The following is a 288358-nucleotide window of genomic DNA, read 5'->3' on the forward strand; positions in this document are numbered from 1 at the left end:
GAAATATCCACATTTGTGAAATAAATAGTAATAGCAATAATAATGATTGACCATGGGCAAAGCTTGTTAATCACATTTCTTCCTCCCACAAAATGGGCTAAAAAATACTCCACTAATCCAGGAAACCTTGGCCAAGATCCTTTAATTTTTATATCATTTTTATAATGGTTTCTATTTACATAGGTCATACTGTACCTTATAGGAATTATTGGTGGCTTTAATAATATCTGTAAAGGAAAAATTAAAAAAAAAGAATTGTATTTTGTCAAATAGTAACCCCATAACTGAGAAACTTTCCTGAGGTCGGTGGAGTTCTCCTTAGGCTATCTCTTGCCTTCGTGACCTGAACACTTACTTCATGTTTTGACATCATGCCTTTCAAGCTAATTCTTTGAGTTTCCAATAATTTGTTTTCTTCTTTACTTTTGTTGTTTATGATTCTTGACTAGATCATAAGAACCTTGAAGGAAGGAATTGGTCTTTAACTTTTTATACCTTTAGGTTAGTACCATGCTAAACATATTCTAGATGCTTAACATATACCAAAGTCTAATTCATTAACTAAACAATACAGTGAATATGAGTCACCTTATTGTCTATAAAAGGTCAGATTGAAGATCATTGGTATTATTCCTTACTTTTTCTGAGATTTTTAGAAAGGACAGTTTTCTCTTATAGTTGAGTTTTACCCTTTCATAGAAAAAGTGGTGAGATGTTGAGTGTTTTGTAATGCATAACATCCAGCACTGCTGTAATGATCATATGGAATAGCTACTTAAGAATATTTAGTAAAGTGTTGAATGCTACAAAAAGTTAGTTTCATTTTCAAATTTCTTGTGTTTTTTAGAAGGATCCAGTTAACGCATGAGAATCTCCATTCTCCTTAACTTTAAGTATCTAAATAATAATAAGAAAGAGGATATAGCTAAGGTAAAATTCACTACAAACAGGAACTGCACTGATAAACAGCTGCAATGCCTTTGAAATGATTTTGAAATTTAATAATAATGAGATATACCTAAATGATTAGACTATTTTAAATTATTAAAAACAGAATAATAGGTACTTGAAGCTGGAATATGTAATGAAGTATACAATTCATATAAGTATGAATATAAGTATACTATTCATATAAGAATTTTAATTACCTTTAACCTATCTTCATTAGTATTTTTATTTCCATGTTAATAATATTTAAATGATTTCTAATAGTTGTAGACCAGGGCATCTTTAACAAATTGATTAATCTGGTGAATTTAGACACTTTGTTCATTTTTTTTTTTAAAGATTTTATTTATTTATTCATGATAGACACACAGAGAGAAAGAGAGAGGCAGAGACACAGGCAGAAGGAGAAGCAGGCTCCATGCAGGGAGCCAGACGTGGGGCTCGATCCCAGGTCTCCAGGATCAGGCCCTGGGCTGAAGGTGGCGCTAAACCGCTGAGCCACCCAGGAATCCCCACTTTGCTCATTCTTTTGCAAAGTTCAAAAAGCTACAAGTATTACCCTTCTATAGAAATGTATAAAATAAACCGAGACTTAAGTGACCAAGGGTTCCTAGAAGAGTCCACATCTATCTGAATTTATCATATTTTTAGAGATGTGGTGTCTTTCTCAGAAATTAGGAATAATTTACCTTATGTTCTGTTTTTCTTCTGTGAGTCACTTAACATTATAACTTCAACATTTTATATTTTTAAAACTGATGGTTAATAGTGTTTTCTATTAGTGGGTTTTACTAGCAAGTCACAGGGAAAAAATGGAAACATTTGCTATATTTTTCTAATTAAATAGAATTAAGCATTATTAAATGGTACTATTACTACTAAGAACACAGTCAATAAAATAAACAAAAATGTCTACATTACTGAGAGTCCTAAAAAGAAATACAGTATTCTTGCTTTCATGGAAAATAAGTTAAATGATGTAGGAATATGAAGGTGACAGTGTTAATCTACCATCTGTTAGATATCTGATTTATTTTTCCTATATATATTATGCATTTTACTAGGTCTCCTTTTCAGTTATCCTTTGTTTATCTTAGACAGCTTTTAAAGATTTTGGTGTCATATTTGGTTCAGTAATGAGCCTGCATAACCTAATTACTGAGTTTTAAATATCAGTAGTTGCAAACATACTACATTAGTGAAATTAGACTAATAAAATTGCTCAGTAGAGATCTTGTCTACAGTTGCCTTAGTGAAGAAGTAGTATAATCCATACATTTACTTTTTTTTTAAAGGATTTTATTTATTTATTTATTCATGAGAGACCTAGAGAGAGAGGCAGAGACACAGGCAGAGGGAGAAGCAGGCTCCCTTCAGGGAGCCCAATGTGGGATTCGATCCCAGGACCTGGGATCATGCATGACCCACGCCAAAGGCAGATGCTCAACCACTGAGCCACCCAGGCATCCTACTCCATATATTTATTATCAGCATGTATGACCCACTTAAAAATAAAGTCCAAAGTGCCCTCTTGAGTTGCTTAGTTTCAGGGAGCCTTTTTTCACATACTGTGTTGATAGTTGAACCCATGCCTGATGATATCATAATCTTGAATTGTATTTAAATAGTCTGATTTTCTTTGATAGAATGTATGAAATCAGTGAAAATCATACTCCCACTTTTTTGTTTTTTTTTTTATCCTTATCGTAAAGACCAGTCTGTGCCACATGAAATTCAGGTGTTCTTGGGTTTCGGTATTTATTATCGTTGCTTTTGGACAAATGTTTGCACCTAATATCTGAATTTATTGTTCTCTGAAAGAGAGAAGTGTTTTCTAAAATGAATACCAGGGGATCCCTGGATGGCTCAGTGGTTTAGTGCCTGCCTTCGGCCCAGGGCGTGATCCTGGAGGCCCAGGATCGAGTCCGTCATCGGGCTCCCTGCATGGAGCCCGCTTCTCTCTCTGCCTCTCTCTCTCTCTGCCTCTCATGAATAAATAAATAAAATCTTTAAAGAAAAATAAAATGAATACCATTCTTCTTTGGAGACACTTGGAATTTTGAAATATAATACTTCATCTCAAAGATGGATATTTGGAGCTCTTAGAATTCTCAGTTTACTTGTAATGCTAAATATTGGGTCAGGAGAAATTAATACTAATTTGAGTTTTCTTGTTGAAATTGGACACATGGTTTTTTGGAGATCATTTATTTTTATAGTAATTATTTGCATCACAGTTATAGCTCCTGATCATTACTGAAAAACTAGAAAATATAGATAAGCATAGAGAAGTTTTAGTGAAACTTTTTTCATAAACCTACAAATGTTAATTCTTAGCTTAAATATGAAATTTATTGATTTATTTATTGAACATGAAATTTATTTGAAAAATAAATGCTATATGTGACACTTAGTGCCTAGGTCTTGTTTTCCATTCTCTAATAAAAGGAATTCTTGGGGGAAATGACTGATTCAAGAACTGGGGTAGGAAATCTATATCCTAAGCCTAGAGCTTCTTGTAGTGCCAAAAAATAGAGAAGTGCTTAACACACACATACACACACCACCACCATCACCACCACCACCACCACCACCACATGCACGCAATCATAGGATATGTCAGAGAGACAGAGGAGACAACTGAAAGAGCTCCCAGTGGCCAAAGCTGAAGTAGTTTGAGCAAAAAATAAAAAAAAGAATAAAGGAAGGAAGGAAGGAAGGAAGGAAGGAAGGAAGGAAGGAAGGAAGGAAGGAAGGAAGGAAGGAAAAAGAAAGAAAGAAAGAAAGAAAAGAAAAGAAAGAAAGAAAGAAAGAAAGAAAGAAAGAAAGAAAGAAAGAAAGAAGAGAAAGAAGAGAAAGAAAAAGAAAGAAAAAGAAAGTTGTGTAAAGTATAACTCGAAATAGAAAATAAATATCCATGTTAATATAAATAAATGATTGAATACATTATAAATGGAGAAGAGACAAATCTTTCATGCAGAATTTTGAATGATTAATGTAAATACTCTGTTCTCAAAGAAGGGGAGCATAACTCCCTACTTCTGAAATGTATGCAGAGAATGGTCTCTTCCTCCAAACAGTACAGTATGGAAAGGAGGGAATTTTTTTTTTTTTTTTTTTTTTTAGGGGGTAAGCAAGCCTGACAAACGCTCTCTTAGCCAGGTGATCAAGGTCAGCCTCAGTCATAAAGCATGTTGATGGTGAGTACTCTTGATATGGCGGGATAAAAGGGAAACTTGTAATCTCTGTCCTGAAAACCCATAACCCCAACACAACCATGAGAAAAGCACCAGACAACTCCAACAGGGGGCCAGTCTACAATATAACTGATTGGTGCTCCTCAAAGCAGTGAAGATCATCGAAACCAAAGAAATTATGAGAAGCTGTCACAGGCAGGAGGAAGAAAGCCAAAGGGACAGGGACTAAATGTAATATGGTATCCTGGATGGGATCCATGAAAAGAAAAAGAACATTACGTAAACATTAAGGAAGTCAGAATGAACTACGGACTTTAGTCATGTAATATATCAGTATTGCTTCATTAATTATAACAAATGTCCATAAGATGTAAAAATAATAGGGGGAACCATCATAGGATGTGGGTTTAGGGAGACTCTGTGCTGTCTTCTCAATGTTTTTGTAAGTGTAAACTGTTTTAAAAATTATATTGGAAAAAAATTATGTTTGAAAGCATATAGAGTAAGCATGGTGAGAAACGGTTGAAGACGGGAACCGTTCTCTGCCAGCTAGGCTGATGTCATTCCGTTAAATGCTTAGTGTCGTTGCCCAGGTCAGGATAGGACTGTTCTGACATATTTTTGATGCTAAATATTATAGATCTTACTGAAGTAAACACATAATTGGAATTAGTTGTTCTTCTCATACTTACTTTTTTGAAAGAAAATGTGGTTTTTGGATTACTAAACAACATCCAGATTACCGTTATTATAGGTTTCCATGCAAAGAAAGCTGTGTATTTGTCATGTCCTATGAATCAATCTTAAATATTAAAAGAGAGGGCAAATTTTTTTCTACTTCTGTCCTCACTGTTTTATTGATATTGACAAGATCCATCACCCGTGCCGGATGTCTTCAGTTCTAGATGATGCTTATGCTTCCAAAATTCTTGCCAGAATCATGCAAAGACTATTCTTTTTATCCCTCGTTGAATCTCAAGGATCTCTGCTGCAAAAAAAAAAAAAAAAAAGGATCTCTGCTGCATTAAGTATGTTAAATATTAGTCCCTATCAATCCTATATATGTAATACACGTATCATTACTACTTTGAAAATTCTAAATATATTTAGGAGGCCTCTTTGTTCCAAGAAAGCTCCCAGAGGCTGAGACTCCCCTGCATCCGAGCCAGTGTAGAGTAGGGAGGATGCACAAGCTACTGTTTCCCTTTACGAGTCTGTGGGTTTTCACCGTGTGTGTTTCTCATGTTTCCCTCTCTATAAATCACATGTTATTTCTTCTCTTCCCTGTGTTCCAGATTGTTTCATATTTTTTAAAAATCCGAGTTTTACTCTCTTGGAGTAAGCTCTTCTTACAGTTGGACATGCCATACTACCTTTCTCATCTAAGCTTTTATACTGGCATCTAATTTTTTTTTTAAGATTTTATTTATTTATTCATGAGACACACACACACACGGGGGGGGGGGCAGAGACACAGGCCGAGGGAGAAGCAGGCCCCATGCAGAGAGCCCGATGTAGGACTCGATCCCGGGTCTCCAGGATCAGGCCCTGGGCCGAAGGTGGTGCTAAACCGCTGAGCCACCCGGGCTGCCCTGGTATCTAATTTTTGAGTGTTAACCTCGTATTTATAATTATCTAACAATTACCTGGCTCTGTGCTTCATAGTTAACTATAGTTCCTGCTGAATTTGTGTTCTACTGTGGCAATTGTTGAAAAGTTTAGCTATGCTTTTTTTTTTTTTTTTTCTGTTTTTAGTTTGTATGAGTCATAGCATAAAAAATACATTTGAAGAACTTGTTCAGGAAAAGTCATGGAAACCAATCCCAGAATATGTGACCAAAGGCCCTCTTTTTTGGGTATGACCCCGCTGAATTTCCTGAAGTAAAGAAAGTATCTGAGAAAGACCCAGATCAATATGACTAATAGGTTCCGGGTTCTCACTAGAATCTTAGATTCAGGGTGTTCATTTTTGTTACACAAAAGAATACATTTTTTAAAAAAGAGAGATCCTGCTGATGGTAATTTAACCCAGTCAGAAAGAGGAATAGAGAAATCTAATACTCTGACCCAAATCTCAAAATGCGTGCCAGAGACTATCCTGTCACCTCCTTTTTTACTTCGGATCCATGTCATTGATGGCTTTTCAAGTCATTGATGGCTTGTGAATTATCAGTAGAGTACATTTTTAAAAGTCTTTGTAAATGAAAATAATCACCTAAAATCTTACCAATTTTGAAATTTGACTCTGTCAGATGACAAAATCCATACGTGGTGCAATTGTATACTTACTAGTTCAATCATTGACGTGCATACGGATTCAGAATCCACTCTGTTGGCCCCACTTGCGTCGGTCTCGTAGTTTCATGTATTTCCCTTATTGTAATTGAATTAGTGTGTCACAGGTTGCTCTCCTGGCTGGACGGTAGGCAGTTAAAGCCAGACAATTCTGTCTGCAGAGGTATCTGTGTGATGAAATCACGTAAGATGTTATTTATAATATTAAAATGGGAAGTTAATACAAATCAACTTTTGAAGTTAAGACTTTTATCACCTGTAAAGTAGCTGTTCAAAAGCATTTGTGCTGGATACACAGATGAGAGAATAACATTTCACTTCACAGAGCCGTGGGGATTGTTGTCTTAAACTGCACTGTGATGAGGTTTGGCAGAGAATGTTCATTGTTCAGGTTTTAAAAAGGGCAAGTTTTTGGCAGGAGTAGCTTGCATAGAAAAGAAATGCTCTGCGTACACATGTGCACTTAATAAACCCTTCAGAGAGCTTGGGCTGAGATGTTATGGATTCCTCACTCCACCCTACCCCCCGTCTCTGGATGTTGACTGTTTAGGAACCTTGTGCTGTGTTACTATCATATAGGCCTTTTCAGATTCCAAGAAACGGTACTTTGGGCTCACATTTCAAACATTTTTAGAATATAGTGAGTAGTCATTTCATATCCTGTGCACTTTCACTTGAAATTTATTAAAAATAACAATTGCATTCAGATCTACTTTTCCCTAATATTTATCAGTCACACAACCATCATCTCTGTGATAGCCAGCAATCATCCTTTCTATATATTTGTGACCTTTGGTTATTTCTGATAATCAGAAATGATGGTGTAGAATTTCCTTTTCTTCCTTTAATTTATTGCTTACAAGCCATGTTGAAAATGTTGTGCTTTAAGTAGATAATGTATCAGGACAAGCAAAACTGAAAAGTCTTGTAAATTCCCCAAATCAATAAGCAGGCCAAGCCAGCATCAACCTCATGGGCCTGTGTTCTCTGTACTCCTTCCTCATGGGGCTTTGCACTTATTTCTCCTTCCACTTGAAACGATTTTGCCTTTTACTGCCACCACTTCTCCGGGCCCCTTGCTGTTGCCCATTTTCCCTGCACCTTCACATGTGTCCCCTAAGTCTTGCCTGAAAAAGTGCTTTACGCTCAAATTCCACCTTATTCCATCCTTAAGATCTTTTCCAGTTCCCAGTAACTATCACCCTCTCTCTTCTAGGATCACAAGACTAAGTTTCTCAAGGATAAGGATCGAATGGTTGTTTCTGAGACATCATATGTTTCAGGTTCCCACGGCATATCACCAAGTCTTGTGTATGACAAGTGTACCATCTCTAATACTTGAATTGAAATTATTCCATTCAGAGGGCGCCTGGGTGGCTCAGCGGTTGAGCACCTGCCCTGGGCCCAGGGTGTGATCCTGGGGTCCCCGGATCTAGTCCCATGTTGGGCTCCCTGCGTGGAGCCTGCTTCTCCCTCTGCCTGTGTCCCTGCCTCTCTCTCTGCCTCTCATGAATAAATAAATTTAAGAAAAAAAGAAAGAAGTTATTCCATTTGGAATCTTTTGCCTCTGTTTTTTCCTGCTCACTGCTCTAGATATGTAATTCATCATAAAATTCCTTTCACGTGTACATTCTTTCATCACAAAGGTTATTTCACATGTATCCATGTTACTTTTGAGTCTTCCTACGTCTCCATCCCATTCCATCTTCTGCAAAGTATTTGTCCAGCGCTTGTACTGGGCACTGTGAGAGTCGCTGATGAAAGACAGATGGAAACCATGGCTCCCCTGGAGTGGACAGTTATAAAAGAATTCATTATCATTATGGGTCAAATCAAATCTCTTTAGGATCTTAAATACAATAAACAAAAGGGTCCTATTCATACTGTTGGTCTAGAGCCTTTTGAAAAATTATGTCCTCTTCTTCCTTAACTTCTGCTGTTCTCTCTGTGGCGCTTACGCCCCAAGTGTCATCTCCAGCCCCAGGTTCTCTCTTGGGTCCCAGTTATTGCACCACACCGCTTCAGCGCCTGTGGGTTGGCCTTCATTGCTCAATATTCCACTTGTAAAGGAGGTTTCTCTGGTAGCTGAAAGTTTCAGAGCCTTTGATCAGTGTAACTTTAAACTGAGGCTTTAGAGTGTGGGAGCGAATGTGGTGCAATAGTGGCGACTGTGCCCCGTGAGAGAGACGGGTGGGCTCGGGCCTCGGTACTGCACCTCCTGCACCTGTTGCCCGGCTTTCATCTGGGGGGTGATGGAAGGGCTGGCCTCGTAGGGGCATTGCGAGGATTAAATGAGTTAATCTAGGAACATCAAATGCTGCATGGCACATTTATCTGCGAGCATTCCCTCTCCTTTACCCTTGTTCTGATTCTGCGAATTGCACATCAGGGCAGATTCTCACGCTATCTACAAACTCTTCCTAGTTCCTTCTTGTTTTTTATCTGCTGAATTCTATTCATTTCATTTAAAAACCCACCCTTTGGTGACCTCACTGTTTTGTTCCTGGATAGTAGAGTGACCTTTTAGGACTGAACTGCTGCCACTTCCTTATTTTGCACAGAGGTGCATCTAAAGAGACATACAGTTGGCCCTTGAACACCATGGGTTTGAACTAAACAGGTCCGCTTAGATACACATATCTTTTCGATAAGTTTATCAGAACATTTTTCAGAAATTTACAATTTGAGAAAGTTCACATAGCATAGAATAATTGAAAAATTAAGAAGTGATGTCGTGAATGCATAAAATATATGGGGATGCTAGTTTACCATTTACCACAAAATATACACAGATCTATTATAAAAAGTTAAAATTTATCAATTTATCATGGTGCCATTCACACTCGAGAGAAATGTAAACAAACTTGAAGATGCAGTATTAAATCATAACTGCATAAAATTAACTGTAATATGTGCTGTACTACTGAAAGAATTTTGTAGCCACATCCTGTTGCTGTTGCAGTGATCTCAAGTGTTGGGAGTATCCACTAAAAACTTGATGTGACACTAACCATCTCCATGTGAACAGTTGGTCTCTTCAGTAAATTTCATATCATAGCAAAAAGTGACCTCTTGTGGTTCTCGCATACTTTTCATGGTGTTTAGTCTGATACCGTAAACCTACAATAAAACCATGGAAACCATATGAAATTTAGTGATGCTGGAAGTACCCTCAGGAAGCAAAGAAAAGTCATGATGTTACAAGACAAAGTTGAAATGCTTGATATGTACCATAAATTGAGGTCTGCAGCTGCAGTTGCCCGCCATTTCAAGATAAATGAATCCCGTGTAAGGACTACTGTAGAAAAAAAGAAAAGGAAGTTAATGAATCCATCATTGCAGCTATATCAGCAGGTTCAAAAAAACTTTCCACTTTTTGAAGAACAGCTTTTTAAACTATTACTGAAAATGTAACCCCCCCCTCAAAAAAAAGAAAAGAAAATACAGCTTTTTGTGGGTGAAGTGTTGCTATAAGAAAGGCATACCTATAGACTCGAATATGATTTGAGAAAAAGTGAAGTCATTATACGACAACTTAAAGCAAAAAGAAGGTGAAGGATCTAAAGCTGGAAAATGTAATGCCACAGAGGATTTCATAATTTTAGAAAGAGGTTGGGCTTAAAAAATGTCGAGGCAAGAGGAGAAGCAGCTTCTGCTGACCAAGAGGAGGCAGATGAGTTCCCAGACACCACTACAAAAATTGAGAACAGATATCCACCTGAACAGGTTTTTAATGGAGATGAAAGAGTTTATTCCAGGAAAAAGTGCCACAAAGGACATTTGTTAGTAGGGAAAAGAAGTGAGCACCAGGATTTAAGGCAAGAAAAGATAAACTAACTCTACTGTTTTGTGCAAATGCAGTTGGAATTATGATCAAGACTGTCCTTTTCTGTAAAGTTGCTCACCCCTGAGCCTTCAAGGGGAAAAGATAAACATCAGGTGCCAGGCTTTGTTTGTATAACAACAAGTCCTGGACAACTGAGAACCTTTCTCTGGATTAGTTCTATCCATGCTTTGCCCCTGAAATCAGGAAGGACCTTGTCAGTAAGGGACTGCTTTTGAAAGTTCTTTTGATAGCCACCCAGCACCCCATGAACTTAACACCAAAGGCATCAAAGTGACCTCCTTGCCCCCAACCAAATGTCCCTAATTCAGCCTCTAGATCAGAGGATCTTTAGAACTTTAAGGCTCATTACACATGGTACTCTAATGAAAAGATTGTCTACATTATGGAAGGAAACCCTTGATAGAGAACATCACGAAAGTCTGGAAGGATTATACCATTGAAGATGTCATCCTTATAGAAAAAAAAAGCTGTGAGAGGCATTAAGCCTGAAACAATAAATCCCTGCTGGAGAAAACTGTCCAGATGTTGTGCATGACTTCAGAGGATTTATGACCAAGTCAATCAAGGAAATCATGAGAGAGATTGTGGATATGGGAAAAAAAAAGTGGGAGGTGAAGGGCTTTGAGATATGTATGGATCTTGGAGAAACTAAAGATCTAATAGACACCATACCAGAGGAATTAACAGAAGACAACTTGATGAAGATGAGTACCTTTGTAGCAGTGCCGGACAGATGAGGACAAAGACGTAGAAGAAGCAATGCAGAGAGCAAGTTGACATTACACAATCCGGCAGAAGAGGTCCAGTCATCCAAAACTGCTTTGGACTTCTGTTACAGCATGGACTCTTCTATGATAGGGGCGCTGAAATTAAAGCAAATAGCAGAAGAAAGGTTGATGTTGTGTAGAAATTTTTTTTTTACAGAAATGAAAAAGCAAAAAAAAAAAAAAAAAATCAGACATTACAGTGTATTTCCATGGCATCACACCAGGTCAGCCGGCCTTTCTTGCCTCCCCTTCCACCTCCTCTATCTCTTCCACATCTGCCAGCCCTAGGACAGCAAGACCAACCGTCCCTCTTCGTCCTCCTTTTCAGCCTACACAGAATAAGGATCATAAGAATGAAAATGTTTTGATGATCCACTTCCACTTAATGAACAGCAAGTAATCATCATGCCACATGGTTAATAAGCCTGTTGTGTATGTGTGTGACTCTATTTGTTGAAAATCTAGTAACTATATGACAAGAATCGTATGAGACATTTCTATGTAACCATCATCATCATAGTCATCCTGTAGATCATTGTGTATGTAAGGTGAGTGATATTTAATATAAAATTAATAATGTGTTGTCTTACTGTCCTATAACATTGCTTTCAAAGAGTTCTATTACCAGACAGTATGCCTCTCTCTCTGGTAAATGGAGTAACTGTGTGTTCACCAGTCATCACAGGAAAGTGGTTTAAAAAATATAACAATGTTTCCAATACTGTATTATGAATGTATACTGGATGCCATAAAAATTTATGACCACTCATTCGTGTATAGGCTAGGCTACCATGAAACAATTATATTGATTACACTAGGCTACCATAAAGCAATCATATACCTGCTTCTTCATTATCAGCACATGACCTGTTATACCGGTAAATAAATATGAATTTCTTTTTCACGTTACCTTTTCGTTTTTGATATCTGATGTTAGTAATACTATAACATCTACAGTGTTTTGTACCATATAAGACAATATTGATGTAGGCACTGATGGTTCATCTTATAAAGAGAGGATATAACTTATAGTAAGTATAGTATAAATACAGTATAGGTAAGTATAGTATAGAACTGTCTTAAGTGTATTCTCTCTTCTGATTTTCCTGACCGTATTTCCTGTCCTCTAGCTTACTTATTGTAAGAATACAGTATATAATACATATGTATGCTATTAGCAGGTAAATTTTTGAACAGTCAAAAGTTACACAAGGGTTTTCAACTGTGTGGAAATCAGCATCCCAGTGCCTGCATTGTTCAAGGGTCGCCTGTAGTTGGGTAGAACATTGCAACAGGCCGTGATACAAGGATTGGAAGAATCCAGGGCAAAGGGACCCATCAATACGAGTTTTGTCACAGAAGACAGCCTCTAGTTATAGAGGCTAAATAGCAAGTAATAAAATCCTTATGCACCCCATCTAAATTTCCAGACTTATTTCTTAGCATCCCACCTTTCTTATGCAGCTGTCTACTGCTGATTTGTAATATTTCATATATCCTTGCTGTGCTCCATCACCAAGTAAGCAATATGGATTTGTTCAACAGCTTTTCTTCCCCTCCTTCCTTTCTCTTACCCAATGCATAGGTATTTCTTTAGCACCACCCCCCCATATGGGCCTGCTGCCAACTTCATCCCTTTGCTTGCTTCCACTACTTTATCACTGTATATCTCCTAATGAAGTATTATTGCTCTTGAAACTTTTCATTGAATGCTCTTACTATGCCACAGTTTCAGAATATTCTATTTTAGTCCCCTTTGTAGAGAGTGAAGGAAAACAAAGTGACCAAATTCACTGTCTGCCACTAGAGGGGCTGGGAATTGGCCCACCACGTTCTCCTTAATTTCAGTCTGATGCCCAGGGACTAGACCTTTTCCAGACCACACATACCAGTGTTGAACTTGCCCTACTTGAGCTATCTAACTACTAAGAGAGCCCTGGATCTCTACTCCCTAAATTTTGGGCTTGAGGGGTCTTGCAGAAATCTGCAGTACAGCACTTAGGGATGAAGCTCACTAAGAGAAGCTAAACCCTTATCTCTCAAGGAGGAAGTTTAGGAATTGCTGGGAGATAAATAAGTAACTCCCGCATCTCAGGGATGTAAGCAATCTAACATGCAAAGAACATCTTTGTTTCATGTTGCTTCATCTCCTTGGCAGTTCACTGGAATATAACTAAAAGAAGCAGCAAGTATGTTAATCAATGATAGTTTCCAGAAATTGAACTTAGAGGTCACTTGAGCTTCTGCACAAGTGGAAGTGAAACTGAATAATGTTTTATGGGAAAATACTTTTCTAATGCCTGTCTTGGTACTGTTTCAGATTAGTCTGTTCATTGAATTGCCACTTTGCATAGGAATCTTCATTGATATGTAATAATAATTTATAAATTGTGTATCATATTAATTATATATCTTGTTATCAATAGTGATTTATAAAACCAGATTCTATTTTATAGGAAATAAAATGTTTTAGAGATGGGATAAATAGGATTTATTTGAAATAATTTCTAAATATTTTCTAAATAATCATAAAGCCGATCACTTTCTCTCAATATATCACTCTGTATATATACCTTTAGAATGTGGCATTTAGGGTAATTTTGTTAGAGCAAATCAAGAGAAGGAACAATTTTAAAGATAGAATCAAGAGTCAGTTTAGCTGTTTTATTTTTATGACTTTACTCTTATTCCTATTGTTTTTTAATTATTTAATTATTTTAGTGAATGAATATTTACAAATATGGTTTCTGTCTTGATGAAATTTTAAGTAAAGGTGATAATTTATATTACTTTTCCATGTATTTTTCTGGGGCAAGAAGGGTTTGTTTTTCAGATGATTACTTTTAGGGGCTATTTGTAGAGACCAGCCAGGCTAGTAGTGGGTTTTTCAGGGAGTTCCAGGATAACTAGAAAGAGAGGGATCTGGGTCAAGATCATGGTTCTTTTTCCAGATCTGTAGCCCAGGTCTGGAGACAGGTAGGGAAGATGGAATACCCTTGGGCTACTGTGAGGGTCGTTATTTTGGGGCCCCTATGATTCCTGGACGGTATCTGCTCCTTCTTCAGCTTGATCATTTCCCCTGTCTCTTCCTCCCACTAATTGCACTTTACGTACAGTCTGTCTTTTCTTTCTACAGACTCTTCTCACTGATCCATTCACTTTCTTCATTTCAGTTATTACTTAAATGGGAAGGACACATAAATTACTAACCCTGAACTCCCCCCTGGTCTTGGTCACTCTGCTAGTGCTTTTTCCAGTAGGTTTCAGTCTAGGGCTATTGATCATCTACTTGGCAAGCAGTTTAAACTAATTATGTTGTCACCGTGTACTTTTTTCTATCGTGGTTATGATTTTATTCACACAAGTATTTACACTATATTGTGGCAGAAAAGGAGTGCACTTTGAAGTCACAACTTATCATCTGGGAAAATTTGGTAAATTGTTTAACTAGGTCAATTTTGGTCTACTCACACTGAAGTGGAGTAAATGGCAGCCCTGCATTCGAAATACATGTGAGTATTAAATGAGAAAATGCAGATAAAGAACCTCTCCCAGTACCTGACACAATTGTTATTTAAAAGAAACAGCACTAATAGTTTCATTTCTTCTCACCAATATACAGTAAGCTATTCTATTGGTTGCAAAAACCTTGAAAGGCTAGGGTACAGACCGGATTTTATTGCATAGGTAATTGGGAGCTATAAAAGTTTTTGAACCATGTAATAACCAAGGCTTCATGTTTTAGGAAGATAGTCCTAGGAATAGTTTTCAAGGAGACCAATTAAGAGACTCTTCACAGATCTAATAAGGACTAGACAGTGGTGATGAAAATAGAAAGTAAAGGTACCAGAGAAATCTGAGACTATTATATTGGACTTTTTGTAATTTGTGTATTTTGTTTGTTATTTGTGTATTTCATGATTTTGTCCTATTGTATATTCAGAGCATTTTATTACAACGAGAACTTTGCACTCAGCCTAAGAACTGTTTTATATTTTTCTGAGGACCTATATGTGTTAACCTTCAGATTTTCTCATTGATACTACACTTTTTGAAATGAATGTATATTGTTTCCAGAATTCACAGGAACAAATAATATCTCCCTACATAGAAGGTCTAAGGTCCGACTTGATTCCAGCAGGATATAGAATACCTAATTAATTTTTTCCTGCTAAAGGAAGTTGAATATTTTAGGTTATTGAAATAATCTTTACACATTATTTTATTTATTTTTTGAGAGAGAGAACACATGTGAGCCAAAGTACGGGGGCGGGGGGTGGGTGGGTGGGGTGGTGGGAGGGAAAAAGAGAATCTTAAGCAGGCTCCATGCCCAGTGCAGCCTAACGCAGGGCTGCATCTTAGGACCCTGAGATCATGACCTGAGCCAGATTGAGTTGGATGCTTCACAGACTGAGCCACCCAAGCACCCCACTGAAATAATCTTTAGATACAGAAGATGAAGAGCTCGTGTAGAGAGCAACTTTAAAGCAGCTATCATGAAATCAAGAATAGAAGCCTATGACAACCTTACCTAAATAGTTTGTGAAATGAAATAGTAAATCCTTATTTTGTTATCATATATGTTTACCATTTGGTATCCACTGTTGATCATGCTGTTCATTCTGAATGGAGTTCCTTCATTTTGTCTTTGTGTTTTGTTTTATTTTTAAATTTCTCAGTATCATGTCCATTTTTCAAAACTAATTCAAGCTCACCTTCTTTACCAGGGTAACAATTCACGAAACATAACTAAGTTCAGTAACTTATTTTTACTGTCACACAGATTCACATTGTATAATAAATTATTTTGATTTAATATTAATTTATATGGGTACATTTTATATGCCTCACCAACTAGCAGCTCCTCAGGGTAGAGACTTTGTCCACATCTTTGTGGACAAGCAAAGCTTGATAACTTAGCAATCAATCTTTGTTGATTTGTCACTGCAAATGAAAAAAAAAATCAAAGTAGAATCATGAGAGCCCAAAATAAGATCCCAAGTCATAGGTTGCATCAGCAAAATAGTATTTTGTTTCAATAATGGAATTCCATACTTTAGCTCTTCTTTTTCAGTTTTAGTTAGAAAGTCAAGAAGTCTTAGGTTGATTGTCCTTCTTTCAATCAAATAATCTAAAATAAGTCTCACAAAATAGCAGTAGTTATTTAATTTAAAAAATGTCAGGTGCTAGGATGAGGTTTTTATAGCCTTACATATACTATTAAGTTAATAAACTAGGAAAATATGCCACCTTACTATCAGTTCATTCTGGCTTTAGATTACCTGCATTCAGAATAACAGTTAACAATAAAAAATACTATGTAAAGTAACAGAGAGCCTGCTAGTGTTCAGAAAATAGTATTCCTAAAATTCTGTATTACAGTCTAAATATATAGAATATATAGAATCTACATATCCAGTACAGAAGTTTTCAGTTTCTCCAACATGATATATTTTGTTAAAACTTATTTAACCAAACTAGTATAGTTTTAATTCCAGCCTTGGAAATAATCAGGTAAACCAGATAAATGGCCAGATAAATGGTTAATCTCAGAATGTTTACTTGGAAATCTATTAAAAATAAATAATAAAATTTTTTTGTCTCATTGAGTCATGATATTTCAGAACTTAAAAAAAATTAAACAAAACCTGAGAGGGCTCCTGGGTGTCTCAGTCAGTCAAACATCTACCTTCGGCTCAGAGGGCGACTCAGAGGTGACTCCCAGTGGGAGTCAGCTTATCCCCCACCCTCTGCCCTTCCCCAGCTCACGTGCATGCATGCACTTTCTCTCTCTCAAGCAAATAAAATCTTAAAAAATAAACTGAGAGAATGTCTACTGCAGTTTCTTAATTTTACAGGGAAGATTGAGGATGAAATCATGTGAGTTCCCTCTCCCCTTCCTCTTTACTTGCTGTTCTTCCTTCCTGTTCTCACTCCTTTCTTTTCTTCTTTAAACATAAAAGAACAACGTCGGTATTCTAAGATCAGTGTTGAATGTTTGGGGAAGAACAGCCCTCAGCTTGAGAAATTCATATTCCATGTCTGTAGAGTAGTCGTGTGTTTGGAGGCATACAACTGTGTAGTTACAAAGCCGAGATTATAATTGAAGTCTCTTCACTCCTATCAGAGAAAGCATCCTCCTTCTTACATGTGTTGACAGATAATGGAGAAAGGACATACCACGTGTTCTACCAGAATTGTTGATAAATAGACCTGGGCGATGATTAGTAGCCACATAATCATGACCATTTCCAAAAGAACAAATTATTTTTTGTCTGGTAACCAAAGACTCTTATTCTGCTTATGATCTCCAAAGCAAGAGAGCTGCCGTGGATCTAGTCTCTATCTAGCTACTTTTCATTATTAAAAAATAAAGGAGTATAGTACATGTATAGTATACATACATATGTGTATATGGTGTCTAACTGTACTCATCCTCCACCCCAAAATGCTACGTAATGGATAGATTATGCGGGCAGACATACATCCTTTTCCACATGTATTAAGTAAGAAGCTCTGGTATGCAATACTGTCAAACTATTCAACTATAGTGTAGACTTTAATCCAGAATAAATATCCTCATCAAAAACATTCATATTAACACTATGCAGTACAGTGATGGGTTTGTTGTTAATGGCTCTTTATTTGTGGGAGGTATAGACATCTGAAGTGTTGTCACTGTCCATTTATCATCTTTGTGTGAACAAAGATAACATTTTTAACAATACCATACTTTCTTGATGTGGTCACCTTTAATAATAGAAACCAAAAGCAACATTTCCCAATGTATTCATCATAATTCTACCAGGAAGCAGATGTGCAGTCTTATTTTTCTCTTAATCATGTATTTATTTATTGCATTACATCTTTCAGTTGTGGATATTTTCCTGTAGAGGGAAATTCCAACCTTCCTGGAATAATAATTCCCCAAGTTTTATATGTTTTTTTTTAAGCCGATGAAGTGAATAGATATGAAAATACATTCTCCCTTCTTATATGTATTGGTCTTTTGATTGTAGCTCTATGTAGGTAGAGCTTGATTGCTTATAACTCTTGCTGAGGATATTTCTGTGATGGCATAAAAACAAACCTAGGGAATTTTTAGGGGAAACAATCATATCCCTACTAAAATATAAACAAATGGATCTCCAACAATAGTATCAGCTTCATAGAAAAGTTTACTACTGGGGCCTGGCTGGCCCAGTCTGTTAGGCACGTGCCTTCGGCTCAGGTCATAGTCCTGGGGTCCTGGGATCCAGCCCCACCTAGGGCTCCCTGCTCAGCCAGGAGCCTGCTCCTCCCTCTCCCTCTACTGCTCCCCTACTCATGCTTACTCTTCTGTGTGTATGTACTTTCTATAATAAATAAAATCTTAAAAAAAGTCTGCTATCATCTAAATGTGAAAACTTACATTAATTTAAACTCTTATTATTCTAGCTCTTTTATTTCTTTTATTCAAGTCGACTGAATTTTTTTGTGTGTCCTTTAGAGCATCTCTACCTTTGACTGTCCTCCATATTTCCAGAGACTCTTGGTCCTATTTGTCCGTGTATCCAGCCTAGATCTCTACATCAGGCATTTTAAACAAAACAAAATCAGCCTATTGTAACATCTCTTATGCTGCTGCTTTGATGTAGTTGATGTAGTTTCCTGCACAGTGACACAGAATTTGGTTAGTGCTCCATGATCTCCACAGTGGTTTATACCTGCCTGTATCAGGTGAGGGGCAGCAGGGAACTGCCTACGTGACTGTCTGCCCGGGTCTCAGAGAAGCATTGACTAGGGGCCTGCGGGCGATGGGAGACTGAGCTCAGCAGGCCTGGCTCTCTAGTCACCATCATTACTGTTTTCAGCATGTGCTGTTTTCGGTACTGACCGATGCCAAGAATAATTGGCTTTTGCCACATGCATAAAGCTGTTGCTGTTTATGTGTGTCCTGTTCTTATTGTTTCTCTTACCCACTGAGGTCTCGCTCTCCGACATACTTCTGGTTCACCAGCCACCCTCGGTAGATATTTCTCTCGGGCCAATTCATATGTGTTGATTTCAGGACATTTTCTCATCCAACTTTTGAAAATTTGGTGATTTCTACTCAACGTTCACAGCACCTGTGCACCATTATTCAAACAATGGTATAATCAGTTGCTTTGGTCATAATCTGTTATATCCTCTTGTATAAAACCTCATTCTCCTGTTTTCTTATCTACAGATCATTCTGGCCTTCTACATATTTAATACAAATGTGTAAAATTAACCAGGGGTTTTTAATATTTTGTGTTCTTTACTGAACTTCTTAACCTCTTTTCTTTATTTCTATTACCACCATCCAATGAATAGCCTGAATTTTGCACAATAGTCATCTCTAATCCAATGCAGAACATATGTTTTGGGCTTAGTCGACATGGGTTCCTGTTCTGACTCTGCCACTTTATTGGCTTATAGCTTTTGGATGCCTTATTATATCTCTCTTAGTGTCCACATCTATAAAATGGGATAATAAGAATATTTAATAGATTACTGTGGGGATTAAATAAACCAGTGAGCTAGCTCACAGTGTAGGATAGTGTCTGTTCCCTGTGTAAATGTTAGCTGCTATTATTATCACTTTCCTCTGCTCTCTGTTTCCACTTAGTTCATCAAGTTTTCTTAAAATTTCCCTCCTTTCCATTCTCACTGCCAACACCATGATTCAAACCTTCATGATCTTTTGCCTGAATTATTTTAATAGTCTCCTAACTCATATTCCTTTTCTCATTTAATCATAAGCCCTAACAAATTTAGGATGTTGCATTCCAAACCTTTATCTAGGTTAGGAACAATATATTTGACAGGATCAAGGTCTTATGGAAAAATATAAAATTTAAGCAAAACTAAAACATTAAGTATTATATGTATATGTATATATATGTGTGTGTGTGTGTGTGTGTGTGTGTGTATGGGTATGTCTGTGTGTAGGTGTATGCAATGTTGTATTAGATAAAAGCAAAAGCATCCTCATTCTAACCAACTTAGATACTCATGGTTATTAAATCTGTTTGGTGCTATTTTCTTGGCACCTTTTCCTGTTGATTAAAAATTCCTGAAGCAAATATGCTTGGGTATGTATTTATATAATTTTATGTTATGGAAAACATAAGAACTTGTGAACCAGTTTGTATCATTTTTTTTTAAGAACTTGTGAACCAGTTTGTATTTTTCCTTGATGTATATCCATATATCTCTATATATCTCTATTTTTTTCTACCACATATTCTCTTCAGGATTTGCAATTCCTACACACATTTGTTCCTATTTTATATGAGAGGGATCAGGAACAGTTAAGCCTCTTCCTTTGTCAAAAGAAAATGACCTGAAGTGGACTTAAAATGTTGTGAGTTTTTAGATGTTGATGTACATATGCATCAGGTTACTGAAAATCCACAAGTAATGAAACCATTCTGGGTAAGACATGATTTTCTCCTGCCAGTGTGATCCCCTCATTATCAACCATGCTCAGATGCCACTGCTGTCATCCCATTCTTGCCCTAAGTGATAGCAGAATCCAGTCTAAATGCTTTCGGCTGTAATCTCACTGTGCAGCTTAGATCATGCTGATCTTAGCCACATAAAACTATGATATAACCTCTCTATGTCATATCTTATGTGTCTCTTGAAATTTTACTCTAAAATTCCAGCTTAAATGACCTCCCTACTATGAAATTTTTATTGATTCCGCTCCATTTCCCTCCCATCTCAATCAGGATATGATTTTTAACTATTTCACTTATACTTTATTTCTTTTATAGCACTTACATTTTGCTTAAAATTCAGCTGTTTGTATACATTTTTAAATTACATTGTTATCTTTTTGAGTAAAGGACTAGATTTTATTGGCCAGCTATAAAAGAAATACAATAGGGTTGAATGTTATATAGTTTCTATATTCTAAAGTAGTATATAAAATGTATTATACAGAGTTTATGTGCCACATCAGGGGCTGACATTCAGTCTCTCAACAGCATGAAACACTGAAAGTTTCCCTCTGCATTGGATCAAGTCGCTGTTTTTTCACTTCAGAACAGATGAAGTAATTGGCTAATGTTTAGAGGCTATGTGTTGAATGAAAAAAAAATCCATGGATCTTTAAACATGAAAATCAAATACAGCTTGGCTAGATGCTCAGACTATGAGAAATGAAAATGACTAAGGGCATTTTATTTTTTTTCTTGAATTTATCTTTTAAAAGCTAAATGGCTCAAAAAGTCTATATTCTTGGTTTTCATGAAATATGGTTGCCCATATTCATAAGGGTTTAGATAGATGGATGGATAGATAGATAGATAGATAGATAGATAGATAGATAGAGGTTAGGGTAAAAATATACTAGTTTTGGTTATATTAAACTTGAACATTTCTGTCAAAGGAGATATGGAGTGAAAACACAGCCTAGGAATTGGAGAAAATAATTACAAATCACATATCTGAAAAGGGTTAATATTCAGAATATATAAAGGACTTCTATAACTCAATAACAACCATAGACAATATAACATGATTGAAAGAAAGGGCAAGAAGCTCGAATAGACATTCTCTTATCTCCACAGAAAAGAAATGGTTAACAAGCACATGTAAAGATGCTTAACATCACTGATCATTAGAGAAATTCAAATCAAAACTTCAATAAGATGTCACTTCACACACTCATTAGGATGGCTGCAATCCAAACAACAACAATAAAAATAGCAAGTGTTGGTGAGGATGTGGAGAAACTGGAACCTTGTGCATTGTTGATAGAAATGTAAAATGATTCATGAAGCATCTTAGGATAACCGTATGGAGTTTCCATAAAAAATTTTGAAAATATAATTACAACATAATCCAGGAATCCCACTTCTGGGTATATGTCCAGAAGACTTGAAAACAGGATATCAAAGAGATATTTGCACGTCCATGTTCATTGCAGCATTATTTATAATAGTCAAGAGGTGGAAACAACCCGATTGTACATCAATGAATAAATGGCCAAACCAAATGTGGTATCATGTATATATAGTGAAAGACTATTCAGCCTTTATAAATAGGGACATCCTGCTACATACTATAACATGGATGAAGCTTGAGGACATTATGCTAAAGTAAAATAATCTAGTCACAAAAAGATAAATTTTGTATGGTTCCACTTAAATAAGGTATCTGAAGTAATCAAACTGAAAGAAATACAAAGTGGAATGATGGTTTCCAGGACTTGGAAGAGGGTTTAAATGGGGACTTGTTCAATGGGTATATAGAGGTTCAGTTGGATAGGATGAAAAATTTCTGGAGCTTCTTGCACAACAAGTGAATATGCATTTGATACTGAATTATATACCTAAAAATGGCTAAGATGTAAATTTCACGTTACATTTGTTTTACCAAAATTAAAAATTATTTTTTTAAATACTGGTTTAAATAACTACTTAAAATCTAAGATAATTGGCATTATGTGATGTAGTGGCTTAGTTCAAGTTATCATTCAAAAAAATCTTTGATATGGAAACATTATTAACGGAGCAGACTTCTCCTTGGATAGACCTGTACTGGTAATCCATACTGTACTACTGAAAGACTACATGGCCTAAATGAAGTACTAGTTTAACTGCTCTGAGTATCAATTTTATCACAACCTATTTTGGGTTAAAAATAATGTCTATCTGTAGGAGCTTGAAATGAAATATGTTGGGTTTAGCACATAATGAGCATTTTACAAAGTTGGTTATTATTGTTATTGATTGTTCCATTTTAAAAATAAATATTAAGACTTCTTTGTTGGAACAGGCATCTATGACTTAATTCAATTTATATTTGGAAGATAGGAATTACTTTTCGTTAGTATTTTTGAAAGGGCATTCCAACACGAAATGCTTGATTATTTACTTGAATCAGAATTGAAACACTTGGCTAGTTGAAGACCATTCTGAGAATGAGGAGAAGGGCACCTCTGGATGATTGAAGCTGGATTTCTGAATTGATTCTTTCAGAAATAAGGGGCTGCTTTGCCCTTTTTCCATGAATTCACATTTTTCATAGTAAGTTGCCTTGGATCAGATAAACTGTAAGTAACATCTCTCATTTTTTCTTATTACGTTAAAAAAGAGCAGCCTTAATCTTTCTCAGTCTCTTTGTATCCTTTCTGTTGGACACTTGATTCTTTCTTATTTACCATTTAGACTTTCAGTCTTTATAGCCTTTATTACTGTTGTTTTTTTTAAATTCTATTTCTTACTTTTCAACTATTACAAATACTCATGATTTTTTAAAATTTAGTTTTATTTTACTGTTTGCTCTCTCATGAGCACTGTGTTCTTCACAAGAATTGTCTTACTGAGTTATTACTCTACTACGTGGTGAGTGATACTATTTTCTACTTTTCACAGGTGAGGGGAGGTGAGGCACAGAGTTTAAATAACTTGTAGTTCCCTCCGACTAACAGGTGAAGACGGGATATGGACCCAGGCAGTTTATTTCCTGAGTTGAGGCTCTCAAATACGCAAATACTAAAGTTCTTGGAGAGGCACTTTCAGGGCCTGTCTTTTAATTTCTTCTTTGTTCACTCTATATTTTAATGTTTGCACATTTCTTTTGGGAGTTTCCCCCTTCCCTTCAAATGTAAATTACCATTTAGAATATACTGCTTTTCCCTCTCCTCTCCCTCACTTTTCATACCACATCCCTGTCCTTTCCAGGCCATTAGCTCACCGCTGGGGATGTCCCCAGCCTCTAAACCTCTGCCCTGTGACATTCCACAGTCGAATCAGTTCCTTTACTTCTGTCTTCCAAGGAATCTGAACATTTTAAATGTTATTTTCCTTTCAGTCAGTTCCAAGATGATGTTTGCCTCTAAGTGTATTTCCTCTCGGCTACTGGAACCTTCTGTTCTGCAGATTGCTCCTTGGTGCATTTGGAGAGAAGTTGCCAAGTTTCTTTTTTGTGCATCTGCTTGTTTTTCAGTTCCTGGAAACTTGACAGAGCTTCCACTATTTTTCCACATTCTTCTTCCGTAAGTTTTGCCTCACCCTCCTAATACACCTCTGCCACATTGTTTTCACTCCACCCCAGTTCACGTCAGATTATCTTGTTGTTCCAAATGTTTAAATGTACCTGAACCTTCCACTGTCATTTCCAAGAGTAGTATTTTAATCAACTATGAAATGCCGTTCTGTAAAACAAATGGCTACATATTCTGGAAACTTAAGCCACTAAGTTTTGTTCTTATTTTTTACCTCATCTACTTCATCTGCTTCTTTCATTCCTTTTTTTTTTTTTTTTTACAGTAATACTTTTAGGGAAATTGCTCTAGTGACTCCCCAGAAACTCATGATGATGTGGCTTTACACAATAATTGCTGTTGTGAGAACTCTAAATGTTTATTGGTGCTGTGTTTGAGGACATGAATCCCATCAGAAATAGAGTGCAGTGGAAGGATCACAGGACATGGAGTCAGAAGAGGCCCGTCTCTGTTGTTGTTGGTTCCTCTTGTCAACCTGACTTTGGCTTCTCAGTAACTTCTCTGATTCTCAGCTTAGCATTTGTAAACTGGAGTTTTAATAATAATACCTAACTTTGAAGGTGAAGTTTAGATGAGATAAGAAGCACACATGTGTATTAAAAATTGGAAATTGCTACCCAGCAGGTACAGATGATTGATTCTTAAAGTGCAGAGATGGAAGTTTGTCAAGTGCATAAAAATTTTTAATGAAAACAAACGGAGGACGCCCTGGGTGGCTCAGGGGTTAAGTGTATGACTTCAGCTCAGGGCGTGACCCCGGGGTCCCGGGATCGAGTCCCACGTCGGGCTCCCTGCATGGAGCCTGCTTCTCCCTCTGCCTGTGTCTCTGCCTCTCTCTCTGTGTGTCTCTCATGAATAAATAAAAAATAAAATCTTAAAAAAATAAACAAATGGAAAATATGACTAGATCAGTATAAGAATTTGACTTGATTCAGTTCTATTGAACATCAGGAGTTTTCTTAAAATGGTGAAATCTGTACCTTGGGCTTTATTTAATAAAAGAAGATTTCTAGGTACCACTGTGAATATTGGAGTGTGAAGTGGTGGGTGGGTACCATACTCGTTTTGCTGACCTGGAGAACATAATCCAAAAATAATACCTGTGTGGGTAGTTCACAGTTTCTTCCTGTGATGGGATGGGTATTCCAGTATGATTCACAGGGAAGACACAGATGGCCGCCACGGACATGCAGCAACATGTGTTATTATGGATGAAGCTCCACCTGGGAATTCTTTGCTTCCTTCTGTGGGGAGCCATCTCACTCCCACAAGGGTGGTGATTTCAAGGTTTTATATCTACCCACATGTCTAATTATATAAGTGATTCATTTACGGTTTAATCTTTAAAAAGACTGTATTGCAAACCAACATTTAGAATCACTGGAAGCAATATTGAAAGGACTTAACCCATTTTATTCCTTTCTGGAAACTGCTGAACTACTTTACATTTCAAGTCATTAATGAATATGAACACACTGTGGAAGATAAAGCTAAATTTTTGAGTCCTTTTGAGACTCGAGCTTGAATTGTTAGTATGCTTCTAACATTTCTTTGTTCTGTTGATTGTGTTTTCTAGAATCCTGGCAACATCTGTGGTCAGGTTGCTTGTATCTTACACATACAGACTGATACAAGCTCTTTCCCAGGACAGTGCCTTGTTCATTATCAGACAAACAGATTTATCCCTTGCATGTTTATACTTCCCTTCCTAATCTGAAGGCTGCTTTTTTTTTCTTATCGCAGTTGTTCTCCATGAACCACTCCTCCTGGTACTGGCTAAGTAATAATGTTTTTCCTCCAGATTATTCATATCTTTTATCTGTAGATAGCTTCTCTGCCCATCAACTTGTTGCTCAGCCAAACTTAGTGCTTGTTTAGTACTTTAAGCTTGCATCAAAAATTCTTTTCCTCTGCATCTTAATCATTTTTCCATCATGTCTCTGAACTCCTTCCAACTTCTCTGCACCTTTTGGATAATGAGGTGCCTGAGTCTGAGCACCAGGTGCAGCCCCACCAGTCCTGTCTAGGAGGGTCCCATTGCCTCCAGTGCTGCTAGAATGCCTTCTGATTCCCCGAGGTACTCATTAGAGAGACCGTGCCTGTCTCTACAGGCAGAGTCAGCACGCTTCATCTCCCCCATTCTCCTTGCAACTCCCTTCTGGCTCATCCTTTTTCCAGGGTGAAATCTCAATTTCTCTCTTTCATTTTTTTGCTCTTTAGCTCTCACTATATAATTCTTTAGCTCTCTGTTGTTCTTATTGTTTTTATTTTACTCATCCTGCTGGACTCATGGTCTAATTTGTGTGTTTATTTCCCTCCTTCTCTCTTTTTCTTGATCTAACCTAACATCTTCCCAGTTCCACAATTTCATACTTGGTGCTAATAGCAGTCTCTGCCACTGCTTATCTCTTAACCATATCAACTTCCTTTACTCCTCCATGGCAAAGAATACACTTACTCCTTCACATTTATCTAATGTCTTACCTTTTTTCATTTCTGTTGTTGCCTTGTTTGTTTTGGGGGATCAGATTGATCAGTGGTTTGGGATTCTGTTAAGCATTAAACTTGAAAACTTAATTTTATCACAGTGGTTCAGGGAGTAGAGCTATAAATTATTTTCAATACTAGTCTTTGCAACTTAATAAAATGGCATTCAGCTCAGGTTTTTATCCATAAATTATATATTTTGGGGAAAGATATGATAGGTGTGATATCTCTGGAATAGTTTACACTGTAAATTATGGTTTGTGTTTCTTAAACACTGGTTAGTCTTTCTTTCTCTCTTTCTTCCTTTACTCCATTTGTTCCTGCCTTTTTTCCTTCTTCCCTCCAGTCACATGATCATTACTGACATCCTGCCGTCTGCAGGCTGGTGTGAGGGATGGAACGCAGCCCCTGAATTCTAGATTCTGCTCTAACCGTGATTACTGTGTAGCTACATCAGATCGCTCACACTCTGTCACTTATGTCCTCATACATAACAAGAATTGGGTTCAAAAATATGATGGCTGAGAATAAGGTATTTTATTCACAGCTTATAGGAATAGTGAGAGATAAATCCCCAAGAAGTTTTGGATCATTGAGGAGGATGTTGAAAACTTGAAAAGCTGTGCATCAAACAGTGAAAGTCTTCTCATTGCCTGCCCGATCAAATTTGTCAAAACACCTTCAGAGCATGAGTATGATTTGTATATGAATGGAGAAGTGAAGTGAGGGAGGTGGAAAGCGAGCTAGCAAATGTTGTAATAGTCCAGGAACTAGACAGAGAATAGAGTCCATAAAGATTGGAGCATGGAGGAAATTTGAGTGTGGTGCCGTGAGTTTGGGAGCTAACTTTAAAATGAGTAGCTGGTCCAAATTGCTTGTATTGAGTTTTACCACTTGGGGTGTTTTCATGGTTAATCTAGACTCTGAACCCCCTTCTGCACCCTGCTGGTGTGGAATATTTGGAGATGGCCATCTGGAAACTGATCGGGACAGTCCCCTCAGTTGATTTATATACTTATAACTGGTTAAGAAGATTTTGAGGTCAAAGAGCAGTCACTGTCCAAATAAGGTAGCTTTAGGGACTAGTGTGAGTACGAATAGAAGGGATAGCCAGAGGGGGTTAATGGAGACCAGGATCCCTCAGGAAATATCCAGTGGCTGCCGCGGGGGAGTGTTGCATTAGAAATAAGTAGAAATAAGCAGATATCCGGGGCGCCGGGGTGGCCCAGTCAGCTAAATGCTGGCTTCAGCTCAGGTCATGATCTCAGGGTCCTGGGATGGAGCCACAGCTCAGGCTTCCCTGCTCAGCAGAGCATCTGCCCCTCCCCCTGCTCATTCTCTCTGTCAGAAATAAATATCTAAAATAAAGCATTCATATCTGAAAAGATGGTATACCTCAAGGTCAAGTTTCTCCTCATTCTCAGACTGCTCCTTAGATAGACCTGTACTGATAATCCATACTGTACTACTGAAAGACTATATGGTATATTAATTATGCACAAAGTTTGGGGCAAGGATCAAAAGGTGGAGGGAAGACACAAAAACTATACCAACTTGCTGACTTGTTCATAGAAGCATCTTCTTTAGGAACTTAGTCTCACTTGGGGAAATAAAATTTTTCTGTTAATATTTTGAAATCATTCATCCTTCATTCAAGTCATTTTCACTTAAACTACATCAGTATTTTAACATCAACATTGTTACCTTGCTTGACATTAACATTATTTACTGTCATATCTTTAGTAGTGACTTTATATATACCTTTAAGGAAATAAGAATAAATCTTTTCTTTCTTTAAGGATTTTATTTATTTATTCATGACAGAGAGAGAGAGAGAGAGAGAGAGAGAGAGAGGCAGAGACACAGTCAGAGGGAGAAGCAGACTCCCTGCGGGGAGCCCAATGCAGGACTTGATCCCAGATCCCGTGATCAGGATCTAAGCCAAAGGCAGGTGCTCAACCACTGAGCCATCCAGGCATCCCAAGAATCCATCTTTATTCTTATAAAGGAACAGAATCAAAACTTGTATTTTTTTTAACTGAATAAAAGGGTACATTTGTGTTAGGGATAGTGAGATTTTCTATATGTTAACCTGGCATTTATTCCTAAAGCAGGTCTGGTTCTCTGCACAGTGACTTACTGTGTTTATCTTTATAAAGAGTAAACTATTATGCAAACTCACTTGCATTTGGGAACTGTGGTGCTAAGTGTTAGCAGCATCACTATTCCAAACAAAATGTGTTAGAATCATTACTTTATGTGATAGGTTTCCTGTGGGAATTTCCATGAACGGTTTGAGTTCATGAATGGCTGTTGAGTTTAATAAGATATTCATGTAGTGTAACTTTTTTTTAAAGATTTTATTTATTTATTTATTTATTTATTTATTTATTTATTTAATTTTTTAAATTGGAGTTCAATTTGCCAACATATAGCATAACACCCAGTGCTCATCTGCCAAGTGTCCCCCTCAGTGCCTGTCACCCAGTCACCCCAACCCTCCGCCCACCTCCCCTTCCACCACCCCTTGTTCATTTCCCAGAGTTAGGAGTCTCTCATGGTTTGTCACCCTCACTGATATTTTCACTCATTTTCTCTCCTTTCCCTTTATTCTCTTTCATTAATTTTTATATTCCCCAAATGAATGAGACTATATAATGTTTGTCCTTTTCCGATTGACTTACTTCACTCAGCATCATACCCTCCAGGTCCCTCCACATCGAAGCAAATACTGGGTATTTGTCCTTTCCAATGGCTGAGGAATATCCCACTGTATACATAGACCACAGCTTCTCTATCCCTCATCTTTCAATGGACACTGAGGCTCCTCCCACAGTTTGGCTATTGTGGACATTGCTGCTATAAACATCGGGGTCCAGATGTCCCGGCATTTCACTGCACCTGTATCTTTGGGGTAAATCCCCAGCAGTGCAATTGCTGGGTCAGAGGGCAGCTCTATTTTTAACTCTTTGAGGAACCTCCACACAGTTTTCCAGAGTGGCTGCACAGTTTACATTCCCACCAACAGTGCAGACGGTTCCCCTTTCTCCGCATCCTCTCCAACACTTGTTGTTTCCTGCCTTGTTAATTTTCTCCATTCTCACTGTGTGAGGTGGGATCTCATTGTGGTTTGGATTTGTATTTTCCTGATGGCCTGTGATGCGGAGCATTTTCTCATGTGCTTGTTGGCCATGTCTAGGTCTTCCTCTGTGACGTTTCTGTTCATGTGTTTTGCCCATTTCATGATTGGATTGTTTGTTTCTTGGCTTAATAAGTTCTTTATAGATCTTGGATACTAGCTCTTTATCTGATCTGTCATTTGCAAATATCTTCTCCCATTCTCTAGGTTGTCTTTTAGTTTTGCTGACTGTTTCTTTTGCTGTGCAGAAGCTTCTTGATTTTATTTATTTATTCATGAGAGACACTGAGAGAGGCAGAGACATATGCAAAAGGAGAAGAAAGCCCCCTGTGGGGGCCCCGTATGGGACCCAATCCCAAGACCCCAGGATCCGGACCTGAACCAAAGGCAGACACTCAACTGACTGACCCGGGTGTCCCTGTAACTTTTTTTTTTTTAACTATCTCTTATGCTAGTGATTTTCTTGGGTTACATGTTGGTCTTTTTTTTTTTTTTTTTTTGGTCTTTTTTAATAAAGAAATGTCAATTGCTTAACTTTCGGCTTGCTATCTTTTTATACATATTCTTTATACTAAATGGATATGGATGACATATAGGCAGTAACTTTCGGGGGGGATGTAAACAATACAAGGGGATGGGGTTTGATTCTAAATTGGTAAGTATCTTAAAATTAGAATGTCATCAAGATCCTAAGTCTTAAAGAAGGTTTGTTTTTCTCAAGAGGCAATTTTGGAACTTTACCTTCTTAAAAATACCCTTATTCCTTCATTCAATCTAGCTCTAGCATTCTATGAAATGCATGAAAATTGAAGGCTTTTTTATTGTTGTGCCCAAGATTGCAAATCCGAGAAACCACCAAGGAGCCGACACCGATGCAAACACAGGAGGGTTTATTTACAAGCTCGAGCTTGGGTCCAAGTGTGCCCGACACAGCGGAGCAGGGACTTGGACCCCAGGTGGGTTTCAGCTTAGTTTTAAGGACTCCTCTAGGGGACCTCCAGAAGGGGTGGAGCAATTCCTCAAGTTCTGTTTACATTTTGATATGGGGCCTTCAAGGGCATTGAGCTCTGTCCTTATTCTAATAGGGGCTTCCTGCCACTGGCTTGGGCTCTGTTCTCATTCTAATAGGGGCTTCCTGCCCTTGGCTTGGGCTCTGTTCTTATTCTAATAGGGGGCTTCCTGCCCTTGGCTTGGGCTCTGTTTTTATTCTAATATGGGGCTTTCTAGGACATTTAGCTGTAAGCTGTTTTATTCCTGTAACTGAAGTAAGGTAAAGTTCAGCTCTTGTTCACAGGGGCCTGGGATGGCTGTACTTGTGCTAACGCTGAACTTAAAGTGGAATGGCCTTAATTTTCTTGGCCCCCACAATCTTAATTATTTATCTTATGGCATAACATGAAATAGAAGTATATTAATACCTTATTTTGTCTGTGTGTAGCATTTCTAAGCATATATATATATATATATATATATATATATATATTTTCTAAGCTATCAGCAATAGATGATGAAAACAACTGAACTTGAGAAGAAAGATTAAAATAACTGAACAAATCCAGATAAATTTGGACTTAAAAGCACATCAGGTAAAATAAAGGGAACTGCATAAATGTGATAAGTCATATTGTTCACTCATTATTTTCAACAGCTCAACATGAAATTGTTCATTAAGGCGCCTTCATTTTTTAATGAGAAATCAAGGACTGTTCATTGTCCTATGATAGGTTTGAAGATCAGCCCAGTAATTATTAGGCTCTTTATTAATTTGCATTCTATTAAAGATCTAACCTGCATTAGAAATAAGTAGAAATAAGCAGATATCCGGGGCGCTGGGGTGGCCCAGTTGGCTAAGTGCTGCCTTCAGCTCAGGTCATGATCTCAGAGTCCTGGAATGGAGCCACCGCTCAGGCCTCCCTCCTCAGCGGGGCATCTGCCCCTCCCCCTGCTCATTCTCTCTGTCAGAAATAAATATCTAAAATAAAGCATTCATATCTGATATACCTCAAAGGTAAACAAGCTATAATTATTTTATTATACTCTTTCAAATAATAGTTGTTTCACAGTCACTAATTATACAAATGAATCATTCACGAGATGTCCTAATTAATATCATCAATAAGGGCTGCTCACCAGTTTGCCCATAACTAAAGATTAGTGTATTCTTGCATGTTACTCCCTTGTTGAAAATACATTAAGTTTCAGTTAGACTAAATGTTATTAGGGGTTTAGTATGTATCCATGGAAAAAAAAATAACTAATTGACCCATTAGGGAGATTAAAACTAAAAACGCAGCCTCATAAGCACTAAGCTCTAATGGACAAGTTAACCAGCCGCCTAGTGATGTAGTCACAGTAAGAAGCATAGTTTGTTAATTATCATTATTTCTTAGAAATGTATTTTTTAAATTATAAAACAAAATAAAAGTATTTATATCATGCTAGAGTGTTTAGTGGTGAAGTATACCGATAATATCTTCATCTCACTTTGAAAAACATTTAAAAAATCAGATAGATTGGCAGGATGGATAGATACGCATTAAAGCGAGTAAAGAAAAATGTTGCTTATAGAATCCAGGTGTCAGGATATAGATGTCTGTTGTACACTTTTTATGTATATTTGACAATTTTTATAACTAAAAAAAATTTGCAGAATAAAAAGGGATATTACATTATTTTAAAGCAATCAATGTGATAAAACATAAAGGGAGATGCCAATAAGAACATAATTCCTTATGAGTAGAAAGACAAACTGCCATATTTTAAAATGAGATGTGTATTTTTAAGTACATCTAAACCTTAGTTAAATTCCCTTTAGGTCATGCTTTTTTTTTTTTTTTTTTTTTTTTTTTTTTTTTTGAAAAGAAGTTTTACCTTTTCTGTAGATTATGTGTTCAAACCTAATTATTTTTTATGGTTGTCTATTATTTAGAGCTAACCTAAAGTTATCACCTTCTGTTGTATTTTCATCAATGGGCTTATTCAGTTTTAATGGTTCTCTCTGGTCCATTTACAAAGTGCACTTTATGCCTCCTTTCTAGTTCCCTATAAACAAGGAAACAGTCTACTGCGGTATTTCAAGTCACTGCTACAGCGACCATTACTTCATTTGCAGTAAAAAGTACGAATAAACTGAGCAAGTGCACTTCGTCCCTGGCCATTTCCAAAGTGTTAATAAGTAAAAGTCTGGCCAGCCTTGCGGGAGAGGGAGCCCCAGGCCCCTCACATGGGGATACCTGTGAGGTTGGATGGGCTATCAGGAGTGGACCTCGCTGCCCTGCCCCCCTGCCTTCAGGTCTGTTCCACCTTTCTAAAATGAAGTATTCAAGGTGTCTCATTAAGTGGCCAATGTCACCAGCCGCTATTGCTTTAGTTCATGTATGTCCTAGACAGTCCTAAGAAAACGGGGCACAGGGAGAGAAAACGGGCCTTAGAAGCTTAGAAATGCTTTGAGATCGATAACGTCTGAGCATCTGTGGGTTCAGCGGGGGGGGGGGGGGGGTTGCAGCTTAGAGCCCGCGGCAGGGAGGAGCAATAGGCACTGTGGGCTGGACGGAGGTGATGCCCGCAGGGGAGCCCCCCCCCCCCCCCCCCCCCCGGGCGGAGGTGATGCCCGCAGAGGAGGCCCCCATAGGCGAGGTGATGCCCGCAGAGGAGGCCCCCATAGGCGAGGTGATGCCCGCAGGGGAGGCCCCCATGGGCGGAGGTGATGCCCGCAGAGGAGGCCCCCATGGGCGAGGTGATGCCTGCAGGGGAGGCCCCCCCCGGGCGTAGGTGATGCCGGCAGAGGAGACGGTCCCACATGCTGGCTTACCCGGGAGCTAGTCTTCGGGGACCTGTGTGGGTACCGCCTGCCATACTCCATGGAAATGATCAGTTCAGAAGGACCTTGGATTACAGATGGTGTTTGGTCTCTGCCATCTAACTTTACTGCTGTTTTTCACTGAGACAAATACAGGGTAAACTCCCGAGGATGCCTTGGGTCCGAGCCACGCGCTCGGTGCTAGGCTCGGGGTACCCACGACAGCTCCCTCCCTCCCCGGGACCAGCAGCCCTGGCTTTCCCGGCTCTGCTCCTGCTCCGTCTGCACGACTGCAGGCGACTTTGCTTTGCGCGAGAACCAGAGCGAAAGACTGACCAGGCCAGGCCTTTCTCCTATTTATTAGTTTCAGAGAAAAATACAATCGGCTGTATGGGCTACAAGCCACTGGTGGTGTTCTCATGGTGATCGTTTTGGTGTTTGTTTTCTAAACCACATTTTTTTTTTATGGAGATTATTTTGATAATGAGATTATCAATACATATTTGAAGGCATCGCAGTGCTGTCTAGGGTAATCAGTGCCCTTCCGTTATTAAATTGTTTCTTTTTTTTTTTTTTTATTAAATTGTTTCTAATTATATGCTGGTAGCGTTGTGTAGTTTTGCTGTTTCTCAACAGTTCCACTGTTTTCAACAGTTCCTAATTTTCTTTCACTATAAGATACAATTAACCTTTTAAGCACTTACTCTGCAGGAGGTAATTTTCATCCTTGCCAACTTGTCATCTCCACAAACCCAACATAGGCTTATGTTGTCCTCTTAGTATAGACTATTCCTTTTTGGTCAAGAACAGCTTGTCTTTGGCTGCCAAATCATTTATTTTTTTTTATCTGATCAACTTTATTTGCATATATTGATACTCTTTTTACTTGCTTATGGATAAGAGTGATCCTTTCGTTTTCTTTTTAAAGATTTATTTATTTATTTATTTATTTATTTATTTATTTATGAGAGAGAGAGAGAGAGAGAGAGAGAGGGGGGCAGAGACACAGGAGGAGGGAGAAGCAGGCTCCATGCTGGGAGCCTGACGTGGGACTTGATCCCAGGACTCCAGGATCACACCCTGGGCCAAAGGCAGGCGCTAAACCGCTGAGCCACCTAGGGATCCCCAAGAGTGATCCTTTTGTATACAGCTTTGACTTAACCAAAAAATCAGTAGGAAGTCAATTCAGTTGTTACTTATTTGCACATTTCAGCAGAATTTGTCCAACAGATAGTTGAAATGATCAAAACCTGAGATCAAAAAGCACTCTGGATAAGCAAATATTTTTCTACAAGGAAGTATAGGTGCACAATAAAACATAAAAACAAAGCAAAGAAGGGATTAAATGATAATGATGACAAGTGGTTAATTAATCAGAGGGAAACAGAAAATTGTACAGTGATGATATTTTTCTATATTTTGTTATCAGGACATAGCATACATATGATAATGAACATTTGATATAATTAGAAGTAAAGAAAAGCACTCAGGGCATCATATTTATAAGGGGTTTTCTTTTCAAATGGTTTTGTGGTATTTTTCATTATTTTGACCAAAGTAAGTTCAGAAACTTTTCATTCTTTTTGGGGGAGGACCTAAAATCTGTAAATTTATAATATGAATTAAAATTATTTAACATTCTTTAGGAAAAGTCTAAGATAAAAACTTAAGATGCACTAGAACCTTCAATTCAATACAGTAAATTGAATATAGAATATTAATGCAAAAAGCATTATGCGATATGCTTTGAGAAGGTAGAATAGTATCCAGACCAACTCCAATAACTGAATTAAAAATTGCATGCCTGTATGATCATCACATATACACACAAATCCACCATGAAGCTCAATTTTAAATGATATTGAGATATCATCTTATCTGATTATTGACTTTTGATGAGGAACTATATGCTTTTTGGAACTGATTTTGAAAAGAATCTATTATAACGTTCATTAAGAACATCACACTGTTTTTGTGTGTTGGCTTCATTTTGTTTTGTTTTGTTTTGTTTTAACTGGGGATTGGAAAGGAGTTCCAGGAATTTTTAATATATACATAAACATAGGAAAGTTTACCTGGTTTTATTGAAGATTTCCAAAATAAGGAAAAGAGACAGACTCCACAGGACCAAAAGAAGGAGTGAGAAAGTCAATAAACTTCATAGATGACAATTTCTTTCCTCTACTCAATTTTTACACAGGATTTCTGTGGCAATTTCTTTTTTATGTAGCTTTACTTGCCTTTGGTCTCAGGAATATCAGATCATCTCTCTAACTCCATAGGTGTGTGTGTGTGTGTGTGTGTGTGTGTGTATTTCTTTGTTGCAGGTAACCGTGCTATTTAAACATTTATATTGCTTAGCATTTGAAGAAAGCTTCAAATATTAAACTTGTATGTTATGACTGGTTTAGATTATTTTTAAAACCTTAGGAACATTTTTTGAAATGTTACTTTGTTTATACCACCTTCACAATGAAAGGAATTCACAGGAAACACAAAATAACATCATTACTGCAGAGGAAAGTCAGTGTGAAGAAAGTCAGCTTTGGACTCTTTCCAGAAGGGATTAATTGTGGTGCTACAATGAGGACATTGTTAGACCAGGCTTCTCCCTACCTAGTGAACTCAGACATAAACTCAGAAAACAGCAATATAGGAAAAGTTCCAATGACCATAATCTTCTGGCTATAAATCTAGCAAAAGCTGGAAAGTGTGGAATAGAGTGAAGGAGCTATCACAGCGGAGCTTGAAGATTTAAGTGGTGAACTGATTAGTCTATTGCATGCACAACTCCTTCTTCAGGCGTGATTTGGTGGGTGATCCTATTTGCTGTGATACTTTTTTTTTTTTTTAAGATTTCTTTCTTTCTTTCTTTCTTTCTTTCTTTCTTTCTTTCTTTCTTTCTTTCTTTCTTTCTCTCTCTTTCTCTTTCTTTCTTTCTTTCTTTCTTTCTTTCTTTCTTTCTTTCTTTCTTTCTTTCTTTCTTTCTTTCTTTCTTTCTTTCTTTCGCAGGGAGAGAAAGAGGGAGAGAGTGAGCATGCACGAGAGCACAGGCAGGGGGAGCCTAGGCAGAGGGAGAGAAGGAAGAGACTTCCTGGGGACCGGGGGGTGGGGGTGGGGGTGGGTGGGGGGGGTGGACACAAGGCCTGGGGTCACGACCTGAGACAAGGGCAGATGCTTAACTGACTGAGCCACCCAAGCGCCCGGGTACATTTTTTTAAAAAATTTTTTAGAAAAGCACTTACAAGTTTCCAGAGTGTTTCAGTTCATGATATGTTAGCAGCTCAATGATATTTTTAAGGCACCACCAGGCCACAAACAAAAACCAAGAATTCTGTTCATTAGTTGCAGCCAAATAACTTACTAGTTAAGGCCAAACAAGTTAGTACGTTATTTATGTCCTGTTCAACTACACTGAAAGAAAGAATATAATCAATATTTTCATTGCATTCATGAACAAGCACAGTTACTTCCTGAGTGTGTGTGTGTGCGTGCGTTGGCGCGCGCACCTGGTTCTGGGCAGCTGGGCCCCCTGGACACGGCGCCGCCTCCTCACCTGCTCGACCGGCGGCCCGCAGCCGCTTACGTTTTGTCCGCGCCTCCTGGGGGCTCGGGATCCAGGCTGGGATGTCCCCTCCCGGCCACCCAGTGAGCGGCGCCAGGTCGCAGCCTGACACGTGCAGGTGCGGGTCCGCCCTGAGGTGGCCGCCTGCCCCACGGCGCCCAGGTGTGCGGGGGGGGGGGGGGGGTGGGGGGGTGGGGGGGGGGTCGGGGGGCTGTAGGGCCGCGGCTGCCCTGCGCGTACCTGCCCCACGGCGCCCAGGTGTGCGGGGGTGTCAGGGGGGCTGTAGGGCCGCGGCTGCCCGGCCTGCACCTCAGGACTCCCTCCCACCTCTGGGCGCGGGGACCAGTCCTTGCCCCGGATCCTAAAATGCAGAAGTCAGGAAGCCTCAGGCACAGAGGGTGGAAAGTAGCGTAAAGCAACTAAAAGCATCTGGTGCCGCGTCCCCTCACCCCGGGCTCCCACCTCCGTAGCCTGCTGGCCCCCCGCCCCGGATGCCCGACGACCCTCACATCACGGCCCGGGCCACCTCTTCCCTGTGCATTTTTAAGAAAATAATGTTATCAGTGTCTCTTCGGCCATTTACAGTTTTGATGTGGCAATTTAAGAGTTGGGCTGTTTTTCAGCATTTCTGATGACACTTTTCACTCAGAAGCACTACTTTTTTTCTCTTTGACAATCCATATGAGCATTTTACTGAGAGTTTCCATGTTCTCACGTGTGTGTCTTAACTACACAGAAACCCTGGTGTGCTCTGGGTCAGAGGATCTGAACTAATTTTCCATTTTATCTCATTTTTGCATTTCAGTAACCCAGTTAACTATATAAACATTGTTTCCTTTTAAAAACAAATATCTTACAGAAATGTGTATTTGCCCTCAGCGAGGAACTCTCGGTGGATCTTATCTGGGTCGTTAGAATAAATCGCATATGAGAACTTTTAAACTACATACTTGTTTCCTTCATAATCAACCGTGAAAGTAATTAATGAGTGTCCGAACCTGAAGGCTCAGACAGAAAACTAAGTCAATTTATAATGAAATGAATCCTGAGAGGTAGAAATCAATTTTTAATTGAAAAGAGAAAAATAGAAAATGTAATAGCATAGAGCTCTTACCTCAGGCAGGGCAAGGCTAATGTTGATACTTGTTCCTTGTCACCGAAATTCTTATGACTTTGAAATCAAAGTTTAACTTTTTCCCACCTGTTCATTTCAATGCTAATTTCCTACCACACACTTTGTCAACAAAGTTTCCAAGCCTTTAAAGAATAGATCATCATCTTTTGCTGTGGTAACAAATTAGCAGCAGGGCTCTAGTAGCAGGTGTCATGCGCTTAATTTTTATTCACTGGTTGAAATCATTTACCCTCTACTATGTAATAGGTGTCTGCGGAAGTGAAAACCAGAACTAGCGCTCAGCAGGTTTGTCTGGGACCTTCCGAATTCTCTCAGCAAAGAAAGAGTCCTAAGAATCTAGTGGGAGACAGCAGGGAGTGGGTCATATGGATGAAAGCTTTCTGAAGGTAATGGGAAGGACACGTCACCTATGTTATATGTCCAGGACTGATTCTGATTATTTCAGATCCAACTACATGGGCAGAAAGCAATAAATCGGCTGATACTGTGATGTGCAGTATCTAGGCAAGCAAAACGTTAGGAGAAAGAAATAAAACATGTAAAAATAAGGTACTGGAAGAAAAAGAATTTGATTTTTTCCATTTCTTGAAATCCTATCCCCTAAATGTCAGAAATAGAAGCACATGCTTTCTGTGTATACAAGTGTGTACCTATATGAGTAGCCGTAGTTTGCCTCTCAGTTGATTGTGGTATTACACGCTTTCAGTGATTGGTATTGAATGGCTTTCTGGCTAGGTAGCTGTAACAGGTCTGTAGTTAGAGACGTATTTACAGGTAGCTAGAAACAAGGATGATTGAAAGCCCAGCGCCCATGGGCAGTTCATGTTAACACTGTGATTGGCAGCACGGCGACCCCCTTCCCTGGACGGAGGCACGTTCTCCTGGGTGGCTTACTTCACCCAGTTGGTATGCCAACACGTCTTCTTTTGGCCTTTTCATTCCTGAGGCTCTTCTCTTGAGCTGTCCATGTTAAATTTGCTGCTCCTCTGAGCGCCCGCGCAGATTAGCAGCGTCCTTTTATAGACTTCCGAAGTGGGCTGCTGTGTTGCCCAAAGCACCTGGAGATTTCGCTGTGCATTTCTCCACCTATCTACAGTGGTAAATACATGAGAAGCCCACTCCTCCATTTTTTCTATCTATGGTATCTGCCACTAAACTGGGTTTTTTATTTTGAAAATATGACTGCTTTTTTTTTTAAATCAATACCATGACATGCCATCTTAAAGGCCTAATTAAGTAAAGGATTTAAAATAGTATAACATGGGAAAGGGTATGTTGTATGTGTATATAACAAAACTATGGAATACTGTATAAATATAAGGTAGATGGAATTATCCTTTTATACCAAGTGCTCTTTCTTTATGCCTATGTGTTTTGAATCTCTCACAGTTTTGTGTTTGAGTCATCAAAAATAACTTCTCTGCAAACGCATTACCATTTCCTCCCAACATAGGGCCTTCTCCCTAACAGATTTGCTTGTTTGGGTAGTTATTAAACACACTCTATTATCTCTATTATCTTGTTCAGTGAGGAGCTTGACTCCTGATAATGTCCTGTTCCTTTTATGGAAGTTCTTTTCTATGAGTTGTATTTTCAGTACTCCCATGTTTTCCAGCAAGTTACCTTTTGAAAAATTTAGCAAATTGTCTTGAAGTAGACTTGCTCTTGACTTTACTTGTCTTAATTAAGGGAGTGATATCTTAGCACTTGGCATTTGTAGGGAAAGTCTTTTCAATTTGTGGGTATGGTTCAAGAAAGAAATATTCAAGAAAAAAAGATATATAAGATGGTTTATATTTATTTTGAGAAACCATCACTCAGCCAGAAGAGAAAAGGTTATTACATTCACATCATGTTGCTTGTCTGGGAATCTTTCTAGTGAGAAAACAAAAGGAGCCATAAAATTAAAGAAAACATTGACAGGATTTTCAGACACTAAGCTATGCCATCCCTCTTTCCTTTCTTATGAAGAACCTCTTTCTGGGATCTCTGAAACCAAACAAATACCAAAAGCCTTTACTCTTCTTTCTAAAATGTGTCTGCTCTCTGAGATCCATGTGAATGCAAATTGAGGAAAATGTATTACCATGAAGAAGGATTACATAAAATTAGGACCACCGTGAGACACTTAGAGTCCTTATTTCCCTAATGTGGTCTCTGTCTTTTATAAATAAATTATTACATCTTCAGAAAGTTTTTATTATGGAGTTTTAAATAAGGTTGTAATTTCTTTTTTTTTTTTTAAAGATTTTATTTATTCATGAGAAACGGAAAGAGAAACAGAGACATAGGCAGAGGGAGAAGCAGACTCCTCACAAGGAGCCCGATGTAGGACTTGATCCCAGGACCCTGGGATCATGACCTGAGCTGAAGGCAGATGCCCAATGGCTGAGCCCCCCAGGCGTCCCAAATAAGGTTTTAATTTCATGTCCAGAAAAATAAATTTTGATTACTAAAATAATAAAATTCATATAGAATTAACTCTAGCTGATACTGAAATTGTAGATAAAGCTAAGCACTTTCCCAATGTTTTACTAGACATTTTTGGTTCAAGAATCAGTTATGTTGGTAAAGAAATGACATCTCAACTTTTAAGTAAGCAATCAAATAATTCAAAAACTGGGGGAGAAATACCTTGCAAACTGTCTGTTTTTAGTGATGTTGTCTATCATTGTTTAGAAATTCTTACACGGTCAGACCAGTTCAAATGCATAGCCAATCTCCATGTAATTCACAGAAACACATTCTTTCTCTTTCTTTTCTGTTTTTGGAGGGTAGGGTGGTTGTTAAATTTAAATAGTGCATTAATGCATTAAAGCTCCGTTTAACACATTAAACATTTTGTAACTCTGTGCAATTTGTAACTCTTTTCCTATTCTCCTTCTTTGGGTGCAAAGTGCATTGCACACATCATAAATTAATACTGAGAAATCCAAATTTACTCCAATAGGGTCTCTCAGTGACGACTTTATAAACTGGGTCCTTGTTTATTCTGTGTGTGGCCACTTTGGTTATTAGGAGGGGTTACATTGACCAGTTTTTCCCAGATTTATGAGACTTGGCAAAAACCTTGAGAAAACAGAGCCCAACTTCTCTCTATAGAAAACATTATTAATACTAAATAAACATTAATTTAGGTAAACTGGTACTACTTAGCCCAACAGGAGTACACTCTTATTTAGATTTCCCTCTGATGGGTGAAAGAGTTCGTGGCGGAAATTGCTTTGTACAGACCACAAAGAAGGTGCATGTAAGTAATAGTTCAGACTGTGTCCTTACAAACCTTCATGCTCATTCACTAAGGCCGGTGCCGCTCTGTCAGGGAGGCATGCACCGTGTCCTTCTCCCAGTGGAGAGAGATCAAGAGAACACTCAATCTTTTAAAAATTAGCGCAATATCCCCCATAGCGCAGTGATTAATTTTCTCTGGATTCCAACAAAAGCTTTGAGAATAGGCACACTGTGCAGTTAGTTAACACATGGTTTTCAAATAACTTCTTAACTCATGATAACACTGAAATTTATGGAGAGGTTAAAGCATTTTTAGAAAGATAACTTGAACCTATGTCTCATTAACAAGTTAATGTCATGAAAAGAGAAAAGGGAGATGATTTGTGTCCTAGATTGAAAATGATAGAGACACAACAACTATTTACAGTGTGTCTCTCACGTGCACCTGGATCTTAAGTTGGGCAAACCAGTTAAAGAACACTTTGGGGGCAATCGTGAAAATTTTAATGTGGAATGGCTATTAAATGGAGTAAATGGTTACTGACAGGCAAAATGAAGATAAATTAACTTCTAAGAAGGTTACAAAAGAGTATTTGATATCATCTCACAGTGATAAAGTGTATCTGTGCACATGCACAGAAAAATACAGAAAGATAAAATTTTAACAGCGACAATCTCTGAGTGGAATGTGAATAGGGCTGAGAAGTTTTTACGTTCTTTTTGCTTCTCTATGGTTGAATTGTGTAGAATGCAAAGATATCACTTTTGTAATAACTATAATCTATTATTAATGAAATAGCAGTATAATTTACCTTGAATTTTACACCAAGATATTGTGCATTGTGAGAGAATGTAAAGAACCCTTTGACTTTAGTCCGTGCAGGGAGCTTTGTTTTGTGCTGTGAAGTTCCAGAGATTGTTTTAATGATATAAAATTGGTTTTTCTTGACAGTAAACTAGTTGGTACAAAGAACAACAATCAGACTTTGCTAAAGTACCAAGTCTCTGTCTCTACAGCAAGAAATAGATTAAAGCAATTATTTTTCTTGTTTTGAGAATTCTGAATATATTTTGAATTTTATCATTTTTATGTAAAAAAAGCCAAAAAATTGCTCTAATTAAAAGTGTTTTCAAACCCCACTCCCTCCTATCCCTAGTCACATTATACATTCATTCATTTAACACTAGGCATTCACCCAAGGAAAATTTCTTGAAACTTGGATTCTATAGGTTTGGCCCTTAATAAGGACTCTTCAGTAATCAGAAACTGTTAACAATGTGTTTGTGTCTTGCAGGTTTTAGACCACTGATTATATACAATAAGTGATAGATGATAAAGTCAGGAAATAAGAAATAAGAATTTAGCTGTAAGAGGACAGTTGGATGAAATCGTGTGCTGATATTTGAAGTGGCCTCATGCAGAAGACTGTCTCCAGTGTTTTTTGACCATACCTGATCTCACGCACATTAGAACCTTAGTTCATTTCCACTGATGCTACGGGTTTACTTTAGCCCTTTATATAACACATGGCATTATAAATGCCATTTAATTTAATTAGTTCTCAGATTCAGACAATGTATAAGTCTTGGAAGAATTACAAGTTCCAGAAGTCACTCATTACTCATCTCAAGATTGATTGAATATGAGTAGGCCGATTATATTTTCACTCTAAATTGGATATTTCAAAAGGAGACAACTCTTGGCTATGTTCTGCAAAAACTTGTTTTGCATTTGTCTTTTCAATCATCATGTCTGAGATATTATGGCTTGTAACCATGTCATGAAAATACATTTGGACATCTTAACCATTCATCTGGTATACACAGAGAGAAGCGATACCAGGTAACAGAGAGAGTTCAGAGGCAGTTTCTTTTCACTTTAAAAAAGCATCATTCTCTTTCCAATTAAAGTGGAGGAAATGAGACTTTGCCCTACCCTTACATGCCCAGGAAGTGCAGTGCTCCAAATGAGAATTCAGGCTTTGTTGGTGCTCTCTTTAGAAGAGGGGAAATGTTTGAAATGTTCGTAGTAAGCCTACATGATGTCACTTAAATAAGGTATCCTATTTACACGGCAACTTCCCCATTCCACCTTTTTATCGCTTCTGTTTTTCTCCATAGCGCTTACCACGTTCTGATACATATGTCATTTCCTTTTTTTTTTCTGTCCTTTCTTTAGAATGCAAACTGTTTGAATAGAGACTTTTTTTCTGTGTTCACTCGGTATTTGCGATGCCTGGAAAGGTGCTTGACACTTAGAAGGTGCTCAATAAATGCTTCCTTGACTGAATAATTAAATAATAGTCTTTCACAGTAGTGGCTCAATTATTATTTTAAATCAGATAAAATAGAATATTTTTTCTCTGTAGGTATTATATTTGTAAAATTGTGTCATCTTTTTTCCCTTTTCCAGTTTTTTTTTTAAAGATTTATTTACTTGTTTATTTATTTGAGAGAGAGAGAGAGAGAGAGAGACTGTGAGCAGTGGTGGGGGAGGGGAGGCTCCCTGCTGAGCACGGAGGCCAGCTCCTGCCCCATCTCAAGGCCTGAGATCAAGACCTGGCCCGAAATCCAGAGCCGGCCGCTTTACCAACCCGACCGAACCTCGCATGCACCCCTCAAGTTTTTATTTGAAGTCAGTTAGTGAACATGTATGGTGTAATTGGTTTCAGGCATAGTAATAGTCTGTCTTCTCTTATAAATCATGCCTCATAAACTTAAATTTGCCAATAGGTTAGTAAATGTCCTTCACATACATACATTTACAATTCATGGGACACTCACTCACAGTAGCCTGTAGTAGCATGTTAACTGCTCGATAATTAGTTACAGCATGCACCACATTTATTTAATTTTACTTATTTTCATCCTTCTTACTTTTTCTGCTGTGTTGATAGTTTACAGAGTTTTGATTTTCACAGGGAGAAAAAGGTGATGATGAGTGTTTTTGTTACTATTATTGTGTGGTGACAGTGATGCTTTATGGTGTAAAAGCACTATAAATTATAGTCTTTATCATTTGTCTCATTTTTTGGGAAACAATGTCAAACTTAGTCTAGCCACAAAAAGGGGATAATTGTATAGTATTTTATGAATTCTAATACAGGTATTTTTTCCCATTTTAACAATTCTGAAAACAGGATGTATCATACAGTCAATGGCGCATCATGGTTGGGCAACATTTTTGTCTTGGTGAGACCGAACACAATGATGTATATCCTAAGAGTGGCTTAGGTTGCATTAAGTAAGTGAGAGTAAATAATATTAATTTGCTTCCTTACATATGCTTTTGCAATGTATTAAGGGCATTATTCTTTAGATTCTTTGTGAGAAAGGTGGAAATGCTGTCTTCTTACACTGATTTCAGGTTGCTGTAAGCCTTAAATTTAAGGCATTTGCTGATGCAAAATGATACTTCTCTTGTTAAAAGCATATAAAAATAGCTATCTGTTTGAACGGCAGCTGATTTTTTAGTTACTGCACAACTCTTAATACCATTTATATCAATGGTCAATTTCCAGATCTTACTTTTTGACACGTTAGTAACATTTGACACACAGGTTCTCATAATCACATCACCTTCCTTTAAACAGCTCCCACAGATCCAGACTGCCCACACACCTTTGGCTTTTCTACTCCATCACTATCAACTTTTTCCCAGGCTTGGTGGCCAATTCTGACTCATCTCCCTGCACTTTGCCCAAAAGAGCATGTCCAGGATCAGTGCACGCCTCTGTTCTTTCCTCTTCCTGCATGCCTGCCCTTGACAGCTCCCCTCGCATTAATGCCCTCTACCCACCGATGACTCCTGAAGGTCTACTTCTGTCCCTGACTGCTCCCCTACCTGCTGACTTTAATTCAGCTGCCTTCTAGGTGTTTAACATCTCCAAAACCCAAATTTTGATCTTCTAGGGAACCTCCTCTTGAGCATTGCTCCCTCACGTCCCATATCCAGGCTCTTGATGAATGGTGTTGGCTCCAACTTTAGAGCACATGCAGAATCTGACCACTGCTTTACCACATCCACAGCTAAGACTCTGGGTATTTCATTCACTGAATTTTAACCTTCTCCAGATCGTTGCTTCAATTTAGCTTTTCACTGAGACCTTCTATAAGCATTTCCTTATAATTGCAGACCCGAAACAGTGGCATTCCCTGTGCTTTATTCTTTCACATTTTTTTTTCTGTAGCACTTGTCATAATCTATGCAATATGTCTTTTTTTTTCAATATGTCTTTTAACTACTATCTGCCTCCTTGTACTCATCCTTAATAGAAAGAAAGCTCCACTGGGAGTGGAAACTTCACTATTGGTTTTTGTGTTTTATCCCCAAAACCTATAAGAATCTCTGTCACACTGTAAATGCTTTATAAATCATAGCTGAATAAATTTAAAACTTCAGCATTACCACCATCGAAAATACTCCTTACTGCTCCTCTTTGCTTCCTTCCAGCAAAATATATTATTTAGTGTGTGTTTCAGACTTATGGTTCATAGAGCACCTATTTTAGTTAGCTGTGCATCTAAAGTTTATGACAACTCTTTATTAAACACAATTTTTGGATTATCTTTATTCATACTATAGTTTAACAGATTTTCCCCAAGGATGAATTATAATATAGCAAGCTATTGTATATTATGTTGACAATGCTTTTGCATTGTCTAAATAAACCCTTCCTGACTTCCCCTTCCTTATGTGTAACCAAATAAATTATAATGCAAAGCATTATCTGGATTCAGTGTGATAATGTTACCACTGCGTTGCTATTTATGGTAATATCAGGATAAGATGCTTAAGACAATAGTACAAGTGACAAATACTGTGAACAATATAATCCATTTTAAAATCTAGTTCTGATCAGTAATAATTTCTCAGATTGACAAAAATAATAAATCTGATGTTAGGTATTATGGCTGACTTTTTAAGAAATAAAAATTCAATTATTAAGATTAAAAATTTTATTTTTTTTTTCTTTCCAACATTTCTTAATGTCTTCTAACAAAGAAATATACCTGTTGGAACATAGGATTTTCCAGTGCTTCTAATAATTAGCCCAGCTATATTACTAAACTCTATTGTACATTTCACTTATAAGTTTAGGCTAAAACTTGTAATCATATCAAACAAGTAAATGTATTATCATTGCCACAAATAAGTTTATTATAAATTTTTAACATTCTTCTTTATATTAACATGTTGCTTTCAACCAAAGCCTGACTAGCTACTTAGAGATGCCCCTTTGTTTTCTTCATTACAAATGTCCAGCCATTTCAAATATGATTAGAGATTATACTGACATTAATAATTTAAAAAATTAATTACTATATTCCAACTTTGCATCCTGTAGCCCCCCTTTTATTTGCATCCTGTAACCAAAAGAATAGGTATCTTGTTACACCAATGTCATATTGTTGTAGCTTCAAGTTTAAAACACTGGCATAATAAAATGTTTTCATTCTTTTTTTTCTTTAAGATTATTTATTTATTTATTCATGAGAGACAGAGAGAGAGAGAGGCAGAGACACAGGCAGAGGGAGGAGCAGGCTCCACACAGGGAGCCCGATGTGGGACTTGATCCCGGGTCTCAAGGGTCAGGCCCTGGGCTGAAGGCAGAAGCTCAACTGCTGAACCACCCAGGTGTCCCCAGTGTTTTCATTTTTTAAAGCTTTGCAGTAAAGCAGTTTATTTGAAAAGCAGTTTTTAATTTTATGAATGCTTATTGAAACATCATTGGGCTTTGTTTCTGTCTTGGAATTCTTGATTGATTGTATCTGTGATATACTTTGTTTTTCTTGAGTAAATCTGAAATTTTTAAATCACTCAAACATTTTGACAAAATCATATTCAACACTTCACTTAGTAAATATGATGAATATGGGGGAAGAATCTATATATAAGGCAAACACTCTTGTTACCAATAAACTTTTCTTTCTATCTGTGTGGCTTTTTAATTTGGGAAAATGGGAGACGCTCCAACATGACCAGACCTGCCATGCTGGGGTTTTAGGTTTAGAAGAGACCCTAGCATTCCAAGGGTTCCAGTTTCCTTATTTTAAGGAAAAGAGCAGTAAAGCAAAGGACAGTAAAGCTTAGAGAGGTCTGTCTTAGTCTGCTTGGGCTGCTCCACAGCATACCACCAACTGGGTAGTTTATAAACAACAGAGACTAACAGCTCACAGTTCTGGAGGCTGGAAGTCCACCGTGAAGGCTCCAGCACGGTTGCCTTTTCCCGAGAGCCTTCTTCCCAGCTTACAGTTGGCACTTCTCCCTGTGTCCTTCCTTGCTACAAGGGGCTGCGGATCTCTCTAGAGCCTCCTTTTTAAAGGCACTGAGCCATTCATGAGGGTTCTGTCCTCATGACTCAGGTACCTTCCTAAACCCCATGTCCTAATACCATCACTTGTGGGCATTTAGGATTTCAACATATGAATTTGGCGGGGAGACACAAACATCTAGAACATAGCAAGGTCTCATTAATTACCTAAGGACAGAAGACTTGCTGGTGGGAGAACTGGCCTCAAATTAATGTCAGGAACCCATGATGAAACTGCTTTCTTCAGACTGATAGTCAAAGGTTTGTTTTCAGTTAAAGACTATTGTATCATTACAAAAAGATGTTTGTCAGTTATGGTTGCTGTTAAAAAGAATGAAAAATTCTAAGAGGCTGAAAATGAGGTTTCTTGGGTCCCTTTGTGTGAGGACTCTTCTGATTACGCTAAATATGTTTTGAAGTAGAGGTGTTCCGAGAATGGGTGTTACTGTCTAGTCTGGTATCAGTTTCCCATAGATTTCAATGTTGAATGCTTAGAAGTCAACTTACGTATTTACTAAATATTCTTTATATATTACATAAGTATTCTAACATGATGTTATGTGTATAAATAAACACAAAATGAAAGGTATTGTAACTATGGTGGTATTTATGTACAGGAGATTTAGTTATAGAGCATCCTATATTTTTATGAGCATAAGTAACATTTTCTGAGGTTAACTTATAAAATAATTCCATAGTGTACTTTTTACTGATTAAGGGTGGGCTGCATTTATCATGTTTACAAGTGGCACATACACTGTTATCCATAAAATGAAGTCATGAGTTCTATTTTCCCATTCTTTCTTTCTTAACTTCTAATCAATTCCATGTCAATTACCATTTCAGACTTTTGATCCATATTTATTAACAGCTTATTAACCAGTGTTTCAGCAGTAGCATTGTTTTTGTGGTTGCTGTTAGAGAACATGTCTGTGAAATTCCATAGCAAAAATGAATAAAGAAAGAAGTGAGAGCATCTCTAAGCTCAAAGAAAGACACAAACCTAGAACACTCTTGAGGAAGTACCGTTGAACTATGTTGGGCTGAGAAGCATGAAATTCTACAAAGACTGAAGAGAATCTAATCTACTGATTCTTGTCTTCTGATCACATGATAGAAATATTAAAACTTCACTTGCTAATAATTTTAGGGCAAATATTCTACGTTTATGTTGTTTTAAAATAATTTTATTATGAAATGTATTATAAGTAATAGAAGGTACAAAACCTATCAGAGATTTTATATCTGTAGGTTTTAAACCGTTCTTAAAAGTCTTACAAAAAGACTCCCAAATACAGTGCTTAAGCGAGACAGTAATGTGTTTCTCTGTTATACAGCAGGACAGATAAAGGGTGAGTCAGTGGCTCTGTTTTGCCCCCAGATTTTTTTCTGTCTTCTTGCCCTGAGTTCCTCAGAGGGTTGCCCTCAGCTGCGGTGTTACCACAGCCAGCTTACAAGCACCTGGTCCATGTTCTAGCTGGTTTGAACAGGGCGTGAAAGGGAGTGGAGGTAAGCAATTTATTTTAAAGAAATGTCAAGGGCATTATACACATCACTTTGAATTAGTGAGTCTTTACTGACCCTATCTCACCAGCTCTGAGAAAGGATGCAAAACGTGACCTCCACCACGTGCCTTGCTCAAATTCGGGGCTGGTACCTTTGCATTCCTGACGTGAAATAGAACTCTATGCTGAGAACAGTCCCCAGGTCCTGCTCATACCCATATGCCCACTCCTGTCCTAAGATAGAGATTATTTTTAAAAAATACCAACAGATTGTTTTTGAAAGAAAATACCATTTGTAAACTTAAAAGCTAACTTGTATCTTTTGGTATGGTTTCATCATAGGTTTTCAGTCAATCCACCCCTTGCTAAGAACTGCACAAGTTACTATGTGTATATACATGTAAGTCATAACCATGACTTTGGATATATTATCTGAAATGCAGTTATTTTAGGCTGAATTATAAAACCATTGGAAGATTTTTGGAAAACCAATTTACATGAGAGTTTGTTTTAAAGTCAAATCATCTTATGTATGGCTAAACATCTTAAAGAAATGGATATCGTCAGACCTAAAGTGAAGAATGGCATAGCCATCCCCAGGTCCTGTGGACCTGTGTGCTATCTCCTCATTCACACCTCAGTGCTTTCTTTTCTCAGTAAAGCAAAATCTATCTCTGTCTCTAATTCCTTACAATAATTACTGTATTTTGTCAGTTTCTCTATCACAAATTTACATGTGATTTCTAGGTTTTTTAAAGGATATCTTTTCTCTTCGAAAATTTATAGAGGCTTCTATCCCCAAAATTAATTTAGAGTTTAATAGGCCAGGAGAGAAGATATTTTTGTTCTGTTTTCCTTTATAAATTGGTTCATGCCTTATCTACCTAATACCATTTATTAGGCTTCTACTTGGAGCCTCATCATGTTCTAAGGGCTATTTGAGGTAGATTAAAGCATATATACATTTTCTGTGTTTAAGCATCTTTCAGCATTTTTGGAGAGAGAAGAGATGTGCACAATTCAAACCATATACAAGATAATTTGACTGCGAGTTAGTGTGGTAGAGAAAAATGTAGTATAGTGATCCTGATAGGGAGTGAATGTTGTGACCTGGAATTCATCCAGGAATGCTTTTTGGATGAGATTGGATCTGAGAAGCCAGGCCATCATGCACACGGAGAAGGAAATGAACATGACTTGGATGGCATGTACTGGTTGACCATCTTGCCTGGAACAGAGGGAGTGCACATCGAGGAACAGAGATTTATGTAAAGAAGGAACTGGCATGCCAAACCATGGGGTTCATATTTTAGATTAGAGATGGCATTTTGAAAGCAGACATTTAAGAAAACAAATCTGGAAACATCAGGCACTGCCTAGATTGGAGGCTACAGGCAGAGTCCGGAATACCAATTGTAGTAACTCAGGCATACAGTCATCATAATCCAGGCTCTGTTAGTGGCCTCAAAACTGGAGTGGAAAAATTAATCCTAGAGATGAAATAACAAGTACATTATGAAATGGCATCACTGACACAGATGGCAACTTTGTTTGGTAATTAAATAGCAAATGTAACAGATCTTTCCTCACCTTCCTCTCTTAGAGTGTGTGTGTGTGTGTGTGTGTGTGTGTGTGTGTATTCTTGTCTATTCAATAAAGAAGAAATTAGATCTAAAAGCAGGTTTTCTGAAATTAAGCTTAAAAAAGTTAACCCCTTTAAAGAAGCTGTGAGGTCTGTGTATATTGCCCGTTAACCATTTTTGAAATATTAGTATGCACTTCACGAGAACTATGTAATAGCCATGTTAGATCAGTGACCTGTCAGCATGTTAACTTTACATAAAAGGAGTCTCTGAGTGGCTGATTAAAATCCTAAAGACGAGATGTTCTGTGTGAGATAAAGCCAGACTTTAGTCAGGTCTGTAGGCTCTTAACTCAGTGCTCTTGGTGCTATAACATGATTCATCCTTGCTCATGGTCTTTGCATCCTTTGTAAATTAGTAACTAGAGAAGCTGGGATATATTTTAAAAGTCAGAATATAATGGTTGAATTTGTGTGACAAAAATCTGCAAGTAGCAAAGTACTGGAATTGTCTTCTAGTTGATGTCAATTTATTTTTTAGCAGCAATAAGGCATGATTTGCCTTCTGATGGTAATGATTTTACCTTTTTTTATTGTGTTTGAAGCAAATCAGTATTATAGGCAAATGTAGAACTTACTTGCTCTACACTTGAAATACCATTTATAGATTGTGACAGTTTTTCCCAAGGTGTATGGATTTACAAATCTGCGTTAGATCGATGTTACATATGCTTGTTTTAGATGAATCACATGCAGTATTGGAACAATCAAACCTGTATGGCTACTTAATACTAATGCTTATCACAGTCCATGGCAGCGCTTTCTGAGTACACAAGGTAACTTGAAAAGAAAACCCTTGATTTTATTAGTAATGTAAGACACGGTCTTACTGAAGAGAGGTCTGAAAAACTGAAATTTTGAAGTGCAAAAAATAGGAAGATATCTCTTCTCCTTGTTTTATGACCAAGAATTCTTTGCCGTTCTTTGACATTCCAAAAGACACATGCATGTGGTATTGTAATTGGAGTTCGCATTCTTTCTTGCCTAAGACAGCAATGATCTTTACTTCTCTACTTTTTTCTCTAAGTGGTTTGCATATTTTACCACTTAGACACTACTCTCCCACCCTCTTTTAATTTGGATGTGCATTTATTTGAGTAAGACTTGTGCTGTGACTGTTCTAGGAATGTGCAAATTGTAAAGGCAGGATGAATACTTGGCAGATAATTCTTTTTTTTTTTCTTTAAAAAAAAAAGGTCTGATTTATTGATTTGAGAGAAAGCAGGAGCGAGAGAAAGTGTGAGCTGAGGTGATGGGCAGAAGGGGAGGGAGAAGCTGCTGCCCTGCTGGGTTCTGACCTGAGCCTAAGGCAGGCAGACACGATCTGAGCCACCCAGGGGCCCTTGGTGGGGAATTCTTAATATGTGTTTCATTTCTACCTATGTTCACTTTTATACTTTGTCTTCTGCATAAAGCTCAATAGCTGACAGAAAGATAGAAACAGAAAGTATAAAGGAGATCGTGAAGAATCACATTAAAATATCATTTTCTTATTATGAAAGTTTCTCCACTGAGACCATGGGGTTGGAGGAAGGGGGTGAAACTTAGAATTTTCTAAATAGTTAGCGAGCATTTGCTTACTTCCAAATCTTAAGTATCAACGTGTTCACTGACAGACCCACTCAACTGGGGCAATGGAGCTATCTTAATCTGTAATAGAGAATAATCTTGCTAATGGCTAATGTTTGCTTTACACCTACTTAATATGTATTATTTCACATTGACTAGCATAACAAGGTGACATCATTTCCTAAATTTCAAAGAAAATCTTGTTCACAAAGTGGTAAAACTGGAATTCATACCTAAGCTTACCTGACTACAAATTTCAAATTCTTCACCTTTCATGGCTTCTTTCTACATACAGGGGTTTTCCATAACATTCTCAAGGGAGGTTAAAGAAAACTCAGATTCTGAAAACTCTTGAAAAAAAGATACACAGAAATACCAAGAATGTTTCTGACTCACTCAGTCATCCCTCTTATTTTTTTCCTTTTCTTTTTCTTTTGTTTTTAATTTTTTATATGAATCTTTGTAGCAGCTATGGGGTCATTCTGATTTGGTCCAAAGTTCCCATAGGATGCTAGGACTCTTGAGGCTGCACAGATTTTTTGAGTCTTCATGATATCCACACAGGAATGATACACAGAGATTTGAGCTGCTTATTACCATATGTCAGAGAAGTGGGCTGATAAAGCAAAGAGGAGACTGACTGCTTCTTTCATTTCTTAAACAAACATATGCAGCTCTCCTACCTTCTGTGAGGCAACGTGCTAGGCTTTGGTGATAGAGTGGTGAATGTGATTGATGTCCTTGCCTTCATGTGGCTGAAAACAGTACAAGTGTCCCTAGATGGAAACTAGGCTTGTTCTGGAAAGTACAGATATGGATCTTGTGAGATGTACAGAATGGCTTAAATATTATTTGGAAAGGTCTTTAAATTGTGATTTTATTCTGCTGTAACAGTTCAGTGTTTTGACTAACCTGAAAAGTACAGCAGTTATAATTAAAGCTCTTAACAATATCCAAATAAGCTTTCAAAAGTAACTTTATATTGGCTTACTGTCAAAACTGTTTATAAATATTAATCGCACTTCTAAGACTTCCTCCATAGACTTTGTCTGCAAACGTATCTGGTAACTTCAAGTTAATTGTTCTCAAACAAAAATATTTCTTTTTTACTTTGCCTTTATTTTTATTTTCTAACAATTTCCATATCCTATAAAGCAATTCAATGTGTTCTTTTGGTTGGAGTTTCATTTTGGCAGTGCATATGGCCCAACAAATTGGAAGTTTAGAGAAAATAATGTATTTTTATTACTTTAATAGGGATTTTATCTGATTATGCATTGAAAAAATTTACATTGTGGAATGAAGGTTAGGAACATTTATGCCAAGTTACACAAACACATTTGCAAGCATGATAGGAGTGCATGGGAGTTTCCAGGCTTCCTTTTAAGTTTTATATTCATTAATATCTTTGGAAAAATACTTGCTATCACAGTCCATGCAAAAATGGAAGAGCTTTGTGCTAGCATTTTTTGAGAGCTAGCGAGGTGCCAGACAAGGTGCTAAGTGCTTTCCTTGCATTATCTCATTTTATTCTAGCAATAATTATATTTAATAAGAACTGAGATTCTGGCCATATAGATGAGGAAAATTGACTTAAAGAAATTAAGTGAATTCTCTTAGGGTGTAAAGCTGATAAATAGCAAAACAGGGATTTGCAACCTGAACCATCGCACAACCAAGACCTGATTTCTTAGTCTGTGTTACCTCTGGGAGACTCAAGAATTTTATAACAGTTGCTATAACATGTGGTAAAAATAAATGAGTTTAATTATTGAGGATTTTGAGTGATTACCTAAAGTGAATTCTGCATTTAAAAATCGAGAGTATAGTGCTAGTTTCATTTTTTTAGTGAAACTTCAGGGGTCATGTAGATAAAATGTTTTTTCTAGGTGAGAAATGTGTAAAAAATAAAAATGGGGAAAAGTCCATCTGTAGCTGTGTGATAAATGCAGGAATTCCTTGTTTATCCTAAATGAAACAGAAAGATTTGGGATGGCCATTTAAATCCAGTTCTTCAAATACACCAGAGGGTGTAAAGATGGAATTAAGCACAGCTCAGAAATGGATAAATGTTGTGTGTCAATTATATCTCAATAAGAAGAAGAAGAAGAAGAAGAAGAAGAAGAAGAAGAAGAAGAAGAAGAAGAAGAAGAAGAAGGAGAAAAGAAGTTGATAATGGTTAATAGGGAACTAGATAAGGATGGTAGTGAGGGTGGAAGGGGAAACTGGATAGTCAAATATTCAGAATAGTCTTTAAAAGAGCAATTATGTAATAATTAATTAATTAAAAAGGCAAAATATGCTTACATGAGAAAGACCAGAGAGTGTTTATAAATATGGGGCTGGCTGCCTGATAAAGAAATTTATCAGTCTCACTTTATAAGGAAGCACCCAGTTCATTCCTATTTTTTTTTTTTTTTAAGATTTATTATTTTAGAAGGGGCGGGGGGAGAGAGCACACTTTAGCGGGGGCGGGGGGGGAGGGGTGGGCAGAAAGAGGAGGGAAGTGAGTCCTCAAGCAGACTCCCCACTGAGTGTGGAACCTAAGGCAGGGCTTGATCCCAGACCCTGAGATCATGACCTGGGCCAAAATAAAGAGCCAGCTGTTTAACCAACAGAGCCACCCAGGCACCCGACACCCAGTCCATTCTTTACGTAGGCACACTGCTCACTACTGGGCACTTGCATGTTACTTTTCGAAAGCAAATGAGCCCAAGAACTATTCCCTTATATTTATTAAGATAATTCAGGTATGAGGGATTAATTTAGCTTTATTACCCATGGCCCTTTTAAAAGGTTCGCACTGTCCTTCCACATTGCATATCTAGTATATCTAACATTGTTTCCGAATCAGTTACTGAATCATACTTTAAAGGATATTATCTTCTGGGTGCAAGGGTAGCTCAGTGGGTTAAAGGGCTGACCCTTAGTTTCAGCTTAGGTCATGATCTTAGGGTCGTGAGATCAATTCCTGTGTCGGGCAAAAAGTACAATATCTTCATATGAAGGTATAAATACAGAAAGTTTAAAACCTGTATTAATTATAAAACAATATTTAATCACTTTACAGTAATGCTATTTGGTTTTACACAATACATTGTCATTTATTTGTATTTTTATCAATTTTTAATTAACATGAATTGAAATATGCACCTTGAGGACAGTAGAACTCATGTTATAAAAACATTGAATACTTGTGCAAATATATATGGAAACAGTTATTGAATATGCAAGAAATTTTTTAATATGTGCTTTTAATGTTCCATCTTAGAGCTAGCAGATATATTAAGCTGTTCTAGGAGGTGCAATAACTCTGAAGTTGTGGGACAGACAACATCAAATCCTTGGTATGCTATAAATAACAGCAATTTTGAAAACTATTATAAACAATACTTGGCATGTTTACAGATTTGGAATAATTTAAAATGTAAAGTAAGGGTTTTTTTTTTTTTTTTTCTTTTTAATTTACCTAAACCTAATCAAATATCAACATAACAACTCATTTTGCTCTGCTTTCAGCCAAGATTTATTGCTTCGCTATTTTCTGGGTTATTATAAACTAAAAATTATATTTTAACTCCTGTTACATATTACACAAAATTTTTCTATGTTATGGTATATAATCATAGGGTGTTAATAGAATCAACCATGTTTTGTAAGCTGATATGAATTTCAAAATCACTTTATAATAAAGTAACAATTTTAATGTAAATAAGAAATACTTATAAAAACTGGTCTTGGATAAAATATAGCTACATTTAAATGTGGTTATTTATTGATACAGGAAAATTATTTAAGTTAACTATTTAAAATAATCCTATATATAGGTCAAGGATGTCATAACTTACCAAATATATGAAGTATGTAAACTTCTTCAGTGGCATCATAGTAAATAAATTGTTTAAAGAATGTGAAAAACAAAGAACTAAATTCATGAAAGATCTTTATGACCATTTTAAAAATAAAAGCTAGTGGTTGGAATGGAAAATAGTACACCAAGTAAAATATAAATTTTTAAATTTAATTTAAAATTACTGTTTTATTGGATATTTATCTATTTTCCCTTTCTTGATAAATTGCATGGTTTAATTTAAATGAGTAGAACTGGAAGCACTAGAGATACAGTATCTTATCCCTCATAACAAGATTCAAACTATCACTGATAGCCTCCTCTTAAACCATTGAAATGGAGTTTATTTACTGGCATGTTCATTTGTCTCTTTTGATGATCTCTTTTAATTATTTTCTTCTTTTATCTTCATATTCTTGGAGGTTATGTATTATTTTCCTAAGACATCTTTATTTTACAGATTTTTAAAACATAAATTTTTAAACATACACTCAGATCATTATTAAATGCTTTTAAAGCCATCATTTGTATTTGTACTTAAAAAGAATTTTAGTAGAGATGCCTGGGTGGCTCAGTGGTTGAGCATCTGCCTTTGGCTCAGGGTGTGATCCCGGAGTCCTGGGATCGAGTTCTGCATCAGGCTCCCTGCATGGAGCCTGCTTCTCCCTCTGCCTGTGTCTCTGCCTCTGTGTGTGTGTGTGTCTCTCATAAATAAATAAAATCTTAAAAAAAAGAATTTTAGTAGAAAAGACACATTGAATATAATGATTTTTAAAAGTCTAATACTCATTGATCACTTACACCTGTACTGGGCATTGTATAGTGCTTTCTTTACAGAATGAATGGTTTTTTAATCCTTACAACAAATGAGTTAAATACTCTTATTATTTACTATTTCAGATATAATAAGTGAGACACAATAAGGATAAGTAATTTTATTGATAAACAGGAGGCCTATGGCAGACCTGGGCTTTGTGCCTGAGTGCTTAATCACCTCTTTTCTATTTCTGATATGACCCTCAGGAGTTATAGTTGTAACTGGGACCATTTACATTTAGAAATGTAAATAAAAGAAATTTAACAATGCAACCATCTAAGTGTAGAAAAATGGAAATTATAATGTCAGTTTGTTTATAAAAGTTATAATTGTATTTCAAAAATTATTTTTAGAATTTTAATAGTAGAACTAAACCACAGGTGAGAATATTGACTAGGTCAGGGTTTGGGGAATTCTTGAATTCTGGTAGTAGCTGGTAAGGAATCTGTGACAAATTTTGCAGACTTCTATTATGCATAACCTTCCAGAGACCTAGCCGTTTTCTGGACTAGCCCTCCTACAATGAGCATACAAACTTCTTTCGCAATTGTCACTTAAGAGAGACACAATTAGAAATGCAAATAGTGAAAAAAATAACTCTTGTATAAACTTAGTTTCCAATGCCACTGAAGTAAAAAGATGAAAAGTACCTTTATCATCATCATATTCAAACAAGTTTAACAGGAAAGAAAATGGAAAATTTTAAGGTTAATCTGTGTTAGTTTTCCATTCAGAACTACAAAACAGATAAATTGTGCCTAATATTCTTTCAATTTTCTATTCTATATTTTCTTACCCAGAAAAAAAAAAAAAAGAAAAAAAATGCTTCTGCCCTCTCCTGTTCTGTTCTTGCATTTAATGTCCCACACTTAGGGTTACTATTATTACCCAGTAAATGCTACTTTTACTACTCTAGATTACATAGACTAGCCCCTGACCTGCACATCAGCAAGAGACGAAAAAAAGAGCTAAATTCATTAAAATTTAAAATCCAGTTTCTAGATCTCATGCCTTTCAAGTGTTCATGTGTGGCTCGTGGTGCCATATTGGACAAGATACAGAGCATTGCCTTCATTGAGAATGTTCTAATGGACATTGCTAAGTAAAGACTGGGGGCTTGCCAACAGTCACAGCTCCTAGGCTGAGAGCCCTTCTCCATCTCCAGACACCTTCCCTAGACAATGTGGACCCCAGGATAGGCTCTCTTCCCTGCCCTGCCATCCACCTTGCAAATTCCTAGAGGAGCTGTGTGTGTGGTAACTTGACCTGTATCTGATCCTGCCTGAGGATCAGATCAGGAGCCACTGACGTACTGTCTTTTTGCCTCAGTTTCCTCATCTATCAAGCTCAAAACAGTTGAGTAAAAATAAAAATACAGAGATTGGAACAATTGCATATGAAGCATTTTAAACCAAGATGAAACCCATTAACATATGTCATCATCACTAAAAATGTAAACAATAATCATTAAAAAACTACTGCTGCCAAAAGTGCTGGAAATGTTTTTATTTGTTGAAAGGCTGCCTTGTTGTTTGTGTAGTCTTCAGTTGTGTTGAATTCAATGTGCTAAAAATAAGTAAAACAACATTGATTACATTAAAATTATTTTATTTATTTTTTGTTCCAAGTTCTTATTTAAATTATAGTTAGTTAACATATAGTGTAATATTAGTTTCAGGGATAGAATTTAATGATTCATCACTTGTGTATAATATCCAATGTTCATCACCATAAGTACCTTCCTTAATACCCATCACCCATTTAGCCCAGTTAAGTCATGAAATTTCAAGTATCATGAAATTCAAATCTAATATGCAGACTGGGTTACTGAAGTCTGCATATGACACTAAGTTTCCTTTCACACACTGCCTATTTTTATTCCCGGGTAGTGTTGTTTATGAAGTGAATTACTTAAACTCTCCTCCCTATGCGGATGGAATGAATGCCTCATGGTGCTAGAAAAGTTTATTTCCCTAAGGTGTTTCATTAAATAGTGATTAAACAAGTAGTGCTAATGTGTTTAGTACATCGTTTTTCCTTGAAAAAAAAAAAAGACTATACAGGAATCATTTAACTTATTTTAAGTATTTTGATCTTAAAAGTACATGCATTACTGGAGAATTTATGTGACTATGAAATTCAAGGTCACGCTTTTCTTGCCATAAGCATTTTTTGCTTAAAAAGTTTGTCATTAAATATTGGAATTACTGGTAGATTTGATTGGATTTCTTGGTCTGTTCATTTAAAAATGTGAGGAGTTTTACAGAGCATCCTTATATTTATTCTATATTAAATGTGTTAAAACATGACTTAATTTATTTGTAAATATTTAGTTTCCAATAGTTACAACCTTAAGATTCTAAATTAACTATAGTGTGAATCCATGTTTTAATTTAGACTTACTGTAGGAAATTACTTAAATACTATTTGATATACATAATGGTTTTGTATAAAGCTGATATAATTTTTATAGATTGGCAACTATAGCCTCTGTATCTTGTTTCTGAGGACATGATGAATTTCCTGCTTCACAGTCTTAGAAAGTATGCATTAAGTAATAAAAAACTCTATATTTCCTCCTTTTAACATAACTAATTATTTCAATAAATATATATATATATTTTATAAATTTTTATTTATTTATGATAGTCACAAAGAGAGAGAGAGAGAGAGGCAGAGACACAGGCAGAGGGATAAGCAGGCTCCATGCACCGGGAGCCCAACGTGGGATTCGATCCCGGGTCTCCAGGATCGTGCCCTGGGCCAAAGGCAGGCGCCAAACTGCTGCGCCACCCAGGGATCCCTCAATAAATATTTTTAATTGGAAAATATAACACATATGACAATTGTAAAGATCAGGACCACCTTGCAGGTCAGGAAATAAAGAATTCTTAACTCCACACATTTGTCCATCATTCTTATGCTGATTCCATGCTCTTCTCTTTATGCATCTATGCATTGCTTCAACATAGGTATAAGCGCTGCTGAAGCAAACACCATGGTAATATTTTTTGATATAATAAAATACCTATGTTGCTTTGACAGAAAAGTTTCCAAATGCATGGTTATTTCTGTTGACACAGAGGCCACTGGGACACTACATTAGTTAGTATATAGAATATTTTATATATTTTATCATTAAAGAGCCAGTTTAAGACTTAAATCCACTTACTGCTCACATTAGCGAAAATATTAGATAAATATTATAAAGTCTGGGAAAGTATTGGACATACAGCTCAATGTCTACATTAATAACTAGATGTGTATTTCAGGAAAGGAAGTTAACATTTTTGGATCTTTACCAAAATTTCTCTCAGTTTTGATAATAATGACATTCCTTAAAGATAAAAGCAATAAAATAAACTTGAAGATCCTCTCAATAATAAACACACGGCTAATTCTTATTTTATTATTTCAAAAGAATACAATTGTTTTGCCATCTTAATTGCATTAATTCCTACTCTGCTTTATTTAACATTCTATTTTAAGAAAGAGAAAGAGAAAGAAAGAAAGAAAGAAAGAAAGAAAGAAAGAAAGAAAGAAAGAAAGAAAGAAAGGAAAAGAAAGAGAGAGAGAAAGAAGGAAAGGAAAGAAAGAAAAAAAAGAAAAAGGAAAGAAAGGAAGGAAGGAAGGAAGAAGAAAAGAAAGAAAGAAGAAAGAAAGAAAGAAAGAAAGAAAGAAAGAAAGAAAGAAAAAGAAAGAGAGAGAGAGAGAAAGAAAGAAAGAAAGAAAGAAAGAAAGAAAGAAAGAAAGAAAGAAAGAAAGAAAGAAAGAAAGAAAAAAAAGAAGGAAAGAAAGACGAATGATAACAACTTTTGATGCCTGGGTGGTTCAGATGGTAAAGCATCTGCCTTTGGCTCAAGTCATGATCCCAGAGTCCTGGAATCAAGCCCCGCATGGGGCTCCTTGCTCATCAGGGAGTCTGCTTCTCCCTCTACCCCTCCCCCCTGCTCGTGTGCTCTCTTTCTCTCTTTCTCTCTCATTCTCAAATAAATAAATAAAATCTTTTAAAAAATGTAAAAAATAATTTTAAAAAACTCTTTTTTTGAGCTGTGAGAGTCAAATATCAGAATATTTGAGGTGGAGATTGTTAAATTTAAAAAATCAGTTAAAATAATTATACATTTATGCTTTGAAAATAAAAGGCAGACATTGAAATTTGCAAAGTATTCTATAATTTCTATAAATATTTCTGTAGAATATCTATAAATATTCTGTAATCCTCAAAATGCATATCAGAATTCCAAAAGGTGAGAAATAAAATGACCTTGATCATGAGAGGGTGCACTGATTAAAACACTGTGGAGTATGAGAATTTGAAAAGCAAAATCTTAAATCTTTGAATTGTGGATTAATAAATTTAAGGAGAGATCAACTAAGGTTATGCTGCTGGTGTTTTTTCTGATCCTACAAGATAATAACTGTGTTTCTTTAAGTAGCAAAATGATATGAAATTTAGGATAAGGAAGATGGTAAAGTCACTTATAGCAGTATTTTATTATTTTTTGGTAAATGTGTTAATTATTTGAGTGATTTGGACCTTGGAGACACTTGATGTCTTTAGGACCTCTTTACAAGCATTGTGTTATTGTTACTGTTATTTTCGGGAAAAAGTACAACCCAGGATAGTAATTCTAACAGTTTACACTTGTATGTTCTGAAATCTATTTTCTACTGAACTGGATTCATTTGGACTGAGATCCTAAATAATTTGATCTGGCCATAAGTACAAGGCTATAAGACACAATAACCCAAGTAACATGTAACAATGGTGCTTTTGTTGAGCTGGTACTTATAGGATATACTATCAGTGTATTTTAGAAATGTAGACATTGTGGTTAAACCGCTGCAAAATAAAAATGTAACTGCTGTAATGTACCTCTACTTACAAAGAGTTCAGCTCAACTTTACTTTACAGCCAATTACTGATGATGTTTAGTTTGGCATATAGTGAAATATCACATAAGGATGTTAGGAAGTAAATTAACATTTAATTAAATGTTAAGTCTGTTCTTCATGGGCTCTGAAAAATCAGATAGTCTCTCAGACTCCATGGGAATATATTAATTGTTGAGGAATTCATGACGTCTGAAACATTAAAGTCCATTAATGGACAGTTAAAAGTTTTCAATGAAAACTTCCTGCTGCATAAATTCTACTCACTGATGATTGCGCTGTACACTTGAGCAGTGACTGCACACTCCTGACTGTGCTAAAGTAGCAGGGTATTAGATATATTAGAAAATATACAAAGAAAATTTTAGAAAGAATTAGATAAAATACATGTATATAAAAGTTTTAGCACTCCAAGCTCCAAGCACTCCAATGTATGGATTTCACACATACCACTTGTGTTCTACTTTGTTATCACTGTACTTGATCCATGGAATATGATAGCCCTCTGCAAACAAAAAGCTCTGTGTTTGCCTGTATGGTCTCCTTGACGCTCAAGTTTCTTCTATAATTTCTGTTTGGTATCTTGTCCATATCCTTACCATGAAGTCAAGGATTATTTTCCTCAAAACACACACACACACACACACCTGAGAAAAAATCCTAAATCTAAATGTCCAAGGTTTTTTATATGTCAAGACCTGGACCTTTTAATTCTTGTCCTATGCATAGAATATATTTTTTTCACCATAATTATACCTTATCTTAATGACTTTTGAATAGATGAATATAAAGAAATAAGGCAAATCAGTGAAGTTAACATATAAAATTTTATATCCCTTGCTCCTCAAATAATATTTTTGATGAGTTACTGTCCATCCAATAAGTTTTGGTCTCTTTGTATTCCTTTGGGAAGTGGCGCAAGGCCTTCTTGAATGTTAGATTATGCATTTGGATCTCTGATTTAGTGGAACAGTGTGTAAAAATCTCTCATAATCAGAACACTCTCTATTGGCTCCACATCTGAAGATCCCCAAGAGTGCTGTTTGTTCCAGTGAACATCTGGAATAGATTACATTCAGTTAATTGGCTCCAGGTCGAGCTTGTTACAGACAGTAGCACGCAGTATAACCTATACAATTCACTAAATCCACCTACTTTAGGTTAAATCACACCTACTTCTCTCTGTAATTCCTCCCAGATGCAGGACACAACACACACGCACACACACATACACACACACATCCACATTTACTGAAAGGAAGATGGCCAAATATCAATAGATTAGTGGAGAGGTTGTTGGTTATACATTTAACCCATAAATTGCCTCAATTAAAAGATTAACTATTGAATTCAGAGGATTGTTGGGAAGAAAAACAATGAATCAGGAAAGCAGATTATAGAGAATGACTGTTTTATAGTAGAAAAATATTTAAAGTTAAAAAGAAAGTTCCAGCAGTTTCAGGATTTTTGTTTTATTTTGTCTCTCATCCTTAACATATGTAACAGCACTTGCATGCACTTATTGGAATGTCACATAGCAAGGAAAACAGCACTTTGATTTTTAACTTATTTAACAGTATTAATGAGTTGGGTTACAAGGAACAGTATGACTACTGTTCATTGAAAACCAAAACATCAATCTTCTTAACTTATAGTGTTGGAGGCACAGGGCATGTCTTAGCGATTAATGATCAGTTGGAGGAGTAGATATCTCAATATATAACCAAGGGCCATTAACCCCAACTGGTCATTAATTCCCAAGAGAGGTCCTGTACTGAGGTCATTATTGCTAATAAAATGCACACATGGAAAGTTCCCTCTCTTTTGCCTGTGTACCTAAACATACATTCACATTACATGGATTGTTGCATGTCATGAAGAAAAAGGTAGGATTTCATGGGTCCAGAAGCTCAAAAAAACTAAGCCTAATGAGAAGTTTAATACCCTTAAACTCCATATTCAATTTGCCTTTCATTTTGCAGGGGAGGGGGAGTGAGAGGAAGGTAGGTGGAGGAATACTTGTCTGTAGGGGAAGGCTACGATCTATAATCAGATACCTACATGCTGCCAACGTGTAGATCTAGGGGAAAATGAAAGAACAGGCCAATGGGGTTAGAGAGTCGCTCATGAATTTGGATGGAATCAGCACAAACGATCTAATATCAAAGGCGGTGTGAAGCAAGAGCCGGTCAAGTAATAATGTATTAGGTCCCAGAGCAGGCAGGAGGCACATTTAGCCGTTAGGTCAAGTTCATCTTTGGTGTCCTCTCTCCCGTCTCTGGATTATGCTACCGTATCCCTCCCTTCTCCTCATAGCAATCTAAGCAAGTTCTGGCTTTTCAAGAACCCTTAATGAGTTTTCACTGTCTTCCGAAACTCTCTTTTTGCTTTCCATTCTCCTCTCATTGTCCTCCATCAAAACTATCTTTGTCTTGCTTAGATTTATATGACACTTCTTTGAGCTATCTTCCATAACATCCCATAAATATCTTGATTTTATAAATAATGTAATGTGCTTTAATTATTGTATATAATCAATCACTTCTTTCAGAAAAGAGTCTTACCTTTTTCCTCATCTTAATAAATGGTTGAGGACTAGCTCTGATTTAATGATTGTTATATATATATTCTTATACATATGTTCTTATTTGTATAAAAGTAGTAAGTTTTTCAGGAGCACCTATAAGTCAAAGATTATATCTATTTTTTTTTACTGGTATAAGTGACAAATTGAGAGGTTGCAAGATTCATTTCTTAAGAGATTAACTTAAAGTTCATGTAATTTAAAACTAATCCTGGTAAATTTTTCTGTGGACCAGCTACAGTGATGGGTGGCAGTAACAAACATTTTGTCCTACTAGCTGTAAAATAATACAGTTATTTATTTTTTTAAGAATTTGTTTTTTTAAAAGATTTATTTATTTATTCATGAGAGACACAAAGAGAGTGAAGCAGAGGCACAGAGGCACAGGCAGAGGGAGAAGCGGCCTCCATGCAGGGACCCCGATGTGGGACTCGATCCCGAGACCCTGAGCTGAAGGCAGACACTCAACTGCTAAGTCACCTCGGCATCCCAGGAATTTATTTTTTAAATATTATTTAAAGAAGGACTTTATTAGTGTTTTATTTTATGTATTAAAGAAATTTTAAAAACTAAAATTTTCATAAAGTGCTACTGATCTTTTTGGTCAGAATGACATTCCTGTTTTCTTTCAAATTATATCTAATAATACCTCTCAAGGAATGTCAGGTAGGTGTGAATAAAATAGGTAATAGGTGACATATTTATTACAATACGCTTTTTTTAAAAGATTTATTTATTTATTTGAGAGAGAGAGTGCGCGTGCATGAGTCGGGGAAGGGGCAGAGGGAGAAGAGAGTCTCCAAGCAGACTCCCCTCTGAGTGTGGAGCCCAACGTGGGCCTCAATCCCAGGACCCAGAGATCATGACCTGAGCCAAAATCAAGAGTCAGACACCTGACCGAGTGAGCCACCCAGGTGCTACACTTAAATGAGTATCTAAATTACTTTGATTATTCACATACGCAGTAATTTTCTCAATCAGAGATTTAAATATGCACAGATCACACACAAGACAGAAGACTTAGGTAATTACAGTAAATTGTAATATAAAAATGTATTTTAAAATATATAAATATATATAAATAGAATTTATGAAGCGTTCGTATTCAACATTTCATGAAGAAACAACATAAATTTTGTAGTCGGTCCTTAAAATGTTTGTCATATATAACAATAAATCAATACATCCCTAAATTTTATATTATTTCACTTTCCCAGGTGGATCTTAACTTCTGAGATTCAAGGTAACTAGATCCTTGATGTGCAAAGGCACTTACTAAAGAGTTGATCTTTCATAAGACAGTTCACTCATATTAGAACTTATCTTAAAACTAAGCCATATAAATGTAGAATATTTTGATATTAAGTAACTGGAAAATTTATTAAAGTATAAGACTTTTTTATTATGGCTACAGCTATTACCAAGGAACTACAGAAATTATTGGGACAGAAGTTAAAGCAGGTACTACATCTGGAGTCTTTCCTGGATGTAAGCATAGTAAAATCCTATCTGTAACTTTGTGCAGAAAGAAAAGAAGTTGAAGACAGTAAGAGTTGAAGATCATATGATTTTACCATATTGAAAAGCACCCAAAGACTTAGTTTAAGAAGCCAGCTATAGCTAAAGTCCTGACCACATGTTTTTACCCACTTATCTGCCATATGACCTTGGGAGAACCACTTAAGCTCATTTGTGAAGTGTGGTAAATAATTACCCACCCTTTATGCCTTGCTGGTAGTAGCATTATTAAAAGATTACTGAGACATATTAAAATTTTAAGTTTTTTTTGAAAAATAATTGATTCCAATTGTGTAGTGCCAAACTGGAAGTGGTTAGCAGTCCTGCGCCTTCAGGAGCCCGGGGAAAGACTTGTGTGAAGAAAGTGCTGAAGCAAAGAAGGAACTGGTTGTAGCCTAAGGCCTCATCAGTTGTTTGCGATTGGTTATCCCTAATATTTTTGTTTTGTGACTTTGAGGCATTTATACACCTAGATTTCCATTTGCTTAAGCTGGCCACCACTTCATCAGAGCCACCTGAGTCTAAAGGTCTCCTTGTTTAAGTTAATTTAACAGCACTGAGTCCTTTCATTTATGGAAAGTACTTCAAAACAAAAAGCGCTTTAAAACATTGAATATAAATATTTGATGACTCTTATTTATAATAATTATTATCAAGCTTGTTTGAACTATGTGTTCAATTTATTCCATGTCTTAAGAAGGACAATTGGGGCACCTAGTTGACTCCAGGTCCTGAGACTGAGCCCTGTGTTGGGCTCCCCGCTTCAGCAGGGAGCCTGCTTGTCCCTCTGCCCTCCCCTGCTCTTGATCTCTTACCCTCTTAAATAAATAAATAAATAAATAAATAAATAAATAAATAAATAAATAAATAAATAAAATCTTAAACAAAAAAAGATAACCAAGAGCTTATTTATGGCAACCTGGTTCATAACAACTTCCTCTCTTTTATAAACCCTTTTATATTATGGTTTTTCTATTCAGTACTGCCCTGTGTGGACTAGTATATAGGGTACAGGTAAGATTGTATTATCCCAGGCCTAAAACTTGTAGTGGTGGCCCAGACCTAATCATTCCTATTTTTTCCAATTTTAATTAGACCTTTTTTTTAATTTTTATTTTTTAAATATTTTATTTATTTATTTATTTGAGAGAAAGTGTGCACATGCAATGCACATGAGCATGAGCAAGAGGGGAGAAGGGGGAGGGGAAAGCCAGTGGAAGAGGGAGAAGCAGACTCCTCACTGAGGACTCCGCTGGGATCATTGCCTGAGCCAAAGGAAGATGCTTAACCACCTGAGCCCCCCAGGCACCCTTAAGTGGACTTTTAAAACACCCTTATATCAGAAACAAGAGATGAACTCCCTGAAAATAATAGCTTTTATCTGTTTTTGTTTGGGGATGATATGAGGAAGGAATGGCTTCTACTAGTATTTTTTTAAAAGGATTTTATTTATTCATGAGAGGCAGGACACAGGCAGAGGGAGAAGCAGGCTCCCTGCAGGGAGCCCAATGTGGGACTCGATCCCAGGACCCCGGGGTCATGACCTGAGTCTAAGGCAGCTGCTCAACCGCTGAGCCACCCAGGCATCCTGTTCTACTAGTATTCTTGCCTGAGTACTCTCAAGTCAGAAAGAGTTGGTTCCTTCTGCATTTGTGTGAAAACAAACTTTAATAGAGGAAGAAATGCTAATTATCATAAAGAATTGAAATTCATTATGTCTTCATCTCTGCCATCTCTGCATCTGAGTAAAGGCAGACCTGAATTTTGTTATTCAATTCTGATTTCTTTCCCTTGTAACAGTTCGCATGATCAAATCAAGAGGGAAGGAGCAATTACTTTTTAAAATCTACATACATTCAGAAAATTATAATGTAGTAAGTCTAGGAAAATCTAAAAACTGCTATATTAATAGCTATTTTCTTATTTTTTAGATTAACACTGTTTGAAAGAAGACATTGTTTTCAACATGAGTGCTAATAAAAATGAGAGACCGAAGTCCAGAAGCCACAATTTTCACCTTTTTCATGCCTTGATGATGCTAAGCATGACCATGCTGTTTCTTCCAGTCATTGGAACTTCTAAGCAAAATATTCCACGACTCAAGCTGACTTACAAAGGTAAGTGTGTAAATGTTTTCCAGATTGTCTTTTTGATTACTGTATTTCTTTTATTTAGAAAGGCATACTGACTTCAGTGACATGTTTATGGTATTGGCATCAGTTAATAAAAATATTATTATAGTACACAAAGCCCAATTATTTCTTATTTTTGTGAGGAGAATGGTGCCAGAGGTGTTCATGCACACTTTTCAGCTTATTATTTACAACTATCAACTACTGGTTAACATAATTAGGAGACTTTGGTCTGTAGGTTATAATCAGTTTTATACTAAAACAAGTCAAATCCCTAAAAATGGAAAAACATTAATTTCACATGGCTCATACTAATTAGTTTATCCCTCGTTAGAGGCACTTTATTTTTAAACACAGCAAGATATCTTAAAAAAAAGATAAACCACTGAGATAACCTTTAAGATCTCAAACATATATATTTATATTTTAGAAAGGCCATGTGAAAAGCTAGAAATATAGAAATAAAAACTAAGAAATGACATCTGCTAATTGTTTTAAATGTTTAAATTAACATAAAAGCAAGGTTTATATGAGTTATATTTAGTCATGTATATGTTTATGTCATGTATATTTAGTTTGTTTATGTTTGTGTAGATACACAGACAGATACTTGCACAGAGAGAGAGAGAGCGTGTGCTAAGTTTTATGCTTAAAGATTTATTTCTTTTCTTTTCTTGGCCTCTTTAATACTTCAAGTAATGAGAGGAATGTAGGAGACTTATACTCCTTTATTCTGAACTTGGGAGGAAAAAATTATGCCTGCAGTTTTAATATCCTCTGATCTTTAAGACAACTTATTTTCTGAACTCAAATGAAATATCAAAAATAAAACCTAACTTGACATAGAGTGGAGGTGGAAGTGGATTTAGCATTGTACTCATTACACATTTCATATGTTGGCATTTGTTTGGAATTTATATCTCATGAATTAAAGAGTTAGGGAAACATATTATTTTTGAGTTCTTATATTTTTCTAGGATTTTTTAAGCAGGTTTAAAAAACCCCAGAATATTGCCTCTGTGTTTGAGTGGAGGATTAACTGGAAAGAGATATGAAGAAAAACCTTCTGGAATTATGGAAGAGTTCTCTATCCTAATAAGAGATGTGATGACCCAAGTATATGAATTTTTCACGACCCATCATATGCACAAATCAGATTTGTTCATTTGCCTGTATTTAAAATTCACCTTAAGGAAAGGAACAGAAAACAAATATTAAACTCCAAACAAGAGAGAGAAAGAGAGAGAGAGAGAGAGAGAGAGAGAGAAAGAGAGAAAGTTTGAAAATAAAGAAGTTGAAGGGAAAAAAAAGGAAACATTATCTGGTTCCTATGATACAGTAAATAACACTAGAACATTGCATTGATATGTGTGAACAATGCAAAATAAATCAGACTTGCAAAGAAACTTTAATAGTTGACAGTTACTGATGATTCATTATGAGCAAGACATTAAGGACTGTGTGTTGTCATGCCATCCTCACCACCACCTGGATGGTGTGGATTATTATCATCCTCTTCCTATGTGTGAGGATGCTGAGGTACCAGGAAACTGAGAAATTTGCCAAGGTCTCAGCTTGGGTCATGCCTCGTGTCCGGAGTCAGTTTCATGCAGCATGGAGCCAGGGCCCTGATCCTGCTTCATAAGGTCCTGGTCATTAGCAGTTTGTCACTGACACACTTACCAACCAGAGTGAATGTTAACATTTACAGAAGCACCATGCTCGTATTTGGCTGACTATATGATTTTTAGTTGTCAAAATTAACAGAGTTAAGAGTTGAAGAATTCCGCATGTTCTATTTAAGATCTCTGGGTGACCAAAAGAGACCTATAGCCTTGTGAGATGTTGTGTCTTTTGATAAATGTATGGATACAAATAGATTGTCATAGTGATCATTTGACTTCATAATCACAATTTCATACAAGTGATTGTAAAATATTAAGTCAAATGTGGTAAACTGATCATTTGAAAATAACAAATCAATCTGGACAAATAGAAAAACATTATTAATTAATTCCACCTAGCTACTACTAATTATTTTATCTAGTTAGAGGGTTTTTTGTTTTTCAGGGTTTTTTTTTTTTTTTTGTATGAATGTTTTTGAACTTGGAATCAACCCTGTGAGTTCAAAATCTTGTTTTATTTATTTCTATATAGCCTGTCACTCTCTCAACACCTAGTGCTTATATAAAAGAACTGGTCTAAGTGTTGGATTAAAGGCAATAAGAACTACTCTTTTGATGGTTCTTATATTAAGTATACTTTCCAAGTATCGTATTTTTCACATTTTTATCTACATTTAGGTAATTTACATGTCAAAGTCTGGTAAGCAGTAGCAAAGATTGAATGCAGGATAGGAATTACAGAAATCTCCCAAATTACCCTCAAAAAATACACACACACACACACACACACACACCTATTAGGTCCCCATAGCTACTATTAGCCATTCATGTCCAGATTGTATGCTAACATTACAGTAGTCATCTTCCCAGGAGAAGTAGTCATAACCCTTATAGAACATTCCTTCTTTCACTTCAAAGAATATGGCATCTTCTCTTCGGAAATCATCAGTTCAACACTATAAAGTCTACATTTCTCATCCACTTCCAAACATGGGAAGTTTCCCTGAACACCTTTTCTATACCATATCTGAAAGTTTTGGAAGAAAATAGTTCAAACCCTAATATTTTTAAGTGGGCTATTCCAGAATAAATAGTTATGACATAAAAATTCCTGCTAATTTGGGGTTATGGTAACAAAAACTGCCTCTATACCACATTCCTACTTCTGAGATAATGATCATAACTCTCCCTTGGCATTGTCTTTCTCTTCTGATTCTGACTAATGAATTGAGATCATCTAGTACCACCCATTGCTTAGACAGCTTTGGGAGGGTCAAAAAGTTTGAGCTGTGGGCATTAAAACATTGCCAGAATGTAAGGTTAGAAAAATCAGCTAAAGTGAAAAATTAATTTTATTTTCAAAAATAATTTTTATAGTCACCGACTTAGCATTATTTTCTTTGCTTTCCATGGTTCATACTTCCTTCGATGCTGACCAGAGATGCAGCCAGTATCAGTAGAGTTAGCTACTTTGAACAGCTGCAAGATTATTTTGAAGGATTTCTTAAAGGCCTAGAGAAAATATAATAATAACCATTTTATCCAAAGAATGCTGTTTGATAAAGACTTAGCTTTGAACTTCTGAATCCACAGGAGCTTGTTTAGTTCTATTGTTTTGTAAAGAGATTTCCCTTCAGTTGCATATTTTGAATTCTTGCACATGTATGCATACTAAATGTTTCTTGACTAACAAATAAAGAACTTCAGGGATCAAGATGTTCTGTAATTCTGGATTTCATGTTATAAGGTTATTACATATATTTTACCCTACAAGGTGGGCTTCTCACAGTGATGTGTACAGGTTATACTGCAGATGTAGTAAAATAACTTTTGAGAGATGACCTCCTTTAAGTCCCCAATAGTGTAAACATTCTCTATTTCACAATCATCATGAGGGAATTCATATGCGTTAAGGTTATTTATATCCAAGAATCACTAGTATCTGCAAAGTTATTTGTTTGGAAAACCAGAAAATGATGTAGGTAAGATAGATATAGAGGAAATGGACAAAAACTTTGGAACAGGAAAAGAAAAATGAAAGTTAGCTAATAAAGTCCCATTTCTTACGATAGATTGTAGGGCTTTTCTCATACTTTTTTTTTTTTTTTTTTGCATAGTCTCTTTGGCATTTCTTTTTCCTTTCCTAATTTTAGATTTTAGTACTAACATGTGAATGACTATATATATATAGTAATATGTGTATGTATATGTATGTGTATGTGTATTACGCCTATGTATATGTATGATACATGTATATGCATATAGCTCATACATATAGTCTCTTTTTTACTGCATCCTTTTGAACCCAGCATAACGAGAATTCAGCAATCATTCCATTTGAATACTTTCCCCCTAAAACTCTTGCTGTCTCAAAGAATCATAGTAAACATACAAAACACCAGCTAGCCAACACTGAAGTCCCACATGTTAGAGATGAGGAAGGAAACTAACCCACTTAATAGTTAGCATGTATTCACCCATTCTACAAATATGTGTGGAGCAACCACTATGTTCATTGGGTCAGAGAAAGGTCTGTTCCCTTTGAATTTCTTTTCCAGATAAGAAGACAAAGAACAGGTAAACAAATAAATGAATATTATCTCAAATAGTGGGAAGTGCTATGATAAATATAAAACAATGAAAAAAAACAGAGGATCATAGGAGAAGAGAGGAAAAAATAAAACAAGATGAGATCAGAGAGGGAGACAAACCCTAAGAGACTCCTTTTTTTTTTTTTCTTAAGATTTTATTTATTTATTCATGAGAGACACAGAGAGAGAGAGAGAGACAGAGGGAGAGAGAGAGAGAGGCAGAGACACAGGCAGAGGGAGAAGCAGGCTCCATGCAGGGAGCCCGACGTGGGACTCGATCCCAAGTCCCCAGGATCAGGCCCTGGGCCAAAGGCGGCGCTAAACGGCTGATCCACCGGGGCTGCCCCCTAAGAGACTCTTAATCATAGGAAACAAACTGAGGGTCACTGGAGGGGAGAGGATGGGAGGATGGGGAGATGGGGTAACTGGGTGATGGATATTCAGGAGGGTATAATATAATGAGCATGGGTATTGTAGAAGAGTGACGAATCAGTGAACTCTACCTCTGAAACTAATAATACATTGTATGTTAATTAATTGAATTTAAACAAAAAATTTTTTTAAAGAATATAAAACAGGAGAATAACAGGCTCCAATGACCCTACTTGGACTCTATTGTATCTGTTTTAGGATACCCTGAAAACCACTGGTTTTGTACCTGTGTTTTAGGAAAATCTGAGACTCAGAGCCTGAAGGCCTTGTCCCCAAACAAGCAGCTTATATTAAGTGTCAGAATGGAGTTGTGTGTTTTTATTCCAAGGCCCATGCTTTTGCCACCTGGTGTCCTTGAGGGAAACATTACATATCCAGGAATGTAGATATCAAGATACAGAAAATATATATAAGGTTTCACCATTACTTTTTTGGCAATGTGTTCTTCTCAATAACTATCAAAGAACTACTTTTTGATTCTCCAAAACTTGTATGTATTTTCATACACAAGAAAAATTTGAAATCACCTTTACAATTTTTTCTTCTATTGTATAATTAAAACAATGCATTTGATAGAATGGTTCTTTGTTTTGTTGAAATCTTCTGAGAAATGAGTGGACTAATCTGTGTATTTTTCTTTATAAGTTGCTTTATTTAATTGTGAAATGCAGCATGTGTCTCAAGAAGAGATTGATGCTTATTTGACTCATGTGATTTGTTTGATTTGACTAGTCTAACATTAGTTCTATGATCTTGATTCAGTATGATCTAACAGTGAAGAAAGCCAAACTGCTTAGGTCTTCTTTTTTTTTTTAAGATTTTAATTATTTATTCATGAGAGACACAGAGAGAGATAGAGAGAGAGGCAGAGGGAGAGGCAGGCTCCCTGCAGGGAGCCCGACGTGGGACTGGATCCCGATCCCAGGTCCCCAGGATCATGCCCTGGGCTGAAGGCGACGCTAAACCGCTGAGCTACCCAGGGATCCCCTAAACTGCTTAGGTCTTAACGGTTCCTACTAGTTGTGAGATATTTGGATATTTATTTTCTCTGCTGCCGTTTTCTTATTCATAACACAGTAAATGTAACAATAAATATAAATTAATTTAGTTTTAATTTATTAATCTACCGATTTATTTAATGTATTTCCAGTCAGGATGTTAAGCACCTCAGTGTCTGGCATAGGAAGCATTTAATAAATGCCATCAATTATTATTTTTTGTGAAATGTTGTTATCTTGCTCCGTGTGAATGGCTGCAGTCCAAAGGTTTCCCTTTGGAAACAACTTTGAAAATTATTTTGTAGCTTCCTCTTGTTTACAGCACATATCAAAATTGCTTCCAGCTACTCCCAAAGCATTTTCTACCAAAGTTAGTTTCCTTCGGTTAAGAACCACCCACAGATTGTGAATTTATTAAGGGTACTTTCCAGTGTTTTTACTGTTGTGGTCTTCTAGTGGTTAATAAGCCCTTACAGTGAAAAAAGAACATTGTTGGCCTTGATAAGAGTGGTGTCTTTGATTGGTAGGTAGCCCTCAGAGTGGGTTAAAATGAATCATAAAATCACTCAGGGGTTCAAACCACATGATGCAATCTAAAGTGGGCATTTTTATTGTGAAATTCATGGGAAAAGAAGCTGGCTTGCTCTGACTACCTCCCCCTAAAGTACTTAGTGAAGAAGCATTATCAACGTTATAGTAAGAATTCTTATGTAATATATGTATTTTTCTATAAAGCAAATCTTTGATGATTTAATTTTGGTTAATGTGCCATATTTGAATGGAGTCACTTGTTTTCCCAAATGTATTTTCTCTAAACTGAGGCTGTTCAGTTGGGCTCCTGTACTTTTAAGAGTTCAAGGATAATCTTATTAGTATGTGATGTTTAACTGTCAACAGTTAGTAACAATAGTTTCTGAGTGCCCACTATGTTTCTGGCCTTGTTCTGGTAACAAGGGGATATATCACCAGATAGAAGAGACAAAAATTCCTGTCATCATGTAGTTTGTATGCCGATATGAAAAGAAAGACCATACATAAGTACATTGCATAGCAAAGTAGAAGATGAAAAGTGCTATAAAGGGACACCTGGGTGGCTCAGCAGTTGAGCATCTGCCTTTGGCTCAGGGCGTGATCCTGAGGTCAAGGGATCGAGTCCCGCATTGGGCTCCCTGTGAGGAACCTGCTTCTCCCTCTGCCTATGTCTCTGCTTCTCTCTCTGTGTCAATAGATAAATAAAATCTTTAAAAAGAAAAGAAGGAAAAGTGCTATAGAGAAAAATGAATCAGGAAACTTAGCTAGAGAATGGTGGGAGTGTGATAGTCAAGTATGGTGGTAAGGAAAGAACTCACTGAGAGAGTGATGTTTTCACAAATACTTTAAGAAATTGCTGTTGCAAATCATGCAGATACTTGGAAAAGCAATATTTTTTGGCAAAAGGAACATCCAGTGCAAAGGTCATGAGGTGATAATGTGTCTGCCACCTTTAAGGATCCTAAGGAAGACAATATGGCTGAAAAACAGTTGAATGGGGGAAAGAAGATTGGTTAAATCATGAGTTAATAGTAGGGGGATTAAAAAAGTTTAGATCCTTCCTTGCTGTCATTGTTAAAATATTGGCTTTGAGTGTTACTGAAATCCTACTGGAGAATTTTGGCATGGGGGTGACATAACCTGACTCTCACTGTTATAGTATCATTCTGGTTTCTGTGTTATAAAAATACTGAAAGATAGAACATAGGGAAATAGACATATTTTGAGAATGCAGATGAGAAATGACCGTCTGTAGGCCAGACTAGTTGCAGTGGAGGTAGGAGGAGAGGATGATAAGTAGGTAGAGCCAATAGGACTTTTTGATGATTGGATATGAAATGAAAGAGAAGTCAAATCTGACTTCATCTTTTTTTTTTCTTTTTTTTAATTGAAGGATGGAAGTACCATTGGTTGGGATGGTGAAGATTGTGAAAGAAGTAGATTTTGGGGAGAAAATCAAGTGGACATATTTGTTTGAGAAAATAAAACTAGTAGATGTCTTCTAAGTGAAACGCCAGGAAGGCACTTGAGTACATAATTTATGGGAGATGTCATTGAAGATATAATTTGGCAGTTAGCCTATAGAAATTTTTAAATCCATGATACTCCATGAGATAACTAAAGGATGTAGAAGAATTTGAAGGATTGAGTTCTGAAATTCTCTCAAGTGAGGAAAGCAGAGAAAAGAGGAATAAGCATCAAAGTGAGCTGAAAAGAAGTGCCCAGAAAAATCATGTAGGAGAAAAATCAGTAGTTATAATACACAGGAAGTCAATGAAGAAAGTAAAGGAAAAGGGATTATCAGCAGTATCCTATTCAGCTAATGTGTCTTCAAAGATAACAAGTAAAAATTAACATTGAATTCAACAACAAATGTTCATTGTTGACCTTGATAAAGGCAGTGTCTTTGAGTGTGGGACTCATGGCACAATTAGGATGGATACATAAGAGCATGGGCTCAGGGACTGTAGACAATTATAGATAATTCTTTCAAGGATTTTTTCTGTAATGGAGACATAGGAAGTAGTAACTGGAAGGAAAATAAAATCAAGTGATTTGGGTTTTTTTTTCATGAACTAAATAACACCATATTTATATGTCAATTGAAATCATCTAGGGGAGAATAACAATGATTCAGAAGAGATGTGAGATAATCCATACCTTACTGAAGAAAATATTGATGAAACTCCATTCTTTTCTCTGAAAACAGGTTACTTTTATGTTTTTTATTTTATTTTATTTTTTTATATTTTATTTTATTTTATTATTATTTTTATTTTATCTTATAACTTATAACCTGTATCACTATATCAAACTGAATACCTTCCTCCTTAAACATAGTTTTCTGTTTGACCTCTCTTTTCATCTACACAATAGGTGACATTGACAATAACCCAGATAATAGTATATTATGCAAAATAAGCCACTTTCATTAACATATGTTCCAAAAGTATCCTGGGGCACCTGGGTAGCTCACTCAGTTAAGCATCAGATCCTCTATCTCAGCATTGTGAGTTCAAGTCTCACACTGTGCTCCATGCTGGACATGGAGCTTACTTTAAAATGTGTTCAGTTTGATATAGTGATACAGGTTATAAGTTTAGAAAATTGATACATAAAGATTTGGAAAGAAAACTCCAGAAAGGTGAAATGATAACCTCAAAGTTCCATAAGAGATAATTAAAAACAAAACAAAACAAAACAAAACAAAACAAAACAACTGATCCATGTCTCCTGCTTTTCAGTTCAATGGTATTTATACTAAAATTTGCCTACATCCAAGCCTATTAATTAACAATAATTAAAATCTATAACATTGTATTTGAGTACTGTTGTAAACATTATTGATCTGTGGAGGTTCACAAGGTGATGGAAGTTACACAATAATGTAAAATATGACTTATGATTTAATATTACCATAGAAGTATCGCACAAAAAATCATTCTTGGAATTGAGAAGATATATAATAATTGCTGAGATCTGCAAAGGTCAGCAGTGCCCTCCTGGCAGGGTAAAAGAGAGTTACTTCATGAGACACTCTGGCTGTGTCATTATGCATAAACATGGAAGGGACTTTAGGATGGTAGTTGCTTAAGTAAAAGGTATTTTTTTTCTGGGATTAAGCCCAGTCAACTCCTTTTCAGTTGAAAAAGTTCCTTTTAAACAGATCTTCTACGTGGTTGGCTTACTATACTATAAATTACTGAGGAGATAAAAGTTTGTATATGCGACTACTTGTTTTAGGACTTCACCCACCTAAAATTTGGCTCCAATTCTTTGAGTTTTACTAAAGGAATTTTTAGAATGAGATTCTTTCAGTACATGTGTGAAAATATAAATTTAAGGCCCTTTTAAAAATGGATGTCTTTTTTTCACAGAAAATTTGACAAATGCCTCCCTACTTCTTAAGAACTAGGAATATATATTTTGCATTTTTGTAAGAGTCCTTGAAACATGCTGATTTAATCCTATTAATTAAAAAAGAGGCATAAATTAGAACTAAGTGCTTTTAATGTCCAAAGAAAGATACTCATAAAGAAGTTTATTTGACTGAAGCCACAGTGAGCCAGACACAGTCTAGAAAATAAGATAAACATTTCAGTAATCCCAAAGGAATGATGAAGTGGAAGAAGCATTAGAACTTGTCTGTGGGGACATTCTGTAAAAATATAAGTAGAGTTGTTTTGAAAAAGAATCTTGTTTTTCTAAGTAATGCTAAATCTTCTAATATAAAATATAGTTGTAATGGTTGATGAGTCTTAAAGTCCAAAGACCTAGATTTTAGCTCTTTCTCTGGCATGTAGCCTCCACGCACCATTAGAACTATGATTTGATCTTTCTGAGTCTATAGGTTTTCTCATCAGGAAAATAGTGATAATCCTCTGGTTCTCCTTGAGGATCAAATTAAATAAAGGAGGGAAAGCTTCTTGAATGTTCCAAAGCACAAAATGAATATTATGACAGATTTTGAACTGAGTCCAAACGATATATTATTGAATTAGTTGACGTAAAAATGGTAGATCTTTACAAATACAGTTATATTTAGGCAACTTTGGTAGAATTTCTGCTGCTGCAGGTAATAGGAAATTTACTTGAAAGTTAAGAATAAATCATTATTTGTCATCTTTGCCTCTTCCTTTCAGGTTAATGCATATTAAATATATGTATTTCTCTTTTTTGTAAGAGAAAACTGAGGGGGGATAGTTCATATAGCATTGGTTTAAACTAAGCAGATCATTTATCATTTATTTAGCAATTAAGTTGATTATAATTTAATTAGCTTAATTTAGATTACGTTATGGATGTGCAGATTTGACTAATGTAGATTGTAAAGGAAAAAAAAATAACCTGGCCACTTTACATAAATTAACATATGACGTGACATGTTGTAAGTGTTTGAGAGAAACTCTAGTGTGGAGAAGGAAGAGTCCAGCCCTTCTCTTCAGTGCCGTGGGCCACATTATACTTTAGCTATCCTACTCCAACTTTGGCTTAAGGATCTGTAGCAGCAGTATAATTTGGGAGCTTGTTAGATATGGCATAATCTCAGCACCTACCCTCTTCTAAATGAGATACAAGAAGCCCAGCTAATTTGAAAGCATGTTAAATCCTGAGAAACATTGTTCTAGAGTGGTCTGTTTCAGACCTTCTCTTTCCCCACCCCAACCCCTCACCCTGACCCCCAAGCATTTGGAGATAGCAACAGGAACCTGTAACAGGAACCTTTAATGACTGCAAAGCATTGGAGCCACAGTTGGGTCTCCTTTTTTTTTTAAGATTTTATTTATTTTATTCATGAGAGACAGACAGAGAGAGAGAGAGAGAGAGAGGAGCAGAGACACAGGCAGAAGGAGAAGCAGGCTCCACTCAGCCCGGTGTGGGACTGGATCCCAGGTCTCCAGGATCACGCCCTGGGTTGAAGGCAGACGCTCAACCACTGAGCCACCTAGGCGCCCCCACAATTGGGTCTCCTAATGGCACACTAACCTCTCTAAATTATCAATAAGCCTGTAATAAATTCTGATTTAGATGGAAGGTAGGTAAACCAACACACAGAAGAATCACTAGGTTGAAAATCGTAGTTAAATGTTTATTAGACTTCCTGTGTGCAAGAAGTGGTGATGAATTACAGCATTGATTTAGACACTATTCTTATCTGAAAGGGCTTACAGTTTTTTTAAGGGACAAAATAATTGCAAACCTATTAATGCCATAGGAATAGGACATTTTTTAAGTGAATGCCATTGAAGAAGTTTGAAGAAGGTTGGGTAAGAAACGGGACTTTGGACAAAACCTAGACTTTATTGAATGAGGTATATATATTGGCATAGGGGGATTTTGGTCATGAAATTGACCTAACTTAATTGTGATTTAGGAGGAAAAGCAGAAGAGACAGCATCATGTAGTAGAGATTGGTGAAGGAGGGCACAGAACACAACTGTTTATGTGTCAGTTATAGTAGTTTAGAGAAGGAATAATAGGGATCTTGGCTTGGCTGACAATAGGAATAAATATTTGAGGAGGAAGAATAGAAAATTTGCATGATTGAATCTGTAAGACTTTAAATTTAGCTGGATGTTGCTGTGAGGGGAGTGAAATACACTAAGAAGTACCAGTTATTTAAATACAAGAAAAAAGAATAAGGGACCAAGGAAGGGAAACTAAACATGATCCTGCCATTTTGAGCCTGAGAACTACATCATGTCATGTCAGTAAGCCATTAGAATCAGTAAGATCTGTTGATTAGGGAAAAACTGCAACATCAAGCAGACTATTGGAAATTCTGAACTGTGATTTGAGAGAGCACAGTTTTAGGTGTCTGCCTCAAAGTCATCAGCAGAGTTCTAGTGATTTGTGAGACAGAAATAATTATAGGAAACTATAAATGGAAAACATTATTTCATTGCTTATGCCCTATGAACACTGCCTGAAATTCAGAACATTATTCTATCATTGTAGTTTTAGTCTCCCCCTTGGAAGTCTGTGTGCATATTTTAATGTGGATTCTCTGCACACGTCTACCAGGAATATCTTCCTTGAGACTGAGTAGAGGACCTTTTCTGGAGAAAGCCTAGAGAATAGTTCTATGGGTAATTGACATCTGTTCAGAATGAAAAACCAAACTAAAATTTTCTTGAATCAATGGAAATTAAATTTTAGACCAGATGTCACACTGAGTGCCCAGCATAATAAATGAAAAACAAAAACAAAATCCAAGACATATTTAGTCCAATTATTTTAAACTTCATAATAGCAAGAGTGAAGAGGTGATTCAGATAACTTTCAGAAACAATAAAAGACAGATTCAAAGGCTGGGGATATGATGACACGAGGCTTCTCAATCATGACTTTGAAGGCTGGAGGAGCATATTAACATGCTTCAGGTCACTGAGGGTGAATGCTATTCACCCCGGAATTCTGTAGTTAGCCCCCCTGTTAATAAGGGTAAATTAAAGGCATTTTTACACATTGAAAATTTCACAAATTTAAGTCTCAGTCATCCTTTCCTAGGAAGCTTCTGGAGATGTGCTCCCCAAAATTAAGAAAGTAAGTCAAGGAAGAAGACACAGGATCTAGGAAAGATGGATCCATCATTGGAGAGAGGTAGAGGGAGTTTGAGAAAGCTGTTCCAGTTTGTAGGGAGAAGACGGGCCCAGGAGAGACGTCGCCAGGAGAAACCCAAAACACAGTTTGACAGAATGTCATCTGAGAATCTTAGGGAAGCACTTTTCAGAAAGTGTGGAAAGATTTGATCACAATTTTAAAACTAAGCAAATGTCACAACTGGGATATTATTAATAAAAGCAACAGTTTTTTTCAAGAAATAAAGTATAGTCAGAAAACTACTTTTCAGGGCAGCCCCAGTGGCGCAGTGGTTTAGCGCCGCCTGCAGCCCAGGGCGTGATCCTGGAGACCCTGGATCGAGTCCCACGTCAGGCTCTCTGTATGATGCCTGCTTCTCCCTCTGCCTGTGTCTCTGCCTCTCTCTCTGTCTCTATGAATAAATAAATAAAATCTTTAAAAAAAAAAAAAGAAAAGAAAACTACTTTTCAGAGTAGGGAGGAATATTTACATTGCAATAATAATGTGATGATGATGATGATGATGATACTGCTCACTGAATACAACTTTCATAAAAGGGGTACTATGTTAGGAGCTTGGTTGGAGGGAAAGAGCTGACATCCAAAAGCTAAAATTCTCAACTTCTGTAAATGGGAATTCAATGAAAATGTCTGGAAATAATGTTTTAAAAGATAGTAGTATAGTCTTAGAAATATAAAAAGAGATAAGAAGTTAACTACTAAATGTGTTTTTATAAGGACTAGATTGGAGGTGGACACAGATGGAGGAGGAGACAGATGGCCATTATGTATGCCTCTTAATGTTACTTTTTGGTATGCATACGCTTAATTTTGATGAATATAAGTAATTTTAAAAAGTAATGTTATAAAATATTGTCCTTTTTGAAAGTTATTCTCATAACTTTTCTATGTACATTCATTTATCATGATCTTAGCTTGAGGAATTATTTTTTCCTATTGTATTTGTCTTGCTATTTAGAATCCATAGTATTCTATGGATTTTAAGGTATGACTTTCTGAGATTTGTAAAAATTAAATTTACATACTTGATTGAAAACAAATGTATATTCATTTGTGACATGGTGTCTTGATTTTAAAACATTCAAATTTGAAAAGGGAGAAATATTCAAGACCTTGAAGGGAGTTAAGAAAATAATTGTCAGAGTAGAATCAATCTTGCCGGAATTATGCTGTCAACTACTTCTGAGGAAGTTTATTCTATTATGACGTTGTTTTTCTGGAAATGTACTAGGTACTTTTAATGTCAGCCTTTTTTTTTTTTATAGGTCAATGGGAAACAATATCATAGCAAAGTATTTGAGAATTTAAAAGGACTAATTCAAAGTAAGAATTTAAAAGCACTCATAATCATAAATTACGAATCTCACATGTGATGGATTATAGAAAGCATCTGCTATTGAAAGCTAGCCAAATAAGAATAAACCTGTGATTTAAAAGCATGGATGTAGATGGAAATGTGACAGTGTAAAATTGCCACACTCTACTGCACATCCTGTCCTGGCAAGAACAAAGCTCTGATGATATAATAGGCTTTATTTGCTTCTAATTTATGTTTCCTTACATGGTACCGTCTAATTTGTTACTGACATAGATAATGTTCTAAGACCTAATGAGCAGAATGATCTTCTACATTCCATTGCAGAAGAGCAAATGAAAATCTGATTTTCTTTTTTCCTGATTTAGAAGGAAGAAAACAAGACTGGACTTCTCACCTAGGAAAGTATAAATATAATATAATACACACTTAGTTTGAACTCATCTTTTCTAAGGATTTTAGGTTTGAATATTGTTTTTTTCTTTATATATTTGATATCATTTGAGCACTTAGCTATGGAGACTGAGTGTACATAAATAGAGAGTAATTTGTATTTTTGATAGGTAGAAGTGAGCTATCTTGCTAACCAAAATCTTTTCCTATGATCTCAAGCCTCAGAAAACCGATGAAAGTCAAGTGGGGCCAATTTAAGACAAGTTAAATTTCCAAAGCTTGATTCCAAAACAGAATCCATGCCTTTCCATGGACCAAAAGCTGAGGAAGCAAATAAAAGTTCACAGAGAGCCAAAGGAACTCAGTGAGCCACAACATTAGGGACTAATTTTCGTGTTGGAATGAATAGCTTGCTCCTTTTACTCAATTCCTGACTCAAACTGAGAAGGGGGCGGGGGAGTTGGTAGCCAAAAGTTTTCTGGCAACTATGGGAAGAAGGAATTCCATAGCAGGATTCTTTAGATACTAACAGCATGAAAGTCCTGGGGAGTCAGATCATCAAGGGAAGAAAGCTGAATTTACGGGGAAGACAGGAATAAAAACTCCTTTACTCCTTTACTTAGTCAGCTTTGCAAAGAACACACAGGAGAGGTGACCGTATTTCAAGAAACTTAGAACAGCCTTACTTAATACAATGGTGATTTCCTTTGAGGAAAAACAGAAGTGGCTGCGGCAAGGATTTGTGCTGAACATCTTGAGATGGTAGGGAAAAGCAGTTGGGTTTTGATCTGGGTCCATTTTGGGTTGGAAGCTTTCTCTGCTGAGGAATTGTATTCCTTAGATTGGAGTCAATTGAATATTGATTTTCCTCAAAGGTGATTTTCTTTTTACTCCTATGAAGTTCTGCCTTTAATAACTTTATCTTCTTTAAAATAAAAGCTGTTAAGTGTTCTTTGTCAAAGGATGTGGGAAGCCATTTTTTTTTGGCTACGTAGTCCTCTTGTCATCTCCACCTAGTTCAGGATTTCTGGCAATAAATGTGATTTCAAGGGTATGAGAAATTGTTCACTTAACAGTCAAACATTGAGGAAGTCTGTGTTGCTTAATCTTAAATTTATTAGATTCAACGTGACTAACCACTCCCTTCCTTTCTGGGGTGAAGAGGAAGAGTTTTAGACCATCAGGTCAAATGTTCATCGGCCTGAATGAACAATTGTATTAAGGGACACTAAACAGGAGATACAAAGAATTCTTTTCAGAACAAATGTTTATTTCAAATAAGCGCAGGGATTGTGGGATCTGTAGCCTTTCCCTCATGTGGAGGGGCATCTGGCTGTGAGTGAGGAGTTTCATTCATGCTGAGCTTCACCATTAAGAGGGAATCGGTTTTGTGAACCCCCCTTAACCGTTCTGGGCCTCACTAAATTGGTAACTTGTGAGTCCAATAGAATTATAGAATTTCCTTTTAGTTGGAATTTCTTTATGCTCTATTTCTGTTCTTCCCAAAGCTTAAGAGTAATCTGCTCCAAGGAACATAGCAATGCCCAGGTATAGTAGGTGAATGAGTTTATTTGATACCTCCTTAATGTTAACAAAGTTAGGCATAATGTTCTAATGCCATAGAACTTGGGTATTGGAAGGAGTTTAGAGACCATTCCATGTCTCCACCCATACAAAATGAGGAGAGAACTGAAGTAACATTATTTGCCTTGCTAAAAGATGCAGTGGGAATTTCTTTCCATTTAACTATTAAATATATTTAACAGTCTATGACTTTAAGTATTGTTGTCCTCTGTCACAAGCATATTTTCATTTTTGTTGTGAATGAGCATTTCCTTTGCATTAGTCTATAAGATTCATGAGAGTGGAACTTGTTATAAGAGTCTTTGCAACACATGCAAAGTATCTGGTGGTTTTAGGTGAGTCAGTTGTTTGCCTTCAAAGTCAAGTTTTTGGAGTACCTGGATGACGCAGTCAGTTAAGCATCTGCCTTCAGCTCACGTCATGATTTCAAGGTCCTAGGATTGAGCTCTGTATCTGGCTCTGTGCTCAGTGGGAAGTCTGCTTCTCCCCCTCTTTCTGCCCCTCTCCACCCGCCCCCCACCCTGGCTCATTGGTTGTCTCAAATAAATAAATAAAATCTTAAAAAAAACCCCACAAAATCAAGTTTTATAAAGGTAGTGACTCACTTTTTTTGTGCTAGAATGAGAAATTATGCTAAGTATGGTTACTAACTACATGTAGGAAATATATAATTTCTCCGTGACTTTTGAAGAGGTTATCAGGAGATGGTTGATGAAAATTCTGGACCTACCCTTCAGAAAAAAATGCACATATACATACAAACATATGAAAAATCATATTATTTGTAGGGTTTTTGATCCCCAGAACCATCCTGTTACTCTGAAGTGGTTTATTGATCATGGAGCATGAACATCTTTTCTATGTCATTATTCAATTAAAATGCATTATGGTAATGATTTCTATTTTTAAACTAATGGTATAAATGAATAATCCTTGTTCCATTTATTTCAGAAATAATTAGCTTGTAGCTTTTTCAAAAGAATATTGCTAGAACAGGAGTGGGAACTTGGGGGCCTGGGACATTGAGTGACACTACAAGCTGAGAACAGGGTGATAGGACAATGAATTGCTAAAAGAACAGTTACAAGGAGTGATTGTGGTGATTAGGTCAAAAGTTTAGGTAGATAGAACAAAGAGTGCATTTAGGACCTAGAAGTAAATGCTATTGTCATCTGAACAGAGGTGAGGCTGGCTAAGTATGTACAGGCAGGACTCCTCTCAATGGCATGTGTGAAGCAACATGCTCGCCCCACCATCCAAGACGGACAGAACAGAGTTTCTGTTCAAGGAGATTATAAACTATGGACAGTCTTAAAAATTACATGTCTGAGAGTTGCCAGTTTAGGAGAAGAAAAAAATAAAGCTCTGAAATGTGTTGCCAAAGTTTTAGTCTTTAACTTTCATGAGTTTTCAGCCTGCAGAGACAGCATCCATTTCTGGTTCCAGAAATCCTGGGAGTATGTTAGCTTTAGGTGTGAAGATGCAGGTTCTGGACTTAATTACCACCCCCCACTTCCCACCCCCATTTTTTTTTTTTTTCCTTTTTTTTTCCTAGGCTTTAGTTGATGATCCTGTGGAAACAAAAATGACTTTGCTTGGTTTGGCAGAAATGCAAGAAAGATAAGCTGCTTGGGGAAGAGGGAACCTGTTCCAATCCCTGTCCCAAGGTCTTTTCAAAATGTATGCGTCAGCCTGAGAAATTTTCATATGTAATGCCTAAGTCTAATTATTTAGTTTGGCTACAAAGGATTGGCAAAGCATGCTTTAATCGTTTTGATGCTAACATTGTCACAAGGCAACATTAAATCATTGTGAAATGATAATACTTTACGTGAGTCACTAATTTCGCAGCTGTTTTTCCTTGTCAAGTTTGAAACTAAACCCAACAGAATCGGTAATGGTAAAAGAAAATAAGGCAAATGACTACCTCAACTTTATTTTCTTGGCCATACCCGTAGAAACAACAAATGAGATGCAAGATTCTTAAACATCTTGCTCCCCTCATTGGCATTGCCGTAACTCAGGGACTTGTCATCTTTTAGAAACTTCTGGTTAGTCTCCTTGCTCCCACTTTTCCAGTTCTCATCCATCCTGAACACTGTAGCCAGACCTATTTTCCAACACTCATTAAAGTCTTTGTCACTGTTCTGCGTGACATATAGCTCAATAGGCTTCCAGTTACCTGGATGATAACCAAACTCCCCATTTTGGGCTCTGATTATTTGGAGGCTGCCTTTTCCAGCCTCTCATGGTCTGTGTGTTCTAGCATACTGAATATACGTCAAGCCACAAACATTTAATAAGTACATAATTTGTCTCCCAGACACTGAGCTAGTGTGGGGATTCAAAGATAGGTTAGATATAGTCTTTGTGCTGAAGGGGCTCACAGGGCAGGAGACATGTTAAAAATATAGTGTGTGAGGGCGCCTGGCTGGCTCAGTCAGGTAAGCGTCTGCCTTGGGTTCACGTCATGGGTCCTGGGATCGGCCCCACATCAGGCTCCCTGCTCAGCGGGAAGTCTGCTCTCCTTCTCTCTCTGCCCCTCCCCCTGGTCATTTCTTTCTCTCTCCAATAAATAAATAAATAACATATTTAATTTTTTTTAAAATGCAGTGTGTGTGACATGTGATGATACGCCTTTGTATATCCCTGTGTTCTGCCTTGAATAAACTTTTCTTTTTTTTTTTTTAACTTTTCTTTGTATCTTTCTGTAGAACTTCCATTTGCCCTTCAACACTGTTGTCAATTATCATCTGCCTTTATAAGATGATGAACAATTACTTAAAAGATTTCTTCTGTGTATACTTGTATTATAATTTATTTTACTTATATTGTATTTTGTATACATATCTACTTATGTATTGATCTGTGAGCCCCTTGAAGCACAAAGGGCTTAGTCATGACCACACCCTTAATTACATGCTCAATATCTAACATGTAATAGATTCTTACAAATATTTGTGGACTAAATAGCCTTTTTTTTTTTTTTTTTAAAGTAGGCTCCATGCCCAGTATGGAGCCCACTGTGGGGCTTGAACTCATGATCCTGAGATCAAGACCTGAGCTGAGATCAAGAGTCAGATGCTTAACCGACTCACCTAGCCAGGTGCCCTTGAATAGCTTTATAATATTAGTCCAATATAAAAAAAAAAAAACACAAAGAAGTTCTTATCTTCACAAGTCAAGTTTAATGGAAGACAAGATCATATTCTTCTTTGATAGAACTTACCTGACCCAAACTAGAATTTAATAATCATACTTAAAGTAACAGTTAATATTTATTGAACTTTTCCTATCTTCAAGATATTGTTTTAAGAACCCTATATAAATTATCTCCTTTAATCATCCTAATGATTATATGAGTTGGGAAATATAATGACTTCCTTTTTATGGATTTTGTAGAAAGTTTAAAAAATACATCATCATCATTGTAATAGCTGATAGTTGTATAGCACTTACTGGTGCCAGGTGCCATTCTAATGCTGATCATAAATTAAGTCCTTTATTCCTCACACCTCCATGATTTATTAATAGTTCATAGTATTATCTCCATTTTATAGAGGAGAAAACTGAGGTACTGAGAAATTAAGTTTCTTTTCCTAGATCACAGCCAGATTTGTGGGGCTACAATATGACCCCAGTGGTCTGGACACATCTCTTACACTCTTACTTTTAGGCTACGCCATGTTTCATTTCGTTAACACTGCAAATGGATGGTTCATAAAGTTGATTATTATCTATGGGTACTTGAAATAATAAGAATTTATATCATTTAGCCTACTTTTCTCTGTTAATTGGGTCAAGATATACTCTCGGATATTCCCTTACATGCTTTCCATTTTGCCCATTTTATTCTTTCTTGAACAAGGGAGAATCTCATGGAACCTAAACTGAATAAAGGTTTGTGTGATATATTTTCTTTGGTTAAGGCTTTAGATCATATCTGCCTTCTCTATTCACTCAGTTCCACTTTTCTTCCTTTAGTTCTATTTTACAGTTGATATGGAATGTTTATCGGATATTAGTCCTACCAAAGCAGGCTTACTGTATTCGGAGATGCGAAAAAGTATTATTCCATATGTCTGTGATCTGAAAAATTGTTAAAGTTACATTTAGCTTAATGGAAAACAATTAGTGTAGACTCAGACTTTTATCCAGTGTACATAAAGCATGATTCATAAACATTAACAAGACCACGCTCACTTGAGAATTCAGATAGTATCATATCTTCTTCGGCACACAGCCTTTGCTTTGTCAAAACGAAGAACAAAATCCGTCTTGCTGAATAAGGGAAATACTATAAAACCATTGTAAATTAGGGAAAATAGTGAGAGGAATTCTCAAAAATATGAAATAATAATAAAGCTGACAGCTGATGTATGGAATATATAGGCTTTAAATTTCAAAGACTCAAATATCCATTTTATCGAGGTTGAAAACTGCCATGATACATTTTAGAAGTATCTTGATACCTATTCCTGAGACACTGTCCGTTTATATTTTCTCATCAATTAATAATGGCTTACTTGAAAATAATGGTTTAGTTTTAAAGTCCAGTAATATCTAATGGACTTTAATAAGTAATGAGTGATACTCTTACTTAGTATTTAATATTAAATGGTTATAGAAAATGAGAGGGTATGACAAATATTTAAGGCAAAAATCTCTTTAAAAGATTTGGGTTTCTGTAAACTCAGACCTAAATTTAAATAGGAGTCTGTCTATATCACAACTATAAATGAAAAAAAGAATTTAGGATATACAGACAAGTGTTAAAGAGAAATGGAAACTGAAACTGAGGTTATATTATGTGCTTTACCACCTGTGATATTGTGACTTTCGGGCATGTGGCCTCACTTTGGAGGAATTAAATACTTTCATTTATAAAATCATGAATTTGTATTAATTGATTTTCAAGGTCCCTTTCTGCTTTACAGTTTTGATCCCAATATTAATTCAGGATCATATATCTTTCAGAATCCATTTTCTTGGATTTGGCTTCTTTTTTTACTTCCTGAATACATGAAATAGGAACAGTATAATCCTCCAAACACAGTCATGAGTCTTAACATTATCAAAAGTAGGAGGTGAAGAAATGCTCTGAGGTTTCTTACATATTTAGTTTGATGCTTACTTTGCATATATTAATTGATTTAACCAGTTTGAAATAATTGATGCTTTAATCTATAAAGATGACCAGAGTTGTGAAATATTTTGCATTTACTTGCTTTGATACTCATTTTAATATCTTGCATTTTTTCATATGTAAGATCAATATTCTATCAATAAAATACAAATGTCATAAATCATATTGATTTCTAAATGAGTGTGTGCTTAAAAGTGTATTGTTTACTTATATCTAAATTGGAGCATTCATGCTGTATATATTCATTTACAAAGCACGCAAATGTACGTTTTTTGTTTTTTTTTTTTTGTAAATGTACGTTTTGAGGCAAGTAAATATTTTGCTAATTAATTGTTTCTTTCTTTCTATTCCTCTTTTACATTCCCATAGACTTGCTGCTTTCAAATAGCTGCATTCCCTTTTTGGGTTCATCAGAAGGGCTAGATTTCCAAACCATTCTGTTGGATGAGGAGAGGGGCAGGCTGCTTGTAGGAGCCAAGGACCACATCTTCCTGCTCAGCCTGGTTGACTTAAACAAAAATTTTAAGAAGGTGAGTTATTTATGTATAGTTGACTGAATATGCGTTTATCTTCATTCATGTCTTTCTCCTCTTTTAAGTGACTCTGTCAAATGCACTTCATTCATGTCTTTCTCCTCTTTTAAGTGACTCATGTCAAATGTCATTGACATGTTCAAAAAGAACATATTAAAAGAACACCCAGCTTCAGATACATGTTGTGGATCTTTGTGGATTTAAGTACATATACATGTTCTCTGTTAAGAGTGAATGAGCATAATAATAAAGCCTTTGAAAATGTGAATGAAAGGGATCATACAAGAGAAATGCAATATTTTAGATTGAAAAGCTGGCAAATATAACATTTATGTCTATAGCAATTAATGTAAAATTACGTTTTTATTAACTTTCAATTAACAAATAACCATACGTTAAAAAACATTTTTTAAAGATTTTTAATTTATTTGCGAGAGAGAGCACAAGCCAGGGGAGGGGCAGAGGGAGAGGGAGGAGCAGACTCCCCACTGAGCGGGGAGCCTGATGCGGGGCTGGATCCCACGACCCTGAGATCATGACCCTAGTTGAAGGCAGATGCTTAACTGACTGAGCCACCCTGGCACCCCCAAATAACCATACTCTAAAATGACAGTTTGATTATGGTGGTATTTTAACACCACAGTTTTTTCACACTCTTAACTGAATAGTTTTCTCTTATGGCCCAATCACACTCAGAGGATGAAGATTAATAATACCCTCAACTATGGGCTCATGAAGAACAATCTACCACTAAAAGAAAATATCTGCTAGTCGTTAAAAAAACAAAAGGCAGCTGCTGCTATGCTTTACATTTTCAGTTAGCCACGTGATACCCAAAGGGAAGTGCCACACTTTAGGCCTTATAAATTATGATCAGCTGGTACTTTAGCAAGTACCAATATCTATGCAAGGCAAAATGGATATTAGGACTGGAAGGGATTGAATGACTGACGAGAAGACATAATACATGACCCATTTTACATCTACAAGACATTTTTTTTTATTTTTTTTTTTATAAGACATTTTAGATTGTTTTTGCCTTCTCTCCTTTTTCAGAAGTATTGCAAAAAAAAAAAAAAATACTAGGAGCCATTACAAGATTTCGGGTCAATAGTCTCCAATATTGAATTAATAGAGAATTCTTTCCATTCCCAAAGAGCTGTTCATAAGTCGTCATAGGACTTTGAATCTTCAAATAGCTTTCATCTACAATAACTACTTTAACTTAAGCTCTAATTTTGAAATACTTTTTATAACTAAATAGTCATTGCTCAGTTATTTGAGTTATTAAGACTAAAGGCTTTTGTCTACATAAGCAAAATATTTATCTACATATTTGATAATATTCTTAATTAATGCCTGCATCAGAAACAATGTTTTTTGCCTTTTAATAACTTAAATTTAAGTAGTTTTTCTGTCATTTTTGAGGCCCACCAAAAGAAAAGGAGATATCTCTTATGAGTGCTCAGACTTGATAAAGAAATAGTCTTTGAGTGCAAATGTATATGCATGTATTAGATATTACTAGAATAAAGAGTAAGGGTAAAATATTGCCAGTAGTTGTTTTTGACTTGCCATAATCCAAATACACTTACAAACTCATAAGATTATCTTATTAAAAATATTATTCTGTAGTTTAATATTGTTTACAATAAGTAAAATAAACAGTGAATTATATGCTAGAATTTGAAAAGCTTACCTTCACTATGCCATTATAGTTTCATTCTATTTGTCTTTAAGGGTATATGGTTTCCTTAGAAATTTTTTAATAAGTATTTGTATCAGAGAGCCTATTGATGGTATGAACTAATGTCTCAATTTTAGCAGGAGATAACTCCTTTTATGAAAACCACCAAAGAAAATCTTAGTCAGCTTCACAGTTTTACTTTAAGAGCTGCTACATAGCTAACAAAGCATTTTTCCAAATATGTCTGTTTTAGTATAATAGCAAAAAGCAATTCATACTTTTAAGGGAATTTGTTCTTGTGCTATTCTCTGCCTTCAGGGATTAGAAGAAGAAGTTCATTTATCTGAAATGAGTGTATTAGATCATTGCTTAAAATAAATTCTGATAACATAACTTCCTTATGTGACTATTTTAAGCAAATCTCTCTTTGGCTGCATTCCATCCTTGAAATGTGCTAATATTTAATAAAATAAATACTTATGAAATATTGATTTCCCTTATGATATTATTGAAATAAATGGTTATTTGGATACATTGTAAAATTAGGGTCTGTGCTAGAGATTTTCTGCCTAACTGATATTCTTTTGTCTTTATAAGATGTATAATTCATAAAGAGGTTATATAAAGGAAATAATTTACGTTTATGTAGGTATCCACATTTAAAATTTGTATGAATCATTCTCGTGCTAAAAGGTACTTCACAGTAGCAAGTTTAAGTGTCAAGATGTAGTGCTTTAGCAGTGTTTAGACCTACGTGGTTTGCATTGGCTCTGTGCCCCTCGGCAAAAATCCAAACTTCTCTGTGGAAGAAACCACACATGTTGGGACTCTGTGGGTCTGAAGGATGTCCTTTGTACTCTGTAGACTTAAAGCAATCTACAACACATAATTGAGTTAGGAGTGACTGACTGGTTGGGATATTTTCCTCTGGCAAATTAAAAACAAGATCTGTAGAAAGTATTCAGTTGAAGTGCCAAAATTTAGGATATATGTTTGCTTATAAGTTTTTGTACAAACAAGGATGTGCCTATTGAAAAATAGCTATCATTACTTCATATTTGCCACAGGCCTTCAATGTGGAGTCACTAAACAACCTTTACAAAACGAATTCAGTAACAAATATTTGCAAATATCCTTTGTCTTATCTTTGTTCAAACTAGATTTTGAGTCTTCCACAATGAGTGGTACGGGTATATGCTTAATAAGCTCTGATAAGTAAGTGACTGTAGAGGAAGAAAGTAAAAATTAGACCCTTCAGAGTATTTCTACTCTCTGGAAAGCAAAAAATATGCCAAGTGGTTTGTTTTTTTGGTTTTGGGGTTTTGTTTTTTGTTTTTTGTTTTTTTGTTTGTTTATTTTAGATACAAGAGATTCTGATCTTTTCTTGAAGGAAAGGACTATTTCGTTTCTATAGGGATTTAACAGATTTAAGGGCAAGTGTAAGCACATATGGAGATGTGATATCTCTCACTTTGAGTAGGCTTTTCCGCCACTGGTTCATAAGGCCTCTCTTTTCAGCTAGGGAATACTCTGTGGGTCCCTCTGTGGAATAGGTTTAGGATAGATATACACACTGATGGGACAAAATGGAATAATCAGAACAAGCCTAACATGATCCCATTCCAAGGGAAGAACGTAGATCTGGAACCATTTTTACTATTGTGCTGTAGGTTGATTTCCCCCAGAAGCCAACCAGGAGAAGGAGATTAGTTTATGAGGTATTTGTTAGGGAGTGTTCTTGGGATCAACACGTGTGAGAGGGCCACTGGGGAAGTAGTATTAGATAAAGAAAGTACTGAGCTATAATGCAGACCTAGCAAAGCCTCAGCTGACAGGCCAAAGTGATAAGGTGGCAGCCATTTCAATATTTCCCTGTAGTGTAAATGATAATACCATTATTCAACTGAGTTTATCTTATAAAAGGGAATCTCCATTTTCTCCCTATCTAATCCATTTACCATGACTATCAGTGTTATCTCTTAAACAAATAAAAATCTGACTGTATTTCTCCTCTGCTCATATACTTTTGGAGTTCTTGATTTCCAATGTAGTTGAGTGAACTCCAGATTACTGTTGACTTCTAAAGCTCTCCCTGTTTCCAGTCTTATTTTTATCCACTGTTCATTATTCCCTCATTTGCACTTTATTTTCTGCTTCCCTCCCTTCCTCTTTCATTTTTTTTTTACTCAATCTGCTCCGTTAGTTCCTTTCAAAATAAATTCCTTTCAAGTTTTGTGCCTTTGCTAAAAAGCTTCCTGAGATTGCCATTCACTCCTTTGCTCATTTCACTCTTCTGAATTCTCAAAGGCAGTTACCTAATTTTGCCCTCTTATATAGCCTTTTACTCCCCCAGATTCCATGTTATCTTAAGGGACATAACAATTCTTTGTGTTTATTAGAGCATTATATACATTATCAGTCTCAGTTGTCCTGCTTGATAGAATTATCATTATTCATTGGTATAAATAAATATATCCCCCATCCAAATTATAGCCTCTTTGAATGGGGAGTTGGCTATTTTCCATGCATTTCTGATCCTCCTTTAGCACACAGTACAGTCTTGCACATAAAAGACACTACAGAATATGTTTCTTCGATTTTTTTTTGAATTGGGGATTTTGTTCTTTTTCTCTCTTGATTGTGAGATCAATGTATTATGCTTATCAATTTATCATGCTGTCCACATAGAATAAAAGACATCTGAAAATTAAGAAAATTTATCATATTATATAATAAGAATAATGTCCAGGGTGGCTACTGAGATGGGATATCATCTGCTTAATGATACTACCAGGGACCCAGTTATTTCGGTCTCTTCTACCTGCCATTCTTTGTTGGCGTTATCCTTAGGTTGGTAGCAAGATGGCTATGACAATTTCAGGGGTCACATTCAGAAAAGAAAATGTAAAGGGATAAAAGATTATCACTTATTATGTCTCCTTCTTAGGAGCAAGAAACCTTTCGAGAATCCTTTCTAAAATCTCATTAGCCAGAAATATGTCAATTGTAGTGTTTGAACTCAAAATAGGGGTGCTGAGACCATGATTTGCTTACATCAATCAATTACCTTAGGCGGAAGAAATGTTCAGGAATCAATCACATTGGGGATCCCTGGGTGGCGCAGCGGTTTGGCGCCTGCCTTTGGCCCAGGGCGTGATCCTGGAGACCCAGGATCGAATCCCACGTCGGGCTCCCGGTGCATGGAGCCTGTTTCTCCCTCTGCCTATGTCTCTGCCTCTCTCTCTCTCTCTCTGTGTGACTATCATAAATTAAAAAAAAAAAAAAAAAAAGGAATCAATCACATTGATCACTACACTTACCGAGAGGAAGTAGAAAGCAAATTCTCTGGGGAAAAAAATTATTTAAAGGACTCAATTTTTTTTTTCATTAACTTAGGCTACCTGAGGCAAACATAATCATTTCCCCAGCCAATCAACAAGAAGAATGTATGTTGACTATTTGGAGAGAACTATTAAGATTAGCTAGTTCTACAAGGAACTACTCTGGGAGGATTTATTTTTCTTTTAGGAGATAGGCTTGAAAAGTATTCATTACAAGTAAACATCCTTGAGGTCATTTATTTTTCTCCACCCTACATGGTAAAAATTGAAAAATCAGCTGACCTTTACTTCTCTTGCTTATGTAAGAGTTCATTTGCCTCTACAAAAGTTCTCTGTAGTCTCTCTAATGTATGTGAGCTTTATGAACTCTGGGCTGCTGCAGATCTCATCAAATTTTCTGATACTCTGTAAGTTTTCTTCCTTCAATATTCTAACCATTGGAGGGATGACATTGTTCAGAGACAGTAAGATTACAATTGAATTCAAAGAGTTAAAGACTGCATTATTATTCTGTAGTACAGTAGCTAGCATTATCCACTAAATATTTAATGTACAGAGAATGTATTTTTTAAATCAAATAGCTAATATCACTTAAGCATCATTGAATATGTATCTTAGCAGAATTATACCCAAAATAGTGCTCCATTGATTGGATTTTTTCCATCTCTGGGGTTGAAACCAATTATATGCATTTGTAGAATTAAAACTTGGGAGGGTTTTTTTTTTAAAGATTTTTTATTTATTTATTTATTTATTTATTTATTTATTTATTTATTTATTTATTTGAGGTGGTGGGGGGAGGACAGAGGGAGAGAGAAATCCAAGTAGACTCTGCACTAAGGTCAGAGTCCAAAGTGGGTCTTGACCCCACAACTCTGAGATCAGACCTGAGTTGAAACCAAAAGCCAAGCACTTAACTGACTGTACCACTCAGGTACCCCGAGATACTTTTTAGTGACTAACTTGGTATATATATTTTTTCTTTTCTACATTAGTCAGCATTTTTTTCCATTTTTTTCATTAAAAAATCAGTTGAGTGTCTACTTTTGTCACATGTGCATGGGATTTGAACTAGTTCAAGATGGATGGGTAAATCTGGATTGTTGTTAACTGGTTAATTAAAAATAATTTGTATTTGGAACTTGCAGTTTATTGTTTCCTTGTTAAGTTAGGATGGAGGAAAAACATGTTTGAGAAATCAAGTAAAGTTGTTCTCCCTTCCATGTGTATATTTTTCACAGTTCAAGTTAAAGAAACTACGTTTCCCTGGCCTAGACCTTAACATCCTGCCCATTCTCTAGAGTCAGAGGAAGTAAATGAAAAAATAATTTTAATAGTCAGGAAAGATGGTCAATGGCAGATAGACATTTACATTCATTTATCATTATTAGTGATGCATCCGAAACCTGTTCATGAGATAATAGTAATGAGTTTTTGACATTTGTATTATATGACTTAAGGGCCTACGGTTTCTAAACAAATGATTCTAAACTAGATGGCATCACTACACTTTGACTATAAATGAACATTCTCCACCTCAACCAGGCTTAAGTAGTCCTAGCAATAATCCATATAAAATCTAGAGCCTCCTCTATGTAAACTGCAGGAGTTATATATACAAACTGAAAGTCTCTCTCTTTCTCTCTCCTTTCTCTGTCTCTTTCTCATTTTTTTTTAATGGAGTCATAGTTAACAGTATATATATAAATATCCAGTACTCTGTTTGATTATGTTAGTTAATTGGACTTCTGAGTTAATGAGTTGTTGGGATCCTTCCATCTGAAAATGTAACTCACTTTGGAAGCAGTTCAAACCATGAATGGGTGGAGTGAGTCTCTAAACCAGGATGTAAGCAAACAGATCACAAAGGGGATGATTTATTAAACTAAGTTCTGCTTTTGTATTCATATTATTTAAGGATTTGTTTCTTGGTTTCCTTTGTTTTTTTCTTCTCTCTCTTTTTCAAGTGGGCTATAGAAGCAGTCAAGTAGATCAATGAGAAATAAACTTACTCTGAGACTACAGTTATTATTTATTTTACCTACTAACCTAACAGTGACTGGTGTGTCAACTCACGGAGTGTAATAATAAACAACTGTATTTTACCTCCCACCAGTCCTTTCAGTCTGCTCTGTGGAACTCCTTTCTCTGGACCTGTTGAGTAACTCCAACAGGCAACCATGGTTTTCAAGGTCACTCTTAGAATAGGCAGTTGTTGTGTAGCAGTTAAAAGGTCCAGGTCTGATGTAATAAAACTTTCACGCTCTGTTCCTTCTATCTGTCCCCATTTGGTCATGCCATGTGAAGGAAGGCTCCTGGGCAGGGAGGTGTTCAGAGACTTCTCTTTGTCCCTACCTAGCACTCCTCCTCTTCCTTAAGCCTGTGAAACAGAGTTTACTACGTCTCTATTCAAATCAGGAGAAGGGAGGAGGAGAGGGGTTTGGACAAGTGTCTACTTTACTGTCATTGTCAGAGGGACCTCACTTCTCTACTTTCTGGCCTTGTCAGATGTTTAAAGATGGCTCTTCTTTCAAAGGCATCTTAGTGAGTTTTTTTTTTGTTTTGTTTTGTTTTGTTTTTTATTTTTTGTTTTTTGTTTTTGGGTGGGGGGCGGATTTCCTCTTTCTGGAGTTCTTTCCTTTGCAGTTCTCTGGATAAGGTGACTACATCTCTTCTCTGACTGGTATGTTTTAATTTTTAATCCTGAGAAGGATTGCAGTTTGACCTAAAGTAGCCTCATGTCATCCCACTTTTGAGTGAGCATGGCTCCCATCTCTTCCATGGAAAACCATCATGTGTCTTTTCCTAGACATATTCTAGAAGTTCAGGCTGATATTAGTGGAGCCACTGAGTTTGGTCTCTATTTTCCCTGCAGCTTGTTAGTCTCTCTCTCACCTTTAGACATTAGTCTAGAATGTTCCACTAACTACATGTTCAACAGCAAGTGCTTCTTGAGGTCCCGTAAAAGCTCCTTTTCTGGCACCTACTCCTCATTTTGGGGGTTGTAGGACACATACTAGAACTGTCTCAGATGAAATATTCTTCTCTAGAGAAAGGAAAAAACTTTCTAATTTCCAGTTTCCATGTATTTATAGCTGATCGTGGGTAAAATCATCCATAGGATTCTTGGCCACCTACAATGAAATTTTTTGCTTCTTAACCTACCATCTCATTTTTGAATTTTTGCTCAGCTAAAACGTCTCTTTTAACATTTTGCCTTACTACTTACTACTTAAAATGAGCCCTCAAAGGGATGTTGTTTTACCTCCAAATTTAACGGACCTCCTCATTATATTCCTCATTATATATATTCCTGAAGCATACAAATTAGAACCATAGAGGCAACCAAATGAAAAATATTAATATTATTATTGGTATCATTTACCTTTTAACTATTAATAGCCTCAAACAAAACATATATGGTTTTACATCTTGTTTCACATGCTTTTCCATAGATTTCTGCTGGAATCTGACTCTATTTTTTCAGTTATCTTTGAAATTAATCTTCAAATAGTTTACTTTCATTTTGAGATAATATTTAATCAACTTTGTTCCTTTTTAATTAATTAAAAAATCATTTCTCTTGAAACTCATATGTGTCAAAATTAAATATTGTATATAAAATGTTTAGGGGTGCCTCGGTGGCTCATTCCATTGAACATCTGCCTTTGGCTTAGGTCATGATCCCAAGGTCCTGAGATCGAGCCCTGCTTTGGGTTCTCTGCTCTCTGGGAGCCTGCTTCTCCCTTTCCTTCTGCCCAGCCCCCATACCCTCTCGAGTAAATAAAAATCTTTTCTAAAAATATTAGAAAATGTTCGAAGAATTGCTATGTTAGCTAAGTTTTTTTTTAATATTTTTAATTTATTTATTCATGAGAAACACAGAGAGAGAGAGAGAGAGGCAGAGACACAGGCAGAGGGAGAAGCAGGCTCCATGCAGGGAGCCTGACATGGGATTGGATCCCGGGTCTCCAGGATCACACCCTGGGCCAAAGGCAGGAGCTAAACCACTGAGCCACCCAGGGATCCCTAGCTAAGATCTTTTAATAAGCCCCACCAAGAACCTAATTAGTTAATCTTGTAGTGTTAAGGAAGTTTTTCTATTTAAAGTAATTCATGTTCATTTCTAATATAAAAAATACTAAAAATGTTTCTAGGTGAGGGAGGACGTTTTCCTATGGATTTCGAAATGAGAAAGCATTGTACGAGGGCAATTATGTAGCCTACCTAAGATAATTCCATATTTTTGTGAAAAAATTTGACATAACTTCATTTTGCCTTGCACATGGTCCCCACATTTTCTTCAGAACTTGACTTGACTCTGTTGGTTATTTAACCACAAAATAATCAAAATTATTTAAAAGGAAATATTGTATAAACATCCATATGAAATACTTAAGCTAGAACTCAGATACTTTAAGAGGATTAGGGTGTTTTTTTTCTCTTTTTAGCAGAATGTTAGTAAAGTAATTCCATGTTTATAATTGTGATTGTTATTTTTCTTCCACCTAACAATCATAATGCCATTTTTGGATTATTTTTCTTCTTATTTAACATGAACTCAGTATGTGATGATGAAAATTAGGTTACTTGAAGGTCATCAAACTGTGCCCCTATTTTTAAGCACTTATTTTAAGAAAATAACCAAGCTAAATGACTTTGTAATTTTAAATACAATAATTTTTGGTGGAATATTTAAACACCATTCTCTGTGTAGCATGCATGAAAAGCGCTTTGTTATTTTTCTTTCCATAAGGAAGTCTAAAACAAGAGAGTTTTCATGCCCGAGGATCCTGTACTTGCTTGCTTTATACTGAGTACAAGCAGAAATGCTTTTATAAGTCCAAATGACCTTCTGACTCCAGTCCCATTAACTCACATCATGGCTGAATAAGACAATCCCCCCTAATGCTTTGCCCTGTAAATCTATTATTTAGGGTGAAAGTCTCTGAATCAATACTTCTCACTTAAAATCAAGACATTGAAAAAAGAAAATTGCCACCTTTTTTAATACTTAGTATTAAGAAAATATGAACATTGGAAACCAGGTGGACATCCCAATAAATTACCTTTTGTTACACGGCACCCTGCTTATTTTCAGGGTGATTAATCTGTTTCCCAGTGCCTGCGGAGCACATGCCGTCCAGTGACCCAGCGGTGAAACAATCGCCTCGTTCAGGGATGTGCTGGCTTGCCAGCTCGGGTGCTGATGTGCGGGGCCCATTGGTCACTGTGCCACGCTGGCAGGGTGCTGTCACATGGCTCAGCCTCCTGCCGGAACGCTGACAAGAACTCCTCCTCTGTCTCTGCTTTTAAGGGAAACTCCGCAGATCACTTTTCAGTAAGTACTGAGGGCTTCCTGGGCGTGTGACACTGTGCCAGCCACTACAGAGGCAGGACGCAAAGCAGCACTCCTCGTCCCTCGAGGTCAGTAGTCACGAAATTTCAAGGAGTCATATATTTGAGGCATATGCTTAGGAAGACAATGAAGACTGTGACCTGGGTTTCGTACAGAATTATATTGTCTGTCCACAAGCATAATTGCACTCAAATTCACGTGTGACTGCACCACAAATTCAAAATTACCCTTTGTGGATTTCTTAAAATTTCTTTTAGGTAGCAGGATACTCTAGTGTTCCTCTCCCTTCCATGCAGTATGTGATTCCTGAGCTCCTGCCATGTCTCCAGCGGCCTTCCAAGGCCGGGCGTCCGGTGGAGAATAAAACTGGTTGGGTCTCTGTCCTCATGGTGCCTCTGGTTTCTAAAGGGAGTGTTTGTTGGAGAAGAAAAAAGGAAACAAATAGGAGAATATCACTTAAATGTAGTGAAAAACTATGGTGATGATCCTGGGGGTCAGGGGGGAATGACTTTATTCATTCATTCACTCATCCATTCCTTCCTTCCTTCCTTCCTTCATTCATTCATTTTAGTTTCTATTTAAATTCCAGTTAGTTAACATAGAGCGTAATATTAGTTTCGGTTGTAGATATGCTAACTCAACACTTGCATGCAACACCTGGTGCTCATCACAGCAAGCATCCTATTCCTCAGTCCCTATCCCCTATTTCACCCGTCCTCCTACCCACCTCCCCTCTGGTAACCAGCAATTTGTTCTCTTTAGTTGTTTGTTTCTTGGTTTGCCTCTCTCTCTTTTTTCCTCGTATGCTTGTTTGTTTTGTTTCTTAAATTCCACATATGAGTAGAATCATATGTTATTTGTCTCTGATGGGCTTCTTTTGCTTAGCATGATACTCTCTAGCTGCATCTACATCGCTACAAATGGCAAGTGGAGTAGCTGGTCTTCAGAGAAGGATTTTTCTGAGGAAGTGATATTAAAATGGACTTATATAAGAAAGGATCATCCAGAGGAGGACAGATATATTCCAAGGAGAACTGATTCATTCTGAGGAGAGTGTTCAGGTGACATTTGAAAGCACAGCATTAGCTGCTCATGAGCAGTGAAGTAGGGACTCGAATTTAGTATTCTAATTCCATTGCATTTCATTGATCTTTATAACCAGAAAAGGGTTCCAAACTAAATTTACTTGCAAGAGGAAAGTGGCAGACGGATATGATAAACACAAGTGTATCAGCATTCAGAGAAATTAGGTGGAAGAAGCTAACTGTGAAAGAAGCTTTGAGCTGAGTCCTGAGAAGGAAAAGGGAGAGACAATCCTCGCCCAAGACTTAATGAAGGAAGCAACATGGGCAAGTCATACCCAAACTTAAGAGTCAAAACAACCCATCTATAGCAACTTCGCCCCCCGCCAGTTTCAATCATGCAAGCTCTACTTAGGCTGCTGTTGTCCTTATTTTTCATTGAGCTCAGATCTCCTACCTCCCTCTGTTCCTGGAACCCAGAGCAGTCTTTACTCCTTTAACCCTTTACCATTGGCATGTAGACCAACATTTTCCCAACTTTTTTTTACAACCATTCACAAACTTGAATACTGTTCTTTGATAGAGACGCCCATCTGCATTTTTAGGGCTCTGAATTTTTATCCTTAGTTAAATTTTATGAACAAGTTGTAAGTTTCCCTTCTGTGTATTCTGTTCAGTTCTGGCCTCTCTGAATTAGGCCAAGGGACATTTGACTGACCTTGCACTGGCTAACTTGAGTCAATTAAATTGCTTCTCCGAAGATGTAACAAAGAACAGATATAATTAGAATTTCCTTAAGATGTCATTATAGGCCTTATCATTATTTGAATGTTTCTGTAACTTGCCTAAGATTAAATAATTAAAAATAAATTGCCTGACATTTCACCTTACTAAGTGATAACTGTTAATGAGTTACATAAGTTATGAATGAAACAATAATTGTTAGAGACATTGCAGTATTTACTTTTGAGTTGTTTGTATTCAAAGGGAAGTGAAAATGCTTCAAAGAACAAACAAAGAAACAACATTTTGGATTTGGGATAGAGATAAGCAAATAAAATCAGTATAAGATAATCAGATCAGGGATCCCTGGGTGGCGCAGCGGTTTGACGCCTGCCTTTGGCCCAGGGCGCGATCCTGGAGACCCGGGATCGAATCCCACGTCGGGCTCCCGGTGCATGGAGCCTGCTTCTCCGTCTGCCTGTGTCTCTGCTTCTCTCTCTCTCTCTCTCTCTCTCTCTCTGTGACTATCATAAATAAATAAAAATTAAAAAAAAAAGATAATCAGATCATAGGTTGTATTTTAAAATGCATATACAGCTCCCATTATACTTTCATAAGGAAATCAGTATTATATCTCTTTTAAAATATGTTTAAAATAAAACTATAATAGCTGAGCATATATGTACAGTGACACTGAGGACAATATTCATTTTTTAGAGTGATCTCTTATGATACTGGGAATCTATACTCTGAAAGAAAAAAATACATATACATGTATATATTTTTATTCTCTTTTTTAAAAAACAATATGAATGGGCACCTGGATAGCTCAGTCAGTTAAGTGTCTGACTTTGGCTCAGGTCATGATCTTGGGGTCCTGAGATTGAATTCCACGTTGAGCTCCCCGCTGAGCAGGGAGTCAGCTTGACCCTCCGTTCCTCCCCCAGCTCATGTCTCTCACCCTTGATCTCTCTCTCAAATAAATAAATAAAATCTTTAAAAAAGTAGTAATAAGGATTGAATTTATGTGCCATCTTTGCAAAGGTACCATGCTAATCTTTTGTGTATCATTCCATTTAGTAAATCTGCTGCCAAAGTGAGCACTACATATATATTTTTTTAGATGTTAATATTTGATCCTCCCAGGTGTAATTTACACAAATGAATCCTTTGGAAATGTTCTGTTTCAACTGTGAAATATTATGGAAGCAACATAATTATAGTAGTTGAATCAGTAAATTATAGGACATGGAGACTGACTTATCAGATGCACTTGTTTTGAAACCTCAACCAATAAATTGTCACTTCCAAGTGGAGAAATTTTATAAATTTACTCGTTTCTCAGAGTAGTTTTCTGTCATTAACTTGATCAACAAGATTAGCACTCAAAATTAATTTTCAACCCCAAATTATTTAGTAGTGTTTCAATTAGTAATTACGCCCTGAATAATTATGTTGAGAGAAATTCTCGGGTTCATCAGGATCCACAGAGAACATATATTTGATTTCTGATGTCTGTCCTCCATACGGGTAGAGAGAGCAGCTCTAAGCTTTGTACATATTTGAGATCCTTTGTACTAAGCACCAAGGTTCCAAAGACTACTTCCCACCAAAATGATACCTTACAGCCTGGTTTCGGTATGTCATACAGTGTTAGTTAAGAACTAGTGTCCCATGGGACTATTTCAGGACACTTAATATGGCAATTATGCAAGTAGCATCTCTGCCTCTGGTGTGTCTTTTTTTGATAAGTGAAAGAAAAATATCACAGTAACTTTCCAAGGGAGTCGTACAGCCGCATCAACTTTAGGAGTGTGTGTCTTGTTGTCCTGCTCATGCAGCTTTTAAGAGAGCGTGACACTGCACGTACCACAGTCTGAAGTGCAAGAAAACGTGTGACATTCTATTGCCAATAAATTCAGAAGTAATGAGAATGTTAATGCACTGCTTCAAATCTGCTCACATTACCTAATGACCAAAATGGATTTTGTGGACATTGTATTTCTAAGTGTAGTGACTAGGCTGAAATATTCTGAGGATCTCAGGTACTTCTTGGGCTTTCGGGTAGACTATGCTGAAACTTGGGAATATTTATGAAATATGTTGTTCTATAATCAGTCAGAGTTAATATCTCTCTCTAGATGTATCTCTGTGTGCATCTGTCTCTCTCTCTATCCACCTACAAACACACACACGTATGCTACATGCACATATATGCACCCATGTGCACACACCCTGTGCACACACCCACATATATGCACACAAGTACGCACACACTCTACGCATGACATGTGTGACACCCACACATATGTCACCCACATGCATACCCTGCACACGTACACACATATATGCACTGGTGTGCACACCCTGCACATGTACCCACATATATGCACACATGCGTGCACACAATTTGACTGGAAAAACATGGAAATGATGGAAGACTTTTATATAGATACAGAGATTTGATATATATGTCAAATATGCCACTTCAGAAGATTATTGAAGAACAAAAATATTACTTGAATATATATCTGCCAACCCCATGCAAGTACATGGGTTTTGTTGGTGTTGTTTTTACTTATTGCTTTGCTTTATTATATTTTTAGATTGAATTAAGTGAAATTTTGCTTCTTTAAATTCTTTACCAACATAGAATTAAAAGGAATATTTTTAGAAGGCCCTTTATTCTAATGACTAGGTGGTAAGTAAAAGAAAATCCCACTATAACTCATGATTAAAATGATAGCTTTTAAATATTGGCACAACTACAAAGATTCTTTTTTCCCCCTTTTAAGTAAATGTTTTGAGTCTGGAAGATAATCAGATATCTCCTAGGTTGTTGTTATTAAGGTAATTCTATTTGTGATTCCTAAATTCTTGACAGCATTGTGTCAAAATAAGCCAATATATAATTTTAATGAATCTTTATTTTTAAGGCTTATGTTATCTTAAGAAGTAAAATTATCTTTGTGATACTATCTTAGAATTACTGTGCAAAAATAATGATTAAAGGATAATTTCTGTTTTTAACGGGTCTAGACATTATGGGATTGAAGGTAAATGGTGAAAAGTGAGATAACATTTTGGGAACAAATACCTGCTATAAACAGAGATTAGAAGATTTATTAAAATTGGTTTCTGGAGCTCAACAAATTCTCAGTGCTTGGGTATCTTTGTAGAACATTTACCCACTAATCAAAAACCTGATTCTCTGATGCTTATAATTTTAGTTTTATTGCTTCGTTAACTAGGATGACACATTTCAATTTTCAATTATGTGACTTACAATCAATTCAATTTACAATTATATGACTTATAATTAATAGCTGAAAATGTACAACAAACCATTAAAACATCTTTTAGAGATTTGTATTCCTTTGCAAAGAGAAGGAAGGAATCTGTAATTACTATTTTAGTGTTAAGTCCTTAAGAAAAAATTAGAGTCGAGACTGTTCGGAGCAAGTAATTGAAAACAATGGCTCAAAAGTTGGGCCCTGTATCTTGGTGGGCCCCTCGCGGGCCTTTAGTGCTCCCGGGGTGCGGTGGCTGGATCCTCGGAGCTCTCTGCTCACCTGTGTCTCCTGGAGAAATGCAGTTACCTTCTCTGTTGCAGAACTATCTTCCTGACTCACTGCCACACCTCGCCCGGCAGACCAAGGGCCCTTTGTAATTATGTGTGTAATAAACAAATAATTAAAGAACAATACGTATTCTGTGCTAACTTTGGAACTTTCATTTAGATTTCAAAGAAGACATAAGGATTGCTTCCCTGACTCCCTCTTTAAATAACACCGTCCTTCTGAAGCCTCAACAAATGTATTCATAATCAGTTTTAGAAACATTTATCTCATGATTCACTTTAAGTCATCACCCAATAGGCTGGTTGGGTGAAAACATCCTTTGATAATCCTTCTCCTCTTTAAATCTTATTTACTTAATGTAGAAGAATTCCGTATTTTCCTTTTCTTTTTTTTTTTAAATAGAATTTATACCAATAAGATATTTAGATCAGAACAGATATCTATAGCTATTTTTCTAAATTTATTTCTGAAATGGATTTCAGAAATAAAATGAAATTAAATTTACCATCATGAAAAACAGAATGGTGTCTGATGTATTGAAAAGACTCAAAGAAATATTAATCTAGACTAGAAACCAAATAAAACAAGCTAAAGGTTAAACCCATTGACAGATCATGGATATGTATTCTGCATACCCCTTATTTTCAGTCCAAGGATACAAAGTTGTCCTTTGTAAAATCACTATAATATTCAGAATCAGCAAGTATAGAGTTATAGTTTTGTAAGATGAAAGAATTCTGAAAATTGGTTGCACAAAGTGAATATATTTGACAATATCGAACTGTAAATATGACTAAGATGATAAATTTTGTTATGTCCATTTTACCACAATTAAAAATAAAAAATAAAAATGAATCATCTAGGAAAAAAATGTCTTAAGAGAAGGTGCCTTGAGCTCATGAGCCCAAATCAGAAGCAAAGCTACCATGAAATCAAGATGATATTTTTATGAGAGAAAAAGAACACTGGCTTCAGTGTTTTTGCTACTAGTGGTTAAAAATAAGCAAACAAACAAACGATTAAAAAACAACTGGAAGAAACTAAAATTTCTTGCCAGCTATGGTGTTCTGTGTTTATTCTTCATTCATTCATTTATTTAGGGCCGCATGATTTTGGGTTGATGATTGACTATTGTTGATCAGCCTATGCATGGCCCATTTTGATTAATTTATTTATTAATCTGTATTACTCAGTTGTTTTAAATTATGCATTCAAATACCTGAAAAGGCATCATCCAGAACAGAAACTAAGATCTGGTAAATGGCTGCTTCTTACTACAATTTAAGCCTTCTATTTTTTTTTTAAGATTTTATTAATTTATTCATGAGGGAGACACACACAGAGAGGCAGAGACACAGGCAGAGGGAGAAGCAGGCTCCATGCAGGGAGCCCAACGTGGGACTCCGTCCCGGAACCCTGGGGTCACGCCCTGAGCCCAAGGCAGATGCTCAACCACTGAGCCACCTAAGTCTTTTTTTCCAGTCTGGGGCACCCATGGTTCTGAATCCTGTATTCATCAGTCTTGTTCGGCTTTTTGCTCCTTTATTCCATCTGCACATATACCTTTAAAGTGCCTCTTTTATTTTAGCTGTTTTTAACATTATTCTGAAGGGATCATTCTGTTTGTAGTTTTGGAAACTATACTTTTTACCTAATAACTAACTGCTAAGATCCAGCTACACAATTTTTTATTGCTGTGGTCCCTTCATATTTTATGGCTGGCTAATTTTCAAAATTGTGTGAAAATATAATTGCCATTTAAACCATGTTTTAATAAGTAGCGTCTTTAGTCCTTTACTGTGAACCACATCACCTGAGTCTGCTCTGGCTGTGCCACCCTGCCTAGGCACACCTTTGGATTATAATTTGCAGCCTATTAAAGTGTGCTCTAAATGAATAACATTGCTTCATTTAAAAATCTCAGTAATTTTATCAAATTTGTCTAGTAAGGGAATGTGAGTGGTATTCTCTATTCTTCTTTACCCAGAAACATGAAACTCTAAAATTTTGTAACTTCTAAGTCATTTGAGATTTCCAGGTTTAACAAGTCTCTTCCAGTGCATTCCCTCAGGATATTTCCCTTTTTCCTCACCTATTAAGGCATTTTTCTGCTAACATTGGTGAGAAACATCAAAGTTTGTCAGGAACTCTTGGAACATATATTATGAGCAACTCCAAGTTTGCTCTTCCTGTTCTTCTTGCCTGTAGCTTAGTAGAGAGCATTTCTCCCTTTAAGCTAATGGAGTAAAGTAGCTGTTTGAACCTTATTTTGCAAAACCTTCTTGACAGAAGTGCTAAACTTTGTTAAAAACAAAAGAAAACCTGTGTGATAAATTCCAGACAGTTAAAGCATGAGTAAAAGCTACCACCCGAGGGATTTGCTGCCTTTATCCTTAATCATTTGCCCAAATAATAATTATTATGTGGTGATTGAGACCCCCGTACTTCAGACCGACTTTGCATCATATTTTGGCTTTGCTGGTGACTGTGTTCGGGGCCCTTGACATGTTACTTAATGGCCGTATGAATGAGTTTTCTGATGTGAGAATGGAGAGAGTTAGTATAGCCATCTCACTGGGTCATTGTGAGATTCAAATAAGATAATACATAAAAAATGTTTAAGCGACAGATGCATCTGAGCTCCATACATGTTAAATTTGCCAGCAAATCCACACTGATCTTTGACTCGGAGTGTTAACTTATGCTTGTAACAAAGTGCTTTGTCACACACTTCCCTGCACACGTTTATATATGCTCCAGCACTCTGAGTAAGCACAGAAAAACAGCGTAAATAGAATCTCTTACTTAAGCAAATGCTCTTCTGACATTCTGTTGACATCACAATAAGAATTTGTGGCCTTCTCAACATAATTTATCTCTTATTAAATACATTTAAAAAGAAACTAGATCAAAATATACAAATGGATGGTTCTATAGCTTTTTCTTAGAAACCTTTTTAGGGTGACTTTGGAAAATATTTAAATCTCAAAATTCTTACAACATGCTTTGAACTTGATTTGATATCCACTCTTCAATTTCATGCACTCATTTTCCTAATTAGAATGGTAGAGTGTTTTAGATATTCAGATTCTGACACACTGAAATGTTTTACAGATTTATTGGCCTGCTGCAAAGGAAAGAGTGGAATTATGCAAATTAGCTGGGAAAGATGCCAATGTAAGTATGAGACTTTAAAAATATCTTTGTTAAACTGGTACTGATATGATAGTCAATATTGGTTTTTATTGAATTAACAGCATTGGTGTATTATTTTTAAGGCTGCATTAACATTCTGTGTCAAGATCAAGAAAATATAAAATATTTCTATCTTGCCAAAAGGAATGCCATTATTCTCAGAAATTTAGAAATACTAGACTTTCTAAACTGTTAATTCTGGAGATTCTTATTTTCTTCACACAAATGTCAGAAAAACACTTGAAATATCAAAAAATAAGTCATCAGAAAAATACTTATAGTATTGCATATTTTTCACTTATATGCCCGTATTTTGCAAATGCACAAAAAATCATGAGTAGTTCAGCATCACAAACATACAATTGGTGTTTAAGTTAATTTGGATTAAAATTAAACTTACAGCATTTAGAAGAAAAATTTCAAGTGTTGCATTATAGAGACACTAAGAACGATGGGGTGAAGATGAATGACATCACATTCTGGAATAAGAACTAGAAATAATTTACTCTAAAATTCACTTAAGCGTAATTATATGAAATAAGTTATAAAGGTTAAATAATGGGGCTCTAATATAAACTGCTGGTTTAAGCTGCCGTAAGAGCCAGAGAAAACCCTTAGCAACACGCGACCCACTTAGTTGCCCTGGAGGCTCCGTCTGAATTGCTCTCGCGTGGTCCCCCTTGTCCTGGCTCCCCGCCCCCCAGCCTGCCTGCTGCCTGCTTTATCCCCCGTGGGGATGGAAGAGCGCTGCGGCCCTCTCTGCCTCTCCTACCCCTCCCGGGGCTCTGACTCAGGCCAGATGCCCTGCGTCCTGCCCTGACTTCTTGCACTGTGGTGATAGGGAAAATTGCTTTTTTTTTTTTTTCTTTTTGGCAAAATAAATCACTTCCTGAATGTATCTGAAGATGAAAAGAGGTTCTAAACTTTCCAAAACCATGGATATCTTGAGGCTTTTTTTGCAACATTCTGTAATGTTGCCGTAAACACTGTAACCCAGGGGGGATTAAGCCAGCAATGCCTTCATATTTAATAACAACAAATAAGTGTGTGTTATGGGAAAGCATAATTAGATGCAAAAATTCTCACTTTATCAATGTGATAAAAATAAAGCAACGTGACACATGATGCCTGACATATTTGAGAGGAAGTTTAGAAAACTAAGAATTTGAAACAGCTAGTTTGTTCACCCATTTGTTCAGGTATTTGTTTATTTCACAAATATTTATTAAGAGCCTCAATGTGTACATACGCAGGTGTCTGAAAGGATGCCGTATCTGCTGTCATAGAGCTTTTAATACATAGTGACGACACTACAAAACAAAGTGATCAAAGCAAAAGGAAAGAAGGAAACTTGATTATGCCCGATTTTGTATTCATTCAATGTTAAATGTTATCAGGTACATTTATGTTAACAGAAATATAGTGGGGGTATTAGCATCAAAGGCAGCAGGAGACCGTTTTTACAGTCATTCTACCTGAAATGAAGAGGATCAAACTATTCTAAAAGATATCCTTCTTCCTCCGTGTCCCTCATCTCTTCACCTGTTCAGGACCCAAGGGAGCAGGTGCTCAGGTCTGCACATCCTCCATGTTTGCTTGTAGTTGTGGGGGCGGGCAGACTGTGCTGGTTCTGAGAGCTTTCAAAATTATTTTAATAACAGTACAAACATGCTATAAACAGCATGAACACTTTAATATTTTGTGTTTTGCCAGTATTAACTGTTTCAAAAGGAGGCAAGTAGGAAAAGGTGGCTTAAATTTCCTCCACTAAACTAATGTCAGTGTTCCCATGGAGAAGATGAGGGGAAAACACCCGAGGTCAAACAATCAGTGAAGGTTTTAATCGTGACAGTGTTCTCCTTTCCGTATGTTCACTAATTCTAGTTATATAGTAACTCATTGGCCCTATTATTAAGTTAAAGCAAGAGGTGGTAAACTTTTCTAGAGGTGGTATTCTAGAGCATGCAGGAAGGACCCAGTGCTCGGAACGTACTCTTGCCATTCATTTGTGTTTGGGAGCTACTTGTCACCTCGAACCTTTAAGCACACCTACTGCCAGCCCAGGATTAGAGATAGGGGGAGTTTTTCTCTTCTTACTGCAGTCTGTAAAGTTTGATGTTGAATCATGTAGGGATAATACAATTCTTTGTCTCCTTTTTAATCTGCCATTTAAAAATATTATATTTTGGAATTATTAAGAATGGGGAAAAAAAAAAGAATGGGTAACACTTTTATAGCACTTACTGAGTTCCAGGAACTGCTTCCAATACTTTATAATCTCATTTAATCCTTGTAACAATATTATATGCTAGATTTTATGATTATGCCTCATTTTGTAGATGAGAAGACTGAGGCCAGAAAAATTAAATGGCTTGTCCAATATCATCACATATCTAGTAAACAGTGAAGACAGCAATTGAGTCCAGAAGTCTTGTTCCATAATCAGTGCTCTCACACAACACTGTGATCTATACATAAAGATCTGAACCCTACATATAAGGACTGAAAACCTTATCCAAAAAGTGTACCCCTCAAATCACTTCTCTCTAGAATATCCACATAACAGAGATCCTCAGTTTACAGCACTGCATAGATTTTAGCCAACAGAAAACTGAGACAAATGTGTGGTTTTATTGACCTCTTTTATTACCTTTGGCATTACCCTCATTCCTCCCTTCTCTCTAGTAATTTTTACCTACTTCCCAAGAGTGTTTTTAGGATTAACAAGTGTTTGGAAAGACTGTCCCTTTACACAGAGGTACTATATAACTGAAAAATAGTGAATTATTTACCATAATGAAAGTTAGCTAATTGGAGTGGGGAGGGAGTGGAAGACGAGGAAACAAAAGAGAACTATTCCCCTTCCTTGACCACAGTTTCCAGTTGAGTCCAAAGAAAGGAAATAGTGCCAGGAAGCTATTTCATAGTATTTTGTTTCTGCTAAGAATATTATTCAAAAGAAAGTCACTAAAGAAATGTCTGTATCCTGACTATAAAGAGTGGAGTCAACAGCTCAGTCCAGGCGAAAGAGCGGACAGGATGTGGGCAGCTTGGGTTGTGTTTGTCATCTTAACCCCGGAGGCACACAACCTTGTCAATGGAGACATGACGTAGAGTCAAAGCATCTTCCATCGCCCAAGTTCTATGATTACATTCTTTCTTTCTTCTTTTTTAAAGAATGTCTAAAAGTGAAACAAAGTACTCATTGTAGAAAGTTTTCAAATTGCATGGAAGTCATCTGTAAATATCTCCTCCCCCATGAACATTACCCAGAGATAGCTGGTGTCATTTTGATGTTTATTCTTCTATCTTATCTATTTACTATTTTTCAGAATGAAATCATTGTATACATAGTCGCTTAAAACATTTTTTTTTCATTTTGCAAACTGCCATGAGCATTTTCCCATGTCATTAAATTCCTTTTTATAACACTACTTTTAATAGCTACACTGCATTCCTTTATATATTATTTCATCAATCCTCTATTGTTAGAAGTTTGGTATATATCCAGTTTTTAGCTATTAGAAGTGATGCTTCACATGAAAAATCTTATATGTAAATACTGTGAACATCTTTGTTAAGTAGAATTACTGGTCAAAGGATATAATTTTTTTAGGCTATAAATTTTTTTATTCACATTGCAAAATTAACTCATCCAAAAGTTTATGCCTTTTGTGCTTTAACCAGCAGTGCGTGTTCACGAGAGGCTATAGGCTGCTATACTCTTGCTGATAATAGTGGGTACAACATATGGTTAATAGTTAATGCTAATATGTAAATGAAAAATAATTGTATTTAATCTTTGCCAAAAAATTATTTCTGTTATTTTTGCCTGAAATTCTTTCATTACTATAAATGCTAAATTTTTAAAAGTATTTTTATAAGATTTTATTTATTTATTCATGAGAGACACAGAGAGAGGCAGAGACACGGGCAGAGGGAGAAGCAGGCTCCCCACAGGGAGCCCAATGTGGGATTCGATCCCAGGACCCCAGGATCATGCCCTGAGCCGAAGGCAGACGCTCCACCCCTGAGCCACCCAGGAGCCCCAATACTAAATATTTTATATAGTTGTAAGATTACAGCTTATTTTTTGGAATGTCATATTCCTATCGTTTGTTCATTTTTAAATTTTAGTGTTTGCCTTTTCTTTATTGGTTATTTATAGATTATCAAGATATATATGTTATTATATCATATTATTATACATATTTTCAAGAAATATCTGTATAAAATGTATTACTTTGTGATCAACTTATACAAAAAATATTTCCCAGTTATTCTATTGATATATACACTTTTAAATATTTAAATATTATATTTTAATCTATAATATTAATATATTAAATATAATAATATTATAATATTATAATAGTATTATATTAAATAGGCATACCTCTTTTTTTTCTTAAAATATTTTCCTCTGTCTTGCCACTACAACTAGTTTTTGTTCTGTAGAAATTTCTTCTTTATATCTTCAATTTTTAAGAGAGAGAGATGTGATATGTGGATTTTCATGTATTTATTTTGAAGTGTGGACAACTTATTATATTTTCAGGGAGTGCAAGACCTAAGCAGATACTTGTGTAGACTGGATTTTTGTAAGATTTATTTTTATCTTAGAGAGAGAGAGAGGCCTGTGGGCAGGGGAGGGGCTGAGGGAGAGGGAGAGAGAATCTTCCAGCAGGCTCCCCACTGAGCACTGGGCCGGTGAAGCTGGGTTTGGTCCCAGGACCCTGAGCTCGTGCCCTGGGCCAGAATCAAGAGTGGGCCGCTTACCTGAGCCACCCGGACACCCCTGTGGACTGGATTCCATTCTGAGGTCTGTTAGACAAACCCAACGTGTAGCATGGTGGCAAGTCTGTGGTGATGACTAAAAGTGTTTGATGATCACTATATTCTGCAAAATATACCAAAACTAAAAATAAACTAGATACTTAAATCATGAGTGTCTCCTCGGATATAACCTGAATAAATTGAAATCAGCAATTATAAGTTAGTTATGAGAAATACATATAAAACTGTATTAGCTTTAATTGCACTATATATAAGTCTAGAGAATTAAAATTACCATATTTCTGTTTTGTTTTGTTTTTTTTTCACATATCTAGGAAGAAACTAAAATTCCAAAGGTTAATAAATAATGCCAATATATATTAGCGTTTTCTTCCAAGTATTAATTCAGTCTTATATTTGTCTTATTTATTTAATTATGTAAGTGTATAAATGTATATGTGAGGCAAAATATTTGAATTTTGGAGGACACGAGTGCTCAGTTCACAACAATTACGCTCTAAATTCTATGACTATTTGTGAAAACTGAGCTGTGTCAGGAGCGGGCGTAGGAGGCAGCGGGGCTGGGGCGGACTGCCCGCGCCCCGCCCTTGTCCCGCCCTCCTCCCGCCCGCGCCCCGCCCTCCTCCCGCCCGCGCCCCGCCCTCCTCCCGCCCTCCTCCCCCCCGCGCCCCGCCCTCCTCCCACCCGCGCTCCGCCCTCCTCCCGCCCGCGCCCCGCCCTCCTCCCACCCGCGCCCCGCCCTCCTCCCGCCCTCGTCCCGCCCTCCTCCCACCCGCGCTCCGCCCTCCTCCCGCCCGCGCCCCGCCCTCCTCCCACCCGCGCCCCGCCCTCCTCCCGCCCGCGCCCCGCCCTCCTCCCGCCCGCACCCCGCCCTCCTCCCGCCCTCGCCCCGCCCTCCTCCCGCCCTCCTCCCGACCTCCTCCCGCCCAGCGCCCCGCCCGCGTCCTGCAGCTGCCGCCTGGCCCGGCCTCACCCTCCTAGAACAACAGCCTGGTGGGGGGAGGGGGAGCAAGAAACGCGGAAGTCCCTTCAGTGAGCACGAGTGAGTAAAATAAAGGCTGGAGAATACCAAAACCTCTCTTTCTAGTGACGAAGCTGTCACTGCAGTTTACCTAGTGGGCCATGGACATTTTTAAACTCCCCCGGCTTTCGTCCTGCTGCTGCGCGCTGCTCGTGGGGCCAGCGGGAGCGCGGCCCGCGTGGGCTCCTCTATCCTCCGAGTTGGCCTCCGTGATGTGAGAGAATCGGAAGCGATCCCTGCGGAGCCCTTTGTGCAAACAGAACATCATTCTCTCTATCAGACACCTTGACGGAAAGGTGGAAAGGTGACATAATGCGATTTTGTTAAACAAGACTATTTGCCAGATAACTGTCCTAGTGAATTTAAAGTCTTCCTTTCCTAAGAGACTCCATAGAGTGAATGCTTGAGAACATGTACAAAACGTGGAAATATCCAGGGTAAGAGGGATGCCCCTCGTGTGACTCACACACCTCCGGTGTGCCCCCCCATCCTACAGCCCAAGCAGCCCTAGCCTGTCCCCGTTAAAGGTGCCAGGTCTGCCTCCCTGAGAAGGAAGCAGGAAGCACCCTCGAGTTGTGCAGCGCCCCGAGGGACTGATAATCCCGTCCTTTCATACAGCCTAGAGGGAAGCGGAGAGCAGAAGATTCCTTGAGTTCGTTGTAATATTCTTCCGTGGTAGAATGCACGCATTTCAGGGATCGGGATCTGTGAATTCTTGACACACAAAATTGCCAGACTGGCTGGCCAAGGGAGGTCCTAGAGACTAGGAACCCTGGACCACACATATGCAGACGTAGCTTTGCTTTCTAAAATCTGAAGAGCCCCTGGGATATTGATATTTTAGATCAAAATCAGGGCAGAAAATAATTATTAATGTTCTATTATTTAACTTAATCCTGTTAAGTTGTTGCCTGCCTTCTGGTAGCTGTATTTAATTCTAAAAACCACCCTGCCAGTTAGGGCTCTGTTTTTCTGTCTTTGGGGTTCTTTTTTAATATATTCCTTCCTAAGAACCCTACCAGCAAGGGTGACCCATTAGGTAACATCTGACTGGAGAGGAACCCATGGCCATTCGGGTAGGGAAGAACTAGACTTTCTGTGAATCCTAGTAATTTCATAGGTTTATACCTTTCTTGGTGAACATTTCCCCATCTCCTAGAGAGAGTCAATCTAGAATAAAATCTTCCAGTCCAGTGTTTTCTCAGAGGTTGTGGGGTCCAGGAACCATGAAGCCATGGTTAACATTGTTCCAATAATTATGTAAAGATAAGGAATTACTTATGGGAGGTAAATAAAAAATAGTAACAGGAATGACTACTCTGAAAAATTGAGTCACTACTTATAAGTAACTAGGGGAGAAATAATATATGTTATAATAATAATAATAATGCAAAGAAATATTTTTAGAACTAAGTATATGCAAAGCAAGCAAAAATATAAAAATCCCTTCAAGAATTTGACTTGGTGTTAAAAAATATATGGCAAGAACAAACAAGAGATTCTTCAAACAAACAATAAATCAAATTTAAGTTGAATCTTAAAGGCTCTGAAACATTGAAAATAGGAATAAAGTGGAAGCCATTCCATCCAAGAAGAATGGACTACATATATGGTCATACACGAGTGTGTTCTTGTTTTATTCGTGTAGCTGAGACAGTTGGTGTTGTGGGCAGTAGGATCTATATGGAACAGACAATGTGGGAACATCAGAACATGACAGGGTTTGTTCTTGGGTAAGTCCTGCAAGAAAGTATGAATATCAGCATCCTCTAGGTCCCGCCGAATACCTGTAGGGATGTGCATTCCAGCACTCTGACTCATTCAACACCCGTAAAACTTCAAAAAGGCTTCAGTCACTCAAGTCACAGTTTCTAGATTGTTGTGCTTCCTTTGCTAAGTCAGATGTTTAAGCATGTCTCATAAAACTTTTTCATTTTTGATGTTATTCTTGATGATTTATTTACTCGGGAAACAGGTGGTATGAATGATAATCTTTCAAAAACATGAGTTTCGTGCTAATGCTTTTATTTGTTTATGTCCAATAGACAGAATGTGCAAATTTCATCCGTGTACTTCAGCCGTATAACAAAACTCACATTTATGTGTGTGGAACTGGAGCATTTCATCCAATATGTGGTTATATTGATCTTGGAGTCTACAAGGAGGTAATATAATGAAATAGCATGAAAACAATTGGTCCTAATACCTTGTCACTTAATGTTTTTGACATAACACAGGAAGATATGAATATAAAGTTTGAATCACATAGTTTCTGAAGCGTGTAAGATTCATGTTCCCAACCACCTTCTAGATTGCCATTTTGATTATGCACTTTATCTACCCAATAAAAAGTTTTTTTTTTTATCAGAAGTTTTTTTATGAGATGATCAAAATTAAAAGTGTAGTTTTTATGGGTTCTGGGTATGTCTTCATTTTCTTTTGAGTTGCCCTTGTAATTAGAGCTATATAGTAAGTTGCTCCTAGTAAAAATCCACATCTCATAAGACCTTGCAGTGGAAGTGGAATTGTATCTTATAATTTCGATTGTCCTGTCTTGCAAATTTGACCTATTATATGTGGTTACAGCGGTGCACACTTAGAACAGAGAATTTTAATTATTTTCTTAAAATTATACAGATAGCCATAATATCTAGCCATTTCTGCTGGGCCAAATTGCCATAATAAATAAATTATGCAAATAAATATGTGCTAAATTAAGAGTGATATATTCTAGCTATCAATGAGCATTTTAATAATGAAAAACATGCAGATTTCAGTAATTTTTAAAAATAGATTTCAGTAATTTAATTAATAACTAATACATTAAAGTGCCTTTTTTTTTTTTTTGAACATTGTATTTATTTATTCATGAGAGAGAGACAGAAGCAGAGACACAGGCAGAGGGAGAAGCAGGCTCCATGCAGGGAGCCTGATGTGGGACTTGATCCTAGGACCATGGGGTCACGCCCCGGGCCAAAGGCGGCACTCAACCGCTGAGCCGCCCTGGTGTCCCTAAGTGCCTTCTTTGTATCTCTGTCAGGCACTTTACATGGATTGTCTCTTTGAAATTTCACCACTCTTAAGTGAACTTATTACCTTTATAACTCCCAACTTACAAGTTAGTAAAAATTGAGTCTCGGTGGAATTAAATAACATGCCTAAAATCTTACCCAGCTAATAAGTGGTCTGGCAAAGAATTGAACCAAAGCAGTCTGTCTCTAGAGCAAGCAGGCCCAAGTGAGCTTTAGCTGCACACTGTAAATTGTTTCTTTGTATGGGTTTGATGAGTTGTACTGTCATCCTCATGTTTATGTATATACTACTTGTGAATAACCACACATATTTGCAGGATAATTGGCTGTGTGTTTGAAAGTAAAGTCTGGGCTTATGGAACAGGTTTCTTTACATTGATTTAACTGATTCATGCAGAGGTCAAACCCACAGCTGTGGCTGGATTAATTTTACTCTCTAACCAACTTGTCTAACCAGCCCATTCTCAACTGTTTGAAAATAAAGCAACCCTCCTAGGTCAATCTCTGAACCACTAGGAGACTTGGCAACTTGAATCCATCATTCTTAGCTGCTGGTGTAATGTCCTCTTGCCTACCTTTGATGCAGGGTAATGTATAGCAGTAGCTCCTGGCATAGGGTGTAATTATAGGAGATCGCCTCACAGCTTGGATGTGTTTTGAGTCCCGAGGCTAGAAGCCAAAGTCACAGCTTGCTGAGGGGCGCAGATAGTGTTCCTTAACTCCTAAAAGTCACAAGTGCTGAAAGGGAATTTTGATGGAGCTAATTACTTCCTTGGAACTGTCAAGAAGCCTTGGGGCAGTCAGATTTACAAGTTCTGTGAATAGGAGGATATGGGTTAGCTGGGATGTGAGCCTTGTCCTCTCCTTGGTCACGGGTACAGGTGATTGTAGATGGTTGTAGATGATTGTAGATGGTCACGGGTACACGTGATTGTAGATGGCTTGAAGATGGTTAATTTTTTAAGGGAATTGTTAGTCCCAATAATTCATTATTCTTCCTATAGGGAATTTGGAAGTATCTTCCATTTTCAAATAGATAAGGTTGCTCCTGCAGTGGCTGGAGGGACCGGCCTTGTAAGAGCAACTGTGATCTCCTCACCGTGGGAGGTCCCTTCCGGAGGCTACTGGGGAGATGAGGGCGGGGGCGAAAGCTCCAGCGATCCCAGGCTTCTGTCCTTGGCGGGGCGGCGGAGAGCCGTGTTCCTGACGTGAGAATAGTAACGAGTTGGCGAGGGAGATGGTGAGTTTTGTCCATCCTGCGTTTGCACAGTGAGCGGTAGGTCGAGGCCAGCTGCTGGTTGTGCAGCACAATGAGGATGATGACGATGGGAACTGTCTCCGGAGCCACGGGCGCAGCGGGGAGAAGCGGCTTGCAGGGCCCCGGGTGCCGGGCGGCGCGTGCACCTGCGTGGGCGTCTGCGGGTAAATGCACACCTGTGCGGTGCGGCGTGGCGGGGCCTGAGAGCCCCCCAGGTGCCCCGGGAGCCTCCCTCCGCTGCCGCGGACCTCACCCTTAAATAGGGGGGCTATGTTTTGTAAGATTTCTGTATTCCCGAGAGACACAGAGAGGAGCCGAGACCAGGCCGAGGGAGCAGCAGGCGCCCCGCGGGACCCGAGGCGGGACTCGATCCCGCGACCCGGGGTCACCGCCTGGGCCGCAGGCAGGCGCTCAGCGGCCGCGCCCGGCCCCTGGAGGCAGGGGTGGTGTTACCAGTAACTCTGCCTCGGAGCCCTGAGCATTAAATGTTTCCTATCCTGTCTGTCTCTTTACTTCAACAATATATTTGTGTGCAGATTAAATAGGTACATTTTGTTTAATTAATGAGGCTGAAAGAATTTTCTTCTAAAACTGAAGCTGTCTCAGAAGTTAGTGTCCCGCAATTCAGTTCATTTATCTCCCAGAGTCCAGTCAACTATTATTTTTTTACATACTTTCCCTCTTGGTGTCCTTGACTCTGGTTTAAGGAAACTGGCTCTCCTGATAATTCCTTTCTCCAGGAGATTATAAGGGAGACCTTGTCCTAAGCCTTCAAGATATCAGTGTTAGGGGCTTATCTAGAGAATGTAATGAAATGTTGCATCTTAAAAACAGAAGTCTGTATGATTATGAAGGCTTATCTGGTACTTTTCATCAACTGTGACAATCTCCTTTTTTCTTGGACTTGCCTTTTTAGCTTTTTACTATAATTGTCTGTACACTGGGATTCAGTTTACTTTTTCCCATTACAATGTCCCATTATAGGCTTTAGAGTCAACAGTTCTGTTTGACCCATGGAAAATAATGTGCCCTTAATGATGTTTAAGCACACGTGAGAGCCACTGCCTACAGGTGTTTTTTTCCTCATGTATCTCCAGCCCCATTCACAGTTGGGAAGCATGCCCTAAATGGGTTCTCACTGAACCTTTCTCGTGCCAAAGCTTCACTATCACAGCTTGTCATTAGCTGGCCTGTTCTAACGAAACATAGTTGGATTTGATCATGTTACGTGATCACGGTGAGTCTATAAATTGATTTCAACACATTTTTAAATCCCTGAGTTTGAAATTCTGAGATGAGATTGGTTCACAGCAGGAACTTGGGGGACAGCCTGGAGATTTCAATTTTAGCATATGTGCTGCCGAAGCCAGCACGACAGCCTGGAGAGTTCAAGCTACTGCTTTGCCTCTTCCTAACCCCTTCTGTCCTCAATATTCCACCTGCAAAGCTGGAATTCTTTTTTAATTTTTATTTACTTATTCATGAGAGACACAGAGAGAGAGGCAGAGACACAGGTGGAGAGAGAAGCAGGCCCCATGCAGGGAGTCCGATGTGGGACTCGATCCGGGGTCCCCAGGATCACACCCTGGGCTGAAGGCAGCGCTAAACCGCTGAGCCGCTGAGCCACCCCACCCCGGGCTGCCCAAAGCTGGAATTCTTAAAGTAGCTACATCTTTAGGCTTGTGGGGAAGATTCACTGAGACAGTGGAGGCAAATTTCCTGGCCCACAGTTAGTGTCTATTAGCAGCAGGCACTATCCAGGTTAGCATTAAAGTGCATTTACATCAAACTATGAAAGAACCATTGCCAATCATGCTTTTTAAATTGCTACCACTGTTTTTTAGAAAGACTTTATTTGTTTAAGAGAGAGATAGAATGGGAGCAGGGAGGAGGGGTAGAGGGAAAAGCAGACTCCCCACTGGGCAAGGAGTCCGATGAGGGACTAGATCCCAGGACCCTGTGATCATGACCTGAGCTGAAGGCAGACGCTTAACCGTGTGAGCCATCCAGGTGCCCCGGGGTGGTCATTACTGTTGGTTCTGTTCAGAAGAAACAAATCTGAAATGACAACATAAAGCAACAAACAATCTCATTTCCTCTGTCCCTTTTGCTTCATTGCTTACTTTCTAGATAAGTAGCACCGAATGTTCCTTTCTTATTACGCATGTGTTCTGATATAACTTGGTAGATACACCATCTAGAGAAAATGTCTGAAATGTTGGATTTCTCTTAGTGCACATGCAGGGTGAGTCATCAGCATTTCTGCTGGATGGTAGTGTTGTCATTGTTATGAAACACTCAGACTCATGGGGCCATATTCATTATACATTCATATTTTTCTTGGAAAGTTCAACTTAAGATGTTATTTTTTCCTGAATATTAAAAGTCTGCCAATGTCATTCTGTCTGTGGCCACTATTATAAAAATAGATATTCCAGCCAAAATAACTATGTGGTTTTAATGTGTACAGTGTTTTCATAATAGTGAAAATACTACACAGGGTTGTTGTTTTTTTTTTCTCCCCCACATGTATCAACAGCTCCGTAAATGAACTGCATGTCTTAGGATGCTTTTATGGTCTCTAAAATCACAAAATGTCACAAGACATATTTTGGTGTACTTGCAGATATGTGAGTAAATAAGCCACAATAGTAATGAAGTATAATTATTATAGTAAATTCATTTTTCTCTCTCTCTCTTTTAGTAATCTTTATACCCGATGTGGGATTTAACTCACAAATCTGAGATCAACGGTCACATGTTCAAACAACTGAGCTAGCCAGGCACTCCATAAATTCATTTCTTAGATGAGAAAATTAGCTTATTAGGCTCAATTAATTTGTTACTAGGCTAAAGAAATATGTGTGCTTGATGGTGATTTTTATAATGGGAGTGGTCCAGATTTAGTGAATTGAAGGCTATATCACTACTTCCGATTGAAAAATTCATTCAATTTTATCATTATGACTTTGGGCAAGCACAGACCAAAGCATGGGAATTGAGCCTTGCCAGAAATAATATTTGCTAAAGAGTTAAGGAGCATAGCATGATGCATATGCTATATGCTCAATCAGTTTTTGTTGAATTAATGAGTTAGAATTTAGTTCTTATCTCCTATCTTCTTGCTGATTCTGCTATTTAAAAAAAATCTCACTTGTGTTAATATTTCTCATAATAGGAAGTAATATTCAAACTGGACACACATAATTTGGAGTCTGGCAGACTGAAATGTCCTTTTGATCCTCAGCAGCCTTTTGCTTCGATAATGACAGGTAAGATCAACAGCAGGCAGTTCTTGCTTTTAGGTGATTTTCTGAAAAGGTATGTGTAGATTAAACCACATTTTCTTATTGAGTTAAAGATTATGTTGGATATTCTTTCACTGGCTATTTGATTATAGTATTTCAGTGCCAAATACCTATATTTAGCATCCTATCCTCAGGGGAGGCCTGAGCAATCCTTCATTTCTACACATTTTTTAAAATGTATATTTACTTATTTGAGAAAAAGAGAGAGGGAGAGAGAACACAAGGAGGAGGAAGGGCAGAGGGAGAGAGATAAGCAGACTCCTTGCTGAGCAGGGAACCCAATGTGGGGCTCCATCCCAGGACCTCAAGATCATGTCCTGAGCCCAATGAAGCCACTTAACCCACTGAGCCACCCACGTGCCCCTCCACACAGTTTTTAAATGAGCTTCTGGTTGAATTCTTTTTAATGCAAATGACACATAATATTTGTTCTATAATTTTATATTTAGATGTCTCAGATTTTCTTATACCAAGCTATGTCCCTATTTGGCTTACTATAGAAGTTAAATTTAGCAATTCCTTAAACATAATAAGTTACAGGCAGGCACTTGATGGGATGAGCACTGGGTGTTATACTATTTGTTGGCAAGTTGAATTTAAATAAAATATTTTTAAAGAAACATAGTTACAAAATATGCTGAATATTTGAGTGGAAGGATTAATAATAAGATGTAGTAGATACATTAATAAAACAAATGATAGAATACAGATAATAGAATGTTGTAACACCCTTTCCCTCAATTTCACATTAACCTGATTGTATTAATGGAAATGTGAAATTTTTGCTGGCACATTCAGTCTCCTCTTGCTTTGTCTACATCTTAAATTCGCTTGTGAGGTGACTATCCTGTTTAAAGAAGGCAGTGCTGTGTGGTCTGCAGTCTGTTCTGAGGAATGTCGGCATGACCTCTGAATTTTAACCATAATGAGGACACCTTTTGTCTTGGTTTGGTTCATGCCTTTACTCTCTTTTTATTTAACTTGTCTATCAATGTTGAATAGACGATAAGGGTGAAGCACCATGACATTTTAATTTTTACTTAGTGAGAACTAGTGATCTTCCTTTGAAGTGAAAGCGTGTGTGTTTTTGTGTGTTTTGAAAATTGTATGACTGATGTTCAGTCATTATCCTCAGAGAGTGGGATAGATGATTTGGGATCCTGATCTGTCAAGTGGGGTTGACATACCCGTAATAAAAACAATGGATTGTAGGCATCGGTGACCCCTCTTACAAATCCCTAAGTGATTTAAATACAAAAAAGACAGTTTTAAAGTCTGGATATACAGATGCAATTTTTAGGTTGAAACACACCGTTTTTTTTGACAATATGTTCAAATATCCACAGTTTTTATGTTTCAGATGAATGGTTTGTTTCCTTTACTCTTACCAAGTAGTTGGTATTTTTGATACCAACTTTATTGATATTGTTATTTTTTTCTTCCATTTTTAAAAATTTGCCCCACACATGAAATATTGTCCTTTACCATGTATTTTAGGGACTTGCTTTAAGAGATGGAAGTGATATCCTATCTACATTTACTTTACCTAACTGGATTTCTCTCTCCTGGGTTTTGTTTTGTTTCCTTTGGAAATTGACTCTTGTCATTATTTATATTGCTTGATTCAAATAGTTCAGTAAAAGGTTATTTAGGTGGACGTAATCAAAGGATTTAGGAAGCATCTCAATCACTTAGAGAAATTCAGAATTTTAAAGATAATGTTTCTGAGGAAAATTGGATTTTAGTGATAAAACAGTGTCTCGTTCTTATACTTAGCCATTTAAAAATCTAAATGCTTTGTAGAGATTAGCCTTTTTTAAAAATTTTGATCTACTAGGTGTACTCAACATTGTTGACTATAAAGATTTCTTAAAATGGAAGCTTAGCTTTCAAAGGGAAAATATATTCTTCTGTAGGGACAGCATTCTTGTCTTTCCCCCTCTAAGTGCCGAGTAGCAATAGGGAACACAGACGCCTTCCTCCTTCACTCCCCCAATCCTTTTTTCTTCTTCTTCCCCCATCTCTTCCTTCCTTCTTCCTCCCCTGTTCTTTCTCTTCTGCTCCCCCACCAACACACACACGCACACACACACACACAAACTTCTCTCTTTCTGGTAAAACATGGATATGCATTTTACATAAATAACAGGACAAGGAAGTTCGGTATGCAGTAATAGCCACATCTTTCCCTTTTCAGGAATTCCTGTTTATCAGAACCATTAGAGATGTGATTAGCTACAAGGAATGCAACATGTTATAATTACCAAGAATGACTTCAGTGCTGAAAGCTCCCTTTCAGCAGAGGTTAGGCAGAGAAAAGTTGTGGTCATTGAGGTTGTGTCGGTTAAGTAAATACTCATTACACAATCCATTCCTCATTACAGCATTTACTTTTTAGTATTTTTTTTTTTGTGCTGCTACAGAGACTAACTCCCAATTGTGATGTATCCTTGAATTATTTATGGGGAGAGGGAAAAGGAGGAAGAGCTTATTCATAAGAGAAGCTGATGCACGTGCAGTTATTAATTCAGAAGATTGGCCATTTTTATCTTCAGCTATGTAGCATCAGCGCACCAAAGCTCATTGAGTTATCTTGTCTTCGACTCTACAAATTTTTCAAAATTTGAATGTAAAACTTAGGAAACATTATCTTCTCGTGTTAAGCAATAAATATCTTTGGTATCATGCAATCAGATTAGTATATTGCAAATAGGATCTGCTGCTGCACTCTTAAAAGTCCTGTGTGTTCTCTCTCCCCCTCAGATGAGTACCTCTACTCTGGAACAGCTTCTGATTTCCTTGGCAAAGACACGGCGTTCACACGTTCCCTTGGGCCTACTCACGACCATCATTACATCAGAACTGACATTTCAGAGCACTACTGGCTCAATGGTTAGTGATTTTCTCACTTTTCTTTTTTTTTTTTTTTTTTTTTTTGCCTTTGCTTTCGGGTAGATAAGAGACTCATTATTACTCACTCAAATGTGTTTTGGAATAAGTGGTTTAGCTTCACATTATAAAATACATTTGATATAACTCCCCACTAAGTTAGATAAATCTCCAGAAACTGTTGTGTATATAATAATAATAGCTGACATTTATTGAAGTGTGCTAGTGTCTTGACACTGTTCCATGCTCTGATTGAGTTTTTAAATGTTCACAGTGACATCTGAAATATGCATTATTATTAATGTACCTTTTAAAGATGAGTAGAAAGGTAGAGTGAAGTTGAGTAATTTGGTCAAGTCCTTACAACTTGTCAGTTGGAGAGTCTGGGGTTCAAGTTGGCAGTCTTTCTCCTGCAGTCTGTTTTTTTAATGACTAAGCCACATACTGTCTGTGAGCCTAATACAAAGGGGTTAGTTAGATGGTAGTGCTAACTTCTTTATTTAAAGATAATTTATACTTGGGTTGGCATGTCCCTCTAAAATGTCAAGCATGTTAATATTGACGTTAGTTTATCTGATTACTTTTTTGTTTGGAGGTCATGCAGTATTCTGAGTTTAAAAAAAATCCACCAATGAATTAATTGATTAGTTAACTAATTTACGTTTGTTTATGCACTCCTGCCGTACAGCAGGTTGGGTTTTATCATGATCGTCTAAACTTTTCTAATTATCATAGGACTTTATTATCCAGCATGGCAGGAATAGGCTAACGCGGCCTTTGATGCAGACAAACAAATTTCTCATTCCCACCATAAATACTGGGTTTCAGTGGAGGCGGCCTGGGTAGGCAGTTGCTGGGGGCTATCTCTCTATCTCTCAGTATCATTTAAGCAGTGACAATGTAAACAAAAGGGGAAAACACTTTAAAACATTTCTTTAGTCAGAACCTCCAGATCCATTTGTTTACCCAACAGTGGGATCTCTGTGGACCAAAAGAGCCCTATTAATAGGGAAAACAAATTTGGAAGATATCTCAATGTGATTTCTCATTAATTTCTCTACATTCAGACAGGGCAAGACTATCTTTCTTGAGCAGTGATGTTTTTGTGGACATACTTGGTTTGAGAGTGTGACTCTATGGATTTTACCAAATAGAAAAACTTACCTGTTTAGGTAACAAGATATGCTATGACTTTAAAATTAACTATAGATTGTATTTCTTAATCTTCAAATGGCAAATAACATCATTTTGCCACTCTTTTCAGAGATAATTCTATTTATTTCATAACAGTGATATGTCCATAAAGAAGTGTGGAGCATTGCTAAATTAATAAATGTAGGAAATCTTCATTCAACTATTATTTGACTAATGGGCTTTTCTTAGTGCTGTGTGAAGGGAATTACAAAGTAGGAAAGCTTGAGTTGGTTTAACATTTAATAACAACTTTTGAGGACCCTTGGCATACTGAATGCTGTTCTGTTCCTGGACTTGGACCCTGGGAGGGTTACTGACCTCATAGATGATGACTGCATGAAGCATTAGAAGAGAGAGAGAGATGGGGCTGGAAAGTTGTAAATATTATCCTGACATCACAAGGAAGTTAGCTGCTATGGTTTAGTTTTTTTTTTTTTTTTTAGATATAATGGACACATAACATTATATTGGTCTCAAGTGTACAATATAATGATTTGATATTTGTATTGCAAAATGATAATATTGCGAAATGATCTCTACAATAAGTCTATTAACATCTGTCACCATACATAGATGGAAATTTTTTGTGTGTGCCTAAGATCTACTCTTTTAGTGACTTTCAAATATGCAATATGGTATATTAACTACAGTCACCATGCTGTACATTACTTCCCCAAGACTTACATTTTAACTGGTGAAGTTTGTGCTTTTTCACTCCCTTCATCCATGCCCTGATGTTAATCAGGGAACTGGATCTTTGTTTTTTATAAAGGTAACTGACAGTAGCATGAAGAGAAGACTAAGAATGAGGATAGAAAAAGTAGCCATAGCAAGGATACAGGAAAAAGGTGGGACCAGAAGATAGGTCTTGACAGTGGAGACAGTTGTGAGAAAATACAGCAATAAATACTTGAAATAGAAGATACTTGTTTGGGAGGAGAAGAATCCAACGATATGAGAATGGAATTCAAGAGAAGATTTTAGATACTGAGAAAACTTTGCAGTTAAAGAAGTCAGTAGAAAGGAAGAAAGCAGACAAGATACACAGAAGAGAAGTCTCAATGGATAGAATGCAGTCGAATGACTAGGAATCAGGAACTAACATTTATGGCTCATTCATGGAAGAATGTTTAGTGATTGATGCCAGGAGACCATAGACCCTGGTTTGTTCTGGACACTTCCAGCCTGCCTCTAATGTTCTATGACTCTTTAAAGTGTCCGAGTTTAGACAAAAATCACAGCTCTGTTTCTGTGGAATTTAATTACCGAGGTTTAAGTCCTGAGTATCACTTATTTGTGACCCTGGTCAAACCTTTCTGTGCATCTACATTCTTTGTCAAAAGTTCATCATAATGATAGTGCTTAGTCACAGGGTGTTCTGAGGATTAACTTAGATCGTATAGGGAAGGTCATATTGGGAAGTCTGATGGAAGACAATTTTAAGAGCAGTTCAGTGTCAATGCTGTCATCACCCTCATTGTCATTATTCTTAAAGGTAAGAAAGGCGGGAGGTGGTCCTAAAACCCTGAAGGCCTTGTGGTTGACTGACATCCATTTAGCATTTGTAACCATTGACCCCTTTTAATTTCTCTCTCTGTACATTTCATAATTCTGTGAGCTCAGCCACTCTCAGATTTCCAACTGTTTCCTGTGTTCGTGTTTTTTGAAACTGTATTTCCAAACCTCTTTCTGCCACTCAGAGCCTTTAAAAATATTTATTTGGTGTCTTACATTTTCATCCCAGATTTTTAAAAAAATCGATTGTTCTATAATGTGAATACAGGTATCGAAGCCTCTGCCCTGATAGTGCCACTAATGTGTTTTGATTTTTTTTTACATGTTCCTTAAGTTGCAATCCTTTGCTTGAGTTTCTTTAAATATATGCAGATACAGATATAGATATAGATATGTGAAAGACTAATTGGATCTAAAATCTAAAATCCTGTGAGTCTAACTTAAAATTATCTTAGTTTCCCTCTCTAACCTAGCCTTCAATGCCAGTTTCCTGACTTCTATCTTAACTTTCTGAACGTTATCCACCCAGTTACCTTGAAGTTATCTTTGATTCCTTCCTCTCCACACCCCCTTTATCTTATCTATCACCAGGAGCCTTTACTTCCGTCAAAATATCTATTGGCCTTGTTGTTGCCATGGCCACCACCTTTCCACGGGTCTTCATCACTTGGCATCTGGGTTCTTGCCACTATGTTATTGTTCGTTAATTCATTTTCTTACTGCTAATTTCTTCTACTTCAAACTTCTTTTATATAGCAGCCATGCTGGACACTACTTTAGGCACTTTTAAGGTATTGTTCTATTTACTGAGAGAGTTACTATTCCCATGTTACAGTTGGGGATCGCTTAGAAACCAGATGTATCGTTCATAGCTAGTAGATGGGAGATTAAAACTCAGGATGTCTTTCTTGCTCTAGACACTTTTTCTTTTTATCATGTAGTTCATGATCAAATTCTGCACTTTAGAGTGTACATCCCTGCCTTGGGAGGCCCACTTACGGGGTCCGTGCCTACCTGCCGCGTCGTCGTGCGAGCGCAACCGGAGGTCCCGAGGGGGAGGTGCCGCCCCGCGGTCCCAGGTGGGAGGCCCCTCCAGGTGGCACCCACGGGAGTGGAGGTGTGGCTTCCCTGGCTGACCCCGCGCCAGGCCCCCGGGCCCTCCGACGGATTCGCGCCCCGGACCCGCAACGTTGACTGAGACCCCGGGAGCGGAGGGTCGGCCGTGCAGTCTGCAGGGGGCCCGGGCCTCCCACCGCCACGGGGTTTGCTTCCCTGTTCACGCAGCAAGTGCGTGACGCTCCGGCAGCAGCTTCCTAAAGGTGTCGCCAGGTAGAAGGAACTGACACACGTTCGGGATTGCAGACGATGGAGTCAGCGTCCGTGTCAGATCATTTCTCCTGTGTTGTAACATCGTTGTGTGCTTTATTCCTGGTTAGACAGTTTGAGAGTTGTTTTCCTGTTAAATTTTGTCCTCTATGCTTTCACATCTAGTTTAAAATCCTACTTTTTAGCTGTTTGGGAATAAACTCTTGTAGATTATTACATTCAGATAAAGTGAAACACAAGAATAAAATTACATTTGCAATTGAGTATGTTTAAATAATTAACCTTTTAAGAAATATGATCCTATGTGAATCTTACATAAGTCAAAAGAATCCTTTATGTTTGTGTATTTGTCATATTTTGTTCTCTGCCCTGCAGAGATTAACCAGGAGCTATCCTCTTCACTTGCCAGTCCAGGGATCCTTGTCAGAATTTCTCTAGGACTTTGTCTAATCCAGTTTCAGTAACCTTAAGAAGTAGGTATCCTGACTCCTTCTTTGAGATACTAATCCATCTACTAAATACCTCACCAGGAGCATGAAAAATTGCAAAGATGCAATGTTATAGGCAGTTCTAGATGAAGCCTTGATGGTTCCACACTTCTCTTTTTCACTTTCCTTTATCAACTTAATCTTAGAACAATCAAGAAATACAAATCAGAGTGGTTACTCAAATACAGTTGAGTTGTTGTGAGAATTTTAAGATAAAGTTTAGAAGTATGACCATTTGGAAAATGAAAACAAACAAAGATGCCTCAAATGCATATGTTTTTGTTTTCTTTCCTGGAGTGGAAAAGAACTTTTGTTTTAAATTTTTATTTTTAACATATGGAGGCAGTTTTCATTTGAAATTTTTATTGGACAGTTCTGTTGTCTCCAAATTCTCCTTCCACCAAAAAGGGTAACTTTTTAAAAAGTGGTAGCAAGAAGATACTAGAAGGATGGGATCCCTGGGTGGCTCAGCGGTTGAGCGTCTGTCTGCCTTTGACTCAGGGCATGATCCTGGAGTTCTGGGATCAATTCCCACATCAGGTTCCCTGAATGGAGCCTGCTTCTCCCTCTGCTTGTGTCTCTGCCTCTTCTCTGTGTTTCTCATGAATAAATGAATCAAATCTTAAAAAAAAAAAAAAAGATACTAGAAGGAGTAAAGGAAACTAAGGCAGTCACTACTTGTTAACTCATCTGTGTGCAAAGAGCTTTATAGGGAGAAACGAAAGTGATGCGTATTGCAGGCTCCATGGGTTGGTACTAATGCTAATAGCTCATTTGTGAAAATGCATGATTTCAAACTCCGTCACTATTAGAGCATGTCTTTTATATGCCAAAGGGGGAAAAATGTGCTCTTATAATAAAGCCCAGGTGTCTATTGGTATCATTTTAAATTATTTAATGTAGCAACTGTGCACGTCATACGCTGATGAAATGATAACTATTTTTACTCAAACTTGGCAGCAGCTCAGGAAAGAGTTTCTATATTAAAATACTAGCATCAATATTCTTCTAAGACAGGACCTCAATTGAATCTGTAAGAAAAATATTTTGTATTCTCGAAATGTATTTATTTTTAACTCATGTGTATTCTTATTATTTAAATCACACAGTAGAGTATTATTTGATACTAACTCATTTTTCAGGATTATGTTTCTTCATATAATAAACATTTGGCTTAAAAACTCCATCATTCAGTTTTTTACAGTACTCCAAAATGGTTGTCTTATGGTACTTAAAAGAGAACCAACACTTAAAAGAGAATCCGATAAAATCATTGGTCACTGAATAAAGTGATTGTTCATCTGTGAACATCTAGGATCTCTTGATCATCTGTGTGATATATTGGTTGAAAGGTAAAAGAAATATACATTGGGAAAATATCTACTCTGCTTCCCCCACTGATGATAAAGCACCTGGAGTGTTAGACTAGTGTCATAGTCTACCTTTGACCATTTCACATGGTGATACCTGCACTTGGATAAGGTTTCCAATATCCAAAGTAGGTTTTTCTGTGTATTTCTGCAGTAGAAGAATATGAATTGTCATATATTTTTGGACTATTTGCAGACTGTTTATATTCTAATTTGTTGTAGAATTGATTTTTTTGTTGAACTCTAAGCAAGTGAAGACCTAACAATTGGCTCCTCTAACCACTTTGCCCATCTGAGTATCTGAGGAAAGCTTTATAAGCAACTCTGTTTCACACTGGAATTACTTTTACCTGTAATGATTTTCTGTTTCACATTACTAAATTCTTATTTCCTCTCTAGATACTATGTAAATTCTGTACCACAATGTTGTTTTTTTAAATTGTAAATTCAATCACTAAAGTGATAAGATACAAATGTTACAGGGTGACATGCTTCATGTTGAACTTTTATTTGAATTATATTTGAGTGCTATGATAAATTCTACTTGTGTGAATCCCCATTTTAAGTTCAAATATTTACTAAGATAAAACAAGCCAATCGTATTTCTATAATTTATGTGTATTTTCAGTTTATCCCTTTTGTGTCCTGCTCCTACACGGTGTTGGGGGGGGGGGGCAGCAGGAGACAGAGAATCCTTAAGCAGACTCCCTGCTGAGCGTAGAGCTCACTGTGAGGCTTGATACCAGGACCTTGAGATCATGACTTGAGCCAAAACCAAGAGTCAGACACTTGACAGACTGAGCCTCCCAGGAGCTGCAAAACTCTACATGGTTTTCTAAAATTTATTTATTTATTTTTATGTAACCTAGGACTATATCAAAGTGAGATTATCAAGAGCATAAGAATCCATTGGAGTTCTAAACTTCAGGGAAAGAACAGGGAAATAATAAAGAACAAAAGAGAGAAAGTTCATGCACATAATTCCCTCTCACTTTCTTAAAGTTTCCCATTTATGTGGAGAAGAGATTGGATAGGAGACCCCAGTTGACCAAGCGTAGCTGACATGATACACACTGAACTACCCATCACTTGGAATCAAACATTAACTTTTGTTTATTGAAGAGAGCTATTATGAAGTTTTGTTTACTGGGCTGTTGACCTACTGCTCTACATTAGCAGGGGGATGATTTTCAGGATTCCTGGGGTACATGACAAATAAGGCAATGTTGATCTTTTTCACCTACCACTTACTCTCTGTTTTGTTTGTTGTGCTGATAGTTGTGGGTTGAAACTTTTTTGTCTTCTCTTGCTTCCTGCTTCACTTCCTAAAGAGTGCTCTGGGGGGCTTCCTTCCAGGCATATTATATTTTCTACTTAATTGAGATCCTTCCTTCCTCAATAACCACTCTCTTTGTTTATCTTAATCAAAGGAACTATTTCTGAATTAGTATCACCTCATTATAGATCTGTTACCTGGTTCATTCACAATTCTATAAAACCAAGACTTAAAAATGCCCAATACTTTTTAAACAAAGGATTAGTAACACAAATTGGCTTCTCATTGGTGCAATGCCAAGGGGCTAGTTGAGTTGCTAATATTTTTTTCACTTGTCATGTATTATGGACATATTTCCATGCTAATACATTTAGAACTGTGTATTTTATTTTTATCAGCTACCTGTTATCCAAACAAGTGTGTGGATGTGCTAAATTTTCTATCATTCTCTTGTTTGTGTTCATAATAATGATTATCATCCTCAAGATTTATTTAATAATATAATATTTATTGAACCCTTATTATGTATCAAGCACTATCATATAGCAAGAGTTTTACATATATTCATTCATTTGGTTATTGTATCAGTTATCCTACTAGGTGTATGTGTGGTAGCCTCATATCAGGCATGAAAAAATTGAGGCATAGAGAAGACAAAAAATTCATATAAGGCCACCCTTGTAGTAAATGGGAGAGATAGGATTTAAGAAACAGTGACTACGGGATGCCTAGGTGGCTCAGCGGTTGAGTGCCTGCCTTTGGCTTAGGGCGTGATCCCGGGGTTCTGGGATCAAGTCCCATGTCCGGCTCCCTGCATGGAGCCTGATTCTCCCTCTGCCTGTGTCTCTGCCTCTCTCTCTGTCTCTCACGAATAAATAAATAAAATCTTTAAAAAAAAACAATAACTCCATCAAATAAAAGGAAAATATAAAGTCATAGATTCTCCTGATATGAAAGGAATTTCTAAGTAACTTAGTTGGGTTGTAACAATCGTGAATATCAGCCAGTCATGTTGTCACCCATTCTCTGGAGTACCTGGAGTTCCGAGAGAACTTGTTCCAGACCTCTGTGTGCTAATACATATTTTTACATTGTGTCATGTTTATTTGTTATATGTCTCATTTCCCACATTCCATTCTTTTGTTTTGTTTTGTTTTGTTTTGTTTATTCTGCTGTTATTTTCCATTCAAAGACACTAGCGCTATTTTGGCTGAACTGTTTCAGTATTTTAATTTGTAGCTTTTTTCTTTCAAACAGGAGCAAAATTCATTGGAACTTTCCCTATACCAGACACTTATAATCCAGATGATGATAAAATATATTTCTTCTTTCGGGAATCATCTCAGGAAGGCACCACTTCTGACAAGACCATCCTTTCTCGAGTTGGAAGAGTTTGTAAGGCAAGATATATTTATGTTACTTAAGGCATGTATGTATATGTATGAACAATTAATTGTGTGATGTTGAAGAAGAAGTTAACGTCCATCATTCATAAGTAGGATGAATTCATACTATCTACATGAATAATTTTTCGGATCCAAAAGTGAAAAGAAAAAAGAAGATTCAAAATTTTCCAGTATTATAGGGATTTTTTTTTTTTCCCAGTGTGAACTGTTACTCAGGTTTGACTTACATCTCTGGCAGCTTGCTCCTTATGTTGACAGGTTATCCCTTTGCCACTTTTCACTATTCCCAGTAAGATCACTGCATTTTCCTGGTCAATGGAATTTAAAATGCTTTTATGCATTAAATTTGATTTTGAAATTGAAAGTAACATAATCACTGTAGTACTTTGAACACTAACAGAATCAGATCTGATATTTTATGAAAACACGTCACACATGTAAAATTATGTATCTGTATAGGGATCAAATAAGTTGAAAATATGGTTATAGTAATACTACAGTAAATATTTCCTAGAGCATTTATCTAGGTTAGGTTTTTGAGAATAAATGAGATAAGGAGGGGGAAAAACAAATAAACCGAAATGCAAAACATTTAAAGAACACTGAAGTTCATTTTTTAAGATTGCCATTTTATGTAAGTTATAGGAAAGCAATTCTATGAAACACTTCCATTTTTTTCCATTCAGGTTCTAATTTGAGTGAATATAGGCTTTATAGAATAATAATGCTACTGGAATCACACTTTTGATTTCAATATATTATTTTTTTAGTTGGTTTTATCTTCCTTGAAATAACTTTTCTTAAATAGCCAGACACCTTCCACATAAACTCTTGTTATTCAGAAGAAGAGCTGTTAAGTTAATAAATACTCTCAATAGGAAGCTTTTTTTTGGTCTTGTACAAACTTTTCATTTTCTTCCATTTGAGCCTATCACTTTTTTGTCTCAGTCTGTACCCTCAGGCTTTTGAACACTTCCAGGGACAGAAATACAAACCATCACAGCACTTAAAAGTGCTAATGAAAACATGGCTTTTGAATGAGGCCAGCTTGTGAGCACACATCATTCTTTACCTAGTTAGTGTCCTAGCCAGTGATGCTGTCTCCCACTGATCCCTTCACCCCCAGGGGACAGAATTCTCTAAAAAGCATCCTCATTCTTTCAGAGTCCAAGAATTCACAGTAATTTCTCTTGAAGCCTCTTGCCTAGAGATGAATGGCTATTGCTTGGAGTAGCTGTAGTGTGTTAGTGTACTGAAGCATGCTTTATAACAACAGCATCCCCACCCTGAAAACCTGGGCCGTGCATTGACATCATTTATATAAATCTGCTACATTATATATGTCATAAAAGATTTACAAGTCACTTTCAGATGAACATACATAACAAGTGAGGTTTTGTGAATGAGTTCAATACTTATTTCTTACTAGGTCTAAAGCATTTGATAGAAAATCATTCATTACAAAATGCTATTTTTACCCCATTATTATATATACTGAAAGCTAAGTTAAAGATGGAAAAATATATTAAAGAAAAATTTAGATGCCCTGTTTATAAACTTATGTACTCAAAATATGATATAAACTCCAATTATCAGCCCTGGGATATCTTAATTATGAACAATCTTCTATAGAATTGAAAAGGCTGAGAGAATTGTAGGACAGGAATCTTCCCACCACAAAAAAACTCTAAGGCCACACAGCAAGATTTTGTCATGCCATTGTGTTTGGATAAAAAGCTAACAAATTGTGAGATCAAATAAGGACATGTGATGGATGAATTTCCTTAAAAAAAAAAAAAAAAAAAAAGAAGGGAGGTCCCTCTTACATCTCTTCACCCAGGCACTGTTTCCAGTTAGTACCATCTTCAGAATTTCCTGCTACACATATGACCCATTGGTCAAATGTTTGCAATATTTGGTTCTGCATGCATCTTTCAAAGTTTTTAATTGCAGCATGTCTTGCCAGTTTTTAACTTTTCTTAATAATTTAGGATTAAAGTGTGGCAAAAAGTGAGCATTTGTAAGTGGAGATTGCACTGACAAGATTAAAAATGACTTGAAGTCTTTTAAAAACTATGTCAGAATGGTAACAAGTTTAACTAAAGAAAACAACTGTTGAGCATCATCATTGTTGCTGTTATATATTATCTTCACATAGAAATGTTCTTCTGACATTATTCAGAACATATTATTTCTCTCCGTTGGTTCATTTTTTCTTTACCCCCATGGGGCTATTACAATATTGTTTTTCTGTTTTTAAGAAATAATAAATGTATGTCTATGCTATGAAACAAAATTTAGTTCAATAGATAGAAGCAAAGATCCAAGGAGTCAGAGGTCATATTAGAGAGAATTAAGAGTGAACTGTCTATACTTTACTGAGTTTACAAATTCTTTTAGTAATGTGGGAGTCCTTTATACTGTCTTTTCCACCAGGATATTCCTACAGCTCATTTACTTAGAAATGTTCTGGTTTTGTTGTTTTTATTTGTTTCCATTTGTAACTGATGACTTTGGGCCCCTAAATTGTTTATACTTTAGTAGCTGAAGAGGGAGGAAGCTCTTAAATTGTTAACAACTTTCAATTTATTTATTGTTATTTTATTTTATTGACCTGTCCAAGATAATATTATTAGACTGAGTAGCGTATAGTAATTGATAAAAAGAAGGTTTTGGAAATAGGCAAATTATACAAAACTTAGCAAAGAATTGTTTATAGAATAAGGGTGAGTCTTTCCAATTCTATAACCCACTCTTTCATTATTATATCATTTCATTATTTTGACAATAACAAAATATGAGTTCTGTACAAAATGCAATACACTAGACATTGGTAGATAAGTGAAACACTGTCCCCGTTCTTTGAAACCTCATAGTACAGTGAAGGAAATGGAAATAGAAACAGATAATCACAGTATAATGTGACAGAGGTTGGAGCAGAGAACACTGTGTATTTGGTGAAGCTCAAACATTGAATCCTACAGAGGGAGGAGGACTAAATCAAGGAAAGGAAAGGATAGGGCTTTCCGGCAGCATGTGACAGGGTATATTTGGTTTACAGAAGGATGAAATCTCCTAAGTAGAACTCAAGGGGGGTATATGAGCAGCAATGTCATTGGAGATTGGAGTGGTAAATTGGAAGAAAAGAAGTCTTGTTTCCATATGAAGGTGTTTCAACTTTATCTTGTAGGCAACGAGAAGTTATAAATGTTTAGTAGAAGAGAAGTGACTTGATGGGTAGATATACTTAGCAATAAATTGAGGAACGCATCTGGATTAAGAAATATCTGGGACTAGGGACCTGTTAGGTGGTTCCACAAAGACGATAGGAATGAGTAGAACTGTGAATGCATAGAATCTAGATGTAGATGTCTAATAAGTCCGTAATTTATTGCTAGTGTCTTATTAATTGCTTAGTGTCGACTATCTGTCCAATTGAACTTTACATGATGATGGGACTATTGCATATGCACAGGCTCCCACACAGTAGCCGTGTGGCTGTATTAACATTCGATTAGCGTGACCGAAGACTGATTTTTAATGTTATTTAATTTTAACCAATTTTACTTGATTTTTAGATTGATTGATTGATTTATGTGAGACAGAGAAAGAGAGAGGACAGGAACAGTGGGGAGGGGCAGAGGGAGAGGGGGAAGCAGACTCCCCATGGAGCAGGGAGACGGATACCGAATTCAGTGTGGGGCTGGGTCCCGGGACCCGAGATCACGACCTGAGCCCAAGGCAGCCCTTGGTAGCAACCGAGCTACCCAGGAGCCCCTAAATAAGTCTGACTTAAATAGCATCGTATGTATTGTTAACTAACGAATTAAAATAAAAACTTAAAATAATAAAAATAAATAAGTGATATCCCATGGCCGTTGGCTACAGTATAAATATAGACTATCAGAGTGTTCACTTACTTAACAACCCTGTGCACAACTCTATGCTAAGTAAACAGTAGTTTTATAAAAGATAAAAAGTGATACTTGTATCTAATGAGTTTGCAGCCTAGTAAATAACATATGCCTTGGCCAAGAAAACACAGATTAATGTATGATCGGAAAGTATGTTAAGTGCTAAAATTGGGAAAAACATCACAGGGTGTGGTTAGGAAAAATGGGTGGGTTTTAGGTTGGCTGTGAAAGATCTGTTGAGAAAGTAACTTTTGAACAGATACTGAAAATAATCAAGGAGTTGCAGGGCAAAGCTGACAGAGATAGAGAAGAATATTCCAGGCAGAAGGAAAAGCACGTGTGAAACCTCAGAGGTGGGAAAAAACATTTAAGAAGTCAAAAGAGCTTGTCTGTGACAGAAGCATAATGAATACATGGAAAATTAGGATAGTGATTGCTTCCCCTTTAAAATATCATAAAATTTCAAGTCTTAGGAAGTCTTATCTTCCCCGTTTGTATCTAGGACTGATATTGCAAGTATGGACCTCATGATGCATCTGAAAGGCTGTTGGATCCTGGATGCATTTTAATTCTTACTGCTGCCCCCGAGGCTTTGATACTTGCCTATAGACAAGGACCTCTATATTCTTGGTCGTTGTGATTTCCAGAAGATAAGCAGGGATGAGGAACATTCAAAAAGAGAAATCTTCTGACATTTGAGATAAAAAACACCAAAACCAGTGTATGGGCAGAGATTTTCTACTTGGATATGTTAAAGTTGATCTGGCTCTGGGATGTGCTTTCCAAATAGTCAGTGGAAAATAGGAACCTGAGGCTCAGTAGTGTCTGGAATCATGACTTTGGAAATCACCAATATACTGATAGTTCTTGAAGTCATGGAAGTGTGTGAAGTTCCCCAGGGAAATACGTAGTACAAGATCAAAGAGCAAGGACCCAATCCTGAGGGACAATGATTTTTAAGAAAAAAACAGTGGACTGTTAAGGCAATTGAGAAAAAAATAGCTTGATAGTTAGGTGGGGAATTGGATGACAGTGGTGTCACAAGTCAAGGGCAAAAGTTGTTTCAAGAAGACAGCAGTTGGGCAGCTCGGGTGGCTCAGCGGTTTAGCGCCACCTTGGGCCCAGGGCATGATCCTGGAGTCCTGGGATCAAGTCCCACGTCGGGCTCCCTGCATGGAGCCTGCTTCTCCCTCTGCCTGTGTCTCTGCCTCTCTCTGTCTCTGTGTGTCTCTCATGAATAAATAAATAAAAAATCTTAAAAAAAAAAAAAAAAGGAAGAAGAAGACAGCACTTGTCAGTAAGGTCACACACCCAAAGGAAGTCAGATAAGAATGTGATTACAAATCAGGAAGTAGATTTGGCAGTAAGGATATCGTCAATACCTTTAGTGTGAGTGGTTGGATATTCAATGTGAAAGCAGACCTAGGCTTCCACCTCTAGGTGTAGACGCCTTCCTAGCTCTGCTCCTTAACTTAGGAAATGGGGGCACCTGTCTCTTCCATGACTGCGTTACCAAACAAATGAAAGACTTAAATGAGATCGTATGCATTGGGATATGGCAGATCCTGAGGAAGGTACTGGAAAACCAGAGTGACGTAGGTCTCTATTTTCAAGCAGTCAATAATGCAGAAGATTGATGTGTGAATAAGTAAGTTCCTTGTCATACTACAGAGAGTTAAATATCAAAAATCATGTGCACACAGGCACACGCACGCACACATCACGCATACACATTCACACTTTCGGGACCAGGGCAACTAGCTGCTGGGAGTGGAAGGGTGGTGTGTGCATGTTAGGGACAGGTGCTGGTTAGAGACAGGTCAGTTACTAGGGGTTAGTGGGAAGACTGCAAACTTAATTAGCGTCAGTGTCTGAAATTGTTCTTATTTTGCCTTCATTTTTTAGCAATATTTGCACTTGGAGGGTGGATCTTCTTGCTGGACGTAGTCAAAAGAATTTGGAGATATGTCGACAATTTGAACTATGAAATTTTTAGACAAGAGGCATGGACAGGGAAACACCCTAAAAACAGTAAAGAAGCCGAATTAGGGTATCATTTCTTAGAAAAATATTGATCAAGGACAGAGAATAAGTACCTTCATCTAAGGAATCTCTTTCCAACTCAGCATGTCCATCTTTGTATGTGTGAGAACTCATTTACTGACGATTTATTTCTCAGGGGTGTCCCCACCTGCCAGGCAAAGTTCTTACTCTGTTTTCGCATCTTTATCACACGAGGCTGAGCCTAGATGGTCTCTAAAGACCCGCCTGGCTTTGTGATTCTTGATCCTGTCGTAGGGTCAATATTCTCAAGCGCCCAATGGTGCCCCTGCCACTCCGGTCCGCTCCCGCCAGCAGTGGGTCCCACGGGTCTCTGCGGCAAGGTGCATGCCACCTAAAAGGACAGGTGAAACCGCCCTGAACACTGCTTCTCTGGGGGGGTGGTCGTCACTGCCCGTGTGAGTCCCTGAATTCAAGTTCCAGGTGGAAATGCCAGTCACCCCAGGGGGGCCTGCTTGCAACTTTTCGCCTGAGGCTGTTTCGCGTTACTCTTGGATTCTCTTCACCGTTGGAAGCACCGTGGGCAGCTTGCTTAGAGGTGCAAGCCACTCTGGGTGCCAGCCTAGGCTAGGCCAGCTCTCCCCTCTGCTCTGCAGGATTCCCACTGTCCAGCCAGGAATTCAGTCTGGATGGTCCTTCCCAGCACTTGCCTGGGGGGCTAATTAATAGACCTTTGCTTCAATTCCACTTGCATTGTCCACGTTGATATATGGTCCTATTTGGACAATTGCTGCCTTTGAAGATTTGTGTTTTTAGGCCGATGACACATTCTGTGTGTATTGATCTCTGCCGGGTTGTGGGATTTTTTTTTATTTTTTTTTGCTTACTTTTAACGTGTCACTTACAACCTAAATGAGAGATTTAGAGCTCTGAGCTACAGATGTGCTTTTGCTTCACTTCCATCTGTTTTCCTGTCAGAAATTCCTAGGCAAGAATTTATACTGTTGCCTGTGGCTTTCTTTTTTTCTTTCTTTCTTTTTTTTTTTTTTTTTTTAATTTACCAAGCTCTGATCTAACCTGAAAAACAAAACAAAACAAAAAACTGCTTACCGTGCCTAGATTTACCTAATTTTAACTGTTAAATTCTTAGAAATATACTGAAATTTTTAGTAGAGTGTATCATCAGGTCCAGCATGTCTAATAATCTTTACAGGCTTTTGGAGTAGTTCGAAAAACATGTTTTCCACTTTGATTCTCCAGTGGCAAATTGAAAACAATCATCGCTAAACGCTAGAGTCCTTTCCAGAAAAAAAATAAAAAAAACATATATAGGTTACCTTGAAAGCTTCTTCAGAATGGATGCCTTAAAATTATCATGCTTATTAATACCTGCCATACACGTTTTTTTGGTCTGTTTTGTTCTCCTCTTCCTTTGTCTGAGACGTTTGAGTTTGTATAGTTTTGTTTCTTTTACCACTGAGAGATTCAAGATTATTTGTAGGTGAAGTAGAAGACTCTTGATTTTGCTTTTATTTCTTAGTGGTCATGACTTTATTATTATCATTATTATTATTTTGCATATCAATGAAACAGCTAACAAGATGAAAAGTAGTTACAGCACATTGAGAGGGAAGATCCGGGCTGAAAAGGAAAACACAATGATACGGTCCTGTCATTTGATTCAGTCCATGTAAATTCACTAACATTAGTTTATTTAATGTATTAAAAATGTCCCCATTTCAGCTCTGCTGTCAGTATAATAATACTGTCCTTTAGTGTATATGGCACGCTTTCCTTGTAAGGCTCTTGGAACCATTTATTCCAGATTCTACTTTTTTGTTTCTGTCTCATCACCCACCATTATAGTTTCCAGCTTCTAAACAGGCCATTCTGTGTTTGGATTACCCTTATCATTTTTATTTACTTATACAGCCCCATACAGACCATCTGGATTGAGGCTTACAAAAATTCTAAAATAAGTCTCTAGAAATAAGTGCATGAAGTTTGAGGGAGCACAGGGGGAGTACAGTGGGCAGCTGCTCTGAAATGTCAGCTGCTGTGGTCCCATCTCCAGTGTTTCTTGGTGTAACAGGTCTTCAGGCGATTAGGAGCCACATCCCAGCAGGACACTGTTTAGACCCCACAAAGGACAGCTGTTATCACAAATGACAGATCAGATAAAGAATATGAATGATGTATTGAAATACAGCAGACCTTACATTGAAAACACAAAAGTATCAAATTGCTCTAATCTTATTGAATGCATAAAAAAGGATCAATAGGAAGCCTGTGTGTTTACCTCAATTGGGGCAGTTTCAGTTATGGAAGAAATATGTTCATTGATTTACAATATTGTAGTACTTAGATTACACTTCAAAAGAAGTAGATGTTATTGATTCATTAATTAATCTCTGACATTAAATGTCATTAATGGCTGGAACTGGGGAGAAGTGTGCATAAAAGATGTATAGATGAGGGTTTTCAAAGCGTTTTGGGAATTCCATTCTCTTGACTGCACAAAGATGCAGAAAAGCATTAGGCAAAAGAACTGATTTTAAGCAAAGAAGAATTTGTGAACCAGTCTGACTCCAGCATCAAATCTTTCTTTCTTTTTTTCTTTTTTATAAGTGCTTAAGATGGGTCATTCTTCAGTATTTGTTGATCAGAAAAGCCTGGTGTCTTTCAACTTAAACTCATTAGTATGGTTACAGATGTCTGAATGCTAACCCATATTATAATGGAATACAACATGTCCACAGAAGGGTCGGTGATTTCATTGATTTATAAAGTCTTTAGGCGCGAAGAGCATTGGAGCTGAAAGTCAATTCTTATATTTTCCAAGAACTTCTTTTTCCTGAGATTCAGGTGAAAAGGACCATATTTATAAAGAGAGATCCTAAGAGATCCTCAAAGAGGATGATGTTTACAGATAACATTGTGTTTAGCAGATGAACCCAGCATAGTGACCCAAAGGTCAAAAGACATACTCAATGAAAGTTCATGTGTGACAGTTTGTAGCTACTCTATGTGTCTATGTAAGATTTATAAGACCTTGAATCTGCTGGGACAGTAGAAGCAAAATGGAATCACCATTAACCTGCTTTCTGACTCATCTACCCATTAGTAGCCTACAAGTAGCGATCATAGTATTTTATACTATGCAGCCGTCACTCAATCACCCAACTCAGAGAGAGTTTATTTTAAAGCTGCTGAAAGGTTGTAAATTGTTCTTTGTTTCATCTTTCATCTTTTCTGTTTTTAAAATTAAGAAATGTCACAAACATGTAAAAAGCCACAGAGAATAAGAAAATAGTCACCCTCTGTGCTCACCACCCAGATGGAACCCATGTGGTCTGGCTGGTTTACATTTAATTTCTTTGTTACTTTCATCTCTATTTCTGTGTAGAGACTGTCAAGGCTTTTGGCAATCTGACCACAAAGAAGCTGTGATGGAGTAGAGGCACAGAAGTGGCCGGTGACTCTCAGCTGCTGATTCTGACATCTCAATAGTAAATCTATTGTGTTAGTGAGATAGTTGCGTTCTTTAGAACTTCACAAAAATAAGCAAGGAGGTGACAATTTAGTACAAAAGTGGTTACCTCCCTTTTAGCCCTCTTCTGGGCTTAAAGTTCTCAGGGGATTTTGTGGCTTTCCAAACAAATCCAGGGGCTGAGAGCTGGTCAGCAGTCAGCCAACTGACCCTTGCCTACAGGAGAAATACAACTCCTTGTGAATTGAACTTTGCCATTCCAGGTCATGCTCTTGGATGTCTGTAAGAGTTACTATCCAGTCATTAAGTGCTTATAATCCACTCCTGAGAATGTGTATCCCAGAAATTATACTTGTTTCCCTGCTGACAGCAGGTGGCTTTCATCTTTGACCTGGACCTTTTTTTTTTTTTTTTTTGCTTGTTTTTTATCTTCTTTATTCCTTGAGGCCAGAGAAGGCTGCTAGATGGATAGGCAGGAACATTTAAAGATTCTTTTGTTCAAAGGATTCCAATTTCCATTTGTCAGGTTAAATATGTGTGTGTGTACAGCCTACAGTATGAGACTACAGTATGCAGGCTACAGTATGAGACTCTTTCCCATCCAACAAATTTGAACCTAGAATCATTAGAATTTTGTCATAGTTTGTCTTAAATAGGATGATAACTGCAAATAGAAAGAGGGTGCTGTTTGAAAATGGACATTTATTGTTACTTTTTATCTCACAAAATGTTTAAAAGAGAATGCCATTGCTAATTTTTATGATGAAGTAGTGATGTATACACCTGTTAAAGGAATGTTGTAAAGCACATATTATGTATCTGTTTATTCATTTAACAAAATAATTCAAGCAACTACTCTGCTAGGGGTAAGGCAGTGAACCAAACATAGTCCCTGGCGTTAAATTAATGGTAGCTGATAAATTCTCTTGTGTATATTGAATCAACACTTTTTAGTATTTCTTGCTGACTCAAAATATGCAAATATGGGCAATGAAAAATTTTAAATATTATACATGTGTGTGAAGAATGCACTAAAATTTAAATATATTAACTAGAACTTGGCTTAGTACAGGTAGGGCTCTGCTAAAATAAAAATATTTTATATTTTTATAAAAAACATGTGAATTTAAAAAGATATAAATCAAAGTTCATGAGAAAGATGGGGAGGTATCTTACTTTTTATTTTTAAATTTATTTAAAAATCTTTCTTTCTGAGTGACTCTAGGTAACATATTTCTCCCTGAAATCCTACTAAACATTAACACAGAATTTACCATTACTAGAAGGAAGCATTAGTGTTTTTGCCTATTCATATTAACATCTGGATTTATATTTATTAAATGATCTGAGGATGTGAGCAGTAAAAATAAAGGTCATGTCTAGATAAATCTGTCTTCACAGCTGCAGCCATCATTAATCATCCAATAGCTGGCTGAAATATTGGTTATTTTTATTATTGAGCAATTATACTGCAAGAGTGGAAACACCATTTACAAAACCTAAATTCAACAGCAATTACAGACATGTTTGTTTTTAGAGGGTTATTGTGTGAAATCTATTATGTATTCATTTTCTTCCACTTCTTTGTAGTAATTCTTTGTACTACATAGCATATTATTAAATGACATATAAATGCTTTGGTCTGGTATTAAAGGCTTCCTGGATTGCACCCCGATTTCCTTTTATAACATTTTCCTCCCCTGTTTTCATTTTATCCCAGTCTTCATCTAAACCAAATTTGTCCTGGGTCTCCATACATGTTCTGAAGTGCTCCACCTATTGTCCTTTCTCTCTAATTTCTAGCACCTAGAATATTTCCTGAATATTCCAATCTATGAATGTCTGAATTCACCTCTCATTTTTAAAAATAACATTGAACCTACCTCCACAGCAATGCCTGTCCTCTTTTTTTCCACTACAAAGGCATTTCAAAGGAAACTTAAATTTTTTGGCATTTATCTATACTTTCTAAGGATATTTATCATTTTTATCTTGTATTTTTAGTTACTCACTAATAACCAAACATGTATTATTAAACACCTGATAAGCAGGGCATTAGTAACATGTACAGTAGGTGTTGGATGAAAAGAGTAGGGAGTGTGGTTTCTGGAAAGAATGAATAATTATGAGAAAATCAACTAAATGTTCCTTTGCTATGTATTATCACCATGTGTCAGCAATTCTAAACAGTATCAGTGTCAAAATACTATTACCAGAAAGGTCTTTTGTTGGTCCAGTTTCCAAACAATTGCTGTACTTATCGTTGAGTTTATATTATGTATCTGCCAACACACATGAACTCAGTTACACGTGTTCCAAGACTAAGTGCACATCGATTTGGATCATTTAAAATTTAAAACAGAGAGAGACGTAGTGCAAACTGTGAGGTGCAATTTTTTTGTTCAAGTGCAAACTTTAGTTCATACGTGAAATATTGAATTTAAATGTCCTGAATTTCTTTTTTTCCCCTTTTACATTGTTATAAACCTGAAGAACACATCAAAAAAATAAAAATTATTACTTATTTATACAGAGTTATTACTGACAAGTATTCTGGTGTTTAGCAGAGGGGAAATAAAGTGCGGTTCATGGAGCACCTGGGTGGCTCAGTTGGTTAAGCCTCCAACTTTGGTTTTTGACTCAGGTCATGATCTCGGCGTCCTGGGATCGAGCCCCGAGTCAGGCTCCATGCTTAGGGAGGAGTCTGCTGGAGATTCTTTCTCTCCCTCTGTCCCTCCCCCCAGTACTTTCTCTCTCTCTCAAATAAATAAAACAAAATAAAATGAGATTCATTCACTCTGGGTGCCCTGGGATACCCCTGGTGTTAGGTGCTAAGGCTAAGGCTGGCTGCAGCCTGTGGTCTCAGGGACTTCATTGTCTTCTGAGCTCCCCCACAAATCTATAGCTTTCTGAAATTTGCTCTGTTACTAAAATTATATCATCTGGAATTTGGATTTCCACATCACCCAAGATAATACTCAAAGGGCTCTCTGTCTTCCATCCCCTTCCTTTTCTTCCCCCCACTTTCTTGAAGAAGAGCAAGTAATTCTATGACTTTGAATTCTCCTGTTTGGAGTAGTCATTTGTATACTTTTCTGTAATTTCATTTAATTTTCAGAGATTAAAGAAGCACAGGAAATACAGTTCCTAAATATTCAGAGTTAGTATTTGATAGTGAACTTTTTATTAATCTTATAAAACATAGATTGCATGAAGGATAAAAATGTTTATATAATTTACATTTAGATGTAAATACATTAAAGGAAATAGTGACTCTAAAAGTAATTTTTGAAAGTTTAATTTAAGTACTTCCTGTATTTATGCCATGAAACAGTGTCATCTTACTTATTGTAAACATAGCACATCAAGTCCAGTCAGATAACAAATTGTATTAATTTAATGTTCATAGAAACGTATTAAGTTAAAAATAAGACACAGATCTTTTTATGCTGAATTATTGAATTTATTTTACTGAATTGATTAAAGTGCTTATGTTTGGTAAGTGTCTAAAGAACATTTTAATGAAATATTTCAGAGTCAAAGTATAGAAAAACATCAATTAGCATTTAAAACAAGATTGGTTTATATGTATGTTTGCATTGCCTTATTGCTTAATTGGTAAGGCACTAATTTTGGAAAAAAAGACTTTTTAAGTCTATAGGAAGGCATATTTCTAAAGGCTGTATATCATGATCTTCATCATGTGTATAATATACAGGTCAGGGCTGGTATTTATGGAACACATGTTGTCTGGCCCTGTGCTAGGCACTGTACACAGATTTTTCCATTAAATCATCAAAATAACCAATTTCAAGGCATTAGCTATATTTTTTCAATGAGGAAACAGAGACTTGGAGAGTTAAATAACCCTTTCTTGGCCATGGGGCAAAAATATGCAGAGGTGAGATTTGACTGCAGGCCTCATTCATGTACACTGTCGCCCCACTCACCTCTGCTCATTCAGTATAGCCCTGTTGTATACACCGTTCATCCAACCATGAGGAAAGCATGCAGTGTTAAGGAGCCTTTTCCTGTATTGGAAAGTTCAAGGCCCTGAATCTGGGCTCCCTGACTTTGTAAACAATGATGTTAACTCTGTATCTTTATTATTTTCCTTTTTTCAGAATGATGTTGGAGGACAGCGCAGCCTGATAAACAAATGGACGACTTTCCTTAAAGCCAGATTGATTTGCTCAATTCCTGGAAATGATGGAGCCGATACTCATTTTGATGAGCTTCGTAAGTTACAGGCTCCTTTTTTTTTTTTTTTGTCTTAAAAATGACTTACTGATGAATACATTAGGCCTTTATTTTCGCCCCCAGCATAGCAGAGGACAGCTTGCGGGAGTGTTATTACTGAATTTACACACACACGAAGAACACGGGTGTGCTCTGGGTCTCGGGGCATATTGTCCTGAAGCAATTCCCCTCTTTGTCAGCCTCCTCAAAATTAGGAGGAAACAAGGCTGCAGCAGGAGACAGAGCTGCTGGCAGTGCCTCTGCAGAACCGCCCCTCCTGTGGCCTTCACCTGCGAAGCAGCCGCTCGCAGGCAGCAAGGACTTGTCCTTATTCTGCGGTGCCCTCTGCTGGAGAGCACGGGACTGGGGAACCGGCCCCTCTGACTTGGTGGGAAAAAGAATGCTCGAGCAAGTGTCAGAAGGGTTATTCTCTTTCATATCCCCTCTTTACTGCTCCCAAAGTTAATTCTAGGAGGTTTTTTTCAGTGATATATGAAGTTAGCATCATCAAATCTTATTTTTGGGCTATTTTTGCCTTGCAATGTGAAAATGATTTTACCATTGAAGGATTTTGCCATATGGTATTTAAAGTATATTATATGTTGAAGTCTATTATATGTTCAGTTTTGACGGTGGATCCCCGACGTTACAGGTAAGCGTGCTCACATCTCCAACGACCTTACAGTGGATGTTATTTACACCTACCCTGGTGTCGGTAGTGCTCAGGTAGTAACAAGATACTGAACAAATAATTACAGATGTCATTCTGCACAATAACGTGGGTAGCTATTTTTATATTGCTAGCAAGTAGGTAATTGAATTATTAGTAAGTTGGCACAGTTACAGGACAAGACTTTTTTTTACATTGGAGGGTTAAAACAATGTATGTTTCTAATTTCTATTCTGTAAGAAATCACATACCTCTGACTGGAAATAGTCATGGAGATTAGCAAGCAAATAATCCCATCTGCAGGGGATGGGAGTAAACACCCAGGAAGTGAGACACCCAGTGCAGTGGCACATAGCTAGAGAGAAAATCAGTCTTTAGCCCATAATTTCTGATGTCATAATAGAATGACTCTCACTGTTATGTCAATTTTACATATTGTTAGAGTCTCAGAAATACTGTATTCTTATAGAAAAGGCAAATATGTAATACTGAAATATAAAAATATAACGATTTTTTTTCCATTAATAGAGGATATTTACTTGCTTCCCACAAGAGATGAAAGAAATCCTGTAGTATATGGAGTCTTTACCACAACCAGGTATGTTTAAAAAAATGCTTGTAATTCTTCTATACAATTGTAATGTACATGTAAAGAAATAGTTATGTGTTTCTTTGTCCCTTCTTTTTGTGTGAAAAAAACACATTTTCATTTTATTTTTTCACTTAGTGTTTCCTAGAAATCTTTTAATATCAATACATAAAATGTCTCTTGTTCTTTTTATAGCAGCAGAGTAGTCCCATATCAATTACCATAATTTATTTATTCAGCTTCCTATACATAAACATCTCCATTGTTTCCAGGGCTTTGGTGGTGTGCATAATGCTTCAGTGCCTAAACTAGTACGTATGGCTGTTCTCTGCGTGAGTTAGAACCAAAGCTGTTCTCTTAGTATCCACTCTTGTATTTTTGTCCTCTTCCGATATAATACTGTCCCGTACTTGTCACTGAGACTCTGTGATTTCCTTAAAAGTCGTCCTAGCATCCACGAAGCTTTCTCAAAGATTATATGGACCTTACATAATTTTATTTAATATTAATTTCATTTAATTTGTAACTTACATTTGAACATGGGACACTTTTATTCTGTTACATATTACTGCCTGCAATACCTTTTTTGAACTATTTTTTTACTTCTGCAGCTCTGCAATCTCTGTGGTTTATGTTGATACTAGTATTGGAAGAATTGGCAATATTGGTATTGGTATAAGAGAAATGGGCTTACTGCCTCCTTTTGAATAAATTATTAAAACAGTTTGTAGGCAATTTATAAGTCTTTTCTGTGGCATTGCTTTCATTCAGTTCACCTCACACCTTATACCAATTGTGTCAGTTCAGAAGATAACAGAAAACAAAATGTTATTTGGATAAAGAATGTGAATATTTACTTATATTTTTTAAAGACTATTTATTTATTCATAAGAAAGAGGCAGAGACACAGGCAGAGGGAGAAGCAGGCTCCACGCAGGGAGCCCGATGTGGGACTCGATCCCGGGACCCCAGGATCATGCCCTGGGCTGAAGGGAGATGATCAACTGCTGAGCCACCCAGGTGACCCAGAGAATGTGAATATTTAAAATGAAAATAAGGAAGATAGCCTAAGAATGCTGCTCTTTGGATTCCATTTTTCTGCTAATTTATATCTGAGCTAAAAAGATGCAGGAAGAACAAGTGCCTGTAGTTACTCAAGTTAAGTATCTCAGCGCTAGTCCTCTTGGCATCTTTCCATCCTCAAAACTGTCTTTGAAGTCACTGTGTGTTCCGCACACAAGGCATAGACATGTGCCAGGGAAATATAGCCCCAAGATAGTTATCTTTTTTCTCCTACCAAGTTTTCTGCCCACCCAGAGTGCGAAGTTACAAGTCAACTCTTTGTTCTGGGTGTACTTTATTATTCTATTTTTAATGCCGCCCCGAGGACCGAGATAATGTTGGGAAGCAGTGCCACATCCATTGTCCAATAAAAAGATTAAGTACAATCTGCAACAAGAGCAACACCATAGAGCATGATGCATTATTTCTTTAAAATATCCTAGCCAGAGGATGTGATTTTTATGGGGGCATTACCTCCCTTCTTAGCAGCTAGTTTCCTTCCAGCTGCCTGTTTGCCATCAGCTCCCACTGTTTCCCGTTAATATCATTCCAAGAATATTAATGATTGAGTTACTCGTGCTAGAGAATCCTTGGCTCACTTGGGTAGTGCTGGGATGATATGTTTCTTAGATTGTAAAGGATGATCTCGGTTTTATGAACAGGAATCCCTGAAAGTTTCAGATGCAGAGAAAATGTCTTTTATTTTCCAGAAATTAAAAAAAAAAAAGAAACATCTGATGACAGTGTTAACAGTTTTCACCACTAATTTGCAAAAATTCGTGGAATTCCCATGGAGCTTTTCCACTTCTTAATTATGTGTTCTCCACTCCTGTGTGATTAAGATTATTTTTAAGTAGCAAATAAGTTGCATACATCAAGAAATTCAGAAATTCAGGAAGAAGCACAAAATAGCTTTAACATTTTTTTAAATTAGTAAAAGTTGTATGAGGAAGTTATTAATAGCCAATATTTATGGACATTCACTCACTTTAAGAAAACATAAATGAGATATTTATTACTTATGTGTCTAAAGTGTTCCTCTATAAAAAATAGGTAATGTAACTTCTTTATTTTATAAGGTTTAGAAGGCATTACACTGTAAGATCTTCAAATAAAATTCAAAAGCATATATATAAATGAGATACTCTTTTTTGCATGTTTCCTTCTGTCCTCCAGTTTTTCTAGGTGATTCCTAGGTATCCATCAGATGTCCCTGTAGATGCCACCTACTGTCTGAAAGCTTAACAGGCAGCCGTGTATGGGGACCCGTCTATGTGCTTGCTTCGTTTACTATAATTATCTGCAATGTAACTGCTATCACACTCTTGTCAGGATTACTTGGTTATAAGCTCTTTAAGGACAGCCACACGTTTTGTCTGCAGCACTTATTAAATGGAATGTGCTGCTTAAGCTTGTCCACAGACGGTTTATCTTCTCAATAAACGTCCAGTGCCTGATGTACAGGGAGTGATTAGATCATGTTGCTGGTTTTCAGCTCCATCTTCAGAGGCTCGGCGGTTTGTGTGTACAGCATGGCTGACATCAGAGCAGTTTTCAATGGTCCTTATGCTCACAAGGAAAGTGCAGACCATCGCTGGGTGCAGTACGACGGGAGAATTCCTTATCCCCGACCTGGCACAGTATGTATCCAATTTGATAATCACATTATTTTCTTAAGCCCATATCCTCTTCCTAATTCTAACAAACGATGCTATTCACCACAGCAACATGTACTGTGGTTTTAAAAATGCCTATTACCCATTCACAGTGATGTATTAGCACTTCCATCCTTCACTGGAACTTAATGTTTTTCTTCTTTCGAATAAGAGCTTTAAGTAGTAAAGGAAACAATGGATTATATCCTAAGGAGCAGACTATGCTGATCCCATGTGCTTATCCTCAGTGAGTCTACATAATAATCAAGATGATTTAACATCTAGAATGACAAATATTCCAAGTTAAATGAAAATGTCAAATAAGTATTTATTTCCCACATACAGCTCTCTATATAGAGTCTTCAGGTCCTCATTTCCACTTTTAAAAGACCACATCAATTACAATGGTTTATTTATTTCTTTATTATGTTGCATCTGTTAAAAAAAGACTTTACACTGTATAATCTGTATTTGCACTATAAATGGAAAGTTTTTGTTTTGTTTGTTGTTGATGTGATTAAAACAGTTTAAGTTGTTTAAATCTTTAGGACTAGCTGATCAATCTGATAAAAAGAGATAAATGCCTTTTTTTCACTCAAGATTCAGTATGAATATTTCTACCAGGAGGTCTAAAATAATTATCAAAATAAGTAAGTCAAAAATATTGACTTAATCCATCCAATTCTCCTAAATTTTGTCTCTTCATATGTTTGTTCTTAAACAGGACACAGTTGGTAGCCAGGCTTTCTGAATTCTCTTTTCATCTTCTGGTTACATAACCTAATTAAACTTGGGAAACACACTTTACAACTATGTCTATTTTCCCTTTCATAATTCTCCAATAGAAATATGTTTCAAATATGCTTTCTGGACTAATTATAAGGTGATCTCACTTTTGTGGAAAAAATATCTTGCAAATAATATGATTTTTTAAAAGTCATTTATTTAAATTCAATTTAATTAACATAGAATGTATTATTGGTTTTAGAGGTAGAATTTGGTGATTCATTAGTGCGTATAACACCCAGCGCTCATTACATCACGTGCCCTCCTTCATGCCCATCACCCAGTTACCCCATCCCTCACTCCTTCCCCTCCAGTGACCCTCAGTTTGTTTCCCAGAGTTAAGAGCCTTTTATGGTTTGCCTCCCTCTCTGTTTTCATCATATTTTATTTTCCCTCCCTTCCCCTATATTCATCTGTTTCGTTTCTTAAATTCCACGTATAAGTGAGATCATAAGGTATTTGTCTTTCTCTGACTGACTTATTTCGCTTAGCATAATACCCTCTAGTTCCATCCACGTCATTGCAAATGGCAAGATTTCATTCTTCTTGAAGGGTGAGTAATAATCTATTGAAGATACATACTACATCTTCTTTGTAGGATTCACTTTTTCATTTTCTTTGAACATCAAAGTGTACTCACTTGTATTATTTATTTCTTCAACAGTAATGTAAGGTGTAGGTTAGGGTATGCAGGTAAAGGTTCTACAAATCTTAACTTCATAATGATTCTAAGAAACAAGAGCTATTGATGTTGGTTCCATTTTACAGATGAGCAATCTCAGGCACAGATAGGTGTAGTAACTTGCACAAGGTCACAAAGCTAATGAGTGGTATACCTGAATTTTAAATCCAGATACTCTGGCAGCAGAGTCCAAGCTCTTAGTCTTTGTACTATGATATATTAATATTTTTATGTTAAATTATATTTATTTTCATCTTCGATAGAATATCTTTTACTGAATATATATTCTATATACATGTATACTGAACTGTAGTGTATGTATATATATATGAATATATGTATGTATATATATAATGAATATATGTAGAATTTCAACTTATATTATACATATCCGGGGCTTTTTTGAGGAGGACAGTTAAAATTCGCAGGGAACTCTAGCTGAAGAAATTTCACCATACTAGAACTATAGGGTTAAGTATCATGGACTATCATGTTCTGAGCTGTTTCTATAAGTTTGTTTTTTAAAAAAATACTATGACTATTCAGGCCATTAAATTTTTTTTCAGTTATCTGGATGTTACTGGAGAATTTAGGACTAAAATCATCTACATTTTAATTGCAAAATATCAGTTTTTTAGAAGGGAGGAGGAGCGGAGGGGGAGGAAGAGAGAATTTTAAGCAGGCTCCACGCCCAGCATGGCTGATGTGGGGCTCGATCTCATGACCCTGAGATCACAACCTGAGCCAAAATCAAGAGTCAGACCCTTAACCAACTGAGCCACACGGGTGCCCCTACAGAAAATAATTTACATACATATATATAGTATCTGATTCTTATAATACTAAAGAATTAAAATTAACAATGAAAAGGATCACATGCCAATGCATCCAGATTACATATTTTTTCAGGTGACAGTGTAGGTTAGAAATGCTGCTGAGGGGGTTGTTGTCACCACTTCACTGCTCCTGCCTGAAGAGCCATGAAAATGCCATACAAGGCTTAAAGACGAATCACAGGTCACAGGATTCTCCTCATGAGAACACAGCCACTGCTCTGAAAGCTGAACAGGTGACCTCCCCTCAACCCCATAGTAATGCATAAAAGTCAGTGAGGAGAGTTCTTCATCAATGAGGAAAGAAGCAGCTCATCACACTAAACATACCAGTTTTTGCTTTATTTCTTTCTTTTTAACAACTTAGAAATGGAAAAATATTATCCGGTGTAAGAAAGTGCCATTTATCAGAGTTCTTCCTTTATCTTTTCCAAACATCAGTAATTCTCATGAAATTCCTAAGCTTTATTAAATGTGTAAACACATTCACATCTGTAGCAAAGCATTGAGAATTACGCCTTGTGACTAGAGACCGTCCCCAACTGATAAAGGTTTGAGTTCTGATTTTTTTTTTTTTACTTTATGAGGGTGTGAAGGAAATGCATATTCAGTAGAAACCACACTTAGAATTTTGAATTTGGGTTTTTCCATGGGCTACTCATATGCAGCACGAGAGTCTGGGGAAGCTGGTGGGGGGGCAATGAGCTGCAGCTCCCCATCGGCCGCACCATCACAAGGGTAAACAACCCATGCACTTAAAAACATTCCATTTTTCAGTTTAGTACAGTATTCAGTACGTTACATGAGATACTCAACGCTTTATTATAAAATAGGCTTTGTGCTGGAAGAGCGTGCCCAGTTGCAGAGCACGGTGAGGGTCCTGAGCCAGGCTGGGCAGCTAGGCTACGCTGCCATTTGGCCAGGTTACATGTAGTAAAGGCACTTTTGACCTAACGATATTTATGACTTACAATGGGTTTATTGGGAAGTCCCCCCACTGCAAGTCTAGGAAGATCTGTAAACTTTTACTCATAGCCCAAACTCGAGCCCATATTGGTAATGGAAACAGCAAGACACTCCAGAAAGTCTCCAGCAGAACAGTACTGTCTTTGATTGGGAAGATGGTGTCCTTTCCATAGAACTAGACACATGAAAACGACTATCCTCGTTACTGTCAGAATCGGTTTATTTTGTTTTACTATTTTGTTTAAAAGCGAGGTTCTTTCTTGGTCTGCAGTGTAAGAGTGGGATTAAATTTAACGCTGCTTGAGGGATCCCTTGGTGGCTCAGCAGTTTAGCACCTGCCTAGGGTGTGATCCTGGGGTCCTGTGATCGAGTCCCACGTCGGGCTCCCTGCAAGGAGCCTGCTTCTCCCTCTGCCTGTGTCTCTGCCTCTCTCTCTGTGTCTCTCATGAATAAATAAGTAATATCTTTAAAGAAAAATTAATGCTGCTTGACTCCAAATTACATGCCATTAACCTCCAGAATCTACCTTCATTACCACCTCCCCTTCCACTACCCTTTGTTTATATCCCTGAGTTAGGAGTCGCTCATGGTTTGTCTCCCTCTATAACTTTTCCCGCTCAGTTCCCCTCCTTTCCCCTATAATCCCTTTCACTATTTCTTATATTCTCCATATGAGTGACACCATATGATGATTGTCCTCCGATTGATTTACTTCACTCAGCATAATACCCTCCAGGTCCATCCACATCAAAGCAAATGGTGGGGATTCGTCCTTTCTAATGGCTGAGGAATATCCCATTGTTTATATAAACCACATCTTCTCTATCTATTCATCTGTCAATGGGCACCAAGGCTCCTCCCCCAGTTTGGCTATTGTAGACATTGCTGCTGTGAACATTGGGGGGCAGGTGTCCTGGCATTTCACTGCATCTGTATCTTTGGGGTAAATCCCCAGCAGTGCAATTGCTGGGTCATAGGGTAGCTCTATTTTTAACTCTTGGAGGACCCTCCACACAGTTTTCCAGAGTGGCTGCACCAGGTCACATTCCCACTAGCAGTGCAGAGGGTTCCCCTTTCTCCACATCCTCTCCAACATTTGTGGTTTCCTGTCTTGTTAATTTTCCCCATTCTCACTGGTGTGAGGTGGTATCTCATTGTGGGTTTGATTTGTATTTCCCTGATGTCCAGTGATGCAGAGCATTTTCTCATGTGTTTGTTGGCCATGTCTATGTCTTCCTCCGTGAAATGTCTGTTCATGTCTTTTGCCCATTTCATGACTGGATTGTTTGTTTCTTGGGTGTTGAGTTTAATAAGTTCTTTATAGATCTTGGATCCTAGCCCTTTAACTGATGTTTCATTTGCAAATATCTTCTCCCATTCTGTAGATTGTCTTTCAGTTTTGTTGACTGTTTCTTTTGCTGTGCAGAAGCCTTTTATCTTGATTAAGTTCCAGTAGTTCATTTTTGCTTTTGTTTCTTTTGCCTTCATGGATGTATCTTGCAAGAAGTTGCTGTGGCCAAGTTCAAACAGGGTGTTGCCCATGTTCTCCTCTAGGATTTTTATGGGTTCTTGTCTCACATTTAGATCTTTCATCCATTTTGAGTTTATCTTTGTGTATGGTGTAAGACAGTGGTCTAGTTTCATTCTTCTGCACGTGGCTGTGGAATTTTCCCAGCACCATTTATTGAAGACACTGTCCTTTTTCCAGTGGATAGTCTTTCCTGCTTTGTCGAATATTAGTTGACCATAGAGTTGAGGGTCCACTTCTGATTCTCTATTCTGTTCCATTGATCTATGTGTCTGTTTTTGTGCCAAGACCACACTGTCTTGATGATCACAGCTTTGTAGTACAACCTGAAATCCAGCATTGTGATGCCCCTGGCTCTGGTTTTCTTTTTCAACATTCCCTTGGCTATTCAGGGTCTTTTCTGATTCCACACAAAAGATTATTTGTCCCAACTCTCTGAAGAAAGTCCATGGTATTTTGATAGGGATTGTATTGAATGTGTAAATTGCCCTGGGTAACATTGACATTTTCACAATATTAATTCATCTAATCCATGAGCATGGAATATTTTTCCATCTCTCTGTGTCTTCCTCAATTGCTTTCAGAAGTGTTCTGTAGTTTTTAGGGTATAGATCCTTTACCTCTTTGGTTAGGTTTATTTCTAGGTATCTCATGCTTTTGGATGCAATTGAAAATGGGATTGACTCCTTAATTTCTCTTTCTTCAGTCTCATTGTTAGTGTATAGAAATGCCTTCTGGGCATTGGTTTTGTATCCTACCACACTGCCGAATTGCTGTATGAGTTCTAGCAATCTTGGGGTGGAGGCTTTTGGGTTTTCTATGTACCGTGTCATGTCATCTGCGAAGAGGGAGAGTTTGACTTCTTTGCCAACTCGAATGCCTTTTATTTCTTTTTGTTGCCTGATTGCTGAGGTAAGGACTTCCAGTATATGTTGAATATCAGTGGTGAGAATGGACATCCCTGTCGTGTTCCTGATCTTAGGGGAAAGGCTTCCAGTGTTTCCCCATTAAGAATGGTATTTGCTGTGGGCTTTTTGTAGATGGCTTTTAAGATGCTGAGGAATGTTCCCTCTATCCCTACACTCTGAAGAGTTTTGATCAGGAATGGATGCTGTATTTTGTCAGATGCTTTCTCTGCATCTATTGAGAGGACCATATGTTTCTCGTTTTTTCTCTTGTTGATATGATCTATCACATTGATTGCTTTACGAGTGTTGAACCAGCCTTGCATCCCAGGGATAAATCCCACTTGGTCATGGTGAACAATCTTCTTAAAGTACTGTTGGATCCTATTGGCTAGTATCTTGGTGAGAATTTTTGCATCTGTTTCATCAGGGATATTGGTCTATAATTCTCCTTTTTTGGTGGAGTCTTTGTCCAGTTTTGGAATTAAGGTGATGCTGGCCTCATAGAACGAGTTTGGAAGTATTCTGTCCCTCTCTATCTTTCGGAACAGCTTTAGTAGAATAGGTATTGTTTCTTCTTTAAATGTTTTGGGGTTTTTTGTTTGTTTGTTTGTTTGTTTTTACTGAAGTAAAAATTTTACTGGGTAACCTCACAATGCCAGACTGGTTGACATATGGCTCCACTTTCCACTATAGGCCACTGTAGGGTTGAGGCAGGGGTTGGACAGGCCTTTTAAGACAGCTCCCAGACCACGTGGAACAGGGTGGGCAGCTCAAGTGGTATCTCTGTTGATGCAGGGTAGTTTGAGGGGTAGGGACTGGCTCCAGGATCCCAACGTTCTGGGAAGAAGCTGCAGGTTCTGGACCACATTCCTCAACTGGGCCTGAATATTCTCCATCTCAGCCAGGTAGCGCTCCAGACTTCGCAGCTGGTGATCCTCACTGTTTGGAGGGCCACTTTCTTTAAATGTTTGATAGAATTCCCCTGGGAAGCCATCTAGCCCTGGACTTTTGTGTCTTAAGAGGGGTTTGATGACTGCTTCAATTTCCTCCCTGATTCTGGCCTGTTCAGTTTTTCTATTTCTTCCTGTTCCAGTTTTCATAGTTTGTGAGTTTCCAGAAATGCATCCATTTCTTCTAGATTGCCTAATTTGTTGGCATACAGCTGCTCATAATATGTTTTTAAAATTGTATTTCCTTGGTATTGGTTGTGATCTCTCCTCTTTCAGTTGTGATTCATTAATTTGAGTCTTTTCTTTTTTCTTTTTAATAAGGCTGGCTAAGGGTTTATCTATCTTACTAATTGTTTCAAAGAACCAACTCCTGGATTTGTTGATCTGCTCTACAGTTCTTCTGGTCTCTATTTCATTGAGTTCTGCTCGAATCTTTATTATCTCTCTCCTGTTTGGTGTAGGTTTTGTTTGCTGTTCTTTCTTCAGTTCCTTTAGGTGCAAGGTTAGCTTGTATATTTGAATTTTTTCCAATTTTTTGAGGGAGGCTTGTATTGTGATGTATTTCCCTCTTAGGACTGCTTTTGCTGTATCCCAAAGATTTTGAATGGTTGTATCTTCATTTTTATTAGTGTCTGTGAAGTTCTTTCATGTTTGAATTTTTTCCAAATTTCTTCTTGTGATTGAGTTCTAATTTCAAAGCATTGTGGTCTGAAAATACGCAGGGGACAATCCCAGTCTTTTGGTATTGGTTGAGACCTGATTTCTGACCCAGGATGTGGTCTGTTCTGGAGAAAGTTCCATGTGCACTTGAGAAGACTGTGTATTCAGTTGTGTTCAGATGCAAAGTGTTGTAAATATCTGTGAAAACCATCTGGTCCAGTGTATCATTTAGGCCCTTGTTTCTTTGGTGATGTTGTGCTTAGAATATCTGTCATTTGCAGAAAGCGCCGTGTTGAAGTCTCCCAGTACTAGTGTATTATTATCTAAGTATGTCTTTATGTTGGTTATTAATTGATTGATATACTTGGCAGTTCCCACAGTAGGGGCATAAATATTCGTGATTGTTAGGTCTTCTTGTTGGATAGACCCTTTAAGTATGATACAGTGTCCCTCTTAATCTCTTACTACAGTCTTTGGAATAAACTTTAATTTATCTGATATAAGGATTGCTACCCCTGCTTTCTTTTGAGGACCATTTGAATGGTAAATGGTTCTTCAACCTTTCATTTTCAGGCTGGAGGTGTCCTTAGGTCTAAAATGAGTCTCTTGTAGACAGCATATAGATGGGTCTTGCTTTTTTTGTCCAGTCCGATACCCTGTATCTTTTGATGGGATCATAGCCAATTCACATTCAGAGTAACTACTAAAAGATATGAATTTAGTGTCATCATAATACCTATTCAGTCCTTGTTTTTGTGGATTATTTCTTTGGGCTTCCTCTTTCTTTTACAGGGTCCCCCTCAATATTTCTTGCAGAGCTGGTTTGGTGGTCACATATTCTTTCAGTTTCTGCCTGTCCTGGAAGCTGTTGTCTTGTCCCTCACTGCGTTAAGAATTTTTTCTTTAGGGCAGTCTGGTGGCTTAGCAGTTCAGTGCTGCCTTCAGCCCAGAGTGTGATCCTGGAGACTTTGGGATCAAGTCCCATAGCAGTCTCCTTGCATGGAGCCTGCTTCTTCCTTTGCCTGTGTCTCTGCCTCTACTCTCTCTGTGTGTCTCTCATGAATAAATAAATAAAATCTTAGAAAAAAAGAATTTTCTCTTTATCTTTAAAATTTGCAAGTTTCACTATTAAATGTTGAAGTGTTGAATGGTTTTTATTGATTTGGGGGGGGTCCTCTCTGTCTCTTGGATCTGAATGCCAGTTCCCTTCCCCAGATTAGGGAAGTTCTCAGCTATGATTTGTTCAAATATGCCTTGTGGTCTCTCTCTCTCTCTCTCTTTCCCTCTCTCCCTCTCAGCCTCTTCAGGAATCCCAATTATACATAGGTTCTTCCTTCTCAGTCTATCATTTATTTCCTGAAGCCTTTCCTCGTGGTCTCTTAATTGTTTTTTCTCTTTTTTCCTCAGCCTCCTTCCTTACCATCAAGTTGTCTTCTGTGTCACTCACTCTCTCTTCCACCCCATTAACCCTCATTGTTAGGACCTCCAGTGTGGATTGCATCTCATTTAATCTCTTTTTAATTTTGACCTGATTAGATGTCAATTCTGAAGTAACAAAGTCTCTAGAACCTTTTATGCTTTTTTCCAGAGCAACCAGTAGCTTTATAATTGTGCTTCTGAATTGAATTTCTGACATTGTATTAAATCCATTCTGTAACTCTGTGGTGGAGTGTACCGTTTTTGCTTCATTCTTTTTTGGTGAATTCTGGTGATGCCCCCCCCCCCCCGCTGGGCTCAGGGGGAGCTGTGTACCCCGTGAGGCCCCTATCCCCCACCAGGTGCCGGGCTCGGTGGGGGGGCTGTGTACCCCGAGGCCCCTGCACCTGTCACCTGTCCCCTGCCCCGGGGTCCCGGGGTTGGAGGCGGGTGGCGTCTGAGGTCGGGCCCACCCCAGCAGGCTGCTTGGAAACTCGGCGTCAGGAAGATATTTTGTTTTTTAAGGTTGTATTTATTTATATGGGAGATTGAGAAATAGGGAGGGGGGAGGGAGGGGTGGTGCAGAGGCTGTGGAGGGAGGGTGGAGGCCCCCACTGAGCCAGAAACCTGGGTGCTGGGTCCCCGACGAGCCCGTGACCTGGCCTGAGGGTCATGGCTGAGCCACCCAGGTGCCCCCAGGAAGATTTCTGAAGGTGGAAGGTTTCAATTAGAAAAAGTCTACTTGGGGGGATCCCTGGGTGGCTGAGCAGTTTAGTGCCTGCCTTTCTTTGGTCCAGGCCGTGGTCCTAGGATCTGGGATCGAGTCCCACATTGGGCTCCCGGCATAGAGCCTGCTTCTCCCTCTGCCTGTGTCTCTGCCTGTCTCTCTCTATATATCATGAATAAATAAATAAAATCTTAAAAAAAAAAAAGAAAAAGAAAAGGTCTACTTGGTAGTTGTAGTGTCTGTGGATGAGGAATGTCCTCATTTGTGCCCAAGTGGTAAAGGTTAGCAGGTGCTCACTAGGGAGCCAGGTTCAGATTGTAAGCCATTGTTCCCATATCAAAAAGGTGAGAAGAAAGTGCTTTTAAAAATTTTTATGCTGGTAGAAGCACTCAATGCGAGGTCTATACTTTTAACAGATTTTTAGGTGCACAGGACAGTATGGCCTGCAGACGACGCTGAGCAGCAGGCCACTGGAACGTGTTCTGTTCCAGAAACTGGGTACCTGTTACCAGTGACCTCCCAGTGTGCACTCCCCTGCACAGGCAACCGCAGGGTCGTCCTTTGCTTTTAGGAATTTGGCCGTGTTCGTAAGCAGAGGTATGCACTTCTATTTACCTCCTGGACTAACTTACTTCACTTGGCATAATGGGCTCTAGGTTCTTCTATGCTGGCACCTACTGAAGGGCCTCCTTCCTTTTTAAGATTGAGTAATATTCCTTCCTATGTATCTATTACATTTTTTAGCCTGTTCATCAGTTGACAGACATCTAGACTGTTTCCACCTTAAGTGTTAAGGTTCCTCAAAATATGAAAAATAGAACTAGCATAGGATCTGGCAATATCACTCCTGGGTATTTATCCAAAAGAATTGAAATCAGGGTCTTGAAAAAAGATTAGCATTCCCATGTTCATTGCTATACTTTTGACAGTAGCCAAAACGGGGAAAGAACTTGTTTTTGAAGTTCAAATATTTAAGAAATGTCCATTTCACTATTCTCAAATCATTTTGCCACAGTTTTTGACAATTTCTAAACTTCTCATTTTATAAAAATCACTTCATTTTTTAAATTCCATTTTCCCCTACTTACTGCTTTTACTATTAAATGTTTTGACTTTATTCCTTTTTCTTAAAAAATATTTATTTATTTATTCATGAGAGACAGAGAGAGAGAGAAAGAGGCAGAGACACAGGCAGAGGGCTGTGTCTCCATGCAGGGAGCCCGACGTGGGACTTGATCCCAAGACTCCAGTATCACACCCCAGGCTGAAGGTGGCACTAAACCACTGAGCCACCCAGTACTCCCCTTAATTTTACTTTCAAAGATCAAAATGTACACATGAATTTCCCAGCTAAGTCTCCATTTTTTGGTAGGGAGCAAAAAGAGGTTGTTACAGGCACTCTTTCAATTCCATAATTTGATTTGACTATGGGTGCATTTAAGTGACATGAAATATCAAATCTAAGCTAACCTCCTTGTTCCTATTTATTGGCCCTCATATCTTGTAAAAAGTTGACTAAGAATTGTTAGAATTCCAGTAATCCCTGAATAAACATCTCCCCTCTTCAATTCTATTTTAAGAATTTAGATCTTTAAAGAAATTTGACATCTTTTTTATGTGTGTTAATCAATTAGCTATTTGATTTAACCAACCCACTACGAAACGTTAACATTAACATTGTTTTAACTTTAAGTGATTTTTCAACTACCAGCACCAAATGTAAGATAATGAAATCTCTTCCTTTCTATAATATTTTGAATCCTTGTCTAAATAAGTAACCCCATCGTGTACAGCTCCTCATACAGGCTTTCCTCCAGAGTAAATCAAAGGTAAAGGCTAAACATTCCCCCCTTCTATGAGATAAAATCTCCTAAACTATGGATGTAGGTATGGATATGTTTAACAGTCCTTATTTATTTCCACCAAATTATTAAACTTTCTAACACTGTAAAAGACATCAAAAAGTCACAAAATTCTTTTGATTCCAGGTTGACTGGAAACTTTGTCTTACTAAATATGCTGCCATGGACTAGTTCTGGGTCCTGGCATAGCCACCTGTGCTAAGAAGACCATTTTTACATTACTGTGTCAAAGCATCACTGCCTTGACTGAGATTGATTTGTGATTTTGCTTCAAAAAAGCAAATCCCAGAGGAATAGTATCATAGAATAATAATACGTAATGTTAATAGCTTGATGTATATAGCAGACTGGCTGTATGCAGTGGCACTTCACCTAGAACTAGACTGAATGTTTTGACATTCCGACTTTTGCCTTGGCCTAAGTTCTCAAGAGAAGGGGCTTGTATAACCATGGAACCCACAAGTTCCAAAACTCTATGGGCGCCCTATCTTCTTTCTCTTTCTGATCTACTGAAACTGTCTGCTGGAGCACTGACATATTCCTGTAATATATTTTTTCATATAGCTGAAGATTCTAGAATTGTATGTCTTCATTAATCTAAATCACCTCTGAATTGTAATGTAAGCTGGCCCAATTAAGTAAGGATTTTCTTCTTGTAGAAAAAGAAATGTTTTAAGGCTAACTTCAAATATAATATGCAAAAAGAAAAATACATAATTCAAAAATAATATCCTGTATGACCTTATACCTCAGAATGGCTACAATCGACAACACAAGAAACAATAAATGTTGGCGAGGATGTGGAGAAAAAGGAACCTTCATGCAGCGTTGGTGGGATTGCAAACTGGTGCTGCCACTGTGGAAAAAAGTTTGGAGGTGCCTCCAAAAATAAAAAATAGAACTACCTTATGTTCCAGTAATCACACTACTGCATATCTACCCCCCAAAACACAAAAATGCTAATTCAAAGGTATACACGGAACTCCTATGTTTATGGCAGCATTATTCACAAGAGCCAGATTTTGGAAGCAGCCCGACAGATGAGTGGATAAAGCAGATATGTGTGCCTATATCTCTCCACACATACATACAAACAGTGGAATATTGTTTGGCCATAGTAAAGAATGGGATCTTTGCATCTGCAGCAGCCAGGATGGAGCCAGAGAGTATGACGCTAGCAGAGTGAGTGAGTCAGAGAAAGACATACCAAGTGATTTCGCTCATCCGTGGAATTTGAGAAACAAAGCAAAAGAAGAAAAGAAAAAGGATAGAGACAAAAAAAAAAAAAAACAAAAACAAAAAACAGACTTAAGTGTAGAGAACGAGCCGATGGTTACCGGAGGGTGCGCAGGGAGGCGGTGAGGCGGGTGGAGGAGCTGAGGCGCTCGCCTCCCACTGAGCACCGCGACCTGTGTAGAATCCTTGAATCACTATATTCACACCTGGAACCAATGTAACACTGCACGTTAACTCCCCTGGAAGTCGTACAAAAAGCCTTAATGAAGAAATAGTGCCGTAAGCCGCCTTTGGACGCGTGCAGTGTTGCTGCCATGGCCCTCGCGAGGGGCCTGACGAGTCACGGAGGCCTCCCTCAGCGCCTCCCGCTGCTTCCCCGCACCTGCCCACAGGTGGACACCGGGTGGTTGGTGGCTTTCAGGAAGGCTTTCCTAACTCATTAAAAGTCTGCGGAAACTTTGGGGAAGTCTCGTTTTGTGCACCACTAGCTCATCGAGGCCTCAATTATTTTAAATTCACAGTTTTATTTTCTCCCCAGCATCTGTTCCCTGCGTGGCTTTCTTCTCATTGGATAATGAACGGTTTACTTTCACCACCCCTAAACTACGACAGATATCTTTAATTCTGTCTCTTCAGGGTTTTGATTCCAGAAGGGAGAAGCAGAGGCAGGTGTATCTGGGCCTCCTGACCCTATGTGCCCAACCTGCCTACGCCTCAGGGCCCGCAGGGCGTGTGACATCATTGTCAGTTCCCATGAACTGCTCGCAGGCTGTTTCTGTGAAACGGTGAGAGGCAGCTCATTTCTAACATTTTTCAATTAATTTTTTCAGCTGGCTTTCAGCTTTTTTTTTCCCACGGAGCCAACGTTTTATTTTAAAATGAAGTTCTCCAAATCCCAAGCCACTTACTTGGTTCAGTAGTGTTTTCCTTTTTTTCCTATAGAAATTCCTCTAAAAGAAAGGAACCTTTAAAAAAGAGAAAGTGCTATAGCTTTTGTTAAATATCTCAGAAGATTAAATTCAGCTGAAAACTATTTAATTTAGAAAGTAAATGATCCAAAATTGTTGATTTAATGTTGTCTTTTCATTACTGCCCGACTATGGTAGACAGAACCCAACCTTCATGCAAGCTGGGAGCTCACTACTACAGTTTTAGATCCCAAGGTTAAAATTCATTTGCTGATTCTAGATACAATTTTGAATGGAGATTTGCGACTGAGAAAGTCATTGTTCAAATGCTAGAAGACATACTGTTCTATTAGACACTGAACAATAAAGAAGAAGCTTGAGGTTTGTTTTTTTTTTAATCTTTTAAACGTAGCAGAATATTCAAGGTTCCAATATAACAGCAGTAAGGCTGTTTTTTAATTGCAAAAAAACAGAGAGAGAGATGAACGTACCTCTCTATTTGCACCCCTGGCCTTTCTGCCTCTGACGTTGACTATAGGATCTCCCCTCGTCCATGTTATAAGCTCAGGTGAGTCAGCAGGGGGATGGCACCTGCGGAATCACATTTTTTATTTTTTTAATAAATGAAAGTCAGACTTCCTTTACATCTGTAGCTTATCTTTCTCAGCTTGCTAAAACTGAAAGCCTGGTTCAGTCCTCCCAGTGCCATGCCTTTCTTCCCTTGTGTTAGTCAACCCTCTGATTTGTTTAAAAGGAAAATGCAACCTGTAGAGAACTTTTAACAGCCGTCTGGTGCCTTGCCAAGGGGCAAAGTTCTCTCCTTGGATAAAACCCATTTTTCTCCTCTTACGCATCACTTGCCACTGCACTCCTGAAGGCCCTGGACCAGCAGGCAGGTGGGCCGAGCAGGACACGGTCCCAGCGCCCAGCCCAGGGAGATGAGCGCTGAGCCAGGGCGGCCTGCTGGAGGTCTACCCCTTGCCTCTCACCGAGAGCCTGGAAGGTCCCTTTTCTGGAATACTCTACTGTTGCTCTTGTTTCCAGCAAGATACATTTTCAAATGTTGGGATAGCCCTTTCTTTCCTTCTCAAAGTTGAAACTATCTTGAGTTTTTCAGTAAGGAGGTGGAAATACAGATAAGTTCCCAGATTTCTTTCACAGGAACTGAAGTGTTGGAAATCAGGCAAATGTTAAGGAAGCTGGACGCACAAATAAATGATCCTCTACCGTATAGTTATATACGTTATAGTCAGATGGGCTGTGTTACTAGGTAGAAATTAAGAGGATATACACATACACAAAAATTCATGAGATCTTTGATACCTCGATAGATGGCTTCGATGGGAACGTTTCCTAGAGTTTTCTGCAGGAAACTAATTGATATGATCATTTACTTCAGATGGACCATTTTCCCACACTTTCTTTTTTAAAGATTGTATTTATTTAAAATTTTATTTATTTATGCATGAGAGACACAGAGAGAGGGAGAGAGAGGCAGAGACCCAGGCAGAGGGAAAAGCAGGCTCTGTGCACAAAGCCCGACGTGGGACTCGATCCAGGGTCTCTGGGATCATGACCTGAGCCAAAGGCAGACGCTCACCCGCTGAGCCCCCCAGGCACCCTTATCTGTTTATTTATTCATTCATTTATTTACTTCTAGTGAGCAGGAGTGGGGGTGGGGAGCAGAGTGCAGGGAGAGCACGAACCTCGAGCAGACTCCTCACCAAGTGCAGAGCCAGTCGCAAGGCTCAATCTCTCAACCCTGAGATCATGACCTGAGCCGAAGTTGAGAGGCGGAAGCTCAACTGACCAAGCCACCCAGCTGCCCCTTTCCACACTTTCTCTGTCTCTCTCCTTTTTTTAATGGGATTTTTCTTTCCTCTTACTCTCCTACCTGCTTGAGTTGCTTGGCATCGCCAGTTTTTCTTAGATCTGTGTGCTGCACAGCTGTACGATATCAAAGGAAGAAGTCCACTGTTTTTAATGTGCTAAAATAACAATATTTAGCTCGAACTATACTATCTTAGCCCTCAGGGAGCAACTCTACCAAATCATTTTCATTTGTGAAAGCAGAGTGGAGACGCAGACCTCAGAGATCACACGCAGCAACCTAAAGGATAAAGACCTTATCCAAACAGTGGCAGCATGCCAGATGGAAACGCTGCCATAGGAAAAAATACATTTCCAAAGATCATTTTATAATAGTCAATAGAAACCAGGTTTCCCTTCTCTTCTTTTCTTCTTCTATTACCCTTAAACCTTTTTGTCAGAGGTGAGCAAGCCCAAAAATTGTCACGTTTGCTTCTTTTCTAAATCATTCATGCCTTCATTCATCTATACTTTTCTCATATTAACATTTTTTTCTAAGATTTGTTTTTTATTTATTCATGAGAGACACAGAGAGAGAGAGAGAGAGAGAGAGAGAGGCAGAGACCCAGGCAGAGGGAGAAGCAGGCTCCATGCAGGGAGCCTGATGAAGGACGTGATCCCAGGACCCCAGGATCATGCCCTGGGCCGAAGGCAGATGCTCTACCCCTAAGCCCCCCAGGGGTCCCTCATGTTAACATTTTTAATTGTTTGAAACTTTGATATCAAAAACTGTGGCTTGAATGTCATGAAATTTCTCTTGAAAATTTGGCTACTTGCATAACTACAGTTAAAGTAAAAAAAAAATGTTTTCTTAAATTGGAGGGCTGTTTCAAAAATGTAATGCAAGAAAAATCATGCTTTTGCTTTGATTTTAATGATAGACCCACCAGATTGTACCTCAGGCAGTGTAAGCCTTGAACCCACTCCGAGTCGCCTTGACAGAGCCTCAGACGTGCAGCCTGTAATTGGGCGAGAGCTTTGTATCACTTGAGCTCCGCATCCTTCTGAGTTGTAGCTTAATCTATTTAATACAAGGTTCCTTCCATTATACAGTTGACAGATTCCACTTGGCCGGAGGCTAAATGCTGGAACAAGAACTAAAGGCACTTAGATCTTTAGACCAGCTTCCAGTTAAGAATATACTAAGTAATCACCAAATGGCTACTATTCTGCACCTCTTTGGTGCAGACCTGGGACAAATGAACAGATATCAGGAAAAGATTAGTTTTTTAAAAAAACAGACATGTAAGATTTCTGTAAAAGATATATTCTCATATTACAAAAGGAACATCATTAACAATTTTTTAGTACGACTTGTTTGATATTTCTTGTAATTCAGTGACCCATTATAATTTTCTTCCTATAAAATTGGAGGTCAGGTCATATGTTGTCACTAACTCCAGTATCTTTAATTCCCCAAGAATGATCCCCTTGAGTTTAAGGACCAGAGAAGTAGTTTGAAGGCTTGACTGGACTCTAATCAGTGCCTGATGTAAATAGCTCAGTTCAGTAGAGATTATGTTTCCAACTTGTCTAAATATGAAAATAGGGAAAAAGCACTTTCTTACAGACTTTCCTTAATGTCACTCATTTTCTTCTCTATGCCTGCAACATAGAGCCAAAGTTTTCCATTCCAACAGAATGTATTAGGCCATGAAAAATTCAAATGGGATAACAGAAGTTATCCGAATTAACTTTCTGAATTGCAGTATTTTGAAATAATGAAATAGATTTGGTATGTGGAAGGGTAAATATTTGCTGAAAAAAGTCAAATTAGAAAAGAATTCTCTTTGTATGCATGTTTTTTTGGATAAATTCATTCATTTGGTGCTAGTTTGAACTTTTGCATTTGAGCACCAGGGGGCAGGATATGCTAACTGTTGAATCAGCGAACACAAAAGTGCAGAAGAGGCAACTTCAGACAGAAGTGAAAATTCTCTGAATGGTTTCTCCACAGATCCTTTAGGGAAGGAGCTGTTGAATTGTTCACAGCATAATTTTCACACCAGTTATTTAAAAAATCGACTAATTATAGCGGAAAACTATTAAATCTCTCTTATAAGTAATTTTTATGATGTGGTGATTTGTCCCATTTAATTTTTAATAATCATGAGCTTAATTTAAAACTGCAATCATAAATGAATTGAAATAAATTGAAAATAATGGTTTCTCATATATCCCCTTGTTTACAGATCACTCTCTTCGTAATTATTTCAACTCAAATCTCATAGATCTTCATAGAGAACAGTATTTTTTTTTTTTTAAGATTCTATTTATTTATTCATGAGACAAGTACAGGGAGAAAGGAGCAGGTTCCATGCAGGGAGCTTGATGTGGGACTCGATCCCGAGTCCCCAGGATCACGCCCTGAGCCGAAGGCAGATATTCAACCACTGAGCCACCCAGGCATGCCCAAGAACAGTAATCTTGATAAGAAAGAAATCATTGTGGAAACGTTAGAAAATACAGAAAAATATATGTAATTTAGGATTTTTTTGAGAGGTTTTGAGAATCCTGAATAAACAAAATACTGTTTTACTAGTTTCTCTCTGATAACCTTTAGCCATTTCACCTGCCGATGAGGAAAGACGGTAGTCTTTTGAGAACCGAAGTTAATTCAAGAAGAGAACAGTTCCAAAGACAACAGCAAGATCTAGCATGGGGGTTTTATATTCAGCTTTCTGAAGTCAGACTTTTTGGAAGAAAAGACAACTGGCTTGGGATTGAAATTATACATTTTCACTTGTGCTAGGGAAGCTGAAAAGAGTATTTCAAAAGCAAAATCCCAATTGGGCATAGATAAAGGACTTAAAACTTATGTAATTTTTAAATTGAGGTATAATTGACATACTGGTTTCAGATGTGCTAAGAGATGATTTGATATTTGCATCTTTTGAAAAAAAAAACAGTAAGTCTAGTTAACATACATCACTTACATAGTCACACAATTTTTCTTATGAGAATTTTTAAGATGTATCCTCTTAGCAACTTCCAAATACGCAGTATAGTGTTGCTAACTCTAGTGACCATGGCATCCACCAAATCCCCTGACATGATTGCTTTATAACTGGAAATTTCTACCTTTTGGTCCCTGTCACCCATTTTGCCAATCCTTCCACTCCCTGCCTCTGGTAACCACCAGTCTGTTCTTTGTAGCTATGAGTTTGGTGTTTTGTTTTTAAGATGCCACATATAGGTGAGGTCATACAGTATTTGCCTTTCTCTATCTGACTTATTTCATTTAACATAATGCTCTCTGGGTCCATGCATGTTGTCTCCAATGACGAAATTCCGTTCTTTTTCATAGCTGAATAATACCCCATCTTAATAATCAAAATATTTTTGAGAGAGAAAACTGTTTATAGATATATTCAAGGTAAACAGCATTTATTTACAAGTACATGTATATTGATCCCATTGACCTTTCCTTTTATATTATCAATAATAAGTCCTAAACACTTTATTATAAGTAAGTATAAATTCCTCAGGTGCATGAACAATATCTTTACTCCTCTCCTCATTTCTTTTCAGTGTCCAAGCAAAACCTATGACCCACTGATTAAATCTACCCGAGATTTTCCAGATGACGTCATCAGTTTCATAAAGCGGCACCCTGTGATGTTTAAACCAATATACCCAGTTGCGGGAGGGCCAACATTCAAACGGATCAATGTGGACTACAGACTGACCCAGATCGTGGTGGATCATGTTGTTGCAGAAGATGGCCAGTACGACGTGATGTTCCTTGGAACAGGTATGCTAGAGCCAGATTATGCTTTCTTTCCAAAGAATTTTTCACTATTAGACAAACAAAACAAAAACTTCAAAAAGATTACTGGTCAAAATCAAACTGAGTGATTATTAGCTAATATCTAGTCAGTATTTCTTAACATTGCAGAACACATGCTTTGAAGTGACAGTTGTCAATATCCCCAGCCTCCCTTAGAGTTATTTGAGATTTCAGGATATATTTGTATGTCAGACAATATATATGTAGATGCTATAATATGCCTGCTTCGGTAGGTGCTCAACACATATTTGTTGGTTGACTGTGGACTAACTAAAATTAAACAAGTTTGGTTAAGCAATGTTTATTTTTGAACTTCACATTTTCCTCTCTCTGGGGAGATATTTGATAAGCCACCTCAAAGGATCCCTTCACCTAATTTTGAGAATGGCTGACTAAGTTGATTTAAGATGGCTTTTCAAAAAGTTACACAATAGTTTGTAAAGATCTTTAAGCAGAAACTTGTTGGAAATTATCTCTCCTGTCTCTGAATTTTGTGGATTAAGTATCACTTTCATTATTAGAGCCCATTTTATTTGTTTTTGTCTCTCAACTCAATAATTATAAAATGATTAAAAATATTTTTCCAGAAAAAGAAGTACTGCTTATTTAGTATGTCTCAAAAAAAAAAAAAAAAAAGAAAAAGAAGAAAATTCTCTAAGAATATAATGTGAATTCTAATGGCAGTAAAGGTAACATGCACCATTTAGACAGAAGTACTCCATCCTGGATAATATTACATGATTTAATGAATCAGGCATTGCATAAAGAAATAGAAATTAATGGGTTTTCAAGAAATGGATATTTTTACTGAAATAGATTTTCAGAACTACAGAACAGTCTTATTTTTTAAAATACACTGGCTTTACAAAGTAGGGTTTCTTACGGAGCCTGTGTGACAGGCTCAGGGCTTTCAGGATCACCAGTTGTCAAGCCTGATTATGTAGCAGATGGCAACGCCAAGACCCAGGAAAGTAAGTGATGCTCTCAAGACTATGGAGATTGCTACTGACACGACAAAACTCGAAATAATTAGTATTTCATAAATTTAAGGAGTTTGCCACTTAATTTGCAGTCCCCACCTAGAGCGTTCCTAGGCCAACATTTCCAGCGTTATAAATGCCACTCAGCCACTAGGTGGTACTACCTGACTTTCACTGAGAAAACTGTAGCCGACTAAGATGGATTGACTTTCAATTATGACATTTGGAAAATGTATATTCAATATTTTTCAAAGATCCTAGAATCATTTAAAAACAGAGTTAAATAATTCAGACTATTTTTTGCAAATAGGATCATTACCATACATGTGAATATTCTTCAACCACAGTGGCAGCATGTATTTTGTATAAGTTAATTTCCAAATGAGATTTTTTTTCTTTTTTCTAAAACCTTCTTTTGATTAACTTACTGCAATAGCATGCCACCTTGTAAACTGCAATACAGGATCCTCCATTTAAGGCATCTTTACTAAATGTCAATTTTTGGTGTGTAGTCTTTCAAATTTTGGTTAATCTTTTAAAGTAAACTAAAATAATTTTAAACAAAACTTCAGTTTCTAGCCAATTAGGAATGTTTCTGTAAATAAATGTTTGATGAGTGTGCTACAGTTTCCCCATATGGATGGCTTCAGTGATTTCTCTTCCATTTGTTAACATGATTTTAAATTGTATATATCTTACCTTTCATGGTAAGTTGGATATAAGAACTGCATAAATATTTCTTACATTGAGAGAAAAAAAAGTTATTTTAGCATATTTTTACCTTTCAATTAAGTTACAGAAAGGTTATTTCACTTTAGTTATAATTTTTACCAATATTTAAGTGAGACATATATTCCTTTTGCTAGGAATATACTTCAAGTGCATTCTTTTAAAATTTTCTTTATAAATATGTGTTTTATGGGCTAAAAACTACCATGCTTTGGAAGGAGGGAATCATATCACTTAAGCTTCACTTCTTGGATTTTTATTTATCTGACTTCTTGAAACATGAGGGGAACAATGTGAAGGTTGCTAGGCATATACTTACAGCCAAACACTGAAGCAGAAACAGCAGGATCATAGGTGATGTATTTTTTCAGACATTGGGACAGTCCTCAAAGTGGTCAGCATTTCAAAGGAGAAGTGGAATATGGAAGAAGTAGTACTGGAGGAGTTGCAGATATTCAAGGTAAGACAGTCCAGAGCTCCAGAAGCCATGGTGAAACTTAGTAGCCTCCGGTACCCAGGACAGTGTGTTTCTTCTGAACAGGTCTGTGCATCTCACTCCCTTATTTTCCTTTTCCTTAGCAATGGAAAAAAAGTTTTAAAAGCAACTGGTAATGGGACCCCCATTTCTCTGTAGAATGCCACTAAATTCAGGGCTCCTGGGATTCCCCTCATTACTTTATTCTCCAAGCATGTGGTCAGACAAATCGCCACAGTAGATGAAAGCCTGGGGTCTCTTTGACTATCCAGATGCTTTTCTACTTTATAAATTTTATTTTTCAACTTTTCCTCAATTGAATTTGGGAAAACTGGAAGACTGTATAAATCACATGTCCCTGCTTTTCTGTAAGGAATTTTTTTTTTAAGGTTTCATGAGAGTAAGTCTTCATTCTTTATGTATGCTACATTCCCCTAAAGAGTTAGTAGATTTAAAATAATAGTTTTCCGGATTTGGGGAATGTCTTTGACTTTTAACAATACATTTGAATTGTGGCGTTCTTTGTAGATGCTCAGTGAAGTTTATTTTAAAAGTGTTTTCTGAGAATAACATTGGAAGTAAAATTATATCTCTGAGAGGGGCTTTTAAAAAATATGTTGTTTATAACGTTTTTGTTGAGATAATTCATTAAAATGGGCTGTTTCTCTGTGAATATCCATTGCCTCAAAATGGAGCAGAGCCCTCCAGTGTGAGGAGCTCAAGGTAATTAACATGCTAAGTCCCACAGGATCCTTTACATTGTGATGATAATAGTGGTCAAGGAGTTAACTAGAACAAGATCCGCTATCTGGCATCTACCAAAAACAAAGTCTTGTGTGGTTCCTGAGGGAAAAGCCATGTCAAATAGAAGTGTGAACCCAGAAGCCAAAAATAAACCCCTACAATACATAGGTCGCATTAGAATAAGTTTTACTTGTTGGCTGTTAGTGGTCAAGAGCAATTGTTTGGATTCCAGTGTTAAGATTAGACCATGACCCTCTTTCCTTCATTAAAAAAACAAAAACAAAAAAACCCCAGGGCTATTGGATAAAACTTTCTCATTTTAACATTTTTCTTTCATTTTTTATGCATTAAAAAAAAAAAACCCTTTGGATACCTGCTTCTGTTTACTGGTATGTAAATAGCAGCTGGTAAGAAATGAATGAGTAGTAAATAGGTAGATGATAAGTAGATGAAAAAATTTTCAAGCATTCCATCCTTTGGTAGCTTTTGTGTTCATGTTTCTAATTTTATATTGCATGCACAAACTATTTATAGTTTCTACAAATAAAGCTAGCCCTAGTTCATATCACAAAATCATGTGCATCAGTAGCTTGCAGTGTTGCATAAAGAATATGCTCACCCATAACTTTTCAGAACTCTGCTACTTGAGCAAGTTTTTGAACTACTGATCTAAGTAAGAACAGAACGAGGTAATAAATAATTATGGAGATGTTCTTGTCAACGCTAGTTTGAATTATATGGAAGCAGTTAAGATAAGCAGATTTAGAAGGAGAAGCCTTGTGGGTAACTGGGGGAGATTTTCAAGGCAGAGTATTTCCTCATACATTTAGGTAATTTTTTGTAATAATACACTTTAAAATAACTACTTTGATAATTTCTACTAAAGTAGAATTACAACACATTGGAAGGAAATTGCAAACATTAAGATCCTTTTCCCCACTATGTAACAGGCCCTTGAAGTTTACTGCAGTGATCTTTGGTACATGACAAAACAACATATTAGCTACTATAAAAAACTGTTAATAATTGTCTTTATTAACATTTGACTTTTATTTTCAGCACTCATCAATCATCTTGAACATGGAATTGTCTCTGAAGCAGGTACTTTCTAATTTTTGTGTAAAAATTAACTACAAAAGCAACAGATTGCTTGAATTCAAGTTCATTTTGGGGAAAATCTATCAAAATTGGAAGTTAAATTATAAGTGATGTACAAAGCTCTAGATTATCTGTGTTTTCTATGAACTGATTAGAGGCCATTGTTGCAGTCTTGCCTTAGGAGATGTAGAATCAAATATCATGAATTGAATGATGTATTCCCCCCTTCCCTGGGCTCCTGAAAACTGCGTTCACTTTCTGTGTCTCATGAAGATGTGTTTCTATCAAGGCCATAAGAAATCAATGTAGAACACCAGCCCTAATCACTAAAAGTATTTTTTTAATCAAGGAGTCTAGGAGTTAGACCATGGACTGTGGTGGCGAAGAGCCCAACAGCAACCTCCAGCCTTCCACTTAGTATCTGACTCCTGGAATCAATTTCCGTAACAGTGAAGTTAGAGAAATAAAATCTGCCTCCTAATAAATGGATGCTGCATGCAAAATTCTAGACAGAGAGTTGGTGCATTGTAAGTGTGAAGTAAGTAGTAGCTAATAATAACAACAATAATGGTATTAGATTCCACAGAGTTTAGATATGATACTCCAAATCCCGATTGATTCAAGAAGTTCAGACTTGCATTAGGATACGAAAGTTCTGGGACAATATGTTTAATATGTTAGGTACTGCTAACGTTGTCTTAATCTACTATGCCATAGAAATGATACAGAGATTATTAGGGAAAAGATCTAAGTAGAATTCTTCTTTGGTTTTTTCCATTAATTTGTTTCCTCAACATTTAGTTCTTGGAGGCCTACTACTGTCCTTGGAGACAGAAATGAATGAATGGCATAGCCCTTAATTTGCAGAAACTCACAGCGGAGCCAGGAGATGAAGGGGCATGCTAAGAGTGCGGAGCAATAATGGAAGCACGTACTGGGAGCTAGTCTGAGGGAGCCAAGTGGAGTGGGTGAAGACAGCAAAAAGAAGAGACATGTACCTGAACTATGAAGGATGGTTCAGTTAACCAGATAAATTGAAAGAGGGAGATGAGGAAGCCTATGCCAAGGGGAAGAGGAGAACATCTGGAAAGGTGGGAAGAGTGAGAGCCCATGGCTTATTCTAACAAGTTTGTGGACAATTAGAGCAAAGGGCATTTGTGTATGCAAGACACAGGAGGCTAGAAATGAATCTGGGATTTTAAGACAGAGCCAAATTAGATGCATCCTTTTTATGTAAGGACAATGAAAACCTTTAAAGATTTTCCGCAGGAATATGTTGTGATAAGATTTTCCTCTTAGGAAGATCCGTCTAGTGTGGCAGGAGGATGGACTGAGTCCTGGGGTTGAGCTGGGAGTTGCCAGAAAACAAGGCTGAAGCCAGTGGGAATCTTAGGACACTTAGACCTAATTGGGACAGAAATGATAAGGACCAAGACTAAGGCGGTGACAATGGCAGAACCAGTGAGAAGGAAGAAGGGGAGGTGGAGAGTTGGATGTAAGGGAATGGGAAGGAGACGGTGGCTGACTGAGGGAGAACTGCCCCCTTTGTGTCCCGGGGGGACTGGGGAGCTGCCTCTCAGCGAGGCAGGGGAGCAGGGCTAGATTTAGAGCAATCAGGACGTCCACTTTAGGATGGCCACTGACTTTGTACACCAAGAAAGGTGAAGAAATGAGGATAGAGAAGAGGGAACACCTAACATTGAATGCAAAGAAAGGAATCATCAAAGTGGATCAGAGCCTCGGGCAGAACTGAAGAAGGAGAATGAGGAAAAGTGAAGAGTTTCAAGGAGGGTTCGTTCTTGGTGTCAAACCCTACGGGGAATTGAAGTAAAACAAGTGTTCAGCAGGATGCATTGCGCTCAGCAGCCAGGAAGTCCTAATGACATTTTAATGGGCCAGAGAGGGAGAAGACTGATCTGTACGGGCCCAGGATATGCATGTTGTTTGTGTCAATATTTCTTTGTCAGATCTCCCTCCTTTGTTCAATGTTTGATATGGTCCAGTAGCATTTACCCGGAGTTCCCCGAAGGCACAGACTCTGGCTTCTCCAGCTGCATCACCCCTCTTCCGCCTCCTCCAACATATTCCCTCGAGGAAATGCAGCTAGAGAGCAAGGCATCACCCTCAGGACTTCTTTTCAGGATGGGACTGTGTGTGCCAAGTGTCGTAGTATCCTGAAACCTTCCCTTAGAGATGTGGCATCTTCCAAGCCTCCTTAATACTTTCTTCACAAGTGATCCCCAATATTTTCTCTCCCTCCTTTAACCCGTTTTTAAAAAGATTTTATTTATTTATTCATGAGAGACACACAGAGAGGCAGAGACACAGGCAGAGGGAGAAGCAGGCTCCCTGTGGGGAGCCCGATGTGGGAGTGGACCCAGGACCCCAGGGTCACAACGTGAGCCAAAGACAGAGGCTCAACCACTGAGGCACCCAGGCATCCCATCTTATAACCCATTTTCCTTCAGGGGTCAGTAAATATTTCATTAGCAAATGAAATGGTTCAAACCACAAGAAAGTCGGGTAAATCCCTGTTCAGTCATCTCTCGTGTAAGAAGCCGCAGCAGAGGGGGCCCATCCACGTTGCCTATAGCGTCTGTGCTTAATATAATCTACTAACACAGATTTTCCACCATTGGGAAAGAATTTGACATCTTAATTCCTCAGTCTAACAGCTGGTTCTTGACCTTCTTAAATTACTGCCAAGGTTATTCTAGCCCTAGAATGCTGCCCATTTCAGCGTCAACATCATCAAACCACCGTCCTGCCAGGAGTGGAAGTGCCTGACTTATCTTACTCTGTGTTCTGTTTCTACACAAGTGCTCATGTGCTGGACTAGGGACACCCGAGGAGGCAGATTTAGGGCTGTGGTGTGGTTTTCAAGAAAGGGAAGTTCCTAAGACTAGTCTGAAAGATGCTTCCAATTCATTTGTTTTGCCTGATTTGTAGCAACAATTGTACATTGGCTCCCGAGATGGATTGGTTCAGCTCTCCTTGCACAGATGCGACACTTATGGGAAAGCCTGTGCAGACTGTTGTCTGGCCAGAGACCCCTACTGTGCCTGGGACGGAAATGCATGCTCTAGGTACGCACCCACTTCAAAGAGGTAAGAGGCACGTCGAGCTCAGGGGAAGCCGGCTTTTCTACACAGTGAATATGTCACATGAATACCTGTCTTCTGGTTTAAAGAGAAAATATATAGCAAACGTAGTCTGTGGCAAGAATATTAAAATTAGATGTTGTTTAACACTTCTGCATGAAACTCAGTGTTGAAGGAAGATATAATAGTGTTCTGATATTCTGAAATGTGGAACTTTAAAAGTGCTGAGAAATTGTGTATATTCTTTTCCTTGATCTACGTTAAACACCATTAAAGGTCTTTCTTGACCACGTTCCCCTTGCTTACATTCCTCCCTTCTTCCCTTATTTTAAAATATGTATATACTTAGCCTTACTGTTTTGCAAATAATATACAAGTATGTGTGTTTGTAGAAGTGTGGATTACACACAGCTCACAGCACATCTCAGTGACTTGGTACGATTTTATTTTTACTACAATAACTCTAACTTGGTCAGCTTCTGCCAACATTGCCCTGCTGTTTGTTGTTCATTGCTTTATGTTCATTGCTCTTAAAAATCATGCTATTTCGAGCCAATGATACCCAGCTAGAAATTTATTCTAGGCACATATGGACACAAGCACCACAAAGTCATTTAAGCACTGATCGTTTCAGTACTGTTTGCAAGAGCAAAATTATTAGAAAGAACCTGAATGCCATCAACATGACTGATGCTGGCTAAATATATTATGATAATAATTTTTTAAATGTATTCTATAGTATTGTTCAAAGTGTATTTTTCCTCTAGGTAAAATATCAGCAAATTGTATATGGGATTTGTTTTTAATCTTTAGGTCTAAATTAACAAAATTCAATGATAACAAATGAGTTACACTAGAGCATACACACTTGTTTCTTGTTTGACAAATCAGTCAAACTTCAAATTCCAGGAGTCACAGATTGAATATATAATACCACAGAAGATACTGCTTAGAACTGGGAGACATTTTATATTCCTTGAAATGTCTGCATTAGCTGTGAACGGAGAGATACCATTATTACAAGTCGAAAGTAAAAAACATCAATATTTTGTTACAGTTTTTGGCTTGGGATATACTTATCAGAGTGAGTCCTTGGGGAATATATTTTTTTTTCTAGAAGCTAAAAAACAAGAGTGCTCATTAGTTGGTAATGAACCTTCAGTTTGATGAATTGACCCTGTTTCTTAAGAAGCCAAGATTTAGAAACATTCTTGACCTTATGTGCCTTATACCATCATAATTTTTCTTCTTATATTTCCCAAGACTGTATCTCTGATCTTACAGACATGCCGCTGTGATATTTTCCCTTACCTTAACATAACGTGCATGTGAGCCAAAAATGTGTATGATAGATGAAACTTGTACGGGGTTATCACCTGGTCAGCAATGCCCTTAAGGAACACCCTGGATATTGCAGAGTTTACTGTGACTTTATAGTTGCCGACGCAGCAACATATGATAGCCAAAGCCAATGAAAATACGCTGCAAGAGTTTTAAGACTACTTTAACTTTGATGTAGCAGTTTCTTCTTTTTTTATGCAATAGCTACTATTTTCTCTAAAGGAAAATCTGTGACAATAATGCCCAACAGAATTATTTATTATGATCATTGCCTCTACTCTCGGAAGAACAGTGTGAACAACCTGTCAGCAGATAAGAGTTCCTTCGAGCCATTTATATCATGTCAAACCTGTACTCCCATTTGAGGTGACAATATTTAATTTATTGCTTAATCAAATCTATGTAATATGCATCTTCATATGGTAAGGAATTGGGCATTTGTGTTTACTTTCCTACCCACAAAGTAAAGCTCTTTCATATCTTATTACTTTCCCATTGACTGATTGAAAAAAAAGAGGAGAGGGAGAGTTGTCCCCATTGGATGTATCTCAAACCTGAATTATATTTACAGTCAACCTGTTGACTGTTGAATAATTTATCAAGAGTCAGAGGAGTTGAGTAAAATTCAACTCAACTTATTTCCAAAGCAGGATTCACTCTGTTAGGACTCTTTTGCTAGTAGTGTTTGAATTGATGTTAGAGTGATGGGAATATTGTTTAGCATTTAAGCTGAGCAGTAAGACAAACATAGTTCTGCTTCCGCCACTGTTATTAGTGTTAGATGCAGACCTTATATATTCCGGCTATCATGCTCAACCTTCTATGCCATTTAATCTCTTTTCCATAGGCGAGCTAGACGGCAAGATGTGAAATATGGAGACCCAATCACGCAGTGCTGGGACATAGAAGACAGTAAGTACAGGCTTCATATGCTTTTCTCCCATTTAAAATTTTAAGCCTACTCTTTGTGTGTCTTTTTATTATATGACTTGAAATATCTATTATATAGGAAGCTCTTATTTTATATAATGCTTATGTTCTGAAAAAGCAACAGGAGATTTTATAAATTGACCCCCCATCTACATGCCTAAGTGAATAATCCTTTGTTATATCATTATTTGTTTCATATGTCTTTTAAAATTCCTGTCCTTTTTTGGGTACTTTTTACTGCCTTATCCATCCTTGTAAAGTTTAAAAACCACTAATAAAGATAAAACAGGATATAGTCCAAAACATATGGACATTTAGGGTAAAGTTGGAGACCCTCCTAGAAAAGTCTAAAGAGACTGTAGGTACTTGTTATGCTTTATTTGAATTCATGTTATCAATTCATGGTTTCATTCAATCAATAAATGTTTATGAGGTGACTTCCATGTGTATGTAATTGTCCTGAGTACATTCTGGGACAAAGAAACTCCTTAGAGAGCTTGGGATCCTTTGGGGAGATGTCATAAGGCACAATTAGTGATATGGGAGTTTAACAAAGAGAGCGATCACCAGAGGCTCTATTGTGCAGAGAAAATTTCATGAAAGATCTTGAGAGCCTGAGTATGAACGGGACAGAGTGGAGAATAGAGAGGATTCTGTTGAGAGAGTTGGATCACAGAGAAAGAACAATCTATGAGAGTATATATCCAGAGTATTAGTCCAAAACTTTGGTTACTTTCCACTCCCAAGCTCTCCCTTCATATAGAAAATATACACACATGCACACGCACACCCACACAGTTGGAGGAAGGAAACTGCCCTGCCTTCATCACGTTGGTAGGGACCACCTCAGCTGTGAATAGACAACCCAAGTTTCATAGTTAACAGGAGGCCCGGAAGTTTTACAGGTTAAAAACAAAACAATTATTTATAATTCATAATTCCATTCTTCTGAAAAATAAGCTCTGGTCCAATAGTATGTTGGACTTCCTATTCTAAGGCCTGGGTGACTCCCTGTCGTGTCCAGTGTGTCGCTCATGACGTCTCCAGTCGTGACCATGTGCTGCTGTGGATATGGTTTTCATTCGAGCACGTGAGCTTGGTCAGGAACCATTACAGGTATTGAGGATACACCGTGAGGAAGAAAGAGAACAGCCCACGCATCCGTGGAACTTTTGTTCAGGCAGTGTTAGGGAAGAAGCAGGCAGTACACTTAAAAACAAGTGAGATAGATTCTATGTCAGATAGTGGTAAGTGTTGTAAAGAAAGTGACAGAAGGGCAGCCCCGGTGGTGCAGGGGTTTAGCGCCGCCTGCGGCCTAGGGCATGATCCTGGAGACCCTGGATCGAGTCCCACGTCAGGCTCTCTGTATGATGCCTGCTTCTCCCTCTGCCTGTGTCTCTGCCTCTCTCTCTCTGTCTCTATGAATAAATAAAAAAATCTTTAAAAAAAAAAAAAAAAGAAAGTGACATAAAACACAGTTCCTGCTGAGGGTGGAGATGGTGTCTCACCGTATCCTGTTCCTGCCACCACCCACCACGCCCACTTTTTGCTCGTCGTCATCCTCACTGCCCCCAATCCATTTTTTATCAAGGTGCCCAGAATTTCCTCCTTGCCAGATCCAATGGCCAGTTTTCAGCTCTCATGATTTACTTAATGTCTAACTCCCTCCTCCTCAAAACACATTCTTCGTTTGACTTCCACGCAGTGACGTGCTAGAGCCAATTCTTCGGGTCCCATGAGAGCTGATTGCTTATTATTTAGGAATTTTGTGAGCTGCTTTTGAACCATCTGTGGCTCGATTTCAGCCATAGGTGGAGTTTTTACCCCAGGAAAATGGGCAAGCTCTACGTATCAGGGCTTTTTGTTTTTGAAGAGATGGTGTCTCAGCACCGTTGGGCTTCATGGCCCACACATCCTTCTGGTTTTCCTCTTACTTTATAGGCTGCTCCTTCCAAATGTTCTCAAACTTTCCTTTTCATCCCGTCATCTAAACATAAAATCTCTGCCTCTTCGCTGCCTAACATCATCAATGCCAATATGATTAGAGGCAATTGGCTCCTAAATTCTGAATCCAGTCCTAAACCTGCTCCTGTGGGCCAGACTTGTATGACTTGTGTGCCCACACAAGAGCTCCTCTTAGATGCCTAGTAAGCATCCCAAATTATATCTGAGAAAGAATTTGTGCTCTCTCCTAAACTCCATTGTTCTACAGGCTTTCCCATATTAATACATAGCACGCCCATTTACCCAACTGCTTAGGGGGGAGAAAAAAGCAGCTAGGCATCATCTTTTTATTTTCCTCCTTCTTTCACATCCTAGTACCAACCTCCCAATAAGTCCTGATGGCTCTATGGCCACAACTGCTCCTACTTCTTATTACCTCCATATACGCCCTCTCAACCAGCACCACCATCCCCGTTCCGGAGCTGTTTATCTGGTTCTCCTGCTTCCAGACTTGCCCCTGGCCCATCTCTATCCACTTGGTACCCAGGGTAACCTTTCAAAAAGTTCAACCAGATTACACCATTCCCTTTGCTCAGAATCTTTTGCTAGCTTCTTAGAACAATTAGGAAAAAAATCCATAGCATCTACCGTGGCCTACAGACTCTACTTGATCTAGTCCCGATGCGTGCTCTGACCCTCTCTCACGTCGCTGTAACCTGGCTCGCTCACTGGCTTCCTCTTGTTCTAAAGCCCCAGGCTGGTTCCTGCTGCAGGTAGGCTTGCATTTAGTACCTAAAGAACTCTTCCCTTCAAGTGTCCATGTAGCTCCATCTTCACATTATTTAAATGTATCTTTAAAATGTTAATTTCTGGGGACGCCTGGGGGGCTCAGCAGTTGAGCATCTGCCTTGGCCCAGGGCGTGACCCCAGGGTCCTGGGATCGAGTACCAGGTCCGGCTCCCTGCAAGGAGCCTGCTTCTGTCTCTGCCTATGTCTCCGCCTCTGTCTAGGTCTCTCATGAATAAATAAGTAAAATATTTAAAAATAAAATAAAATATTAATTTCTGGGGCACCAGGGTGCCACAGTCTGTTGGGTGTCTGCCTTCTGCTCTGGTCATGATCCCCGGGTCCTGGGATGGAGCCCCAGGCCTGCTTTTCCCCCTCCCTCTGCCTCTTCCTCAGTTTGTGCGCTCACTCACTCTCAAATAAATAAACAAAATCTTTTTTCAAAAGTAATTTCTCAAAGACACCTTTTCTGACCATCCTCACTGAAATACATTTCTCCTCATTTTACCTCTCATTCTCTAATCTGCCTTAGTTTTACATGTAGTGCATAACACTGCCAAATACTATATTCTTTACTTAATTCATTCACTTGATGACTTTGTCTCTGTCTCTGGAATGTACATTGTATTGTAGGCACAGAATAATGTTTGCGGAATGCGTGGCTAAAGAGGAGGATACTTAGCTTCTAGCTGCCCTGTAGGGGAAAGAAATTTTAAAGTAGATGAAGCAGCAACAATAAAAATCAGAAAAAGACCTCACATAGGTTGGGCTAAGTTTGTGAGTGTTTGTTTTTCCTGTAGATTATAAGGAATTATTTCATATTTCTAAGAAAAATCATTTAAAAAAAATAGAAGGAATTGACACTTGTATAGAAGCCAGAGACTGAGAATCAACTATAGGAATTAAAGTAGCAATTATGAGGGTATTTACAAACTAAAGTATTTGTAATCTGAAGGAATTGTTTTATTAAGTTATAATTTGACATATAACATTATATTGGTTTCAAGTACACAACAATAATGATTTAATATTTGCATACATGGGAAACAATCACCACAATAGGTCTGGTTAGCATCCATCACCACATATGGTTACAAAACATTGTTTTCTCAACATGAGAACTTCTCTTGGCAACGTTCAGATACCAGGACTCATTTATTTTATAGCAAAAGTTTATATCTTTTGATCCCCTTCACACACTTCACCCACCTTCCACCTCCCACCTCTGGCATCCACCAATCTGTTCTCTGTATTTATGAGCTCTTTCTTTTCCTTTTTAAAGATACCACATATAAGTGAGATCATGTGGTATTTGCCTCTCTGACTTACTTGACTTAGCATAATGTCCTGAAGACCCATCCATGTTGTCACAAATGGCAAGATTTTCTTCTTTTTTATGACTGAGAAATACTCCATTGTGTAGCTATATGCCATATCTTCTTTATCCATTCATCCTTTGATGGACACCCACTGTTGTTTTCATATCTTGGCTATTGTAAATAATGCTGGAATGTACATGGGGTGATATATCATTCTGAGTTAGTGTTTTTATTTTAATTTTTTTCAAGTAAATACCCAGAAGTGGAATTGCCAGATCATATGTTAGTTACATTTATAATTTTTTTAGAAACTTCTGTACTGTTTTCCATAGTGGGTACAATAATTTACACTCCCATCAACAGTGCACAAGTGTTTCCTTTTCTCCACATCCTCACTAACACTTGTTATTTCTTGTCTTTCAGACAATAGCCATTCTGACAGATATGAGGTGATATGTCACTGTGGTTTTGATTTGCATTTCCCTGATGATGAATGATGTTGAGCGTCTTTTCATGTACCTGTTGGCCATCTATTCTGTTTTCTTTGGAAGAATGTTTCTTAGGTTCTTATGATCATTTTAAAATTGGATAATTTGGGGAGTTTAGTTATTGAGTTGTATGAGTTGCTTATATATTTTAGATATTAAGCCCTTATCAGATATATAATTTGCAAATATTTTCTCCTACTTGGTAAGTTGATATTTCATTTTGTTGATGACGTTCTTTGCTGTACAAAAGCTTTTTGGCTTGATATAGTCCAACTTGTTTATTTTTGTGTTACTTGCTCCCTGGCATGAAATTTAAAAAATCATCAGTAAGATCAATGTCAAGGAGCTTACTGCCTATGTTTTCTTCTAAGAATTTTGTGGTTTCAAGTCTCACATTTAGGACTTTAATCTATTTTGAGTTAATTTCTGTGTCTGGTGTTAAGACAGTGGTCTAGTTTCATTTTTTGACACGTGGTTGTCAGTTTTCCCAACACCATTTATGGAAGAGACCATCCTTTCCCTCTTGTATATTATCAACTCATGAGTTGTAAAATAATGTAGTACCTGCACGTGGGTTTATTCCTGAGCTCTCCATTCTGTTCTATTGATCTGTGTCTATTTTTATGCCAAATCATCCTGTTTTAATTACTATAGTTTTGTAATATGGTTTGAAATTGGGAGCATGATGCCTCCAGTTTTGTTGTCCTTTCTTAAAGATTGCTTTGGCTATTCAGAGATTTTTTATGGTTCCATACAAATTTTAAGATTGTTTACTTTTCTGTGAAAATTTTCATTGGAATTTTGACTGTGATGGCATTGATCGCTTTGAGTAGTGTGGACATTTGACAATGTGAACTCTTAATCCATGAGCAAGGGGATATCTTTCCATTTACTTGTGCCTTATTACACTTCTTTCATTAATACCTTATAGTTCTTCGTGTCCAGGTGCTTCACCTCCTTAGTTAAATTAATTCCTAAGTATTCTCTTAAAAAAATTCCCAAGTATTCATTCTTGTTGATGCAATTATAAATGAGATTGTTTAAAATAGAAATTTTTTAAAAGTCAGAAATAAAACAGAGATTACTGGTAACAACAATAAATTCATTTCCTGTCAAACTGACATATTGATGACTTTGTGTCAAAGGGTCATTGTTTTTCCTGATTTTAAAAAGGATTTCGTACAATCAGCTGTTTCATTTTTCCAGTTGCCTTCGCTAATTTATCTTTTCCTAACTCGACCAGTTCTTTGGTTGAATCAGTCTAATTAAGTTTCTCCCCAGCCCTTGCCCCATCACCTGACAATCAGCCTGCAACCTCCTGGCTTTGTTCATGAACTTCTTTTGCTTAGGAAAATGGCATCCGTTGCTATGAAATGATGCCTGTCTTTCTCTTCCATGATTGGCACTGGTGATCTTTCTGTGCATTAGGAATTTATTAACTGTGAAAACCATAGATATAATCAATGGAATTGCAGGGGTAGTGGATATATTACAAGTTTCAAATGGAATCCACACATTTTGAAGGTTAGATGAGGTTAATTCATAATGGTGTCAGCACGCTGGACTTAATCATTGTTGGTAAAGTACAAACAAGTTCAAAAGAAGTTTCTTCAAAGGAAAGTCTAACTATTGAATAAATGTGCATTCATGCCATTTGCTGATAATTTTGTGTGCTTATATTTAGGATTCACAGAGGTCCCTTACGCCTTACCCTTAGTTTATGCCTAAAATGCTAAGTAGGCCCATCTGCAGAATTGAGACATCTGAATATATGATGAAAAAGTGCATGTTTGAGCCAGACTGAGCAGCCGTCATTTTTTATTTGATCAAATTTGAGCTACAGATCTAAGATCACACATGGGACACAGCCTTTGGCTACTCTGGATGGAATGTATTTCAGATGGTGCAGTTGATTTACAAGAATAAGGTGTCTGAAACACTGTTGCTTTAGCATCCCATTAACTATCTTATAGCAAATGCATGTTGGGCTTAAGTATCCCTCTTTTTAAATTCTATACAAATTAAAAAGTGTAAAGCATTAAAAGACACTATGGTTTTATTCAGTCTCGCTCAGATAAAGAGATTCAATGTTTAGAGTTAGGTCTTAAGAATTCTTTTTTTAAAAAAACAGTTGCAAATATTCATGAAAGAGGGAAAATTGCAATGCAGGGATAGAGTTTTAAAAATCAATCTATTAGATAATATTTGACTCTTAGGTAACAATATTATCACATGAATTTCCTTTCTCTTTAATAAGGTGTACGAATCTTTCTCCCATAGCATCTGTTCTAAATCAGTCTATTTTCCCATTGCTTTTAAAATAAGGTCAAGGTTAATCTCCTATTCCATGTTTGCTTTCCAGGCATTAGTCATGAAACTGCTGATGAAAAGGTGATTTTTGGCATTGAATTTAATTCAACCTTTCTGGAATGTATACCTAAATCCCAACAAGCATCTATTAAGTGGTATATCCAGCGGTCAGGAGATGAGCATCGAGAGGAGGTAAGTTATAGTCATCAGAGAATGATCACCTTGAAGAAAACAGTGTAAAAGTTAAATCAAATTTTGGCTGCAAGAGATATTCAATGTTTAGTGCCATACAGTGTTCTTACCGCTATTTGATAAAAAGGGAAATAACAATTTATACTCACTAACATGACATTTAATGCATTTGAGATAAGAATAGGACAACTTAATGCAGATATATTTTTAAAAAGATTTTCTTTATTTGACAGAGAGCGGGGGGGGGGTGGCGGCAGGGGGGAACAAACGGGGAGAGTGGCAGAGAAGAGGGAGCCTGAAACAGGACTTGACCCCAGGACCCTGGGATCATGATCTGAGCCAAGTATTCATTGAGGTAGACGCCTAACCGACTGAGCCACCAGGTGCCCTAATACAGATACATTAATAAAGTATACTTAAAAGCAGATTTGATTTTTATAAGAAATTTACATATTTTTTTTCAAATTTTCATTCTCATAGATTGTCTATATTTTAGAACAATTCCCTGATCCAAAATAAGAACATAATATATTCCCGTAGAGTAGGATAAGAACTAAATTTTAACTCATATTGTGTTTAATTTATAAAGTGAAAGTTTGAATATATATAACAATAGAAAATCAACCTTAATTATATCATATAAAACAAATTGGATAACTATCTGGACATGTACCATTCACTCTTATGTATTAAAATTAAATCAACAGAGAGAGAAGTAACATGGCTATTCTCTTCATCTTTTGACTTTTTCTGTTTCATTCTTTCTAGGACATACATAGAGGTTAAAGCAATCACAGAAATTTTGTGAGGTAGATAGGTTATATATGTTATTGAATTTAATAAGACAACTTCAGGTAGCCTGAGAAATCCTGTACTATTATTTGAGTGCTGTGAAACAAAGGGTAATTAGCAGAGTTTTTATTTTTCTCTTTCAGTGCCTAAGAGAAACCAGTGACACAGTAGAGAGTTCTAATATTCTCAGTATTAAACAGAACACTGTAGTGAGTAATGGAATGAACTCGGCATTCAGAATTAGATGTTCAATTACATTACAGTCCTGTCCTTTGGTCCTGTCTCTCTCTATGCAGACAAGAGAAAAATGATGACTATTTGGAAAAACCTGGGTGCTACTGCCAACTAGGTGTATCATAAGCTCTAAGGTCAAAATTTTGTGGAGTGAACAATCATATGTTATATCCTTACAAAACTATTTTAAACTTTACCTTTCAGCCTGACTTAGTGTAATGTTTCATAACCATTCTTCAAATAATAAAACACTAACTGTGCATGTGAAAAAAAAAAAACTAACATCATTGAGCCCATATAGGCCAGAATTTTCTAATGTGAACAAAATAAACACAAAAGTTACTATGAAAATAAAATGAGAAAATACAGATGGGAATGTGAATCTCAAAGCAGAGGATTATTCACAAGTGTAAAATACATATATAAAATTGAAGACACTCTATCAGGAAGATGTGTGAAATATAAAATAGCACTGATCACATGTTCAGTTTGACTGCTAAGGATTTATGAGCAGATTGTCACTACTCTTAACACTTAGTTTCTCTGTCATATAAATAGGCAGACCAAATGCTCTAAGATACAGCCTCCTTGATAAGTCTATAAACATTTAAGGGGCACCTGGGTGGCTCAGCCGGTTAAGCATCTGCCTTTGGCTCAGGTCATGATCTCTGGGTCCTGGGATTGAGCTTCACTTCGGTTTCCTGCTCAGCAGGGAGTCTGCTACTCCCTCTGCTCTGCTCCCTCTGCTCTTCCTCCTCCCTTCATTCACACTCACTCTCTCTCTTCTCTTGAATAAATAAATAAAATATTTTTAAAAATAAAATAATATATGTAATCAGTCAGACATTAATATAAAATAGTGTTTCTTAACCACAGACGATTTTGCTGCTCCAGTGTCCACATTTGGCAATATCAAGAGACGTTCTTGGTTGTCATGGCTGGATGGGGGGAGTGGAGGATGCTATTGGCATCTCGTGGTTAGAGACCAGGGATGATGCTAAACTTTCTTTAATTCTTTAATTCACAGTCCCTCACAATAAAGAATTCTCTGCCCCCAAATCTCAGTAGTTCTGAAGTTGAGAAGCTTTACAATAGAAGAACCAAATTTTAGCGTAAGAAATTGACATAAACATATGTTCCACCAATACAGTAGGAGTATCTTTTTCTTCATCTGAAATCTCCGAGAACGTTTTAATTGAAATGTTGACTCTTTACATAGTTAATACCAAGGAGATTCTCAAATGTTTGTCATGTCAGATTTCTTCAATAAAACTTGATTCTTGATCATTCCTGACATCCATAAATTCTAAGATTATAGCATATCCATATTTATACTAAATGTTTACTTTAAGGGCCCAACTTTTCCCAACATATGTTAAAGTATTATCTGACCTGGAAGTGGTTATGTAACTTTGAAACATAAAGCATTAACTTTTCATCAAAGAAATATTGGAGTAATGGTTTCTGAATTTTTTCAACATGTAGGTTTTTAGTTACATTACAGTATTTTACTTATAAATGTCCCAAACTTGTATTTTAATTTTACAGTCAATAAATTTTGATAATCTCTCATCAGCTAAATATAATTCTTTGATAATTACGTTTCTTCCATGGCAAATTTAATCTGACTTCTAAAAAAATATGGTACTCTGCTTGGGGTAATCACCTAGTTGTAGATACATACATTTGCCTATTCATGTTTGCATTCACATCTTTCATCTTCCAGAGAAGGCAATGCATTACTTTAATGTACCTTTTAAGAATGTATCACAGAGTCATGGTGGTACCATGCTCCATGAATTTTAATAGAGCAGAAATAGCATATTTTACTTCAAAATATCTTAGCTGTAGTATTCCAGCTGGTATTTTCATCTACCTTTGTAATTAGGGAGTTACCACACTGTCCAGGGTGTGCAATCCTGCTGCCTGGGCTAAGGAAAAGGAGCAAGATCCAGACTAGATCTGAAACACTTTTCCCAGCAGGCTGCCTTCTGCTTCTTACCAAGAAGGTCACAGTTTGGAATCTTCCCCCCACTGAACGAAGGCCTATGGGAGGGCCTAGCATTTCCCATGGCACAGCGGCTGTCACCAGCCTATTCTCGGCCAGGAGGAGAACATTTCCTCACTGAGCCGTTTCACAGTTGGGTGCCGTGGGGAGGTCGTGAGTCAGTTATCTGCTGACTTCCTTATAAAGCTATTCTTGAAATTGATGATGTTTTTGCTGTAAGTAACGAGTTAATCGGCAGTCCCTGGGCTTCTGTTGAACTTTTGGGGTCAGAATGACTAGAAGAGGTAGTACCTTATGCCATTTGTGGTAGTATTTGTGTGTGTGTGTGTGTGTGTGTGTGTGTGTGTCTTTTAAAATACATTTTAAAAATATCTTCAAATATTTGTGTTTTTCTCCTTGTAGGTCCTTGTTTTATTGTTATTCTTTGTCTTAGAAAAGCCATACAAATGGTTTTGAAAATAGAGTGACACATAAAGAATTACAAAGACTCTAATGATGTCAATTCCAGCTTTTTTTTTCCACTGATGATTACACTGTGGGCATTTTTCCTTATGATGCAATTATAATACTGTATTTTTCCTGTCCCTTATACCTGCTACCCTGATGCCATAGTCATTCATGATTATTCCATGTTATTTAAATAGCACGTTTCCTCTTTAAAAAAGTAGTCAACTTTCTAATATCTAAATCTTCCTCTGCCTTCCTAAATGCTTTTTTTTAAAGATTTTATTTATTCATGACACACACACACACACACACACACACACAGAAACACAGGCAGAGGGAGAAGCAGGCCCCATTCAGGGAGCCTGACGTCGGACTCAATCCCAGGTCTCCAGGATCATGAAGGTCGCGCTAAACCACCGAGCCCCCGGGGCTGCCCATAAATGCTTTCTTAGGACAGATCTTTTGAGGTAAAATAACTGCGTGAAAGGCTTTCATTATTTTTATGGCTTTTGATAAGCAACGGTATGTTGCTAATTTCTCATCAAAATCACCGTATCAGTACTTTTTCTGAACTCCTGAGGCAAAATTGTGTATTACAGTTTAAGAACATAATTACAAGTTTGATATGAAAAATGTCATATTATGTGAACATGTTATATAAATATCTATTTTTTAAAGATTTATCTATTTGAGAGAGAGAGCAGCATGAGGGGAAGGGCGGAAAGAGAGAGAGAGAGTCTTTTTTTCCTTAATTTTATTTAAATTCAGTGAATTAACATATAATGTATTATTGGTTTCAGAAGTAGAGGTCAGTGATTCATCAGTCTTAGGTCACATTCAGTGCTCATCACATCCCGTGAGCTTCTTCATGCCCGTCACCCAGTTACCCCCTCCCCCCTCCAGGGACCCTCAGTTTGTTTCCTATGATTAAGAGTCTCTTATGATTTGGGGAGAGAGAGTGTCTTAAGCAGACTCCTAGCTGCATGTGGGGCCCAACACAGGGCTCAATCTCACAACTCTGAGATCACGACCTGAGCTGACATAAGAGTTGGATGCTTAACCAATTGTGCCACCCAGAAGCCCCTGTAAATATGTATTTCTTGAAAAATGAATGGATGTGAATTTACCTTGTTATGTTTCCTAACTCTTGGTTTCAGTTATATTTGGTGAAGTGCTTTACACATCATTTGCTTGGTTTACATTGAAGTATTCATTTAAAAATGATTTTCAGGGACGCCTGGGTGACTGTTGGTTGAGCGTCTGCCTTTTGCTCAGGTCAGGATCCCAGGGTCCTGGGTTCAAGCCCCGCACCAAGCTCCCTGCTCAGCGGGGAGCCTACTTCTCCCTCTCCCTTTTCCCCTCCCCCTGCTCGTGCTCGCTCTCTCTCTTTCTCTCTCTCTCATTCTCTTTCTTCAAATAAATAAAATCTTGAAAAAAATAAATGATTTTCACAAGACTTTTATATATTTTATAAAAATATATAAATATATATATTTTATAAAAATATATATATATTTTATATATTATATAAAAGTTAACATGTTAACATTCTAATTTCATACATATTAGAAGTAACTTGTTATGTTTTACATCTCTAAATTTTTGTGTGTTCCTCACAAAAAGTCTTACATTTTATTTAGACAAATCTATGGAATTATATCTCTATGATTTCTCACTTATTATGCTTAGAAACTCCTTCCCCAATGAAACAGCAAATATATATTTTTCTAGTTATTTTATGATGTTTTTACTACCCTCGCAGTTTACATTTTCTATTTCCTTGAAGATACCAAATTAATCTAGGGGTTAAAAATGTATACATTAAATTTTTCTTTTCTTTTAAGTAATGAGTCAGTTGCCTCTGCCCTATTTTTAAATAAGTCTTCCTTCTGTGTTTGTTGGAGAAGGGACATATTCTTGAAGGCCTAGTCACTTCCAAGACACATGCAATGCTTTAGCTATGAGAGAACTGACAGGTGAATTATCTGCAGAGGAATTACCATTAGGCTGCTATTATCAGAGAGCAGAGTCCCTGACCTTTACCTGCTGCTTAGGACCTAAACGTCCTTTGTCCCTCTCCACGGTTCTCTTCTCATTTTAAATGAACTGCCCTCCACTGAAGATCTACATTTAATAATGCCAAATATATTACCCTTGTTCACATTAGGCAAATGACTAGTTGACCCCAGTTCAAGCATGGTTTTGATTTAGCTGAGTGGTTTTTACTTATCACTTTTAGAGTGGAGAACATTCCATGGGTTTAAATCAGTGGCCACAGATTACATTATCTCTTTGTAAAGGAGCTGACTTTTCTAAATGGGCTGTACTGACATCTCACTGTCGAGATCCAGTGTGCATAATGCATCCTATTGCAGCACGGAATAGAGCAACACAGAGAATGGGAATGTCAAGTAGGCAAATGTTAATCAGCCGCTTAATTTCTGCGGCACAGGTTCCTGTCTCTAGGTCGCAGAAAATTGGAGAAACATACATCAATCCCAAACTGTATTTTATTAAAGGTACGATTTCTAATCCAGGCCTACTTTTGAAGATTCAGAAAGAAAAAAAGCACTTCAGTGATCTCATCAACATTAGATAAATCCAGAAAGAAATTTATTGCAGCAAGTTTTATGTCTGTAGCTCAAAAAACAAAGAAAAATTCAGCGTTCCACAAGGAAAGGAAAAAGGCAGGATGGCATTGGAGTAAGGAGGTGCCAGGTGTTTATGAAACTCTGAGTCCTGTAGTGACGGACAGGCCTGGAAAGGAGGGAAGGGGAGCCAGACTTCAGAGTAAAACGGATAAACAGGATACAAAAAGAGAGCAGCAAAGATAATGATGAAGTGTTACATAATGTGTGCGAAATCGAAGTCCTGATTTCTTCCTGTGAGGAGATTAAAGAGAACAATAAAAAGTAGTGAGTCAGAGCTGTGACCAGCTCTAAAAGCCACATAAAGTGCGGCTTGAGCATCAGCAAGAATCCCAGTGATGAAAAGGAGATGTAGAGATGGCCTGGAACTAACTCACCAACTTTGATTGTCACGCTAATAACCAGGGGCCATTTTCTATTGAAAGAATTAAAAAATAAAGGCTTCTGAACCTCACCTCTCCGGCTTGCCAGCAACCCGGCAGTAGTCTATGACATTGCCAATAATACTTCACACTTTAACCTTCAGAGAGCTTTACTTTTAACCCCCCAGATACACCATATGCTATGTCACCAACTTGATAAATGGAAGACCTGTAGGGGAAGATAAATGAGTCATCATACGATGTAGAGTCTGCAGAGATGGACCAGGTCCTGGCTACGGGGCCAGAGTTTTGTGATCCAAGATTTATTTAAAATTTAAAGAATAATTCCTACAATAAAACTATTTAAAGGAAAAGGTATATGTAGTGTGTTAAGTTTGGGTTTAATATTTCTGTTGAAGATTAGCCCTTGAGAATCCTACCAATTCAAGTTCACATTTATTTTAGGCACGAGACTCCCCAAATTTCTGAGAATGTTAGGTGAATTCAACGTTAGTTTTTATTACACCAGCGTTTTAAAATGCCTGGGCCTTCAGAACAACTCCATTCAAAAAAAACAAAACAAAACAAAACAAAAAAACAAAACGAGTAGCACACGCCCAAATCACCAAATGGAGAAAGTTAAGGGAAGCAAACAAACAAACAAAACCCTGGTGAAGTGGATTCGGTGTAGAACGAAGGCAAGCTGGAGACCATTCAGCCTCATTAACCAGGGATCTGGGCTGTGACCTGCCTTTGGCCTCTAGTGGTACCCCGCCAGCTGCACTTCTCTGGCACAGAGGGTGGTTGGCTATGGACTTGTTAGTTAACTGGGCTGGTAGCCAGAGATGTTTCTTTTCCTTTTTCTCATATTTCCAGGATCGGAGGGATTTTTTTCTACATATTTTTCACATAAAGATGCAGAGTAGAGTCCACCCACTGTGAATAAATTTAATTTAGCTGCCTCTATGCCTCCTTGATTTCCATCAACGAAAAGTCTACAATACAGGGGCAGATGTGTAAACTGGGAAATCTTCCAGACCTCTTTGTTGTTGTTGTTGTTATTCTACTTAATGCCGAGACGCTCAGCAATATTCCACATTAAACAGGGCTCTAGTGTCGGTAAACATGCCTCCAGTTTCATTGAAGGTAGGTTTGCTCTTCACACCAGATTGCGGGCCAGGCAAGCTTAAATGTTTGAATTGTCTTTCAGTACGATTGCTTCAAAGGGTCAAGAGCATCACATTTCAGGAGGGGTTCTTTTTGTTCCCTGAGTTTTCTCACACTTGAAATCACATTACTCTGTTATAGTATACCGAGGTATGGCAAATATTTCCACAAATGACCAATTTGTTGGAAATTTTAAATTTGTTCCAATTTAAAGTATCACATAGACCCGCAGTATCAAAATTCAATCCATAGTAAAAAGGGAAATTCAGCTTTAAATGTTGCTAACCTTCTGACTGTGGTGCTACTCAGTTACAGCTCTAGCGTCCAAGAAGCTGTACCCATGCTTTTCCATTACACTTTTAACAAGTCACCACTTACAGTCTCCATATGAATTCTGCTCACTTATTGGGTGACATCCAGAAAGCAGAGCACGTTCCTTTTGAAATCATTGTTCTATTTCCACATGACAAGGACTAGTGTGCCCTAAGAGCTTTTTCTACACGATGGCTGTCGATGTTCATTTGTAGCTCTGAGATTTAAGTATCAACTGGTGTTCTTAATATGCCACTTGGTATCTGAAATCTCTGTAAAGATGGTCAGTTGATAGTTTCCAGTTTTACTTCATTGGTTTTTATAGCTTTTCATTCCTATCTGTAGACTGGGAGAAAAACTAACTATATTCCAAGGGTTTGGTTAGGTAATCATGAGAAGCAAACATGCATCTTTGAGGGCTGTTACTTCAGTGGAGTTTTTCTTACTGTCTTCAGCTATGGCTGATAATATTATGCTTGATGACAGAGATGGAAAGGTATCTCTTACGTTCATTGAAGTAAAACTATGTGGCCTCTGTTCATTTGCTCCTGGCCCTCTCTGTTTTTCATTTATTACCTACCTTTTTCCAATTCTGCAGTTGAAACCTGATGAAAGGATCATCAAAACAGAATATGGGCTACTGATTCGAAGTTTGCAGAAGAAGGACTCTGGGATGTATCACTGCAAAGCACAGGAGCACACCTTTATCCACACCATAGTGAGGCTGACTTTGAATGTCATTGAGAACGAACAGATGGAAAATACCCAGAGGGCAGAGCACGAGGAGGGGCAGGTCAAGGATCTGTTGGCTGAGTCACGCTTGAGATACAAAGACTACATCCAAATCCTTAGCAGCCCAAACTTCAGCCTGGACCAGTACTGCGAGCAGATGTGGCACAGGGAGAAGCGAAGACAGCGGAACAAGGGCGGCCCAAAGTGGAAGCACATGCAGGAAATGAAGAAGAAACGAAATCGAAGACATCACAGAAACCTGGATGAGCTCCCTAGAGCTGTGGACACGTAGTTGTCTATTTAATTTAAAGAAAAGAATTCTTTACCTGCAAACGTACCGTCTTCTGTTTTGTACACCCCGTATACAAACTCGTAGGCGCTTTCCCTGGAGCTTTGCTAAGGCAAGGGACACAGGAACAGAATCCAAATGAGACTGCCTGCAGGGAACCTGCTGTAGTGCGGGCGAATCGTTCATCTGAACCCGTGTTCCAAGAACGAAACATGTCCCTTCCAAGTATCAGAATTATCCTCAAAATAGGGGCTTTACATTTACTTGGGTAAACGTTCAATGTGCTGAGTTTTTGAATCGATTATGTCATGTAAGTAATTGAGCTAAGCAAGCAACCAGTTTGACATTGTAATAAGGTGTTTCATTTTCCTCGTACGACCATTAAGCGTGGGGTGACCGTGCTGGGTATGTGTTCTTAGGAACAGATACACCATTCTCCTCTAGAACTGGCGACCTTGTGGCAGGGATTGGAGGGCAGACGCAGATTCCTACAGCTCGTGCCGGCACCAGGAACCTTCCCAGCGAGCCGGTCATTCCTGGCACACGGTTTAGGAACGTGGAGAGGTGCGTTGTGTCAGACACGGGGGTGACCTTCCCTGTACTGCAGCGTGATTCACTGAAGGACGTACATGCTCCTCCCGCGATTTCTTATGACTTGTCAAGAGTAGCAGGTTCAGAGAGAGAGAAGTTGGTGTTCCGTTATTGTTTTTAGAATATATGCTGAGCTTCACGGGGATGAAACGCTTCATAAATATTTTAATAGCACATGAGAAAACATCTTAATAAGGGAAACACTATGATGTATACTGTGTCCTAACGGGAAGGCATGCAGATGGGATTTGTTGAGAGAAAGAAAGACAGCCATAAATTCTGGCTTTGAGGAAAACTCATATCCCCGTAAAAAGGAAGAACAATCACAAATAAAGTGGGCAAAATGTAATGTAGCTTTATTCACTAGGGTATAAGTAGGTGCCAATTTGTAATCCATCTGTTGAAAAAATTCTACCTTATTCTGCTAGTGAAAGTCTGAGGAAAAGTAAATTTTCTAAAAGATCATGGGAAGAATGAACACAAATTTATTTACAACCAATGGGATTTCAGGAGTACTTCTTTTTTTTCTAAAATTTCATTATACTCTGTAAATTATTTCCATTTACTGCCTTTATTCTCTCCTGAATATTGGATTTTATTTGAGTGAATACAAAATAACAATATATACATATAGAGAAAGATAGAATTAGGTAGACAGTGATGGGGAGTGGGGATATGTATTTGTTGAACAATAGAACAAATGCAAAAATGTTGACAACGGAAAGAGTTAAATTAACTCTTTGACATCTTTTCTTCACACAATCTGTTTGCATTTCTGAGATTGTATGCTGTAATTCAAGTAGCCTCGTTTAAGTAATTTAATAATAAATAAGCCTAATGCATGTAAAGAAACTGAACTCACAGCATTAACATAAACATTTTTCATATTCTGTTAGCACTTTTGAATGTTTCCAATTTAACTTTCCCTCTCTGCGTACGTATGCTGTTTCCTGCCTGTTGGAGCAGAACTCACCTTTCCTTCTTGGAACACAAAACCCTTTGCCTTCTTCTGTTTTGCCTCTTCACGCCCTTTTTAGTGTGAAATGAAAAATTAGTCACTTCCTCACATGGAAGGCAGCCTTTCAGAAAACTGAATAGCAGACATTGCTCGTCTCTCATGGATTCTGCATGTCTTGAAAGAAGAGCCTGTGAGAACCTGTGTGGTTAGAGGAGTTTCAGCATCAGGTCTGACTGCCTCTGTGTTCCCAGCATTCGCTCGTAGGTTCATTCTCTTCGCCTGGCTTACCTGTCTCAAAGTAGCCACATGGCTGGAGCAGGTTAGGTACCCCTTTTGAAATGATACCCGTAAATATTTGTAGGTGTTTCACTCTACAGAAAACTAAGGCTCTTTTTTTTTTCTTCTTCTTCTAAAAATGAACCAGAAACAATCACTCTTAAAAAGTGATGCATAAGATTAGCTCTAGGGTAGAATCAGGCTGCCATTTAAATATCACAAGGAGAGTGTTTCTAACTATTGATTTCCTGGGTTTAAATGTTCCAGGAACTCATGGTAAGCTCAAAAGAAGTAAATGGGAGCATGATTTATTTTTAAGATTTCCTAATATTTGTATATCAGACAGTAATGATCATAGTAGAGGTGACTTTTGGAAAATTTCATGAAGCTCAAATGTTAGGATTGACTTGTGTAATAAATTTGGTTTTCATCACAATATGAGTGTTTAAGCCATTTTTTAATTACTCCTTTCTATTCTTAATTACTTAGATAAAATTTAGGCAACCTCTTTTACTTTACAGCTAATATTTTGGCTGCTTTGGATCTAAAACATTAATTTATGATAATTGCTTAAAATATATTTGAAATATTGAGTAAATATTCAGTAAAACAAAATGCCATATAATAAAAAACATATGGGCAAAGATTTTTGTGTATTTATAAAGATAGAGGACATCTAAGCTACATTTAATTTTTTAACCTTTTAATTGCCATAGAACACTTAGCAGGACAGTATGAATATATTAAGTCTAGAAATGAGACACAATATATATACTTCCTCACCCCTGAAGGCTTTACCAAATTATCCTTGAAATAATTAAAAATAAAATTACAGTTAATAGCTTCAAGTATGTTTGTTAAGGAATTAGCTATCAATGGAGAGGTCTTATACAATGTCTGCCTAGTCTTGGTTTTGTATTTTCCTCCCGTTTTAAATACATAGGTCTTTAACTTGCATATTCTCGCTTGCATTTCATTCCAGCTATTCATGCTGCTAAATGAAATCCTGCCTTTCTGCATACATTTACATTCAATTTATTGGGAATTTTAAGAGTTTCCTTAGAACTGAAGAGTCTAAGTAATTTATGTAGAACTTTTTTTTCCTCCAAAAAAGCTCAAAACACTACATTTATATTACCTACTTTCAGAATACACAGTCTGAAAACCAACCAAATTACTTAAGAGATGGAAAAAATAGTCATAGAGAAATTCAGAAATTTGCAAAAGCTACAAGAGTAGAAGAATTGCAATCTTCACCAAATCTCATCAATCTGTTGGCTACTGATGCTCATTTAGAATATGCTGCTTACAAAACGGTCTTACTCTTGAACTCTGTCTTTGGTCTGTATTTCAGTTCTTTTATGCTATTAAGTTTCGTTCCTGCTGAATTGTATAGACTCAATTAAAAAATAAGTTTACAGTGGCCAGTGCCTGTTTTTCAACATTATCAAAATTAAACTTTCAAAGACAATTTTGTATTATCCAGATGTCCACAAAATATTAAGTTGAACAATATCATTAGTTACACACTGATATTTTAAACTTAAATATAAGCTATATATACATATATCATAAATACAAATGAAAATTAAAACCTAAATGGCTTCTCTTTAGAATGTTACATTTGTCTTAGCATGTTGGAAAATTGATTAGCCTTATTGGGAATGGACAGTTAAAGGGGAAAAAAGAGATATTTGAAATGTTTTTATAGAAATATATTTTTCTCACAGGAAATGACCAAAATATTTAAATAACTTAGCTTACATCTGAGGTTAAAATATAAGATCTAAAATTCCAACATTCTAAATATTGACAGCGCAAAGACAGGAACATGCACATGACTTATACCTCTCATTTAAATATTTGTAGTGTAAAGTATTTATGGTAAGTTTGAGATAGATGATTTTTTGGAAAGGGCAACAATCTATCAGTTAATCATTTAATTTAATTCTGGTATTGTAAGTGGTTACCAATCAATTTCGAATTACAGTTTTGGTATTTTAAAAGAAATGTAGTCTTGTAATCTAAAATAATTGAATATTGTCAAATGTATATTTTGGTTGTATTATAATAAAACGCAAACATTGGTGTTCTATGGTTATAAACAGAATGTTGGTTTTGTGCAAGTTTTTTTTTCAAACCCTAAACATGGTAACTGGATTTTATACACGGAATTGCACTAAATCAAATACCTAAAAAAATATTTCCTGATAACATTCAGTAAATATATTTTGCATTTTAAGTTTGCAGTAAATTCTCTTATGAAAGAAAGGAATATATGTTTTTCCCCAACCAATACAATTATATAGTTGCACTTTACTGTGATCTAAATTTAGACGTTGGCAGACTGACATAAACATTACTACCACAAGTAACTACTTTTAAGATTTCCAGTGATCACCAAATAAGTGAAATTTGAAAATACTCATCTGTATCTTTAGCCAAATGAGTATAACTTATTAAAGGAGTTAGCTGAGGTTTTGTTTTTGCTTTAGAAAGACATTTCTTTTAGAGAAAATTATATTTCTTGCCAATTCAGTACATTTGTGAAAGATATATTTCTAATAGGTAACATATAATACCTCCCCAAACATGGTTATCAAATAGCTCATAGAGATATTATACAGAAAAATGTCAGGTTTTGTGGTGTTCTGACAATCTTTAAACATGAGAGTACAGTAAATGTAGAATAAAAGAAAAACATAATTTTATATAGGGCACTCTTAGTAGGACCTTAGTAGGGTCATGTCCAAGTCGTTACTGTAAATAAGGCATAACACAAGATTGAAAATGAAGAAAATTCCAATTGTATTAGTTAGAAAAGTGCATGAGGCATTCTCAAGACAAAAGAAACAAGAGTTTAACATTTGAGAAATAAAAGTATCTATAACCACACAAGTTGTTACCTGCATTAGCAGTGTTTCTAGCCCTGGAAAGTCTTGTCTGGGAAGATGAAGCTGCAAATAACTTCATTGTTTCTTTCAGAAGTTCATATACTTGTCTTTTGTGTGTGTATTGGTACAAACACTCCTCTTGGAGAGTGACCTGATATTCCCAATGAAGTTTAAAATGCACATACACCAAGAACCATCTTTTCACAATTAAGTGCATACCCTTGAGAACCTTCTCCACATGTGCAATAATAGACATTTTCAAAAATAGTTATTGTAGGATTAATTATACTAGAAAAAAAGAGAACAATATGTATGTTCTACACAAGGAGAATGGATAAATTGAAGTACAGTTGATAAATGGATACAGAAGTTTAAATTAAAAAGAGATCTGTGTTCATCAACATAGAAAAATTTCAGAAACAATGTCAAATGAGTAAAATCAAGAAGTGTAGGAATGCAAACAGAATTATATTGGGTATATCAAGTTTAAAGAAGTAAATGATACTGCTTAAGGATGCATACATTCATATGTAAGTAGTAAACATATAAAAAAATCATTTCAGAAAAAGTTAGGAACCAAATTCAAAAACATTTGAGCTACCATTGTTTTAATAATGTTTTATTTTCTTAAAAACATATCTAAACCCAGTGTTACATTTCTATTACACACATTCGTAGGAACTAGTATATTTAAATGTTAATAGTTGACAAAGTTGGGCATTGGATTGCAATTTAAATATATCACTCCCAATACAGTTCAATGTGCTTGAAATATTTCACAATAAAAAGTAAATTAAGGTTCTAAATCTCACAGAACGAATTACTCAAGAGTCAATTTGAAAGAGAGAGGGAAAGAGAAACTAGCATATCGGAACACTAGATACTCAGCCATCATAATAGATGCAGCCTTCCAGGCTTACATTATGGACTTTCTTGGACACCCTGATTATTTTTAAAAAACGTGACAGCTAGGACCTTGGTTGGCCTCAGGGACCCTGGGATAATGTCTAGTTTTCAAAGCCACACCTTATTGTTATGGAAATGCCTAAGGCAACTGGGATATCCAACTATGTGCTTAATATGCCAAAAAGACTCCAAACAGCTGAGTTGGCCTTTCTTGCATTGAACACTGTTCAAGGTTGATATTTAAAATATAGAGTTTCTTCTTTCTGGCTTACGTATCAAAATTATAAACCGGCTTAGGCTCTTTAGGTAACTGGAGAAGGAAGAGAAATATTTATAACTTGCAAATGTCTTTAAATGATCCCATAGATCATGATTTTCTGTAGGAAAGATTTTATATCAATATAATTTGCCCTTTTAATTTACTATGGATGTTTTCTTTATGTGTAGAGATAGGCCAAAATGTAGCCCAACATTTTACCCTTTACGAATTCTCAATTTTATTGGGGCCTGTTAGTGAGGGGCTAGTATATTTAAATATGTATTGCAAGAGTGTATGAGGGCATATTCAGGGAGTATTCGCTTAGACTACCTAAACCTGGATAAGGAGAGCATGAAACCAATTGACAGGATGGGAGGTTATCATTTAGAATCAGGAAAAGGATTATTTAATGGGCCATATTCCTCTAAGCTTTGAATATATTGAAACAAGTACGATGGGACAGTTATCTTTCAATTACTGAATTGTGTTCTAATTGTAGCCCTCTCATACAGGTCATCTTTACTATTGAAAAACAAACAGAATCCCCTGTTGTGGTTTTGTGTGGTTGATGTGGTTAGTCTGAACACACATCTGGAAGCAGCCTTGGGTGTCAGTGGCCACAAGCAAAGTGAACGATGAGGATCACCTAACTTCCTCCTGTGTGCCAATCACGGGAAGCTGGACAGGACGCCAAGGGCCTGATTATGAGGAATTTTAGGGTTCAGAATGGCTAGGGAGTTAAGCCTGTAGGCAGAGGGGGACATCTTGGTATTTTTAAGCAGAGAGATGACAGAATGAAATTCTCATCAAATTTTCATATAAGAAATAAACACAGAGTGAAAAAATGACCTCTCGATTTCCATGTTTTGCAACTGGGTGGATGAAAGTTTAAAAAAAAAAAGAAGGAAATGGGTAGCCAGGGTGGCTCAGTGGTTTAGCACCGCCTTCAGCCCAGGGTGTGATCCTGGAGATCGAGTCCCACGTCGGGCTCCCTGCATGGAGCCCGCTTCTCCCTCTGCCTGTGTCTCTGCCTCTCTCTCTCATGAATAAATAAATAAAACCTTTAAAAAAATAAAAAGTAAAAAAAATAAAAAATAAAAAAAAAAGAAGGAAAGAAAAAAGAAAGGAGGTCCAGAGAGGTCCGTCATGGGCAGTCCCTCTCCGTGGGCGCGGGGACGCCCGTCAAGGTGACCCGTGCCACGCCCTCGCCGAGCCGGCAGGTGCCCCGGGGCCCAGGCTGCAGCGCGAGCCCCCTCGCTGCGACTCCCTGTCTCCCCCCGCCCCGCCGCCCGCCCCGTCGCCCAAGAGGCCTCGGAGGCCGCCGTCGGGGGCTCGGGGGCCGCCAGAGCCACAGCTTTTATCACGGTGCGTTGCTATGTTTGCTCTATTTTATTATCGCGTTAATGTCTTGTGCCCACTACGTAAACTAGACTCTCTCCTCTATACTATAGGAAAGAAGCCCCTAGCGCCTGGGGCTCAGCACTGCGCTTGCAGGTGGCCGCAGGTGGCTCCAGGTGGCCACAAGTGGGCCCAGGGCCCCTAGCACCTGGGGCTCAGCACTGTGCTTGCAGGTGGCTGCAGGTGGCCAGAGGTGGGCTGGGGGCCCCTAGCACACGGGGCCTCAGCACTGCGCTTGCAGGTGGCTGCAGGTGGCTGCAGGTGGCCGCAAGTGGGCCCAGGGCCCCTAGCGCCAGGGGCTCAGCACTGTGCTTGCAGGTGGCCGCAGGCGGCCGGGTGGGCCTGGGGGCCCGCGTCTGGGGTGGGGGGTGTAGCTGCGAAGCTGCGGCCGGGGCTCGCGGTGTCGGCATCACACACGGGGTCGAGACGGCTCGAAGGACGCCCGTGGGCAGCCTGACACCCAGCCTGGTGCTCAGGCCGCCGACTGCGGGCTGCGGGCGCAAGGCGGGATCCGTGCGTCCTGACCTAGGGACTCATGCACTTCTCTGTACCTTAGTGAGGTATTTCCCAAGTACTAAAAAGCTTACAAAGTTATGAATTTTCCTTATTTCTTCCACAGAAGCCAAACTGCCTGAGAACTACCTCTCTACAGTTAGCCGCGGTTAGTGACTGAAAACGACTTAAACAAGTGTTGTGGAACAACAAGAGTTTCCCTCAAAATTATTGTGATTCTTTAAGGAACTATTAAGAAAAAAAAATTCCACCAAATGGAAGCATTTTTAGAAATTCCTACACCATGTGCTTCCTTTTAAATCAAATTGGTAAATTGATGAAGGTCTATTTTCATTTTGAATGTTCTCTGTTTTAAACAACAGTTACAAACTCATGTCGTTGGGGCTTTTCTTTGATTCAGGTGGACTCAATGCCACAAAGTACATGATTTAAACTGATAGAGAGAAGGTCCATGTAATCTGTAATGGATGATTTGTTTAAGCACAAGGACTTTGAAGAAATCTTTAAAGAAAACTTGAAAGATTTAAGTTCATAGCATAGTCAAAAATATAGATTTCTAAAAAAGTAAGAATATAGATTTCTCTGACAGATATTCTTTGGTAAATGATATTTTATTTTTGCCATAGTTTTGTCCTGTTTGTTTTACACGTAAGAGCATGTAAGTGTTAAACGAAATCTTCTACTAGACCTTTAGAGTCAAGGGCTAAATAAAAGCAAACCAAAATTTTAACATTGTTCTTTGTCCATTTTCTACCCTGAAAATGTGATTGGATTAGATCTATTGGTTACATTTGATCTCTTACACAGCAAAGGAAATTTCGGTCACTTAGGTACTATTAAGATGCGTTATATAGCAGCGATGTCCACTGTGGCCCAACTGTGGGAGGAGCCGCGGTGCCCACCGACAGGTGATGGATAGAGGATGTGGGCTCTGTATACAGCGGGGTGTCCTCAGCCCTCAGAAAGGACCAATCCCCACCATTTGCTTGGACGTGGAGGGAACTGGAGGGTGTGATGCTGAGTGAAGTAAGTCAATCGGAGAAGGACAATCATATGGTCTCATTCATCTGGGGAATATAAAAAATAGTGAAAGAGAATAGAGGGGAAAGGAGAGAAAATGAGTGGGAAATATCAGAAAGGGAGACAGCACATAAGAGACTCCTCACTCTGGGAAACGAACTAGGGGTGGTGGAAGGGGAGGTGGGCGGGGGGTGTGGGTGACTAGGTGATGGGCACTGAGGGGGGCACTTGGCGGGATGAGCACTGGGCGTTATGCTATATGTTGGCAAATTGAACTCCAATTAAAAAAATAAAAATAAATTTAAAAAGATGCGTTATATATTTTAAAAGCAAAATACTGGGCAGCCCGATGGCTCAGCGGTTTAGCACCTGCCTTCAGCCCAGGGTGTGATCCTGGAGTCCCAGGATCGAGTCCCACGTGGAGCTCCCTGCATGGAGCCTGCTTCTCCCTCTGCCTGTGCCTCTACTCCCCCTCCCCACCGTGTCTCTCACGAATAAAATAAAATCTTTTTAAAAAATAAAAAAAAAAAAAAAAACGAAATAGTGACATATAGGAGTTTTGATTTTAATTTGAACCCAGAATGATGTATGTAATTCGCAGAAGAAATCAAGCTTTCAAGTCCCCATGCCTGAAAAACAAACATTCCTAGCTGTAGCCACATTTAGAACTATTTGCTAAAAAAAAACAAAAAACAAAAAAAAAAAAAAAACAAAAAAAACCAAACTACATTCCCCTCTTTTGGACACAATGTAAATTAAAGCTATTTGTAAATGTATGTATCCAACAGGTTTTTACATATCAGGTATACAAATGATCTAAGTAACAAAAATATAGAAGTACTTATTTCTGGGAATGTAGGGAATTGTTTGAGACTTCCACGATACAGCTGTGTATCTGAGGAACCTACAAAGGAGCTCCGCGCCACACACATTGAGACAAGTGTCCTTTGTTTTCCGCTTTATCTTCCCAAGAGAGCGACCAACATGGAGAAGTGGTTTGCGGGTCTCTTGCCAAGCTGGCAACCTGGATCGGGTTCCAGTTCATTCCTCTTTAGTGTCAATGTGATGGTGTGAGGGGACCAAAAGGAAGATAGAAGTTGTCCTCTTCTTGTCTTACTGGAGCGAGGGAGGAGTATAGGTAAGCGGAAGGAATCCGTAGCAGTGAAGTAGTAGGACTGTGTGTCTTGAGTTAAAGACAACCTCTATAGAAATTTAGAAAAAGAAAAACTGGGCTCAATTCCAAATTTACCATGGGCAAGCCGGTGAGAGAGGGTCGCTGGGGAGAATATTCCTAAGAGGACACCTCAGAGGTAAGAGGGGAAAAAGGCTGAACCGACCTAGCAGGACTCTGGGGGAGGGCGGGCCGGGGTCACCGAATGACACGAGGGGGGGTGCAGGATGAGGACGCGCTGGGGTCCCAGCGGCGGTCACATGCGCAAGGTGGTGGGAGAGTCTCGATGAACGGACTCGACCGGATTCTTAGGAAACCCGGCGTTGCGGGGCCTGCAGGATGGACACTGAAGCCCGAGGTCAGAGTGTGGTCGGGAAGAGGGCCAAGAGGCTTGTCAGTCCGACGTCCCGGGGTTCAGGGCGGGTAGGGACGGGGGATGGAGAGCAGGTGTGTGGCCCCAAGTCCCGGTCGAGGCTGGGAGGCCGAGGGAGAGCCACGGGCCGCTGCCGGGCTCGGCGAGGGCGCGGGCGGCCTGGAGGCGAGGGCGGAGCGCAGACGGCGGCCCTGCCCGCCCCGCGACCGCCCCGCGACGGCCGGTGCTCAGCCGCGGACTCCGCCGGCCCGAGCCTCCTCGCCGAGGTTTCCGGGGCGGGGGCTGCCTGGGGCGGCCCCGGCGGCTGCCCTCGCGGGGCGATCCTTCCGCCTCCTTCCCCGTGGGCGCCGCTGCGGAGCTGGGCCCGCGCCCTGGCACCGCAGCGCAGCGCAGCGCAGGTTTCGCACCTGCGGACTTCAGATCCCGGGTCTCGCTGTCGGCTTGCTGCTGTGTTCATTTTTAGTGAAATACACTTACGTGGGCTTTCCCAAGGTATTGGCCACAATTTGAAAGGTAGCTTCTTGGGGAAAATGTGATTTGAGTTTCAGACTTTGGAACACAACAAAACTGGGAGTTACTACGCCAGCAATTATTGTGCATATCCAGCGCGCGGGCTGCCTCGCAGACGTGGCCTCGCTTAATGCCCGCGGCTGCACTTAGACTTAGGAATTATTATCCACAGTTTTCAGAAGAAGCTGAGACTGGGCAGAGAATAAATGTGTGACCTAATGTCCAGACAGATGTTATAAAGCCAACAAGTGGCAGAACCAAGAGTCACATCCTGGCTGTTTGATTCTGAATTCCAAGTGGTTAATAACAGCAATCCTGACTCTTGGCCCGCTTGTAAATTAGAAATGTCTCTAATGAGTGTTCTCCTTACTGCTGTACGGAGGTTTAGTTTTGTTTCTGTTTATTAATAGCTAATCATTATGGAAGTTAATATTTACGTAATGCAACCTGTATGCAATTCTTTTAATGACCTAATAAAGTAAATGCTAATTTAATCTATATTTCCTAATGAAAAGATGCGGAATTCCAGAGATTAAATGAACTTTCCAGCGATATTTTATTTCACTCATACTAACATAGACATACTTTGTGCCAGTTCTAAATGCTCTAGAAATATTAATTCATTTAATTCCCACAGCTTCCTGTGAAACCAGTACTGTTTTCATCCAGACTTTACAAATGAGGAAACTGAGTCACCATGAGAATAAATTACTTGCACGAGGCCACATGCAGGCAGACACTGTGTTTGAACCCAAGTTGGTTGGCTCTGAATCGTTCTGTGTTGCAGCTGCAAATTGATAAAAGCAAGCACTGATTCTCAAGGGTAGCCCATAAACCCTGTTCTAGAAGCAGCCATATGTTACATTATCACAGTCAAGAAATTATACTTAGGATGACTCTTAGATGACAATAATAGAACATTTATAGTAATTTTCCAAGTTGCCATGTAAGAATTATTAACCATTTGTTCTCTTTCGCCTGAGGTGATGTCTCATTCTTACGATTTTCCAAACTAATATATTCCTGTAGAGTTAGAAAACACAATCATGGAGTTAGAAGATGGTGTGGAATGAACTGGGTGGTAGTTGTGGCACCAAGTTCAATTATGTACTTTAATAAAATCAGTCAATAGCATTCTAGTTATTCATTCACATTCATAAAATTGAAGACCTCCCTTTTAGAGATATTTAGTTGCTTTTGTGTTTTCGCATTAGCCTGTCGGCTAAAAAAAATGTGGTTTCCAGAGTATCAAATAAATCTCAAATCAAGGCTCTTTGCTGAATCTGAAAGGGTCTGTTGGTCAGAAGTTACCGCTCTTCTGCGTAGAAGTAAAGAGTGATGCTGTCTGTACAACGTAATGACCTATGGTTCCATTTACAAGGCATGTTAGACAGAAAGCCGCTTCTGGAGGCTCAGAGGACTCAATTCCATTTTTTCTTTTTGGTGCAGATTGCTTTCTCTCCAGAGAGGCGAGTCTGTGATTGGGACATTTGTCAGGTAACACTACCAGGAGACGCAGCTGTGCTTCACTCCAGAACCGCATCTGCGTGTTCTATGCTGACCAAGGTACAGGACTGATTGCACACAGAAGAGTAGATTCCAATAGGAAGTTTCAGGCAGTTACTAGCATGGGTATTTATAAAAGCAGTGAACTACAGAGAACGCCTGTCTTAAGACTTTGACTAGGAGCAGAAATAGAAAAAAATAAAAATAAAAGGTAAAGGGAGTAGGGATTAGTGATATTCCAATTTATAAATGTCTGGTGAGTAGAAGCCTGGCATCACTCCACCAATATTCTTATCTCAAATTGTGTCCTATTAAATTTTTATTTTAGATATATTTATTATATGAACACATTGTAGATTAATATATACTATATAACCATCCAATATTATAAGAAAGTGGAGCAACACAGGTTTATTAAACTGTATCTTTTCTTCACTCTCAGACCTCTTTGTGGAAATTTCCATGTCATTGTTGAAGTGCAGAGATCCCTAAACCAATAGGATCAGACATATTCCATTAGAACAATAATCTCTTTATAAACAGGGTCTAAATTCTTCAGATGTGTGTGTGTGTGTGTGTGTGTGTGTGTGTGTGTGCCTGTGTAGACAACTTTTACTCATCATTCAGACTTTTTCTGTTTTGAAGATCTCTGAGGTAAGAAATTAATCTGGCTGGGCAAAAGAAGCAAGAAGTGCATGGGAAAGTGTGTTGTTGTTGTTTATAAAGATCTCAGTATGCTAGGAGTTTGACAGAGATTTATTTCTTGCTCTTTCTGGAATCATCTCCCATATGATTTCTATCATTTCTTTTCGCCTAGGAGAACTTTTACAATACACTTCCTGGCTGTGTCTCCACAATTTAGCCTGTCAGAAATGTTCAACCATATACTCATTTGACCTAACACATACCTCTCCTGGGTAGATTTGAACCCATGCACTGAGGAATGGGTATCAAGTACATGTGTAGTTGTGCATTATAACCATTAGTAGACACACACAGTGTGTCCACATCTAATAGATGTTAAGAGATTGTGATCCATCGAGAATTAAGAGAAGCAAAGTGAAGAAGTGAAGGCTGGTGAAAAGAGCAATGAGAGTGGGATAAGACTAAAAGGAAGGTTGAATCAGTAACCCCAACAGTAGTAGAGCTTACAGTAGAAAATTGACATGAGAACTGAGTGAAAGTCTTGAAAGAAAGCAAAGAAAGGCCGAAAAGGTGGCACTCAATTTCTGAGATTGATTTGGAAGTGATAGAAAAACATCTGAAGCTGGGATTTTCGACAGGGAGAATTATATGAACTGCGGTGGAGTTGTGGTCAGCAAAGGTTTTTGCTCCAGGGGAAGAAGTAATCCTCAGCTGGAGGGACCCAGTAAGAACAGGGATGAAAGCCACTATGTAAAGAAAAGGCTGGTATTTCTTACATCCAGGGGACAGCGGCTGGGGGATTACGTTGAAGGCAAGAAAGCATGAAGGACAGAGCTAAAGCCGTTGGGTGAGTGGAGACCTCATTCCTCCCCCTTCATCACCGAAGATCGAGACTCTCTGTTTTAAGGTAACCAAAGTGAAACATCCCTAGGAAATCTTCCTAGCACTGATCTTTTTTTTTTTTTTTTCAAAATAACATAAGTTCTGGTAAAGAGTCTACTCTTTCCCAGGTATAGTTGACAGTCGTCTTGACACCTTAATACACTGCATTACAAACTCTCCTCTGACCAAAGAACCATTGCTTCTACTCATCTGCCATGATGTTCAGCATCTCTACTTTTAGAAATGTAGGTTTTGTATTTTCTAAGTATGAGGCCATTTATCTCCTTTAAAAAAAATAAAATGAAAATATATTTATCTTTTATTTCTCAAAGGAAAAAACTTGACCAGGTCCAAATTTCTTCCACCTCCCTCTTATCTCTATTACACCTGCACCTTTTCTTAGGCCTTTAACTGTACCTTAGTATTCAAGGTAACCTGTCCACTTGTACTCTTGGGTCTCATCCATTTCTGTCTTCACCAAGGACTCATTACATCAGTTCTTCTTCTTTTCCCTATTTTCAACATCACTTCTTCCTCAGTTTTATTCTCTGGTCATATCTCTTCCAATCTCTTCTTGTATAGTCGTGCTTAAAGGTAAAGTTACTACAATTTCTGCATCTATTTCTTCTCCTTCCCCATATTTCCCAAATCACCAAGAACTGGCGTTTTGCTAAGATAACCAGTGACCCAAAGGTGACCATACTTTTTACTCTTCTCTTATTTGATCTACCACCTCCGGCACTGATAACTGACATCAAATTAATTTCATCTTTGCTACTTTACATGAGTCTCTCTTGGTTCTTGCTTCTACTATGCCATTCTTCTTAAAGTCTTTTCCAGCTTCTTATCTTGTGTAGTTCTTAAATTATTACATACCTCAGGGAAGACTCTCATTTATCTGAAGCCATATCACTTCGGTTCACATCCATGCTCTATAATTTGAGAACTGTTTGACTTGAGGAAGGTTATGTATCCTTTCTGTGGCCCACCTGTAAATTGAGGATAACACCAATATCATGACATAATGCAATGTAAGGATTCACTGTGACTATAATTTTCCATGGGCAATTTATTTTATGCTTTCAGCTCTACCTGCCATTTCTACTCTTAAGATTCCCAAATAGGCATCTGTACTAAGACTCTTCTCCTAAACTCTTATGCTAAAATTTCTGTTAGCTGTCACTTTCAGGATTTACCATTCATCTCAAAGCAACAGAAGCATATCTGAACATGTGACCTCGTATTGTTTGTTTTGGCAGATGGCAACATCCAAAATTTTCCCTCTCTCCATTTTGGTCCCAAATCTGACATCAGCTGTCGTTCATTTATTTTGGTTAATTCTTTTTTTTAAAGATTTTATTCATTTATTCATGAAAGACACACAGAGGGATCCCTGGGTGGCGCAGCGGTTTAGCGCCTGCCTTTGGCCCGGGGCGCGATCCTGGAGACCCAGGATCGAATCCCACGTCGGACTCCCGGTGCATGGAGCCTGCTTCTCCCTCTGCCTATGTCTCTGCCTCTCTCTCTCTCTGTGACTATCATAAATAATAAATAAAAAAAAAAAAAGAAAAGAAAGACAGAGAGAGAGAGAGAGAGAGAGAGAGGCAGAGACACAGGCTGAGGGAGAAGCAGACTCCCCGCAGGGAGCCCAGTGTGGGACTCGACCCCGGGTCTCCAGGATCACGCCCTGGGCTGAAGGCAGACACTCAACCGCTGAGCCACCCAAGAGCCCCATGGGTAATTTTTTTGAGGGCTGTTATTCTGTTTTTTCATACTGTCTACGGGGTCTTGAACAATTCTTAACACAAAGTCAGTAACTCAAATATTCGTTGAATGAATAACATGTAAATGTATGTAAACAGGGATTAGAATGTATGGCAGCATTATTTATTACAGTACGAGTATAATTTCTGAAGAAATAGAATAAATTAGGTGAATTTCAATGCACAGAAAGAAGAAAAAGAGTATTAGAGGCTAGAGCTGGTTAGGGCACTTCCCCTCTGGATTTCTGTGTCCTATGAAGGGGCCTTACCTAAGTGAAAGAGAAGTGGCAGGGTAGGAAGTAGCTTGAGTCAAGAGTCCCTGGTCAAGGGGAGCTTGAAAATAAATAAATCAAGAAAGAAGGGTTACATGGGAGGTTACCGAAGCAGACCTTACCTTCCTTCGATCTAGTGAAGAGTTCTAGTTTCCCTTCTCTGTCTCACATGTCCTGTGTACAAATATGTTGACAAACCTTTCTATGCCTAGGATGGTTTTAGCACAGACAGTCTTACCTACTGGGAAACCTCTTAGTCCTAAGCAAACCAGGATGCTTGGTCACGCTGTGTACAAACTGCTATATCCTGAAGCATACTATCATTTGCAAATTAAGAGTGTTAATTTAGTGTTCATCTATTGTTCACTAAAACTATAACAAACTCCGATTACTTGGAAGATCCTGATCCTGTTCAGTTCTTGAGGACACAAAGATGAGTTTGATATTGCCTTTCTCCTCAAAGAGCTCTGTGTCATGTCTCAAATAGCTTATACTTCACATTATTTTTATAAATATGTATAGAGTCAGGATGGAAATTCACAACATTAGGAATTTCTGATATAGATTATTTTTTTATTAAAGACCTTATTTTTTAGAGGAGTTGAGGGCTTACAATAAAATGCAGAGGAAGGCACAGAGGCCTCCCAGGTACTCTCTGCCCTTACACGTGCACAGCCTCTCCTGTTACCAACATCACTCATCAGAAGGGTGCGTTTTTCATCAACGATGAATCTACATCACAATCACCCAAAGTCCATAGCTTTCCTTAGGGTTCACTCTTGGTTACATACATTCTATGGGTTTTGACAAATGTATACCAATCGGCGTATTCCATAGAGCATTTTCTCTGCCCTGAAATCTCCTGTGTTCTGCTTCTTCTCTTCTCTCCACCACCCACTACCCCCAGCAACCACTGATATTTTCACTGTCTCCGTAGTTTTGCCTTTTCCAGAATGCCATCTAGTTGGACTCAGGCTATAGCCTTCTTAGATTGGCTTTTTTCACTTAATAACATACACTTAAGTTTCTTCCATGTATGTCATGGCTTGATAGTCACTTTCTTTTCAGTGCTGAATAATATCCCATTGTCTGGATGTACCAGAGTTTACTTATCTGTCACCCACTGAAGGACATCTTGCTTGCTTTCACATTTTGGCAGTTATCTACAAAGCTGCTATAAACATCTGTGTGCAGATTTTTGTGTGGCTATGAGTTTTCAGCTCCTTTGGGTAAATACCAAGAAGAGCATTTGTTGGATCATATGATAAAAATAAATTTAGTTTTGTAAGAAACCACTAAACTGTCTTCCAAAGTGGCTGTACCATTCTGCATTCCCACCAGTAATGAGTGAGAGTTCCTGTTTCCCCATATCTCCACCAGTATTTGGTGTTGTCTGTGTTCCAGATTTTGGCCATTCTAATAGGTGTGTAGTAGTATCTTTTTGTTGGATTCTTTATAGGGCTGAAAACCAAAGTCTGATTCCAGAGAAAGGGAATCTTAAAGGCTAGGGCTATTTTAAAATTGTCCTTAGATGGGAGAGTTAAAAAAAACTTGAAGAAAGAAAGGTCTTGACAATGTAGAGAGGAAAACACATGCTGAGGACCAATGTACCTGGAGACGGAAGAAAAAAGCATCAGTTTCCTTGTATACTGCATGGTATCAGGTTTTTCAAGGACCCAGAAACCCATACCTCTGAGTTACAAGAAAGAAAAAGAAGTAGGTTCCTTTCATGTACAGGTAAACTTCCATTGGAATTTGATATATTTTTTTCTAGAATAAGTGTTTATGATAATAGAATCAAAAATTCTTTTTTTTTAAGACAAACCATGAGGGACTCCTGACTCTGGGAAACAAAAGGCTGCAGAAGGGGAGGTGGGTGGGGGGATGGGGTGACTGGGTGACAGGCACTGAAGAGGGCACTTGAGGTGGTGAGCACTTGGGTGTCGTATTATATGTTGGCAAATTAAACTTAAATTAAAAATTATTTTTTATAATAAATAGTCATAAATACATTCACTGTGAAAATATGATGACAATGTACAAGATGGGTAAATTAAACCAAATTTTATCTTGGTTTAAAAATAACAGCTCTTAGTAATGGCAATAATCAGATTTTATTATCTAAGTTATCTTCAGTTTGGTAAAAGTATTCTTATTGTTCAGTTTACCACATAGCTTATTAAGACCTCCAGAGGATTCTGTAAGTCCTTCACATAAAAACATTATTATTTTCCCCCTTGACTCAATCCTTAAAAGTTACATTTCCACCCTAATCTTATTTACTGAGCTAAGTGCTCCTATAATAGGCTTTATCACTGATACCTTTTTCTAATAAAATAGTAATGTTCTGTATTTATTGAAATGTTTAACTTGATTAATAACAAAACTGCATATTTATAGGAGAGGCCTCAATCAATTCTTTATTAAGCATATGCAGTAGATACATAAACATTAGATTCAGATTGAATTTGCAGTTACAGCAATGAAGGGAAACATGATAGGCCAACTTGAACTACTTGACTATATTTTGCTATAGTAAAAGATTTAAACAAAATCATCCAACTTATATTGATTCCTATCAGTCTTATATCATTTGATTTATACCAAAGGCATACATATGTATTTGGCAAGATAGTTAAGTATAAACAAAGAATAAAACACAGCAGCTTCGACAGTTTAGGATTATACACTGGACTACGAATTCAGTAGACAATAAAACAAGTCTTTAATATATTCTAAAATAATAAAGAGACAATACAATTTTATACAAAGATGTAGGTTTAATGATCATCTAGTAGCGGTATGTACACATATTTGAAGTGTGCAATGTAGCAGGAAAGAAGCCTGGAAACCAGAGTCTTGGATACTATTCTGGGAATTGACACTAACAGATTATGGACACATCACTTTGATTTTCTCTGCCAGATTTCTTTTGTGAAAATGATAAAGTTGGTATAGATGTGTTTCCCAAATAGTGCTTTTTGAACTATTTTAATAGGTACGTTGTTAAAAAAAAAAAAGGAGTTGATTGATCACATATATTTGGGAAATACTTTTTTTTAAATTTGCCATGCATATTTGCAAATGAAAGACTCTAAATAAATTAAAGCTGCAATTTACTTTTTTGGGGAGACCAATGTGTTTAACAAGGCTAACTGAACTTGGATCCCATTTTTTAAGTCAGTTTTACGCACAGTTAGAAGCCACTTTCCAAAGTCTTTCTCATTTTTTAAAGTCCATACATAATTGTATCTCAGAAAGCATTTAAATAACATGGCAGCTAAAAAGAAATCAGTCTTTATCAATTTCATCTAAACTAGTGAGCAGTGGCAGAAATAAAGATGTTAAAGTATTCCACTTTTACTAGACACTGATGGATGCAGAAAGTATGGACTTATTTCACTTGTAAAATACATTTTTTTGAGCACAACATTTTTGAGCCTTCATTCCTTTGCTCTGCATTCATTGCAGTCAAGGGTCAGTGATAAGGATTTTCTGGGTGAGAGGAGGAAGACAGTCTGAAGAATAATATCAGATTAATTTCTACTGATGAAATCATTCCTTATGAGCAGGTCTGTAAACTGGCTAAATGGTCATCTCTTAGCTAGTCTACATAGCTGGGCTGTACGTACAGCAGGAGGCAGCCTGAGACCTCCTCTACTGAAGGGTACTGGGAACATCTTTAAGTCTATTTACTACACCATCTGTTTCCCTCTCATTTGGAAAGGGAAAAGTCTGAGTTTTGGGTTGATAAAATTTTGCAGAAATTACAACCATTTGCATGTTAAAAAATTATACATATTATGGAAAATATACCTTTTTGCTTTCAGTCTTTAGAAATCACATACATTTCTCCATATAAGAGTGAAATGGCTACTACCCAAACCAACTGCCCTTCCCTCCCTGCTGTCCCATGGAAATTACCAACAGGATACACATGTAAGGAAAAGCTACATCATTGCAGAAAACTAAAGTCTATTATTGAAGACTCCTAGAAATTTGAGTCTTTGTTATATCTAGACAGCTGGGATAAGTTTAAAGAATAGCATGGAAAAAAACACTTGGGATTTCCCCTCATATTATTGCATTTTGGAGGTAAACGGGATACAAGCCCAGTAATATCTCTTAGACAAAATGAAAACCACAAGGTGGAAGTTAAAGTGCATGGGATCGTTGATCTAACAATGAGATACTTGGGGGCTATCCTATGAATTGTGTAGCCAAACCTGGGCAGAGTGCAGATACCTATAACACACATTTATGCCATAGGACAGCTTCATAGGACTAGATCTGCATGGTGTATACAGTAATCAGTGACAGGTTGGAAGTTAAATACAATTTGTTGAATAAAAGGACAATAAAACACAGAATGGATATACAGCTGCGTCTTGAATAACGCAGGTTTGAATTGTGTGGGTTTGAACTATATGTGAATTTTTTACAGTAATCCTGTAAGTGTATTTTCTCTCCCTTATGATTTTCTTAGTAAAATGTTCTTTTCTCTAGCTTACTTTATTTTAAGGGTACAATACGAGATATGTGTTAATTGACTTTGTTATCATTAAGACCTTCTTCCAGTTAATAAATAGTAGGCTGTTGGTAGTTAAGTTTTGGGGGAGTCATAAGTTATTCTTGGATTTTCAACTATGCAAGGGGTCAGTGTCCCTAACTTCTGTGTTCTTTAAGCATCAACTAAATTTTGTGAAGAGAACCCACCCAGGGGGTGGGTGAGTAGGAGGTGAATCTAGCCTGCATATCTAGTGCCAAGATGTAGGTCTTACTAAGTGGGATATACATCCACCTAGATGAAGGGAAACAATTTTACCCCAAAAAAGTTTCATCTGTCCAGAGACACAAAAGTCAGAATAAGCTAGTATGAGGCCTAAGAAAAATATATTGAAAGTGAAGTTTTCATAGATCATATTGATGCTTCCTATGCAATGATCCACGGCATGTGCAGTACCAGAAACTCAACTGCATACCCCTTCAGCATCCCTTAAGATATGGGGTGGCCTGGAATCCCAGGGGTCAGTCTTTTCCAGCTCAAGAAACCACATCTGTTTATCCCTGCTTGCTAAACATTTTGGAGGCCTACTGTGCCATGAAAAAGGTATGGAAGCACTTGGCTTGAACAATCCACTTAGCAGACTACTACTTATCATTTTCCAATGGGCATGATCAGTTCTGGAGAACAGCTGAACACAGGAGCTAAGGGCCTGCCTGTATCCTACGTTTCTCTACAGTACAATATCTTTAGCAACAGCCTACCAATTTTAGTCTCTGTCCTATTAACATGCAGTTCTTTAGAACCCCTAGCATCTTAAGCCATAGGATCACAAATTTTCAGGGGTCTTCATCATTATTAGCTCGAGACTTAATAATAATAATAATAATTAATAATAATAGTAATAACAAATAATTAGTTAATTAAATGCACTGTTTGAGTGAATATGTGTTATGAGAATGTGCTAAGATAAAGATTAACACTAAAAAAAAAGTGCATGAGTGAAGTAGGTCTCAAAAGTATATAGCTCAGCTCAGTTCTCTGTGTCTTGAGTATCTCTAGTAAGATTCTTACTGCATAGTCAGTGTGGTCAAGTTGAAAATAGTCAATTTTTCTGCTGGGGCCATTGCAAATGTCAACCAACCATTTACATTTTTAATAGCTCCTCATCTTTTTCTCTTACTCTGTAGGTCCTTTACTGAGACCCGACATTTTCAGATTTTTTTTCTATCTTTCTGGCAAATCCAACCATCCTACTCTCAATTTTTACTTTAATTATTTTCTTTAATTATTTTAATTATTTTCTTCTATTATAATTTCTAAATAGAGTATTTCCTATTGGAGTTTCAGGTTTAAATCTTTATAGGGGGGAGAGAAGAAAATAAAACAAACAAAATCAGTATTGAACAATACTAAACAAAAAGCTGGTAGGGACTTCATAGCTACTTCCGTGGTCATCACAATTACCCTTCCTCTTTGTTTCCTTCAGAAACTCTGTTTTCTAGCAAATTTCTCATTTTAGCCCTGATATATACCCTGTGCTCTTCATTAAAGTCTTCTGAATATTCTTATCCTCTATCTTTTCCCCCTCTCCTCTTCAGCAATTGCACTGGTACTGACCCTGAACTCCTTATTTAGCAGCCTTCATCCTGAATCCTTAAAGGGATCATCTTCCTTGAATCAGAATTAAGACACGTGGCTTAACAACATTTCTACAATTGTGATGGCGAACCAGTTCATGGCAGCAAACAGGAGAAACACTGTGGGTAACTTCAGCAAAAAGGGAATGAATAAATTGAAAAGACATTGGGGAGCTTGTAGGATTGATAAAGCTCAATAAATTGCCTAGAAGTAGGAGAAAGGCTACCTGCCCCCACTTAAATTTTCACAGATGGTGCAGAGGTCTGCTATGCCTTATTTTGGGATTTTTTTTTTTGAGATAGAAGTTACATTCAGATTTTTTATAAGCAAATCCTAGATATAAATTCATTATTTCACTGTTGTTCTCTTCTTACTAATCTACTCTCTCTCTCTGTTCTGCTCCATTTTGTGGGTTATTATTGCTTGGTTTTCCAATTTATTGTAATATACCCAGCATAGTGCTTGACACTTAACAGATGTTCAATTAATGCAACTCTCACTTTTTCTTATAGTTTTCATGGGAATACATCTTTTCCCCAGGTTTTCTCCCCCTTGTCTGTTCTACCAAAATCTCCCCCTTGTCTGGTCTACCAAAATACTTTTATTTTCCCTCCACACTTCACTCTGTATATAATCTGGGCTGACATTATTCACAATTATGAGCTTCATCATATTTGTCATTTAAAGACAATGTCAACTTTGGCTGCCCTACAAAATACAAATGGCCCAGTGACTATATATCAAAACAAATGTTAGGCCAATTGTTCAGAAAAGCTATCAAATCCATAATTCTGTTTTCTGAATGTGGTGTTATTCCAATATTTACTCCTGAAGTGAGAAGCCCCCACTAATTAAACCCAATGTCTTTTCCTCCCACACATCTCTATACTGATACCCTTGTCCAAATTCTATATTAGGAAAGAAGACAGAGGGCAAAGGTAAAAGCCTGTTTCTAAGTTTTCAAACTTTTCCTCTGAATTCCCTTGAGAACTAGGGCTCAAAATTATATAGATGCTGTTCCCCTGAAGATAAAAGGAGGTACTGTTACTCCACATGGTGAATAAATCATAGTAGATCTAAGACACAGAATAAGATGAGCATTAGCAAGAGACCAGAGAGCAAGTTTGGATAATAAGGATTAGCCAATTGCTCCCTGATGTCAGACCAAGATCCAGTAGAAATAATCATTCTGGCATCTGACAGGGGGAGTCAAAGGTCAGGATTTAATGTCACCATACTCTGATTTCCTAACTTCATTGAGCAGGTGCTTAATAAAGCATGATTATTTGTTATGTTTAAAGAGTTCAGAGCAAAGTAAGATGGAGAGTGATTACCAGCTCTGCTGAGAACACTGTAACCTTTTTGTTAATGACAATTACGTTGAGGTCGTTAGTTTGTCAGAGTTTATTTCTTTCCCTCGAAGCATGGAATGCAAAAATATTATATTACATGAAACTACCAATGTCACTGATGAGTCTCCAGTGATTATAAAGAAGAAGAAAGAATTTAAGGCCCCGAATGACTGGTGGTTAGATAAAGATGTGTCTTACTGAGGCTTCTAAGCACAAAGGTTATGTAAAGCTGGCAGAAATTTTCACACAACCACCATAAATTATTTGTAGAAAGGAGAGAAAGAGCAAGCGTGAGTGAGAGAGAGATCTTTTCACAGCAAGTGTAATTAATGCGGACTGTAAGGTTTCAGTTAGAACGTCCGTAAACATAATGAACATAACATCAGGAGTTTAAAACGTGGCTTTGTAGGCCCATTTCCTTCTCCCTCTCTCTCACTTTCTTTTTGTTCTTAGAAGTCATTTAAGTCAACAAATTTAGCGTTTAAACTAGAAAGGGCAGAGGTTCAGGAATCAAAACAACTGCATGGGTTTGAATCCCGGGTTCCCCACTTAATGAGGCAACCTTGTTGGGCATATTTCTTAACCTCTTTGTGTCTCTGTTACTTTGAGATAATAGTACACAGTTATGAGAATTAACAGCGACGATCTCTGTAAAAGAAATACTTGTTGAAAGCTTAACCAACACTCAAGCGCACTCATCGCCATGCCTCCTGGTATTGATGCCCTGGTTTATTTCCCTTTCACCTTGACTCTGTGACTCACTTTAAACAGCAGCATGTAGGAGAAATGACACTGTACAAGTCTCAGATCTAAGCCTTAAGAAGGCCTGGAAGTTTCTATCTTTGAGTCTTTGGAAGCCCTGAACCACCATGCACTAAGTGGCTACTGTGTTAGGGAGACCACGTGGAGAGACCACATGGAGAGAGCACTGATGGAGGGACAGGGCCTGAGAGCACCTGGAGGAGACAGAGGACTCGCCATCCCAGGATCCCAGCTCAGCCCAGCCTTTTAGCTCTTCCAGCCAGGGAGCCAGACCTGTGACATGGCCACAACTGATGTTCTAGCCTTAGTGGCTCTCTAGTGTCATCAGCGTGAGAGACATAAAGCAAGACCAGAAAATGACTACGAGGTCAACTCAAAGAATTATGAGATATAATAAATTATTGTTATGTTAAAGCAGTAATTTGGGGGAAAATAGTTACTTATGTAGTAGAGAAAAGAAAGAAGCAATAAGGAAAATGTGGAGCTGTTCTCTTCAGTATGGTAGCCACTAGCCACAAGTAGTTATTTACACTTGAAACGTGGTAGTATGCTGGACAAACTGAGTTTTAAATTTTATGTACTCTGACTCATCTAAATCTAAATTTACATTTGCTAAAACAATATAAAATAGTTGTTCATTGTTTTTGTAGGCAGACATTCCACTTTAACTGTTTGTGTTGTCTACAGTATTGTTATCGGATTGTAGAGTTGTCGGGCACCTGTGTCTTTAACATACTAAACATAAAAATACTACCAGAAAACATGCTACCAGAAAAAGATTGTAATATATGTTAATTTTTATATCAGTGACTTATTGAAATGATAATGTTTGGATATATTGGGCTACATAAAATGAAATGTATTATTAATACTGATTTCACCTATTTCCTTGTACTTTTTGAAATTTGACTTTTAGAAAAATTAAAATTACATGTGTTTGCATTGTATTTCTATCCAATGGAACTGTTAAAAATATTAAATGTAGAATTGCTTCTAGAGCAGACTTTGTTTTTTATTTTATTTTATTTATATTTTATTATTTTAATTTTTTAAGATTTTATTTATTTATGAGAGACACAGAGAGAGAGAGAGAGAGAGGCAGAGACACAGGCAGAGGGAGAAGCAGGATCCAGGCAGGGAGCCCGATGTGGGACTCGATCCTGGGACTCCAGGAACACACCCTGGACCAAAGGCAGGCGCCAAACCGTTGAGCCACCCAGGGATCCCCCAGACTTCGTATTTTAGAACAGTTTTTTAGAATAGTTTTAGATCCCATATATCCCACGCCCAATTTCCACTATTAACATTTATATTAGGATGGTTCATTTATTACAATGAATGACTAATAGTGATATATTGTCATTAACTAGACTCCATTCTTTTTTTTAAATTTTTTTAAAAATTTATTTATGATAGGCACACAGTGATAGAGAGAGGGGCAGAGACACAGGCAGAGGGAGAAGCAGGCTCCATGCACCAGGAGCCCGACGTGGGATTCGATCCTGGATCTCCAGGATTGCGCCTTGGGCCAAAGGCAGGCGCTAAACCGCTGCGCCACCCAGCGATCCCGACTCCATTCTTTATTAAGATTATCTTAGTTATATAATGTCCTTTATAGTCTAGCATCCTATCTGGGATACCATATTTCATTTACTTGTTGTACCTTCTTAGACTCTTCTTGGTTGTCACTGTTTCTCAAACATTCTTTGTTTTTGTTTTATCTTTTTTAATGATCTTTTATTTATGACAGAGAGAGAGAGAGGCAGAAGGAGGAGAAGCAAGCTCCATGCAAGGAGCCCAATGTGGGACTCAATCAGGGGACTCCAGGATCATGCCCTGAGCCAAAGGCAGATGCTCAACTGCTGAGCCACCCAGGCATCCCCCATTCTATTTTTGATGATTATAGTGATCATCCATTTAATGGTGGCCCTTAAAATATATTTCCATGTCCCAATCCCCAATGCCTGTGAATGTGACTTTCTTTGGAAATAGGTTTTTTTATATGTAATTAATATGTAATTAATTTAAGGGTCTTCAAATGAGATTGTCTTTGATTATGGGGGTGAGCTTTCAATCCTGAGAACTTAATGATATGGTTTCAAAACACAGAGCACATACGTATGCTGCATGACATCTCTTCAGACCTAAAATATCTGGAGTTGTCCTTTTACAAGCATCAATCTATCTTACACTCTGCAGCCAGGGAAGAAAATGATAAATGTCCTTTTCCAATTGGATACGTATCCAATGATAAGTGACAAATAAAGGAGAAGAAATGTGATCACAGAGGTGGGAATGATGCATCTACAAGCACAAGAATGGCAACAAGCACTAGAAACTTGAAGACTCAAGAATCGATCTCTCCCAGAACCTCTGCAAGGAGCACAGCCCTACCAACACATTTGGAAAACAATGACGTCGGAACTTTTGGTAATACTGGTCGGGTATTTTATCCATTGCTTCCTATTGGAATTTGCCTGGTATTTTTTCTCATAGTTAGACTGAGGATATGCATTCTTGGAAGGAAGATCTCAGAAATTAAGAGCCGTTTTCTCCTATCGCATCAAATGTACATGCTCTCAATATGATTTACCACTGTTGATGTTGACGTTGATCCTCTGGGTCCGAAAGTGTTTCTCTACTATGAAGTTACTCTCCCCACCCCCTTTGGTCATACTGTAACCTTTGGGAGGAATTTTGACAATTCTAACTAAAACTTATAATCAACTGGAAAGGAGGAAATAGCCAGGAAAGCTTCTGAGAGAGAACATAGACACTGGTGACTACTGGTCAAGGAGAAAAACAGATCAATAGCAATAACAGTGCAGAACTGATAGGGCCATGTGAGAAAATGAGGTGGGAGTTTGACTCCTCTGAGATAAGAAGAAATAAACACAGGAGAGTTACAGAAACAAAAAATAGTGACTAAGTAATGCAAAGGAAAGTTAAAGACCTCATAGATAAAGGCCTTTTCTTAAGAAAGTAAAATTCAATTCAATTAAACAAATGTTGAGACTTAGGGTATACCAGACACTGAACTTGGACCCTTAAGAATCCAAATTTAGCAAGATTTAGTTTCTGTCTTAAGATATTTACCATTTGAAAATGAAGGAGATCATATGAATAAGGTATAAAAATAAATATAGCAATGTAGGGATATTTTTAAAGGGCAATAGAAAAGTAGCATTCACATCCATCTAAAACTCAGGAAGGTTTCCAAAGATCAGCTGGTATTTGAGAGAAAAACCACTAAACCACAAAAACTGACATGGTAGCATGACCTAAAAATAATTGTCAAAATAGTTCTCAACTTTGCAGGTTCTGAAATGCTATTTGTCACTGACCCAGAATTGATTAGACTTGGGGATGGAATTCAAGCCAAGAAAAATCATAAAAATATAAACCAGAATGAAAAGTATTAATTATTTTGGTAACTAAAACTATCAGACAAGCTCCATGTGGAGAAATTATATGAAAAATTTAAGTGATAAAAGATTGTTTGATGACCTTGAATGGGAGAGCAGGGTATTAGTTATTTACATGGATTCTGTGTGTAAAGGCATTAACCTGGCAAGCTTCAGATCCATGGTCTATAAAAAATGAGAAGAGAAATAGCTCCTATATCAAAGGATCAAATGAAGTGAGTCATAGTTAGTACAGTGTCTGGAACATAATAAACTCCCAGGAATTATTGGCATTACTATGACCACTATTATTTGTTTAGTCATCGTGTGCCTTCCCCATCCTGGTTTCTTTCAATATGGCACCAAGTTCATATTCACTTAGGCTCCTCTAGTAGCTAACAAAGTGTCACCAAGAAAAGATGAAATATGTGAGCTTATTCTGTGTAAGTATAGAAGAGTTGATTGCATCAAGGAGCAAGAGGCCGATAGAAACAATGTGCTTCAAAGCAATTCGGTCTTTTGAAAAAAAATAAAAAATGAAGATATTTATCCATTCAAAATGTCTCATTAGAAGCCATTTTGATGCTTATGAGTGTACACATTTTAAAAATGTAAACATGACAAGGCTACAAATCCCCTTTGCAGCAGTACTGTGTCCTGTTCTTGATTAAATGGGAAGAATTAAAGACAAGCATGAGGGAGTGGGGGTGGAGGGGTTGGGGTTTGGAGACTTGGTTGCTATTTATAAGTAAAAAATGGAAGAGAAGGTGTCATAAACTGAAACTAGGGAGGTCCAATACTGGCTAAGTCACCAGGCTGTCTCTGAGGACTGAGTTAAGCCCCTTAACAACTTCTCTGTTTTATTTTCTCCATCTGTTTTACCAGGCTATTGGGAGGATTATTTAGTTAATGTTGAAGACCATATTTATCAATTCTACAAAATGTCTGCTATTTAATGATGAGAGAACACTAAACGACGCTGTGGGAGTATCACAGCGGCTAGCAACAGCATTATTGTCAGCTGAGTCCTTCAGAGACCCCCAGGACAAAATATGATATGCGGTTCTCAAGCATTTGGAATTGTGTTTCAATAATTATTTCTCCTTCTTACTCCCCGAGTCAACTGGGTTTTCTACTTTGTGGGCTTGACAAGCAATTTGTTTTTTATGATGGTAGAATTTTTGAGTGGTCTCAACATTATCCCGAAAGTGAGTTCTTTAAACAGACATTACGGTGACACAGAGCACTACAAAGCCATCGCCTTTTTTCTACGTATCTATGAATGTCAATGCTTCACTGCAACTCCTATCAAAGAGCTTTTCTCCTTTTCTTTGGTGATAGAAAGTCTCATTTTTAGTAACTTGATCCTAAACTACAGACTAGGAAGCCCTCAATGCACCACATTTAAATACAGTCTCTCTGTAGGGTGTATAATATAGAGAACTCTGAATAGGAAATAAGAATGTACGTGGACTGCTTCAAGAGGAAAGGATTTCCTTTGTGGATCAGCATCTATAAACAGTCTGCATTTGAACAATTCCATAATAGAGAACATTCTGAGCCAGCTTGAGCATACTTTTGATTTCTAGCTACAGACTATCCTCTCGGTATCTCGTAATGAATATGCGACCAAAGTACCCACCTGCTTACCTCAAAAGAGGACCGCGGGGAAGAAAGTTTTCCCATACTCTCTTAATCAGCACACAATATGTCAGTCTTATGATAAGGCCTAGTAAATAAGGAGAAACCTCCAGATGAGGTAAATCAGTCCTTTCAGGTCAGTAGGGTACCATTTGCTAAATTAGCTCTGTTTCTTCCTACCACAAGAGATTGATATTACTTCACATATGTGGGCTAGTAATGCTCACCACGCATCAAACTCTTCTGAATTGCTCGAAGGATCATGCCCAGTTAGAATAAGAGTGAAAATATTATTAATGGATAATTTAGACTTTAGGCCTGAGGCTAGATTCATGCTGTTACTCCGTCAGGATACTGGCACTTTCCCTCCTTTAATTTATGTTTGCACAACAGTGACATTAGCTAAGCTCCAATATCCTTCCAGAAATCTGGCCTGAATCCCTCTTTGTGTGGGTTTAATTTGCACCCTTCTCAGTATTTTTCTGTATTATACTTGCTTTCATACCAGGTTGAATGGAATTTCAGACACGATTGAAAGGAGTTCCATTTTCATAATTCAAAATTAATCATGCCCCAGCAACATGAATGTAGCTCTCTAGGTGGTAATCCTGAAATTAATGTTCTCCCTTGAAAATGAAAACACTCATTTATGATCTTTACTGGAGGTTATCATGTCTACAGAGTGCGTGTTTGGCGTGACTTTAGACCATGGTTCCAGTAATTTCTACTGTGCTGCATGTTAATCATGTTAATGCAGGGACTCAATTTCATGTTCCAATCCTAAACAGACCTGGAGTCCCAGTGCTTTTTAATGTGGAGGAAGGTGGTGGTGAGATGTCCGGGAAGGGTCATTTCCTAAGGAAGTTTCATAGAAGGTGGAGGCTAAAAGACAGATTCAGTGACCTGACTGCTTAATATCTCTTATCTTCTGTCCCCTCTGAGCTAGTGAAGAGGCTTTTAGTAGATTAACGCTTATTTGAATTGACAATCACTTCTGGAAAAATTAGGAAACTCTGCCTATGTGTTTCAATATCAATTTCACATTTCAGCATCCTCCATTCCTGCTGCCTTCTCCAATCAACCAGTTCTCCTTCCTCCCCACCTCCTTAGTCCCACCGTGCAGATCCTGCCTCCTGCCCAACCCCCCAAACCGGCCATGGATCTTAGCACAAAACTCAGCTGTGGATCATCACTCACATGTCAGTAGTTGTTTGAATGGACTGGAGGTTGAATAAAAAAATTAACATTCACTTGAATGATTGTGTGTGAGGAGGCAGTTTTCTAGGCAACATTCACATTTTAATAGCATCCCTTAATAATTTGAAGTCAAGGTATTAGTAGGTGAGTTATGAAGTGGCTGTCTCACTCCCATTTCCAAGTAAACCAGTCCCATTTGTGACTTTGCATCTGATAACCTCATTCTGCCCCTGTAGCCTTGCTCAGTTGGGTGGGGGATAGACATCCACGGTGTGGCGAAGCAAATTAGCTCTTTGGGGAATCAGGAGCACCTGGGTGGTATAGTCAGCATCAAACTCTTGGTTTCAGCTCAGGTCATGATCTCAGGGTTGTGGGCTCAAGCCCCACGTTGGCCTCTGCCCTGGGCACAAAATCTGCTTCAGACTCCCTCTCCCTTCTTTGCCCCTCTCACCCCCAAAAATAAATAAATAAATTTTAAACAAATAAATAAACAAAAACCCTTAAGAATCAAAGAGGGAATTAATTAGCTTGAGGAGCAAAACTAAAAAAAAAAAAAAAAAAAAAAAAAAAAAGGCCAAGGGGAATCCTGTGCTAAAGGCAGCATTTCTCGATGTCCTTCTGCGAGTGAATGAATAAAGGGAAGTCAGTCTGTAAAAAAGCAAAAGAAAATAAAGCAAGTATATTGAAGAAGACAAAGAGGAGAGTTTCTTTTGTGAACCTCAGAAGTAGAACATGCTCTTGATTACTTCTGAGGCCTGGCATTCATCTTGTGTGTGGGTTTTACGAGATGCTTGTGAAGTTCTCTTTCTCTTTCTGCCACAGAGCCAGTTTTCTCCTAGAGTTCTTCTGTACTTTCTTTTCCTTTCCCCTTCGTTCCATTTCTCAACCTCTCCACCTTTCTCTTTTTCTCTCCGTCTTTCAAGCTTGTTGTCCTCCTCCCTCTCACTCATCCTTTGGCAGTCACTGTCTCGAGTTCTCCCTGTCTCTGTTTCTTACTTTCCGTCTCTGTCTAAACTTGAATTACTCTAGATTTATTTTCCTTGCAATTAGGTAGGATGATGAAGTGTTTAAGCACCGTGGTAGCACCAGTGGGCATCCAAGTTTATTTATAAGTGGATATTGCATTTGGGGGGATTTCCTCTGTGTCCCTTAAATTGTATCCGCTTTACCTGAGTGCGTGTAAGAATAGCATTGGCTGTAATGCTCTCTAAAACACTGGCTATTAAAGGCTTTGCTGGCTTTATTTGAAAAATAGTGTGAACTGTTAGCAAAGCTATGATCTATTTTCAGACATGAGAATGGAAAGTGTGAGGTCTGAGAAGCCTGAAAGGACTGCTGGGAAATCACTGCTATACTGTTTAATGGTATACCGATGGGGGGTGCCAGTCCCTGAACAACACTCTCTTGACATTTCCAACTCTCCAGGAATTCTCACAATGGCCCTTCTGACACCATGGAGTAGAAGGGAGATGTCTGTATAGAAATTTGGAACCAAATCTTTGAGGAGTTCACTGAATAGAAAGGAATGCAGGCTCTTCCAACCATTTTTAAGGCCTGAGGACAATAATGGAGAAAAGGACCCTCACCTTCTGTATGGAGCTATCGTTTCACATGTGGTCATTTTAATGAGACTCAGTTATCACCTGACTGAAAAAGTAATCGTCCTAAATGACCTAAGAATATTCCCTTTTCTTTACCCCAAGTAAGTACTCTGTTACGTTGTTCCTCTTGGGTTATACGCTATCTCAAAAATATTCATTACTTGAGTTTGTAAGGTTACATTTCCATGTTAGACCATAATAAAGCCAACCTCATGCTCCCACCAACCAGTTTAAGAAACGGAACACTCAGACGTAACAGAGGCCTCTTTCATACCCTTGGTATAAGCTCTACTCTTTCCTTTCAATTCATTCTCTTCTCCTCCCTCCCTTACGCTCTGCCCATTTCTTCCCTAGGACACCAGACAAGGAAAAATACAAGTAAAGTGAGGATTAATCCTTGCCTCATCCTGATCTAATGATTTGCAGTGTTTCACCATTAAATAATGTTCAAGTTTTTCATTGATGTTTTAAAGCAGAATGGAAAAGTTCTCTTATATTGCCTTTTGTCAGGAGTGGAGATTGAATTTTGACCAATGTTTTTTTTTCTATATCTGTTGAATGACCATATAATTTTTCTTTATTCTGTATCAGACACTGACTATAAACTCTAGCTTCTAACCTGTAATTCTCATGGGAAGGAATCTGCTCAATCTAGTGTTAGGAATGAATGTGGGCCCAGCCAACTACACCCCAGGGGAGGAGACAGGTTAGGTCCATGTAGACCATTGCCCATTCAGTAGACACTGTGGCTAAAGACCCAGTAATCAAGGATGTGGCATGTCCAAAGCATATGTGGGGTAATGGTGATGAGAAGATAATTGTTAAATACCTCTTATATGCCTTCTTTGTTGGTATCTTACCTTTATTTATTTGATAGTTCCTCCTCCATCTAAAGGCAGTTGTTCAGTTAATAAAAGATGAATGCAAAATGTCATCAGCATTCATTAAACGCTTACAAAAAGACACCAAAAAAAGAAAATCTCAAAAATAGAATCAATAAGTTATCAAAAAGCCATTCTTTTAAAAGTACTTTTTAAAATTTCTTTCTGTATATTTTACTATTGAAAGAGTCTATAAGATTCTTCTTGCTAGAGAAGGCTAAACTTTTAAACTAATTCATATTTAATACACTCAGGATCCTTAAGAGATTGGTGATTTTTTTACATATTTTGGCACAATGTGATATTGACATTAATTGACAGTTATTCTACTAAATAAATCAGTATCTTTTAAAGGTATTCAGTGACAATGTAATAAACTTGAATGCATCTGCACCTGGATGATAAATACATTATTGATATACAGCACATGAAGGGGGTCATGCAGGTTTTGGCAGTGTGGAAAAAAAAGGAATAGTGAAAAGAATTATTGGAAGTCAATGATTTGACCTACTATGTATGCTGGAGGGATTGGGGAGAGTTCCTATCAGTCAGCCTCTGCTAAAATAAAGCCATCTGTCAATTACCAATCCAAATGCTAAGACTTTTAACTTAATGGAGTAACTTACTGGGAACTTTGCTTTAACTGTCAATATTTGAATTGTTATTAGCCTCATTCATTTTAGTTTAGAAAGAAACTTTCTAATAAGACTGCTTAATAGAAAGATGGGAGGTGCGAATTTATGCGATCTTCTGTGTATGATTCCCCTGCTTCTTGGTATAAGAAAGTAATATTTTGGCCAAATTTTTACTAAACAAACCTATATATCTTTTTTATGTCCAGAAATTGGAAATACAAATGGACAGTGGCCACATCAGACTCTGATCCATAATCTGAACAACTAGCAGGAAAGGCAAACCACAGTCTCAACCAGCTCAGAAAGGCCTTGGTGGATGGGACAGTCAATGGTTGGACTGCCAGCCAACATCCCTAATTTTTGCCCATGCTCCCAACTTAGGACCAACTAGTGAATGTCAAATGGGCTCCTCCAATCAACCTCACAGGACACTCTACTTCTAGTTAACCTCCCTCTAGCTTGCTCATGCTAACAATCTTCAATTAAAGTTTATATGAAGCCCTCCACCACCACCACCACCACCCCCGGCATTTTTCCCCCCTGCAGTAAAGCTTCCCACTCTCATGACTGCCTTTGAGTCTTTGCCAAACCCAAGAGGTGGCGGCTGACTCTCTTGTTATAGCAAGCTCTGAATAAATAGCCTCTGTTTGTTCTCATTTGGTGGTCTTATTTGCTGGTCTTCACTTATTTCCACAACATAGTTTTCTGTATCAAGGTACATTAAGTATTCACTTTAAAAATAGCAGAACAGTGCCTTCTAATTTTAGAAATACATAAAATATTCTATGATATCTTTGAAAAGATATCTAAGTATATTGGTAGGCTGCTTGCATCCATTATCTATCTTCAGTGACACTCCTTCCAATAAGCCTCCATCAATGAAGAGAATGGTGACTATTAGTGGAGAAGACGGTATCTCAACGCATTTCTGAAAGACAGGCAAGTTACCTGGTAGTTACTGTGGAGGCCACAGCCTGGTATCCAGCACAAAGGCAGCATATTTTCTCTAGGAAGAATCGCAAAGAGGCTGAGCAAGGAGTTTTAAAACCAGATAACTTTTTTCCTAGAGAAATTAAATCAATTTTTTCTGAGAGAACTAGAGGATCTAATGCCCCAAAATAGAGATCCTAGAGATGCTATATTCTGGATTTTCAAATTCTCACTAGCACATAATCAGCTTTCCGTCCTCCTTCTCTAAAATGTCACTAATCAAGGAGCTGCATCTAAACATAGAGTTTCTAACTGGCATAGCCAAATGGGGCGCTCGGCTTCTAAGCCAGATGTCACAGGTCTAGGTAAGAGCCGAGTTGCCATCACCACACATAGAAGAAGGTGGTGAAATCGCGAAGCTTCTATTTGCAAGGCATCAGAATGCTGTGGCGGGAAAGCAGGCCTCTGTGGCTAACCCCACGGATGGGCCTGGCGCTCACACAGGAGCCAACAGAGGCAGCTGCTTCCTTTGGTGTTTAGTGATGTCGAGGACGGACTTGGGACACAGGTTTGACCCAAACGAAGGGCCTCTACAGGCGCAAGAGGAGCCCAGCAGGGTTTTAGCAGCTGCACAGAGAGGAGGTGACTAACGGCCGCGTGGAGGGCCCCAGCGGGAGGCTGAGTGTGTGGAGTGTGCCCAGGCGTGAGCAACCTTCCGGCAAGGGGCTGAAAGTACAAGAAGTAAAAGGTAAAGGCCCTAGAGGGTATGGAGGGTGGACAGTGTGCGCCTGGAGTCGGTTTTCTCCTTGGGGCTCTTTCCGATCTGGGGTCACGGGAGTGGCTGCGGGCGCTGCCCCTGGGCTGGCATCTGGCGAGCGCGGCTCTCCCGTGGTTCGAGGTTCGGCCGGTCGCGTTGCTGACTGCGGGAGGCTCGGCGCGGGCCCAGGAGGCCACGGAGCCAGCGGCTGGCGCGGCTCGGCCCCGCAGGCTTCCGACCGCACGTGCGCTCAGAGACCCAAGGGCCTCGCGTGGGGCAGGGCGGGGTGGTGCTGTCGGGTCTGCGTCGTCCACCTCCGCGTGTGGGCGTCGGCGCGTTCAGCCGAGCTGCAGAGCGGTGCGAGCTTCGGCGTGGGGCGGCAGCCCACCTGCTTGGCGGCGCCGGATCCAGCCGAGCCTGCAGGCGTCCTCGCTGGGTCAGCGGCTCCTCCGCGGAGCCCTGCACCTGGGGTCAGGGCGCGCTGCCCCTCACGCTGCCCAGCCGGCAGGGCCTGGGGGTCGAGGGACCCGCCGCCGCCGGGCCTTCCGGAGACGCCTGGGTAGGGGGGAGGCTGGGCCTGGGCCGGGCCGGGGTCTCTCCGCCGGCTGGAGCCCCGTCAGAAGGCCGCGCGGCCCGATGCTCCGAAGTGAGTGTGGACGGCGCTCACCGGGTCGGAGGGACAGCCCTGCGGGCTCAGCCCGGAGGCCGGGGGCCACGGGGGGCGGCGGGCTTCGGCCCGGGCGGACCCCATCGGGCCTCCCCAGGCCTGAGGTTGATGGGCGGACCCCCCCCATCGGATCTCCCCAGGCCTGGAGTTGATGGGCGGACCCCCCCCCATCGCGGTCTCCCCAGGCCTGGAGTTGATGGGCGGACCCCCCCCATCGCGGTCTCCCGAGGCCTGAGATTGATGGGCGGACCCCCCCCCCCCCCATCGTGGTCCCCGGAGGCCTGAGCAAGACTCTCACTGGGTTTCCGTGTTCGGAGACCCCCCCCCCGGGTTTCGGGGCATCCCTGTGAGTGGCGTCCGCATCCTGGGGCGCGGCAGGTGCTCGCCGACTCCGAAGGGGGGCGGGGGGGTTACGGCCTGAGCCCCCGGCGGGAGGCCCGCCTCCCAGGGCGCCCCCGCGCCCCTGCCAACGGCGCCCTAAATCCTCCTCCTTCCTCAAACATCTTGGGGCCATTTTTCAGAGGGACCGTGATTCGGGGAGGGGAACGCGCGTGGGGCTTCCTGGGGCCCGGGCCCGTCCCAACGACGGCAGAGCCTCGCGGCCCAGGCGGGGGGGCCCTGCCCGCGGGGCGCCCGGGTCCCGGGGTGCAGCTGTGCAGGAGGCAGAGTGCGGAGCAGGGGCGCAGCGCTCGGGCGGGGGCGGTGCCCTGGGCGCGGCTGCGGGGGGAGATGCCGGCTCCCCATGGGGGGGAGATGCCACGGCACCCCCACGGCACATGCTGCCTGAGCCTGGCATTTTGAAGTTTTACTTAAATTTAATTGTTACTTTATTCTCTTTAAATGTTCATATTGTTCCTTCCCGTGTTTTTCTGTGTCCATATCATAATTTATAATATTTTTAAATAACTCAAAGGAGAGGAACCGAATTATCCTTTGATTTTGCTGATTAGAAGGCTAATACAGAAATGGTTTAAAAGCATCTTTTTAACAATTCCTAAAGTAAAAACTGGGGACACCAATCTTCAGCCCATAATGGAAGCCTCCCTCTTTGGAAAACGTGGGAGTAACTTACACCTTGTTGGTTTTAAAATTCCCTAGACTTATGCAAATTCTCGTCATTTCTCCATGTTTCTGTTGACATTCACACTGTGGCATGGCAGCAAAAAGGCCTTTAGAGACCTACAATAGGTGTATCATATTAGTGCTGGGGACCGAAGAAGCGACTCGGCCTCCCTGCCCTGGTTTAGGGAGGTTGGGGACATGGCAGAGAAAGGTGACCTGACTGAGGTGGCTGATATTTAGAACCAGGATTCACAGCCACTACATCCCGGTGCTCTACGAACATACTTTCCAAATATTTTATGAGGTCCTAAATCTTAGACTGAAAGGTTTGTCTAGTTTTATTTTTCTGAAAATCTCCAAAAACCTAATATATCAGGGAAGACAGAAATAAAATCAGAATAGGCTCATTTTGTTGTGTATCAATACTCACTACTAAATATAAAAATCTGAAACTATGTAATTTCTAAATTTTTCCTTAGTGTAGTTTTTGATTCCAGAGAAGGGGAAAGAAAAGTAGGGGAAATTTTAAGACAGGAATTAAAAATCCCCATTGTTGGATGTCAAAAGAGGGGGCAAGGTATGTGCTTGAGTCCGAGACAGCAAGTGAGCACCGACCATCGTGTGAGCCCCTGGTCCAAATAAGTGAGAGAGAACCTAACCAATAACAAGGTCTAATAATAACCAAGCATACAAATGTGTTAAGCAGACTATGTGGCAACATGTATAAAAGTGATTAATACTTTATAATTTGCTTGCATTTAGGCAAATTTTTTCTGGAAGGCTACAGAGGAATTGCTCATGAGTTATTTCTTGACGGAGCCAATTGGTTGGGAATAGGGAAAGGATAAAGAATTTCCAATATCTATTTCTTTTTATAGTCTTCAATTTTGAACCATTTACATAGGTTGTTTACTCTAATTTTAAATATTTTGGAATGAAGGTAGAGCTCCAAATTTAAAAGAAAAATGACAAAAATGAATAATATTTAATAATACTGTATGTTTGTTAAGCACATACACTTGCCAGGCATTTTTATATGCATCACTTCACTCAATCCTTAACGTTACTCCCATTTCCCTGATTTTGGGAAACTGAAGTTTGATGAGGTTTTGTTTTTAAGTTTTCCATAGGTTTGGCCCTGTGTGGAAGAGAGCTAGAACACTAAGCATTTATTTGCCTTCAGTATGAGACTAAACAATGAATTAAGTTAATTAATTATCCAGATAAACATTGTTATACCAATTAGTCTTGTAATTTCCCCATGTTTCTTGGTGAGTATGAATATATATATATATATATATATATATATATATATATATGTATTTTTTTTTTTTTTTTTTTCTCCTAGAGCCATAAAGCTACCCACAGCCGTGGACCCAGAGTCCCCCCATCCTTGGTGTCTACCACTGCAAATGATCTTGGGAGCAGAAGACTGGATGGCAGCACATGGAGACCCATGTGGCAAGCATTTTCCTCACTGACTATTGAGATTGAGTGTAAGTTTAAGATCACCTTTTTCAAAATCTTTATATTTTAGTAGTTAGTAGATTAGCCCAGTATCACACTTTGCCCACAGAGATGCCCATACAATCTACACACTATTCTAACGTTTTATCTTTGTAAGAGTAGCAAACCAACAAACTATGTGAGATCAAACTGGACTCAAACTAGTGCTATATTTCTAGAATCCTGCTTTGTGTTTTGTTGAGTGTGCAAAGGAAGAACAACAAATAACTGCTCATTAAAGGTTGTAATTAATTCCTAAAATATCAAAGTGCACCCTATCTTCACACATGTCATATGTTTATGACTCTGACTGCTTCATATTTTTGTGCTAGATATTAGGTAAATTTATCTTGATTATTTCATGCAACTTTGGAAAGAAGCTTTCACTGATGAGTGGTTTTCTTTTCTTTTCTTTTCTTTTCTTTTCTTTTCTTTTCTTTTTTTGCCATTTTAATTTCCTGATCCTCAACCTATACTGTAGGCTATTTACTAAGTATTTTAATTTAAAAACAAGATTTCCTGAATTGACACTCTCTTTGCATGTTCAGATCAGATTTGCCTCAATAACAGCATTTATCCTACTTTAAAAGAAGTTCAGAGATAGGACTCGTCAACAAAGTGCTATGTACTAGCGTAAGTGCATTCCTTTGCGGTATGAACTCAATAAACTGAATTCTATAAATTGTTTTTAGTGACTTATCAGCATGAATCAAGAGCAATTCAATTTAGCATTATGCATTTCACATGTCAGTAATGTTAGTACAATAACTATAGTATTCTAATACTGGATTTCATTCCTAGAGGTACTTTTATTTTAAAAGGAAACTATAATTTTCAAGAGCAAAATCAAATGTCTCTGACACTGAATTTGAAACCCTATATTTTGAGGGATGATGATATAACATATTTAACCAATTCTCTATGTTGCTAGATTTATTTATTTTTAATTTTTTCCTAGAAAAGTAACAATTGGCTTTAGAATTCCACTCTGATGCCTCTCACTTCACTAAAAACCCATTCCACCTGAAAATAATCTAGCATAAGGTCACACCTCACAAAATCCAATGGCAATGGAAACATTTAAGTATCTCTTTGGCAGGAAGGAAATGCTATCTTTAATGTACTTCTCTATATATTGTGTCAACCTCGTAGTTAAATTATACTATGGGCTCAAACCAAGCCCTACTCACAGTCTCACCTCTTATCCCTTTATTAACCTTTCGGTTTTTACGATCTGTTAGGCATAGATAAACATCTGCTCAACAGACCTCAAAATCATACCTAGCCACCTATTTCAAAGGCTACCAGTAAAAATACCTAGAGTGTATAAACAGCACCTAGCTTCATGTTGAGACGAATGTATTTTCTATGCACCACAATCCTCCTGACCCTGTTTTCAGCAGCTCACATGGTGGACACCTGTGGCTAGTGGGTTCTGGATTTGGGTGAGGCATAACATCTCAAGTTCAAAGTATGTTGCATTAGTTAACAGGAGGAGGGTGCAAATTAACCATGGGAATGTATAACAAAACATTTAAAAAATTCACTTGTACCCAGATGTAAATTTAATTTGGATTAAATTTGCTGGAGCCAGGTGATATTAGAGGAATCTCAAAATTGTTAAAAAGCAATATAAAGTGTTTAAAAATACCCTTAGTTTGTCTCATATATTTCAAGGTCTTATGTAAAAGGAGCTTACCAGCACAAGCTGGACATGCTATCATTTATATATTTTTTAATTAAAATTTTCCAGTTTTTTTTCTTAAAGACTCAACCTCAACACTTTTAATTTATGTTAAAAAGAAGTAATGCACTTGATAATCTGGGTTGAAGACAACAGCGGTAACAGAAGTTCACACTTAACTAGAAGGAATCTGCAAATAGTGCATAGAAATAAAAGAGCTATAGCTAAAAGTCTTTTTTTTTACTATGGCAAGCTTACTGGATTTAGAAACAGTTACAAGCACAAATATAATGTTCATCATATGATTAATGAGTCCTTATTATATAATAGAGAAAATGATATTTAAACCATAAAGCTCAATTGAGTTTTACTTAAAGAAAATATGAACCAAGAGCTAGCTATAAGCTACGGTTGGGATTGTGTTGTAGTCGGGAAAAATGTAGTATCTGTTAACCTTTGGCAACCTCATAAGAGGTATAAAAATCCCCACTAGGGAATAATTTTGAATAGGGACAAGGAAAATGTAAATATAAGTGGCACTGTCCATTGTTACTATAAATATGTTCTTTTGTTGAATTCTTAATAGGTTTTTCTTCAGGCAGTATTCTTTGTAGGCCATGAAGCTTAGAAATCAGAAAAAATAAAAATTTCATGAAATGCCATTAATTCTAATACAGGAGTTCTATGCTATCTTGCATAATAAATAATAGAAATTTGATCTGAAAATGCTATGTTAGTTATTGATACACAAATAGCTCTTTCTATTTCCTCTTTATTTTTTTTCTCCTGGAGGAAGAATTCCATTAGAGAAATCTACTAAAGTAGATTTATTGTCAGGAGCTGACTCCATGATATATGCCTTAGTTTTCAAGTGTCTGAAGAATCTCAGCAGATTTTGAGTATGGCTGCAGTAACCAGAAAAGTATTTGTTCGAATGAGGACATTATAAACAATTTTTAGTATTTATAATCTCCAGTGACTTTTTGCGTTCAATCTAATTTTCATGATTCAAGAGAAATCAAGAAGTTGCTTAACTATATTTTTGGATGCCTCTGAAATCTGGTCATGAGCAATTTAACACCCATCACATTATGTATATTTACAGTAAAATTAACATAGGATTTGTAGCTAAAGATAATCTACTTATTGCCCACATGTATCCAAAGAGTAGATGATCTCCATTACATTGAATGTCACATGTCTTTGGCAGATTAAATTTTATTTCATTGTTTTTATGGTGATACTAATGCGGATAGTAGCATGGTAAATGTTTTTTAAATAAGATGGAAGCAAAAGATATATAAGCTACTGTACATTCTCACTGGCTCCTGCATGTTTCTCTAAAAACAAAAACAAAATATGTCACTTCTATTCCCGTGTGTGTGTGTGTATGTGTGTGTCACTACCTGTCATTGTATATGTCCCATCATCTATTGTTCTGCTCCATCAGAGGTAAGACATGGACACGTGTGGACCCCGATTGCAGGATTCTCTGGGGCTTGACCAGGGCCCGCGGCGCTACGACCACAGCCTCCGCAGGTCGGAGGCGGCAGGGGCCGTGCGGGGCGCCCGGGGCGGCGGGTGCGGGGCGCTCGGGGCCAGCCGGGTGGTGCGGGTGCTCAGGCGCCGACACCGCCGCGGTCCGCCTGCAGGCCTCGCCCGCCGCTCCTCGACGCCGGGGTGCGTTGGCCTCCAGCCATCAGCCGAGCAGCGCTTGTGATTCAGAGCCGAGCAGCTCCTGCGTCGCTCACACAACGTCGCAATGATGACTTTCCGCCAGGTTTATGGATGGAGAGAGGGACGACCTGTGGGTCCCGGGGGGGCGGGGGTCCTGGTGCCGAGAGCGAGCGGGGCGGGGAGTCGTGCAGCATCGGCAGCGGGGCGGGTGCTCTAGGGCTCGGCCTCCCCTGGGCCCGGGTCCCCCCAAGTCAGGCCTGGGCAGCGGAGCGGGTGCTCTAGGGCTCGGCCGCCCCCCCGGGCCCGGATCCCTCCCAGGTCAGCCCTGGGCAGTGGGGCGGGTGCTCTAGGGCTCGGTCGCCTCAGGCCCGGATCCCCCCCAGGTCAGCCCTGGGCAGCGGGGCGGGTGCTCTAGGGCTCGGCCGCCCCGCCCCCCCCCCCGGGCCCGGATCCCCCCAGGTCAGCCCTGGGCAGCGGGGCGGGTGCTCTAGGGCTTGGCCGCCCCCCACCCCCGGGCCCGGATCCCCCCAGGTCAGCCCTGGGCAGCGGGGCGGGAACAGGTGCACAGGTGTCGGTCCCCGGGACCAGCGGGGGGCGCACTGGAGCCGCAGGGACACCGGGAAAGCCCCCTCCGCCTGCAGGACCGTCAGGCCGCCCCGATGTGCTAAGCATCCCGTAGGAAGGGGTGTCAGCTGCTCCCCAGAGTAGCCCCGCGGGGTTTTATAAATGCACAGTCACACCTTAAGCGCCCTGCCCCCCACCCCCGGCCAAGCGGGGCCACGGGTGCGCACGGGGCTTCCCCTGGGAACCGCTGGCTGCCCCGCTGGCTGGGGGCTGGTGCCTCTGTGTCTCGCAGGCCTCACCTGAAGTCTGGGGCTCTGTCCCCGCAGAGTCCCCCGTCCCACACGCCGCCGGCGCTCGGGGCCCCTCAGGTTTGCTGTTGCAGACATCCTGATACTACGACGCTACATCTGTAATTGCGTTGAATATATGCACAGAATCTACCATTCAAACCATTTGCAGGTGTGGCTCCAGCGACATTAAATGCATGGACACTCCTGCGCGACCATTACCACCATCCGGTTCTGGAACTTTTCAACATCCCGGATTGAGACTCTGCGCCCGTCAAGCCACCGCCGCGTTCCTGCTTCGGCTCAGCCCCGGGAAGGCGCCCTTCTACTTTCTGTCGCTAGAACCTGACCCTTTGGGCCCCCCTGCAGGTGCGTGCACACTGCGTGTCCTGCGGGCCTACTCAGCGTGCTGGCTCTGAGGTGCGTCCGTGTTGCCACATACATCAGAATTTCATTCCTTTTTGACACTGAATTATCTTCCACCGTATGTATAACCACATTTTGTGTATCCATTCGTCTGTCCATGGAAATTTGGGTTATTCCCACTATTTGGCCATTCTGGGAATAACACTGCTGTGAACACTGGTAGGCAGATGTCCGCGCAAATCCCTGCCCCCGATGGCCTGGCTCTGGACCCCAACGTCAAATCCTCTCCTGAGGATGGTGGGTTTCACGTTGTGAGGAATAGCAGGTGTCTCCTCGGGGGTCAGGCGGTGCGATAGTCCCACCAGCAGCACAGGCTTCCAGGTCTCCACAGCCTGGCAGCACTCTCTACTCTCTGACTTTTGATAACAGCCATATGACAGCCCGGAGCTGTATATCCTTGTGGCTTTGATTCGCATTTCCCTAATGATGGGTAAGAAGTATCTTTTCATATACTTTTTGGTTTTCTGGTATTTTAAGTTCATGCTTCCATATCTAACTTTAGAATAGTTCTACACTAGGGCATTTTAATGTGTGCTATGCAGACAAAGCGGTGGATTTAGCCATTGAACTGATGACCGAGAGAACACGTTCCTGGTTCTTAAACTGAAATTCACTCCTAACAAACCCCAGGAATCTTTTCAGGCATGAAGTGCTATCCTAACATTACTGAGATCAACACCTTGAAGAATGTATAACCATTAAAAAAAGAAAAGAAAAGAAAACGCTATCCTAGGTTGGAAAACTGGGGATTCATCATATGCAAAGCCAAAGTTTTATAAGAATGTTTCCTATAGTAGGGGAGTTAAAACTAGCATATTTTGAGCCCACTGAGAATAACTCCAGGTAAATTGCCAGACACCTTGGTCTTGGATTCCCTAGCTTCCAAAATTGTGAGAAATAATTTTTTGTTGTTTAAGCCACCCAGTCTATGTTATTTTGTTATGGCAGCTTGAGCCAACACAAACCTCCTTGTATGAGCATGGTTTCAAGCATAAAAAAATATCTAATGGAATATATGATTATTTATCTTTAAAATATGTCAGTGTTATGCTATAGGAAGATGATTCGTGACTTTCCAGTATCTGTCTTGAATTAATGCTGGTATTTCTCCTCAATCACAAACATAACAGTAGGGAACATTCTCACTTCTTTCTAGTGTTCTAGGAAGGCAGCTGTATTTTTGCCTTATAGCATGATCTTCACCATTTTGTAGCATAATGAAATAACTGTATACTAAAATAAAATATTTTACTTAAGTACAAATTTTTAGATTCAAACATATTGTTCATATTATATATTATTATCATACAGAAATAAAATATTTTGGGCCATTCAATTTGCTTTGACTTTCTAAACAACCTGAAAAATAAATTTCATAATTTAATGTGTTTAATTCTATTTTTTTTTAAATTTTTTATGATAGGCACACAGTGAGAGAGAGAGAGAGGCAGAGACACAGGCAGAGGGAGAAGTAGGCTCTATGCACCGGGAGCCCGACGTGGGATTCGATCCCGGGTTTCCAGGGTCGCGCCCTGGGCCAAAGGCAGGCGCTAAACTGCTGCGCCACCCAGGGATCCCTGTTTAATTCTAAATTCATAGACAAATTCAGTATATAAACTTAACTAATATGTTAAATTCTTACTTTATCTCTCTATGTACTCATACAGATAGGGAGAGAATATGAATTTTATGCAAATCAGGAAGAAAACAAAAATAACTTCTTTAAAAGGAGAGAGGGTGTTTTTGTTTCTATTTTCTATTTCAAAATTCAAACTAGTGGAAGATTCGTAATTATAGACTATAAACATTGTTAACAAATCCAACTGACAAATGTGAGACCACACAGCTAGAAAAGATAGTTTGTTCCAAGAGTTATCATAGTTGTCACTTATTGTTTCATTGGCATGTACACAGTGTCAGTTTGGTCAAGGCTCTATTGATAACCACAGGGAGAAAAATGACATCAATAGTTTGGGCAGACACAAACACTTACAAATTGATTACAAAATATCTTTCCAATCATTTTTAAGGAAAATCTTGCAGATGGTGTGTTTTCAATTCCAGGACCAATAGAACAGTTTAACAGGGGCTGTGTAGGTATAATCCAATGAGAAAAAAATTTGTGCGGATCTGATGAAGTATTACAGGCAGCAGATTTATCTCTCAATATGTTTCAAAAAAACTTAAAATATTTCAAAGCATATGACTTCAGAAGACAAAAATATATTAAAAACTAAGAAACTATAAAACTATAAACATTTTATCTTTTGTTGATATATTTCCTCACAAATCAAAGATTTCCAAGTCTTTTAACTATAGCATGGGATTTTAGCACAAAATTTCAGTGACCTTTATTGTAGCTCAGTTACTTGAGATTTAAATATATTCTAGGGTAGAATGATAAAATAATGTATAACTGGCTTCTCAGTAGTAACAAGTATGTGTAGAAAGTACTCTCATTTTGCTCATTACTGATATCTGTGCTCTACTTAGTAAAATCAGACCCAAATGTAACATCCTTCTTTGGGGCAAAAGGACCTTATGCTTGGCACTTTATTCCTAACGTAGAAATTCATGTCCACTTTGCCTGATGAAGCATTTGAGAAAGGAAGCTTAAAGTTACCCAAATAAGTACCTTTTTTCTTTTCCTTTCTTTTTTAAAAATGTCAATCATCCACTCATATGAGTTGTATGTGTGAGCACAGAATATAATATTTGTTTATATTAAAAAATATTTCCATCCACCTCCCTCCTAGAGGGGCCAACTGTCAGACCCTCCTCCCTTGGCCCAGGCTGCCCACCCTAGAAACTGAGAAAAGGATATTTGGACAAAGAAACAAAAAACAAAAAACAAAAAAACAAATAAGAGTTTAAACAAGATTTCATGGACTTTAATTCCCACAGTATTTAGCAAGCTTTGAATTTAATCAACATTATAAAACAGTTTATGTAAATGTCTTAGTCACTGAGAAAGGAGGGATAAGATTTAATTTAAGGTATAGAGAATCAATTTAGTTGAATACAGTTTGAGAAAGACTGGACTTTATTCAAATCAATTTTCTCCGGGCTAAAATAAAAACACCCTTTCTCTTATGGACTATTATACAAAATTCTTTGACTTTTATATGATTTGTGAGAGTATTTTTGACTTCAGCAGATACAAAAACAATATCATTTGAATCTATTTAGTGAAACAAAAAAAGCTATAGAAATTCTAGAAGAAAAAAGGTATTGATATACAAATTAGTTTGTAAGAAAACATCAAAAGGACAATTAATTCATTCTGTTGAATACATTGTTTTTAAGTCTCTACAATAATTAATAAATTAAACTGCTTCTAAAAGGAATTATAAATGAAATTTAACTTTTTATTCGGAAGTCACATAAAATATTTGAGTCTTGCTAGCAAACCCAAGTTAATTCTGGAAGTAGACTATTTAATACTCTTGTGTATTGCAATGTCAACATCTCTTTACATTATAATATCTTCAGATATCAAAAGGCTATTAGATGCTGAATTCTTTTATCTCTCTCAGTAATACGATTTTACTTAGACTTTCCATTTAGTAAATAACATTTTTTTTATATTCTTATTTAAAATTTTTTTTTCTGATTTTATTTATTCATTCATGAGAGACACAGAGAGAGAGAGAGAGGCAGAGACACAGGCAGAAGGAGAAGCAGGCTCCATGCAGGGAGCCCGACACGGGACTCGATCCCAGGACCCCAGGATCATGCCCTGGGCTGAAGGCAGATGCTTAACTGCTGAGCCACCCAGGGATCCCATATTCTTACTTTAGATTGGAGTGAAAGTTATAGCAATGTGACAGGATTAAACAGAGACTTCCACATAAATAAAATTTTATTTGTAGCATTTGAAAGTACCTTCTTCCTTCCTATTTACATGATGGTAGAAAGGGAAAAGATAGTATGTATATATACACATATGTATTTTATACAAATATATACATAATATAATATGTAATATATTTTAACATATAAATAATATATATTATATATGCATATATGTATAATCTTTATGCAATCACTTTACTGGTCAACTCCGGAAAACGTAAAGCTTTTAATTAAAATGTTTGGACACTGCCTGAATAGTTGTTTATTCACTCATTTCTTCATAAAACATTTTAGGATCTTCCTATGTGCTAAGCAATGTGATGATAATTAGAGGTTCACAGCCATCTTCCAGTTTTTCTTTTGGAATAGAGGTATGTATGTATGTATGTATGTATTTAAATTCTTCATATAGGAAAGAAATGACCTCTTTATGATGTGTTGCAAGTAACTTTTTGCCCTTAGTTTATCATAGGCATTCATTTAGGTATGTCTTTGATTCACATATACTTGAATTAATGAGTATTTGACTTCTATCTCATTGAATTCATCAATCATATTTACCAATTGTGGATTCTGAATTTTAGTCATAGGGGAGATGTATCTTTGAGAACTTGAATAAATAGTATATCTAAAAAAGTTAATGTAAAATCTTAGATACATCATTTTATGAGTCTCTAAGGAAGATGACCATTTATGTCATAAAAGCAAAATAAAACAAACCAGAAACAGTTACAAGGTTTTGAATTTCTTTTTCTTTCCTTTTTTTTTTTTTTTTTAAAAGAATTTCATTTATTTACTTGAGAGAGAGCGAGAGCAAGAGAGATCACAGAGGGAGAGGAAGAGGGAGAAGCAGACTCACTGCTGAACAGGGAGCCAGCCCCATGTGGGGCTTGATCCCAGGACTTTGAGATCAGGACCTGAGCTGAAGTCGGCCTTTAACCGAGCCAGCCACCCAGGTGTCTCTGTTTTGAATTTGTATTACCCATAGAAATGAAGAAAAGAAAAAAATAAGAAAAGGGAAACATGAAATTATCAAATGATTAGGTTTTTGCTTTGTTTTTCACCAGAAGCATCAATGTTTTATAGAAATTTAAGGCCAGGAGTGTTTCTCAATTTCTAAGCATAGGCAACTTCAAAAAGTGAGAAGACTAATCTTTAACTGTCGATTGTAAGAAGACTAGGTTTTTATGAATAAGGAGAGTGTGTCGCCCAGTCACTTACTTTCATGGAATATATAGAAAACCGTTTCCTGATGTGCCACAGTAAAGCGGCCTCCAGCTCGAGCCTGCTACAGTAGCCACAGCTTCGCCCACATCGCATCTAGCTTCATCAGGCGTCCAGGTGCAAGCATTCTTCACAGTATACAGCAGTTGACAAGCTGAAGATAACCAGAACTTTCGTAGAAGTCAAAAATGTGGTTTCCAGCCAAGACACGAAGAGCAATGTCCACGTGAGCGACAACCCGAGACACCACGGGTGGGGAGTTAAAGTGAACCATCACCACTCGAGTGCTTCACAGTGACAGCAAACACCGGCTTTCTGTTAGTGGTGTGTGCGGGTGTGTGTACACGCACTTGTGCAGAGCGCGGGGGGAGCTAATGTGCTTCCATAGGGAGAAATATATCATTTTTATCTAAAGTCTTGCTTTAGATAAAATGTGCACACAAGTGAGCACATTTTTGTTCCTGACAGTAGTTTGCTCTGCTCTATTCAGCCCACATTCCTACTGTTCATTAGGAAGCCATAAATAGTTCAGTTTGTATAAAGAATAACACAAAGTTATTTTACTTCAAACATCTTTGAGAAGTATTTACTTTAATTGTCTCCCTAGGCTTGTGTAGGGTTGAAAGTGCTTGAGTGTCCAGCGCTAACATAGAAGATTCGGTGCCAGTTATGCCATTAAGACATTCAAAACCCTGTGTTGTGATGGAGTGGGCAGTGAGAGCCTGGGGAACTTGGAAAAATCATTTTGGTAAGCAAACATTTACAATTTTAAATGGAGAAACTAAAGGTTGTTTAATGTCAAGAACTATAAGAGCATCTGAGCAAGATCAGGCGTATTATTATCGAATTCCACCCTAATTCATATTATTAAACTCTTCAGATCACTTTAATCTTATAAATCATTAAATCAGTTCCAGCCCATCCCTGACTCCCTCTCCAAATATTTCTAAACACACTTATTGCTCCCTATCTGCCATTTGCATGCTTTTGAGAAATGTAATGCCAGTTCTTCTTGGATCCAGTATGTCTATGTTGTTGATATTTAGGAGAAAAGATGAAAAGTAAGGAGAAAAATATCTGTGTAACATATCCTTTGATATTCTGATAATTTCCCATGTATGAAAAAAAATCACATGCTCAGGCATTTAAGAGCTAAAGTACAGTATTATAGGTAGGCTTGAAATTCAGATATATCAGGACTTCATCTTAACCCGATCAAACATCATACCAATTCAGAATACCCTTAGAAAATTGGGAGTATTTCTTCCAAATAAAAATGGAATAAACACATTTTACATACAAAGCAGTACCTATAATTACATTACTGGCCTCCTAGATTTAGATGTGAGCTCTGCTGCATAGCCCTTGAATTTTTATGAAAACATACCATTGGACGATTACTGAAAAAAATGGTACTTTTATTAAATATTAAATTTAATACATTTAATGAATACATATTTAATAAGTGCATATTTAAACTGTCCTTTTGTATCAAATCAGTAGATGTTACATTTAAGAAAATACATTATATCTTTTTTACTTATTTTTATAATCATTTTAAATAATTTTAAAATGAAAACAATTACAGTAAAATAAATTGAGAGTTGATTTTATCTGACCACAAATCAATAAGCCAAAAGTTTAGCTATGTTACTTTCTCTTTTTCTGACAGTTTTGTGATAATCTATTAGGATGATAATGTAAGTCAAAATGTGTTTTACATATTTACACATTTTTTTTTAAGATTTTATTCATCCATTCATGAGAGACACAGAGAGAGAGAGAGGCAGAGACACAGACAGAGGGGGAAGCAGGCTCCATGCACCGGGAGCCCGATGTGGGATTCGATCCCGGGTCTCCAGGATCGCGCTCTGGGCCAAAGGCAGGCGCCAAACTGCTGCGCCACCCAGGGATCCCTGGTTTAAATAGACACATTTCCCATAGAAACTAAGGAGGATATATGTGTTCAGTTTCTAGGCAAGAGAAGAGAGAACTGGGGCTAAATTGGGAGAATCCTTTTAAATATGACTTGACAACTGCCACTGTATGACTATACAGTGACTCGATCAAATAGGCTGAGGGCAGTTCTTTGAGGTAATATCTCCAATTGTGGACTCATTACCCTGTAACTAAAGTGAGCCTCTCCTCATCCAGTAATACCTGTTGTTCCTAGGGTAGGGTGAAGAATAAGCACTAGAAACTATTGTAACTATATTCAATTCTATAATCTCTTTGTCAAAGACATCACAGCTCAAGAAGATATTTTTTGGCCATTCTGTCTACTGAATGGAGAGACTAAATGGTTCACTATAAAGCTTTCATTTATCTGAAGCACCTGAATTATCACTGTGACTCTTATTTTTTTTTTAAAGATTTTGCTTGAAATACACTGTGTGTTAGATGTAAAAGATAGTTTTGTTGAGTGAGAATATTATTTCTGCCTAAAAGGAAAACTACATATATTTTTTAGAAGATCAAGGTGTACCCATGGGAAATACTTTGAAGGCAGGAAAGCAATAGTTAACCTTTTCTCTGTTTTGGCCACAAAAAGGCATTTCCCCAGCATTAGCAACTTACTTAGCTGCAAAGTCTTACTATAAGAAAAAAGGTGGCCAAAATCTCATGGTTTAAATGGATATGGTTCTTAGGGACAAACAAACTCCAGAAATTACCAGATATTAATATCTCAAATTCTTATTCTACAGTAGCTATTGGTATATGAGAAATGTAAGGGCATGTGGTCACCCACTGGCCCTCTGAATGGACTTTTACTTTCTCTTAAGCTGGGTACTAAAACCCATACACCACTGCAGGATCTGTTGTTCTAGCAACATACAGAGACTTGGATGACTAACTCTCTACGCTAGCTTTTATGGGACTATAGCTGGTAGATAGAGTCTTGGTATTGACAGAATTTCCAATCGAATAGAGGAGAATGTTATATTTTAAGTAAATAAAGTGCTACCAAACTATAGAGTCAATAATAATTTATTTTGGGATCCCTGGGTGGCGCAGCGGTTTAGCGCCTGCCTTTGGCCTGGGGCGCGATCCTGGGGACTGGGATCAAGTCCCGTGTCGGGCTTCCTGCATGGAGCCTGCTTCTCCCTCTGCCTGTGTCTCTGCCTCTCTCTCTCTCTCTGTGTGACTATCATGAATAAATAAATAAATAATAATAATAATAATATATTTTAATTAGGATTGAAGAAAACTTCACAGAAATAGTGACATTTGAGGTGACCTTGGAGAATCAAGAAGATTTGAAAGATGATAGTGGGTAGTAAATAGAAAACTTTCTGAGAAGAGGAAAAAACACTAGAAAAATCCATAAGGTGCAGCAGAATTTGAAATTGTAGCAGAGCTTTGTTGTGACTTTTTTGTGATACCACAATTTATCTTTATTCATAAAAATTAAAAATTTTATAGTCTGCCACTTAATAAAGTAATACTCTAGTGTAAGAATTAAGATAGTTTGGGTTTAAAATAAATTTCACATATCTGTTATTATCATTAGGTCATCCTTTGTTTTATAAAAAGATTGGAAAAATTGAATGCTCAAAATTTAGTGTTAGGATAATAGACAAGAGTTAGCTTTTATTTAAAAGATTTTGTTTATTTATTCATGAGCGACACAGAGAGAGGCGGAGAGACACAGGCAGAGGGAAAAGCAGGCTCCCTGCGGGAACCCCGATGTGGGACTCAATCCCAGGACCCCACGATCACGACCTGAGCCAAAGGTAGATGCTCAATCACTGAGCCATCCAGGTGCCCCAAGAGTTAGCTTTTTTCCTACTATATTTGATATTTATTATAAGTCTTACAGAATTTTATTTAATATCAAATTTCTACTTTTCTATAATGTTTCTTTTATATTATCAGGAGAAGCAAATTGACAAATAATCATGGCATACAAGAAAAAAATATATAATTAGCTTCTAAAACTCAGAGTTTCAATCCCATATGCTAAAGAGTGGGGATCCCTGGGTGGCGCAGCGGTTTGGTGCCTGCCTTTGGCCCAGGGCGCGATCCTGGAGACCCGGGATCGAATCCCACATCAGGCTCCCGGTGCATGGAGCCTGCTTCTCCCTCTGCCTGTGTCTCTGCCTCTCTCTCTCTCTCTGTGACTATCATAAATAAATAAAAAAAAAATTAAAGAGTGGTAATTATCCAAGTCTGATTTTGAAACTATTTGATAACAAATAGCTTATATTTATATTTTGTGAGAGAAAAACCAGTTTGGCCTGTTTTTTTGGCCTGATTCACATTTACTCCTTGGTGGATGAGATCATTGAAAGTGGGTGATAATTTACTGATGGACGCTAGGTAAGGCCATGTGTGAAATGCTAATGCCTATACTCACTGGTGTCAACAAATTGTGAAGAATGTGTGTAAGAGCCACGGGAATGATTGAGAGGCTGAGCATTCAATTCTTGATAAAATACCACAAGAGAATATGGAGAGATTGAGTAAACGACATAACTGCCTATATGAATATCAAAAACAATGCTGGTAAGGAAGTGAAATTATTTAGCTAGCCTAGCCTGAGAGCAAATTATTAGAAATGATAAATCACACATGATCTGATAAAGCATTTTTGTCTTAATTTTTATATAGCCTGTTAAAAGGAACCCTGTTTAGAGCCTGTTTAAAAGTATTAGCACACTTGCTATGTCTATGCACGTGATAGAGTTGGAAATGACAAGTATTTGGTCATTCTACACCCTTAGTTCCTTGTTGACGATTTTGAGAGTCATGCTAATATTTCTGGACACTTAATGTTTCTGGAGCTTCAAAAAGGAGCCATCATCAATTTGAAAGAAGCAATGTGGTTGGTTGAAAGTTTAGTGCATGTGCATGGCATGGGTTATTTTACTTGGTCTCTCAAATATGTACATGTTGTTCTTAATATCTTTTCTTGTGTACATGACATTATTCGGATACCAATCCTGATTAATACAATTTAATTTCCTGTGATTAACGTTTATTTCAGGTGGGAGTTTTCTTAAGGGCAAGCTAATGTGTAAATTTAATAATACTCAGAATCATTGTCAATTTTTGGTACCTGATTTTGCAAACTCATCCACATTTTGGACACACTTGCTTTTTTCTCTCTGATAATAAACATAACTACCATAGAATGATCACAGATAATTTCCCTCAAAGCATTATAATGTTAGGGTCATTAAAAATAGTTCCTTAAAAAAACAAAGTGATATTTGAACATTCTTCTACCTTTGTTTTTTAAGTTGCATCATAAAACAAATGAGTGGGGATGGGAAACAGAATCACAATCTAGACACTTTTTAGTAATTTATTGATGAAGAACTTCACTGACAGTTTATTGACTTGGACTTGATGAGTTGTTTTGTCATGTGTGCAGTCCAGGGTTCTATGTCTGATATGCACAGGAGATACATAGTGAGAGTAGATTAAGTTAGGTAGTAGAAGGAAGAGATAAAGTGAAAAATAAGAAATGAAATAAAAACATGAGTACAGGTAAAACAGAGTAAAAGAGAAGGGGAGATGTTTAAGTCAGCTATTTTTTTCTCTATTCATTATTCATATGGAAGCTTGATCTTCTAGATCAGAATTTTAGCATTGTAACATTTTTATACCTTTAAGGCAACGTCTAATCCACCTTCTTAATTTTAGGCACTACAAGAACAATGGGATAGAATTTTTATCAAATATCCCAAACTTCCTGGTTTTAAAATAGGAAGGGTAAATAATCTTAACCAGGGGCCCCTGATCTTCTTGAGGGTAATTTATATAAGATAGGTTATTACCATACATGGAACTGTTTCCCTTGATGTCTTTCAAGTACAAGTTGCCTAACAGTGCCTCAAAGCTTCTTCTAAGATTTTGTGACGATTTAGGAATTTCTAAAGTGGAATGGAAAGAAAACAAATAAAAATAAATAGAAAACATTTACTTAGACTCAAAGTATATACACATTCCATAGAGTATTTTTAACACATATACATATAATCAATAAATTGCCGCTCTTCCTAATTTAATTTAATCTCAGATCATAAGAAAGTGATATTAGAAGTGACTAGCTCTGATTTAGGTGTGGTTTATTAGGTTTATTTAAAAACTTTTTTTTTTTGCATTTTATATAATATACTATTTTTTTCCACTTTAAGAAACAGTTCAAAGGCTTTCATCGTGAAGTTCATAACCCCAAATGCTCAATAAATATGTAAAGAAAACTAGCTAATGCTAAGTAGTAAAGTTCTTCTAGTTATAAAACCAGCAGTTTTGGCCTCCAAGCTATCAAATGTATTTTAGGTATTTAAAATCTATCAAATTATTTATGTCTGCAAAATAAGAATGATTGAAAAGAAAGGAAAGAAAGCATCTTTGGAAGAGCCTGGAAAGAGCCTTTATGATTAGGAGACTAGGAAAATAAAATCTTATAATGTACACCAGAGATATTTTTAATCTGTGTTAGAATATATTGTGGTCTAAGATTGGTTCCATTTGAGAAATAAATTTGCTGTATAAAAATTTGTAAAACATCCTGTTTATTTTGCACTTAAAATTTCACATGTCGCCAGCTAACATGACTTTAACTTCTGTTAACACATAAGTTCTAGTAGACTTTTTTTGAGTTTTCTAATATATGGGCTGTCAGTTTTGCCTCTATTCTTTTCTCTAGTTTTTAAGGTGAATTTTATAACTAGATCAAGAAAATATACAGGCTAAAATTCTCAGCTCAAATTCCAAAGACTTTTCAGCTTCTGATGAAATTGAAGTAGATTGTATAAAGAGAAAAGAGAGTTGAAATGTATGTGGCAAAATGAGAAATTTGGTTGTTCTCCAACTTTAGAGATCTCCTGGCTGATATTCTTTTGGAGTAGCTCAGGTGATATGAGTAGCTAAGATTTTTGGAACCATGTAAACTACTTACCTGTATGAAAAGTTACTTTGTAGGGACATCTGGTGGCTCAGAGGTGGAGCGTCTGCCTTGGGCTCACATCATGATTCCAGGGTCCCGGAATTAAAGTTAAAATATGTTTTCTAATTCCATTTTGCTGATCCAAAGAAAAATCACTTACTTATCTCAGATTCAGTTCCATTTTAGAAAAATAAGATAATTGGGCCACCTGGGTGGCTCACTGGTTGAGTGTCTACTTCTGGCTCATGGCGTGATCCCTGGGTCCTGGGATCGAGTCCCATATCGGCTCCCTGCAGGGAGCCTGCTTCTCCCTCTGCCTATGTCTCCGCCTCTCTGTGTGTGTGTCTCATGAATAAATAAAGTCTTAAAAAAAAAAAAAAGGAAAGGAAAGCAAAAGAAAGGATATGTGCTTAAGACCCTAAGGTCTTTTGAACAGCAGATATTTTCTAAGGGGCAGCCCCGTTGATCTTAATGAAGGACCTACTTGCCTCATTTGGGACTTGATCTTTGCTGATCTCTTACTTGGAGAATATTTTGCTGAGGATAAGGATTTTTATTTTTGAACTTAGCAATTCCTGGTTCCTGTCTATATCTGTCTACATCTAGATCTAAATTATGTTAAACTGGGACTACTTTTCCCTTAGTGAATCTTTCTCTTTCATATGATGAATGTCTAGAAGAAGTAAGGTACAACTTTCAAAATGCAGTGTTGACATCTCCTTAATTATCCACAAGAGCATTAAGATCTTTTTCTGTCTTTCACATTCCCACAGATAAATTTCTGCAACACTTCCGTTAGCATATACCAGGTGTCTTTTCTTCACGGTCCCTCAGGCCCTCATCAACAGTCTCCTTGAGTCCCTGTCAGTTTATAATAACCATTTTTTCAATGTCCTTCCAGCTTCTGGCCATGGTCTGGTATGAAAGCAAATGTCACATACTTTATTCTATTTTTTTCATGCAACTACCCCACATCTAGGAACCAAATTCTGTTCCAGTTATTTATTGCTGCATAATGAAGTACTCCAACATCTAATAGCATACAATGACAACCATTAAATTTTGATAAAAATTCTGTGGGTTAGGAATTCAAGCAGGCTACAGCAGGGATCTCATCTGTTGGGCCTTCTCTAGAGACGGGCAACGGCTGGAGATGGCTAGGACAGTTTAACTAGGGCCATAAGTTTGCAGTTGTTTTTTTTTTTTCCTCCCTCTTTGAGATCTACTGGAGTTGAAATATCCAAGATGATTCCTTTACTCACATGCCTGACAGCTGGGCTGGGATGGCTATTTTTCCATATGGTCTTTTTACCTGACTAGCCTGAGTATTCTCATAACATGGTAGTCCAGGTTTGTTAGTTTTTTTTTTTACATGGCTATTATGATAAGTGAACATGTCAAGAGTCCGGTATAAGAATTTTGGGACTTCAAGGCTGGCCTTGAATTCCCACATCATTGGTAATCAGGCCCTATCTGATCATAGGGTCAGATCAGATTCACTGTTGGAGGACACTCCACGAGGATGTGAGTATCAGGAAGCATGGCTCACAAGGAGGCTACCTGGAGACTTAGTTACCACAATGCCCATTGCCCAGGTAAACTATGTGGCCAGAGGCCAAGCAGACCACAGAAATTATAAGGGCATTTCTGGGAAGCTAGAATTTAAAATTAGGATAGAATCCATGAATTTAATTTACTCCCACCACTGCACAGTTTTCATATTCTCTCCTTCAGATTACAACATACCAACATTCATTCTATTGGACTTGTGTGAATTCTTAATGATCTCTGGCAAATCTATATACATTTTGTAGATATCAAGCTAAGAAATGTTTGATTTTTTTTCCATATGAGGCTGTCTTACAAGTTTTTCTGATTGTTGTTACAAAAGTTAATGATTTGTAACATTACAAGAATTTTAATTCAATCCCAAGATTTAAATATGATAATTTCTCCCTTCCTTCAGTTTTTTATACCATGTTGTTCCATGGATAACATGTATGATTAAAACTGAATCAGTTTGAAGTATATTTGAAAATTCTAGCCTATTTAAAATTTTGTATTGCTAGCCTCAAGCTTTAAAAACATTGGCTTTTTCTCTTTGTTAAGTCTGAAAAACTGTCATCGACCAAAACATATTTTGGGAATTCTAAAGAGATAAATGCTTTCTGTACGTTAAGACTTCAGCTTTGGAAAGAGTAGAATCACATGGGACAAATTGTGTGGGATATTGATACTCTGTTAGTAGAATAGAGACTCAAAATACTCTTTGAGTATGTCATTATCAGCTGAGACATTCTGGGCACAGCATGGAACACATACTGTGACTAACGATCCCAAGGATAAGAAGTGTGGAACAGTGCATAAAATGGTATTTGAATACATAAACCTTATGTCGCCCATCAAATTTGAGCAGGAATATTGTGTCTAGGAACATGAAACAGACCACCCGTTTATAGGGTCAGGGAACCGGAAAAGAAAAGATAAGATAATGAATTAAGAGGGAAAAAAGGAGGCAAAACACAAAGCACAGATGGCAAATGAAGGATGAGATAAGGGGAAAAGAGGGTGGCAGTGATGCTCCAGTTACATGGTTTTGTTTTTCACATTTTTAAGTGAGTAAACTAGGATAGATTATTTTAATAGTCTGGTCATAGTTTGTTTTCCTTTCCTTTTTCCCGTCTGTGTACATCAGCTCAAATTATTTCCATATTGGGATAAATGGCACTGATATAGACACAGGTGGGGGGAAATGGTTCTTTGCTAGTGTTTCTATAATTCAAAACAGAAACAATCCTTCTCCATCCACCTTCTCCTTTTCTTCTTTGGGTTCTTTAATATCTTCTTCCAGGTTTCTCCAGATTGTTGCAGCTACAGCTGCAAAACACACACTGAAGAGAGCACATCCATTGGGAGAAAGAGAGAAGTAGAGAATCATCATGTGATCTGGTTGTGAATCCTTTTTATTTTGATGGAGACAAAGCTCTTTGTTTCCTGTTTCTCTTCCTTCCCCCATCTTTCCTTCCTCCCTTGTTTCCTTCCTCCCTTGTTTCCTTCCTCCTTTGTTTCCTTCCTTCCTTGCTTCCTTGCTTCCTCCCTTGCTCACTTACTTGCTTTCTTCTTTTTATTGGTCAGTTCATTTTTTCTTTTTCTTTTTTAAAGATTTTATTTATCTTAGAGAGAATAAAAGATAAAGAGGGAGCCAGAGAAGGGGGAGGGGCAGAGATGGAGGGAGGGAGAGAATCCCAAGCAGACTCCACACCGAGCGCAGCGCCCGACGTGGGGCTCAGTCTCACAACCCTGCGGTCGTGACTTGGGCCGAAACCCCGACTCCTCTCCATTTTCATTCTTGCCTACACAGGAGCACACTTCTGGGGGCACGAGGAAACACCAGCAGGCCTCATGAATGATGAATGTTTTCACAGAGAGAGGGGAACAGAGGTTACATTTAACAAGTGAAAATAATCCTGATAATTGTTTTATAAGTTTCATATCCATTAGGATCGAAGCTTAAAATCGAGTCCTGTGACCTGTCTATTCCTAGGTTAGAGCAGAAGGTGTGATTAAGAGAATTTCCCTTCAATCCTCTGTTTGACAGAGTCAGTGGTCAGGACCACACAGAGCAGCTTAAGTTGTTGGAAGTAAACTTTTAGAAGGGAAGTGATTAAACTGCTTTCCTGCAAATATGAATTTTTGGAACTATTTCCTGAAAGAGATCTACACTCTACAGGGTCCCTCTAATAAGACCACAGCTGGCAACCTGGGTGTTTTGCCCCAGGCGGCGTGCCAGAGAGGCCCTGCAAGGTACCAGGAGACAAATGAGCCCCCTGGAGCCTGTCACCCCACGGGGCTACCCGCCCTGCCTGGGACCGCCTTACGGTCGCTCACTGCAGCTGTCAGGCTGCGCCTTTGCTCCTCACGGCTCCTCTCAAAACAATATCCATCCAAAGGTGTCAATTAGGTTGTACAGGTGGCAGCAGCGCCACTTTTATGAAGAGTTGTTTTTAAATATATGGGAAGAATATTGATAACGCCCATTTAAATATTTATGAAGGCAAAAACATGACCCATGTCCTGGAGGAAGATAAAACTGCTCACAAAATCAGAAAGCCCCGGACAGAACAAAAGTACCTCGAAGGTGTTAAAAAATTATTTCCTTACCAAAAAAAATATTAAGGTCTGAGAAAAAACCTAGGGGAAGAATAATCAATATGAAGGATAGAATAATAAAAAACGTGAGCAGCTCTTTTAAAATTGTCATTATGCAGATTCCATAAAATGTGCGTAATATTTTGAATCTCCTTGCTCTTTGGATCTAGAGAACTTATAAAAACATAGACAAGTATGTTATGTAAAATAGAATTAGGAGAATCCGATGTTAAAGATGCTCATATTTCTTCAGGTGGCTGACCAAGAGAGACCATATTATGTCTGAAAGAGGTGTTTTAAAGATTAAAAAGAGCCTTTTGTTACTATAACATTTGTGCATATTTATTGTAGAAAGAGAAAAATAAGCAAAAGTAAAAAAAAAAAACTCTATTATGATCACACAGATATTTTCACTTTTAAAACCTTGTTTATATCCTCAATGAATTTTCTGTATATTTCATGTTGATTTAGATTTCCGTATGTCTACACATAACGTGTACGCGTAAAACGGGCTGAGGCTGCCGAGCTATTGGGTGGCCTTGCAGGTGCGGAGGCGGGTCGCGGTGGCGCGTGTCCGTGGGCGTGTCTGTGGGCGTGTCCGTGGGCGTGTCCCCCCGGGCTGCTTCGGCCCAGCATCGCCCAGACTCTCGCTGGGGTGTGGCTTGGCTTGGCCCGACGGGGTGCAATGCAGGCTCCTTCGCTGCGTTTATTTGTCGTGGCCCTTAGGGCCCTTCCAACCTGGAAGAGTCTCACGGTTCTGTTTCGTTTTCGTTTCAAAGGCTCGTCAAGGAGTCCGGGCCGGTGCCGGGCGAGCCGTGCGCAGGGCCTGGCGCCCCCGCAGCTCGGGACCCGCCCGCTGCCCCCCCCCGACTCCGCCGCGGCCGCGCCACCCCGAGGGCAGCGGCCTGGTCACCCGCCCGGGGCTCCCCGACCGATCCCCGCCGGCGGCCCCGGCCCCGGCCCCGACCCGCGGGCGTCCCGACCCCGACCTCGACCCCAACCCCGACCCCAGCCCTGACCCCGCCCCCGCCCCGCCCCCGGCCCCGCCCCCGCCCCGCCCCCGGCCCCGCCCCCGCCCCGACCACGGCCCCGACCCCGACCGCGACCCAGCCCTAACCCCGGCCCCGACCCCGGCCCCGACCTCGCCCCGACCCCGGCTCTGACCTCGACCCCCGCCCCCCCCAGACCCCGACCTCAGCCCTGACCTCGACCCCGACCTCGCCCCGACCCGGCTCTGACCTCGACCCCGACCCCGGCCCGTGGGCGCACCGACCCGACCCGACCCCCACCCCCCTGAACGCTGGTCCCAGGCGCCGAGTGCCCTCGGCCTCCTGACCTTGCTGACGCTGCTCTCTGCATCTTTCTGGTTTTAATGTAATCAGACTTATCCATCTGTTTTTAATGGTTTCTGGATCTCACTTCTATACCGAGGCTTTCCCTACCCCCAAAATCAATAACTTTATAGTACAAAAAATTTGAAAGTATTTAGATCTTCATCCCATTCGTAGTTTTTGCCAGTGTCTGATACGAGGCACAAGTCTAATCTGGTCTTTTTTTTGCAGGTTGTACCTGTTTGGATGCCATTTATTAAAAAGTCTATCTTTAGCTTAGTGATCTGAAAGGCTGCCTTTAACATATACTAAATTTCCAAAATGTGTGTGGTTATATTTCTGGCTTTCATGTTTTATGTCTTTTCATATGTCAATATTATTAATTTTTGAGACCTTATGTATGATACAGTGTATTACCTGGTAAGGCTAGTCCTATCTCATTTCTTTTAAAGACTTCGTCCTGCTGTTTCTACTTAAATATTTTTTCCATATGAACATCAGAATCTATTTGTTTACTTCCACAAAAATACCTGTTTGTATTTTGTAGTTTATTTTGAATTCATAAATTATTAAAGATAATTGATATCTATAAGACTTTGATTCCTTGTATCAAACAGCATGACAAATCTTTACATCCAAGTCTACTTTTGTGCCCTTCAAGAGCATGTTAGAGTTTTTTTACATAAGAATCATTCCTTTTAAAAGGACTAATGTCTGTTATATGTTTTATTACTCCCAAACCTGTAATTTGGAAAGCGTGTCCATATATATAACCTGACATTAATACTTCCTCCTCTTTCTGATGGGCTAGCATACCTTTACAAAATGTCTTACTTTCTTCATTTCCTGCTGTCTCTTTTCTTTTTCAAGTGTGCTTTGTCCAAACAGATCATTGCCATTTGCTTTTAATTTATTATATGTTTGAAGCAAGACTTTCCATCATTACCTGTGTTAACTTTCCCCTATGTGTCTTCTTTTTCGAAAGACATCTTTATTTTTTAAAAACTTTTTAGAGACATCTTTACTTTAAAGTGAAGCTGAGCCATGTTTTAAGTCATATAAACTCCACTTTGCTTTTTTTAAGATACAGACTTGCCAGGTTAACTTGAGAATTTAATACCTTAAGATATAAATTGATTTTGTTCTGAAACAAAAACGTCTGCACATTTTTAAGCCCACAAATAATACTTTTAAAAATTGTTAAGTATGCAGTGGAAAATAAAATAAACTATGCTCACATCTTGTGTCGGTTGTTATTAGAGAATCTGGTGCTATTACTAAAAATTATAAATGTATTATAAAGTAAAAATATGGACATTTTAGTAAAAATTAAATTCTATTGTTTTTTTAGGAAAACAGTACAAATATTGAAATTATCTTTAATGTTTTCAGTTTTGATCCTTTTTAGTTGATCTGGGAAAATAAATACTGTTCCAGAGGCAAGTCATAGATAGAACTAACTCTTGACAGTTAAAGTAATTCATGAATGTCTATATTTCCTAGTTTTCTGTAAGAGTGTATATGGTAGAACATTTCTGAGTTCTGGAGAACTAAGCTATTCTAAAAGGATTGTTTAAAAATCTAAATAAACCAATACCAAATGGAACATAGTGTAGTAAAAGAAATTAGGCAAAAAGAAAGACATTTTAAAAAATAAAAATAAATTTTAAAATTGTGACTTAAATAGTGAAATAATCTAGTTGTCAAATACAGAAAGAATAAAAATATATGATTTAACTGAGAGCAACTATAAAAACTAAGCCACCAATTATAGCAGAAAGCACATTAAAACTAATATGAAAAATTTAAAGTAATTAGTGGACAAAGAAAAACTGGTACTCATAGCAAATACTTTTAGCAATATGAGATCTCATTTTTCAGATAAAGGAACGAAGTCTTAGAAAGGTGAAGGTCACTTGCTCAGAAAATCCATCTTCTTATTTGAAAATAAGTATCGAAATTTTCTGAAAACAAGTCTAAAATAATTTTTACTAAAACATACTTCATGATTTAAATGTATTACATGTGAATAATGCTAAATGTCCTGAAATAATGCTAAATTTATGCACAAGTAACTAATGATATACTAGTTTATTGAAGGGAAAAATTATATTTAGTACTTCTAAAGTAAGCTTAATTTCTTTACTTAAGCTAAACATGATTAATATAATATTGTTTTCAACTTTTTTTTTTTTATTAAAATTGAGATTTGAGAAAGGGTCACCTTACAAATTCATTCCATTGTAATGAATAAGGAAAATTAACAGTACTGAAGGGATCATATAAATGAATATGATGTTCTAAACAGGAGATGGAATAAATGTATAGAAACATTAATTTGTATTTTCCTAGGGGAGAGAAAGGAGCATACATGTTCAAGTGTTCAGTATATGAAGACATGATATTTAATATGCTTTGGCAATATACTGTTAGCCCAGGTAGTATTTTTTATCTACAAAATAACTTTTTTTGTGAAAAAGTCCATTATATTGACTTTTTAAGACTTTACTAATATGTAACCATCATAGAAGTAAAACTAGGAAATACAAAATAAAAAAAGTAAATGGCTCATAATCTACTCAGAGATCATTAGTTTTTTACATTATTGTGCTCATCTTTTTAGACAGAGACATAGACGTTTTTGTCCTCTAAATAGATTCCTTTCATAAATACTGTTTTGTAGCTGTGTTTTAAACTTCTTTTCATGTATTATTTCATCTGTGCTGTAATTTCTATTTCTGGACCATTTAGATTTTTTTCATGGTTTCACATTATAAATATTGACATGAACACCCTATAGCTAAATCTGTATCAACTGTCCTATAACTATAGTTTCCAAAGTTGCTAATATCTATCAGCTTCGTAGTATTGCTCTTGTTTGTGGTTTCAGGTGAAACTTCACTGCCTAATGTGGCAGGATTTGGCATCCCTGGCATGCTCAACTGGGACGCTTTGGATACTTCCATTAATCACTAAATATATTAACGTGTTGAGTACTATGTGTAATGAGAGGCATCATATATTGAATGCTTAATGGCATCTATGTGAGGGAGGCATAAAAAACTAGAGGTTACACGTGAGGTTTGTTTTACTCAACAAGACTAAGAGGGCTTACCAGATCTTTCCCATGCAGACTTCTGGAGAAAAATTAAGGAAACTTTCTAACTGATCTTCAAATGCTCTTTCTTATGTTGTAGACAAGTTCATGGAAAGGAAATATTCAAAGCCACAGGTCAGTTTTCTACCACATTAACCAAGGTACTAGGTTTTTAAAGTAGTAGGTTAGCAATAAAGCTCCTTCCCAAATGGGCAATGGAGACTAAAACAGTCAATGAGTGGGGAGACAGTTGTGTGCATCTGTGATGTACTGAAGTTAAGACTTTTGATCTTTTTTTGGCTTCCGTGACTTACTAACACATCCTTGTTATCTCATTATTGTTATTTCAGCTATTTTATGCATCAGAAACTAAAATCATATGCTGATTATGAGTTGGTTTAAAAGATTTAGATCTAAAAACAAATTAAAAATACATGAAAACTTGAATAAAAAAATAATTCCAGGATCTTCAGATCATGAAAATAAGATCATTTATACTGGAATAAGCTGAATTCTATCACACTGCAGGGAGTTCTTAACGTCTTTGATGAATGAGAACTGTGTATTTTAGGTCATCTGACATGATTTTAGAAATCCTTGAATTGACTTATAATGAGGAATTGGTTTAAACAATTGGAAATACAATCTTCATCACAGGTTCCAACTTCCTACAGCTTTGAATAATGAAAAATGCTCTTGTTATTGATTAGTATGAGGGTTTGTTAATATTAGGGAAAGAAAAAGGTATAATTGGATTCACTTTAAAAAGAAAATTGCTGAGAGAGGGGAGGTATGTAGATTGTAATTGCTCTAATTCTAAAGAAATCTAAATTCTTCCAAATGCTTAGTAAAATGAAAGGTGGCTTCAATTTAATGTGGAAAAATCCTATTATAACTATGTCTATTAAAACATAATAGACATATGGAAATGGCTTGCGAGTCAACTGATCTTCTATATGTAATACATTTATGGTATTCTTGTAAAATGCCAACATCAAAAGTAGTCATCTACTATGTTACTTGGGACTCTTTTACATATAGACATTATCATTTAGGATTGCAATTTATTCAGAGTGGCTTATATTAGAATTAATTTTGATACTCAAATAAGCTTTCCTCCACCTACCTTTCTGTTGGCCACAGGGATTGTCCTGTGCTATTTCAGCTGAGTTAGTTAACTTTTAAAGAACAGAAGATTTTCTTTGTTTAACTTATTTCATAGGGCTTCAGTGCTTTACCTACACCCTTTTAAGGAATGCTGAGACTCGTGGAGATTTCATGTACAATTATGCAGTGTGATTAAGTCTCACTAAATTAGAATGAGTTCAATTTCCAAAATCTAGTTGAAGGGATGTGGAAACAACATTACATTTTTAAACTGGTCTGTTTAGTCCTTAAAGATACAGGGCTATCACTGCTCTAAGACTATGAGTCTGAGAAATTATTTTTAAAAATTATTTTAAAAAATAATTATGAGAAAATGCAAAGGTAAAATACATTTTTAAATGACAATTTGACATACTGGAGTAATTATGGAACGATAATTAGACTTACTATCCTCTAAGAACCCATGACATCAAATAAGCATTTGTGAATATTTCATAAAAATATTTAAGCAAAAGGCCCTTAAGACACCACTATGTGGTTTACATGTGAAAACATGTTACCACATGAAAAATTTCACTCTAAAGTTTCCACCCAAAACTGAAGGGCTATGCATTGAGGCAACAGCACAGGCTATGCCGTCAAGGTCAGTGATGATGAGCAGCCTGGGTCCTCTTCCGTATTGAAACCATAACCAAACCTCCCAACTTTCAGATGCAGGGAAGAATGCTCCACTCAGTGGGGCCAGGAGAAACTAAAAACATAAAGAAAAGAAAGAAGGGGAAAAGGATGTTCTTCACATAGAAGAGTTATGAAAATGTGTGTTTATTATCTGGATAACATTTTCACTGATGTTATTTGGAGAAACAAAATTACAGCATAAAGTATATATAGTAAATACATCAGTGTGTGATAGGTTGACTTAGTTCAATTAATCCACCTTTGCTCCGAGACCTGGCATGTTACTGAAATTCACTGTCCTAAGTTACATGAAACCTGTATTCTCTCTCCACTTCTCCTCTGTAAACAGGTTTTGGGAGTCTCGCCTGCAGCAGCCTCTTACCTGAGCTGCTCTTTTGACCTCAAATTCTTCGCAAGGCAACTAGACTCTCAGGTCATTTATCTTTCCATTTATCACTCTCTGGCTCAAAAATCTTTTAATGGCCTCCCATCACCCTTACATCAGTGTTGCCAGATAAAATATAGGATAGGTGCTACACAGCAAGGAGGAATATTGTATTATTGCAGTACTTGTATGAGATGAGATATTTTATAATAAAAGTTATTTGTTGTTTACCTGAAATTCCAATCTGCATATATACTTGTAATATATCTGTATCTGACAGATTCACTAAATCTGTCACTCTAATCTAACCGGTAAAGCAAATCCTTTTTACTGGACTACAAACCTTGCTCTGAGGCCGGCCTGCCTTGGCTGCCGTCATCACTAGTCTCTACCACACTCTTCTCTACTCCTTGTTTTACAAACTGCAGGGTGACCCCTTGGCAGATCCGGAGATCAACTTATGGTCTCTATTTGTATTAAAAAAGAGAGAGAAAAAAAGAAAGTACAGTTCTCCCCCCCTTACTGGTAGTTTCGATTTTCGCAGTTTTGGTTACCTGTGGTTTCAGTTACCAGAGGTCACGCAGCACCCAGAAGCAGAGGATCCTTCCTCTGTCACACTGTCGTCAGTCTACATCACCGTGACTATGTCGCTCACCTCACCTTATCTCATCACATAGGCATTTTATTACCTGATATCATCACAAGAAGGGTGAGTACAGTACAGTAATATTTTGAGAAGGAAATTTTGAGAAAGATCACATTCACCTAACTTTTATTTCAGTATATTGTTATAATTATCCTATTTTATTTTATTATCATTGTTATTAGTCTCTTACTGTGACTAATTTATAAATAAAATTAAACTTTATAGGTGTGAACATATATGAAAGGCCATAGTATATGTTAGGGCTTAGTACTCTGCAGTTTCAGACATCCATTGGGAGCCTGGGGCATATCCCTGCAGGATGGGGGGGCTGCTGTAATTGAAACAGAGATCAAAGTGTGTAACATGTGGGAAGGAAAACGTTTCATAACATTCAAGTCACATATGTGTCCGTGTGTCTGCGTCTGGATGGGCACTAGAAGACAGTATAAAACCAGTTAGGTACAGTGGGTCAGAGTCAGGTATTTTGAAAGCCACTCCTAGCCACGTTGTCGTCATTCACTCATTTCCTCAAACCTGAGAGTGCAACTGCTTTCCTGCTTCTTGGACTTGCAAGTGCTGTTTTCTCTGCCTGGTATAATTATCTTCACAATACCTTACTCCTTTCATGTATCTGCCTCCTTGTCATCCTTTGGTTCTAAACGGAAATGGCACTTTATAAAGAGGCTTAGCACAGTGGCATCTGCTGGGTATGGAGAGCCTGCTTGGCCTTCCTCTAATGATCTGGGGCTCACAAATATTTTGAATGATAACTCAGTCTCTCTCTCTCTCTCTCTCTCTCTCTCTCTCTCACACACACACACACACACACACACACACACACACACTCAATTTTATCTGAATTTATAATCAAAGAAAAGTCAGTGCTTTTCTGAGTAGGTTCTCTATGACACAATGTCACTTTTTTGAGGTATATTTCAGCATCCCTCTTTTTAAAACACAGTCAGAAATAATGAAATTTAAATAGAGGAATCTGCTTCTTTATTTTGGTTGATCTAATTATTTACATATTTGTTACAGTGTATAAGTACCTGATTATTGGAAAGTGGCCTTCTGTGGCGTGTTCTGTTTTTAATTCACAAGAGGGATTCACATCTCTTAAAATGAAATAATTTGTAGAAATCTGTTTTAAGGATCAGAGAAAAATTCTTCTTGAATATGCTTACGTGGACTAACAGCATTGATTTGATTCTAAGTGATACTTATAAAAGCCTTTGCATAATGTCACTCTTTTCCATTTATACAGACTTCTAAAAAATGAGCATGCTTGTCTTCCAGCTACTAACAACAGATGTGCTTAGCATAAAATATCAGAAGTAGATTTTGCAGACTGTAGCTAAGATCTAGTAAAATTGGAATGAAAATTGGCCTTCGAGGGAGCTGTCTGCTATTTTCTTCTGCAAACCTGTTTCTTATTTTCCTTAGAAGTGAGGGGAAAAGGATGGGCTTGCCGTCCTGCTTCTGCCTAAGCCCTGCCTCTGCTTACCATCTTTTGCAAGAACTTTTACAAGAAAGTTCAAATTGGTCTTTGTGTTAGAGACCTTGAACAAGAGGTTTTTAAAAAGAGTAATCTCTTATGCTACTTTTATCTGAAGTTTTAAAATTCAATTGCCTTTGTCATAGAGTTACCAGCCATTAAGCATCCCTTCTAATTTTTTTTTTCTAAAAATTACTCTGAATTTAAGCAGAAGCAATAGGGGAAACTGAAAAGCATATGAGACTGCTTCTTTTAATTTATGACAAAGAAAGCTATTGCACATGCTTTTTAAAAATATTTATAAGTACTTTTCTAAAATATTCTATAGCACCTCAATTTTCCTTTTAATAGCAATTGTGAGAGGTTTTCAAGTTTTTAAGAGCAATATTTGAATCTACCCTGATGTTCTGGTATATTACATTTGTGTTAATAATTTTGGTAATACACTGGTTATTAACAGCAGCTTACATTTCTATAGAAAATGCAGTTTTCTTTACTTGCTATTACTTCAATTTCTTGTGCAATTTCTTTTTTTTTTTTAAATTTTTATTTATTTATGATAGTCACACAGAGATAGAGAGAGAGAGAGGCAGAGACATAGGCAGAGGGAGAAGCAGGCTCCACGCACCGGGAGCCCGACGTGGGATTCGATCCTGGGTCTCCAGGATCGCGCCCTGGGCCAAAGGCAGGCGCCAAACCGCTGCGCCACCCAGGGATCCCTTCTTGTGCAATTTCTGAAGCAGAAATTTATTCTATTAAATTCTGAAATATTATTTTTCTCAAAGCTTTGTAATATGTTTTGTTTGTGAAATTTTAACAAACTGAATTAAATTCTTAAGCTATTTTTTTAAAAATCTCTCCAAGGCTTGGTATTTTTTTAATAATTTTTTTTGGTTGGCTTTATTGAATTATATGAAACAATAAGCTCTTTATTAAATCTCTTAATCATCAGAAAGCCTTGTGTAGACATTTTGCAAGCAGATAAAAATAATCTTTTCTTATAGAATTACAAGTCTTTATTTCAAGTAGGAATAATGACATTTTGTTTATTTTTCAGATTTATCATACTGTACATATCTGGAAATACTATGCAGCTGAAATACCATGCAAAGAAATTGACCATACCAGTGTGTACCCCATTTTTTTGTGGAACTGATTAGTTTTGTAATACTTGCATGATGACAAACCAAAAGTTTGTTCCGTATTGATGCACAAATGAAATTTATTCTTGATTTGCTACTGCAGAATGCATTTTCAAAACTAGCCACTATTTGAAAAATTGTTTCTGACTTGTGGTTGGCCAGAAGTCTTGATTGCAGAACAACCTCAGTCCTGAATGTAGGGCACTAGGCAGCTGTTATTTTTTTCTGAGAACTTGACAGTTGCAGTAGTTTAAAGCCAAGTCTTGATGCTCCGCTACATTAGTTATCCTTCTCTCCCATGTACAATCGCTGCCATTTTATGATGGTTGAGCATCAAGCTCACTCTTATCCTGGGTGAGTGCACCACTGAAATCACAATAGGGACCAAAAAAGTTTAAGAGCCCAACATTTTTTGGTGATCCTGAATTCACATTTTAATATAAAAATTCTTTTGAAAGGAAAGTAGTGACTAAAGAAACTAAAGAAACTGATATTGAAAGCAAAAATATGTCTGTGTTATGTTTCAGTTTTGAGATTTCATCTGTAAGTTTTATGTCCCCAATACTTGGCCTGTGTTGTGTGTCATGCAACACTTTGAGAGTCTTCTAGATACGATTTTCATCATGTTATGTGGTTTTCTTCATGTTCCCTTTTCTCTGTCTTTTCTTCATGTGCTGTGGAAGTAACCAAGTTCCGTAGTAAGTAGCTGTGGTGATAAATTTGCATGTCAGGACTTCCCTGCGATGTACTGAAATGTGTTCTTCAGCATGTTCAGTTGTACTATTCAAAACACTAGGAATTCCCTAAAGCCTCCAGAAGGGACGTGCACACTGGGATTATTTTAACTCTAATACTTTTGCTTATGCCAGTAATAAGATGAATTGGAATTGTTTTCAAAACATCAGGAAGCATATGCTGATAGCCTCTGTAGGTCAATTGTCATTTCATGCTTATGGTTGAATGGAACAAATTTAAATATATGGGATTTGGCTTGGCTTTACTAGATTTGCAGAGGATACTGTCTGGTTGATGTAACCACGGTGGCCATGAGAATGTGCCTCTCAGATCTCCAGCTGCTTAAGGGAGCTTAAGTGTCCAAGACCCTGGAAACTACCCTCTGAAATTCACATTGCTGCTTGTGCCAATGGGCTTCCCTTATGCTGCTCCCTGTCATGATTGAGCATGGCGGGGGTACTGAGGTGAGGTGAGCATGTCCCTCGGACATGCTGAATAATTTTGGCTTAAGGACTCACAGACTGCCTTTTATTAGAACTACATGACAGTCTGAGATGCCCCACAATAATTCAATCTGTCATTCACTAGAACCTTCTTTCTTTTCCATTCATTTTCCAGCAGCCAGACTTATATTATGGCCTGGTAACTCTGTATTCCCCCCCCCACCTCTTGTGCCTTCTCCTATGAGAGTTCTTTCTTCTTTATTCCGGTTTTGGGGTCTGCTTCTCAGAAGACCCAGGCTCTAATACAGAGTCTTCTCTAAGACTGAGAAGTCTTAAAAAGAATTTTCTCCATGAACATGTAGATCTATTAATTTGCTATTATAATTGAATGCATGCTTGGTACAAAATAACCAAGGAAATCAGAAATAATTTCATAAGCAAACTCAAATAATTTGGTGAGTAGACAGGCTAAAATTATAAACTAAAAGAGGTCTTTTTTATACTTCCATATCTAAAGATATAGTGAGAAAATGTAGAGCTTACCTTCACATCACATAAATTAACAATAGGAATAAAGGAGTTAATGCTTTAAAAGATTTTTTGCAGTGTGATTGGATTAGCATGTAATCCATGTAATTAATATAATCCATTAAATATTAAGTTTATCAATGAGTTCTAATATCAAGATTGTAATGGTATCTTCACATGGTTTTATTTTCGTGCTAGAAATCTAGAGTATCACTAGACTATAGATCCCTCAGTAGTCTAGATCCCCTTGAGGAGAGAGATTATGATTACTTTATTTTGTATTTCAAGTACCAATGAAGGCCAAATTCAGAGAAAGTGCACAATGGCTGTTCTTGCACCTTCTTACTCAAACTATTGTCAAGGCCAGCATTACTGACATTACATGAGAACTTGTTAGAACTTCAGAATTTAGGGTCCCCTACAGACTCTACTGATTCCAAGTCCACACTTCTCAGGATCTCTAGGTGGTTCATGTGCACGTTAAAGTGTGAGATGCCATGATTCAGAAGACTTGTCTATCTAGTGTTCATTCTTTCTACATTCTTCTTCCTAAAATAACTGTAGCTGTAATCAGGTTGTCTTATCTGCCTCACAGCCACTTGATTCAGGGAAAGCTAGCAGCATCTTTAGCATCAGGGGAGAAGCTACATTTATTTAACCTAGTGGTGGTCGGATCCTCTTTACAAATGATTTATCTATAGGCCAAATGGGAAAAATTCTCTGGGGAGAGCACTTCTGGGCAAGGTATTATTTAATTCAAAAAGAGAAAATACCCTTTTCTTTCCTCTGGATTTTGCTGTGTCTTTATGAGACTTATAATACTCTCTTAGCTTCTTTTCTACTTGCCTGATAATGTAGTCAACTGAAAGAAGTTGGGACCATGAAACAAAGAGGGCTCTGACCTATTTTCAGAAACATTTTTCATCAGTGGAAACCAAAACCGTATTGACCTTTTTTCAGTCCAATTACTCGGCCACCTTTTTGAGTATTCGATAAGGGTGGTCCAACTTTCTTCTGGAAACCTGTCTCCCACGGCCTGAGACTCTAGCCTCTGACTCATTTGAATACTTCTTAAAATCAGCCTTCTTTACTGCCTTCCTTACATCTAGGGTGCTACCTGAGGATAGCTTGTATTCAAGACATTTAATAAAAATCAGACAATTATTTCTGGAGAGTTCCCCCCTAAATTCCATTTCCTTTCACCATCACCCCTTGCGTGGGAGATGAAGTTATTCTAATTTGTTCTATAATCAAAGTTGGTATATATTTCACAAAATAGTGATTTATAAGAAATCCATATTTGGCCATTCAATGACCAAAATACACCGCTCATGTATATTTGGTCTTTATCCATAGTTTCCCAAACTTTCGGAATTTCCTGAGTGATAAGAGCAATGGGAGCATTTTTTGGTATAATATTCGGTCTCTTGTGTTTAATTCCTAAAATAGCTTTGGAGCCATAAAGGTAAAATTGATATCTTGCTATTCATAACAAGCCCCTTGCCACCACAACCAGGTTTATGTTAATTAGGTGGCTTTTGGAAAGCACCTAAGGATGGGGGCTGGTCGCCATGGAAACCCAACTGTGAATAAAAGTTCAGAACTTTAGTCTCCCTCCCTGATTTCCAGGGAGAGGAGAGAGGCTAAAGGCTGAATTAATCACCAATGGCCAATGAGTTCATCAATTTTGCTTATTTAATAGAGCCTCCATAAAAGCTCAAAATTGCAGGTTCAGAGAGCTTCTGGGTTGGTGCGCAGGTGGAGATGCAGAGATAGTGGCAAAACTGGAGAGAGCGTGGATGCTCCATGACCTTTCCCCATACCTTGCTGTAAGCATCTCTTCGTCTGGCTGCTCCTGAGCTACATCCTTTCATAATAAGCCAACGAGGTCATTACTAGTAAGTAAAATGTTTCCCTGAGTTCTGTAAGCCTCTCTAGCAAATTAATGGAACCTAAGGAGGAGGCTGTGGGAGCCCATGATTTATAGCCAGCTGGTCAGAAGTACAGGTGACACCTGGACTTGCGACTGGCACTTGAAGTGGGGGGCAGGGGGCAGTCTTGGATGACTGAATGTGGAATCTATGCCAAGTAGATAGTGTCAGAATTGAGTTGAATTCTTAGACACTCCACTGCTGTCAGAGCATTGCTTGGTGGTGTGGGGGGAAAAAATCCTCTTTAACGTATTGGAATTGTGTTCAGGATGCACTTATGTTTTTATAATAGCATATAGCAGTTCTATATTGAGTTGTGCAATCTTTCATCTTTTATCCTAGTACTTTGCAGTTTTTAATCTAGCACGTTTTTAACATGACAGAAATATTCAATTAGTTTCTTTTTTTAAAAATTTTATTTATTTATTCATGAGAGACACAGAGTGAGGCAGAGACACAGGCAGAGGGAGAAGCAGGCTCCCTGTGGGGAGCCCGACCTGGGACTCGACCAACCCGGGGTCACGCCCCAGGCTGAAGGCAGACGCTCAGCTGCTGAGCCACCCAGGCGTCCCGATATTGTTTCAATTAAAGTAAAATCAAGTGATTCTCTTAAGGCAAATGCATATTTCTATGTGCCTTGTTCTGTGTGTAGATATCCTAGCTCTTCCAGTTTGTAGTCTGATTTTTCAGTGTCCAGCGGTTAGATGCAGTGCTTATAGAATAAATATAGGAACAAATAATTCACATCACTCCACGTTTAAAAAGTGTTAATTTTATTACTCTATTTTTTCTCTTTACGTGTTTAATTACTGGATTAGTTGAAGGTGGAGTAGGAAACAAGAATCCAGGGATACATTTACATACATTAAAGACTTATTTAAACATTTGTCCTACAATCTGTTGATGAAGGATTCAAAACTACTACGGAAGAGCAGGAACCGTCATTACCATGTGAATGAGGACTAGAGTCAAGATACTACAAAATTCAGTCTTTATTAATAGGGTTGGGCCTTTAGATGGAAAAATTCCTGCTTTTGATTAAGAACTAATTCAGGGGTTATTCAGAGACAATTATGTAAGACCTGGAGATTTCTCATGTGTATGCTCTCCTGGGATGCAGGTGCTTGAAGCAAAGTCTTGAAAGAAATAATAGAAATATAATTTCCAGATGATATGTTAGAATCATAGAAGACGGAGTTCTATGAAGAAGGAATTAGAGAAAATGTGTAAATTTCTTTACATCTATACTTTAGGACTTTAAAGAAATCCCCCTCCTTTATCCATATAATAAAGAAAGAAAAAGCTGACTCTCCAGTAAGGCAAAAGACATATATTGCAGAACGATTTGCATCTTTAACATAGTCGGTAATGCAATGACACCTAGGAAATCTATCAAGATTTTACAAAAGAAGAAAACGTACTTTCTTGGAAGTCTACAATTATTTGTGGGGTAGTACCATACCGTTTATAGATTTGATCTTGAAGATGTTGTAAACAAGTTCGTAACTTGTCAAAGAGAGACATTGATTGCAAAGGGACAATTTACAATGCTTATTTAATCACAGTATAGGACATGGTGACCTGGTCTTTTGCATTATTAGGACAAATTTTGGTAAGTTCAATAGTATCAAGTTCATCAAGCTGAGAAGGCTGCTTCATGTTGATTAAAATCAGAAGCGACATATATAAGCTACAATGCAAATTTATTATCTTATGACAGAAATATAACTGTCGTAGCACATTTCCTTTAGGAAAGCTGCATGAGGAGACCATTATCAGAAGACTGCTGGTTGACAATAGAATCAGAACTGGTGTCTGAGAGGTGGGAATAAAACAGAGGGGTACTTATAGGATTTGAATATTTCATGCCTACAGGCTAAAATAGGCAGATGTAGCCATTTTCTCAATAGATTCCCTTGCTCATTCCAAAGAGGGGCCAAACTGTTGACTCAGGGCAATCTCTTCCTCATATAATCGTGGAGAGCTGCTGCCAACATCTTCTTTTTTTCCATATACATTTCTCACAAAATCTGGGCACATTTTTTCTTCAGTAATGTTAATTTTTTAATCAATTTGCCATCATATTCTTTTTGCAAGTGATTCTGTCTTCATAAAATGATATCTCTGGCCTATGTATATCATATAGTGTGTGGAAGTTAGAGTTTAACTCCATAAGTAAAATCCTGTTTCTCTTATTACCTACTTCTTGGTCGGCCCATTTCTTGACCTTCCAGGCAATGAATAGCATTAAATTAGATTTATAGAACCACACACAATATTGTCTTCTAATTAAAATCATTTTGCACAGTTACATTACTGTAAACTGTATTTTTACTACCATCATTTTGTAGAACAATGATGATTAATGAGATAACATTTCAAAAATATACCCAGTATCTGTTTCAAATAATGACATTTATATGGAGACATGGAAAATCCGTATATTATTTGAGGCTTGCATAACATTTAAAGTGCTACTACATATGTAACAAGAGTGCTCAGTGACATTTATAAAGTGATTCTGTATGTGGCAGTTATGGGATGGGGTTTATTAAAAATAACTTTTTAGTCTTTAATGAAGGATTAAACAATTATTTTAAAGGAAAGATTTTATATGAATTAAAAATAAATTGTATTGGATTACCTCGTATTTGAATGAGTTGATAGGTAGTTAAGTAACTTTGAAGCACATTTCTGAAGAAAAATAGATCAGGGTAAGAGAGTAAAGAGTAAAAGGTGGTTGGGAAGAAAGACAAGGTGCTGTTTTATTTGTTTTACTTATTTTATTTTTTTATTTTTTAAAGATTTATTTATTCATTTTAGAGAGAGAGCAAGCATGTGCACAAGCAGGGGAGGGGCAGAGGGAGAAGGAGAGAAGCAGACTCTCCACTAAGCATGGAGCCCAATGTGGGGGCCTATCATGGGGCTTGATCTCAGGACTCTGAGATCATGACTGGAGCCCAAATCAAGAGTTCGGGACTTAACCAACTGAATAACCACCCAGGTGCCCTGTAAAGAGCTATTTTTGATAGAATTATGAGGAAAGCCCCAGGATTAAGGCAGGTGTCCTTTGTTCTCCTGGATCATTGACAGCAGTATGTTTCAGATAGAGGTAATTATAAGACTCCAAGACCACCCACACTTGAACTTCTTAACAAAGAGAATTACCTTTAATTTTGGCCATTAGTACATTATTCTACATACTGAAGATCTGAGATTGCAATGCAATCTAAAAATAAGTGACTCAAAATATTGGGAGGAAAAAACCTTTTAGTGCTAAAATTCTAGGGAATGTAGAATCCAGTCTTGTTGTCCTACCCCTTAAAGAGCATGCACGTGACATATCTGGTATTAGTTATGCCAACTCTAAGTGACATATTTGAAGAGAATACCAGCTTGGATGTGGGAAGGTGGTGGTTGTTAAGTAAGGACACTCTTGTGTCCTTATATAGGATTATAAAGCATTAAAAGGACTATAAGCCAGCCCGGGGCTTGGTGTAAATTATTATAATTATTAGGAAATTGTTTTTTTGCTTAAATAATAGAGATGAGTGAGAAAATATAACCAGTTAAGAGAATGAACAAATGACGGTTCACCAACTGCTAATCCTCATTCAAACATGGTTTCTAGGTCTTAAAAATCTGTTATTTCCCACCTTTAGGAGATTTTCTCCTGTGCTACAGCATACGTGAACTCCATAAGCACATACAGCCCGTTAGGAAATGCCAGAGCTGTTGTGCCCAAGGTTGCGAATCCGAGAAACCGCCGAGGAGCCGACACCGATGCAAACACCCGAGGGTTTGTTTTTTTTTTTTTTTAATTTTTATGATAGTCACACAGAGAGAGAGAGAGAGAGGCAGAGACATAGGCAGAGGGAGAAGCAGGCTCCATGCACCGGGATCCCGACGTGGGACTCGATCCCGAGTCTCCAGTATCGCGCCCTGGGCCAAAGGCAGGTGCTAAACTGCTGCGCCACCCAGGGATCCCCACCCGAGGGTTTATTTACAAGCTCAAGCTTGGGTCCAAGTGCACCCGACACAGCGGAGCAGGGACTTGGACCCCGATACTAAGAGGCCTAGCAGTTTTATAGGGGCCAGTGGCCCATGGGATACGCAGAAAGTTGCACAGTCATGTCGGTCCACACGCAGGTGGCCGATTGAATTACACCTTACCCTATAGTATCCACTTGAGCTGGCCTATTACTTTGGTCAGAATCGGCGCCAGTTTTGGGGGACACAAAGCAGGGTTACATTGTTATGAGCCGATTTCCGATTAGGGTGTGCCCAGCGGCCTGACTAGGGTGGGGCAGCGCCTTAAGCAATAAGCAGGTCATGTGAGGATCATAGGGGAGGAGGCGGGTGTAGCACAAAATGGAATCAGTCCTGCTCTGCTTGTCCAGGGGTAGGGGATTTTTGTTCAATTTCCTGGGTCCCACAGAGCAAGCCCCCTCTGACCTCCGGTCTTCTAAAGTTACAGAGATTTAGCCACTCAGGCTTCTGTAGAGCGAAGCGTGGTGGGCAGAGAGGAGTCTGGAGGTACAGGCAGTTGCTGAACTTCAAGTATATCCCAGTGGAGTCTCACTTTTTGTAATACAAATACTAAAATACCCAATTGTTCTTTCCAGCATTTGGCCTAAATTCATGCTCTTCTCTTTGACAGTAGTGCTCCTCCCCCCCACCTGCTGTTTTCTTTCTTGTCTGAGCAGTTCTCAAGTTTTAAGACTCCAGAGTGGAATGAAGTGCTCCAACCATGCTTCCCTTACCTCTGCCCTCACCTAGTTTCCGTAGGGCCCGCATCTTTACTTGACAAAACCACGTATCTCTCTTGGTGTCATTTAACGCCATGTATTAAGACTTAGCTGTTCCTATGTGTCTATTTCCATAGTATAATATACTTTGTTTTAATGCTGTTTTGACTCAGTTTTGGGTCCCGGGAGAGGCGGAGACGGAGGCGGCGGGGGAGGCCTGCGCGCTGCCCCTGGACTGCGACCTCGCGCTGCGGGCCCGGGGGCGGGGGCGGGGGGGGGGGCGGCGAGGGCCCGCGGGGAGGCAGAAGGGCGGGGGGGGGGGGGGGACGACGGCGGGGCGGGGCGGGAGCGGCGGAGGGGGAGGGGGAGGCGGGGGCGGGGGAGGGGGGCCGGGCCCCGGCGGCCTAGTGGACACGCTGGAGGCGGTGCCGCTGAAGCTGGAGACCATGAACGCGCCGGCCTGTGGCGCAGGGTCGGGCAGCTGCGGCTGCGTCACCTGGAGCGCAGGAACCTGCTCATCCCGAGCATCCTGGCTTCTGGGGCGCGCCTTCAGGACCACCCGCAGCTGTCGTCCTTTCTCAACAGCCAGGAGCGGGAGGCCCTCGGCTACCTCTACAGCCTGGCCAGGCTGGGCTACAAGATCAAGTTCTACTTCGGCCGCAACCCCTACTTCCAGAACAAGGTGCTCATCAAGGAGTACGCCGCGGGCCCTCGGGCCAGGTGGTGTCCCTCCCACCCCCGTCCAGGGGCTGCCGGGGCACGATCTGCCGTCCCTGAGCCCGGGGAGCCCGGACAACAGCCGCAGCTTCTTTGGGTGGTTTTCCAACCACAGCTCCATCGAGTCGGACAAGACGGTGGAGATCATCAGCGAGGCGCTGTGGCCCAACCCCCTGCAGTACTACCTTATGAGCGAGGGGCCCGCGCCGAGAAGGGCAGGCCGGGCCCCCGGGCCCCCGAGCCCAACTGACCCTGCCCCAGTGTCCCCACGACCCCCGTCGGACCTGCGCCTCGCCGACCAGGCCGCCCGCCCGCCGTGTCTTCATGGTGGCCTCCGCACACTGGCATCCCCCCCCCCCCCCGGGACTTCAGTTACAAGAATAGGTATAAGCGACCATGTTCTCTCGCCTCCTCGTGGCCCTCGTGGGTCTTCACATCAGTGCTCCGCGTTACAGGGTCTCACCCCTACTGTTCACACGTTCGGCACACCCGCCTCAAGCGTGTGCGGCCTTTTGCCCGCATTGCCTGGACCGTGTGCTGGGCCCTGGCCCTTCCCAGCTGGCTGTAACGTGGACACCAGCCGTCCTCCAGGGGGACCAGCGAGCGCGTCCTCAAGCCCTGCCCCTTCAGGCCGGTGGCCTGCTCAGCTCGGTGCTGGCGCTGGCCGTGCTCATCCGCGGCAGGTGTCGCTGCTGCCGCCACTGCGCAATGCACGCAGGGTCGGCCGTCAGCCCAAACTGATTGTTCCAAAGCCCTGGGTCGCCAGCCCGGTTGCCGCCCCCTCCTGGATCTCTGACTTTGGCCTGTCTGCCCTGCGGGGTCCCCGGCTGCCGGGCGTGGAGGAGGCTGCGCGAGAAGCCGTGTGCCGTGTGTTCTGGACCACGTCTCTCCCTGCCTCCGGGCCCTTCCGATGAACCTTCGTCGAGGTCTGTTCCGTGCCCCATCCCTGTCTGGCCGTTGAGATCTGTCCGGGTCGCTGTCGGCCCCAGTTGGCCTCCGGGTCAACGAGGACCTCGAGAACTGCCCGTGGACCCAGGCCCCTGCCCGTGCGTGAGGCACACACCCACCCTCCCCAGCCTTCCGGGAGCCCGGCCTGCAGACCGGGGGCGGGTGTGTGGACGTGTGCTCGCTGTCATCGTGCTGTGGCTCCAGGTGTGGCCTTGCATCTGCGGAAGATTGAGGCTGTATGCTGCTTATTTTGCCATAAGTAAAATCTTAACCACTTACCCCATTTTTGCCTAATGAGAAAATGTAGCTGTATCGGTCTTCTTCTTCTTCTTCTTTTTTTTTTTTTGTAATGTTTTGCTCTTTATTATGGACGTTTCCAGACATGCACAGAAATGGAGAGGCTATGTCAATTATGAACAACCCGGCATCTTCCTCTCCCCACCTGTATTGATGGAAAGCCCAACACTGTGCCAGCTCAACCTTGACTCCTTTGGGAGATCGGGGAGTCTCGGTGGTGGTGATAGTGGTGGGGTGCACTGTCATGATCACATCAGGTCTGCTGTTTTACTTTGAATGTTAACTAATGAAGTTCTGGAAGTGGGCCTTAGAAATGAACGTCTTCAGGATAAACAGGGAGTCTCAAAAAGAGAGGAAAAGATGCTCCCTTTCAACCCTGTATCCACAAGAGGAGAGAGACCGTTCTGTTGCAGATCTTTCAAAGACTGACACAATACGCTGTTTACTTGAGACCCTTCACCAGGATATCAGTCCTTTTTGCCTGTGAAAGATGGAGGCTTCTGTGGCAGTTAGACATATCATCCGCGTGTCCTGATCTCATAATATAACTGGTCTTGGAAGTATGATTTGGAGATTGTTAGTGTGTTCTGTGAAAATAACCTCCCAAAACAGTTACTGGTTGTCTCACATGGTAATTTGACATCCTGGTAATAATGCAAGTATTCCTTTGTTCCTAAACAGTACAAATAGCTGTAAACTCGCATGCATAATGGAATAATAAAGGTCTGTATCTCTGTTGAAAGAAAAGAGATTAGCTCTGAAGGTATATTCCATATGTAATCAATTGCGTAAGAGGCAAATGAAAAAGTCATAGGTGATTTCATATGGGTAAATGTGAGAGCATCATATGTGACAGAAAGGTAAAGAAGGATTACACCTTCCTCAGGTACAATTTTTCACTATTCCCTCTGTAATGAATAATGGGGGCGAAACTGTAAAGCCTAACTATGGGAAATCTGACACTGAGTGGAAAGAGTATTTTTGGATTTCATTTATTTGCATGTGTGTGTGTGTGTGTGGTGTGCGCGCCCGCATGCAAACACATTCAGTTTGTTATTCATGACATAAGGGGAAAAGTTTGTTGATGGGGTAGCCTAAGAAGAGGTTATGAAAATGTTACATTGCAAAACGGTTAAGTTAGGGAAGAAGATGAAATCAATTGTGGGAACCTGGGTGGGAAGCTCCAATGGAAACGGAGTCAAAAACTTCTAGTTTAGAGACACCTAAGAAAAAGGAGAAATGGATCTCTTCAAAGACTCATACTGATTTTAAGTTAAAGGATTGTTCTTGTAATATATTCTTTTTCCAGGTATTATGTTCACTGATTTCCTAGCATACAGACGATCTGGTGCTGAGTTTCCCGTCTCTTTCTGTATTTTGTGGAGCTCAGGTGTGAAAAACAGGATTTTAGGCCAACTGAATGTGGGTCACTAGGACCTGAAATACTGTGTTATACTGTTATAACACAGTTATACTCTGTGTATAAACTCTAAACTAAACTCTGTTATACTGTGGCCGACTTTTCACTCTTACGATCATAAAGCATTCTCAGAAACAGTAAACTTGCTGAGTTGGATGTGGTTTCAACAAATAAACAATGCAGTCTTCACACATAATTCCCTTACTTAAAACAACCCAGTGATTCTTCACGGTCTTCAAGCGAACTGAAATCATGAGCTTGGTACAAATGCTTTCTGCTCCCCCCCCCACCCCCCATGGGAGGCTCTCCCCCTGGAGCTTCATCTTTGAGCCTCAGGCACAATCTGTATTTCCTTCAAGCCCAAAGCTCTCTTGCATAAGGGCTCCCTACTGCCTGTCCTTTCCCTTCATCTCCACGTTGATGTTCCAAGTCACCCAGTTTCCACACATACACACACACACACACACACACACACACGAAGGGCTAATTATTGCTACCTCAAGTCTCAGGCAAGGTATTTATTTCTTCCCGGAAGCCCCACCTAAATTGCACTTCCAGGAATTTCTCTAATTCGTGCTTTCTCAGCATAGATTATAATCTATTTTAATGCTGTATTTCCTTGTCTGTTAACTTGCTAACCCAAGAGTATCCTCCTTGAGAACACACTCACACTCTGCTTCGTTGTCTTTTTATAACAGGACCTTAACTATGTCTGGCCCAGAAAGAACAGTCAATAAATACTTCTTTCTTATGTGTGAGCTCTAAGCTTTTATTTTTCAAATGGTAACTCAAGGAGAGAGGAACACATTTCTTAGTTCTTGTTTTTAATAGTTTATATGTAGAAGGTTATAGGCAAGTGAGTGATGTTTATACTTAGATATTTAGTAGCCTTTAGAATGCATATAAAACACACCAGTGATTTAAGGAAAATACAATAATTAAGGCAGTGAAAGTTCACTTTTCTGGTACAGGCAAACAAATTCCTCAAGATGATTTTTTTAAACCTCATAGATAACATTAAACTCATTTGTATAATGAGCAGTTAGCTAGTAATCTTTAGAAAATTAGTACCTAGGGGCCCCTGGCTGGCTCATTTGGTTAAGTGCTGACTCTTGGTTTCTGCTCAGGTCTAAGGGTCATGAGACCTGAGCGCAAAGTCTGCTTAAGACTCACTCTCCCTCTGCACCTCCCTGCAGCTCACTCTCTCTCTTTCATAAATAAATAAATCTTTAAAAAAAAAAAAAGAAAATTAGTGTCTAATACAAAATACTTGTTTATTTAAAAAACCTGTTAAGACAAGTTAAAACCTTTATGTGAAATGATTAGAAAATCTTCATACAGGAGTAGAAAGATATAGAATATGTACCTTTGAATGGTAAGCTCTTGGTGGGTTGCATTCGTAGAGAGACTGATGTTTTACAGGAACGAATTTGTTTCAAAGCAGTACTAAGTAATACATCCACTTTTTATTTTTTATTTAAATGCTTTGCACATCATTAAAAAATTGGGGTTTCTATGTCTCAAGGCAAGAGAAATTACTGGGTTCTCCTACGTGGTAATCACGTTTCGAGTGGTGCATTTCCAAGGAGCGTATCTTTTTTTTTTTTCAAAGACAAAAACTCTGTATTCTCTTTGAGCACCATTTACTTTCAACCCTTCAACTGCAATATAAGGTCATTTTGCAGAAAGGCAAATATCAGTCATATATATTTTTTTAAACCAGCTTTTTACCTATTAATCAAATGCAATGAACTAGCCCACTTCTTATCAAGGAAAGAAAACCATAACTTTTAAGACAACAATTAAAACCAATAATTCACATGTTTAGCTATGGGTACTCATGCGCACATAATTTGTGATCGTTACAATGTCACAGTTTCATGTTAGCCGAAAGCAACACCTGTCTTCTCTAACTATTGAAAATGTATAGGATAAAATTCTTTTTTTTTTTTTTTTTTTTTAATTTTTATTTATTTATGATAGTCACAGAGAGAGAGAGAGAGAGAGAGGCAGAGACACAGGCAGAGGGAGAAGCAGGCTCCATGCACCGGGAGCCCGACGTGGGATTCGATCCCGGGTCTCCAGGATCGCGCCCTGGGCCAAAGGCAGGCGCTAAACCGCTGCGCCACCCAGGGATCCCAGGATAAAATTCTTAAGTCGGTTTTTATTGACATATATTGTCTATGGCAAAGATTAATGTTCTTGCCTTTCTGGAGCCTGAGATATAAAACCTCCAAATAATATAAATATCATTTATGATTAAGTTATAATCTTCAAAATAACACACATACATACACACAAAACATACCGTAAGTTTTGGGACAGAGAAGATGTATTACTTTTCCTAATTTATAAAAATTTTCCATTTAATATGTACTTAATACAATTTTAAACTGAAACTAATCACAAGGATTATAGTATTTCTTAATTAAGAGAAGAAATCACATTCTACTCTGTGGATAATTAAGATTCACCAGTAAAATATGTAAATAGGAATTGCTTCTCCTAAGTCGATGGAAAATTTAGAAAAATGCCATCAATAACCCATTATTTGAATTAAATCATTCAGATTTATAGAGAAGTAAAATCGAGAGATAAATTAATTCAGGTTATCTATAAAAGAGTGACATTTCCTTTGTATTTTCTCTTAAATGCTGACAAAATTTAAGTGCTGCTTCCAACCTATTTCTACAGTTTATTCATACATAAAATTGATTCTAATTTGGGTAAGTTCTATTCATTCAATGCTGAAATTCTAGTCCGTAATTCAAAATCGCTTTTAATTTTAAAAATTTAATCTTTTTATTTTGGAGAATTTCAAAAGCAGATTAAAATAGGAAAAACTGCTTAACGAATCCTCAGTTACCTCATTACACACAGTATCCAATGTCATTTCAAATCTATCCCTACCTACGCCTCCTGGTTCATTATTTTGACAAATTCCAGACGTCAATATCATGTTGTTTGAATTCAAAGAAGGATCTGAAAAGTCTTATTTCTCCAAAATAAACCAACAACACCGTTATCATACCCCAAATAAGCATATCAATATTCCTTAAATATCACTAAATATCCAACTAGTTTTCCTGAATTTCTAATTACTTTTGGCAGTTTGCATGAGTCAGAATACAATTATCATCTCTCGTTAAAGATAAGGCCCTAAATGGAGTCACAGTTGGGTCCCCATTACCACACCAAACCTCCGTTAGGGGCGCAGCTCTCAGGGAGGGCGTCCTAACCGGGGAAGCTCGGGCACGCTCGCCGCCCTCCCACTGCTCTTCCCCTTCTTCTCAGGTGAGCCTCGGGGACTCCCCACCTCGGGGAAGAGACGGAGGGTGGCTGGCGGGGGGGGGGGGCGGGGGCGGGTGCTGGCGCCCACGTGGGGAGCGAGCGTGCAGGGAGCACTGGGTGTCCTTCGCGGCTGCACTGCTGTCCTCGAGGTAACCCCCTCCGCGCCCCCCGCGCCCCGAGCCGCAGCGCCGCTGTCCTGCCCCTCCCAGGCGGCAGCGAACCCCGCGCACCGGTCCTCCTGCCGCAGCGTCCCGGGGAGCTCGCAGGCTCCCTTCCCTTTACATTTTCTATCTCGCGTCCGGACGCCTGCAGGACGTGACGGGGTCGGAGCCAGAGTCCAGAGCCGCTCGGGGACAGGCTGGCCCCACGCGCAATTCCTGGTCCCCACGCTGCTCCCTGCGGAGGCCCCACGCCCGCACGCCCGCACACCCCCACGCCCGCACGCCCGCACACCCGCACACCTGCAGACCCGCAGCCCGCACACCCGCACACCCCCACACCCGCACACCCGCACACCTGCACGCCCGCACACCCCCACGCCCGCACACCCCCACGCCCGCACACCCGCACGCCCGCACATCCCCAGCCCCGCACGCCCGCACACCGCACACCCCCACGCCCGCACACTCCCACGCCCGCACACCAGCACATCCGTACGCCCGCACACCTGCACGCCCGCACACCCCCACACCCGCACACCCCCACGCCCGCACACCCGCACACCCGCACACCTGCACGCCCGCACACCCCCACACCCGCACACCCCCACGCCCGCACACTCCCACGCCCGCACACTCCCACGCCCGCACACCAGCACATCCGTACGCCCGCACACCTGCACGCCCGCACACCCCCACACCCGCACACCCCCACGCCCGCACACCCCCACGCCCGCACACTCCCACGCCCGCACACCAGCACATCCGTACGCCCGCACACCTGCACGCCCGCACACCCCCACGCCCGCACACCCCCACGCCCGCACACCCGCACGCCCGCACACCTGCACGCCCGCACACCCCCACACCCGCACACCCCCACGCCCGCACACCCCCACGCCCGCACACCCCCACCCGCACACGCCCGCACACCCGCACGCCCAGAGACCTGGACGCCCGCACACCCGCAGACCCAGAGATCCCACCGCCACACACCCGGAGAGCAGGGCTGCATGGGGCTGGGACGCCGCCGGCTTGGGCCCCGCGGGGATCTGGGGACCGGCTGGGTCTGGCCTAGAGCCCAGGCTGGAAAGGGGGCGGCTTGGGTCGCCTCAGAACCTGGACTGAGCCGAGGAACGGCCGGGTCAGACTCCAGAGCCCTGGTCCAGGGTGAGGCCCCAGGTGAGTAACTATTTTAGGGATGAACAAATAGGTCACATTGAGGAAAGGCAGTGTTTGGCATAGTTTTCCTGGCTTTTATAAAATACAGTAAACGTGAAGTGCAATCCGTTTCTTAGACTTGTGCTCCTCATCCGACTCTTCCTGTAAGGATTAAACGGACCCCTGCTTGAGATCATAGATGCACAAGGGACAGAACAATGAAAATTGAATTCCTGTGTAAAAGTTGGTCTGAGTAACCAAGTGCTCAAGCCACTGGATTATGCGTATCCGTGCGGCAGAGGGTGCATGTCTGGAAGGGATGCAACTGGGTAAGTTGTTAAAACGTAAATATTTTCTTGTATTTAAAGTCCCATAGAATTCCCGGTAGTATTGTCTTGAATTCCCGGTAGTATTCTATTAAAAGGCTTTATTGCTTCCCAAATATTCCTTTTCCATTTTGCATTCAGTTTTCTATTGTTCTTTCTGTATTTGGAAATCCTGTAGTGGTTTTTGTCCCCTTGTTTGTTTTTGTTCGTCTGTTTCTCAGGGGACTCTTAAAAAGGCTTTAACCTGGAAATGATGGAGGTACGAGGGAAGCTCCTGCCAAGTGGAACATTCTGGATGATTTCTTGAACATTTTAAAGTCTTCTAGGTAACAAAAGCTCAGTATTATGAAAAGTAGCTCTTTGGTCGGTTTTCTGGCCAGAAGCTGCCTTGAGCTGGGTGGGGGTGGGGGGGGGGTGCGGAGCTCCTGCCTCGGGCCTGGGGCCTGGGGACGCCTTCGGGAGGGTTGCGCGTTCAAGCGTGAAGCGGGTGGGTGGGCGGTGCCGCGGGGACAGCACTGGTGGGGGGGGGGGTGGCGACCAAGACAAAACAACGACACCACAACAGGGGGACTTCTTTTTCAGGTTTGAGCTCCTTCTCCTTGCTCCTCTGCCCCCGCGTGCCCCGCGTGCCCCCGCGTGCCCCCGCCAGGCCCTAAGACTGGGGCTCTGCGCTCGGATGCTCGGGGTCCGCGGCTCCCCTGGGCCAGCGCGGCGACCCGCGGACACCCTTCCGCTCTGACTTCCCGGACTGCACAGCTGCCCGCAGTGTGGACGGCTTCCCCTGCGGGAGGCTCTTCTCCCCGCGCCCCAGCTCCTGCAGGCGCGATTGCACGTAAACACGGCCGGCTTCCTGATCGCAGCCCTTGTCCTTTCTAGGCACCTCTAGTTGGCTCTCCCATAAGCCACTGACACTCAAAATAGCCGTCGTGCTTCACAATCTTCCCCGTCGATATTTATCTCAATTTAGGTCGCCTTCACTAACATACCCTCAAAACTTGAGCTCCAGCTTCACAATGTCTTTCTCTCACGTGCACCTCTTATCGATCCCAGAGTCATGGTATTTCTCTTGTAGCGGCATTGCCTACGGGGGTTAATCTGGGGACCCGTTTAAGCCCTCATCATTTCATGCCTGTCAATCCCGTTCAGCAACTCCCTAACTTGTGTCCTTGCCTGAAGTCCTGCTTAAATCAAACCTATCATCTATATTGGGGCAGGATTCACTTAAAGTGCAAACTACATGCTGTCAATGGTCTGCTTAAAATAGCCACTGTCATCCCATCACTTACCAGATATAGCTCAAATCATCAAGAAATGCCTATCTGCCTAAACTCATCGTCTAGGATTTTTTGCCTTAAATACGATGCATTTGTTTATGCATTTATTGTTTCCTAGCTCTGTGCCTTTGCAAATGTTTCCCTCTAGTCAAAACACTCATCTACCAGTTTTCTTTTATCCTGCGAGGTTTAACATATGCTTCAATATTCAACTCATGAATTCCCCCAGAACAATCTTCTCATAATCTTCTGTACATTTTTATTATAGTAATCACCACAAAAAATTTGAACTTCTGTGATTACTTCTTTCCACAGCTATAGTGCAACTAATTCAGTAATGGGAGTTATGTTCTTATGCTTTCAAATCCTACAAAAACTTGTGACATAAATAATGTTTCATAGATGCCAGTTGCATTGGACTGAGAAAGGTGTGTTAAAAATTCTGCATTGTCTATGAAATTGGAGCAGATGAATTGATAGAAGGAAACCCATACAAGGAGAATTAAATCAGTGGCACCTAAAGGATGAGAAAGAACTAATAAGTAATATTTGGATGAATTAATTTGTGTCTATAGTTTTCCTTCTACAGCATTACTTAGTACCTGATTGATTCATTATATTTATGTCAGGTGTGTTCAGACTCTGAGTTGGCACAGTTCTTCCATGAAATGCTTAATTTAAAAAAATGATTATTTTGAATATTTACTTTTGCCCTATCTATGTTATACTACCTATCAATATCTGCTGGCTGTGTGAGAGACACCTAAATAATGTTTGTGGGCTTCATATTCCTTAATATATGTTCATAAATATAATATTTGAAATTGAATGTTTCTACATAATATTATTCAATTCAGCCTCAAATTTTATTTATAATATGGACACTTAGTCTATAAGGTCTAAGTATTTAAGTGAATCTAACCCTTAAAATTTAACTTTGATTTATTGCTATAGAAATAGGATTTCCCACCTCAAAGTGAGAGTTTTGCAGTATTTCTGGGACACCGGAAATTTCTAGTAACCCTAAATAAACAAACACTATACAAATTAAGTTTCTTTGACTTATATTATTTTTCTTTTACTTTACTTATATAAACTACATGTAACTCAGTCTTTTAAAAGGCCTATAAGAAGAAAATATGACTATCCTTTTTGCATATGGTGAAGAACTCAAATTTTGGAAGTTTCTTCTCTCTTTGCAACCTTCTTTTTCACCACCTTTTATAGACTAATGTTTTGAAATACTTTATCTTAAGTGGAATATAAGTAGACTGTAGATTGGAATATGGGAAATTAAAATTAAGCTTGTATTTAATTAGGGATAGGTAAAAATATAGGCAACAGAAAATGCTGCCTAAACGGTTTATTTTCAGCATGTGAACTCCAGTTTAAAGTGTTCACTAGCCCCGGAGAGGATAAGGAATCAGATATCCAAAAATAACCTGCAGTGATCTATGCAGTGAATTCACAGACAGCTGTGGATTTACAGGCCTTATTACTTACACTATATTTCCAGTCCAGGTTTTTTAGTTCATATTTTGTATTTCCTGTTCATATTTGCCAGCCTTCTTTCTTTCTCCATATTGCAGCAGGCCAAGTTTAGAGAAAAATTGTTGGTAAGTTGTATTGGAAATATACCTGTACGCAAAGCATTCAAAAACGAGTCCTTGTGGCCTGTACACTGCAGGGCTTTCCCATCTTCCAGCTCTGCATTTGGCATAGCCTAAGTATGGCCTGGACAAGCAACCGTGTGGTAAGGATTGAGAGGGCGCCCAGGTGGCTCTGTCCGGGGAGCTTCCTGCTCTGGGTTTTAGCTCAGGTCATGAGCTCCTGGGTCATAAGACTGAGTGTCTGCTTGAAGACTCTTTCCCTCTGCCCTTCCCCCACTTGTGCACACACACACACGCTCTCTCAAATAAATAAATCTTTTCTAGAATATGAAACATTAGGAATTCTGTGACAAACAAGAAGAACAGATGACTTCAAAGCAAAATTTCTTAACGTTCTCAAAAAATAGAAATTTAAATAAAAAATTTATATATGCAAATTCTACCTGAAAATATATGTGGTTTTTGTTTGAGGGACCTAACAAGACTCAGCTTAAATTTGGAAATTATATTTGGAGATGATATGGATGGCAAAGAAATATATCTGGAAAGTTTGGTAGGTAACAAATGTATACCCTGACTAACAACGTGTTGAATATATAAATAATTGCGTTGTATAAGTTACATATATTATTTCACATTCATCATCATATTTCAAAGGTTTGTCTATAGCTCTCTTCCCACATACTTTTATGGGTTTCAATAAATTTAAGACCGATTTAATTAAGTTTAGATATTTGTCTTTTGTGTTACAGCATTTTATCATATGGTGTTAAACATCAGTTTCTCCCATAAGAGAACTTCCAGTTGAATAAACATACTAGGTCTTCACTGTATCCTTTCAGTCTAATAGTTCATATTGCAAAGAACTCTATTTTTTGAAAAAATAAATGAATATATAAATAACCCAACACAGACTATTTCTAAAGTCAGCTTTAAAAATTATAAAGATGAATAAAACAATAAACAAATGAATAGAAATATTAAGTGCAATATTCATAAGTTTGGAGTATCAGTTTTCACTTTGTCTCAAAGCGTTCAATGTGTGATGCATAATATCCAAAAAATATAGTACAAATGACAAATAGGATTCCAAGTAAAGCTATCAACTGCACTATTTCTGTTAGGTAAAGGTCATGTAATTTTTCCCTGTATATGAAACCAAGGAGCAGTAGAAATGTCATAAATTACAAAATTAAGCAAATTATTTTCTATATATTCCAAACATTAAAAAAAGAAAGCATGAACTCTCAAAGCTAAAACATGCTTGGTTTAATATCTAAAACCAAACTGAGCATATATTATCAGAGGACTATTAAATCACAATATATTGGATTACTCTATTCAGCCTAGCATAAATAGTGCCTTATTAATTGAAGACAAAAATGTCAAGGACTTTGGTTTGAGTTTTATATTACACAATTTGTTATGTTAGAAATAAATTTTTTTTTTATTTTTACTGACATTATGCTCTACTTGAGTTTGTGAAATTTGACGAAGATTTAAATCAGAGAAGTAGGGGATAGTAAACCAGCTCTACCATTTTAATATTATAGATTGATAGATTGATGATAGCTACAGAGAAATTGAAGAGTTACAAAAGTACATAAGCAGCATAGAGATATATAATGGATTTAGTCATTACGGTTAATAAACACATTTCAGAAAGTAATAATCTTTTTCAAATTGATATTACTTATCTAATCTCTTTTGCCTTAAAAAATTAATTTAAAATGTTTCTTTTAGTTCCAAATGCAAAGCTATAATTTTAGCTATAATAAAAAAATCTACATACACACATTCCAAAAATGTACATCTTTAAATGTTACAAACATGTCCAGTGAGTAAGAAGTAAAAAGAATAAATAGAAGTGTTGCCACTATTCCCAAAGTATCTTATCTAATATCTTTGCCTTAAAAACAATTTCTTAATTGCGTACATTGATTTGGACCTAATCATTCTTACTGGCAGTGAGATGAACTAGATAGATGTTCTGTAATTTCAACCTCAGGTTTAATTTTGATATTAAGTACCATGCTGTTTCACAATACTATAAGTCTTTGGTTACATTATGCATTCCTGTGGAAGGTAAATTATTTTAAATATTCATTTAACATGATGGCAAGTTTTAGTTCTAGATCACTGTGTCAGAAAAAACTTGTTATAACACACTTGGGAAGAAATGCACAATATTAATGTCCAGTGTCCACCAATTTAAGGTTAAAATATAAGTATTCAACAAGTTAAATATGTTGAACTATTTAATTACTAATTAAATAAATTCAATTTATCTCATGTTTACCATTTAAGTAAAAGCAAATGGTGGCATTTGAAAAGACTAATGGAAACTATTTTGTCTACATATTAATTTCATTAAATATAAATATATAAATGAAGGTAGTCACATTCATAGGGATAATTTATTGAAGTTTATATAAATTTATTATAAGTAAACACTATCAAAAGGAAAATTTATAAAAGTTTAAAAATATTACCTTATCTAAATATAGAATTCCATATTTTAAATAAAAATGTGTCGAGCCACCTATTATCAGGTGTTGATCATCTGAAGAAAATAATGTCTGCTGAAAATGTTTCATCTGTTAAAAGATTCAGAATATATGGGATAAATTAGCTATTTCTTTAACACCCCTTAAGTCACCATCTATCTTTGTGATACATGTAAGTTCTTAAAATACTTGGCAGTCAAAGAAAAAAATGTAGATTTAGAGATGTGGAATATATACTTTAACACATTTTTCCATCTGGGACAGTTCTAATTTTCACAGAGCAACAAAGTAAGCCAAAGTTTATATGCCACTTGAAGAACCTCCGGATATGAACATCCATGTTGGCATCATATAAACCACCAAATATACATGGGAACATCATTTCTTAATACCTCAAACCATGACAAATTTGTTACTACTATAATTTTGCCTTAATTTCAGAGTATCATTATTTGTTCTTTTAGCTATGTCAGAGTCTGCACCCTGTCAATGGTTCTAGTTAGTTCTCAATTTTAACATTTTAAAAATCTATTTGTTTGATTGTTAAAGGGGACTCTTTGAGTGGAAAGGAAAGACCATAAACAGGAGGAAGAAAAGTAGGAAGCACAAAAGCAGTAAAATTAAGTATATCTATAAAAATCAGCCAAAAGATTCACAAAGTAAAAGGGGGTAAAAAGTATCACACCATATACCTAAAATGTGATCTTAAAAAGAGTTCAAACGTAAGCAACCATTAGCTTAGTACAGACTGCTATATGCATAAGATGTTATCTATAAAATTAATGGTAGCGTTGCCTGGGTGACTCAGTGGTTGAGTGTCTGCCTTTGGCTCAGCGTGTGATCCCAGGGTCCTAGAATCAGGTTCCACATTGGGCTCCCTGTAGGGAGCCTGCCTCTTCCTCTGCCTATGTCTCTGCCTCTCTCTGTCTCTCATGAATAAATGAATAAAATCTTAAAAATAAATAAAATTAATGGTAACCACTGCATAAATAGGTAGTATATATGCAAAAATGAAAGAAAGGAATCCAAGTCTATTGCTGAAGAAAGCCAGCAAACTGAGAGAAGGGAGCAAGAGAAGAAGGGAACAGAGAAGTAAAAACAAACAAACAAAAACAAACATAAAGCAAGAAATAAAATGGCAATAAATACATACCTATTGATAATTACTTTGAAT

The 288358-nt window shown here is 38.2% G+C and overlaps 1 protein-coding gene, 3 long non-coding RNA genes and 1 other non-coding gene across 8 annotated transcripts; 3 read left to right on the forward strand and 2 right to left on the reverse strand.

Annotated features, from left to right (window-relative positions):
• The first annotated feature begins 68062 nt into the window (after nt 1-68062).
• On the forward strand, nt 68063-209812 carry SEMA3D (semaphorin 3D). 4 transcript variants are annotated; one of them, XM_077863809.1, is made up of 18 exons: nt 68063-68246; nt 89848-90008; nt 108839-108901; nt 116783-116902; nt 122206-122299; nt 125099-125227; nt 133651-133793; nt 147329-147443; nt 148642-148711; nt 151260-151404; nt 170282-170504; nt 172621-172709; nt 174528-174569; nt 177516-177673; nt 179856-179920; nt 186838-186977; nt 208287-208403; nt 209771-209812. In XM_077863809.1, exons 1-18 carry the CDS (start codon nt 68096-68098, stop codon nt 209795-209797), a joined length of 2052 nt encoding a protein of 683 aa, XP_077719935.1. In that variant the 5' UTR covers nt 68063-68095; the 3' UTR covers nt 209798-209812. The 4 variants fall into 4 exon arrangements, with proteins under 4 accessions (XP_077719935.1, XP_077719936.1, XP_077719933.1 ...); XM_077863810.1 differs by lacking the exons at nt 208287-208403; nt 209771-209812 and adding an exon at nt 203870-204238; XM_077863807.1 differs by lacking the exons at nt 208287-208403; nt 209771-209812 and adding an exon at nt 195546-199903.
• On the reverse strand, nt 103143-103247 carry LOC144293557 (U6 spliceosomal RNA). Its single transcript, XR_013360765.1, has one exon. It is a non-coding gene; the product is annotated as a U6 spliceosomal RNA (small nuclear RNA).
• On the reverse strand, nt 120844-148487 carry LOC144292880 (uncharacterized). The gene is made up of 3 exons (XR_013360265.1): nt 148365-148487; nt 128948-129361; nt 120844-121085 (listed from the first exon to the last, which is right to left on the reverse strand). It is a non-coding gene; the product is annotated as an uncharacterized LOC144292880 (long non-coding RNA).
• Nucleotides 209813-243243: 33431 nt separating the features above from the next.
• Nucleotides 243244-245035, forward strand: LOC144293460 (uncharacterized). The gene is made up of 3 exons (XR_013360687.1): nt 243244-243309; nt 244177-244388; nt 244770-245035. It is a non-coding gene; the product is annotated as an uncharacterized LOC144293460 (long non-coding RNA).
• Nucleotides 245036-268411: 23376 nt separating this feature from the next.
• Nucleotides 268412-284654, forward strand: LOC144293461 (uncharacterized). Its single transcript, XR_013360688.1, has 4 exons — nt 268412-268694; nt 281605-281796; nt 282015-282119; nt 282376-284654. It is a non-coding gene; the product is annotated as an uncharacterized LOC144293461 (long non-coding RNA).
• Nucleotides 284655-288358: the final 3704 nt, after the last annotated feature.

Source organism: Canis aureus, chromosome 21 (genome assembly GCF_053574225.1).
Source record: "Canis aureus isolate CA01 chromosome 21, VMU_Caureus_v.1.0, whole genome shotgun sequence".
NCBI classification, from domain to species: Eukaryota; Metazoa; Chordata; class Mammalia; order Carnivora; family Canidae; genus Canis; species Canis aureus.

Bases quoted from the DNA above. Each gene is read 5' to 3' on its own strand.
- SEMA3D (XM_077863807.1), top strand. From the start codon at position 68,096: ATGAGTGCTAATAAAAATGAGAGACCGAAGTCCAGAAGCCACAATTTT. The intron at 125,228-133,650 runs GTTAGTGATTTT...TCTTTCAAACAG, and splicing joins AGAGCACTACTGGCTCAATG to GAGCAAAATTCATTGGAACT. The intron at 179,921-186,837 runs GTAAGTACAGGC...TTTGCTTTCCAG, and splicing joins GTGCTGGGACATAGAAGACA to GCATTAGTCATGAAACTGCT.